This window comes from Lonchura striata, chromosome 13, assembly GCF_046129695.1.
Source record: "Lonchura striata isolate bLonStr1 chromosome 13, bLonStr1.mat, whole genome shotgun sequence".
In the NCBI taxonomy this organism is placed as follows: Eukaryota; Metazoa; Chordata; class Aves; order Passeriformes; family Estrildidae; genus Lonchura; species Lonchura striata.
The window spans coordinates 21667456-21947161 of record NC_134615.1 but is presented as its reverse complement, the minus strand read 5'-3'; the positions used below and the strand labels follow the sequence as shown (position 1 = coordinate 21947161).

General features: G+C 51.1%; 7 protein-coding genes and 1 non-coding gene across 14 annotated transcripts in view; 6 read left to right on the top strand and 2 right to left on the bottom strand.

The window, feature by feature from the left end:
* SLC7A5 (solute carrier family 7 member 5) overlaps nt 1–17477 on the top strand; it is a 32174-nt gene extending 14697 nt beyond the window's left edge. The window contains exons 3-10 of the mRNA XM_021526938.3: nt 4106–4211; nt 4542–4586; nt 5998–6121; nt 7622–7725; nt 8312–8408; nt 8855–9004; nt 9793–9970; nt 11740–17477. Coding sequence (XP_021382613.1) covers nt 4106–4211; nt 4542–4586; nt 5998–6121; nt 7622–7725; nt 8312–8408; nt 8855–9004; nt 9793–9970; nt 11740–11795 — 860 coding nt within the window. The 3' untranslated portion in view covers nt 11796–17477. The remainder of the gene's footprint in view (nt 1–4105; nt 4212–4541; nt 4587–5997; nt 6122–7621; nt 7726–8311; nt 8409–8854; nt 9005–9792; nt 9971–11739) is intronic.
* A 15597-nt stretch (nt 17478–33074) lies between these two features.
* Nucleotides 33075–53759, top strand: KLHDC4 (kelch domain containing 4). Of its 2 annotated transcripts, XM_021526941.3 has the most exons (12): nt 33075–33459; nt 34415–34506; nt 35295–35373; nt 36239–36337; nt 38454–38590; nt 43851–43943; nt 44302–44461; nt 48855–48936; nt 50759–50967; nt 52038–52449; nt 52863–52982; nt 53250–53759. In XM_021526941.3, the coding sequence occupies exons 1-12, from the start codon at nt 33361–33363 to the stop codon at nt 53432–53434; spliced, it is 1767 nt and encodes a 588-aa protein (XP_021382616.1). In that variant the 5' UTR covers nt 33075–33360; the 3' UTR covers nt 53435–53759. The 2 variants fall into 2 exon arrangements, with proteins under 2 accessions (XP_021382616.1, XP_077642516.1); XM_077786390.1 differs by lacking the exons at nt 33075–33459; nt 38454–38590 and having other exon boundaries at nt 34490–34506.
* Nucleotides 53760–56497: 2738 nt separating this feature from the next.
* JPH3 (junctophilin 3) lies at nt 56498–107395 on the bottom strand. Its single transcript, XM_031505897.2, has 5 exons — nt 106617–107395; nt 90486–91263; nt 75516–75640; nt 68090–69009; nt 56498–58893 (listed from the first exon to the last, which is right to left on the bottom strand). The coding sequence occupies exons 1-5, from the start codon at nt 106996–106998 to the stop codon at nt 58813–58815; spliced, it is 2286 nt and encodes a 761-aa protein (XP_031361757.1). The 5' UTR covers nt 106999–107395; the 3' UTR covers nt 56498–58812.
* A 24596-nt stretch (nt 107396–131991) lies between these two features.
* On the top strand, nt 131992–182444 carry ZCCHC14 (zinc finger CCHC-type containing 14). 2 transcript variants are annotated; one of them, XR_002466083.3, is made up of 14 exons: nt 131992–132619; nt 145370–145493; nt 165257–165330; nt 168693–168764; nt 168969–169078; nt 171412–171506; nt 171593–171647; nt 172101–172374; nt 173632–173723; nt 174675–174802; nt 175096–175236; nt 175306–176772; nt 178315–178505; nt 178793–182444. XR_002466083.3 is itself a non-coding variant. In XM_021537945.3 (13 exons), exons 1-13 carry the CDS (start codon nt 132056–132058, stop codon nt 178368–178370), a joined length of 3252 nt encoding a protein of 1083 aa, XP_021393620.2. In that variant the 5' UTR covers nt 131992–132055; the 3' UTR covers nt 178371–182444. The 2 variants fall into 2 exon arrangements, 1 of the variants encoding a protein (XP_021393620.2); XM_021537945.3 differs by having other exon boundaries at nt 178315–182444.
* Nucleotides 182445–182585: 141 nt separating this feature from the next.
* Nucleotides 182586–190902, bottom strand: MAP1LC3B (microtubule associated protein 1 light chain 3 beta). The gene is made up of 4 exons (XM_021537946.3): nt 190792–190902; nt 188297–188352; nt 185925–186031; nt 182586–184068 (listed from the first exon to the last, which is right to left on the bottom strand). Exons 1-4 carry the CDS (start codon nt 190829–190831, stop codon nt 183894–183896), a joined length of 378 nt encoding a protein of 125 aa, XP_021393621.1. The 5' UTR covers nt 190832–190902; the 3' UTR covers nt 182586–183893.
* Nucleotides 190903–200838: 9936 nt separating this feature from the next.
* TRNAM-CAU (transfer RNA methionine (anticodon CAU)) lies at nt 200839–200911 on the top strand. The gene has a single exon. It is a non-coding gene; the product is annotated as a tRNA-Met (tRNA).
* A 460-nt stretch (nt 200912–201371) lies between these two features.
* FBXO31 (F-box protein 31) lies at nt 201372–226829 on the top strand. Of its 2 annotated transcripts, XM_021537947.3 has the most exons (10): nt 201372–201750; nt 208846–208917; nt 210692–210778; nt 215273–215349; nt 216746–216913; nt 217559–217633; nt 218980–219089; nt 219751–219904; nt 220457–220818; nt 222062–226829. In XM_021537947.3, exons 1-10 carry the CDS (start codon nt 201372–201374, stop codon nt 222282–222284), a joined length of 1707 nt encoding a protein of 568 aa, XP_021393622.1. In that variant the 3' UTR covers nt 222285–226829. The 2 variants fall into 2 exon arrangements, with proteins under 2 accessions (XP_021393622.1, XP_021393623.1); XM_021537948.3 differs by lacking the exon at nt 210692–210778.
* Nucleotides 226830–233238: 6409 nt separating this feature from the next.
* On the top strand, nt 233239–262718 carry KIAA0513 (KIAA0513 ortholog). Of its 4 annotated transcripts, none has more exons than XM_077786387.1 (13): nt 233239–233376; nt 251399–251879; nt 253196–253295; nt 253683–253756; nt 254190–254260; nt 254741–254948; nt 255344–255384; nt 255829–255907; nt 256361–256438; nt 257886–257915; nt 260258–260338; nt 260588–260682; nt 260792–262718. In XM_077786387.1, the coding sequence occupies exons 2-13, from the start codon at nt 251542–251544 to the stop codon at nt 260839–260841; spliced, it is 1245 nt and encodes a 414-aa protein (XP_077642513.1). In that variant the 5' UTR covers nt 233239–233376; nt 251399–251541; the 3' UTR covers nt 260842–262718. The 4 variants fall into 4 exon arrangements, with proteins under 4 accessions (XP_077642513.1, XP_077642515.1, XP_021393624.2 ...); XM_021537949.3 differs by lacking the exon at nt 233239–233376 and adding an exon at nt 243863–243999; XM_077786389.1 differs by lacking the exon at nt 257886–257915.
* The last annotated feature ends 16988 nt before the right edge of the window (nt 262719–279706 follow it).

Sequence of the window (279706 nt, the reverse complement as noted above, 5' to 3'; positions counted from 1 at the left end):
TTTTTTTTTTGTTAGGTTTTTTTTCAGGTTTTTTGTGTTTGTTTGTTTTGGTTTTTTTGGCTTTTTGTTTTTTGTAGAATAATGGAATAATTTGGGTGAGAGCTCCTCCAGTCCCATCCCTGCCATGGGCAGAGACACCTTCCCCTGTCCCAGGTTGCTCCAAGCCTGGGAGGAAAGGAAGAGGGACTCAATTTTCCTTCCCTCTCTCAATCACAGGATTCTTCACCCAAAAAAGGCAGGGAAAAAAATATGGACTGGGAACTACCAAAATAACCCCCAGGGAGAGGCCAAAGGGGTGTTTTGTAGCAAAAGGGATTTGATAAATGAAAGCAGCACCCAGATGTCTCAACCCCACAGTGCCAGATGTTTCCTTGCACCTGGAGTACTAAAAATGGCATTTTAAGAGCCAAGCTCTGCTCACTGAAGGTCTGAATCATCCTTCTGGTACTTTCAGAACCCTCCTAGCAGACTTCTGGATTTCCAGCCACAACATCACTTTTTAAACAGCTTTTTACAAGCAATACTGGGGTGGGGGTGGCAGGGCTGGCTGGGGCTGTGCCCTGGGGCAGACCTGGAGAGGTTCCCAGAGAAGCTGGGGCTGCCCCTGGATCCCTGGAATGTCCCAGGCCAGGCTGGACAGGGCTTGGAGCAGCCTGGGACAGTGGAAGGTGTCTCTGCCATGGCAGGGGTGGCACGGGAAGAACTTTGAGCTCCCTTCCCACCCAGAGCATTCCAGGATTCCCTGGTCAGCCAAGGAGCGCTGACAGGAGCCTGGAGCCCACCAGGGATCCTCCCTGGAGCCAAACCCAATGGATGGAGAACATCCTGAGGGCACAGGAGGATGGCAGGGACAACAATTCCTGCTGCTGCGCGTCTTTCTAGCCTGGCATCCCAAATAAAGCCTGCTGTGCTTTTTATGGAGCTTTGCAGGGAGGCTCCTTCCTGGGACAGGGAAACAGGGACAGCTGCCACACCGTGCCCCTCTAAATCACAGCAGCCTCCTGCTGCAGATTAATCAGATTAATCAGGTGGCAAACGCTTCTTTTCCTGACTCATTTCCCTGAATTGTTTTTCCTCCTTCTCTGGGGCTCTGGGTACAGCCACCCCGTGTGCTGAGGGCCCCCTCTCGCCACGGCCGTGCTGGGGCAAGTTGAAAATATTTAATTATGCTGCAGCGCTTTGTGCAGGAGAAGATTGCTGTGCTATTAAAACCAGACTAGACATGACTGGGGAGCAAATGAAGATTTTGGAAGGAAGGGCCCGGGCACGCAGCGCCTCAGCCGGGCCCCGCTGAGCCGCCACAATTCCCGGCACAATTCCCGCACTCCTGGCAGCTGCAGGAGCCCAAATGGGCTTTGTGTCACAGCTCGTTACCTTAATTTGGTTAATTGGAGAGCAGAGCGCGGTGGAACAGCCGGTTCAAACCAGGGGTTCAAACCAGGCTCTCGGGGTGCCGGGGATGGGCAGGGCAGTGCCCGGAGCAAGGGATGAGCTGGGGATGCCCCAAGGCTGAGCTTGGCAGCCTCACCTGCACATTTGTAACCTTGACTTCAGCCAGACCCAAAAATCCAAAATCCTGCGGCTGGAATTGGCCAGACGTGAAGGATGGAGTGCCTGGGAGCTTTTGGAGGTGGTGCAGCACAGCTGCTCTCCCTCCTCCCCCAGCACAGCCCAGCTCGGCAAGGTGGGGTTGGATCAAAGCTCCAAATTAGGATCAAACCAAAATAATTCCGGGATTTTTCAGCAGGGCTTGTTGAAGGGATGAGGGATACAAGGAAGAATTCTTTTATGCTGCGGATGGTGAGATACAGGCACTCCTCTGGTTGTTTAATTGTGTCCCGACACGTTGCTAAATCCATTTGACCCTGGGGCACAGAAATGGGAAATTTAACAACTCGCTAGGAGGTTTTGGGGAGCTCCAGCTCTCCAAAGGTGGGGTGGGAAGGGCAGTGATGTGCTGGCTGCCTCAGGAGAAGGAACATTTGGCCTGAGAGGGTTTTGCCTGTGAAAGACAAGGAGGATTTTGGAAGAGCTGGTGTCCAGCTGTGGACAAGAAATGGAATGGTGCTTGTGCTGCTCAGGAGAATCCTCCTGGGTGGTGGAGGTGATGGTCCACGGATCAGGGTGGGGACATGGAGAGCCTGAAACCCTGGAGAAGAGATATCCTGAGAGCCTCCAGCTCTCCCAGTCCATCCGTGTGCTGTTGCAGTCGCTAATTGCAGCAGGCACTGTGAACAAAATGCGTCTCTTATTCCCATAACAAAAGGCCTGGAAAGAACCAGACTGGTAATTATTCAGGAAGGGCAGAAAATGAGTTGGGGAAAGCTGAGCCTGAGGGATGCAGGGGATCACATTCCACCCCTCCTGCTCAGCCTTTTGATTCACCTGGGCTAAACTGGGATTCTGTGCAGAACCTGCAAGGCAGGAATTGAGGTTAAACTCAGCCTTTTATCAGTCTCTGCATTTCCTGGCTCTCCTGTTGCACTCAGATTTGCTTTTAAAAAGGGATTGGTGCATTCTGCTGAGGAGGATCAAATACATCCAGCACATCCCAAGGGAGATGCAGGGAAGACTTTTCTGGTGCAAGGAGGTGCTGGGCAAGAGGTGACTCCAGCAGAGAAGAGTTGGGATTGGGATCTGGGCAGGAGGAGCCCTGCACACCTTGGGTTCCCCACTCTGGCTGGGTTCCCAGCAGCTCACACCCACAGCATCCCCCTGCACATGAGGTGGCTCCAGCCAGGGAAAGGCAGGTGGAAATGCTTCCCTGGGCAGCAGAGAGCATTTCCATGCTGTGATAAGGAATGTCTTTCTACCCTGGTCAGGATTCAGCAGGAGCAGGAGGGAGAAGGGAGCAATGCCCAGGGTGGAAAAGATCAGGATAGAGCTGATCAGGGAAGGAGGAGGAAAGAGCAGATGGAGCTCTCCCCCAACACAGGGCAGCTCCAGCTCACTGGCAGAGCTTTGGAGCAGCCCCATCAGTGACAGATGCTCCAGGATGGTGCTGCAGGAAGAATCCTTCTTCCCCAGCACTGGGAAGATGAGTGGGAGCTGTTCCAGGGCCACGTTTGTCACCCAGCCTCTGCAGCAGTGGCACTGGGGAGGGAGAATTTCCAGTGGGGCAGGAAGAGAGGCCAGCCAGGGGGAAAATTCCTGCTGCTGGAGCATCCCTGAGCTTTTCCAGCAGCACCTCCTGGGTGCCCAGTGCCGAGGGATGAAGGGTTAAGCTGCAGGCCCTGCTGACTGCCTTGTGATGCAGTTGCTGGGGGTGATTAGGAGAGCTCCATGCCCTAAGAGGAATCACATGGGCTCCCCCCGGGTGCAGAGGTGCCCCTCTGGATCCCACCACATTCCCTGCACTCCGTCTGGGAGTGTGGCTCTGCCATCCCTGTCCCACAGCCAGCCCCTCCATCAAAGACAGGGAACAAAACAACTGCAGAGCATTTGAAAGCAAAATAAATAAACCTGGGGCTGCTCGGGGAGAGCTGCGACCAGAGGCACAATCAAATCTTCTATTTCTGGCGTTTTCTTTCAAAAGCAGATCCACAACAGGAACTTTTGATCATCAGGCCCTAAAGAAGGTGACTTCTGATATCCAAACCCCCAGAACCTGACTTCCCTCAATCAAAGGGATTGCCACAGGCTTCTGCTTTATCAGGTGGCTGGTGGGACTGGAGGAAATCCTGGGTTTCTGGGGGTTTGGGTGGCTGGTGGAAGTGCAGGAAATCCTGGGGCTTTATCGAAGGCCAGCAGCCTGGAGTTGAGAGGACAATGTGACAATCTCTGTTTGCAAAGCATCTTCCAGCAGGAAGGTCCCTAGGATGTCTCTGGGACATCACCTTGGTGACAGCATGTCGCAGTGTGAGAAAGTTTGGAGGAAACAGTCCTTGCTTGAGATGAGTTTTTGGGGTCATCATTTGGGATGAATCCAGCTGGCTTGATCCTTGGAAAACTGGAGGGAAAACGTGCCCGTGCTCAGCATAACCCAAAAAGCAGCAGGGTGATAATTAAAATGATTTCATCCTAAGAGCAGCTCTTGCCTCCAGGTTTCTCTGGAGGCCTTTGGGGTTCAGAGCCCGTGGCAGTGAGCGGGGTTTGTGTCCTGCAGGTGATGTGGAAAACCTGACCCCTGAGAAATCCTTCGAGGGCACCAAGGTGGGCGTTGGGAACATCGTGCTGGCTCTGTACAGCGGCCTCTTTGCCTATGGAGGATGGTAAGGCACAGCCCTCTCCCACACCGAGCTCAATTCCAGCTCCAATTCCAAACTAAAGCTCCTGCAGGGCTCCTTTGTCAGTCCTCTGAGCACCTGCTGCTCCATTTGCTGTGAAAAGAGACCACTGGTAGCCATCCTCATCATGGAATGGAGACACCTCCCACCATCCCAGGTTGCTCCAAGCCCTGTCCAGCATGGCTGTGGATATCAGCTATCCCAAGTTTTCCCTCAGGATCAGTGCCTGTGCCCCTCCTGGAATCCCTGTGCAGATGAGTTAAACTGGAAGGGTTCATTTAACCAGAATTAACCCCTGTCCTTTTGAAATTACAGGAATTACTTGAATTTTGTGACAGAAGAGATGATAAATCCCTACAGGTAGGTGTGAGTCCTGGCATGACTTCCCTGGGGGAAAAGCAGCTGTTTTGGGGAAGCCCTTTCCTTGTGTGTTTAACAGAGGAGGAAGCCAAGGTCTTCATCTGGAAAAAGAGAAAACAAGATAAATTAATGACCTTCTACCTCCCTGGAATCAGGGAAAGGGAACAATAATCCCTGCAGGAGCAGGGCTGTTGTTTTCCCTGCTCTCCCGTGCCGTGTTATCAGTGCTGGGAGACATCTCTGCTTCCTTGGCTTGACACCTCTGTGAGTTATGGGCCAGGAAAGAGCACTCAGGGCTTTATTGCTGCCTTGGTTCAACTCCCACTGAGCATTTGTGCTGCTGTCCATGTGTTTGTGCTGCTCTCCATGTGTTTGTCCCGTGCTCTTCCATCCTGTTGAGCAAGAGCTGCTTCCTGCTCTGCCCGTGCCTCTTGGGGTTATTTGGGGCCCTCAGCAGAGCAGGACAGTGCTGAGAAATCCCTTCTGCTCCTGGGAAGGTGCCTGGGAGCTGCTGGGAGCTCAGGCTCGGGGGCACTTGTGCAAGAGCCCATCCTGGCTGACCCTGGGGGTGCTTTGGTCCTGCTGGGAAGCACAGGGCTGGATCCACCCCTTCCCAGAGAAACAGCAGAAGGGGGGCTGCATTTTGCAATTATTTTCATGTCTGCTGGATGCAGTTGTGGTATTTGACTCTGCTCCTGCAGTTTGGAGCTCTGCTGGAGCAATTAGAGTGGCACCAAGCAGGGTTTCCTTTTTGCACTTTCCCTTCACAAATGAAATTAAACTGTTGGGAAAGGCAAATTTGTACCAACACGGGCTGTTCACAGACCTGCTTAAGCTGTGCCTGAGCTCCTTTTCTTTGAGTTCCCTCAGTCCAGACAGCTGAGTTTAGGTAGAGCCTAAAACTGCCCAGTGTATCCCTGAGATTCCATCTCCCCCAGGAATCCCCCCAGCACCAGGGAGCTCTTTTGCCCAGAGAGAATCTTTGTGCTGATGCCACTGGTTTTATTTTTAATTAAAGATCTTGGATTCCTGCTTGCTCAGGCAGCCAGGGCCTCTCCATGCAAAAAATCCTTTCTTCCATCATCCTTCCCTCTCCATCTGCAGCCTCCAGGCTGCTCAGGGGCCACGCAGTCCTCGAGGCTGGAAAAGACCTTTAAGGCTGTGAACCAGCCTGGTGTTCACCAATAACCACGGCTCAAGTGCCACATCCAGGTGTTTTTTGAGGGATGGGGAGTCCCACACTCCTGGGGCAGCTGTTCCCTTGTGGATATCCCCTGTCCCACAGGAGCAGTGAGTGCCTGCTCAGAGAACAGAGTGGCTCAAAGCCAGCGAGCACGGGAGGGTGGCCATCCCCGGGATCAGCAGCTCCCTCCTGCGAGCTGCTCCAGGACAATGGATGTTTTTTTCCTAGAAACCTGCCCCTGGCTATCATCATCTCGCTGCCTGTTGTCACGCTGGTGTATGTGCTGACCAACTTGGCTTACTTCACCACGCTGAGCACCGAGCAGATGCTGACGTCCGAGGCTGTGGCCGTGGTAAGATCCCGCTGCTCCAGCCTGACTCATCCCAGGGCAGGTGAAATCAGCCTTGGAATCACTGCACACATCTCCTGCTTCGTTCAGGCTGCTCGGGGCTGCTTGCACAAACCCTGATGTTGAGGAGGAGATAAAGAGCAGGGAAGAACAGTGTGATCCCGAGGGGATTATCCTGGGCAGCAGTGAGGGTGGAACTCAGTGCTGCAGCTTCATTCATGCTGGCCTTGTGACTGCCCATCACTTACCAGAGCTTGATATTTATGGGGAAAGGTCACTCAGCCAACACTGAACTAGATTGTTCTCTCGCCGTGTCTTCCTTGTTTTAATTAAGAGAGAAAAATAATACTTCTATTAGTTAAAATGCCAGTGTGGTCAGGAACCCTTATGGCTTCAGAAAGGAGCAGACTTGCAGATGGAGCCTGCCCAGGATTGTTCAGGGCTTCAGGGGGAATCTCCCAGTCCAGGATGAGCTGAGCCCCTCAGGTGACACCGCTCCATCCTTCAGCTTGGGACCAAGGCCCTGCTCCAGCCACAGCCTGTGCTGCAGGGAATCCTGGAGTGGTTTGAGTGGGAAGGCACTGAAAGCTCATCCCATCCCACCCCCTGCCACAGGCAGGGACACCTTCCAGTGTCCCAGGTTCTCCAAGCCCTGTCCAGCCTGGCCTGGAGCAGCAGAGGCTGGAAATCAAGCCCGTATTGCTCCTGCAAACCTGCAGTGGAGCAGCACAGGCTCATCCTGTGACAAAAAGCTGCAGGGCCAGGTCCCTGTGTGTCCCAGGGCTGGTCCCAGCCCCTGACTGGGCAGGGCCAGGTCCCTGTGTGTCCCAGGGCTGGTCCCTGTGTGTCCCAGGGCCAGGTCCCTGTGTGTCCCAGGGCTGGTCCCTGTGTGTCCCAGGGCTGGTCCCAGCTCCTGACTGGGCAGGGCCAGGTCCCTGTGTGTCCCAGGGCTGGTCCCTGTGTGTCCCAGGGCTGGTCCCTGTGTGTCCCAGGGCTGGTCCCTGTGTGTCCCCAGGGCCAGGTCCCTGTGTGTCCCAGGGCTGGTCCCTGTGTGTCCCAGGGCCAGGTCCCTGTGTGTCCCAGGGCCAGGTCCCTGTGTGTCCCAGGGCTGGTCCCTGTGTGTCCCAGGGCTGGTCCCTGTGTGTCCCAGGGCTGGTCCCTGTGTGTCCCAGGGCTGGTCCCAGCCCCTGACTCAGCACTTGGCAGGAGCTGCTGTCTGAGTTCCTCCGTTTCCGTTTGGTCTTGAACTTTCCGATAGCTGGTGGATAAATGTCGTGTCCTGGCCTCGAGGGAAGGGCTGGCTGGCTGCTGATGTATTTTGGCAGTTCCACAATCTGCTTTTTCAGGAAAGGGGAGCAGCACATGGGAATATGGGACACTCCGTCACAGCGTCAGCACTGAGCTGTGGCATTTGTTGAGATTTCTCCAAATACTCTCTGTAGGCAGCTCTGAGTTTTTTGGGACACTCTGAGCGTGAAATGTCTCTTGTTGTCCCCCATTTAGGATTTTGGGAACTACCACCTCGGTGTCATGTCCTGGATCATCCCTGTCTTCGTTGGGCTCTCGTGCTTTGGCTCTGTCAATGGATCTCTTTTCACTTCTTCCCGGTAGGTTCCTTGCTCAATCCTGTGGGTTTTGTTTACAGGCTGTGCTCAGTTCCTCACCCTTTGGAGAGGGGCTGTGGGCAGACACAAAGTCTGCAGGGCCTGGAGGCCACGTCGGGAATGCAGGAAGACAAAGTCAGACTTTAAACCAGATTAAAGGCAACCTTTCAGTGGTGTCAATCTTCTGTTCCTCAGGCAAAGTCCTGGTGAGGTCAATAAACAGAACCAGACACAGACTCGGGGCTTGGGGCTGCTGAGAAAGTGGCTTTCATGAGAAGCAGAAAGTTGGGAAACTTCAGGGATGAGAATCCCTCGGGAAGGGGTGAAATGCTGGGCAGGGGCAGGACTGACATGGTTCCAGCTCTGACACATCCCTGGGTTGCCTGAGGAGTCATTTAATTGCTGTCCCTGGAGAGCAGGATAGAAATCCATCCTTCCTGCATTCCCTGGCCGTGTCCAGCCTCCCTGGTGAGCAGGACTGGTGTTCCAGTCCTCAGGGCTGAGTCAGGCTGGCCCCTCTTGTTCTGTGCTGAACACAGAGCCCCAGGGCTGTGACAGGACTGTGTCCCCTCTCTGTGTCCCCTCCCAGGCTGTTCTTCGTGGGATCCCGAGAGGGGCACCTGCCTTCCATCCTGTCCATGATCCACCCCCGGCTGCTCACCCCCGTCCCGTCCCTCGTGTTCACGGTGAGCCCTGGGGCCGGGCTGGGGGATGGATCAGGGCTGGGATCCCACCGGAATGGAGCCACAGCCATTCCTGCATGTGCCCACAGGAGATGGACCCTTCCCATCACGTCCTCATTGTCCACTTCTGTCTTGGAATTCTTCCCATTCCTGGAAGTGTCCAAGGCCAGGCTGGACAAGGCCTGGAGGAAGCTGGGATAGGGGAAGGTGTCCCTGCCCATGGCAGGAGGTTGGAACTAGAGGTCCTTTAAGCTTTGAGGTCCTTCCAACCCAAACCATTCCATGATCCTATGAAATGGTTCCAGGCACCAATTGAAAATAGCTTAAATAAGTAAAAAACAGTGTGATCCCTTTCCTGGCAGGTATTTCCCCTAAATACCCCTGTTTAGTATTGTAACGTAGGTGGTTTTGCCTGCTCCCTTTCCTAATGGCCTTTTCCCTAAATTCAGTGTGTCATGACCCTGCTCTATGCCTTCTCCAACAACATCTTCTCAGTCATCAACTTCTTCAGCTTCTTCAACTGGCTCTGTGTGGCTCTGGCCATCATCGGGATGATGTGGCTGCGCTACAAGAAGCCAGAGCTGGAGAGGCCCATCAAGGTGAGACCAGGGTGGGCACTGCCAGGGGACCCCTCCCCAGCACCAGGGGAGGCTCAGCTGCTGGTCCTGCATGGAAAAGGGGCTGGGACTGCAGGGCAGTGTTGTGTTGTAGCTAAAGGAGGTGTCCCTGCTGCTGAATCCAGCACAAAGAGCTGCCTTGGGGACAGTGAGGGAGCTCTGGGTGACAGGGACAGGGCGTTGCGGTGGGATTACTCTCCATGAGTCCCAGGACAGATCCCAGGCTGTGGCTCTCTGTGTAACACTCTACCCCTGTGGAATTCCCCTAAAATAGTTTTCTGCTAAAGCAGCCAGCCCATGCCAAGCTCTGTCCCTGGTGTCCTTGGCCAGCTTGGCAGTCCCGTGTCCCATCTGGGGGGAGGCCAAGATCCTGTCAGCCCCTGGTGCCTCTCCCCCAAAAACTGGTTTTCCCTCATCCTATGGCACACTCTGCCAGGCAGCAGCACCCACAGGGAAACAAACCCACGGGCCCAAAGGGAATCTTTGCTGGCTCTTCCCATAGGTTTTGGGGTTTTCTTCTCAAAGCTGGGCTGCTCTGGTGGGTGCCCTGCTTGGAGTCCCCTGGGAAACAGTCCCAGCTTGTGCTGTGCCTCTGCTGGATGTTTGGTGCTGATGATTTGGATATGGAATTACAGAACTGAGGTCCAAAAAGGTGCTGAGAAAGGCTCTTGGCCATGGGGGAATCAATAGTTCTGTCCCTCCTAGGCTGGATAAACTCCTGGAAAGCCTCCCTGGCACATGTCCTAAGCTGTCCCTTGCTCCCTGCTCAGGTGAACATCTGCCTGCCCATCTTCTTCATCCTGGCCTGCCTGTTCCTCATCGCTGTTTCCTTCTGGATGACGCCCAAGGAGTGCGGGATCGGCTTTGCCATCATCCTCAGTGGGATCCCCATTTACTTCTTCGGGGTCTGGTGGCAGAACAAGCCCAAATGGGTTCTCCAAGGCATCTGTGAGTATCTCCAGGGAGGAGCAGCTTTGGCTCCCAAGACGTTTCCCAGTGCTGGCTCTCCTCCCTCTGGAGGAGCTTCCAGAATCCTGGCTCTGCTCCATTCTTCTTTCATGGGAACAAGTTTATGCTGATGATTACCATGTGTGCCAGGCATCCAAAATGCATCCTGATGTGAAATAATGGCAAAGTCTGGGACCAGTACCATGTTTTGGAGGGTTTTAATCCTGGCAAAGAGGTTGTTAGCAGCAGAGCAGAATTCCCTGCTCCTGAAAAAGCCCAGGGCCAAGCCTTTGCTCAGCCAAGAATCCCTTCCCAGTGGTGTAGGAAGGACTGAGCACAGCTGGCCCCAGTTTGACAGCTGAAAATCCACAATTAGTCCCAGCCCATGGCTTAGGCAGTGCTGACATTTGGGATCCAGACAAAGCTTTCCTTGGCATCCCCTCTGTGGCAGCGGAGCAGAGGGTGGGAAGCTCCCCTGGATGTTTTCTCTCAGGTTTATTTTTAAGGTATCTGCTCCAAGGTTTTCCACCAGCTGCCACAAGGCCAGGGTGTGTTTGGAGGGATGGAGGGGCTGTGCTTGGCACATGGAACCTCAACAACAGCCCAGGAAGTCAAGCCCTGCTGCCCGAGTGACTGAGCTCAGCAGCTGCCTCCCCGCTCTCCTGCCAGGGGCTGACCTAGAAAAGCAGGCAAGGAGAAGTGCCCAGCCTTAGCTGGGTGTTTCATGAGGAAGAAAAAAAGCTTTCAGCAGCACTCAGCACTTGTTCTTCTTCTTTTCCCCCTGTCTCTCTCTCTGTCCCTCTGTCCCACACTCACTTTTTTACCCTGGATATTAGGCTCAGTTACTGGAAAAGCCATTTTTGCAATGCCAGTTTTGCAATGGTGGTAAATGACCATATTCATTGTTTTCCTCCACCAAAGGATTGTAAGGAGAATATTGAAAATATTCCAGGAACAGGCAGTGATAGTTCTGCAAATGTCCAGTGAGAAACACAGGAGCTTTAAATGTGATTTATTGATATATTGCAGGCAATTGGATCACCTCCAGCTGATCTGAGTCTCACTTGGCTATGCTTAGAATTAGTTTTGCCATGCAGGAATAGTTTGTGATCTCCGAGCAGAGCAGCAGGGAGCAGAGGAGTATTTGGATGGATGGGATTATAAAATTACTCCAGTTTAGCACCTTTTCCTGGGAAATCTGCACCTGGAATGGTCCCTCTGGTCCCACGTTCCCTGGGCCAGGCAGTGGCCTTTGCTCTGTATGCAGGACAGGGTGGGTTTGTCCTTCAGAAGAGGCTGGGGGCTCACATGGCTTTCAGAATTGGAAGTAAAAGCTTCACCTTGGATTTTCCATGCTGGTTCCTGACTCAATTTTGGCTGCTCCCATTCAGAGCATCCACAATTAGTGTCAGCAGGCAAGGAGAAGCTGTGTCCAGGAGTCCTGGAGCAGTGCAGGGTCCTTGCTGCAGGAGCAGAGCTCCTGGTGTGAGGTTTGAATTCTGGGAGGGGAGTAGGGAGCATCCAGGGGATGGAGTAGGGAATATCCATGGGATGGAGTAGGGAACATCCATGGGATGGAGTAGGGGATATCCATGGGATGGAGTGGGGGGGGGGTATCCATGGGATGGAGTAGGGAGTATCTGTGGAATATTTCAAACCTTCAGTTGTACTTGGACTCAGGGTGGGGAGGCAGAGGGCTCAGCCCTTCCCTCATGGACCCAGGTTTCTGCTGGGGCTGATCCCTGACCTTTCCTTTGCTTTCTCTGCAGTCTCCACCACCGTGCTGTGCCAGAAGCTGATGGAAGTGGTTCCTCAGGAATCCTAGGCAGGAAAAGCAGGGACTCTGAGCTCGAGGAAACGCACAAGGTTATTCTGAGATGACACAAGGATCCGACCCCTCACTCCCCAGTCCCGGGCGCCGGAGCTGCCTCCCGCTGCCACCACTGCCCCAAGGCTCTGCTCAGCTCCTGCAGCCCCTCCAGCCCCTCCCAGCCCTGCAGAGCAGCCAGAAGAAGTCCTTGGTACGAGCCAGGAGGAGGAATTCCAAAGGGCAGTTCCAGAGGGGTGCTGCCTGTGCCCTCTGTGTGTGTGTGAGGGCTGTGCTTGGCTCTGGGATCTGCTGGAGCCTGGTTTGAGTGTTCAGAGGGCCTGGTGGGGGCTGAGGCTGCCACAGAGCCCTGGGAGGGTCCTGAGCTGCCTTACCTGGCCCGGGTGGGGGGTGGGAAGCAGAGGTTGGCCGATGTTGTCTCACTCCCCCAGACTCACACCCGCATGTGCTGCTGGACACTGGATGTGGGGGGTCTCATCTGAGTGTCCCTGCGCCCCTCACTCGGGGCCCTGCCACCCCTTGGATTTGGATCACCACTCCCAGATCCAAGCCAGCTCCCTGCTGCTGAGCCAGTCCTCCAGGATGCTCTTCCCCACAGTGCCCATCGCTGGGAATGAGCACTGAGGGGGGAGTTCCTGCTGAGAAACCCGGGAGCTGCAGTCAGCAGAAGGCCAAGTCCTTGGCTTGCTCATTCCATGCTTTTCTGTGCCAGGCTTTCATCCAGCATGGGATGAGCAGCTCTGTGCTCCCTCTCCTCATGGCTCTGCTCAGGGAGCCACGTTTGCCCCTAAACCACGTGCTGAGAGAAAGGAAGGGTGGGGATTGCCCTGGCACATTCCCTGGGCAGTCTCTCCGTGCTCTGCCTGGCACTGTTCCCTTTGTCCTGCCATGTTTCCTCTGGAATGTGCCACGGAGATGGGACCAGCTGGCTCTGGGCTGTGGAGAAGGGCAGATGTCCTGGCTGGCTGGAGCCACCTCGAGCTGCTGGAGATCATGGAATGGTTTGGGTGGGAAGGGACCTTACAGCCCATCCAGTGCCAGCCTTGCCATGGCAGGGACACTTTCCACTGTCCCAGGCTGCTCCAAGCCCTGTCCAGCCTGGCCTTGGGCACTGCCAGGGATCCAGGGGCAGCCCCAGCTGCTCTGTGCCAGGGCCTCCCCAGCTCTGAGTAATGAAGGTGAGTTCTGCTCTAAGGAGCAGAGCCTGGGCCTCATCCTCCTTCATGCATCAGGTCTGGCTTGATGAGGTCCCAGCACCAGCCTCCCATTCCAGGAGTGATCCCTGAGCACCATCCACGATCTGCAATGTGTAATCCTGGTTTGCTGCCGTGCGTGGTGCCATCCCATCCCTGAGCAGCCCCAGAATTCCTGTAGTTCCCAAGTAGGTCAGCACTGTCCCCTTAGGGACACGCTGCTTTCTTTGGTTCAAGTGTCACCTTTTGGAAAGCTGCAGTTCCTGATCCATTTGCTCATTGTGCCTCTGTGCTCCGACATCACCTGGAATTCTGATCTTTTCCCCACTGGAGCTGCTTTGCTGTCTCTGTTGCAGATTTTTGTGCTTGTGCTTTGTGCAGGTGGCTTGGTGAACTGTTTCCCTTTTTTTTAAACGTGGCCGTTGGGAAGCCAGGCTGCTCCAGGAGCTGTCGCTTCCCGCTGGATTCTCCTTGGAGCAGAGTTCTTTGGGGTGAAGGGGTGTTAGGGACCCTGTGGTTCTCACTCAGCCTCTGTCCTGGGAGGGTCTGCAGCACTGCAGGTTGTGGTGGGGCAGGGGCAGCTCCTGCCCAGCTCTGGCCGTGTCCAGGTGCAGCTCCACACTCCCACTTTGCCAGCCCCGTGTCCTGCTCCGAGGCAGGAGCAGGGGAGACAATCAGCTCTTTATTCCATGGCAGCTGGGGTGGAGATTCCCAAATCAGCTCAGTGACAGTGTGGACATTCCCAATCCAGCTCAGGTGACAGTGTGGAGATTCCCAATCCAGCTCCCTGGCAGTTGAGTTAATCCAGGAGGATTTGCAGCTGCTTTGGGAATATCCAGAGGGCAGACCCCAAGGTTTTTGGCCAGTGCAATGAGTTGGAGCATCTCAGATCTGATGCCTGTGGAGAGGCTTTGGCATAAATAAGGTCACAAACCACAAAACCTGAACTCGAGTTTTGGCTTCTTCCAGCTGAAGGCTGAGATGGTTTTGAGCAGTGATGGGAAATCAGAGCTCCTGCTAGACCTGCTCCATGGAGAGGGGACCTCAGTCTGTCACCTGCCACTCAAGCTGCAGGTTTTTTTGGGTGTGAGGTCTCAGGGCAGCTCCTGCAGGGCCTGGGTTCAGCATGGGGGCTCTCAGTGCCAAAACCCACCAGCAGAATTCCTTGGGATGCAAAGCAAAGGCATTGGAATCTCAACCCAAAGTCAGCTGGCACCAAGGGCCCTCCACAGAGAGCTCAGGACTGGGGCCAGACCTCCCAAAGGTTGGCTTGGACACATTGTCCATCAGGTGATGACCATCACAGTGTCCTCCTGGTGCCCCTTCCACGCTGCTTTGAAAGACGAGCTGTCACACTAAAAAATATTTTTTAAGCAATCAACGGATTTTAATTAAATCCTTAACTGGCTTGCTTTGATTTTTGTGGATTTCCATGATTTCTCACTTGCTGCTGAAGATTTTCTCTTGTACTAACCTGAGGCTCTGGCACTGATCCCACCTTCGTGGGCATCTCATCTGCATCTCCTTGGCAATAGAGGTTTAGGAAGAAACTGAACCAGGTACCAGCACAGAACCACAAAAAGGCTGGATTTGGTCAGCCACAGCTCACATCTCAAAGTTGATCTGCCAAAAAGCTGATTTCTTTCACCATGGAGTCATTGATCCCCCGTGGCTGCCCTCCACCAGAGCTTGGTGACGCAGCTGGAAGAGCTTGGGTTGTTTTTTCCTGGAGGTCTGGGAGATGATGAGGGAAGGGGTAAAACTGAATTTCATTTTAGCAAGAAAAGACAAGAAGTAGTTTCTGCAATCGTGGAAATGGCTGCCACAGCTTTCCCCTTGGGTCAGCAACATCTGCCCCCAGCTTGTGCTGTTCTGATGGCTTTGGGTATGGAAAAGGGAGAATTCACCCCTGGGAAAGACCTTGCTGGTTGTTTTCCTCAAATATGGAGTGAGATGTGTCAGGGAGGGCAGGGGGAGCGACAGAGAGTTCCCAGAGTTTCCCATCCTTCCCAGCCCTGGGATTTTTCCTGTTTCTCTGTCGTGCTCCTTGGAGGCTGTGGTAGGCAGGGAGGGAGATGGACACTCCCCACAAGGACCCTGCCACCCCAGTGACCTACAGGAGGTTCCACAGGAATCTCTTCCATTGGCAGCTCCCTGCAAGTCCAGCTGGAGCTGTTCTGTCCATGGAATTCAGGTTGGAAAAGACCTTGAAGGTGATGGAGCCTGATGGCAGCTGTGCCATGATCCCGTGCTCCTTGAACTGATCCCAGCTTCCAACTCTTGCTCCTCTCCAGTTGTTTTTGAGTTCAGGCTCCCAGGCTGGCAGTTGTTTGGGGTGTTCACAGAATTGCATCCTGCAGGGATTGCTAAACAGAGCAGGAGCTGCTGGCCAGGCATTTCCATACCCATTGGGTTCCTCTTTCTAAATGAACCCTTCCTCCAGCTGGGAGGGAAACCAGCCCTGCAAAAACCAGGGGGATTTATGTCATCCTGGTGGATTTTTAATGATTTTTTTTTTTTAAACTTCCTGCAGAATTTGCAGTGTTTTCCATCTCAGACACCATCTTCTGGTAAACAGGCTTTTGTTTGGAACGGCCCCCTCGGTGGCCACGGAGTTCAAAGGGACTCTGGCACAGTTGAACAAACTTTAAAGGCCCTTCAGCTGGTTTGAAACTCCTGGGAAGTGGCTTTGTTGTTGTCCAAGTCCTCTCCCAGTGGGTGGCTCAGGCAGGGGAATAAATCTGGCTCCTCCAGGGGCTGCTGTGGTGGGTCCGGGCAGGGGCAGTGGGGCTGTTCCCTGGAGCTGTGATTCCCAACCCTGCAGAGAGTGGCAGAATCCTGGTCTGGCTGCAGGGAATCCCAGGAAAAGTTTCCACTCGCTCTGGGAAGGTCCCTGTGCCTTCAGCCGAGGCCACGGCGCTCTCAGGTGTTACTAGAAAATCAGATTACAAAACAAATCCATGAGGAACCTGCCAAACGCTGTCCTCACACAACCCCCGGCTGCTTGGGGCTGTTCCCTTGGGATGCCAGCTCTTCATCCACTCTGCCACCTCATGACATGAAATTGGGAAATTGGGAAAGGGCTGGAACAAAGCGGCTCCTGGAGCTTGGCAAAGGGCAGCCCCAGGGCAGGGTGGCTCCGGGCTGGTGCTGAGCTCTGTCTGGGATTGAATCCCAGCTTTGTACCAGCCCTGGGAGCATCCCGAGCTCTGGCATGAGCCAGAGCCAGGCACGCCTGGCTGCCAAGCAGGGGGATCCTGCAGGGGTGGGAATCTGCTCCTCCATCCCTGCAGGGGTGGGAATCTCCTCCTGCATCTCTGCAGAGATGGGAATCTGCTCCCTCATCCCTGCAGAGATGGAATCTGCTCCCTCATCCCTGCCAGGAGACCCTGGAGACCTCAGTGCTGAGGGAAGCTCCAGGGGCTCCTCATTCCAGGTGGCTCCTTGAGGAGTTACACCCAGGATTGTGCTGGCTTTTCAAGTTCTTCCCAGCTGGAACTGGATCTGGGTTGGGAATGAGTGGAGGATGCTGCTGGTGCAACCAAGAGCTCCCAGTTTGGTGATGCAGTGGTAGGAAAGGTGGCTTGGGATCAGTGATCCCAAGGATCCCAAATCCAGAGGATTATTCCTTGCCTGAGAAGGGGCGTTGCTTCCTCCAGCTGTGGAAGTGGTAATGATTAAAAATAAAAAGTATTTTTTTAAACACTGAATTAATTTCTAAACTGCCTAAGAGAGACTTTATAGTTACACCTGAGTTCTTCCCCAGGGCTGACGTTCAGCCCAGCACAGGAGCTCTCCCTCATCCCGGGTGAGGCTGTGCTGGGATCAGCAGAGGCACGGGGGGAAAAAATCTCCTGAATTGTTCAGAGGACAGGGGGAGGTCCATGTCCCACCCAAATCCTTGGAGAGGGAGGATCTTGAGTGGTTCCCAGGCCTCTCTCCCCCCTCAGAACAAAGGGAGGGTGACCTTCACTCCTGGTGCAGAATTTGACTTTTCAGACACTTTTTTTTTTCTTTTTTGTTTTGGTTTGGTTTGGTTTTGGTTTTGGTTTTTTTAACACAGAAAAAGTAAACCTCTTAACACACACAAGAAAACCTGAACCTGATTTACGATTTTGTTACATTTGGTTGCTTTAAGAAAACCTGTTTTACTAATTTAAATATTGCTGTAGATGACACTATATTTATTTGAAAGGGGTAAATATATTTTAGTCTTAATTCTTCTCCAGTAAGCGCTGTGTATTCCCAATGTTTGTGTTCCTGGCAGCACAGCAATTCCACTGACTGAGGGCTGGGCAGCCAGCAGCTCCTGAATCCAATGGCCTTGGACAACAAGATGTCTCTTGCAATGTAATTTTTTTTTTTTTTGGTAGTATTTCTTGATTCTTTTATGTCTGTGTTTTAACAAATCTGTTCAATGTTTGGGTTGTTCTATGTTTTGGGTTGTTTTGTTTTGTTTTTTAACAAAGAAAGCTGAATTACAACATTCTGGTTGCTGGTCTTTGCCTCGAAAAGTTTTCTTTTTCCATGATTATCCCCCACCATCAGCACCTGGGTTTCCAAATATTCCTCTTGCAGCTGGATTTAGGAGAGATGAGAGCATCCATGCCTCCACCTCCATCCTCTTAAAAATTCTAGTTCATTTTCCTGAGGTTAAAACTAGGGGAATGGGGAAGTGGGAGAGCCCTGGGCACGGGGAGGGAGCAGAGGAGGAATGTCCCAATTCCCAGGGTGTGTCCAGAATTCTGTGCAGCAAAAGGAAAGTCCAGCAGTTCCCACTACCCCAGGTTGCTCCAAGCCCCTTCAGCACTCCCAGGGATGGAGCAGCCACAGCTGGAAACTCCTGGATGTGGATTCATCAGTGGTGCCACCGTGGCAGAGGAAGGCTCCTGGAGGGCTTTTCTTGGGAAGGACACTTGGAATGGGAGCCACACGTGGTCCCAGCTCCTGGAGGGCTTTTCTTGGGAAGGACTCCTGGAATGGGAGCCACATGTGGTCCCAGCTCCTGGAGAGTTTTTCCTGGGAAGAACTGGAATGGGAGCCACACGTGGTCCCAGCTCCTGGAGAGTTTTTCCTGGGAAGAACTGGAATGGGAGCCACACGTGGTCCCAGCTCCTGGAGAGTTTTTCCTGGGAAGGACACTTGGAATGGGAGCCACACGTGGTCCCAGCTCCTGGAGGGCTTTTCCTGGGAAGGACACTTGGAATGGGAGCCACACGTGGTCCCAGCTCCTGGAGGGCTTTTCCTGGGAAGGACACTTGGAATGGGAGCCACACGTGGTCCCAGCTCCTGGAGAGTTTTTCCTGGGAAGGACACTTGGAATGGGAGCCACACGTGGTCCCAGCTCCTGGAGGGCTTTTCCTGGGAAGGACACTTGGAATGGGAGCCACACGTGGTCCCAGCTCCTGGAAGGTTTTTCCTGGGAAGGACACTTGGAATGGGAGCCACACGTGGTCCCAGCTCTGTCCAGACACGTCCCCAGCTCTGCTCTTGTGGCTGCTGGGCTTTGTCCCGGGGGCTGGAAGTGGCAGGCGTGGGAACACCTCCCCACAGGGAGCAAGGCTGACATTTTCCCACCCTCAGACCAAACCCAGGATATTTTTCTCCCCAAACCCAGGAGCTCCTGTGTGGGAAGCCCGTGGAGAACACAGGGAATGCCACCAAGGAAGGGTGAGCCCTTGGAGCAGCAGGTGGGAATGTCCCAGGACTGCAGGGAATTGCAAAAGCCATAAAACTGTTGTTCCTTTGAAGAATTGTGTGGAAGATGAAAGGCCCTAAATCTGTTTGGGTTGGGAAGAAGCCACTGAAGGGTGGGGTGTGACACGGAACAGCTTCAAGGGTGCACAGATAAATCAAAACAAGGAGCTGACAGGGAATTGGGGCTGGAGCTAATAAAGGAATCCTTGGAGGGAAACAAATTCATCCAGTGAAAATGAGCTCCAGATATAAGGGAAATTGGAGACCAGGAGAATTGATGTTGACAAACTTCCTTGCAGCAAAGTAACAAAGAAAATTGTTCCTTTAATATTCAGGCAATGGAACTGCCTGAAGAATTTTTTTTTTTTTTACCAGTTTTAAAAAGAGTTGCTGATTTTAACCTGCAAAGCCATGAAATAATGGTGTCTCCCCAGCTGATTTTGCTGGAGATTTATTTTTATTTAATTAATTTATTTTTTAGGTGTCAGAGCTCAGCAGAACAGGATTTTTTGAAAAATGGGTGTTAAAGGTCTTTAAAAAAAGGATGTATTCAACTCCCTGATTGCAGACCTTGAAATGTAACAAGGATTTTCTAGAGATCCCTATAAGTTTTTTCCCCCCTGCATAATTGCTGGAGATGCAAATTTCCTTCCTGTCTTGAACTGTAATTCTCCCAGCTGGGAATGGATGGCACAAGCAGCAGGGTGGGCAGGAAGGACCTGGAAATCCACAGAAACCACCCTTGTTCCTGGCTGTGCCTCGGTTTCCCCCGCTGAGAAAGGTCTTGCTCATCTTCCCAGAAGAGACTGAAAGCTCTGTCTCAATCAGTTGGGACAATAAATGCTGGAAATTCCCCTGCTCTTCATCCAAGCTGCACAATGGGAAAACTGAATCCACATTTGGATCCCTCCACCGAATTAGAGACCAGGGAAGCAAGAAATGGAAATTCCTGTTGCCTGAGCCTCTTTCCTGATTTAATTAATGTGTCCTTCAGCCCTGTCCTGGAGTGGCCATGCAGGACCCTGCCCCAAAAACCAGATTGGAGTCAGGGTTTGCTGGGAAAATGTCCCTGTTGCCTTAGGCCAGTGCAATCTGTGCCTTGGAGAGCCTGTTCCTGGATTTGGGGGGGGCTGAACCCAATTATCCACGTGAGCACCTGGAGCTGGGGAGGCAGCAGGAGCGAGGGACAGTGCCCAAGAGATGTAGAGAAAAAAACTTTTTAAATTTTAACTAAGGGCTTTTCCCAGCAGCTCCTTTTGGAAGTGATTCCCTGCCTCCCTCCGCAGTCCAGGATCCCACCCTGTCCTCCCTGTTTTTCTGCACGAGTTGGCATCACTTGTCACTGTGTCCCTCAGGGTGACAGGGACACAGAGAGGTCCCAGAGCCACCTCAGGGGGTGGGAGTGCATTTGGCCTGGCTGCCTGCCCTCAGAATCATGGAGTGGTTGGGGTTGGAGGTTAAAGCTTCCACTCCACGTGTCTGCATTGTGCCAGCACCATCAGGGACTGTCACAGCATCAGGTGACAAATCCTGCAGCCTCCAGAGCAGCCCAGAGCTATCCCAAAAATGGGTGACAGGAATGAGAGGCACAGAGCCCTGAGCCAAAGCAAACCCTCGGGATGTTGCAATATTCCAGGAGTGTGGTGAGCTCTGCTTCGGAGCCGTTTCCTGGCTGGTTGGGTCAACATCTCCAGAGCCTGGCCCTGCGTCTCAGTGAGGTCATTTCTGCTCTGACTTGCCCAGGAAAGCAGCAGGAGCCTCATCCCTTGGGCTGCACAAAAATCAGGTCTGGGCACCTCAGGAATTCGGGAGCTTCGTGCTGCAGTGAGCTGCTGCATGTTGGATGTGGGAGCAAAAAGCCATCAGCTCAGCTAAAAGACAATTCAAATGTCTGCAGGGCCCTGGTGCCCGTGCCAGGAGCAGGGTGGGGGTGAAGCTCCTGCTCAGTCCCTGGGATTTCAGCCCTGCCAGGCTCTGTGTGGTGGAGAATATTCCAAACACTCCTGGAGCCTGGGAGGACCTGCAGGAGATTCCTGCTGGCCCTGGCTTCCAGCAGCCAAAAGGCACCAGAGCAAAAATTACTATTGCTGGTCACAATCTTTTCTTGAGAAGGGACATTTGGGGATGGAAAAATCCTTTTTCCCCTTTTTAATGTTTGTTTTCTTCATGTGCCTCTAATATTTTCTAGAAAAAAACAGAAGCTTGGTATTACATAGTGACTCTAAAACCAGCAGCCCGTGGAATCTTTCTGGGAAGATGAGGCTGAAGGTATTGGGGTTATCCCAGCTTTTCCTGCATGTTTGGAGGCAGCTGGAACTTTGAATGATATTCCTGGTGAACTGCAGGAATTGCTGGGCTGGGAATGCTGGGCTGAGCTCCCTGCTGGTGGCTGCAGTCTCCTGTCTGTCTGTCTGTCTGTCTGTCTGTCCACAGCCTTGCTCCTGCTAAATGGGATTTATCCCTGTGCCAGCACTGGGTTTGCATTAGGGGGAAAAAAAAAAAAAATCATAATCCACATTGACAAAGTTGCCTGAAAGAGGCTTTCCAAAGAGGCACTGGCTCCCCACAATGTAAAGAGTTTAAGCTCTCACATGATGGCTCAGGCTGTGCAATTGCTGCAGGAATCAGCTCTGGACAGCCCATTCCCAGGGGAGAGCAGGATCCTGGGGAAGCAGCTGCATGGAAAAATCCGGGCTGTTAACTGGGGAGTCCTTCCACAGGTAGAGGAAATCAGGTGTTCAAAATAAAAATCCCAGCTCACAGAAGAAAGTCATTTAGAGCCACATTAATCCCGGTGTGTGCCAGGCCCTCTGAATAATCAAAAATTACTCTTGCTGGTCACAATTTTTTCTTGAGGACGACTATTTGGGGATGGAAAATCTTTTTGTCCCTTGTTTATGTTTGTTTTCTTCAGGTACCTCTAATATTTTCTAGAAAAAACAGAAGCCTGATATTAGCTAGAAATCCTGCAAGCCTCAAACCATTCTCTCTTTATCTTCCACGTTTAATTAAAATTAATAGAAATGGAAGCAGAATTAGCCTTTTTCCTAGTACCCCATGGAATTTCTGAGCAGGTGCTATCACTGCTGAGCAAAGGTTAAACAGGTTTTTGTCTGTCTTATTTAGGAGACCAAACCTGAGAGAAGGTCCTGTACCCAAGGCAAACAAGATAAACCCATAAATCCTGCAAAATATTCTCTCTGGGATTTGCTTCTTGCTGTGTGGGCCAAATACCATCTGGATTTATCTTCCTGCCCTCTACACAGAAAAATCAACCTGAAAAGCACTTTGACACCCTCCTCATTCTGGCCACAGGCTTGCAGCATCCTCAGGGACTGATGCAAGACCCTGCCAAGGGCTGTTGCATCAGATAAAACAGCAGGAAACAGTTGGCTCTGCTCTGTTTTCCCCCAAAAGTGCAGATTCTTCTTCCTTTTTTTCTTTTTTTTTATTTTGGAGGAAAGTGACTTCCAGACACAAGGCTGCTGAGTGCAGAGCTGTCTCAGGAACGGGAAGTTGTGCTGCAGAAGAAGATTCCCTCAGGAACAGAATTTATGGCAGTTCTTGGATTTTCCCTGCTGCCTGTTGTGGCCTGCTCTCCACTGGGAAAAAGGCTCCAGCCTGGAGCCTTTGGATGCTGCAGCTCTGTTGATTCATGCAGGGGATTAAGCAGTGAAGGAGGCTTTCATTTGATTTTCCTTGGCTTTATTAAATGAATTCCAGCTTTTCTGTGGAGCTGCACATGCTGCTTTGTGTGCCACAGCCTCGCGGGCGCCAGGCCTGATCCTGCAAGGATCACCGAGGGCTGATCTGCTCCAGCCTCATTCCAAAATCCTGTTGGGATGGGGATCCATCCCCCTGGGGGATATGGGGGAGACTCCGAGAACACAACAAGGACAAAATGGATCTCAGGGGTGGCTGGCTCCAACCAAGTGTGACAGAAACAGGGCCTGGGAAGAGATGTGGAATTGGAGACAGAGAGGAAAATTGGCCTGGAACAAAAAGGGGATTTGATCCTACAGACAGGAAAAGGAAGCTCAGGAGGAAATTCCCTGCTGGGTGCGTGGTTTGGTGGTGGGCAGGAGGAAGAAATCCCTGTACACAGAATCCCAAAGGGTGTGGGAAGCAAGGGGCCAGAACTTTTGGAGAGCAGCACCTTGGGAAGTGGAAGGCTCTGGATACAGCTGCTCCAAGGCCAGCCCTGGGAGAAGCTGCCATGTCTTCACCTGGGGCTGAAGGGATTTGTGAGGGTGCAGGCAGAGCTTTGCCTGTGCCTGACTCATTGCCTCTCCCCAATAAAAAACCACCGGCCTGTTCAAACCCCACTGCCCTGCGGCTGCAGGGCATAAAGGTGAAGGATTTGGGAGGAATGAGCCCAGCACCAGCCCATGCCTGCCTCCAGCTGAGCCCTTCTGCAGGCAAGTCTGTGCCTGGGCAGAGCTGCAGCCTCTCCTCACAGCTGCTCTGCACTTCAGAGCATCACTGGTTCACCAATTCCCACTGATGAAACCTTCCTGGAGGTTCTCCAGCGGATGTGCCATGGCAGCAGTGCCACATGGAAGGACTCACTGTCCTGTGGGGGCTGTGCAGCTTCTTGATGTCCTGATGGCCTGAAAGATCCAAAGTTTTTCATGGACTGACATCCCCCAGTGCCATAAGCGAGCAGGAGGTGCCTGTCCATGAAAGAGGGCAGCTGGTGTGCACAAACACATTCCCTGTGTCCTCCTCTTCCAGGGGCCTGTCCTGGACTCTCAAGGGAATTGTAGGGAAAAGCAGTTGTATAAAATCCAGGGGTTGGACTTCAGTGATCCTTTTGGATTCTCTCTGACTCAGGATATTCTGAGATTCTTCCATGGGAGTATAAACCACCATTCCTGCTGGCTGCTGTGGGGACAGTCTGGAAAAGAGGAATAACCCCTCATGGACACCCTGCAGCCCACCAGCCCCAGGGACTCGGCCACCATCCCAATCCCAGTCTCCTCAAAATGCTGCCAGTTTATCCTGTGGGAAGAGTGAAGCTGTGCTGGGTGCCAGGAACCACCATAGAAACTCCATTTACACTCCAACAATGCCAGGCACAGCTGCCCAGCAGGGAGCTGAGTAAATATTGGTTTTCCAATGGGATCGAATTCCCACCTGCCTCATCAGTGGGATGGATGGAGCGTGGTGGATCAGGTTGTTGTCCATGTGGTCATCATGAAACCCCTGCTTTCTGTGCAGGCAGCACAGAAAAACCCAGCTGTGACGTGTCCCTGACACCTGGGGCTGGCTTTCCTGTGTGACTCTGTCTTTTCTAGCAACAGAAATGACAGCTCAGCTCAGGAAACCAAGGTGGTTATTTTCAGAGAGAACAGGATGGAAACACTTAACTGAGGCTGCAGGTTAAAATTAGACCTTTTCTTCAAAAACTGAGTCAGTGATAGAGAGATATGGGACAATCACCTGTTACATCATGTCTGTAAAATTACCCTGAGGTGCGCTCAGGAGTGGATGTGATGTCATATTTTAAAATCTAAATTGCTGCAGTTTGAATCCATCTGGGCAGTCATGCAGGAGCGGTGTTGGGAGGAGGTGGGGGGCTCTGCAGATGACACTCTGTTCTGCTGGAAGGAAAAACCAAAGTTTTATTTACAATTCACGGTCTCTAAACTGCCACCCATCCCTAGAGGTTCTGCTGAGATTTTGGGGATTCACAGGGAAGAGTGAGAAAGGAAATTCAACATAATTTTAACCACGGGGGGGGAAAGCTTTCCTTTGTCTCCTGCACTGACACCAGCACAGCAGCTCCTCCTCCTGCAGGTTACTGCTTTAGGAGAACATTCCTGCTCAAGAGAATGGTTAACACACCCACTTGTACCTTTTTAAGCTGCTGAGAATGAACAAATATTTTCTTTCCTTTTGCAAAACCACAGGGAATCTTGCCAGGGTCATCATTTCCTGAGGGTAAATGCTGAGCAAGATAAGAGATGTAAGGAGTTATCTCTACTGAGGGGCTCAGGGAGACCAGCCTGAACTGGAGCAGAACTCACCAAATCCTCCCCAGCCTTGCCCTGACTGGTAAAGCCTTGTCAAGTGCCTTGACAGCAGCAGGTAGGGCAGAAATCCATCTGATCCCAAAGGCTGTCACAGCACCACCAGGAAAAGCAATGCCAATCAGTTGTGGAAAAAACCTACTCACCCATCAGGCCAGGGTCAGGGGGTTTCTGTGGAGATAAACCAGAATGAATGTCATCAGTGGCACTGTTGTCAGGGCTGAGGGAGGCAAAAATCAAACACTGAGGGTCAGGCCCTTTACCTTTTCAGCTGTGGAAGCTGGGAATGGCAGGACAGGGAGAAATGATCCAGATCCATCCTTCCCACAGAACAGCTTGATTCCCTCCAACCCTCCTTGACAGGGGCTTAGACACAGCTCTGAAAATGCCACAATCAGTCTCTTCTCATGTCTCACTGTGCTGGAACTCAGGGATTTTTCTGTGATGTTTAAATTAAACCTTCTGATAATATATAAGGAATCCTCTTCACCCTCCCTGCCAGGAGATGACTCCCCCTGAACACAAGTGAGCCACTGAGCCCAGGTTCCTAAGGCTCCCTCAGCAAGTGACAGAGGAAAATTGGTGTTGGAAAACACCTGGATGAGGACATTTTGTACTGGATTGCCACAAAAGCCAGCAGGACACTAAACCCTGCCCTGCCTCAGCCTGGCTGTGTCTCACTGCTGATTTCATCTGCCCCCAGCATTTCCTTCCCCATCTAAGGGAAACATCTCTAAGACATTCTCAGCCCTGTGGGGAAGGCTTTGTGCTGGGAACTGAGTGTTGGCTGTAAGATAAATGGATGTCCATACAGCGTTTAAGGTTATCTTTAAGTGAATTTGTATCTGCTTTCTGAGGGTAAACAGTACTGAGGATTGTGGCCAGTCCTCTGCAGCACCCACTGTAGGCTCTGCTCTGGAGATAGTGTATCCCAAAAAACAGCCCTGGGCTGTGCAGGCTCCTCATGGCAGAGGAGCTGTCCTCGAATGTGCTTGGACACGTTCTCAGCAAAACATAGGATTAATAGTGTAAATATTATCGCCACTGCCAAATTCCTGAGGATGTCCTGAAGCTGGAGAAACTGAAATACAAAGGATTTCTCCATCTCAACATGCTTTGGTCACTGGAGAACATTTCTCTTCCGGCCTCCTGGGGACATCCACATTCCTGAAATCCAGGGGACATCCACATCCCTGAATCCAGGGGATATCAGCATCCCCAAATCCAGGGGACATCCGCACCCCTGAATCCAGGGGATATCCACACCCCTGAATCCAGGGGATATCTGCATCCCTGAATCCAGGGGATATCCACACCCCTGAATCCAGGGGATATCCGCATCCCTGAATCCAGGGGATATCCGCATCCCTGAATCCAGGGGACATCCACACCCCTGAATCCAGGGGACATCCACATTCCTGAATCCAGGGGACATCCACACCCCTGAATCCAGGGAATATCTGCATCCCTGAATCCAGGGGACATCCACACCCCTGAATCCAGGGAATATCTGCATCCCTGAATCCAGGGGACATCCACACCCCTAAATCCAGGTGATATCAGCATCCCCGAATCCAGGGGATATCCGCACCCCTGAATCCAGGGGATATCCGCATCCTTGAATGCCGAGCCCTGCTGGGAGCTGATGCAAGGCTGGGGCGGGTGTTGCAGCAGCAGCAGCAGCAGCAGCAGCAGCAGCAGCAGCCGGGCTGCACTGGCGCTGACACCTCGTGGGGCTCCGCAGCCACTGCAGCCTGACTCCACTCCAGCCAGGGTTGCATCAGACTCCGAATTTGAATACCGGTGAGGAAAAAATGGTGCTTTGCACATGGGCAGTGGATTTCAAGGTATTATTGGTCGCTTTGTTCTCTGAGCAATGTGATCTCACTGGCCAGGACTCGCTTCTCACTCCTCACCCCTGATTTTGTGGGGTTTCCTTTCACTCATTTCATTTCTCTCAGGTTCACTCAATTATTTCTTTAGAAGTTTCAGAGTGAGTTCAGAGCTATGGGGTTGAGCCCCAAGTTGTGCCCCTAGAAACCCCTGACCCCAGGTGAGCCAGGGACCTGTGTAATGACACTGCCACTGAAGTGCTTCTGGGTCAACCTGGGACATAAATGAATGGAAAAATATCAAAACTTGTTCATCAGCAAATTGGGAATAGAGCAAAACACGGCTGGTGACAGGTAAGGAAAAGCAGTTTCAGCTGGTGTCAGCTGGATCCAACCCTGATATTGTGAGCCCTGCTTGCCCAGGAAGATTAAGCATCTCCAAAGAAGCTTAGGTAGCCTAATTAATGGTTCACCAGCCTAATTAAGGAAGATCCGGGACAGACATAAAGACAGCGTAAAATTTCTGCTTTCTCATCGCTGCTGTGGTGCTGGCACACGGCAGGAGCAGATTGATGGGGGTCAGTGTCCTGGAAAATGCGACAAGAGCTGGACAGAGCCTTTGGGAGCAGCCGCTGGAGCATTTCAATCAGGAGCAGCTTCGGTTGTGGGCTGGTAAATCCCATCACAGCTCAGTGACACACCCGAAACGCCCCCACCAAAGCTGCTCTGATGAAACAGTGGCACCAAAGCCCTGCTGCAACCCCTGGTGTCTGCAAAAGGACGGGCAAAGGAGGGCAGTGACACATGCAGAGAAATTTGGCTGCTCCACGAGGAAGTTTGGCTGGGGTAGCACGGACACAAGCCATTCCTCCAAGAGCCCCGTCCTCCTGTGCTTATACAGATGTGCTGGGATTGAGTCACCAGAGCCTTTTCCTGAAGGGAAGTTTGGGATTTGGGAGCTTTAGAGAGTGGGGATAAATCAGTGAACAGTGGGGAGCAGAACCCTCTCATGTGGCAGCTGCTCCTGATGAACAGCTGAAATAATCCCACAATCTCCCTGCTCTGGCATAGAAGGTGTTCCATGCAGGATCCCAGCACAGTCAGACAAGGCTTTATCCAAATCATAAATTCTGTATTTCCCACAATCCATAACCAGTTAAAACCAGAGGTCAGAGAGGGGGGAGTCTCAGGCTCCTTTGCTCTGACATCCTTATTTATTTGCTCCAATTTTCCTCTCAAAAAGTGCAGAAACCCCAAGGAAATCCTACTGGAATGGCAGAAGTAAGGGCTTTCACAGCTTCAGAGAATTTTTGGCCTCAAGCCTGGCACTTTGCTGATGGATTTAGATGGATGTCCCTTGGGACGTGTATCTGGACAGAGCCACACTTTGTACTTCCCTCAAGGGAAGCCTCGGCCTTCCTTGGCTTCCTCTGTTCTCGAGATATTAAAGCACCGATTTCCAAACAGAAAATCCAGGAAGCCCATTCAATGGCTGGGAGATTTTATCAGCTCCTGATTATAAACGAGCCTTGAATGGAGCAGCAGCCACCTGCCAGCTCCCAGTCCAGCTCCAGCTTCTCCAGCATAAGCAGGGAATGAGGGGCCTCTGCTGGACTGTCAGCACAGCCAGGAGAAAAAACAAGAATTCCCAACTTTTTTCAAAGTGATCCCTGATTATGGACATATCTTTGTCCCTTATCTGGATCTGCCTTTGGAGATGACTGACTCTGGCTGTCCACAAAGCCTGGAGGGCACATTTTGGGTTGATTTCTCCCTCTTTTATCTGTGTGAAGGAGGAAAATTGCAGCCTGAGCCTGGAGACCAAAGATTATTTTTATTCATTTTGTGAGGTTTTCTTGCATGAAGCTGCTTCCAGCAACGGGACAAGAGGAAATGACCTCAGGATTTGCTGAGGGAGGTTTTAGATTGGATACTGGGCACATTTTTCTCAAGGAAGGGGTTGTCAAGCCCTGGCACAGACTGCCCTGGGCAGTGTTGGAGTCCTTATACCTGGAATGTGTAAAAGCCATGTTGATGTGGCAGCTGGGGACATGGCTGGTAGTGAACGTGGTGCTGCTTTGATGATCTTAAAGGCCTGCTCCAACTTTAACAATTCAATGATTTTCTGGGTTTTTTTACCACACAGCAGTGAAAGAAAATCATTTTTCCTGGGCATGCTGGCATGTCCCAGGGCACTTGGAGCCCTGGCTCTGCTGGAATTCTCTGACACCCCCCAGCATTTGACTCCCCATCCCTGGAAGTGTCCAAGGCCAGTCTGGACAGGGCTTGGAGCAATCTGGGATAAGGGAAGGTGTCCCTGGCCATGGCAGGGCATGGGATGGGATGGTTTTAAAAATCTCTTCTAACAAAACCATTCAATTATTCTATAAAACACTCCCCATCAGCACCACACAGCTCTCCCTGTTTGCAGTGCTTATCTTTATCCTCCTTTTTCCATACAGACAGAGGCAGAGCTCTCCAACACCAGCAATTCCAACCACTGCAATGCTTTTTTGGTTGATTTAGTTCCTGTGCTGTCAGCATGTCCTCCCGCTTAATCTGTGGCATTAATTCCTTCCTTGCTACTGGCTTCAGAAAGCATTAACAAGGGAAAAATAAATCAAGTGTTAGAGCACAAAGAAGACTTGTGGGAAAATGCTTTTGAGCCTTTTCTGAGGCTCTCATGCCTGTTATTCTTTACTTTGCTGATACAGCTGGATTTACCATCCTGTTGAATGTGCATATTCCAGACTATAAAAAAAATAACAAAGTCGAACCACGTGGGCTTTGTATAGGTCAGAGCTGGAGAGGGGCTGCCAGAGACAACAGCACAGGACGACTTCAGAGCACAAAATGTGCAAACACAGCCAAAGTGCAGCTTTTGTTCCTCCAAACAAAGCAGGGACCAAACCTGAGACACAACAGAGACAAGCGTGGGACATCTGGGCGTGGGAGCTCTGCGTGTGTGTGTGTCCCAGCTCGGAGCCACAGCTGTCTGCCAGCTGTGTGCAGATGTTGGTGAGACTGTGGGAACATGGAGTGGCCTATCCCATCCTGGCTGGTGGGAAGCTTGTGGAAAGAGCTCACCTAAGTGAGCGCTGGAGTTTTAAATGGATGTTTTAGGGCAGGTTGGTGCCCTCAGGTCTTCAGCCTCATCTTTACCCTCGACCTCCTGAGGAAGATTCATCCCTGAAGTCACCATTGTGAACACAGTAACTGCTCAATAGTGGAGCGGGGCTGAATTCCCTGAGGAATTCCTGCCCTGTTCCATGCTCCTGTTGTGCTTTGCATTTTCAGATGTGCAGCACAGAGCTTTGGTTGTCCCCCCATCCTCCTTTCTCACATCTCGCATGAGAAGCCAGACTGGGCAGTTCAAGGGATCAGGGAACTCACACCAGCAATGTCCTGCCTCACATGGGAGCCAGCTCCAAATGACCCCACGCATCCCAAACTGCACCAGGAACGTGGCAAATGAAGGGGTGAGAAAGCAATCTCAGCTCAGAGAATCTCTGAGCTCATGGAAATACCCGTGGATGATGAAGCACCAAAAGGGGGTGAGTGGAGCTGGGTGTGCGGGAGGTGAAAAACTTCTCGCTCTCACAGCAGGTGAAGACTTTGAGGGTTAATTTCCTAAAAATGCAGCTTTTTCATTTCCAAACCTCCCTAAAAAGCGCTGGAAGATCTGGACCCAGAGGAAATGTTGACCTGTAGACACCAGGAGGGGATGTGTTTTCACACACTGATGTCTCTTTGAAGTTGAAACCCAAGGAGCAGCAGGGAAACTTCCGAGCCCGTTTGCAGCGCCAGGGAACTCGGCAGAGCTCCCACATCTGGGAATTGCAATTGTCCCATCCCCGGTGCCTCCAGAGTTTCTGTTCCCTTCCTGCACATAAACAGGGACACGCTGCAGCTCGAGCTGGAACCACAGTGTTTTCAGAACAAACAGAAAAACAAAGTGCTGCTCATGCTGTGCATTGTCTGCAACCTCAAAATAACTTTCCCAGCTCTTCCCCCTGTGCCCCAGGGCTGTGTTTTTCCCTGATCCCAGGTTGAAGAGTAGGTGGATGTTCACAGCAAAGGATACATCCTGCAATTCCATGGCACATGGATGTTTTAGATAATTGAATTGTACCTTAGTGGAGATCCTGGCTGGTTTGGAGTGGTGAAACCCCCCCACCCCCCCACCCCCGCTTCCAGGAAATGAGGGGTTTTGTGGGAATTCGGTGAAAAATAGAATGATTTTATTCCTTCTGCTCCACAAGAAACAATCATGGTAGCAATTTTGATGCGCAGTGGGATGAACTCGCAGCTAAAAGCTGCATTTCAACCCCTATTTACACCCTTAGGTGTTCAAAGTAGGTGTTTTCCCAGGAATTTTTCCCTAGGCTCAGCATTTCTGCGTGAAATACCACATAAATCATCATTATTCCTTCTCCACTACTGAGGGAAAAAGCAGCTGCCTGGCATTGCCTGACAGTGCCTGTACTTCTTTTGACTCTCCAACAACTCAGGATTTGGAGAGTGGCCTGGATAAATGCCATTCCCAAAGGTCTGCAGCTGGAAATGAAAACATTTTCACAGTGCCTCAATCCTTGGGGAATTCTGCCTGTGGTTTAATTTTATTTTATTTCCTCACAGGGCCTCCCCCAGGCCTGGCTCATATCTCAGGTGATAGAATTACACAATGCCACGATTACTGAGGCTGGAAAAGAGCTCCAGCATCATCGAATCCAACCAGTGACTGATCCCCACTTTGTCCCCAGCACTGTGTGCCACATCCAGGAATTCCTTGGACACCTCCAGGGATGGGCACTCCAAACCTCCCTAGGCAGCCCTGCCAGAATTTAACCACCCTTTCTGTGAAGAAATTCCTCCTAATCACAGAATCATGGAATATTTAGGGTTGGATGGGACCTCTGGAAATCATCCAGCCCAAGGCAGGATGGAGCAGGTGACACGGGAACGCGTTCATGTGGATTTGGAATGGAGATGGAGATCCGTGACCTCCCTGGACAGGTGTGCCAGGGCTCTGCCACCCTCATGCTGAGGTGGAACTGGTGGTTTAGTTTATGGCCATTGCTGTTTGTCGTGTCCCTGGTGTTATGTGTGGTAGATATAATTCGCGCCATTTCTAGTATGATATACATGATCGTGAATATTTGTTGGAGTATACACGTTTGTATTAGGAGTTCCCCCAACCCTTGCAGAGAAACTTGGTGTATGTTGAAACCTGATTTACACGTAAAAGGATGCGGCTCGGCCAGGAGATGGGCCATGTCTGGAGAGATACGGGGATGCCCAGGCGCTGATCATAAACTGATCATAAACTACCCGAGATGGCTTTCATGGAAATCCTCGGGCAGATCCATGTGAATGCAGCGTTCCCATAAATTTCATCAAGGGATTCACCAACTCTGGACACTGAATTGTTCTTATTCATCACCAAAAAAAAGAAAATCTCATTAACCTATGGACTCTGAATGGAAGAAAAGACTGATTACTGAACTCTTGGCCTCAGGTGGAATTTTCCCTATAAAAACCGCTTGTGCCAGGATGGAGGTGTGTGGGCATAGGGGAAAACCTCTGCTGAGGCTGACTCCTTGTTGCACACCCAGGGCCGACCCCGCGCTCGGCTCTGTTCTTTCCTTGTGTCTGGCTAGATAGAATTTGACTGCAAAATATATATTTTTGGCTGGACAAATTTTCATTCATGACGCTGGGCCCCACCGAACAGAGCCTGCCCCTGCCCTGGGCCGTGTCCTCGCCTCCCCTGAGGGGGGGCCATTTTGTGTGAGGGGAGGGGGCCATTTTGTGGGCTCCACGTTCTCCTCAGGGCGGGCATCAACCGCAGCGCGTCCGAGCCGTGCCAGGGCTGTGCCGGCCGGAGTGCGGGGCTGCATGAACCCCTTTCCCCGGCGCTGCGGGGCTCCTGACGCCGGCTGGCAGCGGCCGCGGCCCGGAGCGCTCCCTCAGCGCTCCCGCAGCGCTCCCGCAGCGCGGCCGGCCGCCATCAGCCCTCCGGGCCGGCAGGGGGCGCTGCCGCGGGGCCGGCTGTTCCGGGGTGTCCCGGCACGGCGTGAGCCCGGTCTGATCCCGGTCTGATCCCGGTCTGATCCCGGGGTATCCCAGCCCGGCGTGATCCCGGTCTGATCCCGGGGTATCCCGGCCCGGCGTGCTCCCGGTCTGATCCCGGTCTGATCCCGGTCTGATCCCGGGGTATCCCGGTGTGATCCTGGGGTATCCCGGCCCGGCGTGATCCTGCTGCAATCCCGGGGTGTCCCGGTGTGATCCCGGCCCGGCGTGATCCCGCTGCAATCCCGGTCTGATCCCGGGGTATCCCGGCGTGATCCCGACGTGATCCCGGTGTATCCCGGCCCGGCGTGATCCTGCTCCAATCCCGGGGTATCCCGGCGTGATTCCGCTGTGATCCCGACGTGATCCGAGGGTATCCCGGCCCGGCGTGATCCCGCTGCAATCCCGACGTGATCCCGGGGTATCCCGCTGTGATCCCGCTGCAGTCCCGCTGTGATCCTGGGGTATCCCGGCCCGGTGTGATCCCGGTGTGATCCTGGGATATCCCGGTGTGATCCTGGGGTATCCCGTCCCGGCGTGATCCTGCTGCAATCCCGGCGTATCCCGGTGTGATCCCGGGTTATCCCGGCTCGTCCCGCTGCGATCCCGGGGTATCCCGGTGTGATCCCGGGTTATCCCGGCTCGTCCCGCTGCGATCCCGGGGTATCCCGGTGTGATCCCGACCCGGTCCCGCTGCGATCCCGCTGGAATCCCGGGGTACCCCGGCCCCTCTGCCATGGGGAAGAAGGGGAAGCGCGACAAGAAGGGGAAAGGCGCCGAGAAGACGCTGGCGAAGATGGAGAAGAAGGTGTCCCGCAGAGCCAAGAAGGAGGAGGTGACTGGGGGCAGCGGGAAGGTTCAGGACAGCGATGGCAGCAAGGAGCGGATCCAAAGGGAATTTGGGCTGCCCAGGGAAAGGGAAGGATGTAATGGGCTGGAAGGGACCCACATGGATCATCCAGTCCAGCTGCCGGCCCTGCGAAGGTACCACAGCAATCCCACCGTGTGCCTGGGAGCTCTGTCCAAACCTCCTTGAAGCTGGGTTTCAGGGATGCTCCTGCATCCCTGGGAGTGTCCCAGGCCAGGTTGGACGGGGCTTGGAGCAGGCTGGGCTGGTGGAAGGTGTCCCTGCCCATGGGTGAGATTTAAGGTCCCTCATTCTCTGATTCCGAGCAGAATTCTGCTTAAATCCCTCTGATCCCTTGTGTGTGACAGCAGGTGTAAAAGAAGGAGAGGAAAGCACAAGTTAAGGCTCCTTCTTGCTTTTCATCCCCTTCATCCTTTTCTCCTGGTCCTAAAAGCAAATGAGAACCTCTGTTTCTTCCACTCTTAGAGGGGCTGCTTGTGTTTAAGCCTCAAAACAGTGACTTTTCCCTGGTAAAACGTGCTGTTAATGGCCTAATTTAAAGCTCCAAGGCTTGGAAGGTGCCCCTTTGGAGTCTCCTGGCTGCAAGGAGAGCTGGTTCCATGCTGCAAAATTCCCAGGCTTTGGAAATCTCTGCTTGGAGCACACCTTCAGCAAAGTGACCTGAAGTGGGGTGGTGGGAGAGACAAGGCTCAGAATCTCCCATTGCTGCAATCCCGCTCCTGCCCTTGGTCTGTCAGCAGCTTTGGGGAGCAGATTTTGGTTTTAATTGAGTGAAGTTGAAAGGGAATAAAGATACACTGGATATAAAAGAGTTTCCAGTTATATTTGGGCAGTTATTTTTCTCTAAAGAAAGGGAAACTGTGGGAGTGAGTGCTGGTTTTTTTGCATGTCAAGCTGCTCATGTCTGGCCTTTTCTTTCCAGGAGGATCTTGAAGCCCTGATAGCAGAATTCCAGAATTTGGATGCTAAAAAGACCCAAGTAATTGAGTCATCTTGCCCACCCCCCTCACCCAGGTGAGAGCTTGTGTGAGGTTTTGGCTGCCACTTGTAGAGCAGCTGGGAGTGCTTTTAATGTAATTTCTTTATGTAAAGTTATTTCCCAAGAGTGGAAGGTACATCTGATATCTGGAGTTACTAAACACCTGGAATACTGAATTCATGGTTAAAAAGAGACCAAAAGCCTGGTTTTGGGCATCAAAATCCATTTTTTAACCATTACATCAGCACAAAAGAGGCAAAGCAGGGTTAGATTTCACGGCTTTGAGGAAAAATGAGAGTGAAGAGGAAGTTTTGGGTTTGGACTAGAGGGCTGAAGGAATTCAGAGGCTAAAAGGACGTGTCATGAGGTAAAAACCACTTTGTTAAGTGGGGTTCACAAACTTGGGGTGTTCAGGAGAGCAGCGACCAGCAGCAAGTGCAGAATAATGACACAGATAAATGGAGAGGAGACAGCCCAGAGTTCTGTGCCCTCATAAAAGTAATTTTTGTTCCTGCCATCCCAGCATTAAAATTCAGGAGTTCACGTCAAAGGGGGAGTTAAATCACAGAGTAACGTGTGCTCCTGAAATAGGAGAGCCTCTCAGACAGTGCCCCATTCATCTTGCTGGAAGTTTTGGAAGAAATTAATTTCTTTGGAGAAGTTTTTAGCCCTGGGGTGAACATCACAGCAGGGTAATTTGGCAGATGATGGAGAGACCTTTGGGGCTGGAGGGCAGAGGTGCTGGTGCCTGAGTTAAAGGCTCCAAGATTCAAGGTTTTAAGGACTTCCACATCTTTTTTATTTTCATCCTCTTTTCTTTCAGGCTGAACTGCTCTCTTTGTGCTCACCCTGAGAGAGACGAGCTGATCCTTTTTGGAGGTGAATATTTCAATGGCCAAAAAGTAATGTATACTTCATTTTCTTCTTCTTTATCTCCCCCCTCCCTCCTTTTCCTGTAACTTGCACGGGTCTCATTTGAAGGGAAATTCAAGGCAGAGTCATAAAATATGTATTTGTCCCTGAATGAGAGCAAAATAGCCTTTTAATTCTGCCATGGCTCTGTCTCATGGCTGAGCAGTTGGCAGGAAGGAGACACGCTGGAATCCATTAAGGAGTCAGAGTGATTGTCTCAGCATCAATATTTCAGGCCTTCATAATTTCTCCAGACTTAATTGTAGCCATATCTGCCCCTCATTTGGGATAACTGGTGAAGAATCTCTTGCACTTCTCAAAACAAGATATTTCTGCACCTTTGCTGCTGGCTGTCTTGGAGATGGGGGCAGCAGCAAATTATTGCACTCAGGAATATACTCTTTTTCCTGAATTTCTGCAGGTTGCAAGTGGTTATTTTGCTCCTGGAGACAAACTGCTCTGGAAAACTCCAGCCTGGCAGTGATATTTGGCCACCTCAGAGTTACCCAGTGTGTTGAGCTGAACTAAATCTGCTTTTTATACCACCTGGAGCTGTTCTTTGCTCTGAGCAGCTTTAACCTGAACATCTGTGTAAAGCTCCAGGTTTTTAAGTCCTCATATTTCAAGCTGTCACCAAGGGTTTGGGAAGGAACATTCCAGCCTAGTGGAGGAGTTGCTGCCTCCCAGTGCAGTTCAGGAGCTCATTGTCCTCCTTCCCTGCCCTTTGAGGAGGTTGTGCTTTGCAATCTTCACCCCAAATCCCCTGTGCAGGGCTGGGCTGGGCTGGGCTGAGCTGAGCTGAGCTGAGCTGAGCTGAGCTGAGCTGAGCTGCTCTTTCCTCTCCCTGTCTCACAGACCTACCTGTACAATGACCTGTACATTTACCACATCAGGAAGAACAGCTGGGCCAAACTGGACATCCCCAACCCGCCCCCGAGGCGTTGTGCTCACCAGGTAAAGCTCTGGCTGCCAGAGCAGCAGCTGGGATTGTTCTGAAGGTGATTTGGGATGAGGCTTTGGATTTTTTCAGCTCCTGAGGGTTTCTTGCCTGTCTTTGTTTTCCTCCTAATGAGCTGCCAGTGGTGTCACTTCAGCTTTTCTGTCCAAGGTGCTCTGGTCACTGGGTGTCCTCTGGCAGTGTTTGGTGTGGAATGAAGATTTGGGGCTGTATCTGTTGATATGGCAGAACTCAAGCAGAGCCAAGGGGGAGATTCTTCCTCAGGAATGAATTCTCTTTGCTGCATTCTACAAGGACCAGCTCAAATCCATAATCCCAGGGGGCCCTGAATTTTCAAACTGGAATTTGACCAAAGTCCATTGTTCCCTTCATGGCCACAGCCCTCATCCATGAGCATCCACTGCTGCCAGCAGGGAGCACTTGGGCTCTTCTCCACCTCTGCAAATCCAGGTCACTGGCTGCTTGTGAGGATGAGGAATTTGGGGTTGTTTACTTCATGTGAACACCTGCACGGTACAACCTGGACCAAAGACTAGTATTTTTTGTATTTTGAGGTCTTTGGCCCTCAGCAGCTGATAGATTTTCTTACCTGTTGCAGCCAGTGAGTGAATGTCCTTTTCCCACCCATCCCAAAGCTCCCTGGTAATATCCAGCACCCCAGTTAGGTTCATATCCCTTTGTAACATTCTTAAGTGCCACAGCTGTGAGCTGTGTATCCTTGAATTGAAAGATTCTGCCTTGATTTTTGGGCTACTTTGTGTTGTTTGAAATAGAGCTTGGTTTCAGAGGCCACATTCCAGCAGCCAGCAGGTGGCTGTCGAGCAGCTCAGTCCAAAGGGAGCAGCTCAGGAGCTGCAGCTGGATTACAACAACAATAAATCGAGGAGTCCTGTTTCAGCAGTGTTTCTGTCTGATAATTAATTATGGTTTCACAGGAGACAGCTCAGCCTCATCAGCTGACTGGTTTGTCTTCCTTGTGGCTTTATATTTAATGCATAGCTCAGAGTTAAATAGAAGTGTGTCTGTGGGTGCCAGGTGCATGTTTTTACTTTTATTTGTCATCCCTGGTCTCTGACACACAATCCACTGTTGGAGTTGAGGTGAGAGGAGCTATGGGCAGGTTTTGGCAATTGTTCAAGGAAGAAGGTTTGGTTTTGTCATGAATTTCAAGCCAGCTCTTGGAAAGTTCACCCACAAGTATGAGCAGGCTGTTACATAAACCTTTCCTTTAAGGTTTTAAGCACTGGATGCCCATGGAATTCAGGCACACATCCCCTTTGTTTAGGTAACTTCATGTTCCCACAAATCCTGCCTCAAAGCACACCCTGGATTTTCTTATTTAATAATTTCATGTTTGGGCTGGTTTATAGCAGGGCATGGTCCTGTGTGGGGCTAAAAATATTTTTTTTTTTTTTTTTTTTGCTGGGAGAGACAGTCAGGGAATGAAGCCTTGAAAGGAAAGAGATCATTATCCCAGTGTTGAGCTGTGATGGGTACCCTGGAGAAAACACAAATTGAAATTTGCTCAGCCCCAGCATTTCCTTCTTGGGATTCCTTCCTTCTTTCTTGGTCCTAACACAGATAACTTAGTGGAGTCTTGCTCTTCTCCCTGCATGCCAGAGGTGTTTTGGTGCTGCTCTGTGCAAAAGAAAAAAAAAAAAAAACACCCAAACAAAAAACCCTCTCTGCTATGACACAATCAAAGCAGTAGCAGTCTTTCCTCTTGTCCAAATGCTGCATAGTTCCTTCTGTATTTCAGTTTTCTGTTTTTTTGGGTTTTTTTTGGGTTTTTTTTGTTTTGTTTTGTTTTGTTTTATTTCTTTTGTTTGGTTTTGAACAGAGAGAGTTGAACAGTTTTTGTTACATTAATCCCAAGATGTATCCTAGGAAACTTTGAACTTCCTGCAGGAGGTGGGAAGAGCCCAGCTTTTAGTCCAGCTTTCCCTTGCTCTAGAGAAGATGTGCTAAACACTTTTAATTCTGCAAATTCTCCTTCCTTCAGCCCCAGAGAGCTGCTGCTGTTCCCTGGGACTTGGAGGTGTGTGTTTGACAGGGGAGGTCCTGTGCCTGGTCTGGGATCCTGCTCTGACCCAGCTGTGCCTTGTCCTGCAGGCAGCTGTGGTGCCCACGGCTGGGGGGCAGCTCTGGATCTTCGGGGGGGAGTTTGCCTCTCCCAACGGGGAGCAGTTCTACCACTACAAAGATCTCTGGGTCCTGCATTTGGCCACCAAGACCTGGGAACAGATCAAGTAAGTGCTGGGCCCTCGTGCCTGAACCGTTCTTTTGCCAAGAAATTTGGATTTCTGATCCCTGAGGTCCTGGTGTTCAGTGACTCTTTGGTGTTGGCCTCGTGAGGAGCTGTGCCAGTGTGATCCAAATTTGGTTCCTGGTTCAGTGCTGTGGTTTCCCAGCTCTCCCTTAAATACAGAGGTGCCTGTGCTCAAAGGGGTGGAGAAGACTATTGTAAATGCAGGTGAATCCAATGGGAAGAAATGATGATGTCTGACTTAATTCAGAAGGCTGAATTATTTCTTTATTATAACTATGCTAAAATACGTTGATACTCTATATAAAAGGAGGATATTAAAACTACATACTACTTTCTATGACTGACACAACTCATGAGTTCACACACAGGTGGGTTGGATTGGCCATCAGGCTCAAACAATCCTCACCAGAATCCAACCAAGCAATCACCCCAGGTAAACAATTCTCTAAACACATTCTATATTGGAAAAACAAGGAGCAGAAATAGAAATTGTTTTCTCTTTCATGTCTCTCTGTGCGCCTCTATGAAAAATCCTGAGGGAGAGAAATGTGCTTGCCACAGAAGACACCACTGGACAAGCCAGTTTGTATCTACCCAGCTTCACTCCTGCCATTTGCTGCCTTGATATTCCTTGGGATAAACAAGCCAGTAATTCAGGCCTGTCAAAGGAAACAGGTGCCAAAAATTTTTGACAGGAGTGAAAGTGTAAATATTTTCAGTGGATCTGGCCCAAAATCCTGTGTTGATGTTTCTTTAACCTTTGGCTCCTTGCTTTGGCTGCTCCTGTTTGTATTTGCATGAGAGGAGAGTTCTAGTGACATCCAGTGGACTGTGAGGCAGGAGATTGGCTTTGGGTCTGAGTTTGCCATTGGCTTCCTCTTGGATTTGGGATTGTCTTGTACCCAGGACACAGCTTTGGGTGCCTCCAGATCACCCTCAAAGTGCACTGAGAAAAGCAGCAGCTTTTGATCACTTAGGAGCTCCATGTTCTTCCTTCAGGTGGGAACACCAAATCTGTCCAGGTCGATCCCTTTTCACCCTGTTAGAGGCTGTGGGGTCTGTTAGCTGTACCTGCCTCTCCTTGCATAGTAGCTGAGGCTGCTGTGGCATGAGCTGTGCAGGGATGGAGCCAGGGACCCATTGTGCCTGTCTCACCTTTTCCCCTCTCCCTGCAAAGTGGGAGCATTGCTAGTGCCTGACAAGTGGGAATTTGGAGTCTGCTCCCTTTGAGCTTCCTGCCTGGTTTGAGTGGTCCTCTGTCCTTCAGCCCTGCTGGAGTTTTGGGAACACCCGTGCCCTGGTCCCAGAGTTGGAATCAGGCAAAGCACATCCCCTCCCCAGTCTTGGGCTGCTCCTGGAGCTGCATTAATGAGGCAAAGGGAGGGAATGGCTTTGTTTAAATGCTGACCTGGCTGAGCACAAAAATGCAGATTTCTGCTGCCTCTTTGCTTTTCCATATAGCATCTTGGTCAGGAGGCTGCTTGGAAAGGGGAACAGGAAAGGGTAGAAGTGAATGTTGGTTTCTACAAGGGATTTTATCCTGGTTCTTTTAAAACTCTGGTCATGACACCTGCTGCACCTCACCTCCTTCAGCATTTCCCATTTGTTGGGATCATGGTGGGGAACCATCTCTGGCACCAAGAGCCTTCGCACACACCAAGGAATTATTCTATATATCCAATGTGCTGCCAGTGTTACCTGAATAAATGCCAGGTGACAGACATGGGGAACAGATTAGTGTGGGGTTTAGAAAACGTCAGTTTAGTGTGAATAATAAAGTAATAAAATTAATTATTAATGAATTATTAATATCTGGACAAGAGAGGCAAAGTTTCTATTTCTCTTCCCATGGGAAGGATCATGAGTGCCCCATTCCAGGTGGGTTTGATGTGTTGGTTTGTCCAAAATGACCCTGCTGTGATAAAAGCATGAAATTCTAGGAAATCTGGTTATTCCAGCTCCCCAGCTCAGATTCCAGACAATGATTATGTCCTTCCTGGCCTACAATTCCTGCCACAAACCATCCTGGTGCTGTGAGCTTGATTTTGAAACACTTGGGAAGAGAAAACCTTGACTAGCTCTGAAAACTTCCCTGTGCTGGGGAAGTGCAGCTCCATTTTCTCCTGGCACAGAGCACAGTGGTGTCAGGCTGCCTGACAGAGTTAAAAGTTGCTAAATTTAGCAAGATTTAGCTGTGTTTCCTTGCATTTTGCATGCACAAAGATGATCCAAACCCAGCAAATCCCAGCCCGTTAGAAGCCGTGCCAGCAGCTGACTTTGACTTAGTGCAGCCACCTTATCTTGTGTGTGATGCACGAGGTTTCCTCAGTCCATGAACTATTTGTTACCCTGCCTTGGAGCAGCAATATTTTAACCTAATTGCCTCATTTCTTCCCAGAGAGAACATTCCCAGTCTGCTCTGTGAGTCCCAGTGCCCTCCCTCAGGGAGAGACAGGGAGCATCCTTGGGGCTTGTGCTTGGCAATTGCCACATCCCTCCTCTGCAGCTCCCTTCACCGAAATTCTGGAATGCTGGTGATATTTCCTGTAGGATTTGGTGGGATGTGGTGCTGTAAATTTCCCAGTTTCACCAGTCTCTGTTTAACTGGAGCAGTCCCTGCAGTGGAGGATGGCCCAGCACAGAGCTGGGTCTGATGTTTGCCTCTCCTTGCTCACCAGAAAGATCAGGTCCTGCCACACCAGGTAGAAGGTGCTTAAAGAAAAGGGTGTTTTGGTGTAAATCAAGTAGCTTGTCAGCCCAGAAATGAGTTTGTTCTTTGGCAGATTAGGATGCAGGTGTACAACTGTGGATTGACTTTGCAAGGAGTTGGAATTGAGAATTTTGGCCTCTGTGCCAGTTGTGTTTTCCCTTCTCTGTTTCCACCTGAGCGTGCAGACACGAGGGGACAGAATCTGTGTGTGCCACTAGTGTAAAACAGCACAAATCCTGAGTTCAGTTCCTCTGCAGGATAGAAGTGCTCTGTCCTCAAGTGCCCCTGTGATGGAATGTTCTCTTCATCCCCACTTTTATTATTACTGAGCATTCCCAAGCTTCACCTGAGCATCCTGTGGATGAAGAGGCAACTCCTGCAGCCTGTAGCCACTGGGACAAGTAATTCATGAATCTGGGGGCTGAACCCAGCTCTGGTTTGTTACTACAAGTCCCAGAGTAACTCCACAGGCAAAAGAAAATTCCTTATGGAGCAACTCAGATCAGCCTCATGCTGCACATGTGTAAAGCCAGTCCTTAGCCAGAGTTTTTCATCTATTTTTAAAAAAAGTCAGGAGAATTTACAGCTCCCTCCTACATGTCTGCCTTCTGGTGTCAACCCCATGAAATAGAGCATTAATCACAAAGTCTGGGAAACCATTTCCAAAATGTTTCTTTGGGACCAGGAGTACTGAAACAGGTAAAAGGGGAGAGTTTGTGCTTGGGAAAGAAGTTCCAGGAAGATCCTCCTGGAGTGGGAATGAGGTTCTGCATCACTGCCAGTCCTGCCTGACTCTGCCATTTGTGCCTTGGAGTTAAATCTACGTTGGTGGGAGCTTTAATAAAACACACCAATGAATAAACTTTTATTGATTTTGAACTCAGAGGAAACCTGTTTGAGAAACAAGGCACAAGATATTCTCTGAGAAGAGGATTTTAGAGCTCATGTTGGGTTTAATTCATTCTCTCCTTAAAAAAATGAAAAGATGATTTAAAAAGTGCCATCTTTTGGAATAATGACACAGGAGCTTTGTTACAGCAAGAGAAAATAATGATTTCAGGTCTTGATGAAATTAATACCAGAGGTGCTGTTCTGCAGGGTGATACTTAAAGATCCAGTAAATGCTTGGAAAAACCTCCTCTCAGTTAGAATAAAGAGTCCAAGCAATCAATATTAATTCAGTCTTCCTCAAACGCTGCTGTTCTGGTGGAGTTTCTCATTATCACCGGGGTGAGGTTGTCATTTTCCATGGTGAATAAGGGCCCTCATTTTCTCTCTCCACAGAAATCCATCACCACATTCCCAGCTCCCTGCTGCCACTCCACAAGTGTGGCCAGGGGGTTGTGGCTTTAGGTTTTGCTGCTGTTTTCAACTTTGTTTATTTAGGCCCTGATTGTGCAATCACTTCCACACCATAGGGCTGCCTGTTGGAGAAGTCTTGCTGGGCTCAGTGGTGCCGGCTGGGAGCTTTAGGAGACTCCCCAGTGAGGGAAAATGGGATGGATTCATCCATGGGGGCAGAGAACACACAGAGCAAACCCTCCTTGGCCTAGAGTTGGCTGTGTTGGAAAGTTGTTGGGGTTGTTTTTGTCGTTTTTCATGTGATGCTGTGGAGGAAGGTGGAAGAAGGAGGGTGAATCCATGTTGGGGTGGTGTCCAGCTGCCCAGCTCTTTGGGAGCCTTTTGGATGGGACAGATGGAAGGGGTGTTGCTTCTTCCTGGAAATGGAAGCTGCACATTTAACAGAAAAGTCAGGAAAGCTCGGAAGAGCAGAACAGGAATGTGTGGCCACTTTTGAGTGTGTTGGGTTAGAAGGGACTTTAAATCCTATCCCATTCCTCTCCCTCCATGGGCAGAGACACCTTCCATCATCCCAGCCTGGCCTTGGACTCTTCAGGGATCCAGGGGCAGCCACAGCTTCTCTGGACACCCTGTGTCAGGAAGAATTCCTTCCCAACATCCCATCTATCCCTGCCCTCCTTCAGTGGGATGATGATGACTTGTTTTGCTGCAGTGTGCCTTTGTTCTTTAGGAAATCTGGGTAATTCATGAAGTGTTTTCACTGGTTTGGTGTCATACCCAAACTGCAGGTGGATGAGTGAAGGTGTTGTTGATTTCCTGAGACACTGAGGGAGGGATGGGGATGTCAGAGCCAGGCTTTGTCTCTTGGTGCTTGGAGAAAACATCTCCGTTTGGAGTGTCTTCCCTGCAATTGTCAAGTGCTGCTCATTAAACCCTCCTGAAGAATCAGCTCCTGAGTCATCACTGAGAAGACTCTGGGTGCTGGTAGGGTGGTTTATCTCTAGGAATAGAACTGCCTGTGCTGCAGTCCCAAGATTTCCTGGAAGAGCACCCATCCTGTCCTGGGGAAAAGCAGACACGGATTGAGGCAACCACGTTCCCAATGGTTCAAATTTCCAGGAGAGGCTGAGCTCAACCAGCTCAGCTGCCAATAGCCTCAATAAAAATGGCCTGAGGCACTACCAGGACAGGAGATTTTGCTGATAAATGGAATTTCTTTGTGTTTCAGGGCACCAGGGGGGCCCTCTGGACGAAGTGGACATCGGATGGTTGTGTGCAAAAGGCAGCTGATCATCTTTGGAGGGTTCCATGAGAGTGCAAGGTGGGTGGCTGGGAGTTTGAGTCCTCCTTAAAAAAGGCAACAAAATTTCGCCAGTAACAGAAATCTGGGTCTTGATGGGAGGATTATCCTCAGCAGGACTGGGACTGAACTGGATTTTTTGTGTTAGAAAGACAAGGGATCTTGATTTAAAGTCTTCAGGTGTGGGAGAAATCATTGTAGCACTGAAGCAGCTGCCCATCCTTGTAGCCAAAGCTCAGTCCAGCACTCTTGGCCTCTGAATCTTGTCAGATCCTTGTCTTGTAGGGGTGGGGGCTGTGAGCAGAGCTCTGAAATGCCGTTTTATCCTGTCCTGAGTGTCCCCATCACAAAATGTGCTGTGCCCATGTGCTCTCTGCAGAGATTTCATCTACTACAACGATGTGTATGCCTTCAACCTGGACTCCTTCACCTGGAGCAAGCTGGCTCCTGCAGGGATGGGGCCTGCTCCAAGGTCTGGCTGTCAAATGACTCCCACCCCTGAGGGCAACATCATCATCTATGGGGGCTACTCCAAACAGGTAGGGGACATCTGTGCTGAGGCAGGGGTTGTCCACAGGCTGGCAACCAAGAGAGGCATCTTCTCTTTCTGCCTTTTTTTCATGCAGTTCTGCTGATTGAGGGGCTAATCTTGGTTCAGATGATTTCTCTATTTTCCCTGCTGTTCTAATCCAACAGAAGGAATTGATGTCAGTGAGGGAGGAATAAGCAACTGGGAGAAATGACACTTTTTTGGCAACTTAAAGCATTCTCAGGTATTCCTTTGTGCTTCAGCACTTGCAGGTTAAAAAGCAGCAGTTGCCAGGAGACTTTTATTTTGTGCCATCGGTGGCAGAGGTGAGGGAGAAAACTCAATAAGCCAAAAAAGACTTTTGACAAGCACCAGGCTCCCTCAGCTCTGCTCCTTGCTCCGTTAATCCTGGGAATTTTGTACCAGAGAGCACATTCCTCACTGAGCAGGTATCCCTGTGTCCATGCTGGGCAGCAGGAGGGAAGTGTTTCATTGAGCAGAAGGCTCCTGCAAAACCTTTTCATGTTGGGAATGCAGGCAGAGGCCCCAGATCCTGCTGCTGCCGTGGAAAGGCAGCAGGGGAGGAGGACGCCTTGTTCTTCTGAGGGGACAACATGAACAAAGGAGGGAAGCAGGGAGAGGGGAGAGAAGGGAGTTGGTCTCTCTGTATATTTAGAAGCATTTGTGCCTCCTCAGGGCCTGAGCTTTGGGCTCTGCCTCATCAGATGTGCCTTGGATTCAGCAGCAGTAAGGACACTGAGCCTTCTCCACCTGAGAGGGCTTTGTCCTCTTCCCTGTGCTGTGTCCTCACTGCTGAGGGTGGGGAGGGAGCCTGCATGCCCTGCTAGGTGTGGAGCTCTCCTGGAAGCAGCAGCTGGGCTCCAGGTGCCCCATGGAAATGTAAAAGTCTCATGTGTTTGCAGTTGGTTCTGTTCCACTGCTGCTCCGGGTTGGTGGGAGCTGATGAAGGTGAAGGAGAAGGGATGGGGGAATGCAAAGCTGTCCTCAGCCTTTGGCAGGGCACTGGGCAAGGATGGGAGCTGGGGGAAGTTCTCTACAGCTTGGAAAACAGACTCCATGAAAGCAAAGCAGACATTCCATTAAAACAAGGCATTTTCCATAGATGTTAAAAATCTCCTTCCTTTGTCATGCAGAGAGCTCTGTGTGCTTCTCTGATTGTGGCACAAACTGACCAAAGCTCTGAACAGAATTTTCTCTGCAGCCTTCAGCATGCTCCTGAAAATTCAATTCAGCAGGCTATGGCCCCTCTAGGAGAGACCCAATTCCGTTAATGTGTGGCTATTTAATTCTCATTGTGTCTTCACTTAGAGCTGATTGTGGAGCTGAGTGTCTGGGTTTGCTTTGAAGTGCAGAAAATGTGTTTGCCGGGATACTCTTGGGAGAAGGTAGACATGGAGAAAACAATACTTAATTGGAGTTGGGCAGCTACAAGAGAAGACTTATTCCTTGTCTCCAGTTACAGGGGCAGATACTCCAGTCAGGGCTGCTATGAAGACATTTTGGGGAGTTTGAAGACATTTCTACATCTGAAACCAGGCAAATAACCAAGCAAAGCACCATTCATCAAATGCAGAATATTTCAAGGAGAGGCAGGACTAAATCACACTTAGGATGGGAAATTTTGAGGGGAAGAGGGGAGGAAAATCATAATAGCTCTTCTTTTTGAACAGGGACGTAATTTGGCTGTCACATTGCTGGAGGAGGGTGGTGACATGGCAGGGCTGCTGTCCTGTGATGAAGGCAGAAAGAGAATTTTGGGGCCTGCTTTGATTTCCTGAACTTGCAGAAGTGATGTGAGAATCTCTTCTCAGTAACATGTCAGTCCAGGGCTGAATTCCTTTCATGGGACCTAATTAAAATTCTCTTCCCTGGCTGGGGAAGTAGAGGCAGAAAAGATGGAGTGACTTTCTGAGGCATTGCAGGACTTGCAGAGTCGGGGCCAGCACCTTGGTCCCCACACACCTTTGCTGTGGATTTTCCTGAGCAAACCAGGCTGCACATGGTGAAAAAGGAGTTTTCCAACCCTGGGTGTGACTGCCTTGAGATGCTGATGGCTGATATTTGGAAGGATTCTCAGCACAAAGGTGTCTCTGTTCCTGTTTCAGCAGCAGCCTGGAGATGATAAAGACAATTTCTGTCATCTCCCACCGAAGGGGGTGTTGTGGGTGCTGCCAGCTCTGCCTAGAACAGACCCCAGATGGCCAGAGGAGCTCAGACCTGCTCTCCTGCAGATCCTAAAGATGTCCTCAGCCCTTTGCTGTGCTGGGGATGGGGCTTGCTGCAGCGAGCTGCATTTTGGGCTGTCTGAAGCACCAAGGCCTCTCCATTGCTAGGCAACAGAGGGGCTGGAGCTGCTGCTGCTCCACCTTGCAGGTACAGCCTACAGGCCAGGGGAGGGCTGGAGTTATATCTGGGCAGGGCTTTGGGATGCCAGAGATGGCTGGGGTGTGGGGATCTTGTTGTTTTGGTTTTTTTTTAAGTGGCAGTTGTCACAAAGCTGAAGTGGATTCTGCTGGGAGATGTGGAAATGCCTGAATTGTAGGGTCTGGTGGGACTGGTTCCCTCTGTAGCTCTGCCTGCTGAACACTTTTGCTATTTGGGTGTTTTTGAACGCTGTTGATCTCTTATCAGGCAGATTTAGCACGTGGAGAATCCCACTTGCACTTCCCAAGCTCTCTGTGCCTCAGTTGCTTTGCAGCCTGGCAGCAGAGTTGGAATTTTCAGCTGGTGCCTGTAAAGCTCTTGTGGCTCCCCACTGTACCTGCATGTGCAAACCACAGGCTGGCCACTGTGCACATCCCAGCCAGGTTCATGCTGGAAAACAAAACACCTGGAGCTGGAAAGCACCAAGGACAGGAGGGGAGCAGGAACCTCTTGTGAGTGATGGAACGATTTCCTCAGGGCTGCCTTGTCCTGGCTGGGAGGGGATGGATCTCTCCAGCAGCTGGAAGTGCCTGTGACAACAAAGACTGACTCCCACTCCACCTCAGCAGGGTTTTCTGAGCCCAGGGAGCTTTGTCATGTTGCACACGCAGTGTGTTTACTACAGGGAGCTTTTCAGGAGAAGGGAATGTGGATTTTCCACACAGCTGCTCTCTGTGTTTGCTCTCTTGCCTCTCATGCAGTGCTGTGCTCCTCACACTTCACCTGGGTGGAGTTGTGCAGTGCCTGGAGCACAATTCCCTCTCTTTTCCCTAAGAACGGAGCATCAGTCCCAGGAATTGGATACCAGCAACAACAAAACCTGCCAGTGCAGGTGTGCAGCAGGAGAGGGCTGGACCCAGTTGGTTTTAATGCCCTGTGACAATTCATTTCTCTTCTCTGGGTGCCAAAATCCCTGCATCCTGTAGTCTCCATAGAGCTCATCTTCCTTAGGGCTGGCATGCACTGCTGGGATGCACTGGTGGGATGCACTGGTGGCATCCTGGGAGCAGAGTTCCTCATCCCAGGAGGAAGGGAATGACAAGGGAGCTGTGCATGAAGGATGGCTGGATAATGACATTATTAACACAGCTCCTGTGGTGGTGTGGCACAGAGCTGCCTTGGGATGCTGCTGTTGCCATGAGCACTGGAATCCAGAGCTTCCAGGGAGAGGAGCAGGGAATTCACACTGAAAATCAGGCGTTTCATGGCTTCTGCTGAGCTTTCACCTTTTGTCCTTGCTGCTGCCTTTTGCAGGGATGGGAGTGGAGTTTCTGCTCCTGTTTAGGAGGATGAACCTGTTGCTCAGGGCTGTGTGAGACATGTGGCAAAGCTGAATGACCCCACACGGCCAGCTGCAGGGGACAATGCTGTCACCTCTGCTGGCTCAGGGGGGTGTCAGGGACCCCCAGCCTGGGCTGGTCACAGAGGTGGGCCACATGAGGTCATTGCAGGTCAGAGCTGCCCAACATCCAGGGCAGAATCTTAGAAGGCCTTGCAAGCCCTGGAAAGTTCTCATTTTCCACTGGGGAGTGGGAATCTGCTCCTTTTACAGGAGTTACATCAGCCCCTGAGAGCACCTGGTCCTCTCTGGGCAGAGTCAAAGGCAGGACCTTGGCTCTTCTGTTTCCTCAGTGCTGCCCACCCTTCCTTTGCTTGCAAAGCAGCTGGTTTTAATCCCCTGTGACAATTTATTCTGCTCTGAGTGCCAAAATTCCTGCATCCCATAGTCTCCATGCAGTCACAAATCCCCAGAAATCCGTGCTGCAGCCTGGAGAGCCCTTCCTGCTGCCACAGGCAGGGATTTTGGCACATCGCAGGGAGTATCCCAGCTTTGAATCCCACGGTTTGGAGCTCCCTGATGCTCCAGAGTGGCCTCTCCTTGCCCAGTCCCAGCGTTTGCATTTCCAGTTGGATCCCCTCTGTTTCCCTGAGCATCCCTGTGTTTCCCTTCCCTGCAGAGGATCAAGAAGGATGTGGACAAAGGCACCCTGCACACGGATATGTTCCTGCTGAAGGCTGAAGGGGCAGGCAAGGAAGAAGGTGAGCACTGCCCTGGGAATGCAAATCCTCTCCCTTCATTAGAATAACACACCAAAAAACCTGGAATCTAATTCCCCTCTCAGTGATAACTTTTGTGTTGCCCCAGTATTGGCTCAGGAAGAAATCCAGGAAAAGAGATTTTAGTGATATTTTTTTTTTTTTTTTGGTCAGTTTGTATGTGGGAAGGAATTAAAACAACATTTCCAAATTCTTGTTCCTGGGACATTTTGATCAGTGCTTTGCTGTGCACAACAGAAAATCTTGGGGATTGCAGAATTCTCCTGTGGTGGGGTATTCCTGGGTGGATGCCAGGGACCTGCTAAAGCTGCTCCATCCCTCCCTCCTCAGCTGGAGAAGGGAGAGAAAATCCAGTGGGGGACTCATGGATTGAGATAAGGACAGGGAATATCACTCAGCTCTTTCCCTTCTCCAGGCTGGACCCATTCCATGGGCTACAATCCTTGTGGGACAGATTGATCCATGGTGGTTCTTTGGTTATCTTGGATTGGAATAGGAATTCCATCACTTTCCTTAGGAGATTTTCTCCTTGACTCGGGCAGTGGGACAATTTTCGTGGAGCTGAATTTTTAGAATGTTAAAATTGTGATTGATTTCGCCAAACTTGACTGTCTGGGATGGGGTTTGGGGAGGAGAGTTGGTCACCAGCACTGTCTGCACTCCAGGCCCTGTTTGCATTATTCCTGTTTATAGTTTTATCTTGCTGGAATTGCAGTTCCTTCAGAAGCACAGGGCCTGGCAGTGCTTCTCCCCTGCATTTCAGGGATTTGCTCTGAAGTCAGAGTAGAAGGGATTGGAGAAAAGCAGAGGGATAGAGCACAAGTCTTGTCCTGCTGCTGAGCCCTCTTTTAAAGCCTGGTTGGGGCTTTTTGGGATGATCTGTGTTTATTTTTGGGGGTAAGGCAGCGGTGCAGGGTGGCAGAAGAGGTGGAGAGAGCTGATGGAAGGTGGGAGGGCTCCATGGGATAACTGAGGGACGTTTTTTGGTGCTTGAAGGCTGCATCAGGCCTTGTCTGAACTCCACCCTCCAGTAAAGGTGAAGACACTTTAGAGTCTCCCTGCTCTGGAAATACCCTGAAGATGAGAACACCCTGCCATGAGAATATCCAAAACAGGGCACAGAATTGATGCCTCAGGTTTAGCTTTTCTATTTTTCACATTCTGTGCTGCTTTAGAGTGCAGTTCTGAGCTTCACATGAGGGGATGCTGAGCTCTGTGCACAGAGCAGGGAGACAAAACAATTCCTGCTCCAACTGGGCACCAAGGACAAATGATCCAAACCTCAGCCCAGGAGCACAAACAGCGTGGGCTGGAGAGAGAAAAACAAGCAGGGTGGGACTGCCTGGGCTGGAGCTGGAATGGGACAATGAACTCCAAGGTGCCAATGGAGCAGAACTGATCCCAGGGAGAGCCCCGGGAGCGCTCGGGCATTTTGGGAGCGTTTTGGTTCACCTTGGGTTCCTTTTGGGACCATTTTGGTTCACCTTGGCTTCATTTTGGGTCCATTTTGGTTCATCTTGGGTTCATTTTGGGTCCATTTTGGTTCATCTTGGGTTTCTTTTGGGACCATTTTGGTTCATCTTGGGTGCAGCCCTGACTGGGCTTTTGTGCTGCCCAAGGTGGATCCATGGAGGAGAGCCTTTAATAAATCCCTGCTTTATTCTGTGACTCTGCCCAGCCTCTGTTCTAGCTGAGCCTTCACAAAGCACCAGATTTCCTTGCTGGAATTCTGAGAGACCTTGGAATACATGAGCCAAGCAGGATTCTCTTCTGCTGGTGCTCACATTTGTTCTTTCCATTGCAGACAGGTGGAGCTGGAGTCGCCTCAGCCCCTCTGGAGTGAAACCCAGCCCCAGGTCTGGCTTTGCCGTGGCCACTGCTCCCAACAACCGCTGCCTCCTTTTTGGGGGGGTGCACGATGAGGAGGAGGAGGAGAGCATCGAGGGGGACTTCTTCAATGACATTTATTTCTATGACATCGGGAAGAACCGCTGGTTCCCTGCACAGCTCAAGGTCTGGGGTGAAACAATTCAGTCATTTCATCACCTGGCACGTCCTTTATGCCTGGTTTGGCCTCTTTGAGATTTCACAGATTGTTTGGGTGGGAAGGGACCCTAAAGATTCTCTCATTCCACCCCTGCCATGGGCAGGGACACCTTCCATGAGTCCAGGTTGCTCCAAGCTGTCCTTGGACATTTCCAGGGATGGAGCAAGGATTTTTCTCTCTTGGAAGGAATCCTGTATTTCTGGTAGCTCATTGCACCTGAGCGATCCCTCTCCTCCTGGAATCAGGCTGCCCCATTATTGTGGAATGCAAAATGAAGCAAAGCAGCTTGAAAACATATTTCTGGTGTTTTGCTGAAAGCTCTCTCCAGGCCAGATGAATCTGACATGAGAGGAGTTCATTCAGAGCTGCTGTGAAAAGATTTTGGGATCAAACCCCTTCCTTTTCTCCCCAGTGCTGATGAGCTACCAGAAGAGATGAAATATTAACCTTGTCTCCAAGAGCTTCAGAGCTCAGCTCAGCTCTTTGATTGTGTTTGAACCACTCTCACAGGCCAAGAGAAGTGCAAACCTGGTTCAGCTTCTCCTTCCCCCTGCCCCTTCCTGGCTTTGTTCTCCAAATGGAGAAGTCAATCCCATAATAACAGGCAAACAGCCATTCAGCTGGTTGCTTCAGCCTTCCCAAACGGATTGTTTTCCAGCCCTTTCAGAGAGTTCTTCCAAGACCTGGAGTGCTGCCTGGTAATGGGCTGTAATTTAGCACCCAGCAATTGTTGTGATTTCAGGAAATGTGGGTTACTTTCCCTTGCCACACAACAGTGGCCTCTGTGTGTTTGTGGCACCTGGGAGCAGGAGAGCTGCTCCTTTTTTAACAGAGGAGGCAATTCCACACCCTGGATTCTCCAGGATCTTCACTGTTCCTTGGTTTAGGCTGGGAGAAGCTCATGCTGTAGGAGGAATTGCACTGATCACTTGAGACTTTAAATTGTGATGACAAATAGGAATTGCTCCTTCCCTCCATGCCGTCTGCATGAACTGCACGCAATTCCCAGGAAACCTCCTGTCATTCCTGTTCTCAGGGCCCAAAAGCAGAGAGGAGGAAGCGCAGGCGTGGCAGACAGGCCGAGGCAGAGGCTGCTGGAGGGGAGGAGCTGCAGCTGCCACCTCCCCAGGGTCCCCTGGAGATCGTCAAGGAGGTGGTGGCAGAAGATGGCACCGTCATGACCATCAAGCAGCTGATCCCTGGAGCTGCAGAAGACAAGGACAGGTCTGGCTCAGAAGAGGAGGATGAGGAGGAAGAAGGTGGAGCCCTGGGCCAGGCAGTGGAGCCGTGCCCACGCTCCAGTGCCATGGTGGCAGTGAAGCACGGGGTCCTCTACGTGTACGGGGGCATGTTCGAGGTGGGCGACCGCCAGGTGACCCTCAGTGACCTGCACAGCATCGACCTGCACAGGATGGAGCAGTGGAAGGTGCTGCTGGAGATGGATCCAAGTAAGCTCTGCTGCTGGGAGCTCTCCCTGTGCCCTCAGGGCAGCAGCAGTGAGGAAAATAAAACAACTCTGGTGTTTTCTCGGGGTGGTGGAGAGCTTTTGAGTGGAGGTGTTACCTGGAGAGGAAAAAGTGTCTTACCTGTGTGGCTCAGAGCTTTGGGGTCACTGTAGAGTCAGCTCTGCCCTGTGGAAATCCAAGAGCTGTGAACAGAGCTGTGGTGGCATGAGCCATCCTGGGAATCCTGCTGTGCCACTGCTCCAAGGAACAGGGATGCTCTTGCCTGTCCCCACTGTCTCAGGGTGGTCCTGCAGAGCTTGTGGGCATTACCTGGGGTCAGCTCTTTGTACCTCAGTTCTCTCTTTGCACCCTGATTCTCTCTTTCTGCCTCTCTTCTCTTTCTTTTCTCATCAAAGAAACCCAGGAATGGCTGGAGGAGTCAGAGTCAGATGAAGAGGAGGATGATGATGTGGAAGGTGCAGAGGGAGGGGAGGAAGAAGAAGAGAGCTCTGAAGAGGAGAGTGAAGATGAGGAAGGTAATTATTAATAAATGCTGTCTCCATACTAATCTAAAGTGGGGTTTAGTGCAGTGCCTGGTTCTGCTGCCAGCCTGGAAGGTCTCCCTTGCATCCAGGTGAGTTTTCCAGCAGAAGCAGCTTTCCTAACACATTGCTCTTGGAATAAAAGAGACATTTTCCTGCTTGCTGGTAGATTTTTCAGGCTGTTCTGTTCAGCCCCACATGGGCTGGCTGCTGTGGCCCTGGTGAGCTGTGTGTGACCTCTCTGTCCCTTTCTTTGCCCAGGGGAGCAGCAGCACCCAGCAGTGCAGCCTGGGGAGGCCCAGCCCCACTACGTGGCCAGGACAGAGCAGTACTGGCTCAGGCTGGCCCGTGGCCACATGGGCCCCGAGGCCAAGGACAAGAAGGTGCTCAAGGTGGCTCATGCCATGGCCAAGACTTTCCATGAAGATGCCATCCAGATGTCCTGAGGCTGCTCCAGGAGTGAAGGAAGGTGCTGGGAGCAGTGGTCAGCCCAACGTCCATGCTGGCTCCAGCCTTTCCTAGCTCTGGGCTGACCATCCTGGATGGATGCTCTGGATCTGCTGGTACTCCTGGGAATGCTGTTGGAGGCTCCTGAGGAGCAGGATTGCTGTCCAAGCACTTGTTCTGCTTGTTCTGGGCAGTACAAGACTGACTTTGTCGTTCCAAAGTTGTCTGGGGTCTGTGTAGACAAACTGTGCACATGACAATGGTTCACTCTCCCAGATTCCTGACTGGGGCCAGGCGTTCCTGCAATAAACTCACTTGGTTATATCACCTTGTTTTGCTCAGTAAATCCCATCCCAGCTTTTGTTCTTGTTTTCCTCCTGATGTGGAAGAGGGGTTGCAGTTCCTGCTGTGACATCTGCAGGCTGAGTAAAGTGCACCAGCAGCTCTGAGATGCCTGGAAAAACCTGGGAGTCCTTCCCTGCCTTACCTGTGAGATGCACTCAGAGAAACCTCCTCCTTTTCCATGTTCAGTGTAGTTTTGCCTTTGTGGAGTTCACTTTTTCCCTCTGTTGGTCCAGTTGTCTTGCAAATGACCTCTTGATGACCAGTGAAATGTCCACCTGCAGACCTCACTGAGGCCAGGAAGGAGTGGGCTGATCCCAGGATTTTGTTTTTTCAAGGCATCCCTTCCTTCCCAGCAGAGCAGTGCTGTGTCCTTGGGGACACCAGATGGGATCCAAGTGATGCCTGGAGGTGCCACCAGGACTGGCTGTCCTTGTGCAGGGAATTCCAGGTGCCCTGGGTATTGCTGTGCCAGGGCCATCCCCAGGGATGCAGCTCTCCAGAGAGCAGGGCTGGGATCTGCTGGGCTAATTAGGACAGAAGGAAGATTAAATAGAGCTGACAGGGAGCTTTAATTGGTGAGATAAAAACGTAGCTGGCAGGGAGGGACCTTCTCCACGAAATAACAGGTGAGAGGTGAAAACAAACAATTTATTGATAACCTAGGAGAGGTGAAAGCGAACAATTTATTGATCTCGGAAAGGTGAAAAAGCATTTCGTGTTAATCCAGGAAGGAATCCCTCGTGCTTGCTCAGTCACTCACCTGTTGTCCTCCCACTTGGGTAAGTTCACATCTTTCTGTGCAGAGTTTTGGGGGATTTGCTGCTCCCTGCGAGGGTGGGCAGCCCTGGAACAGGTGCCCAGAGAAGCTGTCACTGCCCCTGGATCCCTGGAAGTGCCCAAGGCCAGGTTGGACAGGGCTTGGAACAACCTGGGATGGTGAAAGGTGTCCCTTCCCATGGCAGGGATGGCATAGGATGAGTTTTAAGATCCTTCCAACCCAACCCATTCCATGATTCGATGCAGTCATTCAGGAGCTGTGCAAGGAGCTGAGCTGGTCCCTAAAGCAGGAAAAGCTGCCACTGTGAGGATTCTGTTCTGTGCAAACCCCTCACCCCCAGCTCAGGAGATCCCATCCCATCCCTGCTCCATCCTGCCTCAGCACAGCCCTCTGGATCCACCCTGTCAGTGTGACAGCTTCCAAAAATCCCTGCTCTCCATCCTCCCTGCACTTGCCAAAGCTGCCGTGTGTAATTAGTCCTCAGGTCTCAATTAAGCCCTTCACTGTGGGTCCCACCCTGTTTCTGCTGTCGCTCCTCCCCTTCTGATGCAGTCTGGCTGTGTTTCCTGGCAGGGGGCTCTGGAGAGAGCTGGAATTGGTACAGCCACCCAGACACCGGCTGGGCTGGGAGCAGCTGATGTGGCACAGGGGGTTTGTCTTCCTTCCTTCCTTCCTTCCTTCCTTCCTTCCTTCCTTCCTTCCTTCCTTCCTTCCTTCCTTCCTTCCTTCCTTCCTTCCTTCCTTCCTTCCTTCCTTCCTTCCTTCCTTCCTTCCTTCCTTCCTTCCTTCCTTCCTTCTCGCTCTTCCCAAGGATGCAGTGCTGGACCAGCCCCTCTCACACAGGTGGGATCTAAATCTCCCCAAATTCCCCCTTCCCAATGGCTCTGCTGTGCCAGCCCCTCCTCGTGCTGGCACAACATAAAAATCATAACAATTCCAGTGCAGCCTTAAAAAAAAAAATGATCCAAACCTTCAACTGACCAAGTGCAGCTGCCAGCCTGGACATAAAGCAGCAGGGCTGGATAATTTCCATGGATTTATGGCCCACCTTGATGGGCGTTTTAATGGGCCTTAGGTAGATCTGCAGGAGGCAGGCTCGTAAGACAGGGAAATACACTGAATTACCTCTCTCTCTGGGCTACTTCTCAGGAAGATTCCTGGCCTTGGGCAAATGTGAACAGCCCAGGACTGAGACAAATTGCTCAACTCCCCAGGATTAAGAAAGGAATCGTTATTTTGGACCGTGTGGGTTGGGAGCCAATTAATATTAGTCTGTGGCTGTCTCTCCTACTGAGCAAACCTCAGCTTGACTGAGTGGAACAGAGAGCTGAAAATTCCAAGTTGGATTGGTGCTGGTCCAGGGGCAAGAGCAGGCACCAGTGGGAAAAATCCAGTCAGGAAACCACCAGTGTTTTTATTTGATGGATAGCAAGTGACATTTTGGTGCTGTTTTACAGATATCTAAATATCTGTGTTTGCAGGGCTGTGTTTAACCTGCTCCTGACAGGACCTTTGTGTCCTGCACTCGAATGCACCAAAAAAATAATATAAGAAAAAAAAAAAAGTCCTTGAGAGTATTTCCAAAGAGTAGAAGCAGGATTCCAAATCCCAGGGGTGAATTCCCAAGGCTGCAATCCCAATATGTGGGTTTTTTTTTGGTTCATTTCAAGTGTACAGCAAGCGTTGAAGAGGGCGAAAAAAAAAAACAAACCCAAAACTATGACTAAGGACCAAAAGGAAAATCCAAAACAACACGAAAAAAGGAAGAGGTGGGAAGATGATGGACAGTTACTGTGGAAAATGGAATTTCAAAATTATCCTTTCCCCTGTCCACCCATAGCCCTGTGCCTGGAAAGGGAAAGGAAGGAGAAGAGGAAGCAAAACTGCGACAGGAGGGAATCAGACCATGTAAGGAAAAGAACTGAATTTAACTGGCACATGCTCTAATCCTTAGTTTATTTCTGGTTAAAAATATAGCAATCCAGTGCAGTGTAATAAGAAATCTGCTGAAAAGGTAGCAGAGAAACAGCTAAAACAGAAGCAAAGCAAAGCTGAGTCCACGAGTCCGGGCTGGATCCAACAACTCTGGACATGAATGTCGGGGAGGGCTTTTCCCTCCTTCCCCACCCCCAAAATCTCCTGTGAGGGTCTCACCCCCTCGGGAGCTGCCACCCTCCTGCACCCTCCTCCTGCTGCTGCAGCTGCAGGGGGGGATGAGGCTGGGATTTGGGACCAGGGACCAAATCCCAAAGGATTTGCACCCTTCTCCTGCTGCTGCAGCTGCAGGGAGGGGTGAGGCTGGGATTTGGTCCCTGGCCTTGACAAATCCCAAAGGATTTTCCCCCTTCTCTGCACCCACAGCTGCAAGGGGGGATGAGGGTAGGATTTGGTCCCTGGTCCCAAATCCCAAAGGATTTTCCCCCTTCTCTGCACCCACAGCTGCAGGGGGGGATGAGGGTGGGATTTGGTCCCTGGTCCCAAATCCCAAAGAATTTCCATCCTTCTCTGCACCCACAGCTGCAGGGGGGGATGAGGGTCCCTGGTCCCAAATCCCAAAGGATTTGCACCCTTCTCTGCACCCACGGCTGCAGGGGGGATGAGGGTGGGAGTTGGTCCCTGGTCCCAAATCCCAAAGGAGCCGTGGGAGCTGCTGGTGGGGGAGCACCGAGGGGAGGGATGGGATGGGATGGGAGCTTTGGGACCGGAGAGCACGCTGTGTGATGGGGACCAGGACAGCTCAGAACAGGGATACGCATCTTTAATGAGTATGCAGATTATCCGTGGGCACGGGGAGGGGACAAAAATCAAGGCAGGCATAAGTACAAAGATGGTAGAAACGAACAAATTAAGTGACATAGAAAAAAAAAAAAAAAAAGAAAGAAAATACATCCTTAGAGGCTGCCATTGCCAATGATGTTTGGTTTGATTTTCTTTTTTTTTTTCTTCTTTTTTTTACTTTTTTTTTTCTTTTTTTTTTTCTTTTTTTTTTTTTTTTTTTTAATACAGGGACATGTTGGAAGCTGGAATATACATCCTGCATTACAAAGTGCAAAATACTACATGCTCAGAGCCCAAGCATGATGTCTGAAACAGTCCACAGCAAGATGTAAGAGACAAACCCACCACCCTCTCCCTCCTCTCTGGGACATGCTCCAGCTGCTCCTCCCCAGGTGCCTTTGAGAAACAGTTGGATTTTTGCTTGGTTTTGTTTTATTGTCACCCTCAGTGGATTGGAATTGAGCCCTCTGTCCCCTGTCCCTCCCCACCCTGCTGCCTGTGCACGTTTTTTGGGATGGGCTGGGTGCTCCTCACCAGCACAGCACCATCAGCCACTCCGTCCGTGCTGCTGGAGGTGCCTCCAAGGGGTTTTTTTGGGGGGGGGAGAAGTTTTAGCCAGGAGAAATTGGCTGTGAATTAAAAATAGCTCTGGGAGGTTTTCCTGCCTTGCCATGGGTGAGGAGCAGCCTGGGGAGGAGGAGTGAAGGCAGGAGGGTGCTGGGGCTGCTGCTCACACCTTGTGTTCCCTATTCCCCCCTGCCCGGGCAAAAAGCCAATTTTTCTTTTAAAAACAAGGATCAGAATGGGGCCTGTTCTGCCATTTCCCCATCCAGACAGGGTTCATTCCTTCCCTGTGCTCCTTCTCTCCTCCTTCTTACAGCAGCATTCCTCCATTCTCAAAGGGTGAAAAGTCTGATTTTGCTTTTCTCTCCCATTTATCGTTAAAGCTGTTGTGGATTTCCCTGGGAAACTCAGCCTGGAGCATCCCAGGACCCGTCCCCACTCCACCCAAACTCTCCCCATGGTCCCCTCGTCTCATCTCCATTTTGGGCTTCATTGCTGTTGGTACAAAGACAATTTTTTTCTTTTTGTTGGGGGGGTGAGGGGAAGGGAAACGAGGTTTTTTTTTCTTTTGTTGGGATTCCTTCTCATCCTTCCCAGTGTTGGGGGGGCAGAGTGTTGATAGCATTTTGCCATGCCACACAGCATAGTGTTATACAAGCAAAGAATTTTGGCTAAAATCCAAAAAACATTACCCAGGAAAAAAGGCAAACTGTGAGTGAGACTCGATCATTTGTTGTTCTTCTGTGAAAAGACTTGGAAATTGTCAGAGGACAGTTCGAGTTATGATTTTTCCCTTTTTTTTTGTTGTTGTTGTTGTTTGGTTCTGTTATTTTTTTGTTTTGTTTTTTGTTTTTTTCTTTTTCCCCCATTCATACATGTAACTGTTATTTTTGCAAACGAGACAGTCTTGAATTAGATGAAAAAGTTAATAAACAAAATGGCGACTCCAATATTTAGTAAGATCACCATGACTACCAGGATGGGAGCTGAACCCTGCAAGAGAAAGAGAAGGACAGGAGTTAGATGGGTCCTTGGAATTCTGCAGGGATTCCAGGAGAATCTGGGGAGAATCCAAGAGAATCTGCTCTGGGGAGCCCAGGCAGCTCGGGGGATCAGCAGATCCCAACTGACACCTCCCAAAGTGCCCAGGAAGCCTTGGAGGGTTTTTGAAGCTGCCAAACAAACACTTGGCTGTACCCCCTGATGGATCATGGATCATCCCATGCCACTCCCTTAGGAATTCTGGCCTTAAAAACAGAGATAAAATTAGGTGGTCAATGAAAAGGAAGAAAAAAAACAACAAAAAACCAGATTATATGGGATCTTAGGGTGGTTTGGAGATGGTTTGAAGTGTCCGCAGGACATTTCCCAATAAGCACAGTTGTTTTCCAGGTATCCTGGACATCGGGTCAGGACACGGGGGTCCATGTTCAGCCAACATTTTGGGAATGTTCTAATAACCTTTCCTGAGTTCATATGGACCAAATGAAGCTCCTGGGAACCACCTGGAAGTGTCCAAGGCCATGTTGGACAGGGTTTGGAGCACCCTGGGATAGGGGAAGGTGTCCCTGCCGTGGCAAGGGTGGGATGGGATGAGCTTTAAGGTCCTTCCCACCCAAACCATCCCAGGATTCTGTGATTTCACCTGGAAAGCACTGCAGGAACCCCACTGCAGCTGCCCCGTGCACACCCCGCAGCCCAGCTGGGCTGGAGATCCCAGGAATGGTTCAATCCCTCGGGGAGCATCCGTGGCTTCCCCTGGAGCACGTCCTGGACCATCCTGTGGGACCCCACCAGCATCCCAGGAACTGCAGGCAGCCCTGCAGCACATCCTTCTGCAGGGCACTGGTCAGGAAAACATCCCTGGCACCTCACCCCATCCCTCCTGGCACCCCATCCCTCCTGGCACCCCATCCCTGCTGGCACCCCATCCCTCCTGGCACCCCAGCCCTGCTGCCAGGGTGTGAGCGTGGCTCGCACAGGGTGAGTGCTGCTGGCAGCAGGTGGGTGGTTGCTTTTTTTCTTTTTGGGATCCTCAGCTATTCCTGCTGCATCCCAGCCCTGGGATGCTCCGAAGGCTTTTCCCCCAGGCTCCTGCCCCCTTCCACGTCGCTGGGATGGAGTGGGGACAGGGCTGGGAGCTTTCCCTGGGTCACTCTGCGGAGCTGCTGGAGAAGGAACGGGGGAAAAGCAGCTCCCGGCTGCCCGGGGATGGTTTCTGTTCCGAGCAGCCTGATTCAGCCGGCGTTTGGGAGTGGGTGGGAGCGAGGATGCTGGAGCCTGCTGCAAAGGCATATTTGTAGCTTAGCAACAGGGTCAAAGGCAGCCAAGCCAAGGCAGGGACTGCGGAGAGCAGCCAGGTACCCATGCAGGGCTGGCTGCTCCTGGCAAACCTCTCCTCCCGTGCCATGAGAAGCTTCCAAAGGCTACTTCCCTTCCCCAGCCCGGCCGTGCCAAGCCCGGCCTTGCTGGCGCTGGGAGGGATTAGCTGCATTTCAGAAGATTATTGGGTTGGAGGGGTTTTGGAGCTGCTGGAAATGTAATAACAGATTGCAGGCGATTATCAGTGCCATTGTTTGCCTTGGCACGGAACGAGCTCCTGCCCCGGCCCCGCAGCCGGGGAGGGCTCAGCCCCATTGCTGGGCTGCTCCGTGGAGGAATTCCCTGCCAAAACAGCTCGGCCAGTGCTGCCCCTGCTCTGCTCACGCTGCTGATCCCTCCCAATTCCCTGTTCCCTCATTTTGGGATGCAGCCGAGGTGCAGATTCCGTGGGATGCGTGCAGGGAGGGAGCACAGCCTGCACCGGTCACTTCTCCCAAGAAACAGCAACAGGACAAGAGGAATCAGCCTGGAGTTGTACCAGCGAGGTTCAGATTGGATATTTGGGAATAATTCTTCACCCAGGGCACTGGTGGAGTCCCCATCCCCGGAGCTGTGTGCGTGTGGAGCAGAGGTGGCTTGGCAGCGCTGGGGAATGGTGGCACTCAATTCCAGAACATTTTCCAGCCTCGGTGATCCCGTGGATCTGTGATTTACACACGGGGCATCAAAGCTGTGCCCTCAGCTGGAAAACTGGGAGGATCCAACACACGCTCACACCAGCACCTCTGGATCCCAGGCTCTGCTCAGCCCAGGCTCAGGTTTGCATCCTGCAGGGATGAGGAGCAGGGCAGGGGCAGGAGAAAATCCCTCCTTTGCCACTGCGGGCATGGGATCTGCCACATTCCCATTCCCTTAGAACAGGATGACCAGGGAGGTGTGGGAGTCTTTGACCCAGCTCAAATCCACAAATTCTGCCTCCTTTTTACAGCCCCCTCTTTTTAACCCCCTCCTCCCTGTGCTGCTGTCCAGCTGGGAATGGCAGGGAATGGCAGCTGCTGCTGGAAAAGCAGTTTGGCCCCTCCAAAGCTTCTGGTTTACTCCAACTACAGATCCTGCTGCACTTCTCAGTGCTTCTGTCTGCCTGATTTCTGTCTCCTGAGGTCTCCGTGGCTTCCCCTCTGCTCAGAGGGAAGGTTTGCCCTTCTCCCCTCCCGTGGCATGGCCTGGGAATGTGGCAGCACTGAGCATCATTCCTGCTCCGTGCCTGGGCAGGAGATGGGTCAGTGCTGGAGCTGAGCTTTGGGAGAGAGGCTTTGCTGAGCCCAGCCTGGCTGCAGGGCACTGATCTCCCAGTGCTTTACAACCAGTGGCTTTTAAACCCTTCCCACAGTGTTCCAACCTCCAGCAGGAGCCTTTGGAAAGAGGAGACACAGCCCCTGATTTGCAGCTTTGCCTGTTGCCGTCACCATTTGGTGGGGCCAAATTTCAATTTTTTTACAATAATATCCCTGGAATCCTTCACAGGAGAAGGAAAACGTCTGCCAAGGATGAGAATCTACACCAACATCAGCTGGGCAGAAGGATTCTTCTCTATCAACAGGTTGGATCTCCCAGGATTTTCAAGCTTTTCTTCCAAGCTTAAAGAACAGAAACTTAGACCTTAACCCATGGAAACACTAAGATAGGAATAAACCACAGTTATGGCACAGGAGTAATAACTAATTGTAGCTGTAGAGTAATTCCTGCCCCTCTGCCTTGTTTGTTTTTATCCTGGAACTGTTGTGTAGCAACTCCAGAGTTTTTCTGGGAATACGACGGACAGCTGGTTTACAAATGCAATTGTGGCATAATTAATTTAAGCATTAGCAATCCATTATTATCTGTTATCACAGGGTACAAGCTCTGCCTCTCTGCCATGGAAACCAGAGTGCAGGTTACCTAGGAATCCCTCCGGGATCTATTAAGTGTAATTACTAAGGACTTGGATCAGCAGAAAAAAAAAAAAAAAAAAATATAGATATGCACCATTTTCCAGCCTCAGCACTGCAGAAAGGGCTGCAAACTTAGCAGCTCGGTGACATTTGTGCTGAATTGTCACATCATTGCCAGGAACAGGCTCTGGGAAATGGTTAAGGAGCATTTAGCAAAGGAAACATCAGGGAGCCACTTGGCTTTCTCCAGCGGATTGCAGCAGCTCCCCTGGCTCCAGGAAAGGGCCCAGGAGATGGTAAAAGTGCTTGTGTGAGTGAAAGTGAGTTGGGTGGGATGGAAAAACCTGCTTCTGGGGGAAAAAAGGCTAAAAAAATGAGAGGTTATCCCCGTAGAGATCCTTTAGCCTCTTAAAGAACCGATTTGTCACCCCCTGGTTCAACCCTCACCTCCCTGGTGCTGGGACTGAGCTCAGTGTTTGTTTAGGTACGTTTGAAGCTCTCGTTTTAAGATTTTTATTCTAAAAACAGCAGTCAAAATTTGGTTCTAATGCAGTCAAAAAGCTGCTGTTTAGCCCCAAATTTTCCCAGCTAAGAGATGGAACTGGGCTCAACCCCAATATCCAGGTGACAGGAGCAGAGCCAGGAAAGTGCTCCCAGGTACATCAAAAGCCCTGGAGATGAAAAGGCTTTGAAAAGGACCCTGTGGAGTTGAACATCCCATTTCCCTCTGAAGATTAGTTACCTCAGGTTGTCTGAACACGGAAGGGATTAGAGGAGGAACAGTTTGTGATTCTTATTTGTCTTTAGAAGAGACAACCCCTGCAGCAGTGCTCAGCCCTGCCTCATTCCAGAGCTGGGATGGCAGCAGGGCTCCTCTTCCTCCTTGTGCCCATGGAATGATGGCTTCTGTTTGTCTGGGCACGCGGCTGCCAGCTGGGACTGAGGTGAATCTGCTTGGCTGAGATGAGAGGAAGAAGGAAAACCCAGGCATGATTGTGCTGGGAGACCTGGGGATGGCTCCCGATGGGGGGAAAAAATAATAAATAAATGGGAAAACCTGAAGCTGGAAGGCCACAGGGATAAATCACAGGGTTTAATCCCAGGGAGGATAATGCCAAACAAGTCCCCAGGTCTCTTCATCCCAAAGCAGCCAAATGGCAACACCTCATGCACAGGAGAGCTTCACCCCCCAAACAGGGTGGAGAAAACACCCGGGTTTTATTTTTAACTCATTTCACGACCTTTAGGGCTAAAAAAACCCAAAAAAACCGCTAATCCCTCTGCCGGAGCACGCAGGGGAGGAGGGAGAGGCTGCCGGCATCCCTCCCCGCCGGGGGCTCTCCGAGATCCCTCAGCCGGGAGATGCCCTTAAAGCCTCTGCGGAGGTTCTTTCCCCGGGAATTTTCGCCTTTGGGCTGGGATTTGTGCGGGGAATAGTCAGGGCTGGCCGGGCTGCTGCCTCCTGGCAGCCCCAGGGGTGCCCCCAGCGAGGGCAGGGCTCGGGAAGTTTTGGGTTTGGCCGCTGCTGGACGGGCACAGGGGGTGATGGATCGGGCTCGCCTGAGCTGCTCCGTCCTAAAGCGCTTCTCCTCCCTTCCAGATGCGGCAGATGTTCGGCACGGGCTGTGGTTTGTGGATAAAAGGCTCGCTGGCGTTTTAGAGAGCTCCTTTCCCTTCCCAGCCTCTCAATAACCTTTCCTTTCCTTTCCTTTCCTTTCCTTTCCTTTCCTTTCCTTTCCTTTCCTTTCCTTTCCTTTCCTTTCCTTTCCTTTCCTTTCCTTTCCTTTCCTTTCCTTTCCTTTCCTTTCCTTTCCTTTCCTTTCCTTTCCTTTCCTTTCCTTTCCTTTCCTTTCCTTTCCTTTCCTTTCCTTTCCTTTCCTTTCCTTTCCTTTCCTTTCCTTTCCTTTCCTTTCCTTTCCTTTCCTTTCCTTTCCTTTCCTTTCCTTTCCTTTCCTTTCCTTTCCTTTCCTTTCCTTTCCTTTCCTTTCCTTTCCTTTCCTTTCCTTTCCTTTCCTTTCCTTTCCTTTTTTCCTCCAAGGCTCCAGGAACCTGTGGAGCATCCAGGCACAGGTTTTGTACCTCGTGGGCCTTTGAGGGTGGGAAGGATGGGGACATTCCCATAAATCCCTTAATCCCACAACACCAGCACTGCTCCTGCCACATTGGCTCCCGTTTTCCTCTGGCCCAACGCTGACAATTGCTGTGAGTTTGTCCTCTGGGTGCTGGGGTCAGTGCCCACAGAGGCACAGAGAGATCAGGTGGCCTTAAATGTCATTTTTAAAGCATTTGTGTGGCTCAGTGACCCCAAACCCCCCAAATCCCCTGAGAGCCAAGCAGAGCTGAATTTCATCGACGTTACTGAGCCGTGGCCTCAAGAAATGACCTTTTATGAGAGGATTTTTCAATTCAGGAATTGTGAGAGGATTTTTCAATTCCTGGTGTGCAGCCCCTAAAAAGAGGGGGGTGGTTCTGGGAGCTTCTTTTAAAGGACTGGGGAAAAGTGACAGAGGAGAACAAAGTTCCTACAGCTCCTACAGCAACCTGCATGTGTGACTCCTCAGTGGAGTCTGCATCCCTGCCTGTGCAGCTTTGGAAAAGCTTGGATTTGAGGCCCCGTGGCTCCCAGCTTGTTTTTCAGGCAGGAATCAGGAGCAGTGATTTTTTTGGAGTGTGTTTTTGTGAGCCCTGCAGCCCCAGCCCGTTCCAGCAGTGCCAGAAGTGTGCTGGAAGCTGGAGCTGCCACTCCAGCCCAGAGCCAAGCCCTGGGCTCGTGGATGGCTTGTGCAGAGCTGGTTTAGGGCAGGTTATTTTTAAAACAAGCTAAGCTGTGAGGGTGACCTCGCTTCTGCTCAGGGATACCTCAGGTAGAGCAAAAATAGCAAAGTTCAGCTCTGAGCATCCCTGCTGCTCACTGGCAGCTCCTTTCTCTGCAGCCCAGCTCCCGGAGCAGTGGGACCAGCTGGGAAGCTGCTCCCCAAAAAAAAGGGGCTCAAAGGGCAGCTCCCACTGGTCCCACTGCTCCGGGAGCTGGGCTGCAGAGAAAGGAGCTGCCAGTGAGCAGCAGGGATGCTCAGAGCTGAACTCGGCTATTTTTGCTCTACCTGAGGCATCCCTGAGCAGAAGCGAGGTCACCCACAGCTGCCCACAGCTGCCTTGCCCTGCCAGGCCACAGGGAAAGGGGATTTCAGGCCAGCGTGGGGAATTTGGCTTTTGGGGGGCTTGGGGAGCCTTGATTTGCTGTGGGGGGATGTGGAGCTCGAGCAGGATGCAGGGGGGGTGTTGCAGGATGGAGTGTGTGAGTGTCCTGTGCTGCCTGGAGATGGATGCGGGGTCTGTGGGATAAATCCTTCCCCCTCAGCCTTCCCCTCCTCCTCCTCCTCCTCCTCAGGGATTTACCACTTCACTCCCTGGGGCCTGAAGTGCTTCTGGTGGCAGGTGCAGGTGAGGTCAGGGGTTTGGGCAGGAGGTTGGAGCACAGATCCCTGCACCTCCCCTTCCTCCCCTACACCTTCCCCTGCTCCTGCCCAACCTCCCCCTCCCTGCCAGGCCACTGGAACAAAACCCTGCTAGCACCGTGCAATTCCTGCTAGAACAAATTGTTGCTGGCATTGTGGGTTATTTAAATCCACATATTATCTCTTCCTCTGTATTACATTAGCTTCCTCCCAAACCTTCGCCATCTGTTCCACCCTCGGTTATGAATGTGAGAAAACTGAACATGCTGCTCCACAGCTCCAGCGCTTCCAAAGTAGGATGTGCATCCTAATGGCTTTTCCGTGAGCTCCTCCATGCAGGCTGGGCCTTTCCTGAGTGCCAGGGCTCACTGGGAATGGCCAGGAATGTCTTGGTGGCAGTTTGCCTCCAGCCATGTGGAGGGAGCTTTATTGTGACAGCTCCGAGGTGGGAGCACATCTGATGGGCTGCGTGGGGAGACAGCCCAGGGCTGCTTGTGCCAGCAATCTCCCCAAAATCACATGGCTCTCAGCGGGGTGAAACAGTGGTTTCATCCCTCCCGTGTGCCCTGTGTCTCCCAGGTCGTGTTGTCAAAGGTGCTGGAACATCTGCGCGTCCCACGGCCTTGCCAGGGCTGTGTCTGTGCAATTCCTGCTGCTGCTCTTCCCCTCTGGGAGCCTGTCAGGCTCCTGATGCTGCCTGTCGTGTCTCCAGAGCTTCCCAGGCAGGCAAGGACAGCCTGGCTCTGCTTTTCCAGGCTGCAGGATGTGTCCTGTGGAGCCGCCGTGCTCGGCTCCCCCTCGGGAGGGTGGGAGCTGCTGAGCCTGAGCCCGGGGATGGGGAGGCAGAGAGCTCCAGGGCTGCTGGGGGAATTATCAGCAGGGAGGGTGGGGCAGATCCATCCTTCCTGCACCCCTGTGGGCAGGATTTACCCACAGCTCCAGCCAGAAAGCTGGGGCAGATCCATCCTTCCTGCTCTGAGAGGGATTTCCCCACAACTCCAGCAGGGAAGCTGGGGCAGATCCATCCTTCCTGCTCTGAGAGGGATTTACCCACAGCTCCAGCAGGGAAGCTGGGGCAGATCCATCCTTCCTGCTCTGAGAGGGATTTATCCACAGCTCCAGCCAGAAAGCTGGGGCAGATCCATCCTTCCTGCTCTGAGAGGGATTTACCCACAGCTCCAGCAGGGAAGCTGGGGCAGATCCATCCTTCCTGCACCCCTGGCTGCTGTGGGCAGGATTTATCCACAGCTCCAGCAGGAAAGCTGGGGCAGATCCATCCTTCCTGCTCTGAGAGGGATTTATCCACAGTTCCATCTGGGGCAGCTCCATCCTTCACTGCTCCCTCCTCTCTCTGCCCCTGGGCTCTGCTGGCAGGTGCTGGAGGAGCAGAGACACTGCAGCCATGGCAAATGTCACCACACCTCACACACCTCGATGCCTCTCGCCTGAATTTTCGGCCTGACTGACAAATTCGTTTCGGTTTCGTGACCAGGCACCGTCCTGTGCTCCCCTGACAGGGAGATTCAGCTCCTGCCTGCTGAAATGTCACCTCCTGAGTGTGACAGGTTTTCCATTTCCCCTGGGTAGGTCTGGGGCATCCTCGTGGGACACCTCCAGCCCTGCCCTGCGTTTGGGCAAGGGACAAGGGACAGTTTGGGACAGTGGTGGCTTCCCCAGTGCTCCCAGCAGACCCCGTCACCTCTCCTGTCAATGCCAACCAATGGGGACAACAAGTGAGGAAGCTTCTAATGGGAAATCCAGCAATCCTCAAAAAACAAGACTGCAAAAAACCTAAAACCCACCCAGCTCAGCCCTCTCCTGAGGAGCTTCAGCTCTGTCCAGCTCCTGTCTGAGCTGGTGATGTCCAACCTCAGACCCGCCCCCTCCCCAGGCAGTTCATTAGAGCCCTCACCTCATTAGCCATGGTTAATGGCTCACCCTCCCTGACTTTAAGACCATTAATTCTGCTCGTGGAGAACAGATTATTCCCTTCCACTTTGCAGCAGCTTTTAAGATCACTCTGTCTTCTCTCCTGAACACCTCCAGCCCTTCCCAGCAGCCGCTCCAAGCCCAAAGTGTCCTTGTCTCCCCCAAAACGAGGAGCTCAGGGTGGGATGTCTCACAAGGAGCTCTCCTGGAGCAGCAGGAAGCTCTGTGGCCATAACCATAACCCAGGGAACATCACCAACGCCTTGCCTGCTCCTGCAGCTTTCCCACCAAATTCCCAGCAAGAATGGATTTTTATTGCTGGCCCAAGGGGCTGGGCTGCAAAACTCCATCCTCCAGGGAAAACCCAGCACAGCGTGCAGGGAACACCCCACACCAACGCCCAGCAGGATGGGAGGAGGGAGCAGAGGGGATTCAAGGCACAAACCCACAATAATTCACATTTTCCGAATTTCCCTCCCACCCCGCTCCACTCAGCCCCACAACAACCCCGGACTTCCAGGCCAGAATTCCACACCCAATCCCCTCACTCACCGTACTGGATTTGAGCGCATCCCCACTGTCCTCTTCAGATTCTAGTGCAACAGGTAAAGATTTCTGTGGCGGGGAGAAGGTTAAGTCCCACCTCAGTAGCCGAGGTTCAGCTTTGTCCCCGAATCTCAGGTTTTCCAGTTTCTGCACCGTGGGCTCGGCAGAGGAAGCTGGCCTGAAATTCTCTTTGTTCTGGGACTTAGACCTCAGCCTCTGAACCCCGAAGCCCCGCTCTTCCCCGCGGTGCTCGTCAGCCGCGCTCCTGCAGCCTCCCCCTTTGCCGTAGTGTCTTTTTTGGGCGTGAATCTCTTGCATATAAGAATCCATCCTCATGAGGGGCTTCATCTCCATCTCGTAATTACTCATCTTCTCCTCATCCAGCTCAAGCAGCTTGGAGCTCCCTGAGCTGTGGTTGTGGGACCTGTGGTGGGAAGTCCACGAAACCGCGGCTGGGGGATCTGTCCACCTCTCTCTCGCCTTGTGGTTGGAGGCCGAATGTTTGTGTCCCCCGCTCCGGCCTCGGTAGTCTTCGGGGCCGGCGGTGGAGCCCGGCTGCCCGCTGCGCGTGGCCCCGCTCCTGGCGGCGCGGCTCCCGCTGCCCTTCTCTTCGCCCCAGCTGTTGGGGCGCAGGTAATCCCCGCCGCGCCCTTCCAGCAACATCTGGATCTCGCCGCCCCTCTCTTCGTCCACCGAGAGCTGCCTGGAGAAGTGGGCGGCCTTGTTCCTGCAGGAGGGCCCGAGGGGCGGCGTGGGGCAGGGGCTGGCGGGGAAGCTCTGCAGCGGGCTGTCCTCGGGGGTCAGGTCGGACGGGGTGGTCCCTTTGCGGTACAGCTCGGGGCTCTCCTGCTGCAGGGGGGTGCCGGTGGAGAGGACCTCGATGTCGTCGCTCGAGTTCTGCCGCTTCGGCCGCTGGCATTCCAGCCCTTGGGGGCCACGGGGCGAGGAGAGAAGGGAGAGGGGAAGGCGACAGGATTATTTCTGCTGCGTTGGGTGCCCCGAGGGTTTGCAGAGGGTTGGGTGGTGAGGAGGAGAGGGGTGGGATGGGGACACCAAATTTGCCCTGAGCCCCGCCCTGCAGAACCACAGCGATGGCTCTCCAATCCTGGAGGATTTGGAGAAGCCACCAGCGATGCGGAGCTGCTGGGAAGAGGTTCTGATGGTTTTTTGGGATCCATCTGACCACATTTCCTACCAGTTCCCAGTCTGGAAGCTTGGGAAGGGAAATCTGTGAGGGGGCTGGTGGCACACCCAGTGCGCTGCATTTGTGTGTGCTGGGTGACACTGGGAGTACCCTGGGTGCCACTGGGACCACCCTAAGTGTGCTGGGTGACACTGGGACCACCCTGAGTGTGATGGATGCCACCAGGATCACCTTGGGTGCCACTGGGACCACCCTGAGCATGATAGGTGACACTGGGACCACCCTGAGCATGATAGGTGACACTGGGACCACCCTGGATCTCACTGGGATTACCCTGGGTGTGCTGGGTGTCACCAGGACCACCCTGCGTGCCACTGGGACCACCCTAAGTGTGCTGGGTGACACTGGGACCACCCTGAGTGTGATGGGTGCCACCGGGAGCATCCTGGGTGCCACTGGGATCACTCTGGGTGTGCTGGGTGCCACCAGGATCACCTTGGGTGCCACTGAGACCACCCTGCGCATGATAGGTGACGCTGGGTCCACCCTGGGTGACACTGGGACCACTCTGGGTGTGATGGGTGACACTGGGACCACCCTGGGTGCCACTGGTATCACCCTGGGTGTGCTGGGTGTCACCAGGATCACCTGGGTCTCACTGGGATCACTCTGGGTGTGCTGGGTGACACCAGGATCACCTGGGTGCCACTGGGATCGCCCTGAGTGTGATGGGTGACACTGGGACCACCCTGGGTGCCACTGGGATCGCCCTGGGTGTGATGGGTGACACTGGGACCACCCTGGATCTCACTGGGATCACTCTGGGTGTGCTGGGTGACACCAGGATCACCTGGGTGCCACTGGGATCGCTCTGAGTGTGATGGGTGACACTGGGACCACCCTGGGTGCCACTGGGATCACCCTGGGTGTGATGGGTGACACTGGGACCACCCTGGATCTCACTGGTATCACCCTGGGTGTGCTGGGTGTCACCGGGATCACCTGGGTGCCACTGGGATCACCCCACACCAACAGCCCTCACCCCTCTCCTGCATGGGAACCACCTCTGTTTTCATCTGCCAGGTGCAGGAGGGCAATGGCCACATCTGGGCAGGGGTGCCAGCGAAAGCCCACAGACCTCATGTCCGAGAGCTTGCCTGCCCCACGCAGCCCAGCAGGACGTGGAGGTTTCCCTGCTCGGCCCCAGGATGGGGTGGAAGGACAGGGCTGCTCGTTCAGGCCAGCACCCCCATCCTCCCCATCCCACTGGAGGCTCCTCATTCCTTCACTCAGAGACGTCCCCGACAGGGGCACCTGGGCATGGGCCCTTCAGGAGGGGCTGAATGTCTTCTGCTGCTGGAGGAACACGGAACAAAAACCTCCAACGTGCTCCTCACGGATGAAACACCGAACGATTCCCAGCGAGATAAGAGTGGTTAATTCTCCTTTTCCCCTCTCCAGTCGTTCCCAGCTAAAGCCGTGCTAAATTAGGTGAATAATTTGATAAATATATTAAGTGCCTAATGCCCCTGAAATGCATCTAATTGTGATTGCTACGGTGAGACAAGAAACGAGTCTTGAGAAGGGAGAGCTCAATTTTCATGCCATCGCTTACAAATGAAAAATAAATGCTCTGGAGCGCCTGCTCGGGTCTCTCCACTTCTGCTGAGTAATTTTCTCTCTTGGATCTTTTCGGGGAGCTGCTGGGATGTGCATTCACCCCTGCCAGGGTTGGGATACACACAGGGAATGCTGGAGTCCCCATTGGAGCACTGGCAGGGAGGGAAATAGTAACAAAACCAGCTTGGAAATCTACCCAAGCAGTTTATGGAAAATGGTCTCCTAATGACTCGAGTTTCTGGGATGATACTCACATAGACCAGCTTTCATTTTTCCCCTGTTTGTATGTGGGACACTGAATCTCCTGGGTTTTATCCAGGGCCCCTGAAAAATCCTGGTATTGGTGACAAATTGCTGAGGAGGAGAAAGATGGAGCTCACCTCTCTGTTTTCCTGCAGAATATCTGTCTCTGGGATAAAAAGATTATTTTTGGGGCTGTTTTATCAGTCGTTCCTGTCCCAGCAGCCTTCCAAGATCCCAAATGGGAGGCTGAGGCACAGAGGGAATAAAAGATTTCATGTGAGAAAGGTGGGAAACCACCTGTGGGAGCAGGCTCACCCAAGGTTTGGGGTGTCCCTGGTTTTTGAGCTTTATCTTCCCCAGTTCAGGGATTTTGCTGGAATTCCAGTTTGTTGCAAGCTTCCTATCTGTGGGAATCCAGGGCTTCCCTCTGGCTGCCCTGGCAGGGCTGGGACCCTGGCAGGGGTCAGGAACCCCCTGGACAGAGCCCCCAGAGACACTGGCTGTGATCTCTGGCCATGGAAAAGAGTTTTCAATCTTACAGGATGAATTACCAGCTCTGAGGGTTTGATTGAAGTGATAATTAAGTGTGGCACGGGTGCAAAAGTAAAATTTTAGGATTCTAGATGAGGGGTCCAAAGGGGACAAGCTGGAGGAAATTGGATGTGCCTTGTCCTTTTTCTCCTTCTTCATGCCCTCCATGTCTCACTGTGGTGTTGGCATTTTTCTGTTGGTTCAGGCTGGGGACACACTGTCCAACGTAGGTGACAGATATTGGCACGTTCTTGTAAATGCAGCCCAGGGAGTTTCTGGTATTTAATGTTTGTCACATCCCACTGAGGGCAGAGCCCCACACGCTGCCCTGCAGGACAGAGCTGGGCAGGGCAGCAGAACATGTGAGAGATAAACAGAATAAACAACCTGGAAACCAGCACAGACCAATTCTGGCTTCTGCTTTGGCAGGGGGCTGACACACAGAGACTTTTTGCAATTTCGGAATCATCAATTCCTCAGATTCCGACAATTCCGACACCTCTCCTCATCCCAAACCTTCCCCAGCACCAATCTGCAGGTGCTGGATTAATCCCCGAGGGTTGGGGCTGTGGGAGGAGCAGGACTGGGGGTGCTGGGGCACATCTGGGGCACAGCTGGGGCACATCTGGGGCACAGCTGGGGCACTGCTGCCCCCCAGCCCCGCAGTTTCCTTGCGCAGGAACTCCGCGGATGCAGCGGGGCCCTTTCCTCACCCGAGGATGTGCAACAATTATCCCGAGCTAAAATTAGTGCCAAGGCACGTGGTGTTCCTGGAAGAAGGGCTGTGAGAGCGAGGGAGGCTGCGGAGCTCCAAACGCGCATTTCCAGCGCCATGGAGGCGGCCCGGCCCGGCCGCCGAGGCTTCGGAGCAAAGCTGAGGAGGCACCTTTGGGATTTGGGATTTGGGAGCCTCTGTCTCCAGAGGGACTCAGCTCTGCAACACCGGGCAAGCCTGGGTGATCCTGCTGTGTGCAGGAATTGGGATTGATGGGCACCTGGAGATGCCCACGGCTGACGGGCACAGGAACCACGGGTGAGATGGTGATGCGGGATGTGGAACGGGGATATTTTTGTTTTCACCTTCCAGGAGCTGCAGCTGCCCAGGGGTGATGCTGAGGTGGGCACAGACCCCTCTGTGGTGTCCCACAGCACCCACAGACCCCTCCAAGGGGCACCCAGCGCCCCTGGCACTCGCTGAGCCGGGTGGGTGGTACCCACACCCACCTCCCTGCCAGGAACACATCCAGCACCCAGCACCCCGTGGAAAGGGAGCACAGCCAGCACCCAGGGGGTGGGTGGCACCCAGCACCCACCGCAGCACGCCGTGGGTGGCACTGGGGACCTGCAGCACCCTGCAAGGGAGCACGGCCAGCACCCAGGGTCCTGAGCGAGGGGGGCATGTCCAGAACCCACAATTCTGAACGAGGGGGGCACATCCAGCACCCAAAATCGTGTACAAGGGTGACAAATCCAGCACCCACGATCCTGTGGAACAGACAAATCCAGCACCCACAGTTCTGAATATGAGTGGCACATCCAGCACCCAAAATCCCGTGGAATGGAGGCACATCCAGCACCCACAATTCTGAATATGATGGGCAAATCCAGCACCCACTATCCTGTGATAGGGAGACAAATCCAGCACCCACAATTCCAAATAATGGGGGCACAGATAGCACCCACAATCTGAATATGACGGGCACAGCCAGAACCCACAATCCTGTACAAGGGTGACAAATCCAGCACACAAAATCCTGTGATAAGGGGACACATCCAGCACCCAAAACCCTAAATGAGGGGGGCACATCCAGCACCCACAATTCTGAATATGGGGGGCACAGCCAGCACCCACAATTCTGAATATGGGGGGCACAGCCAGCACCCACAATTCTGAATATGGGGGGCACAGCCAACACCCACAATCCTGTCAAAGGAGGGCACACCCAGCACCCACAATTCTGAATGAGGGTGGCAAATCCAGCACCCACAATTCTGAATATGGGGGGCACAGCCAGCACCCACAATTCTGAATATGGGGGGCACAGCCAGCACCCACAATCCTGAATGAGGGTGGCAAATCCAACACCCACAATTCTGAATGAGGCTGGCAAATCCAACACCCACAATTCTGAATATGGGGGGCACAGCCAGCACCCACAATTCTGAATATGGGGGGCACACCGAGCCCCCATCCTGTCCAAGGAGGGCACAGCAGCACCCAGGGTCCCGTGCACGGTGGGCACGGAGCCCTGCCATGCCCGCAGTGTGGTGGCAGCTGCCCCATCCCTGTCCCGGCTGTCCCCAGGCTGAGCTGGGCTCCGGGGGTGACACCGCCCCTCGCACCCACGACCTGCCCGAGCGGCTCCGCAGGCGCTGCCAGCCCTCCCGGCACATCTGGGATGCCGTGGTGGGTTTTTTAATGCACTCGAAGCAGAACCGCCTTCCTTTCTTCCTTGCTCCCCTGTCGCAGCTCACACAACCCCCCCAGCCAGAGCGCACAAACCCCAGCGCGAGTGAAGCGCCACGGCCCCGTCCAGGAGCTAGTAAAAAATGTATTGCCTAAAAATATCTTTCCAAGAGGTGATTTAAACCTGCAAAGTCTCTTGGCAGGAGGAAATGGAGCCGAGGAACATCTCAGGGCTGGAGAAGCCCTCGGGGGAAGGCAGCCCTGAGAGAAGCTCCGATCTGCCGTGTACAGATGGGCAGGAGGAGGGATGAGCCCGGCTGAGCCTCCGGGAGATGCAGGGATGCAGGGGATGCTCCCGGCGGCTCTGGCTGGGGATGTGGCCCGGCTCAGGCTGCTGCAGCCCCCAGAGCTGAGCCGTGGGATGCCCCCGGCCGCCCCCGAGCTCGGCGGGGCGAGCACAGGGCCGGGCTGGGCCAGCAGAGCCCATGGTCCCTTGTCCCCGAGGCCGGATCGGTGATGCGAGTAATCCTCGCTGAGCTGCGAGAACAACGAGAGCCGCCTCCTGAGCAGGGCTCGGGGCTGGGAGACCTCTCGGGAAGCCCAGCGCGCGTTAATTACCATGTTAATTATCGCTGGGGGCACCTGGGGCGTCCCACTCTTCTCGGCTGCAGAACCCACCCGACCCCGGCGCGGCTTCGGCTCCGAGCGCCCCGAGGCTTCGGTGAGGAAAAGTGTGAGAAAGCAACGAGGAATGGTGAAAATGAGGAAAAATGTGAGAAAGCAACGAGGAATGGTGAAAATGAGGGAAAATGTGAGAAAGGAATGGTGAAAATGAGAAAGGGAAGGAGGGAGAGAGGGAAGGGAAGGGAAGGGAAGGGAAGGGAAGGGAAGGGAAGGGAAGGGAAGGGAAGGGAAGGGAAGGGAAGGGAAGGGAAGGGAAGGGAAGGGAAGGGAAGGGAAGGGAAGGGAAGGGAAGGGAAGGGAAGGGAAGGGAAGGGAAGGGAAGGGAAGGAAAGGAAAGGAAAGGAAAGGAAAGGAAAGGAAAGGAAAGGAAAGGAAAGGAAAGGAAAGGAAAGGAAAGGAAAGGAAAGGAAAGGAAAGGAAAGGAAAGGAAAGGAATCCAAACCTTCCCCGCAATCAGGAACTGCCATGGGTGTAAAGTCGGTGATGACCTCTGGGATCATCTGTGTTTGCATCCAGAGCCCTGGCTGGGCTCTTTCTGTGCAACCACCAAAGGCTTTGAACTAAAAAATTGGGAGCAAACAGGAGATACCAGGCAAAAAAAGCCCTGACCAAGGTGGAACTGCTGGATAATGACAGCCCTGCCCTAAATCTCCCAAAACCCGGTGTTCCACGGAGCTTTCCCCCTCCAGCAGCTCCGGAGGGGACCGGGAGCTGCGGGCACAGGCTGAGCCTCCAGCCAGGGGAATTTGGGGGTTTTTGGGGTGCGGGCAGGGCTGCGAGGGCAGGGCCTGGCGGGGACTGACCGTTCTCCCTGTGCTGGAAGGAAGGCGAGAACTCTTTGGCAGTGATCCTGGCGATCCGCGCTTCCTCCTGCGCTTTCTGCGCCGCCGTCACGGCCGCCTCCGCCTTGGCCCTGGAGTGAGAGGTCCTGCAAGGCAACAGAGACAGCAGCACCCCGTGAGGCAGCTCCTCCCCACCTCGGGAACCCCACATCTCCCCCACCGATTCCTCCAAAACCCTTCGGCCGCGAGGGAAGAGCTGCCAGCAGAGCTTGGCCATGGCTGGGGAATGGGGGATTTTCCAACACCTTCAGGAGATGCTCCTCAACCTGGGAATCACCCAAGAAATTCAGATTTGTTCCCCCAAAAGGTCCCTCCATCCCATTTCCCACCCCGTCCCAGCAGCCTCTCTGTGCCTACAGGGTTGGATTTCAAGCTGGTTTGGTTGGTTTTTTAACCAAACCCAATTTTTGGGGGATGAAAAAAAAAAAAGAACATTTCCACGCCCACCCCCGCGTTTTGCATAAAATGCTGGATGTAAATAAATCCTGGGAGCAGAGGTAGGAGCGGGGGGTTCGGCTCTGGAGCCGCCCCCACCATCCCTTCACACATTTTGATCAGGGCACTTTTTCCCTCTGGATCAACAACTGTCCCCTGCTCTCACTGATGATTCCCCAAAGGCTTTTTTTGGATGGCATTTCATCCCATCACTCAGGATTTACAGCTTCTTGGAGAGCATCCTCCGGATGCTTTGCCCCTTTTTTTCCCCTTATCCGAGCCATCCAGGCACTTTCAAAAATTCCTGCTCCCACCCCGGTGCAGGCAGGGTTATAAATAACTCCACTGATTTCTTTTCCCTCCAAAATCAGGCCCTCCATCTCCTTTAATCATTTTTTTTTTCCCTGCCTCTCTCTGAATTCCCTCTAATTTCTCGACATCTGCGTGGAGAGGGAGTGCCATTTCTGACAGGCTCCTAAAAATGGAAAACAGGGCCAGGAATGTGCCTGCTTTGGTTGGAAGCATCGCCAGGGCTGGGGAACAGGGTGTGAGTGTGGCTCTGCTGTCACCTGTGCTCACTCCCTTTGCTCTAATAAATGCTTTTTATTCCCAGCCATTGGCTGCTCTGGAGTAACCCTGGAAGCGAATCCGAGCTGTTTTCCAGAGTTATTGGAGGTGGTTGTGGGGCTGTGGTGATGCTGCTGCAGGTCCTGAGGGTTCTCTGCGATTCATGCACCCAAAAATTGGGTTTAAATGGGTTTTTAGCCAGCTGGAGTGCAGCACTCTCCCTGCCCAGCACTCAGCTGGGGTCAGAGGAGGGGACAGAGGTGGCACAGCCCGTTCCCTGCCAGGTGTCCCTCTTGGAGGAGGAGCAGGGATGCCCCAAGGAGGAGCTGGAGAAAACTGCTGGGAGGGGAGGTTCAGGCTGCTCCCGTTTTTCATGGAATCATGGAATGGTTTGGGTTGGAAAATACTTTAAATTCCATCTCATCCCAACCCCTGCCGTGGGCAGGGACGGCTTCTACTAATCCAGGTTATTCCAGCCCTGCCAGGGATCCAGGGGCAGCCACAGCTGCTCTGGGCACCCCGTGCCACCCTCACAGATAATGGGAATCTCTTCCCAATATCCCGTCCAAATCCACCCTTTTTCAGCTTCAAGCCATTCCCCCTTGTCCTGTCCCTCCATGCCCTGTCAAAGTCCCTCTCCAGTCTCTTCTCAGCCAAATTTTTGGTACCAGCATGCTCTGTGGGAAACACTGGGGCATCAAACCTGTGCATGAAACCATCAGGGCCACCAGGAGGTTAAAATTCAGATTCTGCCCCTCCGAGCTCCTTACACCTCTGCCATCTTCCAGGGAGCTTCTCAGGGATGTGGATATTTGAAGGAGGTTAAAATTCAGAGGTTAAAACTCAGAGGTTAAAATTCTGATTCTGCCTCTCCGAGCTCATTTCACCTCTGGCATCTTCCAGGGAGCTTCTCAGGGACGTGGATATTTGAAGGAGGTTAAAATTCAGAGGTTAAGATTCAGAGGTTAAAATTCAGAGGTTAAAACTCAGAGGTTAAAATTCAGATTCTGCCTCTCTGAGCTCATTACACCTCTGCCATCTTGCAGGGGATCTTCTCAGGGACGTGGATTTGAAGCTCCTCCATCCATCGATGCCCTGGCCAGGGAGCTGCCAGGCCTGGGGCTGTCCCTGCCTGTCTGCAGCGCTTTCCCAGGTCCCTGCTGGCCCCAGTGGGGATTGACAGCGCCTGTGAGCTCCTGGATCATGCTCAGCAGCCAGGATCACCCTCAGCCCCTCTGGAGAGGCGGCTGGAGCCACTCATCCCCCCTGCCTGCCAGGGAAGGAGGCTGGAGCAGCGCTGGGGCGCTCGGGTGGAGGCAGAGCAGGAGGTGACGCTGGAGGATCACGGATCACGGCATCACTGAGGATGGAGGAGAGCTCCAGGGTCACCAAATCCAGCCTGTGACCCATCCCCACCTTGTCCAGAGCACTGAGTGCCACCTCCAGGAATTGCTGGGACAACTCCAGATGCACTCCAACCCTCCCTGGGTGGTTCCAGTGCCTGACCACCCTTTTCCAGGGAAATATTCCAACCTAAATGGATTAAAATCACCATTCCTGGGGGGTGGATGGATTTTGACCCCTGGGAAACTCACTCCAATGACTTCTGGGTCTGCTCATCCCATCACTCCCAGGATCGGCCCGGGAAGTGCAGGGAATTAAAAAAAAAAAAAAGGTAAATTGGGGGTTTGGTTAAAAAAAGGTCAAAAATCAATCCCATCAATGAGCCCCCTCTGATCCAAAATACATTTGGGGAGGGATGGAAATACTGGATTCCCTGGAGCACAGGGACACACTGGATTCCCTGAAGCTGACAGGACACACTGGATTCCCTGGAATGCTGCTGATTAATTGTTTGTAAAGCTCCCCGAGACGCTGGCAGGAGTGAAAAGCAGAATTATGGAGATCCATACGTTGCATAATAAAATCCATAAGTATTCCCAAATAAACGCCAGTAATCCTGTTAGTGCTCGCATGACTCTGTCACAGCCTAAATTTACCAGCTGTCGCCTTTCTCCACGCCTGCTGCTCGTGGCGTGTGCTAAATCTTAATTCCCACTTAATTGCCTGGAGTTAATTTCCCTGGAAAAGTGGGGTTTTTTCCTCCCTGACACATGGACAGGGCCCTGATCTCATCACTCTGCTCCTCCTTCCCTAAGTGCTGCCATAAATTTCTTTTTCTCCAGACTGGAGGCCACGGTGACAATGAGGCTGGGGCCTTCCCCATAAAACAGAATTTTGGGGTGGTTTGGGCTGGAAGGGACCTTGAAGATCATCCTGTTCCTGTGGGCTCGTGAGGGGATGGAGTGATGCAAGAGGAGCTGTTTAATTCCTCCCACCTCCGAGCATCCCCAGCCTGGGATGAATCCAGGAGCCTGGGAGAGTGGAAGGTGTCCCTGCCCGTGGCAGGGGGGGAATGGGATGGGCTTGAAGCTCCTTCCAACCAAACCATCCCATAATTCCAGGATTTTAGTGCACTTCCCCATCCAAGCTGAGCTGGGGGAGGGTGTTCAGGCAAAGATTGGGATTGGGAAGAGCCAGAGGGGGGAAAGCCAGGATGGTTTGTGCCTTTTGAGCCCCCGTTTTGGGTCTCAGGGCAGAGACACTGCTGGGGCCGGCCCAGAATATTTCATTTATTAATTTTTTGCCAAGCTGACTCACTCTTCTCGCAGGATGAGCGGGCAAGTGGTCAAACTGGCAAGGGGAGCTGGCAGGAGGCAGGGAAAAATCCCAACCAACCAGATTCCCAGAAATCCTTGCAGATCTCCTGTGATTTGGCTGGAACTGAGAGGGGAAGGGATAATACCTGAGCCTGCTTCCTAATGCCAAGTTTATCAGCTCCAGCTAATCTATAAGAAGCTGGAATCAACTGATTTGCAAGGAAGAACTTGGCTTTTTAGGAATTCCAGCAGTGACTCTGGGCTGGCTTGGAGTGAGCGAGGAGTGGATCCGAGGGTTCTGCTGCAAAGCCGGTGCTGGGGGCAGGTTTAGCCAAAAATGGGTGAACTCCCAGCAAAATCCTCAGGGATTCAGGAAGGAAGGAAGGAAAATTCAAACCAGGTGAGGCTTGAGAGGTGTTTTGGTTCCAGGAATGCTCTGGCAGGAGAACAAGTGGGACAAAGTGCTTTAAAATTAGGCTGGAAATTAGAGCGAGTTTAGAGAAGCCCAGAAAGGTTTCAGAGCTGTGAATGTGACACCTGGAATTGCCAGGATGGCACCTGGAGAAACCTGGATCACTGCTGAGTCTTTCTCCATCCGTTGTTTGAATCCATCCAGGAGAGGGATTTGCCACCTTTATTCCTAATTTTTCCAGCGTTTTTGTATGGAAAATACATTCCAATAAAAGCCAGGCACTGAACAAACCCATGCTCTGTGCTGAACACAGAGAGAAATCCACATTATTGGGAATGTTAAAAAGCATTCTATGGGTAAGATTTCTGGGAAAGAAGGTGTGCTTCCCAAAATTCACAGGGCAGCTCTGGCTGTTCTTTTCCAAGCAAAATTCTCGCTTCCCTGACCCCAAAGCCTGGCAGGGGGAAGTAGGAAATTCCTGATTTACTGTTGGGATCCTGGGCAGGGATGGAGAGGCTCAGCCCTCCTCCATCCCAGAGCTCTCCCATTATCCCAACTCCAACAGGAGCACCACGAGGCTGCAACGAGTCCCAAACCCTTTCCACCCCATAAAAGGACCCCGTGGTCCCAATTTTTATGGAAAATCTGGGAATTGGCAGGTTTCCCACAGGCTTCACTGGGAGTGGTGAGGATGGAGTTAAGCTGGCAGTGAGCTCATCCCTAATGAACAGCCTCAAGTTTTCCTAAGGGGCCGGGCTGGCTCCATCTGATCCACTTTGTCTCCAGGTCAATACTTCATCAGGCAGCTTTGGGGATGGTTTTTTTCCCCTCTTTAAATGCATCTTTATCTTCCTATAGGAGGGGATGTTTTCTCTCCCTCCATTACAGAGCTTCATGTATTTTTCAAACGGCAAAATTCAATTAAAAGACACGCCAGCTGCAAGGAAATACTTCAGGAAAAATTCAGAGAGAGCACTTGCAGGGCGTTTAAACTCGCTCATCCAAACCCCCGGGGTCGGGAAAGCCTTGGGATGCACCTTGTCCTGGGAAAGGGATGAAGGAGAAAAAGGAGATTTTCGGTGCAGCCTCCCCAGCGGGAATGCCTCGGCTGTGTGGGCTCCTCGGGGGTTGTTTTCCAGTCCTGTGGCCCTGATTGCATCCCCCGAGGAGCACAAAGCACCGGTCCCTGGGGATCGCTGCCAGTCCCAGCCCCGGGATGCTGGAGCAGCTCTGCTGAGGAGATGGGATGGGGCAGGACAGGCAATCCCATCTCCCGGAGCCCTGCCAGCCTGCAGCAGCCCCGGGAGGCTCTGCCTGCTCCGGGCAGCCAGGAGGGGAGGCTTGGCCGGGCTTCGAGCTCTCCTGGATGGGACAAATTGGGGCTGAATTATTAATAACCACTGCAGACGGTCTGGTTTCCACCTCTGCGGGAGCCTCTGTGATTTAGGGCACAGCTGCGGTGCCCATCCTTGCCTCCCTTTCCTGTTCCAGGGGTTTCTCCTGCATCCTGCATCCTGAATCCCTCATCCCTCATCCCTCATCCCTCATCCCAAATCCCTCATCCCTCATCCCGCATCCCTCATCCCGCTTCCCGTCTCTGCGGGGCTCGGGATGAGCCCAGCCCGGAGCCAGGCCCTGTCTAGACACGGCCCCGAGGGAACGGGGAGCTGGTGGCAGTGATTAACAAAACCTGTTTGTTATTTCCCCTATCTAACCTGTTTGTTATTTCTCCTATCTAACCTTTTTGTTATTTCCCCTATCCTGTTTGTTGTTTCCCCTATCTAACCTGTTTGTTATTTCCCCTATCTGGCGTTTATTGCCCCGATAAAACCCGCTCCCAATTCCAGCCTGGCTCTTCCCACAGCTCTGGCGGCTTCCCTGTTATTGCAGCAGGCTCGCCCTGAGTGATTTGTGCAGGCAGCAGCACCTCAGGGGGTGGAATATTAGACACACCAATTAGCTGTCTGCGGAGAAATTCCCATTTACCTGCTCGGCTCAGGCATTTTTCCCAGCCCGCTCTGTTTTTCTCCCCCTCCCATGGTTGGAATTCTTAATTAAGGGGAAAAAAAGCTGCTTGATGTGACCTCTGACATGATGTAACGCAGCCCCGAAGGTCTGCTGGGGCTCCTTGCAGCCAGACAAGGAGCAGGTGCTGTGCATAGCAAAGAGAGAGCCAAACTCGGCAGCTCCAGATGGAGATTTTGGGATGGGAGCATGGATGGATCACCCCTGGGCTCTGGGGAGGAGCAGGAAAGCTCCTGCTAGCAGGAGAAAAGGTTGGGAGAGGCTGGGATGGCACGGGATGGGTGGAATGGTGATGGCACGCCCCGAAAAAATGGCTCTGGAAGTCACATCTCAAGAGAATTAAGGGAAAATAAACACTCAAACCCTTTCATCCTGAGGGGAAAAAAAAATCCCCTTGATGTGTTTGTGGCTGCCCAAGAAAGCAAATCAGAGAGAAGCACTGGAAATGTTGTGCTCAAGAGGCCAAAATCCAAATTTCCTGTAGTTTTAGAGCAGGAAATGTCACCTTAGGGGGGAAATCATTCCCAAAGCAGCTGGGAGAGCTCGTGGGCAGTGGGACACAGGATGCTCGAGGTGTCCCAAAATCATGGGGGCAGGGCTGGAGCCAGGTCCTGTTCAGCTCCCTGCTCCAGGCCCCTGTGCCAGAGCCTTCCCCACCTTTACTTTTTTGGAGTTACAAATGGGGAGCGAACTCACTGAGGAACCTTTTGCCATTTTACACTGAAATTCCATTTTTAAATGCAAGTAAAGGGGAAGAAAAATCATCCCCTGCAGTGTCCTTGTGTCCTGTGCCTTGCCTTGGAGTGGCCAAAAGGAGTTTTGCTGGAGAACTGAATTCACAAAGTGGAAAAGTCCAAAGTCTCAGCAGGATAAGGATGGGCCATATCCCCAAAATTCTGGGAGCAACAGCTCAAACCACATCCCTGAGCTGGGTCATTCCCAGAGGAGAAAGATGAGAGCATCAAACGCCAGGATTGTCTCCAGCTCACCTTATTCCCACCATCCCAAAAAGGATTCCTTTATTTTATCTTGGCTTTTGCTAAACAAAAAATGCCAGGAAAATCCAAATCCATCGAGTTTGGAAGGCTGGGCCAGGTGGAGCTGGTACCCAGAGGCACATCTGGCCCCAGGATGCTCCCAGCATCTCCCTGCCCAAGGAGCACATGGAATGAGCAGGGCCAGGCAGATTCCTGCATTTCCCTCCCAGGATTTCCCTTCCTTTTAACTTTGTGCCCCAGCAAGGACAGAGCTGATGGGCTGTGCAGGGAGATGATGCCCTGGGCGTTATCCACAGCTGGCCAGAAAATCAACATCTGGACAGGAAGCCTCATCCCTGGCCATCTGTTCCATCTTGGAACGGAGCTCTGCAGGAGGCAGGTGAGCGAAAACACCAGGATTTGCCTTGGGAAAGGGTGGCTGTGAGGCCACTGTCCCCACGGAGGTCTGGCCTCTCTCCAGACTGGGCACAAATCGCCCAATCCCCCTCACTAGCCCAGCCCTGGTGGGTTCAGGCAGGAGGGAGAGGGGCTGGAGGTGCCTCCAGGGTCTGTCACCCCTTTGTGGGGCAAGTGGTGGCCCCAGCCCTGATGTCTGCAGGGAGAAAACCAGGACACCCTCCCTGTTTCCACAGCAACGAGCCTCTCCTGCCTGCCCCAAACTTCAGAGCCCACCCAGGACGAGCCACCTCCCTCATGCCCGCTGCCTGCATGGGGGTTTGAGCCCCAAAATCAGCTGCACCCCCCAAAATCCCACTTTTCCTGAGGCTTCTCAAGCTGTCCCTGAGCTGCTGGGTCCCTGCTCAGCCCCACTGCACCCTGGCCTGGCCCTTGGGAATGGGCTCCTGGTTCTTGGAAAGGGGCTCCTGGTTCTTGGAAAGGGGCTCCTGGTCCTTGGGAATGGGCTCCTGGTCCTTGGGAATGGGCTCCTGGTCCTTGGAATGGGTTCCTGATCCTTGGGAAGAGGCTCCTGGTCCTTGAAGGAGCTCCTGGTTATTGGAAATGGGCTCCTGGATATTGGAAAGGGCTCCTGGCCCTTGGGAATGGGCTCCTGGTTCTTGGGAATGGGCTCCTGGCCCTTGGGAATGGGCTCCTGGTTCTTGGGAATGGGCTCCTGGCCCTTGGGAATGGGCTCCTGGTCCTTGGAATGGGCTCCTGGTCCTTGGGAATGGGGTCCTGGTCCTTGGGAATGGGTCCCTGGTTCTTGGGAATGGGCTCCTGGTTATTTGGAACAGGCTCCTGGGTTAAATCCCCCTGGGATTTCCAGGGGGGAAATTTGCTTAGCAGGGTCTACAGTCAAATCCTTTAATTTCCTGGATTGGGAAGCCAGGACAGCTTTGTCATTTGTCCTGTGGGGAGGAGGTGACAGAAACCTCAGTGCTTGGAGCTTTTCAAACCAACTGCAGGAGCATGGAGAGCCTGGAACACCCCAGCCCATTCCCTGTGCCCTCCCCAGCATCCCAAACTCAGGGGAAAGGAAAACCAGCAAGGAAAGCACTGAATAATTTGGCTCAGCTCTGTGTTTGCCTCTTGGTTGTGCTCCTGACATGAATTTTGCCTCTGCCTGGGGAGGAAAGGGTGTGGGGTGGGACAAGGATGGGGATGTTGCTGAAGGGAAGAAGGTGGGAGCAACCAGGAAACCCCAAATGGGAGTTGGGAGAAGAAAAAAAGCACGGAGCTGGGAAAGCAGCAGAGAGAGCCCAGCCCTTCCCCTGGGTCCTTCTCCACCTCAAATTTTGGGATGCAGCATCCCTGGGACACGGCAGGAGGGACTGGGTGTCCCAGCAGCCTCCCCAGCCCCGGGAGGGTGAGGATGAGGATGGAGAGGGGCAGCCAGGGGAGGGATCTCTCCTTCCCTGCCCAAAATCCCAGGGAAAAGCAGAGCTGCAGCTTCGCTGAGCAGGAAGAGCAGCAGAAAGGGAAAGGGAAAGGGAAAGGGAAAGGGAAAGGGAAAGGGAAAGGGAAAGGGAAAGGGAAAGGGAAAGGGAAAGGGAAAGGGAAAGGGAAAGGGAAAGGGAAAGAAAAAGCAGCAGAAAGGGAAAGGAAAAAGAGCAGAAAGGGAAAGGAAAAGGAAAAGGAGCAGAAAGGGAAAGGAAAAGGGAAAGGGAAAGGGAAAGGGAAAGGGAAAGGGAAAGGGAAAGGAGCAGAAAGGGAAAGGAGCAGAAAGGGAAAGGGAAAGAAAAAGCAGCAGAAAGGGAAAGGAAAAGAAGCAGAAAGGGAAAGGGAAAGCAGCAGAAAGGGAAAGGGAAAGAAAAAGCAGCAGAAAAGGAAAGGGAAAGGAAAAGAAGCAGAAAGGGAAAGGGAAAGGAAAAGAAGCAGAAAGGGAAAGGGAAAGCAGCAGAAAGGGAAAGAAAAAGCAGCAGAAAAGGAAAGGGAAAGCAGCAGAAAGGGAAGGCTGGGTTTGTGTTGCTGTTTTTGGTGTATTTTGCTTCCCCTCCCGAGGGATGAAGGGCTGCCCCACCCAAAGAAGGGGAAGAGGCTCCATTGCGTCACTTTGTGCCGGGCAGGAGGAGCTCCTGGGGATCTCCGGGCGCTGGGATGGCCCCGCTGCCCTCCGGGAAGGGCTGGATCGGGACTGTCCCCGCACAGGGCACGGGGGTTTGGGACAGCTCTGCTGGCGGGGAGGGGACAGAGCCAGCGGGGACAGCGAGAGCACGAGGGGCTGGCAGCGCCCAGAACCCTGGGAATGGTTTTGGGAATGGTTTCAGGGATGTTTGTCACACACCTGGGCCGTGGATATGGGATATGTTGGTTGGGAATGGTTTCAGGGATGTTTGTCACACATGAGCCATGGACACGGGATGTTTTGGTAGGGAATGGTTTCAGGGATGTTTGCCACACACCTGAGCCATGGATACGGGATGTTTTGGTAGGGAATGGTTTTGGGAATGTTTGGCTGGGAATGGATTTGGGAATGGTTTTGGCAATGTTTGTCACACACCTGGGCCATGGACACGGGATGTTTTGGTAGGGAATGGTTTCAGGGATGTTTGTCACACACCTGAGCCATGGATACGGGATGTTTTGGTAGGGAATGGTTTTGGGAATGGTTTCAAGGATGTTTGCCACACACCTGGGCCATGGACACGGGATGTTTTAGCTGGGAATGGAAAGGATGGAGAGCCCGGGAAGGGATGGAAGGAGAACATTCACCCCACACGTCCTGGTGGGCTCCAGGTGATGCCCTCAGTGACCCCATCAGTGCCGAGCCCATGGGCTGAGGTGACTCCTGCAAACCCCAAGCTCCAGCAGGGACCAGCAGCCCTTCTGCAGAGGGCCACGAGCAGAGGAATCCCCCCTGGAGCCAAAGCTGCCCAGAGAGGGGCTGGTGAGAGACCCTGCCCCGCCTGGGCACCAGCTCAGCCCGTCCTGCAGCCAGCTCAGCTCTGCCCCATCCCGGCTCTGTTTGTCCCTGCTGTCCTGACCCAAGGAGGGGGACACAAAAAACCCTTTGGGGGCCCTTAACCCCCACCTCTCCTCCTCCTCCTCCTCCTTTTCCCTCTCCATCCGCAGCAGGAGCCCTTGGGGTGGCACGAGGCAGGATTAGGGTCAGCAGCCAGCACCCCCAGGCACCCAAAAAGCAGCAGCAGCAGCAAGAACCCGAAATCAAAGGCAGCCCAGACAATGGCAGGGCTGCGGGCTCAGGCCTGGCAGAGCATTAAGCAGCAGCACTACCCGGTGGGGACATTAGCACCACTCTCGGAGCACGGCTGCAGCAGCTTTGCTTTTCTCTGTCTTGGCCCGAGCTGCCTTTCTTTCCATTTTTCTCAAGAAAATACCTGCTTGGCTCTAAGAACCTCCTGCACTTTGCTGCTCGGCTCTCGGGGGCTTTTCCTGCCTGACGTCAGCCCTGGCTGCAGCATCCTGAGGGAGCATCCAGGGCGAGTCCAAACATCCCCCTCCTCCCCTCCTCACTGCCAGGATGGCTTTATTTCCTTCCTTTTCCTATTTCCCTCCAGTTTCCCTTTTCACTGTGCTAATTTGTGGCCCAGCTCCTCCTGAGACCGTGGAGCTTTAATTATATTTTTCTCCTGGTCGGTGCAAGGCTCGGCTATAATTATGCCAGGGAGAGCTTTACTTAGGAGTGACCTGGGAGCAGCATTCCCTCTGGGAGCCAGGCTGCTCCCAGGAATTCTTATTTAAGGTGCTGGGCAGCAGATCCCCAAGCTGGAGAGGAGTGAAGTGTTTGCCACATGCCACCCATCCCCGGGACTCATCCATGTGAGTCCCTCCTTCCATAGCCAGCCCAGCCACTCATTCCAAACTGTGGAAGCAAGAGGAAACCCTGGAGAGATGGAGGGTCTGCCAGCTCTGCTTTAGAACTGCCATCAGCCACCCCGGAGAGCTGGAGTCACCCCTGATCTCCCCCTGTGCACCCATCCCCCAGCAGATGGGTTTTTTGGCTGTGCCAAAAACCAGCAGCTGGGCTGAGCTCCCTGGCCCACCTTTGTTGCCTGGATATTTTATTTTCGAGGATAATGGCACACCAGAGCCTACAGAGAATTTGCCTGAGGTGTCAATTAGCACTAATGAGACAGGACTTGGGGTGTCCAGTGCATCCTTCATCCTTCCAGGGTGCAGCAGAAAGAGTGCTGCCTCTGGGCTGATTTCAGAGGGATTTGTTTGTCCCTGCTGTCCTGACCAGAGCACTGATTTCAGAGGGAATGAAGATCTCCCAGAGCACTCAGAGAACACCCTCAACATTCCCTTTAAACAAGCTGGGAAAGAATTCCCTCTTTGTCTCCCCCTGGTCATGGAATCATGGAAAGATTTGGGTTGGAAGGGATCTTAAAGTTCATCCAGTCCCACCCCTGCCACGGGCAGGGACCCCTTCCCTTCCCCTTCCAAACTTTCTCCTGGCCTTGAGCCCTTCCAGGGATGGGCCAGCTGCCATCAGCAGGAGTTCCTCACCCTCATTCACATCCCTTCCTCCTTGCTCACTTCACCTGAACAATTCCAGAGAATCAGAGGGAATTGTGCGTTCTCCCACTTAAATCACAGCAAAGAAAATTTAAGAGAATCTCCTCTTGACCCTAAAAGAAATCCCTCAAACGTGCAGATATCACTGTGCTCTACTCAGGCTCCAGCAACTTTAGGAAAGCAATTTACTTGTCTCCAGCACGCTGTGTTTTTAGCCTACTTTCCTCAGGAAATGGGGCTCACTCCTGTGATTGTGCTGTTTATATATCTATATGCCATCACTCCCACACTAATAACTTTTGAACGTGTTGGCCAATTCCAACCAAATCTGACAGAGCGGCAGAGTTTTCAAAAATACTGAATTCTTACAAATTTAATGAAAGCCGTGGGTGGGCACATATTTTTTTTTTTTTTTCCCCCACCAAGGGAAAGGCTGCAGAGTGAACTCAGTATGATCAGACAGAAAAGAATACACACACACACAGAGCCACGCCGGGAAATTGGAGTTTATGTTGGCATTAGAGGGGGGATGTTCCACCCCTGAGCCCCAAAACCTTGGGAATGAGCACCAGGGTTCTCCCCCAGTTCTGCTTTGTGGCCTTTGGATGATGCAGTTTGGTGTGGGCACTGCAGGGGAGGGTTCCTTCATTAGGAAGCTTTAAAATTAAATCCGACTAAGATTAATAAGAAAGCTTTTCCAGCTGGATCTCAGTATGTAAAACCTTGCTCTGCTCTGGTTCTGCAGGCTCAGGGACTCTGCCAAAACCCTCAGGAGGGGGGAGAGCTCGAGCTGAGGGATTGGAGGTTTCAGACAAAGCGGTTTAAGGTAAAAGAGCAGAGATTTACATGGGATATTGGGAAGGAATCCTTCCCTGGACCCACCTAATCCCATCCAGCTCCAGCTCTCCATCCTCCACCCTCCACTCCCCAGCAGAGCCCTGGACCACCCAGTCAGTGCAGGGCAGGGAGGTGTTCACAACTGCCATTCCTGACTTGATTTCTTCCTCTTCTCTCCCATAATTAGAGGTGAATATTACATGTCAAGAGCTCATTAAGCATTTCTAGCAATCCCACTCTCATGGTGTTCCAGGATCATCACCACTGGGGGATTGAGGATGCTCAGGTGCTCAGACCCAGCATCCCATGGCAGACTGGAGCTCCACATTTCCAACAGCACACTGGAGCTCCACATTCCCAGGATCCATCCCACGGCACACTGGAGCTCCACATTCCCAGGATCCATCCCACAGCACATTGGAGCTCCACATTCCCAGGATCCATCCCACAACACACTGGGGCTCCACATTCCCAGGATCCATCCCACGGCACACTGGAGCTCCACATTCCCAGGATCCATCCCACGGCACACTGGAGCTCCACATTCCCAGGATTCATCCCACAGCACACTGGAGCTCCACATTCCCAGGATCCATCCCACAGCACACTGGAGCTCCACATTCCCAGGATCCAACCCACAGAACATTGGAGCTCCACATTCCCAGGATTCATCCCACAGCACATTGGAGCTCCACATTCCCAGGATCCAACCCACAGAACATTGGAGCTCCACATTCCCAGGATCCATCCCACAGCACACTGGAGCTCCACATTCCCAGGATCCATCCCACAGCACACTGGAGCTCCACATTTCCAGTTCTGCAGCCTTTCGAGGCATTCCCAACCATCCCCAGACCACAGGAAAAGATCTGGCCTTCCCACTCCTCTGCAATCTGCTTCCTACCTGCCATTCTAGTGAGATTTTTGATTTTTTTTTCCCAACCATCAGCTCGAAAACATCATCAAGCCCAAATGTGCTCCCAAAGCAGGCCCAGGAGGCTCATTCATATTGCAGATAAGCCCTTGGCAGACGTGCTGATAAAGATTTCAAGTGTGACTCTGCATACAAATATTCCAGACCCAACAATTAATCCAGCACAGGAGGCTGAGGAGGTACCTGGGTTTTTCCCCTAACCCCAGCCCTTTTTCCCAGCCTGGCTGCTAAATATAGCCCTCGCTCAGAAAACAGAAAGGAATGACATGCTCTAATAAACCACCCCAAAATGTGATACAAAGAGCCCTGAATTCTCCAGAGGAGCTTTTCCTCCTCGCCTCACCGCTGGTCTGGGAGCTTCCTGCAAGGCACAGAGCTCCAGGTGCCTTTTGGGAGCCAGCTACAGGGTGCTTGAGCTGGCCCTGCTTTGAGCTGGGACCTTATTTCAACTTAAATTAGACGTGGCTCGTTTTCCCCTTCCCTCCTGCTGGTTTCCAGCAGATCCCAGCTCTGGATCTCTGAGCAGTTTCATGAGGGCTGCACAGGGAGAAAGGGCATTGTAGGGTACCCAGATCTGCTGCTTTCCAGCAGAGCCTCCACAGGGCTGAAGACACATATTTGACCGGTTTTCCACTCAAAACCCCTTTTGGGAATGGAAATAGCTGGGAATCCTCCCTGCACAGGCCAGCCCTGGGATGGTTCCTCTTGGCTGTGAGTGAGGCAGAGGATTTGGGCAAACTCAGGAGCTCTCCTGCTTATCCACAAGGAGAGGGAAAAATGGGATAAATAACCCAGCACTCTCGAAGTGACAGCGCTCAGCCTGTGACACCACCAAAGTGCCACCACCCCCTGCCCAGGTGGCTCTGGTGACCCTGCATGGCCTCCCTGCCTCACCTGGGGAGGTTGTGCATCCCCAGCCCACCGGGAATTTACCAGAGGGACAACTGGGCTTGGATCCACCCTGTTTCGAGCAGCACCCCAAAACTTGGGCAAGCCCAAAGCTGCTGCGAGGTCCACGTGGCACCAACCTGCAGATCCACCACGAGCCTCTATCCTCCAGCAACACCCCTGCCACAACAAAAACTCCCAAATCCCCAGGGCGGGATCCCAGCTCAGACACACCGGGACGGGCAGGAACCGCCTTACCTGGACGCCGCGATCTCCGCTTTCTGCTTGGCGATGGTGGCCGCCCTCTCGGCCGCCTCCACGGCCCGATCCACCTTCTCCCGGATCTTGCTGGCGCGCAGCGGGATGAGGTTCTTCCTCTTGCCGCTGACCAGGATGTTCTGCTTGTACTTGCCCTCCTCCTTGGTGCCGTCGGGGAAGGTCATGCAGCCGTAGCCGTGGCGCTTGTTGTTGGCCCACTCGCCCTCGTACTTGAGCCCGTCCGAGCGCTGGCTCACGCCCGAGCCCGAGCGCTTGTCGTTCTTCCACTCGCCCACGTAGATCTCGGTGGTGGTGGCGTCGATGTCGTCTTCGATGACCGAGAGCTCGGCCTCGCCCTCGCCCAGGCTGATGGTGGAGTTGATGTCGCTGGCGGTGGAACTGACCGTGCTCATGCCGGCCTCGCTCCGGAACGAGCTCTGCTTGCTCCGCTGGCTGGCCAAGGAGCTCTTGGACTCGGACTTGCGGAGCTTGAGCCCGCTCAGCAGCGAGCGCCGGAAGATTCCCTTCTTCTTGCTCTTGAGGATCTCGGCGTCGCTGTGGGCCATGAGGACGAAGCCGCCGCGGGACACGGCCGGGCTGCCGGCCACGGCGGGCGAGGCGTCGGGGTGCAGCGCCGTGCCGTTGGTGTGCTCGCTGCGCAGGGAGTTGATGGACGTCCTCAGGGGTGACCTGATGACCGCAGCCATGCCGTAGGGAACGCTCTGCCGGACGCCGTAACCCTGGCGCATCCCTCCGACCCACTGGCCCTGGTATGTCCCTGCGGAGAGGAGACAAAAGCAAACGGAGGGGAGGTCGTGGCAGCAAACTCCTCCGGGAGATCTTTGCAGCTAAGGAATCCCAGTCCCATCTCCGGGATGAGGGTTGCAACGTTAGGTTGTGGAGGGAAAATTGATTGGAGTCACAGAATTCACAGAATGACCAGGTTGGAAGAGACCTTAAAGATCATCGAGTCCAACCCAGCCCAAACACCCCAACTCAACCCTGGCACCCGGTGCCACAGCAGTTGGAAGAGACCTTAAAGATCATCGAGTCCAACCCAGCCCAAACACCCCAACTCAACCCTGGCACCCGGTGCCACATCCAGGCTTTGTTAACCACACCCAGGGATGGTGACTCCACCGCCGCCACTCCAGATTGCAGGCTTGCACTCCAGCTGCAGCATGGCGGTGTTAGAAACCATCCAAGGCATCAAGGAAGTGCCCCTTGGATCAATCCCTAACGTGAAGGGGAAGGGAGCAGGGGTGTGGAGTGGGGGAATGGTTATCCAGGAGCACACTCCGTGCTGCTGGCAGCGATGGCATCTCACAGTGCACGGATAATGTATAACAATACATTTATTTATGCACACAGTGCCTTCATCCGGTGTGCTGGGGAAGGAAGCAGCGCTATAGAAATAAAGGCCTCAAGGGGAGAGATCCATTTGGATATTCCCCTTGGAATTGTGCCCCTGTTGGAGCTCCTACATTTGCGTGGGAACTTCCTGGAGATTTTTAACTGGTTGGTGGTGGCACAAAACACACACAGGGCTCCACCATGGCACTGGGAATGGGGGGACAAGGAGCCCACCCACCCATCTGGACCTCAGCACCCTCCCCGTGGACCGAACTACGGGTTGGGTGGTAATCTGCTCAGGGCTCCTAATCCCATCCCCTCCTGGAGCTCGGAGGTTGGCACAATTCCACGCCTTATCCCAGCCCATTGAACTGCAGGGCTTCTTTTATTCTTAGGTCGGCTTAATCTTCTCCAGAACAACTCGAGATGCAGTGATCCACTGTGAGCCCTCCTGGGGCAGACCGAGGAGCCCGAGGATGGCTCCGAGCCGGGCCCTGGAGCTGCTGGAATGCTGTGAGCAGTGCCAGCCCCGGGATGTGAGGAGCTGGGATGGGCACAGGCAGCACCTCCCAGCAGTGGGATCTTCCTTTGTGCCAGCCCCATTCCCACATGCCCAGGGAGCCTCAAATCGCCCTGCCAAAACTGAACCCTGCTTGATTCGGGCCAGTCCTACCCCAGCACTCCCTGAGGAATTTCCCTGCCCAGTCCTGGGGCTCAGCAGCAGAGAAGGGATCTGGGCTGGAGCAGCCCATGCTGAGCACAGGAACTGCTTCCTGAGAGTGTGAAACCAGCACCTGGCCACATTTTGGGGTGTATTTTGGGGTGTATTTTGGGGTGTATTTTGGGGTGTATTTTGGGGTGTATTTTGGGGTGCTTCAGCTGTCTTTTTAGCTGCCAGTGCTTTGAACAAATCCCCCAGGATTTGGGCATCCTTCCCCGTGCTCCAATGGCATTGCATTATTGGGGTGGCAGCTTTGTGCACCCCAAAAATGCAGCAGGCCCAAGGTGGGACCCCACAGAGCCTGCCCTGGAGAGGCAGGAACAGGCAGGATTTACTGAGGGTTTATAGGATTAGCACCGGGATTAGGGCAGGCACTGGCAGGGCAGGGCGAGGAGTGGTGACAGGGAGAAGGATGGGGGGAACCTGCAGGATGCAGCTCAGGGGACACAGCAGACGTGTCCTCTTGTGGGGGGTTTGAGCAGCGAGCCTGCCTTGTCCCCTGTGGTGTCCCCAAGAACGGGGAACAAGCAGTGCCATGCACCACAGCTCTCCCCATGCCTGGCGTGGTGGCTGTGGCAGAGCCTGCCAAGGTGTCCCTGCGTTCCCTGGGCACCTGGCAGCTCCTCTCTTCCCTTCCTGGCTCCATTTCAGAGTATCTCAGCAGGACAATGGAGCAACCTGGGGAAAGATTCCTCCCAGATCCCAAGTCTCTGTGCCGAGGAGCCCCCAGGGTGGTTTGGGATGTCCTCACACAGTGCTCCTGCTTCCCTGGAGATGGATTCGGTGGGTTTCAGGGAAAGATGCCAGTGTGGGCAAGAGCACAAGGAAAACAGTTCCTGCATGAGATCCACCAGATCCCACCCTGCCCACGTCCCCATCTTCCTTTCCCTTGGCTGAATCCCTTGACTTGAGCCCTGACCACACACAGGTCCCCTCATCCTCCTCATCTCCTGGCAAACGTGCAGCTGAAAAACCTCCTTGGATTCAGCTGGAGCAGCGTGAAGGATCCCAGCCCTGTGCTGAAAACCTGAGGGACTGCAGGGAGCAGAACAAAGCGCTGTGGGCTGGACACCAGTGGTAAATTGGTCACAGCAGGTCACAGCTGCAGCCTGTGCCTGTCCCCAGCCAGGCTGGAATGGCATAGCTGCCAGGAGCAGTCTCTCCTTAGCATCTCCTTGGCAAGGTGGATTTTCCAGCCACTCCATCCCTCTTGCTTGTCCTCTCCCAGCACCGTGGAGCAACTCCCAGCCCCCAGCTCTGCATTTTTGGGTGTTGTTTCTTCCCTGCAGGAGGGAGCAGCATGGATTATCCCTAGGGATTGCCTCAGAGGCCACGCTTGTGTCCCTGATGGCCACCAAGACATCTGGGCAGCTTCATGGCCACCAGCAGATCCAAGAGCTTCCTGCCAGGGAGCTCAGCCCTTCCTCAGCAGCAGCGCTCTGTGAGAGCCCAGCACATCCCTCTGGCTGCCCTGGCTGTCTCCAGACCCTGGCAGGGGGCTCGGAGACCTTGGCACAAAGTCAAAAACACCATTTGAGCCCATGGAAAAAGCTGTCAACTCTGTATGAGGAATTACAAGCCACAAGGGTTTGAGTAGTGTGATAGTTGAGTTAGCACAGGGTGGAAAAGTAGAATTTTGGGTTTTTTTAGACTAGGATTCAGGGGGTCAAGATGGAGGAATTTGGGTGTGTCCTGACCTTCTTCTCATTCTTCTTGTCCTCCATGTCTTGCTGTGATGGTGACACTTTTCTATTTGGTTTAAGGCAGAGACACACTGTCCAACATAAATGATAGATATTGGCACAATACTGTAAACACAGCACAGATAGTTTTTGGTATAAAACTTCACCTCAGAGGGCAGACAGAATGTCATGGACTTCCTGCTAGACAGAGCTCAGCAGGTCAGAGAAAGAATGTTCCAGATAAGAGAAAATAAACAACCTCGAGAAGCTGACCCTACGCATTTTAGACTCCTTTGGCTGCACGGGCTAGGAAAGGAGGACTTTTACTTTCTTGGGCTCATCCTGACACACAGAGACACACAGACTCTGAGAGCACTCCTTCCTTGCCCTGACTTGGTGATGTTTCAAACCCCTGGACATCCAGGATTTGGCCATGGGCAGCGGGAGGCTCCGGAGCCATCGGATCTGCATTGCTGAGCTCCTCCCGAGCCCCGCTCAGCTTAACCTCTGCCCCAACATTTGCAGATATGTGCACAAAGCTTGGTCTCACACGGAGCCCGGAGACTCCTTGTCCCTGCAGAGGAAACGGGATTTCAGGATATTCCCCTTCACGTGCCAGGATGTGTGGATATCCTCAGTTCAGCCAGAGAGAAAAAGAGAGTGAAAAAACCTGGGAAAAAGTCTGAGAGGAATGTGAACAATCTATTATCTTGCTTTCTATTTGTATTGTTTATAGATATGTTCTACCACACTGACCTAAGCCCAGTGCACCGATCAGGTGAAATGTTTTTACTTTAAGAGCAATGGAGTTAATGTTCACATGTTTTCTATGAAAGAGAGAGATGCTTTTGAATAAAGATTCATTTTCCTTCTGAAATGGTGCGAGTCATTTCGCCCGTCCTTGGCTCAACAGCATCAAGGATGGACCGGCTGCAGCTGCTCCAGGCTCGGGAGGTGGAAAGGGAAGGTGCAGCAGGAATGTGGCACGGTGGGGACAGCAGGGTGGGGCTGGGAGGGGTGGAACGAGCATTCCTGATGGGACAGAATCATCTGCCGAGGTGCTGAAGGGGGAATTGCAAGGATTTTGGTTCTGAGCACCTCACCGGGTCAGGATGCGGGAGGGGAACGTGTTTGCCTTGGGATGGGAGGCAGGGAGCAGCCCAAGGCAGTCCCACCCATTGATTGTCCAAAGGCACCGTGATGGAGGAGAACCCCTGGGGAGGAAAAGGTCCCAGCCTCTTTCCTCAGCCATGCAGGCCACTCCTATGGATGCCTCCAAGGATCCAAAAATATCCATCCCACTTCTGGGTGGCTCTTTTGCACGGGGCAAAAGGACAAAGAGAGAGAAGAAATTCTTGGATGTGGAAAGTCAAGATAAAGGTGAGGAAGTGGCCACGTCCATGCCAAGCAGAGCTAAGGAGAGGGCACAACTTGAGGCTTGGAGAAAACAACTGGAGTCATCCCAAAAGATGGATTGGAGGGAAAAACCCTATTTCAGAAATAACTGCTGAAGTGTAAGAAAGGGAACAGGCTCATAGGAAAGACAGGGATTGATGGAAACACAGAGAGAAGACAAGGGGCAGTGCTGTTGGACACATTCACTGGTGTTCCTAGTCCTGAATTTGGGATTGTTTTTTGGCTCTCTCCCCTTGGAGCAGGGCTGGCTTGTTTCCAGAACTCCTGCAGGAATTGCCATGGCTTTGAGGAAAGTGCAGAGCCCCATCCTTGGCCAGAGGCAGCAGGGCTGAGAGCAGAGAGCAGGAAGTCCCTGGCCTGGGCAGCATCATTCCTGATCCTCCAGCAGTGGCAGGGAGCAGCACTTCCTCAGCATTTGGCTAAAATCCATCCTGGGAGAAAGCTGAGAGTCTGCAGCACAGCTCCTGGTGGCTCCATAATGCCAAAATCCCCAAAATCAGGGCGGGATTGGGTTTGCACCTTGCAGCAAAGCAGAAGAGGGGCGAGCAGGACCCTGCACCTCCAGATTCCCTGCTGGGAACTGGGATAAGGCAGCAGCATTCCAGCAGCTCAGCGGGGCTGGGAGCTCTAACACAGCTCCTGTTTGCAAAGATCTCCATGGAGAGGAGGGGAGGCATTGCAGGAACAGCCTTTCCATGCACTTCCCTTCCTCTGCCAAAGAGATTTTGGGGAATTTGCTGGGGAGGGGAGGGGAGATCTCCAGCTCTGGCTCATCCCTCTGGGATACAGCACTGTGGGGATCCAGGACTGCTCCCTCTCACCGACAAGGTCTTTCTTCTCCATGGGAAGGAACAACCAAGCCACTGCTTGTTGTCCCAAACTGAGGAAATTCCTGGACCTGGAATCCTTTCCTGCTTCTGGAGAGATGGTGAAACCTCAGGGTGAGGCACCAGCCAATGGATAAAGGGGATGGGCAGCATTCATTCCAGTGAAATCCAGCTTTGCAACAAATAAACCTCCCAAGCAGCTCCCTCAGGAAGAGCTGGAGTTGGAACAGCACGGGAGGAAGCACCAAGGGAGGCTGTGGGGCTGCCTGGGTATGTGGGGCTTCCTCTGGCTTGAGGTGGGATCATGCACTTGGCTATAAACCTGGGCCATGATGTTGGAAGGAGATAAAAATAAGAATTTTTGGGTCGGAATGACTGTGTTTTCTTTCCCCCCTGTGCCCATACCCAAGATTTGGCATTTTGTAGCCACTGAGCCCTCTGGCCCCACTCCAGGAACACCATTAAGGAGAAGCTTTATGGCTGCTCCCAAACCTACATGGCCTGTTCCATGTCCTGCAGGATGAATCCTCTGGCAAACACATGGATAAATCCCACGGGAGGTTTGCACAGACCTACCCTCTTCCAGTTCCTCATATGGAGACATCCAAGCGGGAATTTGGGATGTTGTGAAGCACTTTGAGGGCAGCGTGTCATTACCACAACCCGACCTCAGAAGAAGACAAATGTTTGGAAAAAATTCCTTTTCCATCCCTAACACTGAGCTGAAAACCCAAGCACACCCACCAGGCTGGGTCAATATTCCCAGGTTAGATAAAATCATCAGCAACAGGGATGCAGCTTCCCAAGTCTGCCTGGAAAATGGGAGCAGGAGGCTCCAAAGGGCAGGAACTCTGTCCCATCCTTGAGGCACAGCCAGATCCTCCTGGTCCAGTGACCATGGTGGGCACCAGCAGCATTCCCAAGCCACCATCCCTCCTTCCCCAAAATCCCAGGGAGGAGGGGGGAGTGGTCCAAAGTGCCCCTCCACTTCTCCAAGCCAAAGCAATTAGGTTTTACAAATTGCTGATTTATCTCACAAAGGATCCTTCCTGGCGTGCTCAGCCTCTCTCTTATCTCTGGCCTCTGCAGCATATTAATTAAAGATGTCCGATGGCAATAATTAGGCCGGGCTCTTGAATTCCAACCAGAGGAGGGAGTTTTACAGATATCCTTTTCCAGCCCAGGAGGATTCACACACAAATCATCTCAGCAACACCCAGCCCGAAGGGAAGAAGTCTGGGAGAAAAGAGGAGGCTGGGGGGTGCCCTGACGGTGTGACAATGGGGACATCCTCACTGGACATCCCAGGGAATTGCTGGGAAAAAAAGTGTCCCAAACACACAGAATCCCAGAATGGTTTGGGTGAGAAGGGACCTTAAAATTCCTGTTGTTCTCCCTCCCTGCCATGGCAGGGAGAGCTTTCCCTGTCCCAGATTGTTCCAAACCCCATCCAACCTGGCTTTGGGCACTGCCAGGGATCCAGGGGCAGCCCCAGCTGCTCTGGCACCTGTGCCAGGCCTGCCCACCCTGCCAGGGAACAATTCCTTCCCAAAATCCCATCTAAATGCACCCTCTGGCAGTGGGAGCCATTCCCTGTGTCCCATCCCTCCATCCCTTGTCCCCAGCCCCTCTCCAGCTTTCCTGGAGCCCCTTCAGGCCCTGGCAGGGCTCTGAGCTCTCCCTGGAGCTGCTCCTCTCCAGGTGGGCACCCCCAGCTCTGCCAGGCTGGCTCCAGAGGGGTTCCAGCCCTTGGGGCATCTCCGTAGCCTCCCCTGGAATTGCTCCAGCAGCTCACACTGGGAAGCCCCAGAGCTGGAAAAGCACTTCAGGTGGGGTTTCAGAGGGGGAGAATCCCCTCCCTCAACCCCCTGGTCACTGCATGGACGTGGGGACACATTTTCTGCCAGGACACCCCTTCTGCCCTGTCTCTCCTGGCAGCAGGACACCGTGTCCAGCTGGGTGACTTCCCTGTGCCCAGCTGCTGCTCCCACCCCCAAATCCTGCCCTAAACCCCCAAAACCCTGCCCTAAACCCCCTAAACCCCCAAACCCTGCCCTAAACCCCCCAACCCCTGCCCTAAACCCCCACGGGCACGGCACGGATGCTGGGAGGTGCCACCTGCACTGCCCACCTTGGAAGGTGGGAATCAGTGACCCTGCCCGTGTCCAGCAGCACACAAATCCGGAATCCACAGCAAATGATCCCCCTCCAGCCCTGCCAAGGTTTTCCTTCACCAAGCCACGCTAAAAACACAGTCAGATGCTTCTGCTACGGCTGCTAATTTGCCAAAAATATGCTCTGGTAACTGCTTACACAGGGGAAGGAATAAAGTATGGATTTTTGAGTATGCAAATCTAATCTGCAGGCAGGAACACGTGATGGGTGTTAGTCATAGTGCTAATGCTGGGTGCATCCAGACATGGTGGGCACAGCCAGGCCTGGGCATCCAGGGAGGCACAGAGGGCAAGGAGAGGATGAGGAGGATGAGAGCTGCCAGGGGCTGCCGTGCTCCTGCCTGGGTGCAGAATAAAATCTGGTTTGGGGGCCAGTAGAGAATAAAGAATTACAGCTCGTGTCAGCGTGGTCAGCTTGTACTTCTACAAGCAGGGAGCCTCCGTCTAAAGGAATCAGGCAGTGGAGGTGCTGGGCTTGGGTGAGGTTTGGAAGGGGTAGGGATGGGAGCAGGGATGGGTTTGGAACAGCCAGAAGCTCTGCAGGAGCAGGAGCTGGGGGCTGCAGGGAGGAGATGGATTTCTACAGCCTCACGCCTCAGCCAGGGAATCTGCCTCCTCCTCTTCCTCCTCCTCCTCCTCCTCCTCCTCCTCCTCCTCTGGATGCAAATAACAACAAAAGTATTTCTGGCTGAAAAACCACGGAACAGGGATTGCTGAGCCCTTCTCCTTGGGGAAAATCACCGGGAAATCACAGGTGGCAAGAATGCTCCTCTGGGGGTGGGGGGTTATGAGCCCCATCCCAAACGTGGGGACACATTTATGTCCTCACTGCCTGTCCCAAGGATACTCTGCCAGCAGCAGGTGAAGGCTCCTCCCTCTGGAAGGAGGGAGGAAAACATTAAAAAAATTAACATTAAACATTAAAAAAAAAAATTTAAAAAATGGAAACATTAAAAAAAAATCTTGTGTTGAAATTAATGTTTTCCAAGGTGTTTCAGCTATTTGCTTCAAGGGGTTAAACTCTGTTCCTCTGTTCCTCAGGAAAAACCTGTCCTGAGCATCCCCTCCCTGTTCTCATCGCTGCTGCATCTCCTGCTTCCCCAAACCTGTTGGGAAGTGCCTCTTCCAGCCAGAATTCAAGGAAAGGCTTCAAAACCCCACAATAAAGACAAAAAAATCTTGGCTTCACCGATCCTGATGGGGCTTATGGTGCCCCTCAGGCCAGTTGTGATTCCTCTTAAAGCTCCAGGTCCTGCAGGCAGGGGAAATATAACTTTTAAGAGGAAATTACCAAAGAAAGACATTTCTTGTTGTGTGTCCTGGGAGTGGGAAGGGCTGGCTTGGTCAGACAGAGGGAAAGTCAAGGAGGAATCATCCCCTGGTGAAATGGGGCCACGGTTTTCCCAGGGCAGCGGAATCCCTGCGGATTCAGCCACCAGCTGGGGTCAAAAGCAGGACGAGGTTTTATCCCCAGGGATGCAAACCACTTCAGGATATTGCTCAGCACCTTTGTTAAGGCCAAGGTGCTCCTCTCAGAAAGCAGAGTGAAATCAGGCTAATGCTGATTCCCTTAATCCCCCCATGCTCTAATCCTGCCCCAAACTCCGGGATCTCTCCTGTTCCCCAGCGGAGATCCAGGAGCAAGGGCTGATTCCTGATTCCCAGCCTCTCCCACAGTGCTGGTTTTGGGGGCTGCATCCCCTCTGAGGGGTGGGAGGTGCTGGTTTTGGGGCTGCATCCCCCCTGAGGGTGGGAGGTGCTGGTTTTGGGGCTGCATCCCCCCTGAGGGTGGGAGGTGCTGGTTTTGGGGCTGCATCCCCCCTGAGGGGTGGGAGGTGCTGGTTTTGGGGGCTGCATCCCCCCTGAGGGTGGGAGGTGCTGGTTTTGGGGGCTGCATCCCCCCTGAGGGTGGGAGGTGCTGGTTTTGGGGCTGCATCCCCCCTGAGGGGTGGGAGTGCTCAGTTGGGTGGGATGGGCTGAGCTCCCCGTGGATCAGGACTAGGAGGCAGCTCCAGGTTGGGATGAAGCAAGAGCAGGGTTTATTTATTCCCTGTGAAATAAATCATGGGATCACAGAGAGGTTTGGGTTGGGAGGGTCCTTAAACTCATCTCATCCACCCTCACCATGAGCAGGGACACCTTCCACTACCCCAGCTTACTCCAAGCCTGGCCTGGGACACTTCCAGACCCTAATTCCTGCCAGGGAAACACCTTGCAGGCCCCAGGTGATGCCCTGAGCAGGAAATGATACCTTTGTAGTGATCATCTTCTTGTGGAAATCAGCAAAATGAGGGGCCCTGCTCTGGCTGTTCACTCATTCATGAAAATTCATGATGCTCTGCCGTGTGCCGAGAGTGAGTGCAACCTCTTCAGGGAATAACGTTGGGAAAGCAGTGGCTGTTCTTAGGGAATGCTCATGCACCCAATGCAATTTTTAAGGATTTTTGATGCAAAGGCCAGAATCTGTCTTTGAAAAGCCAACACCAAGCCCCAAAATAGAAACATTTGCCTTTCAAGTTTTGCTTTCTGCAAACTCCCGATTTTCTTTTTTTTTTTTTTTTTTTTTTGTTAAAAACACTTTAATTGCGAGTTAAACTGCTGAATCCAGGGGCAAATGACCATCAAGCCTCTCCTGCAACTCCTGCAAACTCCTGCAAAAAAATCCTTCCTTGCTCAGGAGTTCAATCAATGCCAAAACCAGACCCAAAGAGACAAAAAAATCTCACGAGGCAGATGCTAAACCCCAGTGTTCACCCCTAGAAGACAATCCCCAAGCTCACCCTGCCCAGCTCCTCCATCTCCAAGTCATGCCTGCTTTAATACAGCTCATTCATCTACGTCAGCGTTACCTGACTCAAAGCATTCAAAATTCATCAGGTTCATTTTAAAATCAAGGCATTTTTAAACAGAAGGCATTTTTAGCTCTTGTCTGCTGCTTCCCAAGCCTGGAAGAATGACTTTTCTGCAATAGCCTGGGTGGAAACCTTGCTTCCAAACCGAAGCTGAAAATCTTGCAAAATCACATGATTCCACAAGCTGGAGCTTCTAAAGGGAAAAAAAAAACCGTTCGGCTCCAGGAGCAGATGTCACCCAACCACGAGGAGCCCCATGGGATATCAAATCACATGCAAATATCCTGAGATTTGCATTCAAAGCCATGAGAAACCCACCCCGGTGAAATGGCATTAACACTGTGCTTCAGCCTCTGGTGTGGGTCGGGGAGAGGGGCTTGAGGGGCTCCCCAGGGCTGGGGTCCTGCACAATTCCCTGGAGAATCCCAGCCTGAATGAAAGACTCGGGAAGATGGAGTGAGGGTCTGAGACCTGTCTGGCAATTTCTGTCTCATGTTCTTTTCTCTGAGGTCAAAATCCTTCTTCCTCTGTCCTGAGCTGTACCTGAAACTAAGCAGCATGTTCCAGTGAGAGAAGTAATTACCATGAGTTCATAGCATTCATTTTTAATGAGGCTGGTCAGAATCTTCATTTAGTATTTTGATTCATTTTTCTGTGCTCGGCAGCTCCTGACGTCTCCGGTTTTGCTCTCCTGGAACCTCTGCAAGCGGCTTCTAGACCCAACCCTGACAGTGTGATGCTCCATCACCAAAAACTGGACTTTTTAAATTGATGATCAGGTCTTGGGGTTTGTTAGGAGCAGCTCTGGCTGTGTCTGGGTGCTGCAGGAACGGGAGGATCGAGGATCAGGGCGCTCTTGTATTTGCTTGTTTCCGCCCACTGTTTAAAGTGCATCAACAATTCCTTCCCGGCAGCAAAACAAGGGAAGAGCTGGTACTTTTAAGGTAATTCTGACATCCGTGCTATGAATAGATCCTGAGGGAAATTTGCCCTTCTTCTCGTGGCTTCCCTGTGCAGGAGCTCAGGGGAAGGCCGGGTTGGGGAGAGGCACCAGGGCGCTGCCGTTGTGGAATGTGGGAATGGTTTGGGTTGGAATGGGACATCTTTAATGTCCCTTCCAACCCAAAAGACATTAAAGATGTCCCATTCCAACCCTCCTGGCTGGCGGTGGTTCATCCCAAAGCACGGCTCTGCTCAGGTGAGGGGATGCAGCCCCTCCAAGGCAGGCAGATCTCACACAGCATTCCCGCTCCATCCCCCCAGAGCAGCCCTTGATGCTGGCTTTTGGGAAATATTCCCTGTTTTTCCCCTCCTCAATCACTCCCCAGCCATTTGGTCGGTAGCTCCTGGTGCACCTGCTGAGAGAGGTGTCACCAGTGCCACTGCAGGGGTGGGAAAGTGGGACATGGAGCAGGACAGGCTGGCAGGGCCCCACCCGGCAGCTCCCAGCGCTCCGCTTCCCTCTCCCCACGGCAGGAACATTTCCCAGCCCGGGCCAAGAAAACCCACTTGCCTACTCAGCCAGTGCTAACAATGCAAACACTAATTATATTTCCCTCACCTATCAAAGGATGATTCATTTTAGGTGAGTGGGCACGGAGATTACACAAGATGAACACCACCATGCGACCGCCCGGCCCTTTCGGGGTAGCCCTCCCGAGAAACAAGGATTTAGGGAGCGTGGGACATTCGGGATGGGGAGAGGACTGGCAATAGGATGAGGCTGGTTCACAGCAGACACCCCCAGCCTATCCCATTCCCTCAGGGATGCTGGGCAGTGGGCGCCCAGGATGGGGCTGGTCCCATCCCAGAGCCCCGGTCTGGTTTAGGATCCCAGTTGTTCAGCTGGGAAGAGGAGGAAAACAGCGTTGCAAGGGATGGAAAGGGCAAAAACAGATCTGGAGGCTTCCTTCAGCCACCCCACCTCACCCACCCCCACAGCTATGATGGTTTCAGCAGCTCAACCCAAACCCAGTGCAGAGGATTCCCATGGGAAATCTGGAGCTACAACTCCAGCTGTCCCCGGGGTGAAATCACTGAGCATCCCCAAAGTATCAGAGGCAGGAAGCAGCTGTGATGTCTCCTATCTCCAGACCTGACCAGAAGAAGTCTCCAACCCTCTGCCAGCAGCCCCAGCCTCACAGTGGTGCTGATCCAGGTGGAAGCAGCCCCTTCACCTGGAGCAAGGGAGCAATTCCTGCTCCCACTCCGGACCTGAATCAGACAAGTGCTCCAACTCCAGCACCCGACCAAAGCAATCCTTGGGAGCCTGGTTTATGTAATATCAGGTGCTCTGGAGGGGGGGCAGGGGGATTTTTGGCAGGAAGATGAGGCTGTGTCAGCAGTGCTGGGGATGTCTGGGTGCGTTGAGGCCACGGGGACAGCAGGACGGCGCAGAGGCCGCTGTGCTGGGGACGCTGGGCGACGGGTGGGCTCCTGGGAGAGCAGCACGGCTCCTTGGGCTCTGTGGGGATGGACACGAATCCCCCGGGGCTGGGGGAGCGCGTGGGAAGGGCGTGGGGGGCCGGTCGGCGTGGGGGGCCGGCGTGGGGCGCGCGGCGTGCGCGGCGTGGGAGGTGTGAGCTCGGCAGGCTGCGCGTGGGGGCTGCGCTGGCGGGAGCCCCCGGGCCGCCGTGTGCCACCCCCGGCACCCCAACACGCCCCGGAGTCCAGCAGTCACACCAGCAGCCCTCCCAGCACAGCGCCGGGGCAGGGGAGCTGTGCCCTTCCAGCTGCTGGGCAAGGGAACGGGGAAAGCGGAGCCCATCCGTGGATTCTGGGGCTCCCCGAGCCTCGCTGCGCGTTTAGGGCCCCATCCCCAAGCCAGCTAAAAAATAAATGATGTGCAAGGGATGAATATTTATCTGTGGGTGGCGAGTGACAGATGCTGGGGCGAGGATTCTTGGATACTTCAGTTTGCTGGAGGTAATAACTGGAATAGATTAATGAGAAACATCCTTCCCCTAGAGCTGCCTCGCCCGGTGCCTCTGCTCCCGCACACAGCGGCCTCTGAGACCCAAGCACACAAAGTTCAGCAAGGCTCGGTGCCCAGAAAGGCTGGAGATGCCCAGCTTTGGTGGTTTCCACCCAGAATGGAGCCAGGAACTGGGAAAGGGACGTGGCCCCTGGCTGCTGGCAGCTGAGCTGGTGAAAGTGGCCTTGGAGGTGGTTGTGGCCCAGCTGAGGTGGGGGAAGCTGATGTGGAGGAGCTTCCACAGTTACCAGCGCTCTGCATTTCCCCAGCACGGCATTCCTTCCTCCTTGGAAGGTTTGCAGAGTCCCAGGGGGAGCATTTTGCCACAGACCCTGCCCTTTCCCAGCGCCGCTCCTCTTCCCTCCTCCCGAAATCGCAAACACGCGACGTCGCTTTTGGGTCCCCGAGCACCGGGGAGCCGGGCTGGCCTGCCAAGATGGAAGGAAAAGCTCTTTGCTTCTGGTAGCTTCTCAGAAAAGGCTGAAACTGCTGCTAAGCAGTGTGGGGATGCTGCCCAGGTTTCCCCAAAAAACGCTGCGCTGCAGAGGATGGGGAGTGTGCCGGGGCGGGGGCACGTGCGTGGCCGGGGACAGGGCCAGCCCTGCAACACGCAGCCCTCAGGGACCTGTAGTTAGTCCAGACTTGTGTCTGTCCTCCCTCAAAGCTCCCAGGCGGGGGCTGGGTGCCAGCAGGAGACAGCACCCACGTTGGGAGCAAGCAGAAACCCCCCCCAGCCCCTCCTGAGCGCCTCGGATGTGGGAGACGGCGACGATTCCCTGCCCAGGCTTTATTTTTGACTGAAGGACTGCTGGGATTTATCCATGGCTTCCAAACACACACCCGGCACATCCCAGCTCAGTCCCCAGCATCCTTCCAAGCAGCTGAAACAAAAGGCTGCAGCTCTGTTTTTCTCTGGGAGAAAACAACCGGCACCAAATTATCATTAACAATCCCGAGGCGGTTCCGCCTCTCCCTGCGAGAGCACAAAAAAAAAGCAGCTGCAGGTGAGGTTTAACCTCCCCTCCCTGTGCAACCACAAAGCAGCACACTGGGTTTTCCAGAGCAAGGTCTTGCAGCACCTTTCGGCAGGGCTGCGATGGAGCTCCCCGACGCTGCAATTTCCTCACCGGAGCCCTATGGAAAACCATAACATCCTAAAAATAACCCCTGAGCCTGCTTTAGGAGGCCACAATTCCCAGGAAAAGCAGGGGCCAGCGGAGCCCAGTGCCCCTGGCTGCCGGCAGGTAGGCCTGCCTCGGATTATGGTGGCAATTCCGATTGTGGAAGTAGCCACAACCCAGGAGAGAGGATGATACAGCCACTTACAGCACAGCACCAGCTGTTTCTCCCAGTTCAGCCCTAAAGCTTGTTAGCCCGGCAATTTTTTTGGGTTTGATCGCTCCAATTGGGTTTTTCTTGTTTTTCCTCTAATCCCAGTTTCCCCTCAGCATCTCGTTAAGCCGTGTTGACGGCAGAGAAGAGCTCTGGTGATCCCTCTGAGCCCCTACGCTAGAGCATTAAGCCGCAAACTAGGAATGTAAGACTCTTGTCTGAATTAAAGTCTTTTCCCTGGCATCGTTGAGTGTGGGGCTGCCTTTGGAGGGGCTGGAGGAGGTGCAGAGCCCCCGGGCCCTGGCTGAGAGCTCTGGCAGCCCTGGGGCTGCCCCATCCGCCCCAGATCTCCCCCCCAACACGCACTCGCCTCCATCCTGCCCCGCGATGTTCCCACGCAAATCCTACAGGTTCCAGTGGTGCAGTCAGAAGTGCCAATCCCATGTGCAACTTGGGTTGTGTCCCCAAGGCCTGGCCCACCCCGTGCTCCGACCCCTCTGGGCCGGGGCTGAGCATCCCCACACCAGCACAAGCCCCTCACACATCCCAAAAACCTGCTTGAGGAGAGGAAGGAGCGAGGAGCCAGCGCCCAAGAGACCCCACGGAACATATGGGGCTACCTGTGGCCAAGGGCTGGGCTGGTGCCACGCTGGGCTGGTTCCTTCTCCCCTGCAGGGTGGGAGCATCCCTTGAGCCAAGGCAGCAGGTTGCAAACTCCAACCCAAACCCCGCCGGGAGGTTCTCCCCACCGCCCTCCAGCCCACCTGCCCCAGCCAGGAAGGGATCAAGGCATCACCTACCTCCATCCGAGTAGGTCTCTGTCCCGTAGCCATCCTGTAATCCATTGCTCCAGGTGCCTTCGTACTTGGCCCCGTTTCCAGTGCATTCCCGGACCCCGTACCGTCCCTTAAATCCATGGGTCCACTCTCCTTTGTACACCCACTTCCCTTTGCTTTCCATGCCAATGCCATGGCGCTTGCCCTGCGCCCAGGTGCCCTGGTAAGTGTTGCCACTGGGCCAAGTGTAGACCCCCAGCACCTCAAAGCCGTGACTCCAGGAGCCCGAATATTCACCTTGACCCTTCGGGCCGGTACAGATTCCATGGCCATGAGCCTTTCCGTCCTCCCAGCCTCCACAGTACGACCCTCCATCGTCAAAATTAAACCTTCCCCCACTGGACATGCATGTAATTCGGTTTGCAAATCTCCCAAAAGGTGAAAAAAAAAAAAAAAAGAAAAAAGAAAAAAAAAATAGGAAGAAATGCAGGAAATAAAATGCGAACGATGACTTGGGGAAAAAGAAATAAATAAAAATAAAAAAAATTTAAATCAAATCGAACTCAATCAAAATTATGCACCAGATCCAGGGAGCTGCTTAAGCCAGTTTCTTGTGATTATTCATTCTCTGGGAGTATGTTGAGGATCAGTTCTCTCTTCCCCTGCTGTGGAAACAGGATCATTAAAAAAAAAAAAAAATAGCAGCAAGAACAGCAGCAGCTATTGGATTTTGGTGCAAACGACTCCACCTAAAAACCATCCAAGGCAGGGAACGGGGGTGGGGGAAAAGGAGAAAAAAAAAAAAAAGAGGAGGGAAAAAAAAAAAAAAAAAGAGGGAAAAAAAAAAAAAAAGAGGCCAAATGCCAAGAGAAGGGAAAGAGGGGAAAAAAAAAAAGAAAAAAAAAAAAAAAAGGGAAAAAAGCGAGCGCTGGGCAGCCCCGGGGGGAGGATGCTCAGAGCCCCCGCGGAGCCCCCCGCCGCCGGCCGGGCTGGCTGGGGCGCAGGGCCGGGGGCAGCGGCGGGCGCGGCGGCATCGCGGGGCTCGGCAGCGGCAGCAGCAGCAATGCGGTGCCTCCTCCGCCGCCCTCCCTCCCGCACGGCTCCCGGCCGCTCCCGCACCGCCTCCCGCCGCCTCCCCCGCGCCGCAAACCTCAGTGCCGGGGGGCCGCGCCCGGCCCGGCCCGCATCCCGGCCCGGGGATGCTCGCGGCGAGCCGGGCTGCCGGCCCCGGGGGCTGCGGGATGCTCGGGGGGCTGGGATCGCCCCGCCGCCTCCCCCGCCGCCGCTTTTCCTCGGCGGCTCCCTACGGGGATAAATCCCGCTCGGTAATGAGCGGATCCTGGGCTTTCTGCTCTGCCTCAGCTCCCGGCGCCGGGCTCAGGGTGGATTTAAAGAGACAGGAACTGCGTCGCCTTCTCCTCGCAGCCCAGCAGGGCCGCAGCCCCCCGCAGCCTCCCGGGATGCTCCCGCGTGTTTATTTATCCCTCCGCTTCTCCCCCGGCCCCGCCGCCGCCGCAGAGGGGCCGGCATCCCCCGCCGGGGCCGGGGGTCGGTGGGTGCGAGGGTGGGGGGACACCGGGAACGGGCCAAACGCCGGCTCCGGAGCTGCAGCACGGGGGTTTTTATTTATTTCTCGTCGGAAAGGCCGCGCTGTCGCTTCGCCCCGGGATTCACGGCAGCGCTCCGGGCTGGGTCCCGCTCCGGCGGGGCTGCCTCGCTCCCCTCCCTCCAGCACGGCGCATCCCATCGCGGTCCTCCCGATCCATGGGCAGGCCCTCAGCGCTCCGCTCCGCAGATATTGGGGTTTTATTTTTTTTTTTTTTTCTCCCTGGGGTTGCTGGGGATGTCGGAATCCTCCCCAGGCAGCGCTGGCGGCTCGCCTTGTGCCCCCGGAGCAGGCGGGGTCCGGCTCCGCTGGCGCATCCCCCCCTGGATCGGAACGTGCCCAATCTTTTTGGCACCGGGATGCGTGTGCGGGGTCCGTGTGCCTGCAGATATCGATATATTTGTGTTAATACAGCAGGGGATTCACGCGCCGCTATTCTCTGCTGGAGAATAATGTAAAAGATGCTCGCAAGTGCTTATAAAGCAAAATCTGGGCGATGGAGGAAAAACTCAGCTCTTCCCCAAAATCCCCACGCACCGGCTCGGATTTGCATCCTGCCATCGCCACCAGCGTTACTGGAGAGGTGGTTTTGAGCCAGACACAGCCTGGCCAGGACTCCAAGGAAATAAAAACCAAAAGGTGTAACTGCTGCTGATGGAAACCCGCGGGATTTAGCTGTGCATCCCCTCTGGAAAGGCGGCTTGTGCTCGGTACCTGCCTCACTGCCCACCCACCGGGAACTTTCAGGCTGTGTCTTCCCACTCAGTTATTTTTTTTTTTCCCCCTCTCTCGATGCATTTTCTTGCCCATCCATGGAAACACATCAACACCCTCCTCTGGAAGAAAACCTTCCCCTCTCTCTCTCTCTCGGAGCTGGAGGGAAGAGATGCAACTGGAGTGGGTGGAAATTTTCCCACTGAAGCATTTCTTTCCAGTAGAAAATGTCTTTTCAAACTACAGCGAGTCCTTTGTGAATGTAAGAACTGTGCTCATTATACATGGGGGGCTTTATTGTTTCCTTCCCTAAAAATCCCACACCCCAGGTGCTGCATTTTTTGGCAACTACAAACTCCCTTTATTATTTATTTAATTTTTTTTTCCCACAGAGGGAGAATTTGGGTGGGAACCCCCAAAGTTTCCAAGAAAAACATCAGAACTGAAGTTACTTAAACACATATAAAAATTTTGGCAGGGAACGAAAGAAATTCCAGCCCCCTTCTGTTGCTTTCTCAGTAGTTTTAGACAGTTATAATGATTTTACATGTTAATTAGCCAATTAATTATTGGCCAGCTGTTTTTTTTTGTGGGGGGATTTGGTGGGATGTAGGGATCTGAGGCAGGCACCAAGGTGTGACACACCTCTGACCAACATGAGATGCTGCTCCTCATGAAGCAGGTGCTTAAAATAACAGCAAGTTTAATGGCACCTTGCGAAAAAGAAATTCCCAACAATCTGCTGAAGGAAGAGAGGAGGATGTGATCTACTCTTAGGATGGTGTGTGGCTTTAAAATGAGGGTTATTTTGGGAACAGCACCTTTGTACTTGAGGAATGGGCAGGTTCCACTCTAAAAATGCATCTAAAAATCTTCTGGTCTTGTGCTGATTTAGGTTTCCTGGGATGGTCCCCGCCTGACATGGCTGGAGCAGAGGGTTGGGTGTGAAAGGGACATTCTGGTCATGAAAAGGTTTAAGGTGGGCTCTGTGAGGCTCCAAAAATTTCCAAAAGCCCCACTGGAAGGCAGATAAAGCAGACTGCAAGTGTCCAAGGCCAGGTTGGACAGGGCTTGGAGCAAGCTGGGATAGTGGAAGGTGTTCCTAAGGGGTGGAACGAGCTGAGCTGTAAGATCCCTTCCAACCCAAAGCATTCCACGATTCTCTGATTGTGGGAATGCCAGGTGAAGGGTTGGATGAACCCTTCCAGGTGCCAGGGGAGTCGTGGAGCGGTGGCCAACCCTGACACGCTGGCCCTGAGCTTATCCCCAAATAAACCTGCTTTTCCCAGACTTTCTCCAAAGGTCAGGATTCGTTTACAATAAAAACTCCTGCCCCGGTGAGCAGCCTTGGGAGTCCTCTCCAGACCAGTTCGTATTTCCTCAGCGCTGCTGATGTGCAGGAGGCTGAGGGAGAGGAAATTCCAGATTGGATTTCACACCAGCCCTGAGTGCCAGCGGGCTTTTCCCTCCTGCCATGCCAGGTCTGCAAAGCTGGGCTGCAGGATTTCTCCAGGAGCTGTGACTAATTGCAGGGCCTTTTCCACCACGGGATACAGATGGTGTTAGATAGGGCTGACAGGTTTTTTCTTTAAATACCTGGTTGCATGTGTGGATGAGGGGATGAGTGAGATGAAGTTTGGGATAAAAAAAAAAAAATAATGACAAAAAATACAATAAAAGGCAAATTAGCTTCTGAGTGTGGATGGGGGAAGAAAAAGTAGGATTGGGCAGTGGGAGCAGTGGGTGTTTTCTATCCATGATGGAAATGCAGAGCTCCAAAGGGAGCAACTCCTGAGGGCATCCTTGCCAGCCAAGCTGGGGACATCGGGCTGGTGATGGAAAGGAGGAGGAATGATGTAACCAGTCCACACTCAAAAAAAAAAAAAAAAAAAAAAAAAAATTGGGAAATGACAGGATACAAAGAAAAACAACTGCAGCAAAACAGTGGCACAAGGTGGATTTGCTGAATAGAATCCTGGAATGCCAGGATCCCAAACTGGTTTGGGAAAGGGAACTTAAAGCCCATCCAGTGCCACCCCCTGCCATGGCAGGGACACTTTCCACTGTCCCAGGTGCTCCAGTCCCCGTTCAGCCTGGCCTTGGGCACTGCCAGGGATCCAGGGGCACCACAGCTGCTCTGGGCACCCCGTGCCAGGCCTCACCTTCTCATTATCCCATCCTAATTAGGAATTCCTTCCCAATATCCCATCTAACCCTCCCCTCTTTCAGCCTGAAGCCATTCCTCCCCTGTCCTGTCACTCCATGCTCTTGTCTAAACTCCCTCTCCACCACCTGGGAGATCACCGAGCCCAACCATTAAATCCACACCTTAACCCTGCTCCCAGTGCCTCAGGGTGGCAGGGAATTTTCCTGCCTGGAATGCTGCAGCCCTGTGTTCTAACCACCCTCTCCATTTGATTTCCACTCGTGCTTGGAGGTCCTGACCTGCCAGCCCTGATTTCCATCCCGCTGGGATTGGCTGGGAGCGGTTCTGAGTCATTAACAGCAAGGAAATAAATGATCCAGAGAGTTTCTGGATCAATATCCTGGGAAATAAAGCACGAGGCAGGAAGGGCCTGCAGCAGGGACTCGACACATTCTGCTTCTTTAAGCAGCCACATCCATAATATCTAATAAAAACCTTGGGATCCCTGGGGAGTTCCTTGAGGGATGGATGCTGGAGGTCCTGAGCTGCCAATATTAAAATATCAGTAAAACTTTTTGGGGAGGGAGAAAGATAATATCCTAATGGAAAAAAAAAAGATTGTCTCCAGCATGAGGGAATTCCACATTTATCCTCACTCCTGCAGGTGAGGGTGGATTTCTCACTGCACCAGGCACGGGCCTTTGTGGTTTGATTATATTTGTTATGTGCAAATGAAGAAAAGCTTAAAGCAGTAAAGTATAAAAATCTATATATTTACTTGCCACTTTAAAAAGTTCTGTTTCCCAAATCACAGAATAATTACAAGTCAGATGAATTCAGAGAAGGACTTTAAGAAAAATATATGTTGAAAAGGGAAAAACCTTTAAAATATTTTATCCAAAAAGCAGCAACACAGGCAGGAATCTTTGTTAAAATAACAAACACCACTTGGAAAGGAAGGGAAGGAGCTGCCAATACTGACACAACACACAAAATATAAGCACACAAAAGGAAGAAAAGGGAAACTGGTCGTAATTAATAAACCTCGGAAGCTGGGGAAATGAAACACAGAAGGATATTTTCCATTAATTTTGAGCAGTGGGGAGATCCTGCGTGGAAATGGGAGGTTTATTAATGACACAGAAAAGGCAGGGATGATCAGTGAGGGATTTATCCTGGTAAAAAAGACAACAGGCTAAGGAAATACTTCTCAGGAGCATCCTGCTGATGGAGCTGAGTGGTTTTAAACCAGCACATCCAAAAAACTTGAGAGGATTGTGAAGGAGGTTGTGAGTTAATGGTGGTTCCCAGGAGCCTGGGAAGAGCCACTGGAAGTGCCAAAGGATTGGGAAAACCCAGAGGAGTGGGGAAAAGCCAGCACCAGCTCCAAGGGGGACAGGACACGGTGGGATGGAAGTGTTTAAGGCTGGGAGGTTTCTTGGACAATTACTGCAACCACAAAGGCTGAAGTGGGTAATTAAAAGAGGGTGGTATGATTGGTAATTAGAGAGGGTGGGGTAATGAGTGGCAAAGAGGAGTCTGAGGGAAACAGGAGGTGGAGAGCTCTGGTGAAGTAAGAGATAATCACACCATGGAATTCCTCAGCCTTCCACACAGCCCTGGGCTCCGTCCCTGCCATGGATGGGTTGGGGAAAATATCAAATCAACAGGGCCTGCATTAAATAAATTAAACTGCAAAAGTGAGAGGGCTCAAGGTTCAGCTGTAAACAGGGAGAGAGGCGCCGAGCAGGGCAGCTCTGGGATGGAGTGACAGCACAAGGAGTGGATTTAAACTCAAAGAGGAGAGCCTCAGATCTGATATTAGGAGGAAATTCTCTCTGTAAGGGTGGGGAGGCCCTGGCACCAGTGCCCAGAGAAGCTGTGGCTGCCCCTGGATCCCTGGGACTGTCCTAGACCAGGCTTGGAGCAGCCCGGGACAGTGGAAGGTGTCCCTGCCATGGCAGGGGGTGGGACTGGATTGTTTTATTCTCCTTTCTAACCCAAACAATTCCAATATCCTGCCTGTGCCACCTGCATGGAGGCAGGAAGAAAAAAGAGGGGTTTGCTCCCTACATCCAGCTCAGAGCCCTGCACAGTGGGACTCCCCAAAAATCACTTTCTCTGGCAGCACAGGAGGAGTCAGAGGTGGCTGTGGAATCCTGCAGCAGCTGCAGGGATGAGAAGCCCTCTGAGAGGGGCTCAAACTTGATGCATGTACAGATGTTGAATAAACAGAGCACCTCCCTCCCTGGCTTGTAACCTTTCTGAGGATTGCTCACCTTCCACTCCTCTCCTGGGATTAAACAGGAGGTGCAGCCACCACCAAGCACCAAGAACCAAAAATATTCCCAAGGTCTCCCACCATTAGATTGAAATGTGCAGCTTTGGAAAGCAGAATGATTTTCATTTTTGCTTTCTGCTCCATCCCTCTCCCAGCGAATTGAATTCCAGGAGTATAACATCACCTGACGTTGCCCCTAAGTTTTCTTTTCTTCACTTGGTCTCTGTCTAAATTACCCCCAAAACCAATTAAAGCCCAAAATGATATTGCAGCAAGCAGAACTGCTGCTAATCTTCCGGAAGATTGGAATTTATGGAAGTGATTGAAATGGTGGGAAATTACATTACTCGGACGAGGTCAGCCTTGGAGTTGTAAGTAGCATTTTTCTTTTTTAATATGTGCCTGCTTCAATGCTAATAATCTCACAGGTCAGGAGAAGCCAAGACCTGGGTTAACCAGAAAGGAAAACTCCTGCGTGTCCTTGGGTTTTTCTGTGGGGTTGTGAAGAGCCGAGGAGAAAAGGATGAAAGGTTTGGCACTGTGCAGCAACCCTGCCAGGGGAAATGGCTTTGCAGGGAGAGGAAGGATGGGGCTGGCTAATGGGCATGTTCCAGGCATGGGGACAATAAATTCCCTGGATTGTGCTCCCCGTGCTGGGCATGGGCCGAGCGCGTTCCCTGGTCACTGCCTGGATCGCATTAACCTGCTGCACACAGGACGTGTCTGTTTATCCTGCCAATTAGTGCCAATCTAATCAGCTTCAGCCGGGTAAAAATAGAGCCAGTTTCCGTGTGGAAGTCAAGAGGCACAAAAGCAGCAGCAAAGAAGCTGATCCTGATCAGCCGAGCACATGGGAGGGAAAGGTTTGCAGCAGGAAATGGGTGGGGGTGGTTTTTCCTGGTGGGCAGGGGGATCTGTTCACCCAGGGCTGGATTTTCCCCTGCACCCATCAGGCAGCTGGGGAGAATGGGAGTCAATCACAGGCAGGTTGAGAGCTCCTCAGAGCATGGATGCTCCATGTGCTTCCAGGAGAAAAGGAACAGGGCTGGAATCAATCACAGGCAGGAGGAAAGCTCCTCAGAGCATGGATGTTCCATGTGATTCCAGAAGGAACAGGGCTGGAATCAGCTGGAAGGGACACATGAAGGGCAGACTGATGCATGGAATAGAATCCTGGAATGGTTTGGGTTGGAAGGGACCTTAAACCTCATCCCATCCCACCCCTGCCACAGGCAGGGACACCTTTCACTATTCCAGGTTGCTCCAAGCCCCAGTGTCCATCCTGACTTTGGACGTTTCCAGGGATCCAGGGGCAGCCACAGCTGCTCTGGTCTCACCACCCTCACAGAATCCTTTCCTAAAACCTGATCTAGATCTGCCCTCTATCAGCTAAAGGTCAGTCCATGATGATGGATGGATGGATGGATGGATGGATGGATGGATGGATGGATGGACGGACGGATGGATGAATGGAAGGATGGATGATGGATTTGAGTTCCTGTGTGGAACACACCCATCAGCTGTGTTCAATGAGATCAAGCTGCTGTCCCATGTAAGGGCCTGTGAAGGAGGAATCAGCCAAGGAGAAGAGGAGCAGGACATGGCTCTGCAGGTGGTGAGATCCCATCCTCCTTCCTCCCATCCCTCTCTCATGGTTGCTGAGGGACAGAGGTAGATTTTTTGTGATCTTGGAAGGTGAAAACTAAAACCAAGGGAAAACAATGGGATTTCTCCCCAACATGCTTCATTTGCCCTTTTACTTTACTGGATCACCCTACAAAAAATGAGTGTCGAGCTGTTTGTCCATAACAAACCCCAGATCCATCTCAAGGAGGACACAGGGAGTGGCCCTTCTTTGCCCTTCTCATCCCAGCTGGAAAATCCCTTTATTTGCAGGATGTGGCTTCCCCAGCCGCCCCCATCCCCCTGGATTTTCCACCCTCCTCACCTGCCTGGAGCTCTGGGACACCCCTTGGCAGGGCACAAACCCCAAGGTGACCAATTTTCCACAGCTGAAAGATGCCAGTGAAGAAACCCGAGGTAGTTTGAAGGCTCAGAATTTCTGTCTGAGCCCGAGGAGTGGGAACGCTGCCGATAATTAAGGGACATCTGTCACCCTCGTGTTCCTGCTGGGGTTGTCAGGAAATGCTGACATCATGTGAGGAGAAGAAACCTGCTTTGGAGCAGGGCTTGGCATGCTGGCTTCCAGCACAGGCAAAGGCTGCTCCTGCCCTGTGTTAGTGATAGTAGAAGGATTTTAAAATCATGGATGTGGGAATCCAGGGCTTCCCTCTGGCTGCCCTGGCAGGTCTGGGACCCTGGCAGGGGTCAGGAACCCCCTGGACAGAGCCCCCAGAGACACTGGCTGTGATCTCTGCCCGTGGAAAAGAGTTTTCAATCTCACAGGATCAATTACCAGCTCTGAGTGTTTGATATAAGCAATAATTAAGTGTGGCACGGGTGCAAAAGTAAAATTTTAGGATTCTAGATAAGGGATCCAAAGGGGACAAGGTGGAGGAAATTGGGTGTGTCTTGTCCTTTTTCTCCTTCTTCATGCCCTCCATGTCTCACTGTGGTGTTGGCATTTTTCTGTTGGTTCAGGCTGGGGACACACTGTCCAATGTAGGTGACAGATATTGGCACGTTCTTGTAAATGCAGCCCAGGGAGTTTCTGGTATTTAATGTTTGTCACATCCCACTGAGGGCAGAGCCCCACACGCTGCCCTGCAGGACAGAGCTGGGCAGGGCAGCAGAACATGTGAGAGATCAACAGAATAAACAACCTGGAAACCAGCACAGACCAATTCTGGCTTCTGTTTTGGCAGCGGGGCAGAAAGACAAAAACTTTGTACAATCTCGGGATCATCAATACCTCAGATTCCGACAATGGGATTTTAGGGTTAGAAAGAAAATTAAGCTTAGTAGGCCCTGAAAAATCACCCTGATGTTGAAGACTATTTAGGTTGTGGGGTGGTTTTATGTGGTGGAAATTTTTTTTTTACTTATGTTTTTAAAGGAAGGCTTAGCAGTTTTTTGTTGTTTGGTTTTATGGTTTTTTATTGTAAGTTATTTAAAAGATTGGGTTTTTGGGCTGCTGTGGTTTGTTCAGCAGCTTAGGTAAAGGTACATATGTTTTTGATTTTTTTTTGTTTGCTGTTTTTTTTTTCTTTTTGTTTAGGGTTGGTGTTATCTTTTATATGGTATATTATGTGTTACATGTTTATAGTTTCTAAAATATTTATTATTTATATTAAATGGTGTTTTTTTGCTTTAAATTAATTTGTGAGTGTTAACATTACTAAAAATATGAAGGTAAGGAAGAAGAAAGAGGGATGATAGGATAGGCTTAGATTTTTCTATTTTAAAATTTTTAACTTTTATGTATAAAATAGAAACCCCCCTGTGTAGGTGTTAAAACCCCCCTGTACAGCACTAAAAAATTCTTCCCTCTACTTTGTAACTACTTTTACTATAATATCTAAACTTTTGTGACTTCTTGTTTTTCTTCTAAGGTTGGTAAATCATTCCATGGCTCAAACCCAAAATCCCAGCTGTTTGCAGCTGCCTGCCAGGGTCTCAAATGCTTCTGACCTGGACCCAGAACATCCGAAAATGTCTGAGGGACGTTTTGAATTCCCACACCCTGGGAATGTGTTGTACCTTGCTACAACTGCAGTTGTGTAGATAGTACATGATAAATGATTTAATTGTTAGATGTGATTATTGCTTAGTAATTAAATATAATTACTGTTTAATCGTGAGAATAATAATGAGAAATTGTGGTCAGGGGCTTAAGAAAGATCACGAGAAACTCATGCTTGAACAAAGTCAATGTATACAATAGAACGATATAAGTTTAATAATTGATATGTGAGTTATGTAATGATAGAATATATAATACGCTCAGCTCGAAAGCCACATCAGAGTCAGATTTGAGTCTGCATCCCTGATTCCCAGAGCTCTCAATAAAAGCACCTGCAGATAATCATATCCATGATTATGTGTGCTCCTGAACGCTGACTTTGGGAAGGGCTGCAGGAGCTGGCGTGGGGCTCAGCCTGCTCTCCCAGGAAGGGACACATCCCAAAGCTTTGCCACATCTGGAGAAAAAGCCATTTCTGCTCTCTCTGCCCCTCCTCAGCCTTGACACAGAGTTCAAGCTGCGTGAGGTTAAAAAATAAACAACTTGGAGGGGATTTTTTTTTTTTTTTTTTTTTTTTTTTTTTTTTTTTGCTTTGAGGGCATTTGGAGTATTTCCTGCCAAGAGCTTGGGGTTTTTTTCTGGTTTAACAGATACAGGAAGTTGGGTTTTTTTAAATTCTGAGAGTTTTTATAATCCAGAGAAGTTGAGGTGGTGGCTACCTCATCCCTGGAAGTGTCCAAGGCCAGGTTGGACAGGGCTTGGAGCAACCTGGGCTAGTGGAAGGTGTCCCTGCCCGTGGCAGGGATAAAATGGGATCTTTAAGGTCCCTTCCAACCCAAACCATTCCAGGATTCTGTGATCATTAAGAACTCATAGACTGTGGGAGCTGGGATTTACAAGTATTGGCCAAAATTGATTTTTAAAAAAATTATTATTATTTCCTCAAGCTCCCAGTGGGCTGAATCCTCGAATGTGACATCACTGCTGGAGAAACTGAGGCAGGGGCCACGGACACACTCACTCCTCTGGTCTAACCCTTTGCAAAAGGTGCTGCTCTGACCCTTGGGATTAGAATCTGCTCTCAGAGGAAGAAATAAACCTCAACCAAGTGTTTTGGCACCTGATGAGAAAGCAGGGCTCCCTCTCTCAGTTTAATGGAGCTGCTGATGGACGAATTCCTGTGTGAATAATGAATGTTTGGAAATGCTCTGTAAATGCAAAGGACACTGTGATTTCCCTGGGCTTTGAAAGTCAGTGGCAGAAGTTCCCAGAATTGTTTGGACTGCAGGAATAAGGATTTATAATTCATAACAAAGAAGAAATGCCTCTCAGTGAACCAAGACGACGGAGCAATGTAAAAAACTTGATGTTACTCATATTCTTTTCTTTATGAAAAGTCACACAAGAGTGGTCAAGGATCTTTTTTTTGGGCAGATAAATACCTATGGAAGGATTTATTCTATATTTATTGTAGGTTTTCAAACAAGGTTTCCTTCTTGCAGCCTGTTTTGTAGCGATTTAAACAGATGCACACTTCAATCTAGAATATCACATCCGGGCTATCCAAACATGAGAAATTCCTTTGCTTCCCAAAAGCCAGAGCAGAAAGTTATCCTACACATTTCATGTATTGGGTTTAAAGGAGAGAGAAAAAAAAAAAAAGCACAAAACAAACCCTCAGAAAACTCCAAGGCAGATTCAGAGGATTTCGAGATCTGCTTAAGGAATCAGCAAGCAGGATTCGGGAGCAGTTAATAACTGTATTCCATGGCACTATTAACATGGGATAATCCAGGAGGAAAAGAAAGGGTGAGGGATAAAGGAATGTCACCCTACAACAGTGAGACCTTCAGAAATCAAGCCATGAGAATTCTAAACCAGATTAACCCGGCTGTCACTGTCAGGCACCAGCACGGGCACAAAGCAGAGCAGCAGGGATGGCAAGAGGAGGATATTTGGATTTTCCCTGGGATGAGATGCACACCTGGGTCCTGCTGAAGCAGAGGAGCCCAGGTGCTGATAAATCCCAGTGGAAATCCTTCTGAAGTGAGGGAACTTTTGGATTTGGACTGAAACTCATCCCAGACACGGTGGGACGAATGGAGCTCCCCAAAAGGAGGAGGAGGAGGAGGGAATCAATCCCTCCAAAAAGGAGCTGTCCTCATTCACTTCATACCCAGCTTCATTTGCAGCTAGGAATACAATTTTCCCTGGATTTCCACCTCCTGGATAACCTCTACTCACAAGCACCCCAAGCTCCTCTTTTACCCTCTGCTCATATTTCCCAGTATCGCTTGAGCCTTTCCTTCAAACTTCCTTCATGGTTTGACAGGATTTTCAAGACCCTGTGAATTTTGGCTGGTGAATTCTGGAGATCTCAGGATGGCAGCTGATGCCAGATGAAAACCTCCTGCAATTTGTCACTTACCTTGAATGCCCCATCTTCATCAGGAGACAGGAGCACGGTGGGGGATGAAATTCCAAAGTAAGTGGCCCAAGTCAAACTTTGGAGTGAAAAGCCTCCAGGTTATTTGTTGGAAGAGCAAATTTGGAAGGAACTGGCTTTCAATCTGCACGCAGGCACCCAAATGATTAGCAGAGCTGCTGAGCATTCAGCTTTGGCCTTCAGCTCTGGATTTATCGACCTTGAGTGCTCACACAGAGCTCTGGAGTGCTGCAGAGCAGCCTCTGCTCCTCCTGACGTGCTGGCAGCACCCAGCCCCGACACCATCCATCCCTAAATCTCTGTACAAGTCTCCAAAATTCCTGAGTGACATCCCAAAATGGGGAAATCACATCCTGGGGAAAACCAGAATCATCCAAAATGAAACCCTGGCCCAGCTGAAGCCAATGAAAGTTTGATCAGGGTTGAGGTCTTGCTCTGTCTGCAACAGGAGCCTGCTCCAGTGTCCCAAAAAAACCCTCCTTAAACAAGAGCAGGCTGCCCGTGGTTCTCATCAGTCTCAAGTACTTCCTACGTTTATTTTCTTGGCCCAGCCCCAGCTTTGCCAGTTGCTGCTCTGAGCACTCTGCTGGCCTGTGCTCCCTCCCATGTCCTCACACGTCCTGGCTTCCCTTGCCATGCCAAACTGCTGAGCTGTGCCACTCCGAGCCCTGAATCCCACCCCACTCTCCTGCCCAGACACCTCTGGTTTATATTTACTCCCCAGAATGCTTCGGGATCATTTTGGGAAGAAAGACTCTCCAGCAGGGTAAGATGAGAACCATCCATTGGTGGCTCTTCCCACGAGGATGTGGCTGCAGGCCTGGATGCTTCTATTCCCATCCTGGGAAATCAGGGTGCTCACAGGGATCAGGGAGCACAGATTTGGGGACAGACAGGGTTTCTTCTTGTCCCTGGGCCACAGCAGCAAGGAAACAGCCAGGGATGGGCAGCTCGTGCTCTGTCCAAGCTCCACATGTCATCCACTGAATCCATCCTTGTGACACCAGGGAAGCCACCAGGATGAGAAGGGTGGCCACAGCCAACACCAGCACTCAGCCAAGCGTGGTTTTATTGGAAAACTGCTGTCCCAGGCGAGCCTCTTGCTCCTTTACCATCCTTGGTTTTCTGTCTGTCAGCCAGAAATAATTGTCGATGCATGATCCCGACTTTTGGGCTCAAAAGCACCAGATTCCTCCAAAAAGCAGGGAAAGAAGTGGCTGTGTGCTGGATGCAGCCCTCACCCACCTGGTCAGGACACTGCTGCTCCTGCTTTGCCCTGAATCCCCAGTCAGCAGAGTGAGATCAGCCCTGCTGGTGTGGCTCAGGGTCAGCCTTCGTCCCATCTGCTCTGGATCTCCCACTGTGACCTGGGACAGGAGCAGACGGCTCCAAACCTGAGCCACGCTGGCTGAAATCCAGAGGAAAAGCTGTCAGGATGTGCTGCAGAGTCAGGCAGGGCTGGGCTTTGGGATCTAGCCACGTTCCCTTCCCCTTCCTCACCTGTAGCTCTCCAGACACTCATCCCAGGAATGTTCCATCCCCACATTAACCTGAAATCTCCAAAAAGATCCCACGCTGGACGGGCAGGTGGGGAAAGGGATGCACAAGGATGGGTGTGCCCAGAGGCAGGGCAGGGCCACAGATACCTCGTGATCCAAGGATTCATCTCATTTTTCCCCTGTGCCTGCAGCAGCGTCCCCCTGCAGCTGCACCACAGAGGAACTGCTCCCCACTCTGCTGGGAGGGACAGGACACAGGGAATGGCTTCCCACTGCCAGAGGGCAGGGACAGATGGGATTTTGGGAAGGAATTCCTCCCTGTGAGAGTGCTGAGACCCTGGGACACTGTCCAGAGCTGGATCCCTGGAAGTGTCCAAGGCCAGGCTGGGCAGGGCTTGGAGCAGCCTGGGATGGTGGAAGTTGTCCCTGCCATGGCTGGGGTGATGAGGTGAGCTTTGAAGTCCCTTCCAACACAAACCATTTCTATGATTTGTAATTTCAGTGATTCTGTGACTGACCTGTGATTTATGGTTTCAGTGATTCTATGACTGATCCCAATAGTTTCACCAACTCTGCCACAAAATTACAGAACTCTGTTTTTCCAAAGCTTCAAAACCAAGCAAGACTTGGTTTTGCTTTAAAATCTTTAAAATCAGCTGTGCCTGCTGCAAGCAGCTCAGACCTGAGGATATTCTGTTTCTCCAGAGGGGCTTCTCTGGGATGGAGGAGAAAATACATTCAATACTTGGGCTGTTTCCTGATGTTGGGTGATTTTTGGCAGATTTGGAGTAGAAAAATGGGTCCCATCCTTTGCTGTCTGTCCTCACCACTACACCTCGAGCACAGCCAGTTACAGTCATGCAAACTATTGCTTTCCACCAGAACCACCACTTTTTTTGTGGATAAATCTTTTTTTTTAATTTTTTTTTTTTAATGAGGATTTCCTATTCACATCCAAACAGTGCCCAGAATTCCCTGTAAATGTTGAGATCTCCTGCTCTCCACATCCACTTGAAAACACACCTCTGCCTGCAAAATAACCCCAAGTGCAGCTTGGACAATGCTTCCAGGCGCGTGGTGGGATTTTGGAAACACCCTGTGCAAATCCAAAGGTTGGGCTTGATGATCCTTTTGTGTCCCTCGCAACTCCGAGCATCCTGTCATTCCACGGTTCTACTTTAGAATGGGCAGGGCAAGAACTGGGTCCAAAAATGAGTGTGGATTTGCCCAGCCCCAAAACGCACGGCCCAAAGTTGTGTTTTCCACGATTCCTGGGCTCTGTAGCAACAGTAGGTTCCTGGCACCCTCTAATGGAAAAGCTCCGTCACTGAATCACTGTCTCTTGGCTCCTGCCTTTCTATTTTTAATCCAATATCACAGGAATAACTCCGAGCCAGGCACGATACACGGCGTGCCAGGAAGGACCTGGAGAAATGTGCAGAACAAATGTCAGGGCTGCTCTTGGGGAAGGAGAGGCTGCCTGGTGCTCGCCCCCGTCGCTGGGAATGCAGCACTCCCAGGGATTGCTGCTTTACTTCTGGAAATGCAAGGGAAGAGCTGACATTTGGGCCTTGTTTGTGAATTTAAGGCTCATCCTCGGGGGTTAATCATTTTACGTTGCCTGTCCTTCCCTTTCCCCCTGCTCTCCCTGGGCTGTATTGATAGGGTGGAATTTTCTGGGATATTTTTCCAAGTTTGGCGTCTTGGATGTAGCTCAAAACTCAGGTTGGGCTTGGCTCTGGAGCTGTTTGTAAACAGAATTCCTGGTTGAATTGTAAGGTGTTTTTAAAGGTAGAAAGGGACAGGCATAGCCAGGGAAGCTCTCCAAGGATTTATCCCAGCTGGGGGAGGACACCTGATTTTACAGGCACAGAAAAAGCCGGGGTGGTGCCGAGCACAGGGTTCCTGTCAGCCTCACACATCTCCCAGCCAGGAAAAGGGGGACACTGCAGCTTTTGGCTTCCAGTCAGGAGCTGGGATCCAGCCTGGGGATCCCTGGGTGGATCAGAGGAAAGAATTGGCTTTTCCACAGGTGGCTCAGTGAGATCCCTGCCCAGGGAAAACATGGAATTTCTGCCAAGTGACAGTCTGCCCCTTGCTGAGCTGCCAGAGGAGGAGCAGGGTAGGAAACAGGACCCAGCCCATCAATCTCACCCTTGTCCTTTACACTCGACACCCAGAGACAAATAAAATCATTTAAATAACCGTTTGATACAGGAAAATCCAATTTCCAGCAAACAATGCTCCGTGCCAGTCTCAAAGCTGTGGAGAGGAGCTCGGAGTCCTCCCTCTGAGCTCAGGGAATGGCTTCAAAATGAGAGAGAGCAGGGTTAGATGGGATATTGGAAGGAATTCTTCCCTGTGATGGTGCTGAGGTCCTGGCACAGGTGCCCAGAGCAGCTGTGGCTGCCCCTGGATCCCTGGCAGTGCCCAAGGCCAGGATGGAGCAGCCTGGGCTAGTGGAAGGTGTCCGTGGCCATGGTAGGGGTTGGAATGGGATGAATTTCAAAGTCTTTTCCCACCCAAACCATTCCATGATTCAATGATTGGCTGCAGCATGCAGGAGGTTCCAGCACATCAGGTGGCATTTCCCTTGGGAAAAGGCTGCCACAAGCCAACAAAAGCTAAAAAAGAAAGCAAACAGCCCAGAGCCTGGCAAATGTGCCATCGGTGACACGGCGAGTTTGACACTCCCGTGGCTACCTGTGCATCTTTTGTCTCACAACAGAGGGCAAAAACCAGGCTGTGATGTGCCAGGCCATAAAAAACAGTGGACCAGTATTCCCCAATATCCCCTGAGGGTTACCCGAGCCCTTCAGGTGAATTTTACCTGTAAATTCAAGGCATGGTTGAACACAGACCTTTGGGAGTGAAAGCCAGTCCCGAAATTCAGCAGGTCCCTTCTCAAATCCCTTCAAAACCCTTTTACTTTTAGAATCCCAGTTTCCACAGCAACAAGACACACAGCTCTCTGCGGAGTTTAGGGCTATAAATAACCCCAAGATCTATAGTTGTGATATTAGCTATGAGGGCTTTAAAAAAAAAATAAATTGCATGTGGTAATGAAGGCAAAGGCTCAGCACTGAAAGGAAACAAATTTAATGAGGAAAAGATGGTTCCTAAGTCAGTTTAGAGAGCAGCTTTGAACAAAGGAAAGCTGCTCCTGGTAAGATCCTGCCTTTTCTGAGAGGCAGATTGATTTCAGTGGGATTTTTGGGAGCGGTGCTTTTCAATCTCCCTTTTACCTGTGTCGAAACGCTGCGCTGTCTCAAAAACAGAAGGAAAAAATGGCAATTAGGTGTTGTTTTCCCAGCCCTGCTCGTTGTGGGGAAGCAATCAGAAGGCAACCCTGAGCTGGGTTTTAGCGCAGCCTGACCCTGCCCGCCACAGCAGCCACTCCATCCCTCTTTGGGAAAAGGATGTCTCCATGTGCTAACTTTAACCACATCTCTTACTCCTAATCGCTCCTCTGATCCGGGAGGGAAGCTGCTATTCCTTGGGATGTAGTCAGAGGGCAGGAATTCGGTCTGCTGGCCCCAGAGAAGTGCTGGCCTTCCCCCTTGACATCAGCGTGTAAACAAAGGCACAATCCCATGAGGGAAGATAAATATTGGCCGTGTTGGAAGCAAAAGAGGAAATTAAATAAGCATCACATGGCACAAGAACCAGCTCATCAGGGGAGGGGGGACCGGTGGCTTGGAGCTGGCAGAACAGATTTGTATACGGTAGTGAGGAGGAGGAGATGAGGAAGGAGAAGAAAGGAAACACAAATCAAAGAGTTATTTGGAGTTTCCTCTCTTACAAACAGAAGGTCCGTGTTATTCAAACAGATGCACTGCATGTCACCAGTTTGCTGGTGTTTGTTATTTTAAGGATGGTCTGAGGAAGAAAATAAATTCCACGCCGAGGCTCCTTTATACCCATTTTAGGCAGTCTGTGGAGAGGAGCCCAAAGAGTGGGGTTGTGGAGATTCCTCCAGGCTGAGCTGCTGGTGCATCCTCTGCTCTGTCTCCAGGAGGGAATTTTAGTGAATTGCTGGGAAGGAATCCCACAGCAGCTCCAGCTCGGGGCAGGCTGGGGCAGGAACCCACCAGCAGCACTGTGGGGATGCACTGCTGCTGCTCCTGCCCAGGGGACACCAAAAAACTGGGAGGAAAAAGGTGGCTGGTACAAGATGGACAGGCAAAATCCAGCAAAACATGGAAAAGGGAAGCTGCTCTCTGGCCAGCCATTCCCTATGCAGTCCTGAGTGGAGACACCTCTGCCTTGGGCAGGGGGACAGAGGACTCTGCAGCAAGAGGGGAATAGTTCATTGAGATGTGATCCCTTCAATCCAAGCTGGGATCTGAGCATCCACCAGGGTCCTCTCCGGCCCCAGCACCAGCTGGAAAATCTCTGTGGATGGGGATCTGCCGTGGTGCCTCCCCAAAGGAATTGGTTTTGCAGCCCAGGATAAAGCAGGGAGCAGAACAATGTCAGAGCCTCCCATGAGCCACACCAAAATCAGGGCTTGCTTCTCCTGAAGGTGCTGGTTTGTCCATGGGGAGAAAAGTGAGCTACAAACCACCTTATTCTGGCCCCCAGCAAGTGATCTGGTGGAGATCTGCTGTTGATGTGACTCAGGCAGCAGTTTGGTGTTTTTTCCTAACATTTCCACACCCAGAGCTGTAGGAATTTTTGGTAGGAAAGAACCAGCACAAACATTATCCATATACAGAAAAAAAAAAAAAAATCAAATGTCCAACTGCAATTTCTAGACTCAGAGTGCAAACATTTAATTCAGCACCTCCTGCCCCGGTGACATTTCTGGATGGATTGTGTTTTCTAAAAGGTTTTCAAGCTTCTCTCTTCCTCTGGATAAAAGCAAAGCGAGAGGAGACATGAAAAACCTTTCCCTTCAGAGAACACATCAGGCACAGGACATGCCGTGGGACCGAGGGAACATTTCTGTCCCTGTCATTAACTGATCACCACACAGGACAGCTCAGAAGCCTTTTTAATAGAAGGCACAAAAATTGGAATCAGTGAGAAATAGTAAAAGGAAAAGAAAACACGAGGCATTGCAGAGGGAGCAGGCGCCAGGCCCATTCTCTGAGGGCTCTGTCCTGCTCCCACTGAAATCAAAAGGAGTTTTAGAGTTGGCTGCAGTGGGAACAGAAACAGTCCTTAAGGCACTAATTAGTACAGCTGGCTGAATAATGCATAATGAACAGTTCATTCAGCTAATTTCATCTCTTTTTCTATTCATGACTTGCCTGTGAACCAATCCCAATTTTCTCATTTTGGTCGTCATTCAGGAGCTATTTGTGGGTTTCTTCAGGAAATCATCCCCAGTGTGTGATTCCAGCGTGCATCCCAACATGTAAATATTGGGAATTTGCACAGAAGGGTTCAAGTGTGGGCCCTGCAGGTGGGACAGGTGATATCAGCTCTCTAAAAGTGGCCTGGGAGAGCTGGGGCTCCTCAGTCTGGAGAGAAGGATCCAGGGAGAACTCAGAGCCCCTTCCAGAGCCTAAAGGGGCTCCAGGTGGGATCTGGACAGGGACAGATGGGATTTTGGGAAGGAATTGTTCCCTGGCAGGGTGGGCAGGCCCTGGCACAGAGTGCCCAGAGCAGCTGTGGCTGCCCCTGGATCCCTGGCAGTGTCCAAGGCCAGGTTGGAGCACCCTGGTTTAGTGAAAGGTGTCCCTGGCCATGGCAGGGGTGGAATGGATTTTAAGGTCCTTTCCAACCCAAACCATTGTTTAATTTTTACCCAAGTTGATTTTCTATATCCAACTACAGCAAGAATTTCAAATGTTTTAAAGAAACACTGAAGTTCACACCCACATTCAGCACATACTTGGGCACTTTCCTTTCCTTCCTCATCCTTTCTCCTCCAGCATATGAAAAGGATCTAGCTGGTTATTGGAATACTGACCAACACAGTGAGAGAAGGGATAGGATGTGAAAACACCCCAAGGAATAATCAAATAAATACTTCCAGTTTTTCCTTTCCAGCTCTGAAGTGTTTTGGCTTTAGCAAAGACCAAATTAACATTGTGTAATGGATGAGGGCTGGAATCAGCCCGTGGATCACAGAGGACAACTCCATGCCGGGCTGTGCACATCCCTAATTTGGTAAAGTCACCCAAAATGTGACTTTGGTGGGGTAAGATTTAAACAAGGGAATATTCCAAAGGGGAATGCAAAGGAAATCTCTGGCTTGTGAAGGGGCAGGGCTGAGGCATCCCTGTCCTTCCAGGCACAGGCAGGGAAAGACAGGGAAACCCAGGAGCGCTTCTTTTGCAGCAGCCCCTGAGGCAGACACAAGGAGCAAGGGAAGGGAGCTGGGCAGAGGTTTTGGCAGCCAGGCTCTGTGGATTTTCTCTCTGTAGGAAGTCCCACAGGGAACCACACAAAGCCAGAAGGGCATCCTGGCTTTTGGGGCCAAGGAGGGACGTGCCAGCACTGCTGGAAGGGACACAGGGGACACACGGGGCAGGGGATGCTCAGGGCTGCTCACGCTTTGAGTTGGGAAAGGTGACAGATGAAGCAGAGCGTGACTGAGGGGAGATCTTCACCGAGGGATAGGCGAGCCTCTCTCTTATGCCTCCAGCTGGGAAAAAAGCCTGGAAAATCCGTATTTACTTGTGTGCGTGCCGGAGTCCATCGGCAGAGGGCAGCGACACTCGCAGGCACAGGCTCATCCCCGGCAGCCTTCAATCCATCCCGCTCCTGCTGCTGGCACAGCAAGGACACCTTCCCCACCCCGCCCCAGCCAAATCCTTGAAAATCAGACTCCGAGGGATGCTGCAGACCCGACAGCTGGCCGCTGTTTTGGTTTGGTGGTATTTTTTCCCTCCCTTCTTCCCAAATCCCACGTGATATTTTTCTCCGCGCTTCAAAGCTTGGGGTTTGTTTGTTTTTTCAAGCCCGAGAGCTCCAATTCCAGCATCTGCGTGAAAGCCGACAGGAAATAAGCCGTGTGCTCCGAAGTAGTTGAGAGAACATGCAAGGGCAATATTTATCTTCCCTTGCCGCGGCTCGGAGCGCAGACACGCAAGGCTCCTGCTCCTGCCACTCACCGCATCCCGGCAGGAAAGGACGGGCTGGAGCCGCAGAAGCAGAGCGTTCCGGGGTGGGCTGGCGGAGCTGCGCTTCAGCCAGGGCAAAACCGCGATGAGGAGAGAGGTTTGGAACAAGGCAGCCAGGATGGGATGAGGGGAGAGGCAGGGGATGATCAGCATGGGGAAATTTGGGAGAGGCGCGATGGAGAAAGGCGCGTCTCCAAAGGAGCCGGCAGCTCCGGGGTGAAAGGCACAGAGATCCCGCTTTGAAAATCCAGTTGCTCTGTCAAATTTTATATTCATCCTTGTACAGAGTGGGCTTTCAGACCGGAACGCAATTCAGTCCCAAAAAGAGGGAAAGCTGTTTTGGCAGGGGAGCCACCCGAGGGAAGGCTGCCCATCACAGCTGACTCATACCCCACACGGCAGTGGGTTCCTCTCTGGCTTTGAGAGTCATTTTGGTAAAAGGTTTGGGATTTCCAGGCTGGATTTCTGGCAGAAGTGCTAAGATTTAAGCCACATTTAGGAGGTTGAAAATGTCAAACCTGTCATTAAATGGGCAGAAGATTTTGCAAGTGTTGAACAGCCTCCTAAAGTCTCCTAAATGTGATGGGAAAAGGCTCTGAGAAAGGTCCCTGTGGAGGAGTTCTGTGGGCTGGGAGCACTGGGCACTTGATGGATCTGGGCAACTCAACTGGTCTTTTATCCAGCAGCCTCCCAAATAAATCTCCTCCTTATCCATGGTAGAGATTCTCATTCCCGTTGTCTCTGTGGATGGACACAGAAGTGAATAATCTCCTTTCACACTGGACTCGGTCACCGGCCTCACACTGAGTTATTTCAGTTAATTTTCATAGGCTTTTGGCCATTGTGTGTTGCATGGAGTCAAACTCACAGGAAGGAATTATCTGTGATAATTAGGATATGAGAAATCAATCCTGTGATAAAGGATATGGCTACAATGGCTCTGAGGTGCTGCTTGAAGGGAAAGAAGTAATTAAGTCAAGCTCCAAGTTTAACAGGATTGAGGAAATCCAAACAGGAGAATTCAGACTCTTACAACAGTAAAACTGAGGTGTTGAAGGGCTGGACCCTCTCTCAGTCCTCCGCAGACTCAGAGATGGTCCAGCCAGCAACAGTCAACAACAGCCTCTGCATGCTCTGAAAATACAAAAAGAGGAAAATTAATTATTGCTTACTGATTACTCCAGCAAGGAATCTTCTCCAGTCGTGCTAAGCATGCACAAAGAGTATTTTCAGGGAGAACAGGCAGGAAATGGGATGATCTGGGGATGAAATGAGGAGCCAGTTTGGTGTCCTGTGCTCGCAGGAGGAGCAGGGCAGCACAGGCACCCCAGAACCACCTTCACTCCCAACCCACTGCCTGGACAAGCACTAACACAGTTCTTACTCAGTTGATTTATCTGCCTGAAAGCAGTTCCTGGCTCTGCCCCTGGATAGCCAGGAATTCTTGGTGACAGAATTGTGTCACGCCCCTTTTGGTTTCCTCAGGCTTCACCCAAAGCCACTTCTAATCAGAGAAAAGGCTCCCAGTTCATCTATTACACTTCAGGTTAGGATTTATTCTATCTGGCATCAAAGACAAAAAATTTCTGTCTGTAAACCATAGAATCACTCTTTTGCAACAAAATTCTCATTGAAACATTTATTTAGAGTCAGTCTTAGACCTGGTTCTCAAGCAGAAAGTTCCAACCTTTTTCACCTTGCTACAGAAACCTTGACTTTGAGCACAGCGTGGTGCTTTCAGGCTGGATTAGTGGATAAAGGATGTGCTTTCAGGAGGGATAAAAACATCAGTATAAGCAGAAAGGCCACCAAAGAACTCATCATGCCTATGCCAACGGCCTGGCCCGGGCTAGAACTCAAGGCAGAGCTTTCCTAAGGGACAGAGCATTTCCTCTGTTTTCCACACATCCCTTCCTCCCACAGACAATGCCGGGCACGGCAGGAAAAGGAAGCACATATGGCTCGCACTCCATGACGGATCTCTGCAAGGAAAGGACACAGAGAGGCTGTGGGGCTGTCAAGGACCCTCTCACAGCAGGAGCCTGCAACAGAAGCAGGGTTGTGTCTCTTTACAATATATGACATTATGCAGCCTCAGTCAGTGCTCTCCGCCCGCTGGCTCCCGCATTTCACTGGGACTCCAACAAACGCGGTCGATGGCTCGCGATATTCCACAGGGAAATAAAACAGGATAAACTACCAGCGTTTGGAATGTTTGTGGAGCAGCAGTTCGTCTTAGCAAGGTGTATAATGAGATTTCCAATAAACCATCACCCAGAGGAGCCAGACGTCTTCTCTTCTGTGATACCAGCACAAGTGGTCGCACAACTCATGTGAGAGCCCACATTTGGGCATCTGCACATGCCATAAAGATCAACTCGAGAGAAAATGCAATTTTGCCTTTAAAAGCATCAATGTTGGGTCTTTTGTTTATCTGCGGCGCAGCAACGTGGCACTTGTGAAAATAAAACGCACGGTCCATCTTCCAAGATTACCATCACATAAAAACCAAGCCTGGATTCATTCACCGCCTGCCTGGGGCTGCATTTAAAAATATTATTCCTGGCTTGTCCCAGTTAAAGATCTTCACCCGTGTCATTTATCCAGCTGATGCGCAGTCTGGCTACTGGGCTACCACAGCCAAGCAGCCGAGTTCCATGGAAAAACACCACGAAAAACAGAAATCGTGTCCGCCCCTTGGCTGGCCGATGCCGTCCGTGCAAACCTGCAGCCCACGGCCCTGCTAGAAAATGTGCATTGCTACGTCGCTGTCAGCCAGAATCACAATTTAGAATGGAGAGCGGGAATGCGGGGATGGGGGGGGGCGAAAAAAATGATAATTTTGAGAGGTCTTTGGTGCCTCTTTTGTTTCCACGCTGTATTTAAAGATAATCTGGAGTCAGGTGCCAAACTGGCTGCGGGTTGGGCTGGTGGCGGCTCAGGCAGGATGCCAAAAGCTTTATCGGGGTTTTGGCATCACCAGCCAGCAGCAGCTCGGGCTGCATCCCCGAGGCTCTTTGTCATCCTAAAAACAACGCCGGAGGAAGGAGAGCGTGGCAGCCATTCCCTCTTCTACTCCACAGCCTCCTTGTGCCTGGAATGAGGCGTTTGGACCGAAAAGGCAGCGAAAACCGCCCACACTGTAAGCGGCAAAGAGCACGGGCGGCACTCGGAGGCGGGGGGCAGACTCAAAAAGCACCGGCCGTGAAGGACAGGGGGAGCGAAGGTGCTCACACGCGATTTGGGATGTCAGGATGCACCCCGAGGCTCCTCCCCAGCCTGCGGGGAGGACAGGAGCCCCAAGGCCAAGCCCGTCAGCTCCGCGGGGTCAGCTGGAGCGGGGCGAGGCACAGCTGTGCCCTCAGCGGGGTCAGCGCCCCTCAGAGCCGCGGGGACGGCGCGGCCGCACCCGCGGGCCGCCACACACACAAAAGGCGCCTCTTCGCACCCCTCTCCTATTTAATGACTCCTCGACCAATCAACGCCAGGGGCGGGGCTAAACTGGGAGGATTGACAAGCCCCCCGAGACGCCGCTCCGGAGAGCGCGGAAAGGGGGCGGGGAGACGCGTCCGCAGCCAATCGCCGTGGGCGGGCTGGCGGCTCGGCCAATCAGCGTCGCGGGGGGCGTGTCCCGGCGCGGGGTCAGGCCGGGAGCGAAGGCGCCCGGCGCTCCCTGTTCCTCCCGCTCCGCTCGCGGCCGAGCCTCCTCACCGCGGGATCCCTCCGCCTGCGCGCAGCGGCCGGCGGGCTGTGCGCGCCGCTCCGTGCCCCTCCGCCCGGGAGGGATTATTTCCCGCGGTCGCGGCGGCGGGGCCGGGGGATGGAGGCACCGGGCGCCCGCCGGAGGGACGGAGGAGCCGCCCCGTGAGGGAGGAACGGGAGCGCAGCGGCCTCCTCGGGGCCGCCGGCGGGCGGGGACCCCGCGGCCAGGCCGCGCCTCAGCGCTCGGGCCTGCGCCGCCCTCAGCGGGGCTCGGCCCGGCCCTGCCCGCCCGGGGTTGCCCCAGGCCGGGTGTGCGAGCCCCGGCCGGGGCGTGCTCGGCGCGGGGAACCATGGTGGAGAAGCGGTGCCCGCGGCTGCAGCGGGACGGCGTGTACCGCTGGTTCTCCGAGCTGCCCTCCCCGCAGCGCGTGGAGTTCCTCTGCGGCCTCCTGGACCTGTGCATCCCGCTGGAGCTGCGCTTCCTGGGCGCCTGCCTGGAGGACCTGGCCCGCAAGGATTATCACTCCCTGCGCGACTCCGAGATCAAGGCGAACAACCCCGCCGACCTGGGCAGCCTCACCAACCTGACGGACGAGGTGGTGCGCAGCAAACTCCTGGTGTCCCTCGCCCTGCTGGGCTCTGCCCACCGGGAGGCCGCCGGGGTCCTGTTCCGCACCCTCACCCACATCGACTCGGTCATCAACAACTACGGGCTGCAGCTCAACGAGGGCCGCACGGGGGATGAGTTCCTGTTGCTCTTCACCATGGCATCCAACCACCCGGCCTTCAGCTTCCACCAGAAGCAGGTGCTGAGGCAGGAGCTCACCCAGATCCAGAGTCTCATGGCCAGCACCAGCAAGAATCCCAGCACCTCTGCCCTCAACACCATGGCAACCTATCCTGGCTGCCATAAGGTGGGCATGCTGCTTTTTGCGCGCCGCGATGGCACCGGGCTGTGTGTTCGGCTCTCATTTTAAAGCGTGCTTTAGCACAGTGGTAAATGGCAGCTACAGAGGCAAGGCGGTGGGTTGATGGTGGGGATGGTCAGCTGAGGGCACGGGGAGAGGATGGATGGATGGATGGAGTTTTTACGAGCTTGTGACGTTTAAATGAGAAGGGGTTCACGAGCAGATCAACAGCAGCAATATAAGCCTCCCCTGATTGCTTCTCAGAGCATCTGCTGGAGGAACAGCCCTGCCAGCTGTATGGAAAACCGGTGATTTAGGAAGGGGAATAAAAGTATCTCTAGATAAAAGCATCTGTTTGCAAGTTCCCCCTGGAAAAAGTTGGAAAGGAGGAGTAGCTGTCCAGTGTCCAAAGCATCTTGGTGAGACTGGGTTTTGTTTAGACGGATGTGCTGGCAAACATTTAGAGTTGCTGGTGTTAAGCTGAAAGAAATGTTGTCGTTTTCTGTCACTCTGCATCCCCTCGGGTATTGATCCTGGTGTCGGGGTTCACCGTCATTAACTTGCTCTTCTTTCATTCAGTTGCCAGCAGTTAGGCCAGACAGGAACGTTTTAAGATGTACTGCAAGTCATTAGATATGTGACTGCTTAATTGCTCTCAGCCCGCTACAAATTTGGGAGTCAAAGTGTCTTTCTGTCTGATTTTAACCCGCTTGAAAGTTCAATTTAAGCATCAGCTTAGAGGATGCTTGTGAGAAGCTAACAGGCTGCAGCCTTTGAGGATCAGTGGATGATGTGTTACCCTGCTCTTGGGAAAGGTGGGGAATACCTAAAGCTGTGAAAACCGCTGTATTAAAGTAATATCCTCAATAAAGCTGTTTTTCAGGGCTCAGTAGAGATTTCACTGAGTGTTGAATTCCAGACTGAAACAGAAATCTGTGCTCAGTTTTCCCCTGAATACAAATTCCCTTCCAATTTCATGTTTCTTTAAACACCATTGCTTTGTAGAATTGAGATGTTAGTATTTTTTTCCTTATTCTTCCCCTTCTATCTTGTTCCTAGTCTCCCGTAGTAAGGGGGAAAGAGCAAGGCATGGGAGAACTTCTTCATTCAGCAGAAACCTCCATGTGGATAAAATGTAGCTAGAAAGAACATTTCACACAGGATGTAGAAAGGTGTAATTCATACCAGAAAAACGCTTCTTTTCAGGTACTTAACTACTTGCAGCTTCTCTTATTCAAATGCTGCAGCGACCCTGAGTTGGAAAGGAAACACTGTAAATCATATCCAAGTTTCTCCCAAAATAAGATAAGTAAAAGAAAAAAAAAAAAAGTTAAAATCAGGCAGGCAGGAAGGTTTTTGAGAGTCTTCTTTCTGAGCTGCAGGATTTATGGAGCTGAAAAACTCCGGCACTATTTATGTCAATCTAAGATGGACGGAGAATCCATCCTGCCATTTTTCCTGCCAGGAATAAGGCAGCCAGGATCGTTTGGTTTTTCTTTTCTTCTCAGCTCACTGAAGGGTTGTCTCTTTGAAAATCACATTTTTATAGATTCTGTGCTGAAGAATCTTGGTTGCTAAGTACAGAGTAGGGAGAGGGAACACAAAGGTGACTTTGCCTTCACAGTCTCTGAATGTGCATTTTGTTTGAAGTGATGCAGATTTCCTTAAGATTATTTTTTTGTTGTTCCTAACTGGGTAATTCTGTTACTTTTAGAGTAAACAGTTGGCTTAAACCAGGAGTTGGATGAAGCAAGTGGAAAAAACAATCTCTTTCTCCATTCAGCCCTGTTTAAATATGCACAAATAAATTCCAACGCCGAGTCCTTGAGGTGTTGCCAAGTGATGTTGTGACAATCCTTGTGCTGTAGCATCACCTAGAAAACAACAATGTGGATGTGGAGAGAAAGTGAGTGCCCTGGGCTGCTGCTCCTCCTGCTTGGAATTGGAGGAGAATTCCCTCCCTGGTGCCAGCACTTTCCCCTGGCTCCTGTTGCTTTATTCCAGGGTTAGCCATGCTGAGCTGGTGCTGGAAGCTGGGTGTTAAATGGGGAATTCTGCTCCTCTCTGAGCTCTTCCTCAAGGAACTGGAGTAATGCTCACCATTTGTGGTCCTGAAAAACTTCGGGAAGCTGGGATGCCGTGGATGTGAGATGGGTTGCAAACAGGGAGCTGGTTGTGAACTGGCTGTTATCCTCAGCTTCCCCCCTAGGAGAGTGGGAATAGGGTGTAACTCTTGTGTAACTGTACCTGCCCTACTGTTACAATTTCTGATTTCTGGTTACCTTGTTTAGTCAGGGAGATGCAACAGTAATGAGCAGTGCTCTTTGTTCTCCTTGCAGAAACAAATTGGAATGTGCTGCTTCTGCTTAGCCAGCCCTATTAAAATATGCCCCAACCTGATATTAGCTATAACTTTTTGCAGAGGATTTGACCTTGCAATCCTTTTTCCATCTTTTCTTTCACATTTAATAGTGAAATATCTCAAAATCAAATTGTGTTCAGCAGTGAAGAGACTGAACAGCTGATACAAATTTACTGTAAATATTTCATGATTCCTCAAGTTGCTTTGGGCTAGGTGAACACAGCTGAAGGTGGTCAGTGATGCAAACTGCTTTTTGCTGTTTCCTTTTATTGCCTGCAGTTGCTGACTATGAAGAGGCTTAAAACAGCTGCCCATCTATTTTTTGTGCTTTTTCAGATGCTTCTTGTCTTACCTGAACCTTAACTTAGCAGGAAAAGGTGGCTGTGGCTAGCTTTAAGTAGGTCAGTAATTATGAGATTGATGGTTTCTACCTGATGGTATAAAATGAACATTTTATGAACAGGAGGGAAAATGCTGCCCTCTCTACATTACCTTGGAGTCTGTGAGGATGGAATCACAGAATATCCTGAGCTGGAAGGGACCCACAGAGATGACAGAGTCCAGCTCCTGGTGCTGCTCAGGACATCCCAGCAACCCCTCCTGGCCCTGCTCAGCTCCTGCCAGGAGGGGACAGCCAGGGCGTCGGGCTCTGCTCCAGGGAACAGGGACAGGAGCAGAGGGAACGGCCTCAGGGCAGGCTCAGGGTGGGCAGCAGCAGGAATTTCCCCATGGAAAGGGGCTCAGGGATTGGAAGTGCCCAGGGAGGGTTGGAGTGCCCATCCCTGGAGGTGTCCCAGGAATCCCTGAGGTGGCACTCAGAGCTCTGGGCTGGGGACAAGGTGGGGATGGGGCACAGGTTGGAGTTGATCACCTTGGAGGTCTTTTCCAAGCTCAGTGATTCTGTGATTCTCTGCTGGGGTGGATGGCAGATGGAAATACAAATCTGAACTTGGATTTTGTGATCTACATGGATGCTGGGCATCTTAATATGAATTTCTGCATAGACTTTCCCTCTCAAGAACTCTACTGTCAGTAACTCTAAGGACAGAACTTCAGAGCTAGGGAGGTTATTCATGAATCTGCCACTGTTCCCTGGAGTTGTTTGATCTCCTCATTGAGATCGTGCTGTAAAATCAGGGAAATAAGAGAATGCTTTGGGTCCTCAGTACCTGCTCTGCTCTGACAAGAGCAGAGTGCAGTTAGGGTGATGAGCTGTAGGTTCAGATCAGATATTAAGGAGGAATTCTTGGCTCTGAGGGTGGGCAGGCCCTGGCACAGGCTGCCCAGAGAAGCTGTGGCTGCCCCTGGGTCCCTGGAAGTGCCCAAGGCTGGGTTGGGCAGAGCTTGGAGCAACCATGGCAGGGGCTGGAATGAGATGAGCTTTAAGGTCCCTTCCACCCAAACCATCCCATGATTCTGTGATGATGATTCTGATCTGGTTGTGGGTTCAGCTGCAGAGCCAGGGTCAGAAATAATCACCCTGAGTGCAGTTTGTTTGCAGCTGAAGTGAAATAAGGGGCAGTGACTCCATAGTTATGTGGTTGTTTCGGGCTGGTATCTTGTGAATGGGAAGGAGGGTTCTTGCCCAGTCACCTTCCAAATACTGCACCAATGGCTATTTCAAGTTTATAGCATAAGGTGCTATTTTTCACTCATGCTAATTCCATAGGCTCCTCTAAAACTTCCAAAGAACTCAAGGCTGTATATTGGGAGCTATGGAGTTGCTCTGAGGGATCCATTTCAAACACTTTCACCTGTCTGTACTGTTTGCTTCAGGAGCATGAATGGACATAACTCCATTGAGAAATATTCTGATATTTTTATTTCACCAATGGAGTGATGAGTTATAAAAAACCATCACTTGCTGGGTTGAAACTGAGTCGTCAAGCCCTCACAGAGACAGCAGTGCAGCTATTAAGTGATCTATGTCAGCTGCCTTTATGGCGGGTTTTTTTGAGCCTTGTAGGGATAGAATAAATCTTGACAAACTTAATTTTTAGCCTCTTTGAGGGTGTTTCATAGATTCAGCAGATGACCATGTTGAGAGTAGTTGCTGGCTGGGATTAGAGTGTTTACTCACTGGTATCAAGAGTTGCTATCTCAGAATGATCTCACTTTCCAAACCACATGAATCCAACCTCAGGAGCTGTAGGGACAGGTCTTGTAGCTTCCAGCTGGTGACACTGCCAAGCCCTGCATGTCTTTTGCATGTCCTTTGAGAATTTTTGGGTACTCCAGGCAACATGGATTGTACACACGTCTTGATATTCCACTTTAAAAATGTGAGGCTTCCCCTTCTGGCTCTTTTCTGACTCATGGTTTTATTTGAAATGTGATAAAATGGTTCAGTCTCAAACCTGCAATATTTTCAGAAATGAGCTTTAGGAATCCTTGCAAGACAATGGTCTTGGGCAGTAACAATATCAATTAGCACCAAATTCACTTTGCCTAATGGTATGTTGCATGATGCATTTGAATTTAGGAACCTAAAGAGTTTTCTTGGGAGATGCACTGTGCACCCAAACATCAGGAACAGAGCAGCCAAAAAAATGTGTTGAGCTAATAATGATGATGTTTTTTCCATGAACTGTTTTCCCATTTATTTTTGCACAGGCTGAATGAAGTTTTTGTTTTGAGAGTGCATTCCACTTCACTTTTTAAATTTACTCTTTTTTCTACTAATTATCTCTGAACTGTTAGGTGTCAATGAAGCAACACTGAAGTGAGCTTCATTCTTGTGGCATAAAGATTCGTGTTGGATGCTTTGGACTGTACCAGATCCAAACTGTTTTAATGGAATCAGTGCATGAGCTGGAGGAGATCCTGCAGCAGATCCGGAGCGGAGAGGCAGAGCCAGCAGAAGTTAACCACACCTCACAGGCATTCCAGGGGCTGACTTCAAAGGTGCTGAACAGCAGCCTTGTTTGGAAGTGTCTAACCATTTGGTTTAGTGGGTTTGTAAATGTTTGAGTTGCTAAAACAGGGCTCCTGTCACCTTCAGTGACAGTAGGTACAGCCCTGCCTCTTCCTGGCAGGGCAGAGCTGGGATTCTTCTGTCATCTTTAATATTCAAATACTCCACTCTCCATTTATTAGCTCTGGAGTGCCTTTTATCCCTAAGAAAAGCAAATATAGTCAGAAGAACACAGATAAGATTCTCAAAGCCCACAGAATTTTATTATGGAAATGCTGGATCTAATTTGTCTGTGGAAACAAGAACCATTGTCATACTTCAACTCGAATTTGACTCCAGTCTTGGAGCCAGTTGAATTGAAGCTGTTTCTTCCTGAAGTCTGCAATGGGTATTAATTCAAGCAAAAGGATGTTGCTGTGGTTCAGATCTGTGTTGCTTTGCATGGGGTTTATAATGAGCAAACTTCAAAATTCCTCGTTCTTGTCTCAAGCTGAACCAGAATTTTTCCATTGATTCCATTGGGATAATTATCCAATAATCAGCATTGGGAGGGATGAACCTTTTAACAGGTGTTCAGGCTGTTACAGAGTTAAAGGGGTTTTGTGAATAGCTGAAGTGATCCAGAAATAATCAGATCAGTTACTTAAGAGCAAGGTCTTAATTTTAATTACAGACCTGCCAAGTCCTGATGATAAATAGTGAAAGTGAACACTTTTCATTTGTATTATGAATTCTTCTCCAGTGCTGCTTTCTTTTATCACCATAAGTGGAAGAAAGGAGGACATCCAGAAGAGAGGCTGGAGGGTGTCAGGGAAGGGAATGGAGCTGGGAAGGGTTTGGAGCCCCAGGAGAGGCTGAGGGAGCTGAGAGGGATCAGCCTGGAGAAAAGGAGGCTCAGGAGGGACCTTGTGGCACTGCACAGCTCCTGACAGGAGGGGACAGCCAGAGGCATTGGTCTCTGCTCCAAGGAACAGGGACAGGAGGAGAGGGAACAGCCTCAAGCTGCTCCTGGGGAGGTTTAGGTTGGATATTAGGAAAAATTTCTACATTGAAAGGGTGTTTAGGCATTGGAATGGGCTGCCCAGGGAAGCGGTGGAATCACCACCTGAGGAAGTGCTCAGAAAATGTGTGAATGTGGCACTGGGGGAAATGGTTTAGTGGTGATCATGGTTGGACTTGGTGTCTCAGAGGTTCTTTCCAACCCTTAATGACTCTGTGCTTCCATGATTCTGAGTAGTTTTACTACACTCAAGCCATTACTTGAGTGAATATTGAGGAGGGGAAGGAGGGAGAATGAGAATTCTGTGGATTTGTGACCTGTCAGATAATTTCTTTGTGGGCTATTGCAGAAGAGAGGGGTGGTTGGCTTTTGGTGGCATCAGGTGAAGAAACAGGCTCAGGTTTGTACATCAGTGCTGGGGAGTAGAGCAGCAGTGTCTGTTCCAAGGTCTGCTGAGAAGCAGGGATTTGTTTTGATTTTGAGGTGGTTTGAATGATCAGTTTGCAAAATTCAGATTTGATGAGTTGAGTACCTCTATGGTAGATTTATGTTCCTATTATTAACAGTGTTCACCATTTTTTAAGCAAAGGGGTTTTAGTGGAAATTAGTTTATAAATTTATGGATTTATTTTAGTCCATCTGTTCTCCTGAATTCATGAGGAGCCTTGGAGCAGGTGTGTGATTGTCCTGTGGTGTTTAAGTACCACATGCCTCATTTCATTCCAGAGAGTCTCCCAGGACAAAACCATCTGATCAATTATCCATTATCCATTTTCCCTGTGAACTGCCTCTTCACCCTTTGTGTTCCTCCTCTAGGAAAAAGGTGTATTTTATAGCTGTTGAAACATGGAGGCACCTGGCTCTTACAGCTTATTTGGACTGTTGGAACCACTTGAATTTTTACACAAACCAAACACTTCCAGCTGCATCCACATCCCAGTCCAACAAAGCAACTAAATATGTGTAAATTGAAGTGGTGAGCACTTTACTGGTATGTGGAAAGTGGGGGGGTGTTTGTGAGCACTTCTTAAACATCCTCATGGAAGAGCCTGAATCTTCCAAAGGAGAAGGTTGGAATTTTCTTCTGGTGGGAGAGCAGTCAGGTTTTTGGATATGTGAGTAAATGCAGGACTGGTGCCTGAGGCAGTGGTTTCACAAGAGTGCCTTGTTACTACCACGAGGAAGGTGTTGGCTCAGTCCTGCCCCTCCTGGGCTTGTCTCAGTGCATTTGGAATTCCACATCCCTGCATTACTTGCTCTTGTCTCCAGCTTGGATTTAGCCTGATGAACAATCATGTGGTGTCAGACTGACAGCTGAGTGTCAGCAATGCATTTTTACTCAGATTACTTAAAAACCTGAGTTTGTGCCTTTGGTGGGAATCAGCCTGAGCTTGCAGGGGCCATGTCCTTGCCATCAAACTTCTCCTGGAGCGTTGTTGCCAACAGGATTGCACCACGTTAAAGACCTTGGTGTTAACCTCAAATAAGCTGCTGTTAATACTCAGTAATATGAACCTGGCAGGACAGGAGTTGAGTGGTTTTTACCCCCTGGAGTCACTGTTCCAGTTCCTGAGCTCACTCATACATGTTACCTACTCCTGGAGAGCAGTTTTTGGCTAAAAACTCCTTTTTTAAAGGAGAATTCAAAAGCCAGTATGGACAGAAGCATTTCTCTGTGGGACTCTCAATTTATCATTGGCCATTGTTGAGAACATGGAAAAGTTTTCCTCTGTGATCAATGGGAGAATGTGTTTGTGTGGCTTGGAGCTCCAGGACTCACTTAACTCAGTCATTACTGCTATATATTGTTTGCTTTTCCTGTGTAATACATGACCTAAATTTCTTACCTAACCAGGTATAGAAATCCATATTTTGTTTCTTCAGATCCTGTATCATTGTTCCATTTGTCCATGGTGCTTTGGGTAGTGGTTCTGTTGATTTTTTTTTTAGTATTTTTGGCTGCACTTCAAACTAAGTCAGCAAATACTTTGCTATTAAACCATGTATTTTCTGTGCCCTGTTTATTTTTCAAAGGAACAGATAATTGCTGTTTTGGTAAAACTCTGACCACATTAAGTTCGACTCCTATCAGTCCTGTTATTTTTATGAAAGACTTTGCTGTATTCAGTGTTAGCAAAGCTAACAGTTCCCCAGCTTCCCAGACTTCCCATTTTCCATAGTGACTCCCACTGCCTGGGACAGAGCCACTTCAGGCAGCAGTGGCTGAAAGAGCAGCACCACCTGTGGGAAGCACCTGGGTTTATTTTCCTGTGTGCTTTTTAATGGACTGAGAGCTTAGGAGAGCTGCTAGAGCTGCTTTTGCTGTCCCAAGATCTGAATCTGTTAGGACCTCTCTGGTGCTGAGAAGAAAATCACAGAATTAACTAGGTTGGAAAAGGCCTTGGAGATCATAAGACCAACCTTCTGTGGGGAAAAAAAAAGGTTGGGTTTGGATGATGACAGGTGGAAATGGGAAAAATGTGATAATGGCAAAATTCTAGCAAGGAATTCTGTTCCCTTGGCATGTTTGTCATCAACCCCTGAGTCAAAGCAATTGTTTCTCTTCCTGGTGACTCCTGGGGGTGGAGGACTCCAGGGCAGCATTTAGTGATCCTTCTGAGTAATCTTTGTTGGGAAGCATCCACTTCTCAGTAGCTGATACCAGTTTTGGTCCTGTCATCATTACAATGGGGAGAGAGGCAGAGAAGAATTCACTCTGAGCCTCAGTCACTAAGCAGTGATCAATTTTCTTTGTTATTTTCAATTTGCCTTTAACTTGAAATGTAGGAGGCAGCAGGGTTTGCATCTGGAAAATCAGAAGTGCATCTGTGAGCCAGATGCTTTGCTGTGGAGGGAGCAGATCAAAGGATACCAGGATCATCAAGGTTGGGAGAGACCTTAAAGCTCATCTCATTCCAAGGAGAGGAGCACCTTCCTCTAGACCAGCTTGCTCCAATCAAAGATGCAACCATTAAAGTGGAGTAAAAATAATTTTAAGGATCTTTTCTGCACCCACTTGGAGGTTTTAGAGGCATTGAAGGAGGCTTCAGGCCTCCTGTGGTGTGGAAGGAATTCCTGAACAGGGTTTTCTTTCTTCCTGGAAATGCTGTGCTGGGGATAAAGCAGGCAGAATATTTAACTCTGGGCTAGCTGCTAGTTTTGATTGCTCTTTATGGACTGTTTCTGCTGATGTTCTCAAGTAATTTCTGTAGAAAAATCCAGTCTTTTATTCAAAGGTCTGTTTTTTCTTAGACCTTGAATGATTCATGGGGTTTTTTTCCTGCATTTATAAAATGTCAGTCCTGTGGTTTGTTATGATGTATGGCCTGAACATTCCTGGTTCCTGTGATGCCAACTTATCCATCTTCACTGTGGCCTGTTAGTGCCTCAGAAAACAAGCCTTGAACAGTTCTGGAGCTGCAGATGTTTATTCCTTAATGGCCTCTTGGCTTTCTCAGAGATGTTACAGCTCCTAAAAGGTCCAAAGCAATTTGCTCCCTGCTTCTCTGAACCCTTATCTCCCTGGAATGCCTCATTCTTTATTCCAAATCCAGTTTTTCCTGAGTGGCTGTTTGTGCTGAGCCTAAACCAGGGATTTCAGGAGTGTTCAGCTATGGAGAACTCTCCTTCCTGAATTTACTTGATGTTGAATTTCTGCAGCTGAATTTGGACAGGTCCTTCCTGTAAAGCTTTTCCCAGTGTTTCTCCCAACCCTCCCAGGACAATATCTCCTGCAGCTCTGAGCTGATGGGTTATTGTTCCTCTGTTTGGCTTGGCCTCAAGTTTAAAAAAAAAAAAAAAAAAAAAAAAAAGAAAGAAGGATGAAAAAAATTGCTGTTACTATTTTGGAACTTTGATTTGCAAACCACTTTTCATTATTTCACTTTCCCTAAACAAATCCAAACCGTTGCAGTATCGTGATGTTTAAGTCAGTGGAAAAAATTATTTCAAAATTTGGAATGGAAGCTTTAAGCAGTGGGATTCAGTGGTTCTAACACCATTCAGCTCCCTAACAAAGTGCTTCATTTGGAACTAATCAGAGCTTTGTGATTTTTCTAGGCCAATTTGGAACTGCTTTGATGTGCGACGGGATCAGATAGTATGAGCTCAGGCAGACAAGACATATGGGCTAAATTAATCCTTAGCAAGTCTAAGAAAATTAAATCTTTATGGAAAAAAAATGGAGGTTATGTATAAACAAAATGCAAATTATAAGCTGCACGCGATGCTTGTTGTAAGGAGAGTGGAGAGGAGGGAATACAAGATAAGAGGCAATAAATTGTAACAAACTGCTTGTTCAGAGGTTTTCTGGAGCTGTGTGGTTGCTCTGACTCGGCTTCAATCATTCTGAGTGTTTATATTTCTGATTATTCGGAATATTTGCAACCTGGTTGTCTGGGATAACGCAGCCCTGCCGGAGCTGCTTTCCCAGCTTGCTCCTCTGCTCTGTCCCTTTGCCAGGAGGATGGTGCTCAGCCCTCTGGAACTTCCTCCCAGCAGCCCTGGGCTGGAGGGAGAGTTTAATGAGCTCCAGGAGAGAGGCTGTGTGAGATAAGCTCAGCTAAAGACTGACTTTGGCAAAGGAAATTTAAACTCTTCCCCACCCTCCTGCCAAGCTGGGAGTTTAATGGTTGGTCTGATGGAAAGCTTGGTGTTAAGTTTTGTTATTGGTGCAAAGCCGTGTGGAAGAAACAGCATATAATTAGATAAATATAACACTTTTGCATTTCTGTATATAAAATAAACTTTTTTTTGTCAAGAAGTGCTGAAAAGGAAAGCAGCTACCTGTAACCCTCTTCTTTCCTGACACTCATCTGCCATTCTGGATTGATTTCTTTACACATAGAAGCTTTTTTATGGATGTCAAGTATACAGAGCCTTTCACTCGTTCTACTGCCTGAAAGTGTGTATAAATCTATAAATGTCAGTCTTAAAATGGAGCTTACAATAGGTAATTGTATGGAGTGGGGCTGTGCTATTTCTGACTTGCATTGTGTGTGCTGACTGACGGCAACATGGAATGGGAGGGGGCGCAAAGTATTGTTTTCTGCAGAAATTGTCCCAGCTCAGGGCACTGTGTCAAGTTAGCAGGGTCTGAGGGAACCTTTTCCCTTTCAGGGACCTGGGGCTGCTGGTTTTGAGTTACCTGAGTGAAGGAGAACCAATTTTGTTGTGGCAAGATGCACATTTTCTCCTGTGATTTGTGCCAGGCTGAAAATCCATGTGGAATTCTAATTGCAGCTCTCCCTACCAGCAGCTCAGGTCTATTCCAGATGTAACAATTGAATTTCAAGTCACACAGTTACTCTGAGTAGTTACTGGGAGTGTTTTTGTTGGTCTGAACTCCCTCTTTAAAGCATCTTTTCCTCTTCAAGGTTCTTAAACCCTTTTTTGTTTTGATGCTTCAACCTTCTGCTTGGGGATTGTTAGTGTAGAAGTTTCCATTGAAATATGATCATGACAGGTTATTAAATGGCAAAGACAAGAAAATCAGGGTGTTGCTGCTGAGAATTTTTCATTGCAATCTGTTGTGGAAATACTTGGGAATGCCTTGAGTCACCTCCCTGGAGAGGTAACGGAGCCCCATGGAGCCACTTCTGCTCCCCTGGCACCAGGATGGGGAGACAGTGGGAGGAGTGAAACAGAGCTCCTGGCTTAGGATAAAGACAATTTAATAGGGAAAACAAAAGCCACACATGCAAGCAAAGCAAAGAGTCAGTTCCCCATGGATGGGGAGGGTTTGGCCATCCCAGGGAACCTCATGGGTCATGGAAGAGTATTGGGGTCACTGAACATCCCCTGCTTCCTTCTTCCCTCAGCTTTCCTTACTGAGGCCTGGAATATCTCTTGGACCAGCTGAGCTCAGCTGGCTGCCCATGCCCCATCCCCAAAACCCTGGTGCCCATCCCAAATCCTTGTGCCCCCGCCCCCAGCCTCTGTGCTGGTGGGGTGGGACCCAAAAAAGGCCTTGGTTGTGTCAGCCCTGCTCAGCAGTGACCAAAACATCCCTGAGTTATCCACAGCTTCCAGCACAAATCCAAAGCAGCCTCACAGCAGCTACTGTGGAGAAAATTAACTCTACCCCACCCGAAACCAGCACGGCATCATAACAGAAAAGTGACATTTTCCAAAAGCCCTTTTCCCCAGTTTTCTTGTGGAAAAGTTAAAATCTGTGGTGTGCAGAGGTTAAAGGTCTTGTAATCTCTCTCCAATTGACCGCTGTGTGACTATTGTTTAAGAAAGAATTACGCTGTAAGTAGCTTTTTAGATTAGCCAAGATAATCTCAGTTTGTGAATAGCTGCTGACTGAAAGCACTTCCCTGAACTGTTACTTGGGGAATATCAGCAGTAACACCCTCACTTCTCAGAGAAGCCAACTTCTCCTGAGTGCCTTCCCAGGGGATCCTTCACTCCAGAGAAGGTGTGATGTTTGTGTGTTGTTGTTCATTTTAATGGATTTTTTTGTACTTTTCCTTCCAGGTCACTCCAAGGTCGGAGACCCCCATCAACAGTGTCAGTAACAGTTTGGAAAATGTGCTCCACACATCCACACATTCCATGGAGGAGTCACTACCCAAGAGGCCTTCGGGGAAGCACTCCAAAGGTGTGTCCTTTTCCTCCTGCCTGCTGCCACTGGGGAGCCACCTCACATCCTTGGTGGTGCTCAGCTTTATTTTCCTTGGGATTGGAGGCTGGAAATTTGCTGCTTTGCTCCTGGTTGGGCAAAGGAAGCCACAGAAGGGTTTGTAGGAAATGTGAGTGTGTCAGGGAGAAGTGGCCAGTGAGAGAGGAGTATCCTGATTTTTCCATTTCCATCATTATTTTAAATAAGCAAGAAAGTTTTTTGAGATACCTCCTTTTGAAATACCAGCTTTGCTCTCAAGAAATGTTCTCCAACAGTGGATCTCTTGGACATTCCACCTCTCAGCAGGTTATTTCTTGGATAAAGCATATGGTGTTGAGTGTTTCTCAAAGGGAAAAGAAATTTAAATAATTTTGAGTGCCACTTCCACCTTTCTCTTGCTTTCCCAAGTGGAAAACTGAGTGAAGAGAAGTGGGAGACAGGAGAGAGATCTTGCACCTTTCTCTTACAAATTAAATCTGGTTTTTCTAATGCGATATTGCACGATGACCTGTCTGAAAACTGGGCTTAGCAAATCAGGGTTAATTACTCCATTTCCACACTCCAGGCTCTCATTGCAAATATGAAAATGTCCAGGATAAAATGTGACTAACAGTGATTTTATTTAATGTATTAAAAAAAAAAATCACTGGTAATGAGGAAAGTGTTTGAACTGGGAGCTGTTCTTTGAGCAGAACAGCTTTTGTGAGCCCTGTAGGGCAGAATTAATCAGGGGAGATATCTGCCCTCATATGTTGCCTTCAAATATCATTAAAAATACTGCCAAGCACCATCTTAATTTTTTTTATTTGGAATTTGTTCTGTTTTCTTCTCCTCCACTGGCTTCCTACAGAACTTTGCAAATACAGTTTGATATCACAGAAATTCAAGAATTTCAGAGCACATCTTTGCTCAGAGGATCTGATACAGCTCCCACAGAAAGGGTTAAATGTCCCAAGAAATGTTGACTTGCCACCAGCCCTCCTTTTCAGTGACACACTCCACTGTAATCCCAGAAGTGGAAGGAGCAGTCATTTTTTACAGCACAGTAATGCTGCAAGTTGCCATTTCTCCAGCTGTAAAAACCATCAGGGTAGAAGAAAACGCAGCACTAAGCAGAAGCATGGCTGGGTTTGTGGCTTTCATCTGATTAAAAATAGGACAGGGTTCAACACTGTTTTCATTTGTACTCAGTGATTGCTATTCCAGTACCATATATGCTAAGATTAGTCATGGTACGCTGTGAAAATTAATTAGGTTTTGCTCTGATCTGTTTTTCTCTTATAGAATACCTGCCTCGTGTTCAGTTTAATTTACAGGCTGCCTCAGTGATGGTTGGGGAAAGGGGGTGTGGAACAAATACTGATATTCTGCTTTCTGCTTCACCAGCACTGTTGAATTCTTGATGTCTTGGGGTTCTGTTTCTTCAGCTTGGAGTGCAATTTAGCATTATTTGCCACCTGAATCCACTGTTCCTGACTTATATTCCTCATTTTCATAGCAAACACAGCTCTTCATTTAGTAAGACCCATCAACTTTTTAACTTGGAGCACATAAAATTGTCATGAAAGCATGGGATGCTTGATTTTGATGTTGTTATTTTTTAGTGAGCCTGGTTTCAGACGGCTTGACAGGACAGGATTTCTCCCCAGAAGTAATGAGTTGCCCAAGGTCATCATTCCTCTCCTGGCAAAGCCCTGGAGCTGGAAGTATCTCTGTTAAAAAGGCTGGAGCTGAAACATGAGAAAGAAAAGAAAAATGAGGAAGGTGCAGTATTTGTTGTGCTTAGCTGGATTAGAGACAGTTTGGATTAACCCAGGGAATGTTTTAATCCTGATTTGGGGACATGTCAGTAATTTAATTTACTCTCCACAGCTGAGCAGTGACTGGGGTTGTAGTAGCTTGGACCTGAAAGCTCTCAGTGACTTTGTTTTCCTTAATCTGCCACTTTTGGCATCAAATACTGGAGTTGCTACATGAGAGGGAGCAGGAAGAGAGGAGCATTCTGCTGGATCCTCTGTGGCTGTGTGTGTGCTCCTGAAATGTTTGTACAGCTTCGTGCACAGACTTGTCAGATACCTGGGAGTAATTGCACCAGAATTGTACTGCCTCAGGAAATGAATTTATAACAGGAGTGTCAGCCTGAGGAGTGCAACCTTTGCTTTTACCTCAGAAGCCCAGCTCGCTGTGGGAGCACTGTCAGGCATTAAATCATAAATTATGGAATGATTTGGATTGGAAAAGACCTTAGATTGGCTAATTCCATGGGCAGGGACACCTTCCACTAGCCCCAAGTGCTGGATCTGTGCTGCAATACCCAAGTTGTTGAGAGTGGTGACCAGCAAACTCTTGGTTTTTTATCAGAATTCCTCAATATTTTGCTGCTGTTTCTCCAGACTAAACCCCTTTGTCCATGTGTACATAAAATGGGATAAACCAGGTGGACATTGCTTCCCAGTGAAAGTTGGGACACTGAGAAGTTCTGTGCCTGCTGACATAAATATTTTGGGGATCTGTGCTCTAACTGGGCTTTTCTTTTATAAAATAAAGTTTAAAAATTTGCCCTGTGCAAGTTGAGAAAAAAATACAGATGGGTTCTGACAGAAAGATGTGAAATCCAGCAATTGTAGCATGCTCTGTGAATTGTGCTTTTTACTCCTATTTTGACCAGTGATTTAGGGCTGTTCAAAGCTGTTTCCACAGATGAGGAATTGTTTTAGCTGGAGGGAACTTTGGGAAGTGGAGGCTTTCCCTGTTCTCAGGATCTGGCTGTGGAGCTGGAAGCTGCAGTCAGGCTCGTTCACAGGTATTGAGGCACTGACAGATCTCACTGGTCAAGCAGAGCAGAGATAAACACAGAGATTCTTGGGTTACATACAATTAAAATTCCAAGAGGGGTGTGTTGCTTTCTCTCCCTCTTCCCACTGTTCCTAGAATGTAGTCAAGTTTTAATAATGGTTTTAACACCATTTGAACAAAATAAATTCAAATAAAGGTTGGGCATTTTTTGTCCCCTCAGTCTTTCCCAGTAGAAAGTTGTTTAAAAAAGTAAGGAGTTAAAATTGCTTTTCACTATTTTGTTTTGCAGGCAATCCTCTGCTGGTAGCAAAGGGAAGTTCAGGAAATTCTGTTTTTATTCCAAAGTTCAGGAGGAGCTGTGTGACCCATGGGAAGCCTTGTGCACAGAGCTAATTTTTAACAAGCCTGTGGATGTAGAGTTGGGGTAATTCCCTAAAGAGAGTAGTTACTGGTTATCACAGCTGACTGAAAAAAATCAGCTTATTTTATTTGTTAAAAAAAGCAATAGGAATTTTCCATGCTCCAGAGATGTTGCTAATTACTCTTCTACTGTCAGGTTCCAAGGATTTGGCCATTAGGTGGAGAGCAGTGGAGGCAAGTCCTGCTCTCTGCATGTGACATATTTTAGCAATGTATTAAACATGCTCAGTGACCACAGCATATTTTCCAAAAGCACAGAGGAATTAAATGCATTAGACCAGATGTTGAAGTGCAGAACAAAAGCATCTTTATAATGACAGCATAAGTTACAAACATCCCAGGGCAGAGACTGTGCAGGCTTCATCCTGTCACTGCTCTCAGTAAAATCAGTAAAAATCTCAGTAAATCAGTAAAATCCTGATTTGTCACAGCCGCTGGGTGAAGTTTCCTGCACTGGAGGTTTAGAAGCTGCTCATTTTGCAGGTGGCACTGGCCATGTCCCTCCCCAGAGCAGCCTGGACAGTGATTTCCTCAAGTGAACAAGTCTCATTTTCTGCAAAGTGACAGAAACTCTCCTATTCTTGTGTTTCCTGTATATTTATGTTGCTTTTCCTCTGTTGCCACACAAAACCCTCCAAATTGTCTCCACGCCAGCCTGATTTCAAATGAGGCAACTGTTGAAATCTGATCCTTCTCGAGTGAAGCTGAATCATAATTCTTGCAACACAGGATCTAAGGATAGGCACAAACTGCTTCTGCAGAGTGAGGAGTAAAGCTCTGAGACGTAAAATGGGGGCAGGAGGCTTCATTCTACAATCTCTTCTCCATTTAGCTCTGCTGAGCACAGAAAAACCAATTGCTTAATTGAAGGGATGCTCTGAGTCCACACACAAAGTCCTACAAAGCCTTGATGGGTCCCAGACTTGGATAAATACATGGAACAGCACATGGCTGATGGGATAAAAGTCTATGGGCATGAAGGAAAACAAGCTCTAAGTGTATCTCGGGAATATATTGATTTAGTTTTCAGTCAATATTGGGATGTCAGTCTATCCCTGTTTGCAGTTTCCCTGTTGAGCCCAGGTGGGATCAGTTGGAGGTGGCCTGTGGTGGTTGTCACGTGCAGCAAACGTTGGTATCTGAATTATTTCATGACAATAGTCAGCAGCAATGTGTGATGTCAGCCTCCCAGAACTTCTCGCCACTATTTTTGCTGCTCTGTTTTCCTTGGCAAAATGTGTTTGTACGGTCTTGCACCTTTTTTTTTTTTTCCTTCTCCCACTTCCTTGACTCATTCTTTTTCCATAAGAAACCAGGCTGCAGGAGCTCTCCCAGTTTAATGGCGACCAACAGCCTTTTCCTCTTGAAATGTTTGACGTCAGTCTGCTGAAGGCAGGCAGAAAATACAGGGGGAGGGGGGAAAAAAAACCACTGAAATCTATTTTGTTCAGGTCCAGATTTTAGACTGCCTTGTTCTGCATCAGTTGTGGAGCTGGATTATTCTATTTTTAAGTAACTGCATCATCTCCAACAATATTGGGTCAACTACTGGTAGGGTAGGGCTTAAAGAAATATTTAGGCTATGATAATCCTTCAGGAAAAATCTCCCTCTCCCAACTGTATATAATTTTTCAGCTGTTTGTGTATGTCCTTGCTCATTTTCCCTCTGAAGGGAGAGCTCTGCTTCTAAACTTGAGCAATGTAGGTTGAGATCACACACCAGGCAGCATTCCTGACCTTCTGTCTCTGCCACACGAGTTCTTTGAGGAACATCAAGTATTTAGAGTGAATTCTAGAAGTCAAACCCAAGGATTAGCGTGCTCCAAAAATCCTGTTTTGATGTTGCATATTTTCCCCTGTGCTAGAAGATTATTGTATGTTGAGGAATTTTTTGGTGATGCATAAGTCACGTCGCTCAGTGTGGAGTTGAGAGTTCAGTTCAGGTTGGAGGTTTGATTTTGCAATAAAGACAATACTCATGTTTAGGGTTTAAAAAACATCAGAAACTTTGCATTTCACCTCATGGTTTTGTTGATAGTTCAATTGTCCTCTGCTTACAAAAGGCCATTTTATGTCCCCAAAGCCGGGTGAGTGGGTTGTTGTAGAGCTGGGAGTGGAGCTCCTCATGCTGGGGCTGTGCTTGGACCCTGTCAGTGTTAATAAGTTAACTTTTTTCTTCTCTCAAGGTTGGAATCAATATTTCTTTGTCACCCTCATTGCCTGCTTTTCCCTGTAGTGAGCTTTGTCAGGAGAGATCTGGGATTGCTGGGATGGGAAGGGAGAGGAGGCAGCACAGACACTGCATGGGAAGGTGGCTCCTGCTCGTACAACAACTGTCACAGCTTTCTGTGCCGATCTGGAGCTGCTCCTGCCTGGGGTTTGGAATCCATGGCTCCCATTCCTTCCCCTCGTGCTCCCCAGGGAGCACTCCCAGCACACCAAGTGCTGCAGGGAAGGTGATGCTCTGTGTGTTTACCTGTGGCTCTTCTGGAGTTCATCTCACAGTGTTCTTTAGTTTCCTCTGAGCAGTTTTAGTTGTATCTACACCATCTGCCTTGATCTCATATTCCCCTAAAATAATGGATATCAAGCATTTAACCTGAGGGCTTTATCCGGAAGCTGCTGAGTGATTTTCTGACTTTGGTCTTTTTGGACTTCCTGCCTGTTTTTCCTCAGTGGGGAGGTGGAATTGCTCTGCTTGGGCAGCTGCTGGTCCCTACCTAATTAACTGCTGAGCCTGTTGATTAAATTCATTCAAATTTGACAAAGCTATTTAGAGATTTTATTTACAGTAGTGTCTGCATAGAAGAGACTCATTCATGCTTCCTCCAGGAGAGGTGAGAACAACTGAGGTACAGCCTGGATCTGTGGGAAATAAGGCTTTGTTTTGCTCCTTGGTAATCCATAAAATCCCAGAATTTGTGTTGAAGGAGACTTAAAGCTCCTCTCTTTTTACCCCTGCTACCTTCCACTAGCCCAGGTCACTCAGAGCCCCATCATTCATCTTGCTTTTATTTATCCTTGTGTTAAAAATAAAGATTTGTGTGCTGGGCAATACAATTTCCATATTAAACATTAGGAAACGAGCAGTTTTCTGCTACAATAGGATTTGACAAAGAACACTTCATTTGGAATAGTCTATTCAGTTTGGCTTCAGTGGGAGCTGGATGATACTTTTGCTTATAATTTATTTAATCATGCTGCTTGGAAAAATTTTAATTCTAAGAATAGGATGCTGGTAAATCCAGCTGTGCCAAGGATTTTACCTCTCTCTAGTGCAATCCTCAGGCACATTCCTGATCTTGGATAAGGACAGTGTAGTCATCAATATCTACAGTGAGAATATGAACTCATATTTAATATTATCTGCCTTTTTCCATGGCTTTCTCAGGAGAGCACACATAGGATGTGCATTCCTAGAAGGATTCTCCCATTTCCATGTCTTTGGAGTCCTAGAAGTGCCTTCAGTGGCACAGGAGTTGTTAATGAAGGTGAAATTAATGGTCATTACCTCAACAGCTCTGGAAGCAGCAGCATGACTTTCCCATTATGGAAACAACAAAGCAACTTCAGCTTTTAATTAAAATCTCATTAAATGGTGAAAACCAGTTTTTCTCAGATCTTAATGGTAATGGCTTCATACAGCCTATCTTCTGAGGTAAAAAAAAAGGTGTTGGAAGAGCATTTCTTGTGGTGGAGCTAATGCTTAAACCTGCATTTTTACTGAAAATCCTTAATTAAAAGCAGGAAATAAAATTTAAAATTTAAGAAATCACTGAAGGATAACAAATATGTAATTCAAGACTTAAAAAAATCCCAAAAAACCCCAAGAAGGTACATTTTAACTGCTCATTTTTGCCTCCTGGCGAATTCCTGCTGCAACCTGAAGGGAAGTGGCTCGGTGGGGCTGGACATTTGTGTGTCTGCTGCCTGCAGCTTGAGAGAGGGATGTGAGAAATGCTCAGAAATGCTCAGCTGTTCCTCGTGCCTTCAGAATGCAGCACCCTGGAACATCTGGGCATTTCTGAAATAGCCCATTTTGCTGCCATCTTAAACAGGGGCATGCAAGAATTCAGGGAAGAATTTAAAAGAAATGGCTTGCTTATCCTATCTAGGCCCACATAGCCCTTAAACAAAATTGGATAAAAATTGGCACTTTAGAGAAGAAAATAGGAGTGATTCACATGTATTCCTAGAAATCCAGCACATCCCTGCCCATTTTACATACTGTCACCACTGTACTAATGACTAAATGGCAATTTTCTGTTGCATGTCATGCTCAGGAAGCTTTTACAGCTGGTTAGTTGTTAGCTGGTAAGTGTTCCTTCCTTTTAACAGTTTATTCCTTAAATCCCTCAGTTTTCCAAAGCATATTTTTCATTTCCATCTACCTTTCCATTTAGACGAATTCTTGCCTCCAAAAACTGAGGGTAATAGGTTTAAAGTGCAATAATTTTCTCAATATAGGTAGCTGGAGTTTTTAGAGGTTTCTGAATATACATGTTAAAAATGGTGGCATCTCTCACATAGTTTTGGGTCCAGACCTGCAAATTTCTGGGTATTTCAAATAAATCTGAGGTTTCTTGCTTGCCTTTGATGTCAGTGTTAGAATTCTCAGTGGGGGCTTTTCTCTGCAGACATGGGAGGCTGTGATTTTGGAAAGAATCAGACTGAAGCAGGGAAAATATACCAAATACTGTAAGACTGGAGAAATGGATGATCTTAGGAGTTGGAAATGAAGAATAAATGAAACTGGGGCTGGTCAGCCTGCCGTGAAGCTGGGGAGGGACTCTTCATCAGGAGTGACAGGACAAGGGGGGATGGCTTCAAACTGAAGGAGAGTTGGTTTGGGATGGATATTAGGGAGGAATTTTTGTTCTGAGGGTGGGCAGCCCTGGCCCAGGTGCCCAGAGCAGCTGTGGCTGCCCCTGGATCCCTGGCAGTGCCCAAGGCCAGGCTGGACAGGGCTTGGAGAAACCTGGGATAGGGAAAAGTGTCCCTGCCATGGCAGGGGTGGCATTGGATGGGCTTTAAAATCCTTTCCCACCCAAACCATTCCATGATATGAAAGAACAAATGTGAGAAGAGGCAAAGCAGTGGAATTCTGTCCATGAATTCAGTTATTTTGGGTTGTTTAAAGGAAGTTGTGTTCTTGTGTTTAGTGACAGCTTAATGCAGTTTTGATGAACGGCGTCTGTTGGAAAATGCCAGAGCAGAGCCTGATCCTGGGACCTGCATGAAGAGGTTGGAAAGCTGCTGGGGAAGGGAAGCATCTGGAGCTGTTCTTGGATTGATTTTAGGGACTCAGTTGAGAATGAAATCTCATTTGTGGCTTGCAGACAGTGGGAACTTGAGAAGTTTGAGGGGTGCTACTGCCCCAAACCCCATGAACATGGTGCCTTGTACTCCCTAGAGCATTCCCTGGAACTGTGGATCTGATCTGTTCCTTTGTGCCACACAAGTAGAGGAGACAAATAGTCAACTTTGGCATTGTTTAGGTGCTTTGAATTTTCATTTCTAATTTAATTTCCTCTTGTTCTTTTAAGCTGAGGAGTCACAGGCTGTAATTATGCAAGACAATGCTTTTGATTAAAGTAAAATTTCTTTCTTGGGTGCACAGAAATGCTAAGCTAAAAGGTTAATGTTTCATTTGCTTTCTGGCTTGTTCTTTTATTTCTCCCTGGAAAAAAAAGGAGAGGGTTTGCTGTGCTGCATGACTTCCCTGCCTGGAGTGGTTGCATTTCATCAGAGGGTGTGGGTGCTATTTTTAACCATCACTCAGAGGGGCAGCCCTGCTAAAATTACATCATTAATATCCCCAGCTGAAAGGAAATGGCAGAAAACACAAGAGGGCCTTTGGAGTTTCTCCCTATTGTGTTTTCCACTCCTGAGGATGAATTATTCCAGGTGTATCATTCCAGCAGAGTTGTTTACAATCAGCCCTTTGTGAACAGGCCAGAGGAAAAGTGTAATAAGTGATTTTGTCTGCAAAAACAGCAGGTATGAAATAGGTCTTAGTGGCTTGGAGAGCTCCTAGTTTGTATTCCTCCCTGTCCCTGTTATTAAGGAGTTCAGGGATTTGCTGGATATCCAACTACTCCAAAAGAAGGTGGAGACCTGGAGCTTTAAACATGGATTTTTGCTGGTTTGGTTCATTCTGTAGGCTCTACTAAAGGATCTGCTGGTGAGTCTGGAGATTCAGAGCTTCAGGGCTTGGAGATCTTTAGTGGATGGGGTCTGGTGTTTTTTTGCATTCTTTTTAGCTCAGTTTCTGGGCAAATGTCCACAAAATCTACTTTGGGCTTTTCCCTCCTGTATTTGCTTCATAGATGTGTTACAGTTATCCAATAACTGTTGGGCAGTTGTGTGGGTCTCCAAATCAGTTCAACTGCTGAATTAGAACTTCCTTCTGCCTCTTTGAATCACTGGTCAAATCTTGTCTGGGATCCAGAAAGAAGGAACAATGAGTTGTATAAAAGTAGAAAAGGGAACAAGAACATTAAAGAATGAGTACAGAGACAGGAAAATTGCCACAAAAGGGGAACCTCACAGAAGTGGCTGTGCAGGGATATTTGTTCCTCACTGAACTGAGCACTTGAATGCATTTGTGGCTCTTGGCAAGACTGTCTGTACTCAAGGATTTTCTATTCCACATGAGTCCCTTAGTCTGGTGTTTTTGCATAGCGTGCTAGGAGATTTTTTTTGTTGTTGTTGTTGTTAACAAGGCTATAATTCCTTAGAAAATAAAAAATTGAAGCTGCTATAAAATGACTTTGTCCTTGCTGCTCCTGTTTGTTATTGCAGCCTTAGTCATGAGTTTCCAGTGCTGAGCCTGGTCTCAAAAATGCAGCAAACAGCACGTGCTTATTTACAGGAGCATTAAACCCTGCTGGCCTGGAGCAGCCCTTCCAAACCAGGCAAGCTGCTTGCTTCATCTGCCTTGGCGACTGAAATGCTGCATTTCTCTGCACTTGGAATCTCTTAACTCCTTTGGGTAGGGGCAGGAATCCTTGGAGCCATCTGATCCCAGGGCTGTGGTGTTTTAGCACCAGATGCCCTTCGAGCCAGGGCACGTTGGCTGAGCAGCTGCAGCCTCATCCCCTCCCTCTGGGCTCCAGCCATGCCGATATATGGTTACAAACTGCACCCTCAGGCTGCAAAACAAACACCCCTGTGCTGGGAGAAATGTATATTTATATATGGAGTGCTCAGCTCCTGCCTTGGGGACTCAAAAAGTTGAAATTATGCTGGGCAAATCCTCACCGGATGCAGTTGGGATTGGGTTCATGTGGGGTGTTTTAATAGAGCAGCAAAGATTATGATTAGTTGAGTGGTCTGAAAATCTTTATTCAGTCATTTAGTGAGTAAAATCTTGGGTGATGGAGGAAAACTAATGGGTACTAACAGCTTTAGCTCAGTTGCCATTTCACTCACCTCCAGCAAAGGTGGTTTGTGGTTAGTTCAAGCTGCACCCAAATGTGCTTTGTATTTCACTGGCTGCTGCTGTGAGACTGCATTTGTCCATTAGTATTTAGGACACTGCTCCAAACTTCAAAGCAAAGCCCAGCTCAGGTACCCAGCTGTGGTGACCACCTGGGTGTCACTTTTTGCCCGTTCTGGTTTCCTTTCTGAGGCTGGAATCCTCTCTCTGAGCTCAGGGTAAGCGGCTGCTCCATGCCGACCTCAAACTTCAAAACTTTCAGCTCAGCTGGATCAGTTCCTTGGTAATATTTGGGATTTAGGGAAGTCTAGGTTTCTGGGCTTTGCTGCATTTAGCAAAAAAAAAAAAGTTTTTTGTCAGTTTTTCCATGGAAAACTGACTTTGCGTGTGTAATTTTGTAGGTGAATACAGCTTTCGGATCAGAATTAATCATGAGGCTCACCTTGGGTTTGAAGGGGCTCAGGGAATTTTATGTGCCAGAGAAAATCCTTTCTGGGGAAAAGCAGGAGATTTCTCTATGATGAGCAAAGCTCCTCTTAAGAATGAGAAACAAAGCCAACATTTTGTTTAAAAGTGCTCTAAGAATAGTAAATAAAATAAGCACTCCATCAGATAAAACCAGACTAAATATACAACTGCATCTTGCTTACCCAGAAAGTAAAATTATTTATATCTAAAGTTGAACATTTCTCTTGATTTCAGAGATGTTTTTGTTAGATAAATTCAACACAGGCAGCCTGCTTATTTAAATGGCTTGTACAAGGCTGGATGTTAATGGTTACTGGAGCTGCCCTTCACCCCAGAGCTTGGGGCTTTGCTCACTTTTACAGGAATTCTTTCCCATGTTTCTGAGCTAACTGGGAGAAGGAAAGTGAGTCACTGAGCAAATGAGGTTCAGGGCTGCATTTAAAACTTACACTTCTCACTTGTATGCAAATAGTTGATTAGCTGCAGTTCCAAATGGAATTAGGCAGTAAATACAGTGTGCAAATGAAATCACTGGAGCCCTTAAAAATGCAGCCCACGAGGCACATGTTGAACCCCACTGTGACTGACATCTCTGAATTTGTTGTAGGATACCTTTAAACCTTCAGTGTTGCACACATTTCCCTAAAATCATGCTTGAAAATGCCATGGTATCAAACCCCATCCTTCAGGGCTCCTTTTTCCTTCTGCCTGAGATCCCAAAGAGCTGCATCTCTGCTTGGGTAGAGCTGTTGGAATTGAGGAATATATTGTTGGCTTGTCCCTGATGTCAAACTCCTGCAGCCTTTTCTGACTCTGTACACAACTTTTTTGCACCCAGAGCACCATTCCACATTTCAGCAGCAGATCCTGGGGGATGTTCCCAGGCCAGCACCTGCCCAGTGCCATGTGTTGCTGCTCAAATTTAGGAGCTGTTTCACAAATCTGGCTAATCCAGCAACCCTTTCTGGGTATTTTTATTCTGCATAAGCTTTTTCTGGCCTCAGAAAATAAAAAAAAAAGGCAATTCATCTGGCCACTGTGCTCAGTGGCCATGGCAGGAGAGGGAGCAGGGATGCAAGGTGTTCCTAGCCTCAAGGATTTGGGCAGAAAACCCTTCAAAACAGTGTTTGAAGCCATGTCTCAGTTCTTTTCATAACAGCTGAGTGGTTCTTCAGGGTTTTACATTTTCCTGTCCAGATGGGAGTTTTCTCCAGCCTCCAGCACAGGCACTTTGGGGTTTTGGGAAGCTTTTGAACCCAGGGAAGTTGCACAACCCATCTTTAGGTTGATTGACTTTTGTGGTTGGCTGAAGTGCTGACAGGATCATTCAGGATTACTTCAGAAATGCATGAGTTCAGTTAAAAGCTGAGCTATATAGGCTTTTTTTAAATTTTAAATATCTGTTTTGGAGAAACATAAGAAGGTCACTTAGCTGGCAGCTTAAATCAGCCAAAGTGAGGAAATAGCAGGGACATGAGAACTCCTGGTGTGATTGGGGTGAGTGATACAATCCCAGCCTGTTATTGCTTCTCTGGGCTGCCAAAACTCAGCTCATGGCCTTGGTTTTTAAAAAAGCTGTGTAATTGTTTCCTGTGGAATATTGCATTTCATGGGCTCCAGCCTTGCTCTTCAATTAAAACAGCATTGATTTGTCACCTGAACTCATGGTGAAGGGATGGGTTGGTTTTGATCTTAAATATTCTGTATGTTGGAAGAACTCTTATTTTTCTCACAGGAAAATACCAGATCTGAGTGCCTTTCCTCTACTGACAGAAATTTTTCATTATGTCCATGAAACTTTAATTTCCAGGGTTTTCCTGTTGAGGAGCAGCCAGCCAGAAGACTTTCTTGCTAACTAGTGAAACTGTTCTGTTTGCTTACAAGTTTTTTCCCAGCTACACTTTCCTTTTCCATGGAAAAACTGTTGTCTGCTCATCCACTTTTAGTTTTAAGGGATAACAGCAGAAAATTTGATGGTGTATGCTGTTATGAGGCTGAGTAGGATCCAAATTAGTCCAGCTCAAATTGTGTCTTCCTTTTTCTGTAGAACTTCAAATTTAAATTTAAATATTTATTTTTCAATGTGAACACTCAAGTATTTCTTAACAAATACTCTGCAGAAAGTATTTGGGATCACTTGAGTATCCCAGTTAGGCCTCTTCACACGGTGTTGTTTCCATCCATAACCACTGCAGGATATGAAAACAGGTTAATATCTTCATAAATTATCCTTCTGGAGAGGTCTGAGATGTAATTAATATAATAGCAAAAGGTCATTTTCATGTGACAATGCAATGAACTGCAGAGAGAATTGCTCCATCTATTGCTACATCTGCCTTTCCTAGAAGTAGCAAAATGAGATAATTTTCCAAAAGAAACATTTGTTTCTTTGCCTGTTTCCCCTCCCTTTTAAGGGAATATTTGAAACACTTCTCCGTGCTGTCGAGTGGAGGCATTTTCCCCTCTGGTGTCCCCACAGACAAGCTCCTGGCTTGTCATTTTAGTTAATGATGCCTTTTAATTGTTTGCTGCAGTTCCACATAAGGGTGTGCTTGATGTTTTTTGCCTCCCCAGCAGCAGTTTCTGTACCTGCAGCAGGGAGCACCTCCTGTCCTGCTGGACTCTGGCCCATCAGCTGATGCAGATCAGAGATCTCTGGGGAGGTTTGTGCAGGAGTTAATGTGTCATGGAACACACCAAGGTGTGTTTTTGCTGGCTGTGCAACAGAGCAGAGTTCAAGTTGAGTGGTTTCAGTGCCATCCTCTCCAGATATTGAGGGTTCAGAGCCTGCTGGGTGCAGGGTTGGAAGCTGGAATTGAGGCTTTGGATGCTCTTCCAGGGAAATCTTCCTCTGAAATCACCTCAGGGACAGCTCAGCAGTGCCAGCTCTTTCTTGGCTTTAGTGACAGATCAGATAATTAGAAGATAATATTAAAATATCTATTAGAATCTTCTAATATCTATTAGGAGATAATATTGTCATTCTGTGGTTTGTTGAAGGAGTTTTAGTAAATAAACATGAGTCTGAGCTGAGCTCCTGGGACTGTCCCCATCCCTGGAGGTGTCAGGGAATCCCTGGATTGGCACTCTGGGCTGGTGACAAGGTGGGGATCCCTCACAGGTTGGGTTTGATGACCTTGGAGCTCTTTTCCAGTCCCAGTGATCCTGGGATAGCACCAACACCAAGTTCTTGGCACCCTAAAGGTGCTGATCATATTTAGATCTCAGTTCTCATCCTACACACTCAAGCCCTAATATTGGATTCTGCAGGTTTTCATCAGGCCTCCATTAGTCCGGTAAAAGAAAAATTTAAGTTTTGAGAAGTAGGAGACGGGGAAATCCAATTTAGTGATGAGAAAACTTAGTCCTTGTGTGTTTGTGCAGAAGAGGATCAGTGTGTGTGCTTGGAACAAGAGGGTATCCAGAATTTCTATCATAGCCTGGATAAAAAGCTTTAGAAAACTTTAAAAAGTGAAAGCAGGAAGTTTTATGCAAAATAGCCAAAAAACCCCTTTCTTAAGCTGATACTTACAAGCAGTCAAAAAACCCAAACAAAACCCCCACAAACCCCTTTAATTTCTGGTCCTTTGTTGCCATGAATGTGCTTTGCATGGAGCAAATAAATTCTTTTCTCTGTTTTCCTTCCCTCCTGCCTCTGTAGGTGGGAATATAAATCCTGCTGGGTTTGTGGGGAGCCTCTGTGGGATTTTGTTCCCAGATTTTGGCATCGACTGGGCAGCAGGAATTGAGTAATGCTGCTTTGGAAGCATTTCTTCAGCACAAAGAGGAGATGCCTTGTGAAAGTGGTGGTGCTGCATTTCTGCCCACTTCTGTGTAAACAGGGATGTGGAAAGGATTTTATGAGTTCCCTTTTGTTCCACTTTTTCAGCACAAATTCAGTTGCTTGTCATGGTGTTTGATGCCTCTTTCCATGAATGAAAATTGAATAAATCTTTTAGTCCAGAGACCTCATTTATGATTATGGCCTCCTACAGAAAGGATTTTACTTAGGGTTTGTTGTTTGTTGTTTTTTTTTTTTTCCCCCCAACATAAAAATGACTTGCAGCCTTTCTGCTGTTTTTGGTCAAGTATCATAAACCAAAATGTTCAGCCCAGTTTCAGGAGACTGAGATTTTGCCACCTGGAGAGTGGCATTTCCATGTCACATCCCACATAAACTGATCCTTCATCCAGGGATTTAATAAAGGAAATCCTCTAGGTATTATATATTATATAATAATATATATAATAATAATATTAGTATATTATATAATCCTCTAGGCGAAATATTGGATTTTATGGAAAAAGGCTGGACCACAATCAACCCTCCTGATTTATCTAGAATTACTTGACTTTTTCAGGAGGAGCACAAAATTCTCATTTGGATTGAAACACTGATCTGTTGAATCCTTTTATTAGGATGGATCCAGAAGCTGTAAAGAGGGAATTTTAAAAAATATTATTATCTGATTGATGTGGCTTTCCAAAATGTCTCTTCTGCCCTTGCCCACATCCAGAGCAGGTTTTACCCTGACCTTTACCAGCCAGGAATGGCAAATCCTGGAGGGTTGGAATTGGCCTTTTGCTTTGTGTAGCTGCTGACATTTTGGGAAGAGGAGGAGATGCAAGCTCCTGCTTTTTTGGAGGAGGAGGAGGCCAGAAATCCAGAGGATTTAGCACCTGGTGTGAGCAGAGGGAGGGAATTGTGTGTCCCTTCCCACTGAAGTGAGCAATGAGATGAGAAATACTCCAGTATCAGCCAGAAGGGTGAAAATCCCCACCTGGAAAACAGGAAATAGTAAAAAACAGGGAAAAAAAAAACCCACACCAGGAAATGGGAAAAAACCCTCAGGGAATAGGAAAACTAGGAAAGCAGAGCTGAATAAAATGTCTGCAAGCTCCCTGGCTGTGTTTTCCCTGGATGGTGGGGCAGGGTTGGAAAAGCAGACGAGATGACGTCGCTGCTGTCCTGGCTGTGCTTCCTGGCTGTGCCTCAGTGCTGGAGTGTTCCACACTCAGCCTTCCATGCTGGATACAATGAAAAGTGCTTCAAAACGACATGGAAAATGCTTCTCTTGTGGTTAGAGAAAGCAGCAAATAATAATATTTTTCAAAAAACCCTTAAGGGATGATGCCAGAAGGTCCTGGGAGCACCAAAGGTGCCACAGCCTCGCTGGAGCTTCTCCAACCCCCTTTGTTTTCCTCTTCCCCTTTCCTGGGGATCTCATCCAGCTGTTCCATTTACCTGCTGGAATTTCCCATATATTTCTGCATAAATACCCATGGCAAAAAACCTCGTGTGCCCCTTTGCCAGTGCAAATATACTCTGGGAATCTCCTGAATTAGGAGCTTTAACCTTTTGTGTCCCCTGGGTTGGGAAGTTGGAGTTTTGCAGGATTCAGCATCCTGAAAAGCCATCAGTATCATGTATCCCTAATTCTGTGCAAAGGTTTTTCTGCTCCTGGACTCATTTATTGGGATACTGTGTAGAGTTAGCTCTTTGAGCTTTTGAGAATAAAAGCAGTAAATAAAAATCCCTTTCCCCCTCCCTGCCTCTTTGTACTTGGTGGATGGCACCTTCTCTTCTGGAGTTCTGTAGCACTGCTAGAATAAAGTGAAGCTTCAGGGTAGGTTTTGGAAGGTTATTTCAATAAAACCAACCAGAAGTTAAACAACACATAGAGTAGGTGAGAGGCCACAGAACACAAACATACAACTTGATAAATTAAACAAGATTTCTGTAGGCTGGTAATGTTTTTCATGGTATTTCAGCTAGCTGGGAGAAAGTTCCTGGAGCTCTTTATGTAATATTAGGAATTATCCTGTTGGTTGTCCCTAAAGCCTGTCCTGCAGGACATGAGCTGCATTTCCTGCCCTAGAACAGACCTCATCTTACAAAATCAGTGCAAAAATCTTTACCTAAAGGTCCATTTTTCTAATTGTAATCTTTTTCTTTGGATAAATTCACTGCAGTGGATGTTATTCACTGGGCAAGTTCAGCCCAGACGTTGAGCAGGAAAAGGTTGTGGCACTGTCAGCACCACCAAAACCCGGGGGTGATTTAAGGTTTGTTATTAACCCACAGAGTAAAACAGGAATAGCTTGGTTTTATGTCTCTGGGTAATCCAGTTCTGCTGCAGTTGCTGGAGATGAAAAATGAATGACTGGAAGAGCTGGGGTTTGAATCCTTTGGAAATGCCAAACGATAAGAACAGTTGCAGAAGAGTGATGCTGGGTTTGCTATAAACAACAAATGTTGCGTAACACTGGCTGTGTTTTTCAAAACCAGATGTTGCAGCAGTTGACACCAGGATTTCTGCAAGTTATTTGCTCATCCTTCAGCTGCTTCACCACATTCCCCCTCTCAATACCCATTTTACACATTCTTTCTCATTATAATCCTGTAGTACTCGTAATTCCAATCAATATTCAGTGTATTTTAGCTGTGATCACAACTCAGGGGGCCCTGAATTCTCTTAAATAAATGTACTGAGGTAGATTTTTTTTAAATGAGCCTTTTCAAATCTTCATGTTCAAACTTTCATGCTGCTAAATATTGTCTGGATAGCTCAGCAATGTCTGGTGAGCAAATTTATCCCTGTGGTGCTCAGCATGTGGCACAAAATCATTTCAGAAGCATGAGAGCAACCCAGTGAAGTATTTTGAACGGAACAAACCTCTCAAAAAAGCAGAATATGCAGGAGAAAGCAGTAAGTAATGAATTGACATTATTCCTAGGCCCAGGGATTGATGTAATTGTAATTGGGAATTACATGGAGCAGGAGCAGTTGTGAGCATCAGAACAGGAACGTTCCATTTTTCCATGTAAGGACAGCCACAAACACCTGCAGAACTGAATTTGGGGACTTTCAAAATTTTCACTGCAAATGAGACTCAAATAAGAGATTTTTAAGCAGCCAAGACCCAGGTGGAAGCATCTGTAAACGAGCAGGACCTGCTGTGCTCCCCTGAGACCCCATCCTGCAGAGCTGCATCCAGCTCTGGCATTCCCGGGGTCAGGAGCTGCTGGAATGAGTCCAGAGGAGACCCTGGAGCTGCTCCAGGGCTGCAGCCAGCCTGGCAGAGCTGGGGGTGCCCACCTGGAGAGGAGCAGCTCCAGGGAGAGCTCAGAGCCCTGCCAGGGCCTGAAGGGGCTCCAGGAGAGCTGGAGAGGGACTGGGGACAAGGATGGAGGGATGGGACACAGGGAATGGCTCCCACTGCCAGAGGGTGCATTTAGATGGGATTTTGGGAAGGAATTGTTCCCTGGGAGGGTGGGCAGGCCCTGACACAGGTGCCCAGAGGATCTGTGGCTGTCCCTGCATCCCTGGCAGTGCCCAGAGCCAGGCTGGACAGGGCTTGGAGCAACCTGGGATAGTGGAAGGTGGCGGGGGTTAGAACTGGATGGGCTTTAAGGTCCTTTCCAACCCAAACCATTCTGGGATTCTCTGAGGGCACAATAAAAAAAATAATTAAAAGGTCTCAATTAAACCTTCAGGCCACAACTGTTGGGAAACAGAGGGAACTCAAGCTCCAGATGGGCTTTGGGTGGAGCCTCCCTGGGGACAGGACCGGGGAGGTGACAAAAGCCAGGTCCCTGTTGCAATGGTGCTGCTGTAACTTCACTGCAGTGTTTTGTTGGGCACTCAGGAGGAAGTTCCTTGCTATAAACATTGGTTTGAGTCTTAATGATAACAAAAAGTTAACAATAAATAGTGCTGAAAACAGGCTAACAGTTTGTAACTGGTGATTCTCTGGATATAAAGGGAAAGAATTCTGGGCTCTCCTTGTTAGGACTGCTCAGTGAAAACACACCATGCAGGGCACATGTCCCTTCACGGGTCCAATTTTAGTGGCTCTGGCTTGGGATAATTCTGCTTTTGTAGTTTTAAACCCAATGTAAATTGGTTTTTTGTAGGAAAAAATCCATGTGTTTATCCACTTGACAGCAGTCAAAAGGTAGGATGAATTTTGAAGAGAATAGAAAGTTGATGAAATCAAGGCTTTTCCTGGTGAATTCCTGATCTGGGTGTTTTGGGATGTGTGTGTCTCTAAGAACTCAGCACATCAGTTATCTGGTGTGTGAGATGACCTGTCCTGGCATTCCATCCTTTCCACACTCAAATCCTGCTTTTACTTGCACCTTATTCCAAGGGAGGCTGAAATTATCTGTGAAACTGCAGGAAGGGAGGAGTCAGGATGTGAACAGAGCCATGAAACCACACTGAACTTGTAAAACCAAGCCCTGAAAACATAGAGAGTTCTTCCTCTTCCCAGTTTCCCCGGGAGGGATGGTGTTTATTCCTTGATGTTATTAAGATAATTCCATGTGTGTGTAGTGTGTTATTACAGTGATGAGTGGGGTGATAAGAGCTTTGCTTGGAGGGGATTATTTGGATTGAAACTGCTTGGAATGAAACTTTCCCAAGGCTGGAAAATAGCATGAAGTTGTGGTACCAACATTCCTGAGGGAGGAAGTTGGAACTGGGCAACTGGAACACCTCCACAGGTCATGGGATGCTCTCAAAGTAAGGCCTGGCACTTCCCAAAAGTCATCACTTCTGCCTGTATTTAGGGATATCCTCCTCATTCTTCTTCTCTCTTTGTTTTTCCATAGTGAGTGTTGAAAAAGTGGAATTAAAGGGGCTGACACACAAGAAGAATGAAAGAAATGTTGAGTATTCCTTTGAGGTAAGTTTGGGTTTCCTTTCCTGTGAAAGAAGAAATACTTAATACTTAAGGAGCAGTTAAGGAGATTTTCAAACTTTATTGCTGGATCCCAAAAATCCTTTGTGAAAGCAGAGCTCCTTTGGGACTGATAGTTTTTAATCAATGATTTGAAAGTTATAAATGGCTGTGGATGATGCAGATGGGCATTGGCCAAAAAAAAAAAAAAAAAAAGCCATTTTAATGCAGGAAATTTTGGCAGTGTTTATTTAGGGGGAAATATGATGCCACACTTAGAGGATGGCTATCCCTATCTATATCCAATGTCCATTCTTCTGCTGGAGTGCAGAAGCCAGAGAGAATTTAGGTCTTAATCTGGACAGAGAACAATGTGGGTTCTGAGGGCACAGCTGCTGGAAAGAAGCAGAGAGGGAGCCTCTGGTGGGATTTGGTTCCAAAAGGTTGCAGAGTTCAGAAAAGCTTTGGGGATTCTTCAGGGCTTGAGCGGTGGGTTCTCTCTTCTCTTCTCTTCTCTTCTCTTCTCTTCTCTTCTCTTCTCTTCTCTTCTCTTCTCTTCTCTTCTCTTCTCTTCTCTTCTCTTCTCTTCTCTTCTCTTCTCTTCTCTTCTCTTCTCTTCTCTTCTCTTCTCTTCTCTTCTCTTCTCTTCTCTTCTCTTCTCTTCTCTTCTCTCCTCTCCTCTCCTCTCCTCTCCTCTCCTCTCCTCTCCTCTCCTCTCCTCTCCTCTCCTCTCCTCTCCTCTCCTCTCCTCTCCTCTCCTCTCCTCTCCTCTCCTCTCCTCTCCTCTCCTCTCCTCTCCTCTCCTCTCCTCTCCTCTCCTCTCCTCTCCTCTCCTCTCCTCTCCTCTCCTCTCCTCTCCTCTCCTCTCCTCTCCTCTCCTCTCCTCTCCTCTCCTCTCCTCTCCTCTCCTCTCCTCTCCTCTCCTCTCCTCCCCTCCCCTCCCCTCCCCTCCCCTCTCCTCTCCTCTCCTCTCCTCGATAGCTCAGCTATCTCGAATGGCATAAAGTTAGCAGGATGGCTTCTGAGGTAGTGTTGGAAACAGAAAAAAGTTTAATAAAAGGCAAAATAACAAACTCTTACAGAAAAAAAAGAGCCGGGGCAAGAGGTTCTTGCTCCTGCTAAAACACCCTACAAAAGGGATTATTTCCTTTGTTCTCTTCCTTTTCTAGTGAATTTTCCTGGTGGGACCTCTTGGTCTCTGTCCAGTTGGGCAGCCCCAGGTCTGAGGTGAAGTCCCAAAAGTTCTTTGGGAGAGAAACTTCTGGGCTTTTTGCCTTTCCAAGCAGACAAAGAATATTTTAATCACTCCATCAACAGGGGGCACATTGCTACACTTGAGGAAGACTCAGTGGAGCAAGAGTTGGGGGAGTTGACTGGAAGGGGACTTCCACCATGGTCTAAAAGCTTTTGCAAAGGGAATAAAAACCCTTTCCAGCAGAGGGGTGTTGATGCAGCAGGAAGGGCAGAGCAGGAGCTGCTGTGTGAGCTGCAGGCACCTGAGCTGGGTGGCAGGGAGGAAGGGCAGTGCTGTGGGGTGAGTGTGGCTCACCACAGAGCCAGGAGCAGTGGCTGCAGCTGGGTGCCACTCCCAGTTCATCCCTGGAACCCTGGGGCTATGGAAATGGAAATGGAAATGGAATTGGGTGCTGCTGAGCAGCTGGAGTGAAGTATTCCAAAATTCGGGATGCACAGCCCAGAAAACAGCTTTGGTTTCTTCGATGAGACAAAGTGGGGAGTGAGAAAAGGAAAAAGCAGGCAGGAGAATCTCAATTATCCACAACTTTCACCAAGTTATTCCTTAAAACTCCCAGCCAGGGCAGAGCATCTGTTGGGATGTTGGCAGCGTTAACCTCTGCAGGATTGGATTCATGGAGAATGTCCCAAATTTCTGAATCCCCAATTGTTCCAAATGTCATCCATCACAGACAGGATTTTTCCAAGGGCTTTTCAAGCTCTGTATGAAGCCTGCAGTTGTCTCCACTCCAATTAAGATCTCGTGAAACTTCTTTTCCTATTACAAATTTTTCTATAAATAACAGAAATTACTGTACCCAGTGTTTGCCTCAACAGCTTGAACTGATGGAAGAGCAGAGACTTCAGCTGAGTTGATGAATTGCTGTTTGCTGGGTTAAAAAACCCAATTATGGAATGGTTTTGTTTTGTTCAGGAGCTTGGGAATAGCAGGTCAATGGATGGAGCAGTTTAGTGTTTGCAGTGCTATTGTTCCCCAGTGAATTTACGGTTCACGTTATTGTTTTATAAGTATTGAAAATTCAAGTTAAAACAGAAGTCATGACAATTGTTGGGTTATTACAAAACTAGAAAAAAAAGATAATATTTCCTGTACTTTCTAAAATTCCTTGTGAATTAAAAAAAAAAAATTTAACCACAAACTTAAAAAGAAAAAAACAACCCACAAACTTGTTAAAGCTGCTCAAGTTTTTGTGTTCGTTTCTTTCCCCCCCCCCCTTTTTTTTTTTTTTGTGTAACAGCTCTGCTGAGAGGAAATTCCTCACTTATGTAATATATTTTGAAATCCTCTCCTCTCCCCACTCTTTTTGGCAGCTTTTGGATGGCTGGAAAAACTTTGTGTATGTTTGGAGTTGTCATTGAAACGAATGTCATGTGAGAGGCTGCTCTGTGATCCCAAAACTCCCACCAGCTCCTTCCCCTATGGATCCAGCTGCCTCCCAGATGCCTCCAGTGGATATTTTGGATCCATAGGGATTCATCCCTGGCCTGTCTCATGGTGATTTTCCTCAAGCCAAGAAATCCTGATTTTTGGCTTGATTAAACTTCCATCTCCCAAGCAATAAATGCTTCAATATCCAAGGATGTCGTGACTTGTTAGTTTGGGAAGAAATACTGAATATTCCCTTTTTGTAGAGCATGGACAAGATGGAGTGTGGAGCAGGAGCTGCAGGTTTCATTGGGAAGGTTTTGCCTGGATTTTTGCTGCCATTCCCAATTTCTCAGGCATGTGGAGTTGATTAATTAGCAATAGGCAGCTTTGTGTGGGGGGAGCCGTTCCTGTTGGAAGGCAGATCCTCCAAACCAGCTGTTTTCTTTAACAATAATGAGGGGAAAAAAATTCCATGACTCCGTGGTTGGTTGCTTAACTCTGGATGTCTGCAGTGTGTAAGGGCTGTGTAAACTCTGAGGGGCTTTTCCAAGCATCCAGAGGAGATCATAAATGTACAAACAGCAAGAATTGGGCAGCAATTTTATCCTTGTGCACAAAAAAAATTGTTTCCTTCTTGATGTCACTCATCACAACATCCGTGAGGGACAGTTGACACCAATTACTGAATTTTGAGGAACCAAATTAAATTAATTACTAAAGCAAATCCTTCTTGCTCCTCCCCAAGGTCCTGTGGTCTGATTCTTCGGTGACGTTGGTAACTAAATCTTCTGCGGAAGTGACTGAATTCATTTCAAAGGTAAAGACAATAAGAAAAACACTTTGAAAAGGAAAAAAATGTTTTGTCCCTCTTTCTAATTTTGTTCAATGATACTTCTCAAAATGTGCCAAGGTAATTCAGATTGAATTTTATAAAATATTTGATTTATAGCAGGCAGTGGCTTGAATCTCATAGAAATAACAAGTCTTTTCACTTGTAATTTGTCATATCCTCCCCCTTTAGCTGTCTCAGCTGTATCCAGAAGAAAACTTGGAGAAATTCATTCCCTGCTTAGCTGGTCCAGATTCATTTTACCTGGAACGGAACCACATGGACCTGGAATCAGACCTGAGGTATGCTGGGATTTTGTGGGGTTTTTATCTTGACACTGGGCTTCTTTCACTGAGAAAAATTTAAAAAAACAGGAAATAGAAGTATTATCTCCATATTCTAAATTACTTTGAAGAAATTAGAGCCTGATCCTAAGCTTTTTCCTGGATGGTCCATTAATTTCAGTGCATAACAATTGTTCAGGAATTCTTTCTTCAGAAATACAGATGGTAATAATATTCTGTATTAAGCTTTCTGGAGAACTGATATTTCCTCATTCCTTGTGAAGAACAAATAGAGGATGACTGGCTTTGCAAAAGTTTGTTTTGGACTCAAAAATAACCAGAATTGCTTAAAACAAGCACTTAAAACTCAGAAAAAAATAGAAGCCTGAATATTCACCCATCTGTATTGAGGAATGGGTTGTGGAGATTTTTTTGCCCCTTTCACAGAATTTTTATTTTCTCAGTCATTTTAGGTTGCCATGATGTTTATTTTAGTCAGGTTTTAAAAAGTTAGGTATGTATTTAGATATCATTAAATTGTTACATTTTTTGAAGCCTTTAACAGCCAAGAAATTTTTGAGGCCTTAGCTTGTACCTCCTCAAATTATCACAAATTATCTGGCCATTATTTAATATAAACCAGTATTTTAAATATCATAATCTGTGGCAGATCACATTGGTTTTCTCTTTCTAAATGTGGTTTTCCTAGGAAAATTGGAGTGACTTAAATTCCTTTCAGCTGCTACTCTCTTTATCTACACAAAACGAGATTATTGTAATATTAATATTATTCTGAACCTAATATGTTATTGTTATAAAATTAAACGACACTTTAAAATATAAATTTACTTTATTAGAGTTCTATAACTAAAATAAAGATTATTTCTAATAATCTTTATTAATAAAGATATAATAATCTTTATTAATAAAGGTTATTTTAATAATCTATATTATATTATAATAGATATATATTCTAATAATATAATATATAGTATATAATATATTATGCTATATATATATTATAATGATAAATATAATATATAGTATATATTATATATAATAATATATAATATATACTATTTATATTATATAGTAATGTATATTTTAGATTATTTTAAGTATATTATTATACTATATGATTATATATTATTAGAATATATAACTATTATTTAAAATAATAATATATTTATAATTAATTATAAAATTAATTAATTATATTAGAGTGCTATGACTCTATTCTCCTTCCCACTTTTTCCCCCTAAGCCATGTTGATCTTGGTTTTCCATAGGCAGCAGCCAGCAGGTGCATGCCTGGATTGTTTTCCGTGGCAGGCAGCATTCCCAGTGCCTCGCTGTGCTCCAAGGAGGATTTGGGAGCTGCAGGGAATGCGTGTGCCTGCTGCTTGGGAACAACAGCCTCTCCAAATCTGGGTTAATGGAGCAGCAACTGCACTGCCAGAGCTCAGCTGCAGCTCTGGAGCAGGGAGGAAGCTGCTCCGAGGTGCTGCTCAGCTGGGAAATTCAGCACTGAACTCCGGGGTTTCCAGCTGGGAAACACCTCTGGGTGTGTGGAGGTGCAAAGTTTTGGGAGATTGGGATTTTTTTTTGTGGAATCTCAGAGTGGCTTGGGTTGAAGGGACCTCAAAACCGTGGCAGGGACACCTTCCACTGTCCTAGGGTGCTCCAAGCCCTGTCCAGCCTGGCCTTGGCACTGCCAGGGATCCAGGGGCAGCCACAGCTGCTCTGGGAATCTCTGCCAGGGCCTGCCCACCCTCCCAGGGAGGGATTTCTCCCAAATATTCAATCTAAATCCATCCTCTTCCAGCTCAAAGCTGTCCCTCCTTGTCCTGTCCCTGCGTCCCTTGTCCCAGTCCCTCTGCAGCCTCCCACAGCTCCCTGGGGGCACTGGGTGCTGCTAAAAGGGCTCTTCTCCCTTCAAAGAGACACAGGGAAAACGTGACAGAAGTTTCTCCCCAAACTGCCAGACTCTGCATCTGCTGTTTATCTTCAAAAGGGGGAAATTCAGTAATAGATCCATCTCTAGTTTATATTCCTCAGGTTCCTGCATTTGAAAAGCAATTTTTAAGTTTACATTTGAACATTTTCAGCCTTAGAAGTGTTCAGGGTTCCCGAATGAGGCATTTTTGCTGAAACACTCACCAGAGTGAAAACAACCCAGGGATAACAGGGTTTGGTATTAAGAATAAGAATATCCATAAATTCTTAGAATACAGAATTGTATGGTGTGTTTCAGCTTTTAAATTTCCAATCTGATTTCCAAGTGTGCTGTCCAGAGTGCAATCCTGATGGATTTGGGAGGCTCTAACAGAGCAGAGGCTTTGTTTGCTGCAGGTACCTGGCCCCGTTCCCTTCCCATGTGGTGAAAAACGACCACGTCAGGAAGTTCTTCAGCACTTCATCTCCCTCACAGCAACTTCAGAGCTCAAGTGAGTTGAAATAAAGTTTAAAGTATATTTTTTTGTACTGCATTTCATAAATTGATGCCATTTGTGACTCTGTTCCTTGTTTTCAGATCCTGGCAACCCCTCCCTGTATAAAGTAGGAACTACGCTGGGAACATCTGGAAGGTGAAATGTTTATCTTGTTGACATTCTCTTAAGAGGCAATTTTCATGTCCTCCAACAAAACCCAGACCCCCTTCAAGGAGCCAGTATTGTGGCTTCTTTTGCCATTTCCATATGGAAAGATTAAAAATTTCCATGGGATTATATCTGGGCATCTTTACTTCTTTTTAATAATGCAAAGGCCGTTCTGTCGAAAACTTTTTTAAATCACAGAGAGGCAGCAGAATTTTTCATATCTGTGAATATTGAAGGAAATTACTGAAGGAAAACTCTGTTTAAGGTGAAGATCAGCTTCACCCTTTGCCAGAACTGCCCTGTTTCACTGAGCTGTGGAGCAGGACAGGTACAAATCCATACCATGGCTCCGACGGGGTGATTTCCTCCAGATTTCTGCAGAGCTGAGCTCTGGGTGGCACAGCTTTTCCAACTAAACCCAACCTTATTCCTATTTTCCAGACCTATATGTGGGGTGGCTGGAATTCAGTCTTCCCAGAACCACGTGCAGCACTCGGCTGCTGCTCCCGTGTCTCTGCCCCACTGCTCACACTCCGGAGGCGCCGGCTCCTCGCTGGGCTACCGCTCCCAGCTGGAAAACTCCTCCCCAGCCATGCTGATGTCTTCCAGCCCTCAGACCCCTCAGACACAGGAGCAAAACGGGATCCTGGACTGGCTCAGGAAGCTGCGCTTGCACAAGTATTACCCCGTCTTCAAACAGCTCACCATGGAAAAGGTAAGGCAGGAAATGGAGGGAAGCAGCCAGATTTTAAATTATCCCCACGTTCTCCAGGCTGGGAACATCTGCACTGAGGATCACACAAGTTTCTGGCACGTGCTGGGGAGGTTTTCACTTTCTGAAAGCAGTAATGAATTGATGAAAACCTTCTTGCTGTTCTCACTCTGTGTTGTGTCCGAGGCTGGCCAACAGCTGCTGCTTCTCCCAGGCTTCCTCATGGAATGCTTGGAGATCCAGCTTGGATGCTGCCTTAGGAGCTCTTCTTGGCTCCCTGGACATCCCTTTGTATGCAGGAGATACCTAAATACATTGATTTCTCTTGAGTTCGGCTTCTTGGTTGATTTTTCTTCCAAAATATTTGTTTATCCTCATTTTAAGAAATAGATTTCCAGAGACTCATGGAATGAATATGAACACGAGTGAGTGAGGTTTGTTTCTTGCAGAAATTCCTGTGGCAAAATCATCTCTTATGACTTTGCAATGTAAGAGTCCCAGATAACACCTGTTTGTGCTGGATTTGATCTAAACAAGGTTTTGGAGCCTTTTCCCAGCTCCACTGGGAGATTCCTTGTCCTCTGTCTTTTGGCCTGGAACGCCCTCCAGTGGAAGGAGGGCTTGGGCTGAGCTTTGTGCTGCTTGTGGAATATTTTATGGATTTAATTTCAATCTCTTACCAAAGGCTTCTGATTTAATTTTCTTCATTATAAGACAGAAAATATACTGGGTTTTTTTTTCTTTAATAAAGTAGTAAAACTCTATATTCCAGTGTATTTTTAAAAAGCAAATATTATTATGCATACTTCACTGGCTTTCACTTTAATTACATTATAATATAAATGTCTGTATCTATCTCTATGTTTTATTATTAAATTTACTATTGGAGTATATTTTCACTGCACTTCTGTGGTACATGAAACACTGGGAAAACTGGAGTGACTTTTTAAGATCCTTAAATTCACTGATAGCACCAAGTTCTATTTTAATTTAATTCTATTGTAATAGGTACACGAGTTATTTCATCTTTATTGTGACTGGTTAATACAAGCACACACCTAATTAAATTAAATCTGCAGGTGTTCTTTCCTTCATGCCTGTCCCCCACATTTTCATTTTACACTATAATTGAAAACTGGAGTACAGAGTTTCTTTGAATTTAAAACTGGTTTTAAAGTTGGCTTTTGGAATTGCTCTTCACTGAAAATGGGAATAAGAATATTCCAGGTTATAAAACTATGCACATTTTTTCTTTCCAAGTTTCTGAGTCTTACTGAAGAAGATCTGAATAAGTTTGAGTCCCTCACCATGGGAGCAAAGAAGAAGCTCAAGACCCAGCTGGAGCTGGAGAAGTAAGTGAGGCCTGGGGGAACTGTTTGTAAGGTTGAAAAATGCAAATTTTGCTTCCCAGGCCACAAAACTACCATGATTCCTACCTGAAGATATGAATGATAATTATCTCCATTACTAAACAATATTTAGCACTTTCTGGTTTACTGCTGCCTGTTCAGGGCTGTGATAAGGATACCAAATTTTTAAATCTACAAAATATACATATTGTACATTAGGTTTTTTTAAAAACTTCTGTCACATTTATTGCAAAGATTTTGGGCTTCCCATCCTCTTGACATTGATGGCAGCTGTTGGGTTTGCAAGCCCAGGGGATGCACTCCCAAAGTCAGGCCTTTTCTTCCTAGGAAGTGACAATAATTTTCTGGCTCCAATCCACGTGGATGGAGCTGCCTCAGTGTCCCACAGTGACCCCAGAGAGCTGTGGCAGCCCTTTGGGGACACTGATGCAACAGATTGTCCTGGTTTTTGCATCTCCACTTACAGGAAAGTGTTTATTCTGCAGCTACTGCTGTTCGTTAAAAAGCAATTAGAAATCCAAATCTGTGCCCATTTATCAGAGCTTCTTTGGCAGCATTTATCAGCAATCTTAGTTTTTCCAGAGTTTGTTTGGAAAAGGAAAACTTGGGGCTGTGTTTGTTTTCTCTTTGGGTTTGGAACGTGCTGACATAATATGTGATAGAATTGTAAGTTTAGTCAGGGTTTGGTGGTGTTTTACCCTGGACAAATAAGAGCATAGTGTTCTAATCAGATGGCAAATTGTCCAGCCCTAACTGCTGGCAGTTCTGGTCAGCACTGATGTGATTTCCAAGTATTTCCATTTGAAATGGGCACAGCAGCAGTGGGTTGTTCAATGGGCTTTGTCTGCTTTGGGTTCATTCAGAAATGGATTTATTTGCGGTTGTGTTTTAGCCAGCTTCTGTCTCTTCATGCTTCTCTCCATCACCCTGTAGGGAGAAATCAGAGAAACGGTGCCTAAACCCCTCCACACCTTCCTCAGTGACCAGCAGTGGGGTGGCCAGGGTTCCCCCCACTTCCCACGTGGGGCCTATCCAGAGTATCCGGGGCAACCACGCTGCAGGTAAGGGGAGCAGGGGACACTGCTGTGCTCAGCCGTGCCTGCACGAGGGTCAGCTCCTGCCTGTGCTGCTTCTTTCCCGAGCTTTATCTTCCAAAGGCCATTGGCTTAACAGGGAGCAAGCAAAAAATCTGATTTTGGTGATTCTTGGGGCAATAAAAGGTGATTTTTTTCCATGGCTGTGGTGGGAACGGGCAGCTGCTCTGTTCCACCTTGGATGTATCCTTGTAAACACTGAGCGTGGCCGTGTTCTGCTGATGCTGTCAGCATCACCTCCGTGTGCCCTGTCCCTGCAGAGCTGCGAGTGGACGTGGATCAGCCAGCCCACCCCCTGCCCCGGGAGGGCAGCTCCTCCGAGTACTCCAGCTCCAGCTCCAGCCCCATGGGGATCCAGACGCGCGAGGAGAGCTCGGACAGCGCCGAGGAGAACGAGAGACGTAAGCAGAGCCCCCCGGCCGTGCCCCGTGCCGTGCCCAGGGCTGTCCTCACAGCTCCTCTCTCCCCAGGCCTGGAGCTCCACCTGGACGCCTCGGACAAGGAGAAGCCGGTGATGCTGCTGAACCATTTCCCCTCGAGCTCTGCCAGGCCCACGGCGCAGGTGCTGCCCGTGCAGAACGAGGCCGGCGCGGGCCCCGCCGGGCACCACGCGCTGCCCATGCAGATGCTGTCCCCCAGCCCGTCGCACATGGCTCCCATCCGCATGCTCGGCTCCGTGCACAAACCGGAGCGCGGCTCCGCCGACATGAAGCTGCTCTCGTCCTCTGTGCACTCCCTCTTGTCCTTGGAAGAAAGGAATAAAGCCTCTCCCGGCTCGAGGGGCAGCATAAAGATGGAAAAGGGCTTCGGGAACGCCGTGGTGGACGTCATGTCCACGTCCTCTCCGCACCAGCCCTTGCAGGTGCTGTCGGGGGGAGCCGAGAGCGGCTCCCCCACGTCCACCATGAACTTTGGGCCTCGGACCAAAGTCGTCCACGCTTCCACTCTGGACAGAGTGATCAAACCAGCCCAGCAGCCAGGACTCATCGTGGAGACAAGCACTGCTGCCACGGTGACGTCCAGCACAGTCTTCCACGTGGCTCGTCCGCCCATCAAACTCCTGGTGTCGTCGTCTCTTCCCACCGACTCCGCCATGGCCGGACAGACTTCCTGCTCCAGCAATATGCAAATAACGGTGTCCCCTGCAATAATCAACCCCCGGACTGCTCTGTACACAGCCAACACCAAAGTTGCCTTTTCTGCCATGAGCAGCGTGCCCGTGGCGCCCATGCAGGGCAGCTTCTGCGCCAACAGCAACGCGGCCTCCTCCAGCAGCCACCCGTCCCCGTCCTTCACCACCATGGCCAACCTGCCCAGCTGCCCCGCGCCCAGCTCCAGCCCCACGCTCTCCTCCGGCGCCGACAACAACTTCTACAGCAGCAGCAGCAGCAGCAGTAGCAGCAACAACGGCGGCGGCTCGGCCGGGAGCGTCCCCGTGCCCAACCAGAACCACCACCACCACCACCACCAGCAGCCGCCGCCGCAGCCCCCCGGCTGCATGGTGTGCAGCTCCTGCGGCTGCAGCGGCAACTGCGGCTCCAGCGGCATGACCGTCAGCTACGCCAACTATTTCCAGCACCCCTTTTCAGGACCTTCCATGTTTACTTTCCCTTTCCTGCCCTTCAACCCCCTGTGTAGCAACGGCTACATCAACACGCAGCAGTACAACAGCAGCACCACGTTCCCCGTGGTGCACACGGCCTACAACAGCGGCCTGGCCCCCGACTCCGTCATGGCCGGGCAGTCCACCTTCGCCGTGCCCCCCATGCAGAACTTTATGGCGGGCACGGCCGGGGTGTACCAGGCACAGGGGATGATGGGCAACGGCAACGGGTCAAGCCACAAAAAGAACGGGAACCTCTCCTGTTACAACTGCGGGGCCAGCGGGCACAGAGCTCAGGACTGCAAACAGCCACCCATGGATTTCAATCGGCAAGGTAAGGGCTGGGGGGACACACGGAGTCCTGTTCCATGTGTAGAGTTCAGGCTGATGTTTCCAGCTGTTTCGTTCCTTCCTTTGGGATCCTTTCCTTTGTGTCAAGTTACAGGTGATGTTTCTTCAAGTGGCTCGTGGCTGCATTTGGGTGATGCTTTGGAGCGGTTGGGTCTGGGTTTGGAGTAAGGTCTAATCCACACAGAACCTGGCCTTGATGCCATCTGGGCTCTGATCGCATCTTGGAATCTCTGGCTTGTAAAAATATTTTGTTATTGCAAGTTGATGGTCTGAGCCATTGGCAAATTTTAGGCAGTCCCATGAGGAGGATTCAAACAAGGCCCTCAGGTGTGCTCTGTGGGGTTGGCACTGATTTTAGGCAGGGAAGAAACATCGGGGAAGGGAAGGAGCAGCTGTGGACAGGTTGCTGTTGCTGCTTCTGCATTGTCAGCCAGGTCAGCTTCAGTCATTACTGCAAGTTCCCCTGGAATTTCAGAAACTGAAATCTCTGTTCCTCTTCCTTTCCTGCCCAACACAATGACCTAAATGAAGAATTGCTGTTCAAACCCTCCTGAAGGTCCTGTTTGCTGCTGTAGTTATTTTATAGGACATGTTGCTTACACATGTAGAGCACAGGCTTCTCCAGGAGAATTCTTAATTCCAGGCAGGAAACAGTAAAAAAGAAATATTGCTTTACCAAGAGCACTTTTTAGTCCCAGTTTTCTTTTTTTATTTTGATTGTCTTATCTTGAGGTAATCTGAGAGTGGTGTGGGTTAAAAAATTAAATACAAACTCTGAGTGAAGAGCACTGAGATTCCATTTCACATCATGCCTTGTCTGTAGCCTTTACCTGGATTCATTTTTTGTGTGGTCTCAACAGTTTGAACACATAAATTAACAAGTGTGAGGTGTTGGCCAGCAATTTACAGCAGGAAAAAGGTAAATACTGAGTGGAATTCTGTTGGTGAATGTTTTGGTAGTGGCCAGGGGGAAGCAGAGCTGCTGCCTTGTCAGTCCTGAGTTGGGAGAACTTTGGGAATGCAGCAGACTCTGATGTCTTTTTAAATTGGATTTAAGTTCATTAATTAAATTCCCATTTAAAGTCTGCCAAATTTTTCACAAGGGCCTGGACTGAGAGGACAAGAGGAAATGGCTGTAAGCTGAAGGAGGCCAGGGTGAGATGGGATATTGGGAGGAAACTCTTCCCTGTGAGGATGGGCAGGCCCTGGCGCAGCGTGCCCAGAGAAGCTGTGGCTGCCCTGGAAGTGGCATCCCTGGAAGTGTCCAAGGCCAGGTTGGACACTGGGGCTTGGAGCACCCTGGGATAGTGGAAAGTGTCAGGGCTGGAATTGGATGAGCTTTAAGATCCTTTTCCCACCCAAACCATCGTGAGATTCTGTGATTCCATGCAACAAAGTTGTGCCAGCCCTAAAACAGCACCCAAGCTCCGGTGGTGCGTTCCATGGGGGGAAGCAGCAGCAGGTTGGTTTGGGGAGCTGTGGGAGGTGACTGACGTGTGACCCTGTGTCCCTGTCCCTGTGCCAGGTACGTTCAGGCTGAAGTACGCCCCTCCCTCCGAAAGCCTGGACTCCACAGACTGAGGTTTGCCCAGCTGGCACCACGATGCTGTAAAGCCATGGAGAGCGACGGAGATCGAACTGCAAAACTGAGACGTCCAGTTGCTGTTAAGCTTAATGTATTTTTTAATCCAAAGGTGCTTTACTTTATTAGACTAGGTAGAAAATCTAGCTTAGGGGTGCAGCCAACCCAGTTTTGATTGCCAAATTCAAGCTCTGTTGTTGGAACTCCTGACCCCGTGTCCTCGGAGCGATGGATGGACGGATGGATGGTGGAGCTGGCCAGCTGCAGTTCCTGCTGGAAGTACAACATCCCCTGTACTTTTTTGGCTGGAGAATGTTGCCACAATTGGACTTTTCCAAGGTGAAAGGCCTGACTCCAGGGCAGCTCTGTTCTGAGGTGGAAGGTAGGAGTGGCCGGAAGGACTTTGGCACCCCTGGGCTAGGTAAAATGTCTACTTTTTTTCAAAAGTGATCAGGCACTAATCTCTGGGATTTTTAAGGATTGCACTACAGAAGAATGTAAAACTCTTCAAGCTTTCTGCACTTTTAGCAGACAGTGTCACTCTGAGACCAGTGCAAGAGGCAAAGAAGTTCCAACCTTTCCAAATTGGCACCAGCAGGCTTACGGGACTTAATTCCACAATAAAAATCCTAAAAAGTCTCTCTTTTCCCTTCCAAAAGAACACACACGGCAGTTTCGGTTCCTTCTGGAAACAAACTCGTGCTTCATTGTCTCACCTATTACTAGCTAGTGCTGGCTTCCCAGCACTGGAATAAACTTAGTTTCCAAGGGTCCAAGTCCCAGAGACTCCAGAGTCATAAAGGCTTCAAGAATATTTTCTTGTAATACACAAAACCTTTACGTCCTGTTACTGTATATAGGTCTCTTTCACAGAAACCTTATTATTCTGCTTTTGTAAATGAATTTTAAACCATCCTAAAAAAAAAAAAAATCAAACTAAGAACTCTGGTAGCAGAGTTGATAAGCTTTTGCTTTACTTTATATAAAATACCCTTTGGCTCCTACTCCAGGATTCAGGAATGGTGGGAGTCAAACATGTAAAAGGTAGTAAAAACTTCATTATTATCAAGACTTGGAAGGATTTCTTGTCGGCCTCCTTTGTTGCAGTAGGTTGTAGATGAGTAGCTTTGGTGTTAACTACTTAGTCCATCATTTGTGGGTGACAAATCTAAATTAGGACTGGAGAGGAAGCCAAGCCCATCTCGAACTGCTAATTTGAAACACTTTGGTCCTGTCTGGTTGAAAGAAGATCCTAATCCTCATGGCTCTCCCCCACCAAGGAATTTGACAGCATTAAATGGGCGAGTCCTCCTCTGTAAAAGTGTCTGACATAGAGAAATTTGCATCCTGTAATTCAGGAGACACCTTTAAAGTCTGAAGCCTTGTTTACACTTGGAGGTATTCCTTACACCAGGATGAATGCATAGGATTTGTAGTGCAGCAGTGTTTTGGGAAGTCCTCTGGGAGCAGGAGGGTTTGGAGCTGCCCCCAGGAGATGGGGCAGCGTGAGGGGGGAGCCCAGCCCTTCCTGGGCTGTGCTGATAGCAGAGGAACATTTTGGGCCATCCCTGTGTCCCTGTCTCTCCAAGGGCAAGTCTCATCCTCGTGGGATCACGAGCATCAGGAGAGCCTTGGGAGGAATGTGAGTACCAAACCCGGCCCAGGGAGGGATCCAAAACCTGAATTTGCAGAACAAACAAACAAACAAACAAAAGATACTTTTTATTGCTATGCAATAAGAACCCCCTGATTTGTGTATCCCCAGCCCAGCTCCCGCTCCCTGTTGGCTCTGCCCGAGTTTGAGGACATTCCCTGTGTTCCCATGAACAACCTTCAGACCTACAACACTAAAGGGATGAAAACTGACAATGCAATTTACTTTGCCTTAATGAGCTCAAGACAATGGTAGGAACAGTCTGTCCCACTGCATCATGCCCAAGGAAAACGTGCAGTTCCATGTTTACTATTTGCAGCTTTGAGGGTCTCTCCAGTGGCCTGGAACATGTGCTGAAAGCCAAACTTAGTGTTATTATTATTATTATTGTTGTTATTATTTTTTTCACTTTTTTTAAACAGTATTTTAAAATTGTATTTAAAGAAACTGTATTTCAACACACATGTGAGTGTTCAAAACCCTCTCAAAACAGCAAAAAAAAAAAAACAGCAGCAGCAAAAAAAAAAAAAAAAAAAAAAAGTCGTTTCTGTAACAGTTATGTTTTGTTTTACTGCCCAAGCCTGGGCACAGCTGTGTCTGATCTTCCTCACAGAAAAAATCATATCAAAAGGACTGTAAAACTGAATGTCTGTCCAGAAAATTGTTTCATTCCTTTCTCCAGAGCTTTCTTTAGGATCCTTCCCTGTGTGTAGAGTTCAGGCTGATGTTTCCAGCTGTTTCATTCCTTCCTTTGGGATCCTTTCCTTTGGAATCCTTTCCTTTGGGATCCTTTCCTTTGTGTCAAGTTACAGCTGATGTTTCTCCAAGTGGCTTGTGGCTGCATTTGGGGGACGCTTTGGAACGGCTGGGTCTGGGTTTGGAGTAAGATCCAATCCAGAAGGACCTGGAGGCAACACGAGTGTCCGAGAGGAAAATCTGGTGAGCCAGCAGCAACCTCAGAGCCTTCCCCAAATCCCAGTGAGTTGGGGCTTCAGACCTGCCAGTGAACACCCTCCACTCTGTACCCAGAACAACCAAAGTTGGTAAGTCCAAAACAGAGCACCTTAATTCCATAAAATTATCCTTAATCTCTTCTTCAAAGGCACAAATCCATCTTTTTTACCCCTAAAAAGCAAGGCAGCTTGGGTTGGAATAGTAGAGTTCCAGCTGCCCTGCCTGAAGAAACCAGTTCTTAAACCCTATTTTTGTACATTGAAAGATGGAGATTTCAAAGAATGTTATTTAGTCCTATCTTTGTCCTGCCAATATAAAAATAATTAGTTCTCCAGATGGATTTCACAGTGGAATGGGAATGATTTTTCAGTGTAAGAGGGAAGGGAATCCCCAGTGATCTCCTTGCAGGAGAATCAGTGAGGAGCCTTTCCCAGGGGAGGGAGCAGCGGGTGGGACAGTTCCAGCTGCATTTTCCATTTGATGATGGAAAGACTGGAAATAGGATGGAATTTCCAGTGAACTCCTCCTCACCCTGCAAATTAAGCATTAATAAATATTCTGGGCTAGACCCTAACAGGGAATGCAGAGAGGGAGGAGAGGGAACTGAGATACTGATCAGAGGGTTCCACCTGACTTTATTGAAAACTACATTTGAACCTTTACTAAAGTTTATCCGAACTGGTTTTTATTCAAACCAGCTCTGTCACACTCAGCTTTTTGTGAAACCTTTTCATACCATGGTCATTAAATCTTGGCAAATTAAGCACCAGACTTCCCAAAGTAAGAGTCCAGCACCAGCCCTTGTCCGTGCCCCCAAATCCCAGAGACATCCCGGGATGAGCCAGGCTGGGGCACCGGGCAGAGCAAAGCTCTTCCCAAAATCCTGCAGGGGAGCAGAGCTGTGCCAGAGGGACCCTGGGGGTGCTGGATTCGGGCTAGTCTGGAACACCTGTAAATGGGATGAATATGGGCAAATCTGGACAAAAATCCACGTAACGGAGCATTTGTGAGAGTAGGAATCCCTTTGGCTGGTTGAGGCCCCACAGCTCTTGTAATAAACCCTTGGAATTACCCATTTGTTCCCTGAAATTCTCCTGATCCACACAAGAACTGTGTTGGTACTGAAGCAGAAAGCAAATCCTGTGTGTTTTCAAGTGCAGATTAAAAGCTTCTCTTGGACATAACTTTCCATTAGGAATGAAGGAAATTCCTGCTCCATTTGAGCCATTTCTTTTACTTCGATCACTTCTAGTATTACAAATTCTGCATGTAACTTTATAAATATTTTAAATAGTTTTGTAAATATTTAATATTCAGCTAATTTGATTTTGAATTGTAAATGTCAAGTATTCTGGTATTGGGATTTTTATGTTTTATTATACTTTGTTAAAAGTTAAATTGTACATTTTTAGAATGTTTTTATCTGAGTAAATTTAATGTATGGAAAATAAAGAATTAAACAGAATCCCTTGATATTGGCTTTCCTTTTAAAGGGATTCAGCTGTGTGGGGGCTTCTCTCCAGCTTGGCAGTAGCAGAGAATTATTTTTAATTCCTTTAATTATTTTGCTGTGAAAATGCCTAGGAATAAACCACACGAGCCGGAATTAAGTTGGGATGTAATCCATCCGTATCAGCACTGTATTAATTTTAAAAAAGCAACATTTGTACAGGAATATCAGTCGATCACGTTGTAATTACAAGTACAGTTGTCAGTTATGAGTTAAACGAGTTCTTCCACGAACAGAACTAAACAAGAGAACAAGCTGCATCGAAAAGTTCACGTCGGAGTAAAAACACAAAGGACAATAAAAAACGGGCAGGGGGGGCCCTGGCAAGGAGATGCATGCAAAGAGTGGAGAGGAGGTACAAGGTGGAGGAGGTACAACGCGTGCACCCCGCGCAGTGCCAGGCGCTGTAGTATTGCTTCTGTCCCCGTCGGAGCCGGGTGACACCGGTGACACCGCGGGGATCCCGCCGCGCCTCGCTGACAGCACTAGAGAAACACAGGTTTGTCCCACGGGAGAGCTCCCCTCTGCACAGCCTGCTCCCTGCCCGGGCCACGGGAGCCTCCAGCCGTGCCACAAAATCATTTGTTCGTCAATCTCGGCAGCCGCTCGCGGCCCTGAGCTGCTTCTCCCGACCTCCGGGCTAGGGGCATGATCCTACGGATCGCTGGAAGCCAGCTCAGATGAACACACAGGGATTGGGAATTCGTAACAGACTGGAGTTTATTTCGGTGTTACCTGTTCGGGTGTGCACTTTACAGTTAGACACTTCCTAAAACTACGATAAAGCTGTGGTGTTTGGTAGGAGTATTCCAGAAAGCGGCACCGCCCCTGAGCGTGCGGTGCCCAAAAACCGGAGACACAAAGAGTTGTCCTTCCCCAGCTCACCCCAAGCACTTGCCTTAACTCCCTGCAGCGCTGACACGAGTCTGATGGAGCTGCAGAAGAAAAAGCTCCCCTTTGGAACATTAAAATGCATTTGCTCTCAAGAGAAACCTTCCCATTTAAAACAAAAAAAATTAAGGAATCGTAGGGAGATTTTCCAGCAAACTCACGGGAAACATTTTAGTTCCTCCCTGGTGCCCGTTTGCTCGTTAAAAGTAAATCGAGTGTCCCTTTCTCTGCAAGTGTCACATGCACAATTGAGCTCCTTTCGTCAGGTCCAGACCTGTAAATGTGCCTGTGTGGGATATTATTAGGGCAGGTTTCAAAGCTGGAGGTGCTCGTCTGTACTGTGTAATAGTCACAAACAAGGCAAGGTGAGATGAGACACCTGCTAAAGCGAGACTATGCTAAGGACTGAGAGCGGAGGTGACATCCGGTTCTTTCCCTGGGGGGTGTGTGGGGAAGAGTGGGGGTGATGGCCAAGGGTCAACCCAAATCCCAGGCTGGGGCCGCTGGCGTGTCCTAGGCGGACGCTGGCGCTCCAAAGGTCTCCTGGGAGGCGTAGACCATGTACAGGAAGCCATCCTCGTCCTTCTCGCTCTCGTACACCTCGGAGATGGGCGTGGACACGCTCACCATGCTGTGCCCGTTCACCAGCAGGAAGAAGGCCTGGTTGGAGTTCAGCTGCAGGCGTCGCCTGGGCAGGGGTGAGGGGAAAGGGGGACAAAGGACAGATGGCAACGGACAGTCCTCAGCACTGACAGCAGCAAGGTCACGGCAGAGAATCGGGGAATGGGTTGGGGTGGATTTAAATAAAGCTCATCTCATTCCAGCCTCTGTCCATGGGCAGCTTTCCCTGCGTGTCCCCACCCTGCCCTGGCCCTCAAAACTGGGCTCAATTCCTCTGCTAAATCCAGGCAGGTGCATCCACTGGCAGGGCCCTCACTCAGGGGAAAAGCTGCACTCCAGAAGGGCACTGAACTGGAGGGTCTGAGAAGAAGCACTCCTGGCATAACCAGGGACCTTTGGCTTGCAGCTCACTGGAATGAAAACCCAGAGATCCTTGGGAAGATTGGGAAATTCGGGCAGAGCTTCCTTGCAAAACCTGGGCAACTTCTAAACTCACTTGGTCCCCAGCTCTGTAACGGCCTGGGTTTAACCTTGGAGCATCTTGCTCCCCGTCCTCCTTCCCTCCCTCCCTGGAGAAGCATGGTGGGAAGGGCAGGGAGCCACAGGCTGCACAAACTGAATTCTGGATTTCCCTTGGATCATTCCCGCTCGGGGAAAATGGATGTTCCTGCTAAACTGCCTCCTGCAGAGAGCAGCTCTTCCCACTTGATAAACCAAGTGAGCAAAAGCAGCTCAGGAGTGTGGAGCTGCCACCAAAGCAGGGAAAGAATAGATCACAGCAGCTTCCTGCTGCTCCCACTCGCTGCTGAGGGGCAGCAGCAGCTGGAAACAAGGATTTATTTAGCTCCCAACCACAGGCCTGGACAGGGACCTTTCCAAAGCCAGACTAATCACTCCAGAGACAGCAGGCTGAGGGAAGGCAGCAGCTCTCCAAGGTTTGGGAAGGATGGGCTTTGCTGTTCATCACTGGAGCTGGCTGAGGCCCAAGTCTGGCTGGTACCAAGTTATTTATTAACAGTAAAGCCAGAGAAAAAAGATGGGAAAACCCTTCAGCCTGCAGTTAACCTCTCTGCCCAGGGCCTTTCACATTCCTGAGACTCTGGAAGATTTTAGCAACCTGGTTCCTGTCTCCAAAGCCCTCTCTGCCTTTCTGCTTCCTGCAGGAGCTGGGATTTGCCTGTGACACTTTTTGTTTGGCCACCCTGGACAACTCCCACAGCCCGTGGCCTCCACGAACCAGCCCCTGCTGCAGCGTGACCATCACAAAACAAGCTCTGGTTTGCTGCTCACTGCCCAGTTACCACTGGAGAACCCTTCCTCATCAAACACTGCTGCTGAGCCAGCAGAGATGCACTTCTAGCAGAATTTCTGACCACACAGCTTCCAGTCAGGGCTGTTTCCCTCTGCCTTTCCTGTAAGCTGAGCAAGCAGCCAGGGCAGAAACACTCTGGCCTGAGCTGGTGTTTCCCAGGCCTCGGTGCTGTCACTGAGGGAAACTTCACTTCCCAAAGGATGCCAAGAGCATCCCCAAGCCAAGAGCAGAGCTCTGGCTCTGAGCCCAAACTCCCCTTCCCAGTGGGTGGGAAGAGCAGCCACTCCCGAGGGGGACTCCGTGGCAGGAGAGAGGAGGCATCCCAAAATAGCCAAGCAGGAAGTGCTGGGCAGAAGGACCCAGCCAGGGATTCACAGCCCCACACTCCCTCCTACAGCTCTGGGAATGTTAATTCTCTTGGAAGCAGACTAGCAGCTCTTCAGAGTGGGGTTTTTCCAGCAAAGCAAAAGGAAAAGCACCTTCTCCTGGATTTGTCCTAGTGCTCGTTAGATGAATTTTCCATTTAGACCTCCCAAGTGCACCAGGGGGGAATTAACAGAGCATCACAGTCCGAGGCTGATCAGTTCACGCTGGAATCCCAGCAATACTACCTGATAATTTTGATTAGCTCGCTCATGTTGACATGATCTGGCACCAGGAACTTGGTCTTATCCAAAACTGGAAGCTGCTTCTCCCCCTTGTACCTTTCAATGATCACCTGAGAAGAAACACAAAAGGCAGAAGATGTGAAAGGCAGGAACAGTGGTGCCCTCATCTGCACCCTCCCAGCTCCATTTCCCTTCACCTGTGAATGCAGCATCTCCAGTGTGAGAAGCAGCAATTCATGGTTGGTTAAAGTTTAAAGTTATCTTAAACGTCTTTTCCAACCCCAACAATTCTGTGTTTCCATGAGAATTAATTACCTTCACATGCTCCTCTGTTCTGTTTGCTGCACAGAGGGGTAACACAAAGATTTTACAGCACACATCCCCAGCTTCAGTTCAATTTTAAGGAGTTTCTTTGCTGCAATTGTTTAACCCAGCACTGGATTACCCAGCAACAAGGAAATCCAAGAAAAGACCAAGCCCACTTCCCTCTAACACAAGGCAGGGGCTGACCAGGGTTTGTGCTGCTACAGAAGTCTGCCAGATCAAGCAGTTGTCACTAGAATTTCTCCATTTCAGGCCATCTCTTTAAGAACCACCACTCCAGATGACTCTGCTGTTCATTCACCTCCCAAGGTTCCTTCTAGTGCATGAGAAAAAGCTACTTTGGAAGGGTATAAACTCTCCAATTTCCAAATTAAGGAGAAAATTTCCTCAAGCACGCTCAGGAACCAGTAACTCTGCCAGGACTGCTGTGTAATAACCACTTAATTCACAGAGAAACTGCAGATTTCCCAATTTAAGGAACACCCTGCCCAGCAGCTGAGGGTAGTTCCTGCTTTTAAGAAGTGATCTCAGAACTCGTGTGCTCCTGTTTCCAGGGCCATGTGGGGTTTGTTGATTTTCAGTCAACAGGAGCTACGTGACACCAGTCCCTTGGATGCTTTCCATGCTCACGGGGTCTGGCTGTGTTGATCCTAAAAAGCTGCACAGGTGAAGAGATGTTGATTGAATTCTACCAGAGAAAGAGCCTTACATCAGTTGAAATAAATGCTGGCTCATTCTGGGTAACAAAGCCCCACTATTTTTAAGCAGTAGATATTTCTAACAGCAGAATGGAGGATGTTGACAGCACAGGAGGGATTTATTATCTAGTGTGACATTGCCACCTTATCTCATCCAGAACTGCTAATGACAATAACGAGGCAGTGACTGGCCCAGAAAGACTCCAGGGATCCCAGCAGGGATGATGGGAGTTTGCATCACCACATCTCCAGCAAGTTCCTTAGGTACCTCTGGATTTTTGGCTGGAACCTGTCCATGGCTGACTTACAGTGAGAGTTTTGCCATAAATCCCTGGCTTTCAATCTGTGGTCACAGAGCTTGGGGACTATGGCTAAGTGGTCTCTGAAAGGTGAGTGAAAAAGCAAAATTTGTCAGGAAACAGATTTGCAAGGAAAGCACCTTTTTGGAAAATGAAACATTCCAAAAAAGTCAGTAAGTCCCTGCTGTGAAGTATTCCTCCCAGGGAAGCAGCAGTGGCAGGTCCAAAGTGAAGGCAGGAGTTTAAAGCCCAAGGAAAGCTGAAAACCTTTCAGTTTCTGTTTCCACAGCAGCTTCTGTCAGTGAGCTTGCTCTGGGAGTGGGGACAGTTTGCAGCAGTTGGTTCACAGCAGAATTTCCACCCACTGGGGTCACCAAATCTCCTCACAGAGCCAAAGGCTGAGGGTCCCATTCAGTTCCCTCTGCTGAAGAATTCAGCAGTGACAGAACACAATCCGTGCCTTTTGCCTGTAGGATATTCTCTGCATTTTTAACTTTGAGGATGTAAGTAAAATAAAATACAAACTTAGGCAGCATTTGGAACTGAGCAGCTCAAGAGTGCCAGGGTGAGGGGTGATATCCTGTGTGAGCTGCAGAGGCCAGCAGCATTCCTGGAGACCTAAGCACAGGAGAAAAGCATTTCTGCCCTGCTTAGCCCAGGCTGATGAGCAAATCCCTATCTGCCTCTACACTGCTGTCTACTCCTCTTGCTGGGCCCCTGAACGCTCTTAATTCAGAGAAAAAACCACAGGGAGAGGAGCTGAGAGCTCAGGAGGATCTCAGAGCTCAGCTGGGGCGTGGTTTTCTTCCAAGTTACAACACACAAGTGCAAAACTCCGGAAATGCCACTTCCTCCAGCCCCCGTGAGCACCTTGCTGCACCACAGCAACCGTGAGAATTACTGCCTGAGAATGCTCCTGAAATCCAGGCTTAGCCACCCTGAACTGCCACCTTTTCATTTGGTCTCTTCAGGACAGCTCTTTCACAGGTTTCTAACTGCCAAAAACACCACGAGGCTGGAAACTGAAGTAAAAAATTAAAAGAACTGGACTTACTGGTATTTTAGTGGGATGCTGATCCCGAATCAGTCGTACATCTTCCACTCTTTGTTCTGCAAGGGATTAAAAAAAAAAAAAAAAAAAATCTGTTTAAGCATTCACAGTTAATGTTGTTATTTCCTTATTTCTCCACCACTGAAGAGAGGGACCATGTGTTAGGAAAAGGCAGAAGAGGAAATTCAGGCAAATCAATTTCCAAATGGGCCAGCACTATCAGGAGCACAACCTCTCCTGTGACAGCTGATCTCCTGCTCCTTAACCCAAGGTGACAAGCGCTGTGTGCACCTGCCTGGCACTCCTAGAAAGTGTTAAAGGAGATCCTTTCCTCCCCACACCCCCTCACTTTCTGCCCACTGAAGCACACATTTAACCTCACACAGTTAAGGCCTCAAATTACACCACCCAAATGAACAACTAAATACCCTCTGCTATTTCTGGCAGGTCCCAGAAGAGGAAATGGTCAACAATTATTTGAGCCCCGGGACTGGCCCAAGCCTGGCAGCATCAGCTTTCCTTGTGTGCTCTCCTGTTACCGAATTCCAGGTTTTATTTTGACTCGGCCTCACCCATTGTTGCAGGAGCTGCTGGAGGCTCTGCTGGACCTACACATTTTGCCACTCTCCGTGCCAGTTTTCAGGATAAAGTTCACCTCTCCTCAGACAGAAATATTAATAGAACAGATCTCATGAACCTGGCTAAAGTACACGAGGCAGAGTAAACAGCCTGGCTGCTTTCAGGGGCCGCCTCATCTGCGTGTCCCCTGCCTACTTTCAGATTCAGTGAACTCAATTTTAAGCCCTCTGTTCTTCAGCAGGACGGGGCTTTCCAGGCTGTTTTCAGGCTCCAAGCAGCTCCGAGAGAGATGATTGAGTGTTGCATCACGGCTTGAACACACACCTGCCTAGGGAGAGAAGCACTTAGGCCAGCTCCCCTTGGAATGCTAATGGCAGGACACTCAGCAATAACATCCCTCACTCTGCTCAGGTCCTGTTCGTGCCCATGGAGCACATCCTCCTCAGGAGCCCGGCAAGGAATGCAGCTGCCCTGAATCACCGTGTGAAGCTGCAGGTGAATCAAGCAGAACTCAGGCAAGGAGCATGCGAAGCCTTCACCTGAAAGCCACCTCACATCCCGAGCCACATTCCCAGCCAGAGCGCTTCAAGGGCAGAGAGTTCCACCTCGTTAAAATAGTTTTTCAGATTAACCAAAAACACAAAAGATACGTGGAAGAGTGAGACCAACCATCCACCTGGCAAGCACTAACTTTTCAGCCGGAACAGGTTTGCTCACAGCAATGTTATTCAGCAGAACTCCCTGGGGTAGAAGGAACATAAACCAGGCAAATTGTGGAGATTATTGTGTGTGGTGTGTTCAAAATCAGGCCCCAGCCAGCCACAGATAAACACTGTTCTCTGACGACAGTAGTTGCAGTGGCAACTGCTTGGCTGCCATCCTAGCTGAACTTAATACCTGCAACAGAGGCTGCTGACAGGCGATGGGGTCAACAACAGTTTCGGAAGGCTCTGAGAAAAGGGATGGCATAAACACAGACTTTTGTCAGAGCCACATCCTCCCCGCTTCACCGCAGGGAAGAGCTCACATTCAGCACAGCAGCAAAGGCGAGGGTGGGCACATCACAAAGCTCTCTTTAAGCAGCTTGACTTTAACCCAAAGGCAGGAAGAAAGGAAAATCGGGATCAATTACTTCCACCAATTCCATCTCACGTACGGGGTTTTATAGCTCACGCAGAAATAGGTTACGCTGCCAGTTCGTGTTACCCTCACTGACACACATGGGTTGCTGCGGTCCCATCCTGAGAAGCGTGGCACGGCTCTGTCGAGGCTGCTCCTTCTCGAAAGGCACTAATCTCATTTTCCCAGCCGTCATTACACAGCTCTTTTCGATGTCCTGCTAGTTCTCAGCAGGCAAACAGAGCCGGGAGCCACACGCCCCAGCCCAGCCCGCTGCAGAATTCCTCTCCCCGGCTGCCAGGGCAGCTTTAATTCCGCAGCTTTAATTCCGCTGCCTGCCGGACACCGAGCAGGCAGCGGAGGGAAGGGCAGGCCCAGCTCCTGGCACACACGCCGAGGGTGTTTCCAGGCTCCTGGGAGTTTCGCAGTTCCACCACGGACGATGCCATGAAGAGATCTCCCCACCCCAAGCACAGCACAGCCGCCACCCCACACCTGGCGACACCACAAAACCCCCACGTCCCGAACCGCCCGGGTAAACAACCGCGGAGGTGGGCCGGGCTTCGGCTCGGTCACAGCCCCGAGCAGGCCGGGACACCGGGACAGCACCGGGACAACACCGGGACAACACCGGGACAACAAACACCGGGACAACACCGGGGCGGCCCCGGGCCCGCTCCGCCCGCGGGTCGCGCCGCTGTCAGCGGGAGCCGCCCGCGGATCCCCGCCGCCATCGCCCCCTCCCCTGCTCTCCCCGGCGATCCCGCCGCGTCCCTCCCCGAAGGTGCGGCGCTGCTCACCGAAGGTGCGGCGCTGCTTGAAGCTCTTCTCCGAGGGCATGGCGGCGGTCGGCCCGGCGCGGCGGTGCGCGGCGGCGGCGGCGGACACCTCCGAGTGCCGGCCCGCCCCCCGCGCCGCCGCGGCCGCTCGGCCGTCAGCTGAGCGCGCGTCACGGCGGCTCCGCCTCGCCGCCGGCAGCGAGGGCACGGCGGGCGCGGGGCAGAGCCGCCGGGCTGTGGGCATCCTGAGGGAGGGCACGGCGGGCGCGGGGCAGAGCCCCCGGGCTGTGGGCATCCTGAGGGAGGGCACGGCGGGCGCGGGGCAGAGCCCCCGGGCTGTGGGCATCGCCAGGGAGGGCACGGCCGGGGGTGCGGGGACACAGCCCCCGGGCTGTGGGCATCGACAGGGAGGGCACGGCCGGGGGTGCGGGGACACAGCCCCCGGGCTGTGGGCATCCTGAGGGAGGGCACGGCCGGGGGTGCGGGGACACAGCCCCCGGGCTGTGGGCATCGTCAGGGAGGGCACAGCCGGCACACACAGCCCGTGTATTGTGGGCATCCTGAGGAAAGGCACGGCCGGCACACACAGCCCGTGTGCTGGTGGCACCCTGAGGAAAGGCATGGCCGGCACACACAGCCCGTGTGCTGTGGGCATCCTGAGGGAGGGCACGGCCGGCACACACAGCCCGTGTGCTGTGGGCATCCTGAGGAGGGCATGGCCGGCACACAAAGCCCATGGGCTGTGGGCATCCTGAGGAAAGGCATGGCCGGCACACACAGCCCGTGTGCTGTGGGCATCCTGAGGAAAGGCATGGCCGGCACACACAGCCCGTGTGCTGTGGGCATCCTGAGGGAGGGCATGGCCGGCACACACAGCCCGTGTGCTGTGGGCATCCTGAGGGAGGGCATGGCCGGCACACACAGCCCGTGTGCTGTGGGCTTCGTCAGTGAGGACACGGCCGGCACACACAGCCCGTGCATTGTGGGCATCCTGAGGAAAGGCACGGCCGGCACACACAGCCCGTGTGCTGGTGGCACCCTGAGGGAGGGCATGGCCGGCACACACAGCCCGTGTGCTGTGGGCATCCTGAGGGAGGGCATGGCCGGCACACACAGCCCGTGTGCTGTGGGCATCGTCAGGGAGGGCATGGCCGGCACACACAGCCCGTGTGCTGTGGGCTTCGTCAGTGAGGACACGGCCGGCACACACAGCCCGTGCACTGTGGGCATCATCAGGGAGGGCACGGCCAGCACACACAGCCCGTGTGCTGTGGGCACCCTGAGGGAGGGCATGGCCGGCACACACAGCCCGTGTGCTGTGGGCACCCTGAGGGAGGGCATGGCCGGCGGGGTTGGTGATACCCGGCCAGCGTGCTGTGGGAATGTCACAGCACCCTGGCGGTGTTCCCGCTCTGCAACACACGGCCATGGCGGTGTTCCTCATTAGTGACACAGCTGTGGACACCTCGGTGCCAGGCTGTGTTCCTCACTCAGTGACACACAACCATGGCCACCTCAGTGCCAGGCACTGTTCTCAGTGACACACAGCCATGGCCACCTTGGTGCCAGGCTCCATTCCTCATTCCGTGACACAGCCATGGACATCTCGGTGCCAGGCTGTGTTCTTCCTCAGTGACACACAGCCATGGCTGCCTTGGTGCCAGGCACTGTTCTCCTCAATGATACACAGCCGTGGTCACCTCAGTGCCAGGCTGTGTTCTTCCTTACTGATACACAACCATGGTCACCTCAGTGCCAGGCAGTGTTCTTCCTTAGCAACAGAGCCATGGCCACCTTGGTGCCAGGCTGTGTTCCTCACTCAGTGGCACACAACCATGGCCACCTCAGTGCCAGGCACTGTTCCTCATTCAGTGACACAGCCATGGATGGACAACTCAGTGCCAGGCTGTGTTCTTCCTCAGTGACGCAGCCGTGGACACCTCGGTGCCAGGCCGTGTTCTTCCTTACTGACACACAATCATGGTCGCCTCAGTGCCAGGCAGTGTTCTTCCTTAGCAACAGAGCCATGGCCACCTTGGTGCCAGGCAGTGTTCTTCTCTCAGTGACACGGCCATGGACACCTCGGTGCCAGGTTCTCCTCACACAGCCATTACCACCTCAGTGCCAGGCTATGTTCCTCACTCAGTGACACAGCCATGGTCACCTCAGTGCCAGGCTGTGTTCCTCACTCAGTGACACACAGCCACGGCCACCCCGGTGCCAGGCAGTGCTCTCCTCAGTGACACAAAAAAGAACAATCTCCCCAGGAAAGCGGTGGATTCCTCAATGTTGGGCACTTTTAAGCTTCAGCCATCTTGTCTAGATGGTGCTTTTGCCAAGAAAGGTTGGGCCAGATGATCCCCTGGTATTCCATTATTCCATGATTCCATTATTCCATGATTCCATTGTTCCATGATTCCATGAACTCGCAGGGCGGCCACCTTGGGGTGGCCCACAACATCCCCTTCTACATGAACACTTAAGCATTTTTCTCCATGCAAAAATGCAAGTTCAATGCTCTGTCACCAATTTGCTTTCACATTGACACGGGTATGGGTAAAGTTTATGTTTGAAGAACAAAATTTTAGGAGCAGGTGCTCTGATTCTCTTGGAAGCCACCCCCCCCCCCCCGGCCTCATGCGGTTTGTGAGGAATTGATTAAATCACAACTTCAGTCACAGATACCACGTTGTGAGTAAAACTGCCCAACTGTTTCCTGCTTAGCAGCTTTCTGACACAAGCTGTTGGCTGGAGCCTTTCAGCTGCATCACTCTTTCTCTCTTTCTCTCACATACATTCCGGGCACCATGTTTTGAATTTAAGGAGGATTTTGCAGCAATAGGGCAACAGGATCTTGCTGTACAATCCAAGGGACAGAGAGCTGTGACCAGGATTGTCCTTAGGAGTACAGGGAGAAGGACAGTTTTCTAACCATCTTAGAGATTATCAGTGTTTTTAATTTTTTGGGGGTGGAGGGATGCATTGGAGTGAATCTGCACTCACACAAAGGAATGAGGGTTCATGACCTAATTTTGTGATTCAGGGTCACAGTTCCGGTGGCCTGTCATTATGAGGCCATTAAAGATGTGACTAACAAGGAAATACAGCCCTGAGGTGTGTGATTGCTCTGTCCATCACATCACTGGCCAGGCATAGCAGGTGAGACATGGATGACCAGCAGAACACTGATACGTCTGCAATTTAAAACACCAATCCCAAATTTCTGTGTCAACAGGACTCTTCTTTATTTAAATGCCTGCCTTTAAAAAAAACCAAACATTTTCCAGGCTGAGGAAATTCCACCATGCTCTCAGAATTGTGTCTGAGGGTTGAAGGCAGGAGGATGAAACCACATAATGTTATTTTTGGGGCATTCAGGTGCATCCTGGTGTCAGGGCTGACAATTCCAGGCTCTGTGTTCCGTGTGCTTTGCATCCAAAAGCCGACTGTTAGCAGGGCTGCAGCTCTGGCTGAAAGCATCCATATGGTGCTTGGGGAGAGCCACAATCAGAGTATCTGCTGACAGGCTGGGCTATCACATGCTCCTCTCATAAATAATCTGCAGAAACTGTGAGAAGGAAATTTAGACCCACACGGAGACTCGCCTGACCTTTCCCTCCTGAGCTCAGCCCTCGCCCGTGTCTGCGTGTCGACAGCACAGACAGTTGGCGAGTCTGGATTCCAGGAAGGTGTTAGGAGCAGTTGGAATGACAGCATGGACACAGCCTTTGGGATCAGCCCTGCCTCAGCACAGCTCCCCAGCCCTGCTGAGAAAACGCTGCTTTGGAAAATGCTTTGGCTTCAGGCTCGGCGACGGCGCTGGAACAGAGCCCTTCAAAAATGGAGCCACAGAGCGTTTTCATCCTGGCCTTAGAAGGCTTTAGAAAGCATTTAGGCTGAGGAAAAGGAGACTTAACCCAAAGGGGACATTACATCGTCTTCAAATATGCAAAAGGTTTCTGCAGAGTGGGAGGGTATTAGCTTTTCCCTGCATGCTACAGGACCAGGATGAGAAATAATGAGCTTACAGCTTGGAAAAGGCCATAGAAATTAGGGACTGGGTTAAGGGTAAGAATTGTTGAGCACCAGAAGAAATTCCCTAGGAAGGAAATGGAATAATCACCTTTGGATGTTTTTATTTAATGAGAAATTAGTAAAACATCTGCTCTGAAGAGTTCAGGAAGAATCGTTCTGGTCTCAGGGAGAAGGATGGGGTAAATAATCCCCTACAATCCCTGTCAGCCCTAGTTTTGCATAAGGCAAAGGAGATGTGATTTCCCAAATTTACAAAGCAGGTTTGAATTCCAGCTCAGATCCTCCTGAATTTACAGGCTGGGTTTGGATTCCAGCTCAGGTCCTCCTTTCTGCACCTAATACACCAAACTAAATACTAAGTAAAAAAAAAAAGCAACACAGGTTTCCCCAACTCTTCTATCTTCCACAAGGTTGGGTTGTGTTTTTTTTTGTTTGGTTGTTTTTTTTTTTGTTTTGTTTTGTTTTTTTTTTTTTTTTTTTTTGGTTAGAAATTCAGTATGAACAGTGACTCCAAAGTGGTTGACATTCACAGCATTTCCCTTGGGAAAAACTCCCACTTTTCCTATTTTTTTCCCACATGAGCTGCCTCACAATGAAACAAGTGTATTTCACATTCAGAATAATAAATCATCCCCTCATTTTTCTGGTACAACAGAACTGAAAAGGCTTTTTTTTTTTTTTTTCAAGGAACAGACAAAGCTGTTCCTCTGCAGTGCTGCACCCTTCCTGGAAGAGAGCACTCAGTGTGTAGGGCTGGGAGCTCAGCAGCTGTCAGCAGTATTAAATTCACCAGGAACACAGAGAGAAAAGCCCTATAAAATAAAAGGAGGAACACTGTGCTGATAATAACTTGCATTTCAACCTGAATTAAAATACCTCTCTTCAGTTCTCTGCTCACAAATTGTTCTTATCGATCCAGCTCAGCTCAAGATTAATGTGGGCTTGGTTTTTTTAGAAGTGTGCAGCCATTACCCAGCTGCTATTGGAGATTTTCAGGCAGAATCTGACTGTAGAGAATTGTTTGAAATGCCTTAAAATAACTCTTCTGGGAAGTTTTCATCTTAAATTTGCCTCAAGATGGTGGCTACCCTTAAGAAGAACAAATTGCCACACATCAAATTTCACCTTCCGAGTTAGGAGAACTTAAGGAAGAAGTGGTGAGAATGGCAAAATATCTGTTTTGGGGGTAGAAATATCGAATTTTCTCTCTAATTTGAGAGAAGTGAAGCTAGAGAGAGACCCCACATTTTGCCTGGGTGGGTTTTCTTGAGGCCTTACAACATCTGAGCCTGACCCTCAGTGGGAGCACAACACTTTTGAAATATCACATGTTCTAGACTATTATCCACGGGTTTTTTTGGATGGTAAATCCCAGCTAACACACAGATACATGCAAAGTCATCACAAAACTATCATTTTCGTAGAATGTTTGGCTAGAAACTCCCTGCAAGAAGGATTGCCCAAGACATCATTGCTGGGTACCATAACTGACGTCAGTTCCTGCTGTTCCTGTTGTTCCAGCAAACAGCTCTTGGCTCCAGGATCTGAAATGGGAGATGTTGCTTGATGGAACATGGCAAATCAGTTGGTGCAAGCAGCAGTGAGCTGTGTTTGTGTACTGATTTCACTCAGAAAATCCATAACATCTTGGCAAGCAGCAACGACAGCGCGAGCGCGGGAGGCAGAGCGGGGAAACCGTGGGATAACACAGCGAGTAACAAGGTCTCCCCCTGATTTTTGATACTCCTAGGATTTTTGATACTCCTAGGATTGCAGCAATCCCCCACGTGTTCAAATAGTAACTGAGCACGACGTTGCCTGTGCTTCAGAAAACATTCTCCTCGCTGACGCTGAGAGGTTCCGTGAGCTGCCTGGGATTGCACAACCACGGGTCAGCAGCCAGGAATAGCACCCCCAGCATCTGAGCCCTCCAGAGCTGGAGAATCCTTCTGCCAGCTGAGCTGCTCCAGGTGTTGAACAGGACTAAATTGTCCAGGCTGGACTGGGGCCAAAGCTGGAGGGACAAGGACTGCTTGTGGTAGAAGTGCTGTGACGTCTTGGGTGACTCCAGGCACTCACAGCCTTAGATTGACTGATTCCTCATGGAAGCAAGGACAGCACGCTGAAGAGAGATCGTACCCTCTTCCATAAGTCATGGAATCATGGAATGTTAGGGGGTGGAAGGCTGGAAGTGATCTTAAAGGTTTGGCTTAGAAGGGACCTTAAAGTTCATCCAGTGCCACCCCCCTGCTGTGGCAGGGACACCTTCCACTGTCCCAGGTGGCTCCAAGCCCTGTCCAGGGGGCACTTCCAGACATGAGGCAGCCACAGCTTCTCTGAGAACCTGTTCACCATCCCTCCCAGGGAAGAATTCCTTCCCAATATCCCATCTATCCCTGCCCTCTGGCAGTGGGTAGCCAGTTAAAGAGAGGGCACGGAGCTCTGCTCTAAGGCAGAGGGATGTGACCACTTCCTGAGCCATCAGCAGCTTTTCTGCAGTGCTCTGGATTTTCCCTGAAGAGCCCAGCCTGTCCAATGCTGTTTATCCTGCAAATCTGGTGAGATCAATGTCCACAAATCAAGGAAGTGGGAAATCACAGACCCAGGACAAGAGGAGCTGTTTTCCAGCTTAAAATATACACATTACAAAAACCAAAGCAAAACTCTTCAGCATTTCTATTGGGATATTCTCTCTTTGATGTGTCCTCCCTCCAAGGATGGGAGCAGTTTTTTAGGAGGCAGGAGCAGTCTTTGCTTCTTATTACAAAGCAGAAATCTCAGTGTAGTCCCATGCCAAAAAAACATGCTGCAAATACTCTCTGTGGCAAGCAGGGCTTGCAGACAGGGTTTGTTCATCTGTCTCGGCCTGCCTTGCCATACTTTTCTGTCCCTCTTGCCAAATGGAAAATAAATCATTCTCTCCTCTCTGTTCTGGTTATAATTGGCTGGATGTGCCATCAGCTGGCTCATCCCTGCTCAGAGCTTGGGAAGGCATAAACACTTCCAGGATTACAGAAAATGAGGACACTAACTTTGGGACCCATCCAAAGCCCTTTAGTGAGCGTGAGGACTAATTGACTACAGCAAGAGCTACATCAGCTCCTTAATTGCTGGGGGAAATGAAACAATACCATTTCCCGTTTCACTACATCCTTTTTCAAGAGCCCTGTGGTAAGGGCTGCGAGCTGCCTGCCTCAGACAGCAGCACTGAAGGCTCCAGGCCATTACTCTGGGAATATTTTCCAAGGAAGGTGCTCAGACAGTGCCACAGAGCATGGGAGATGATGATAATGCACTTTTCCTGTTTCCCCTACTGTCACAAACAAAGCTGGTTGATTCAGATAATGAATTTGGTAAGATAGGGGAGAAAGCAGCAATTTTAGACTTCGATGACTGAAGCTGAAGGTGATATTCAGTTATAACCTCCCTGTTCCACACCAGCTCTCCACCTTCTGGGCCTCATGGACCTTGGATGTGCCCAAGCTCCAAAACTATTGTGTGTTGCTCCACAAGAACAGCACTGGAAATTGGAGACAGCAGTTGTTTCTCCTCTCTGAAGTGATGAAGGGCTGGCATTCCCTCACTCTGTCCCGTTAGAAGGGGAAACATGGTCACACAGAGCACGGGGAGCTTTGCCTCAGGCTTTGCTAACATCAGTGTGGGATGGAGGTGGGTGCTGCCTTTTCCCTTTGCCCTTCCTCATCTGCAGGAAATCAGCACGGGGCAATGGAGCTCCCTGGGAACTGGCATGGATCTGTCCATCACAGCCCTTTCCACTCCTGCCTTCTGCTGGCTTGGACTGGGAAGGGGGTCAGTGGGCCAAGGGAAGTCTGATGGGTGAGAAATGTGGCTCAGCACCCACGGAGCCAAGACTGTGGTGTCAGGTTATAGGGGTCAGGTGGGTGAGGGAAAGGAGAGAAGGTTGTAGGGTGATTAGGCAGCAGGAGCATTCAGTGGGAAAGGAGAAAGAATAAAGTTCAGATAAAAATATAAAAGCAAAAGAGGGGAAAGCATGTGTGTGCTGCAGACTGCTGTGGTTCTGCTCCAGGCAGTGTCACCCAGGACATCTTTTGTTTCATTCACACGAAAATCCTTGCCATCAGTACTTTCCCCTGTCCCCTCCATGAATCCATCACTTCCTAAACAAACAGACATGACCTTCAAAAGCTGTGTCAGAACCTTTAAGCACCAGCTGAGCATAAAATAATGTGGGAAAAGCCACGTGATTCCCTACAGGTGGAAAACAGCTCCAGCCGTATTTCCAAAGGTTTGGTGTTTGGTTTACATGACTCACTGCCCACGTGCCTTGGTTTACATGCTTGGAGCAGCTTTTTGTAATGTAATCAGAACTGTGGGCACTCCATTTGTCCATCACCGAGGCCCCAAAGGATTAGCACAGCACTAAAAATGACACCTCATCCTGCCCGTGGGCAGAGCCAGGGGTGGAATGCTCAGCCTGGGAGAAGCCAAGCATTTGCTCATCCCAGGGCTGGGGCAATATTGTTTGTACCACGAGCCAGGCAGCCTGGACTCCTCATGTCATCATCCCGTATCCACGGCCATCCAGACCCTTGGCAATCAGGGTTTCCTGACCCCGACAACAACAGCTGCCCACCAGACCCTTGGCAAAATCTGTGGGCAGCTCAAGCATCTCGTCTGGTCTGGTGGGACTCCGAAGGACTGTGAGCAGGAGGACAAGGAGGGTGGTTCTCCCCTCTTCTCTGCTCTCATGAAATCCCACTGGAGCTCCATGTCCAGCCCTGGAACCCTCAATGTCAGGAGGATGTGGAGCTGATGGACAGAGTCCAGAGGAGCCAGGGATGCTCCAAAAGCTGGGAAAACTGCTCTGGAGCCAGGCTGGGAGAGCTGGGGGTGCTCACCTGGAGAGGAGAAGGCTCCAGGGAGAGCTCAAAGCCATTCCAAGGCCTGAAGGGTCCCCAGGAGAGCTGGAGAGGGACTGGGGACAAGGGATGGAGGGACAGCACACAGGGAATGGCTCCCGCTGCCAGAGGGCAGGGATGGATGAGATTTTGGGCAGGAATTCCTCCCTGTGAGGGTGCTGAGGCCCTGGCACAGGTTGCCCAGAGCAGCTGTGGCTGCTCCTGGATCCCTGGCAGTGCCCAAAGCCAGTTTGGACAGGGCTTGGAGCAACCTGGGACAGTGGAAAGTGCCCCTGCCATGGCAGGGGGTGGAATGGGATGATTTTAAGGTCCCTTCCCACCCAAACCATTGTGGGATTCTACGGTGTCCAAAGGTCTGCTCCTCCTTCATCCTCTGCCAGCTCCTTGCTCTGCAGAGCAGCCTCTGCGCAGAGATTCTCGTGGGCGATGCTCTCAGACTTTCTGCATCAATTAAATCCCTGTTTTCCTGTCTTCTGCCAATTTGGGGATTTGTTGCTGGATTGTCATGGTGACTGCATCCGTGGGACCCTCGCTGAGGGTGAGGCCCCTCCATTAGGATTCAGGGCGGCGCTTCAGGCAGCATCACTGGAGACCCTCTTGTGCTGAGCACTCTCTGAGAGCAGGGAGCTCAATCCACTGCAGAAATCCAGCTGAATAGCGTCTCTCCACAGCAAACGAGGCTGGCTTTAATTTTTGTTAATTATGTGGAAGCAACTTGATTTCCTCGTGAGGCTGTTGTCAGCACAGCCCTCGCAGTCTATTCCTGGCCGGCAGCAGGAGGATGCTTAGGAAACCCAAAGGACTCTGCAGCTGTTTTGCAGAACAACATGGAATAAAAAGGAGCTATTTCAAAAAAAAAAAGGACAAAACCCAAGATGTTTCTTGTGGAACACCGTAGCAAGGAGGAGCCATTTGTAAAAAAATCTGAGGTCCGGCTGGTAGAAAAGCAGGGAAAAGAAGGAATGGGGAGTAAAATACAACGAAACAATCAAAAGAGGTGCAGAAAAGGGGATTTTTGTAAGGAAATAGATTTCTCAGGCAGCACCGCGGGCATGGCGGTGAAGATCGGGCAGGGCCGGGGAGGCGGAGGCGTAGGACCAAGAGCGCTGCGTGCGGGGCAGTGTCTCGAGGAGCCTCGTTAGCGCAGTAGGTAGCGCGTCAGTCTCATAATCTGAAGGTCGTGAGTTCGATCCTCACACGGGGCAGAGATGGTTTCCTCGTTTTTTTCTTTTTTTTTTTCTTCTCCCCCGCAGCCAGACTTTCCCAAGGGAAGGGATGTCTGTTTTTCCCATGGAATTGCAGCAGGAGGCGAGACACACGCGGTGAACGCGTCCCCAGCCCTGCAGCGGCCCGCAGCGCGCCCGGTTCCCGGGCACCGGCGCCGCCATGGCGCTGTCGGTGCGCCCGCTAGGGGGCCGCACCTCGGTGTCGGTGAGGGACCGGCGTCCGCTACCGGCGGGGGCGTGGCGCGGCCGGATCAGGAGGCGCTGATTGGAGGATCCGCGCGGTGGGCGGGGCCTAGCGGCGGGGTGTGCCGCGCTGATTGGCGGGCCTTAGCGGTGGGCGGGGCCAGAGGCGGGTGTGCCGCGCTGATTGGCGGGGCTTCGCGGCGGGCACGGGCCGCGGCGGGCAGGGCGGCGCGGCGGCGGCAGAGCGGCGGCGGCCATGGCCGTGTGCGCCCGGCTGTGCGGCGTGGGGCCGGCCCGCGGCTGCCGCCGGCGCGGCTCGGCCAGGGAGCAGCGCTGCGGCACCGCCGACAGCGAGCCCGACACCGACACGGACCCCGAGGAAGCGGGAGGCGGCGGCGTCACGGAGGACGATGAAGCCGCGGAGCGCATTGAAGGCGGGCGGCCGCTGCCGCCTTCTGTCGTGGCCTGCCCGGCCGCGCGGGCTCCGCTGTCCTTGTTGGAGTTACCCCCGGAGCTGCTGGTGCAGATCTTCGGCTCCCTGCCCGGTACCGACCTGCCCAGCCTGGCCCGAGTGTGCACCACCTTCCGCCGCATCCTCAGCACCGACACGATCTGGCGGCGGCGCTGCCGCGAAGGTACCGAGCGATGCGCGGCCGGGGCCGCGGGGGAGGCACGGGCTGCGGCCGCCGGGGTGCCACGGAGGGGATGGACGCGGGAGGGGACGGAAAGCACGTTTGGGCTGCGGGCTCGCAGGGCTCCCACGGGTGCGGGGCGCAGAAACGGGCACGGCTCGGTCCCTCGGGATGCACTCGGTCCCTCGGGACGCGTCCCTTGGTGGTGGCACTTGGCTTGGGGCTGGGGCAGGGCAGAGATCAGGTTTGGGGTGCTGGGCTCCCACCTGTGCGGAAGCGGGCGCGGCTCGGTCCCTTGGGATGCGCTGCCTTGGTGGTGGCACTTGCGGCAAAGGGCATCGAGCTGGGCTTGTCCCCCGGGGAAATGGGATGGGAGCAGGCGCTGGGAGATGATGCCTCCTCCGTGTAGCATGGCCTCGGGGAATCTCGGGGACAGGGAATGCTCACCGGGGGAGAAAAGGGGGACCTTGGGATTCCTGGGGATACACCGGGAGCTGGGCCCGGAGGAGGCCAAGCCTGGGTAAGGGCATCTTTGGGGAGCTGCAGAGCCGCTGTGCAGAGCTCCCAGGTCCGGGTGTGCCTTTTCCAGGAATCCTCTGGAGCAAGGATGCTGTGCTGCTGATGTGAAGGCCCGGGAGGCCGCGGTTCTCCCTCCTTACTCCTCATCCTCTTCCTCCCTCCGCTGTGGCTCTCTGTGCTCTCTATTTCAGTCCTGTCCCACCTCCCAGGGCTGTGCTCATCCTCTCTCCAAACGCTGCCATCCTGCCAGCGCATGAAGTCATGTGTATTTTCCTGTTTGCTTTCTGTTTTTAATACCACGGGGATGGGAGATTTGGGGATGTCAGTGGCTGCCTGCAGTGGGATCTGGTGGAATGCCTGAAACCTTGCAGGAAGGAATTTGTGCCTTATCAGCACTACCCAAGAACCTTTGGACAGCACAAAGGCTGCACCTGGAAAATGTGAACCAAAGCATTATTTCATAATTCAGCATTGTCCCGATAATTTAACCCTGGTTTTAGGAGACAGGCTAATGAGATGGTGTTAATACTTCTTTCCGGTGGCATGGAGATTTGTGTGTTTGATGAATGGCTTGCAAAACTTCCCTGATTAATTATTTTAATAGGTTATGATCCTGGCAAAATATGTATATAGAAATCTATGTCACTTTTAACTCTAGGCTAGGTTGGCTTGTAAAAAAGACCTACTGACTTAGGTCTGATGGGGATGTACATTTATTTATCAAATTCACGTCTGCTCCTTGGATTTTCTTTCCAATGTTCAAAAGCTCAGCTGAAATTTAAGGAAATGAAGGAAACAGTAGAATTTGTATGGATAAAACTAACCTGGACACGAGGGGAAGGTATCAAGACAGCACTTTTGTCTATGGCCCTTAGCTTACTGCCAGGTGAGAGGGGTATAAACCAAATTTTGATTCTCTCTGCATGTAATTTCTCCAGTTTCCCAACATATCCATCCCAAGCAGTGTCAGAGAGTGCTTTGGTGGCTGCTGCAGTGGCTCCTGTACCAAAGGCAGGTACCCAAGCCGTGCTGAACAGAAAAGGGACAGTTCCTGGCCAAAATCTTCCTGCCATGGAGAAACTGATTTTGAATCTCTTAACCAGCTCTGGTTTTCCAAGCAGTTCCTCAGCTGGACTTCTCAGGCTGTTTGTGGTGCTTTGCATTTGAATGGTTGTACATATGAGTATAAAATTGGGCATTATTTTATAGGTAAACATCAGGTGTTGGTAAATAAATACACATTTAAAACTTAAAATATTCTGTGCTGTGCCTCTGCACAGCCATACACTGATAGTCAAACATAAAATGTAAACACAAAATGTCATCGTTTTTTGTAATCTTTTCCAAAACTAATTCCTATCTGAGCTCAGTGTTTGTGTCTGCCTGAGCCTTGTTGTGAGGCTGCATGTCCTAAAAACAGAACAGGAGCACGTGTGCCTTGCTGCTTTATTCACTCTGAAGCCTCCTGATGATCATGGAATCACAGAATATCCTGAGTTGGAAGGGCTCCACGAGGATCATCCGAACCCAGCACGACGTTCCAGAAGTAGCTGGGAAACTTCATCTTGCTGTCAGCTGCATGTGCAAAACCACTTCTGTTTTTAGGAGTGCGCAGCAGCGCAGAGGCAGGAAAGAATCCTGAAATAATCAGATCAGAGAGAAGCTTCTCTGGGAGAAGCTGTTGTTGCAGGGCTTTGTTTTGGCTGGTTTTCCTCTCCCTTGGGCAGGAGCAGCCTGGCTGTGCCCCAGGCTGGATGGAGCCTCAGTCCATGCAGTGTTGGTGACTCGTTCTGCCCTGCTCTGGGCCAGCCCAGCTGTAGGTCAGTCTGAAAACATGCTGTGATTATTCCAAGTGTCCAAAGGACTTGTCTGCCTGAAAGTGGAGTGGCTTTTGCTGCTGGTGGGGAGCTGGGGTGGAGCAGGGGGAGTTGTGTAACCCTGACACGACTGGCAGAGCTGTTGTCCTTTTATCATTGCAACTGTTTGGGGTAAACAATGTCTCTGGGTTGCTTCCTTGGCAGTCACTTCCATGTTTTCTATAAATAGGAGATTGCTGGTCTCTGCAGCAGGAGCAGAATTAAAGCTCGTGTCACCCTGGCTGGTGGCCTGACCTACCTTGATTAACACCTTATAGTCCATTTTTAATCTTTCATTTCTTTCATCTTTAACCAGGGCAGGGCAAGTGCAGCAGAACAGCTGGGAACAGACCAGCAATGCAAAATAACCAGTTCTAGAGCTTGGAAGAAAAGGCTTTTGTTTGTGAAAACAACCTCCAGCAGCTTTTGGGCCTGCTGGAAAATGTCAGCCAAGGTGCTGAAGTTTGTGACCTTCAGGTTGTGTGGAAAGAGGAGGGAAAGAAGGGTGGGAAATGTGGTTTGTACACTCAATAAAGAGACTTTTGGGTGGGGTTCAGCTCTTAAAAGTCTCCAAGCCATCCATGCAGGAGTTTGATGCACAAATGCTGCCACAACATTTCTTGCAGAGCTGTGCCCTGGTGAGGGTGGCTTTCATAAGTCACAAGGCTCCAACCTCCCTTTGAGGGTGTTAGTTTGTGGCTTTTCTTCCTCTCTGATGACCTTTCCAGGCTTTTAAACTCCAGCCTGGCAGTGCTTGGCTGTTCCTCACTGCTCAGGCAGGTGCTCAACACTCTCAGCTGCCCTTCAGAGAGTCTCAGACCTGTCTGCAAGCTGCACATCTGAAGCTGCCCACCCTCTGCTTTAGGGTTTCCACAAATGGGTGCATTCATTGCACATCAAATCTCCTGTTCCTCGTTGGGAACCCCAGGCCTTCCCCTGGAAGAAATGTTTGGGAGAGGACTGGGTGTGTTTTAATCTGATTGCTCAACCTCTGGAAACAAGCAGCCAGTTCTAAATTTGTCCACCTGGTACTTCTGAGCTGGTAACCTGAGAATCTCCCATTTTTCTGGGATCTGGAATAATCCAGTGAATTTTTATCCTCTCTGTTCTATATCCAGCCTTGTGAACATGCATTTATCCAGAGATAATTGGAAGATTTGATTAGCCAGGACACAGTGGAAGTTCAGTAATGATCAAGCTCTGCCAGACATCCTCATTTCCTCAAAATTGTGGATGTGTACACCCAGCTTCCAGCAGCTCCCTGGCATTGCCATGCTGGGAAGGGCAGCAGAAAAGCAGGAATTTGGGCTTTGATGTGAGCACTGGGGTTATTCCCAACCCAGGATGGAAGAGCCTTGCTTGTTTTTAACCTGAATAGTCCATGCAGGGTGAAGGTGGCACAGCTTCTCCTGGGGAGGAGCAGGGAAGGTGAGGCCTGGGAGTGCTGGGAGCAGGGCAGGGATAAATGCCACTTGCAGAAGTGTTAGTGCAGCTCATACCAAATGGAGACTTGCTTCTCCAAGTCCTTCAAATCCCGTGCATGTGACCATGGAAACAGCAGCATGTCCCTGTGCTTGGGAAATCAGCACTCCTTATAAACCAGCAGCCTTTCCAGCTGGTCAGTGGGAACCTGAAAACCAATTTCCAGCCTTCCTTTGCAAGCAGGATTAAGTAGCCATTTTCCAAGGGTGTGAATTTTGGTGACTATTAAAATAAAAATACTTTACTCTCAGATACGTTTCCTTAAAATAGATTTAATTGCAGTGAAGTGGAATTTTCCAGGAAGCTCAAGCCCTTCAGATCTTTCTTGGAAAGGGATTTCTGTTCTCTGTAAAGAAAACCTTTTTATTTTTCTCTCATTATCTTGAAGCTATGTTTGCTGTTGATTTATGTCCCTCTTGTCTTCTGGGTTAAAAGGAGATGGGTCAAAAGCTTTTCTTGCTTATGACATTTGGAGTTTTGTTTTTTTTTTAGCCACTGTGAGCCAAAAAATTGATTTTTCCCATAAAATGGCCATGCTGGTATGAGCAGCTGGGTCAGAAGAGGTGCAGTAATGCACTTATGGAGCTCAGCCATCACTGTGGCATTTTCACTCTCTGTAGCTGTTTGCTGACCAAACCAGGATAAGAATTGGTTATAAAATGAGTCTTAAAGCACATTAGGATGAGATTATTTTTTTCTTGCTAATACTCTCTTGGATACCTAGTGACAAATAGTGTGTAGCAATATAGAAATCCTATTTTTTTATTATTATTATTTAGAGGAGTTTATTTGAATCTTTCCAGTTAAGATTGGAATTACAACCACTTTATTAACGGTTTGGCTTTCATAAAATTTCACTGCAGGTTTTCAGGGGCCTTTGCATGAAGCTTTGCCATCAAATCCCTTCCCACCCTGGTATTTGGAGGTAACTGCTGGTGGTGGATCTCCCATGGCACTTGCTTGAGGGATTCATGGATTAGGGAGAAGGCTTTGGGAAACTGTGGGAGGAGGGAATGTCACTCTTGGTGCTGTTGGAGATTCCACTTGGGAAGGATCTTCCACGTGTCTCCTCCCCTTGCCCTGCAGTACAAATCCCTTCCCTGCCTGCAGTGGCCAGGGCTCATCTCACCTGTCCTGGGGATGCCATGGGAGGGCTGAGCTGGAACAGAGCTGGGCAGAGCTAAGGAATAAATCAGGGATTTATTAAAGGATCTCCTCCATGTAGCCACCTTGGGCAGCACCAGAGCCCAGCCAGGGCTGCACCCAAGATGAACCAAAACGGTCCCAAAATGAACCCAAGGTGAACCAAAATGGTCCCAAAAGAAACCCAAGATGAACCAAAACGCTCCCAAAATGCACAAGCGCTCTGGGGGCTCTCCCTGGGATCAGTTCTGCTCCATTGGCACCTTGGAGTTCCTTGTCCCATTCCAGCTCCAGCCCATCAGTCCCACCCTGCTTGTTTTTCTCTCTCCAGCCCACGCTGTTTGTGCTCCTGGGCTGAGGTTTGGATCATTTGTCCTTGGTGCCCAGCTGGAGCAGGAATTGTTTTGTTTCCCTGCTCTGTGCACAGAGCTCACCATCCTCTGATATGAAGCCCAGACCCACACACCAAAGCAGCACAGAATGTAAAAATATCTAAGTTAAAACCTGAGGCGTCACCGGGGCCAAGTGAGTTTTGTTTAGGTGCACAAGAGTTGCCTGTTCCCAAGCCATGCTCTTCCTGCCCTTTTCCAAGGACTTTCCAGTCAGCTGAGGACATTCTACACTATTCCTGCATCCCTTGGATGTATTTGCTTCCCCTGGCTGTGTTCTCCCATCCCTCTCTCACGTGCAGAGCAGTGCTGGGAAGCCTGGGGGGCTCTGGCAGGCTGGCTCTGCACTGCCAGGCTCCCGTGGAGCTGTGGCTCCATGGATCTGCAGCACTCAGCTGGCAGAGCCCCAGCACTCGATGGTTTGTTTGTGCTGGGCTGTTCTTCCTGCGAGCTCAGCTCTGCTAATTGTGCTTCCCCAGCCCACCTTGGGGCTGAGAACCCTCAGAGCTTCCTCTGGCTTTGCCTACAGGAGCCAGCAGGAATTCTGCCACTGGCCCTGGCATTTTTTGATGGAGGGATTTTTGGATGGAGTGTGTTTTGTCGTGCCCTGTGCCCCCCTCATCTTGCAGGATGTTTATTCCCTGGAGACAGGCTGCCAGTAAAGCTCTCTCCTCGTGTGCTTGTATTTATAGACAGGAGGAGGCTGAATTAATTCAGGGAACCTCCTGCTTTTCTCATATTTGAAACCTGAGTTCTCTCCTGCAGCAGGTTTCCAGCGTTAGGTGGTGCTTCACAGCCACAGTTGTTGATTCAAGGATGCTCAGCTGAGGATACACTTTTTGTTTTTAATGACTTGATGAGGGTCTACAGAGGTACAGTTTTGTGTCAAATACCTGGCAGGTGTTTGTGCTGCTGAGGAAAGCTCCTGTTTGATCTGTGCATGTAAAGGAGGGCACTTCTCTGTACTGAGATCTGTCAGGGTCACTGCAGCAGGGTGGCATTGTCACTGCTCATTTTTTGGGATCTCCCTCCTCTCATTTCCTCCCTCTGCTCTTCTGAGAATTCCTGGCATCAAGACATTAATACTTGCTTTTATTTTTTTTCCAAGTTTCTTAGAAGTTCAACGTTGACTTCCTGAAAATGAGAGAATCTCATTTTCTGCTTCAAAGCTGCTCCGAAATCTCCAACTCCCTTTGTTTTCAGGGGGTTTTGGAAGCAATCAAAGGCATCTGACTGTACAGCAGCCCTGTCTCAATCTGATCTGCTTTCAGTGTAACCATATTTATACATGCTGGGGCCTGTTTTATGTCTCTATTTCATTGTTTTCCGAGCCTGTGACCTTTCCTTTAGGACCCTGATAAGCAGTTTTCCCTGTCGGTACCTCGGTGGGAGCAGCTAATTGCTGCACACAGCAGTGATTTCCTGGGAACAGGCACACAATCCCAGCTGGAATGGGGATGTCTCCCACATTTCACACCCCTCCTGGCCGAGATGTGAGCAGCTGGGACTTTGCTGGGTGTGTTTGTTGCAGGCATTGCTTGTGAAACGTCTTGGACTCTGCCATGGAATCCGGTTTTTAAAGCAAAAAATCCAATTCTTGGTCTGCCTTGGCAGCTTCAAGAAAGCACAAATCAGATCTCAGTAGCTGATGTCAAGACTCCAAAACTTTTTGTGCCAGAGTTGACTCTTTTTTTCCTGTGTTGTTGCAGAATATGGAGTGTGTGAAAACCTGAGGAAGCTGGAGATCACAGGAGTGTCCTGTCAAGATGTTTACGCCAAACGTAAGTGATGAAGCCAATCCAAATCTTGCTTAATACCAATTTGGAGAGCACAGAAATGTTGAATATTTATTAAACTTTGATGGCAGAAGTTGTTCAGGCTGATTTGCAAGGCTTTCGTTGGGAAGTTGACATGTTTGGAGTTTTATTTAATACCAAGAGTCAGGATTTCTGTGCCTCCCAATCCTTTGGTGGGAAAAGAGGATGGAATTTAATTTTTTTAATGAGGTGTATTGAGGGTTTTTACATCCTATTTTGCTATTTTCAGATCTTGCTAAGGAATTAACGGATTTTTTTTTTTTTCTAAGCTTTGATCTCAGTGAAAGGAAATGGCTGTAGGAGAGTGGGAAAGGGATGAGCATTCCCTGAAGGAAGAGAGCCTGGCAGGAGGTGTCTGTGTGTTTTGGGAATGTCTCTGGGTGTGGGACCCTTTAGAACCTTGAAGTATCAATGACCTCAAGCACTGATCTTAAAGCTGGGAAGAAGAACAGGCAGAAGGGCTTTAATCCCATCTTTAACAGATTTGCTGAGCATCCACAGGAAAATTATTTCATCACCTAATATCTCTCCCTATTGCACACCACTCTAGGGATGGAACTGCCTCATTTTCCTGGCTGGGAGGGCTGAGTGATGCTGAGCCAGCACACAGATATCCCCAAAGGAATCCCATTAACCCTCGAGGCCTCCCTTAATTCCAGTTTAATCCCATATCTTTGTGTGGTGGCAGCCACCACACAGCACATACCAGGTCAGATCTCAGCTCTTCATTGCCATTTTTAATTGGCACAACACCTCTTCAGGGCCTGTAGTCCTTTTCACTGCAGAACTTCTGTGGTTCAGAGACACCAAAGTGATATTTAGTGGTTTTTATGCACAAGTTTTGGGTAAAAATGGCCTTACTGGCTCAGGGCAGTGGTGACTCTCCAGCGCAGTATCTCCCAGCCATGGCTGTGGGCGGGGAGGCTGAGGAGAGGACAAGCCTGTGGCATATTTTCCTAAACATTCCCACTGTTTCCAGCTTTCCAGAGTGTAATCAGGTTATTTATTTTAATAACCTGCAATAAATCTGTCTCACACCTAAGTTTCCATGCATAGCTTCCAAATCCATGTCATCCATTAGCAAAGGGTCACACTTGATGTGTGAGGAGCACCCCTGTGATGGCCTTTCCTGCCCTTCTGTGGAAGGTTTGTGTTTGTACCCCCGCAGCAATCCCAAGCAGGGATGGTTACTCCAAAGTGGGAATGCTTGGCAGCTGTTCCTGGATTTCAGGATGCCCCATGTCAGCTGCTCTGCTCAGATTCTGCACTTTGCCATGTGCCAGGAGCAGTTTCCATTTTCTCTACTGGCCCATAAACCCCTTTAATTGCAGAGGAGTTAATCTGGGATTACTGCATGGACTTTTCCATTCCCTGAGTGTGCTTCTGTGAGAAATGGTGTGGGAAAATGGGAGCTGAGCTCAAGTGCCTGAAAGCAGAGCTAATCCAAGGCCTGGGCTGCTGCCCGTGGAGTGACTTGTTCTTCTCGAGGCAGCAGTGCAGAATTTGAGGAAGGACTTGGATTCCACTGGCTGCCAATTGTAAATAATGTCTGTGGCAACCTGGAACAAATTCTGTGTGAGAAATCCTGCTCACGTGAGGCTGAGGGTGACGGAAACAACAGGAAGCAAAGTCAGGAGAGAGCAGGACTCTCCTGCGTGGTTGATGCAGCTCCCTGGAAGTGTTTGCTGCTCCCAGTGGAGCAGAGTTTGCTGGCACTCACCCTGCTCTGTCTGTTCAGGTATAAACCCTCGGGTGAAGTCGGGGCGTTTTATGAAAATCCTGCCCGACTACGAGCACATGGAGTACAGAGATGTTTACACCTGCCGTACGTACCCCGCTGCTGCCGCTGCTGCTTCTGCACCCAGCACGCCCGGGCTGCTGCATGGAGTGTGCCCTGCCTTGGGGCAAAGCACTGGGGCTGACCCTGGCACAGCAGGGAGGTGCCACCAGTGCTGGCTTCTCGGGGTCTGCGGTGCTGGGGTGACCCCAGGAGTGTAAAAGTCCTTTCCCAGCCCGTGCTGCCAAAGAAGGAATCTGAAATGCGTAGGGTCGCCTTCTCAAGGTTGTTTATTTTTCCTTATCTGGAACATTCTTTCTCTGACCTGCTGAGCTCTGTCTAGCAAGGAAGCCATGGCATTTTGTGTGCTTCTTCGGGCAGCATTTACATTTTATACCCAAAACTACCTGTACTATGTTTACAATAATGTGCCAATATCTATCATTTATGTTGGACAGTGTGTCTCTGCCTTAAACCAATAGAAAAGTTTCACCATCACAGCAAGACATGGAGGACAAGAAGAATGAGAAGAAGGTCAGGACACACCCAAATCCCTCCATCTTGACCCCCTGAATCCTAGTCTAAAAAACCCTGAAATTCTACTTTTCCACCCTGTGCTAACTCAACTATCACACTACTTAAACCCTTGTGGCTTGTAATTCTTCACACAGACTCGTCAGCTTTTTCCACGGGCTAAAATGGAAGCCACAGGTGGTTTTGACTTTGTGCCAAGGTCTCTGAGCCCCCTGCCAGGGTCTGAGGCAGGCAGAGGGATGTGCTGGGCTCCCACAGTGGCTGGTGTGTGTCACAGGAGCCCTGGCACCCCGCAGGGTGGCAGCGTGAGCAGGGTGGGCACTGAGGTGTGCTGGGTTTTTTTGAGGTGCTTCTTTGAGGATCTCTTTGCACACAGCAGGAGCACTCACTCTGCTCCTTGGGAATTGCTCCTTTCTCTGAGGAAAGAATTCAGATACCTTGGTGAGGCCTCCCAAAGGCAGCCCTGGACTGGCAAGGAGCTTTGTCATGATTCAAGTGAGCCACAGTGAAATCCACAGCCCTTTCCAGTAAAAAATGCTGAGTGTTCCCATAGCAATTCCCTCCCTGCACACTGAATCCTTTTAAGCACCAGCTCTTTCTCTAGGCAACATTGTGCTAATGTTTTAAACATTGTGATTTGCCTTCCTCACTTTGGATAACCTTTTTTTCCCCTCCTTGTGTTGTGTTGAGGGAGGAATAGTTAAACCCTCAGAGTTTAGTGTTCAGCAGCAATTGAGGGGGAAGGCTGATTAGTTTACATCAATTAAGGAAGCCAGGACTATTTGGTTTTTATTTGGAGGGGGTGTTGAGCTGTCTCTGATGCTCCTTTGGGTCTGCAGAGTTTGTCAGACTCCAGTTACAAACTCACTGCTGCTTGGGAATGGAGTTTTTCCCACACTTTAATAGTGGATGCTGCAGAATTCCCTGTGCTGAGGGAAGAACTGAGCAGGGGCCATGCAGGGGAGGTGGTGACTTTAATGTGAGTCAGGACAGCCCAGCAGCAGGACTACAGCAGGAATTGGGATGGAGTTTTGGGTTTAATGTGAATCAGGACAGCCCAGCAGCAGGGCTACAGCAGGAATTGGGATGGAGTTTTGGGTTTAATGTGAATCAGGACAGCCCAGCAGCAATTGGGATGAAGTTTTAGGTTTAATGGGAGTCAGGACAGCTCAGCAGCAATTGGGATGAAGTTTTGGGTTTAATGTGAGTCAGGGCAGCCCAGCAGCAGGGCTACAGCAGGAATTGGGATGGAGTTTTGGGTTTAGTGGGAGTCAGGACAGCCAAGCAGCAATTGGGATGAAGTTTTGTGTTTAATGTGAGTCAGGACAGCTCAGCAGCAATTGGGATGAAGTTTTGGGTTTAATGTGAGTCAGGACAGCCCAGCAGCAGGACTACAGCAGGAATTGGGATGAAGTTTTGGGTTTGGTAACCTGTCAGCACCAGCTGTGTTCTGGGGCTGGAGGGAAGGAGAAGCAGATCCAGGCTGCAACATGGATTCCTTTAGAGACTGGATGTTTGCTCCAAACTTCAATGGCATTTAGTTCTGTTCCCTCAGTTGTTATTTCTTTAGCTGCAGCCCCAATTTTCTGATGTGTCCCTTTTCTCTTGGGGAAAAGCTTGGATGTTTGGTGATCTTAGAGGTCTTATCCAGCCTAAATGATTCTGTGGTTCTGAGCCCATGTGGTTTTAGATGCAATGGCCCATTTCCCCTTTTTCCCCCTCCTGTGCTGTCAGGATTTTCCATGGAACTCTTCCCTAATTCCTGTTCATGCAGGGTCAGCCAGGTGAGCTCAGATCATTTTCCCCAGGGTTTTGAGCTCACCTGGATTACTCTGAGCTCTTCCCACGAGCAGGTCATGTATCACCAACCAGGGCCCTGCTTACATTGCTCCAGCTGATTTTGCTTCTAGAGACCTTCCTGCATCCCAGGAATTTGGGGGAATTGCAGTGGGCTGGGTCTTTCCTGGTCAGGATATGCCCAGGCAGCCTTCTGTCAGTGGGAGCTTGGCATTCCCTGCTTTTCCAAGCCCATTCCCAGCTGGATTCAAGCCCCCTTCCCATCTGAAGGGTGTGCAGAGCTGCTTATGGAACGTGGGGAATATCCAGGCTAGGTGAAGCTGTCCTGGAGCATCCAGTGGATGTGGTTTTGTGATTTGGCAGGATGTGGACTCAGAAGTTTGGATAGGCAAGAGGCTTCTCCAGGACTGAGCAGAGGCAGTGGAAAAGCTTGGAGAAAGACCCAAGTGCTGTTTTCTTTCGAGGAGCAGAAAGGGAAAAAACTGCCAGATCCACCCTGTCTCCTACCAGGAAGAGCCAGAGCTGGAATTAATCAGGTTTTCCCTGCAATTTATAATAGCTGCTGTTTTGCTGGAGCTCAGACACAGCCCAGGCTTGAAAACTGAGCTGTGTTTTGAGACTTGTTTGGGCCTTTGGCCAAGCACCAGCATTTTCTTCAATAAGTTCTGGAAGTGGATGGCTTTTTTTTTTTTTTTTGGCCTCCTGTGTTCAGAACTCAGCTCTGTTTCTGAAATTGCTCCTGACAGGAGCTGGGCCAGGAGGGGCATCCTCATCCCCCTGGGACAGCTTAGTTTTCTGTCCTAAAAGATAATAATACATTAAAAAAGGCCGGGTTTTATCAGCTCTGTGGCAGACAGGGTAGAAGGCAGAGTGTGGTGGGCGGAACAGCTCATTCCATTAATTAACATGTAATTACTGGGCTGGAAATGGGGTTTGCCTGCTTGCCTTAGTGTTGTTTGTGCTGCACTTGGTTCCCTGGTTGAAACCAGGCCAGTCTGAAGTTGTTTACTGCCCGGGAAGAAGACTCCTCCAGCTCAGCAGCTCTGGACATCCCTCCCTGCCATCCTAAACTCCTGCGGAAATTCTTGCTTTTGGTGGAATAAAACCACTCCTGTAGTTCTTGCTGTCTGAAATAAATAATGCAACAAAGCTGCTGGAACAGCTGCACTGAGACACAATTCTTCTTTTAAATTGATGCAAACACAACCTTATTATTCAAGTCAGTCCTGGAGGTTAAAATGAGTTACTGTGGCCTTCTGAGGTGGCCATGGACTTGTGAAATATCAGTGAAATATCTTCTTGCTATCCTCATGGAAACAATGAGGTTTCCATGCTGCTGTTCCTGCCCAAAATGCCAGACTCTGTAATATCTTCTTGTGGAAGGTTACTGGTCTTGTGAGGAAACCAAGATAGACAAAAGGGAATTAGATGGACAAGAGGAATGGCTGTGTGAGGGCTGGAGGCAGGTCCCAGCTCTCAGCTTTCCTCACAACATTCTGTAAAATCCCTTTTTTCCTGCTTGTTGAAAATGTTCCTCTATTTAGGTGGGATTGGAGGAACAGCTGGCTCTGAGATGAGAAACAGGGAAGCTTTAACTGCTGGAGTAGATTTTGAGTAGGTTTTGGAAGCAGCTTTTGGGCACTGCTGAGGTGTAGCTGCTTCTGGAGAATTTTGAAGGCCCTGACTGATGTGGCCACACCACCAGATTCCCAAGCTGGAGTGATCCATGTGCTTTGCCCGTGCTCCCAGTGGCTGTTTCTAAGGATGCTTAACTCTGGAACCAAGTTTGTCTACACAAGGCACTGAAATGCTTTCAAAATACTCCAATTTCCCTGTTCCTTCCTACCTTCCTGCCTTTCCCTGTTTTCTGTTGCTTTGCAGTGTGAAGCATCGAGTGCATTTTTTGTAACTGGAGGCAGCAGATGCTTTTGTTTTTTAGCTCTGGTTATATTGTGTGGTTTGCATTAATGGGACTGTGTTGCAAAAGTTTTTTTGGGAATTCCTGCTGAGGTAGGTGGTTCTGCCCTTCCACAGGGCCAGGAATAAAGAACATAAATGTGAGCTTGGGGGAGGGCTCAGCTTGCACGCACTCACTCCTCCTGAGAAAATGCAGTTGTGGGTGCTGTGTGCAGCCTGGCCAGCAGGGTTTTCATTCCCAAAATCCCAGTTCCTTGGCTGGATGTGCTCACGGAGTGTCTCCCTGTTCCCCAGTGCTGCACCGCTACCGGCACATCCTGGGATTGTGGCAGCCGGACATCGGGCCCTACGGGGGACTGCTGAACGTGGTGGTGAGTGAGAGCCTCAGCCCGGGCCTTCTGGGGGCTCAGAGCTGCTTTTTCACACTGGCAGCCATTCCCAGACCACTAAAAAGTCTGAGCAGTCAGCCCTCAAATGATTGATTTGGATGCAGAGGGTGCTGCATGGTTCTTTGTTGGTTTCTCTTAGGTTAAGCATCGGGAGGAATTCTTTCACAGCAAAGGTTGTTAAACACAGAAGGGGCTGCTCATGGTGGGATCCCCATCCCTGGAGGGGATGTGGCACTCGTTGCTGTGGGTGGGCATTGCTCACAGCTTGGACTTGATGGTCCTGGAGCTCTTTTTCAGCCAGAATGGTTCTGGGATTCTCATCACCACCACCTTTCTCCAGACAGCTTTTATATTTCAGCTCCACACCAAACAGCCCCAGGAGCAGGTAGAAAACACGATCAGTGTTTGAGGGAAAGGCTTGATTTAGAGTTTGACACTGATACTCCAGTGGCTGGCACAGGAGTCTGTTCATTTTCTTCATTTTCTTTGCCTGCAGCTGAACCTTTTGCAAAGGGCTTTGCAGTTGCGTGGTTGGCAATCCTTTGCCCCAGCCCTAAGACTCATCAGGCATCAGGTGCAGAGTGACACTGGTGCAAGATCTGTGGAGCCTGGCAGCTCTGGTGCTGCTGGGAGAGCAGTTAATGAACAACATTTGACTCTGAACTGGGAGGGCTGAGCCAGGAGTTTGCCTGGAGCTCTTGTTCTCTGCACCAAGGTTCAACAACTGCCAGCTCCAAGCGGAACAAATCACGAGGCCTTTGGGTTTTGCAAGATGCTGTTGCCTGAACTGGTGGAAGAGGGCATCCAGCTGCATCAGTACTTCCCCTGGGACCTTAGAAAGACTTTGTGGCACTGCTGTGGTCTCAGGTGTCTCTGTTTGGAGAATATCCTGCCTCTGGAATTGCAGGCTCTGAGGGAAGGGATTCTGTAGGTGTGCAGGAAGGGGGCTGTGCCTCTCGTCAGAGGAAAGTGTTGCTTCCTGTGTTCTTTGAGCAGTAAAGCCGAATAACTCCTCATCCAAAAAGCAGGGATAGTCATGGGAAGCAGAATTCATCTGCTGGAATATCTGCCAGCAGGAGCTCTCAAACCAATTAGAGTCTGACTTGCTGTGTGGTCTTTCCTTCTGGATCCTGCACTCCAGGCAAGTCATTCGCAGCAATAAAGGCCTGAGCTTTTTCCAGTGGTGCAGGAAGCCTTGTAAAGAAACCCTCTTCACCCTGGGAGTGCATATGGTCTGGGTTAATGGCTGGAAAGCTGTTTGGGAATGCAGCAAGCTGTTCTGCAGCTCCTGGGCCACGAGAGGCCTCAGAGTTTGCTGCAGACTCCTAAGGAATCCTGCAGAGCTGATCCCGTGGGCTCTGTGCCTGTCCCTCTGCAGGTGGATGGTTTGTTCATCATTGGCTGGATGTACCTGCCCCCTCATGACCCTCACGTGGATGATCCCATGAGATTCAAGCCCCTCTTCAGGATCCACCTCATGGAGAGGAAATGTGCCACGGTGGAGTGCATGTATGGCCACAAGGGACCTCACAATGGCCACATCCAGGTGAGCTCTGCCTCCCTCAGCATTGTGTGTGCACTTGGGCTCTGGAAATGGGAGAATTTTATTTCAGAGATAACGGCTTTCACCTCCCTGCTGCATGTGTGGGCACCAGCTTTACACTCATTATGTGTCTGACAAGTTGTGTGGGCTGTTGCCTGCTCTGAATTTGTTCCCTGGCAATGGCACAGCCAGGCTGTTGTGCTGTTTTCTGTTGGGCTGGGAGCACCAGGATGTGCACAGGCTGGGGAAAGGATGTGTAAACTGGCCTTGGGCAGCTGCTGAGGGTGCCCAGGCAGACACAGACCTGTTCTGCAGCTCTCTCCACGGTGAGGCCTTGAGAAGGTGATGCAGCATCCATTGGATGCTTTAAAAAGCTTCCTGACAGGTTGTTTTTCTTTAAAGGAGGAATCTGAAATTGGGAAGCAGCTTAAAACGATTATTTTCATTAGAGTGCATTGAGGTTTTATTGCTTTCATTTCTCTGTTCTGTAGCTGTTGCACTCGGTAGCAATGAATGATTTCTCTGTTGTAGTAAATCCAGTAATGTTTGTTTTGTAAAGCATTTACTGTGAGCAGTCTTAGCTACATCATCCCAGGTATCTCTAAAGTGCTGTGTAACCTGTTCACTTCTCCTCCCTGGTAACCACAGATTGTAAAGAAGGACGAGTTCTCCACGAAGTGCAACCAGACAGATCACCACCGGATGTCAGGGGGCAGGCAGGAGGTGAGTGCTGTGCCAGGGCTCTCACTGAGCCTCTCTGTGTGTCCCCTCCCTGAGATCTCCCTGCTGGAGGGGTGTGGGACGTGCCTTCTGATTCCTGTGTGATTGGGCATGGATGAACCCCCAGGCTGGGAGCTTTTGGCTCATTCCCTGTTTCAGGCAGTTTTCTGTGTCAAGGTGTTCTTTGAGCCCCAGCACCTTCCTCCTGTTTTGGTAGCAGACCTGTCCAGGGAGGCTCAGCAGCACATCTTGGTCATCAGCAGCACTCCAGGCACTGATCTCATATAATTAAGATAATTAAGATCTTTCAAACACAGTGAGCACCAGCTGCACTTGGATACCTGCTGGTCAGGGAGGCACCTTCCCACTGCTTGCCTTGCTCGAGGGATTCAAAGCTTCATTTGGTTGTTTCTCCTGTGTCTGTCAGCCCTACCCAGCAAGGCAGATTCCTGACTGAAATACCTGTGTTTAAATTGCTTAAATGCAGGTGTAAATGGCAGGATGAATACTTGTGCCAGGTACTGCTTCCAGTTGGTTCCACGTGACAAATCTGATATTTCAGCTGCTTTCTGAGGAATGCTGTAAAATGTCTGTCTGCTAATTGGAAACAGCTGGGTGAAAGGTTTACTGAAGTGTTTTCTGGTGCTGCAGCAGATGAGAAATGCTTTAATACTTTCAAAGCACCACGTTAAGTGTGCGTGGCATTATGGAAATTGGAGGATCTGGCTTGGGAAGATAAAGGAGGCAGGTTTGGAATATCACTTGGCAGGCTGCTATCTCAGTGTAAGCTGTTATCACACCAACTCATGGTAGGGTATTAAGTTGTCAGAGCTGCAGTTGGGATACTCCAGGAGATGCTTTCAAAGCACCCTTTACATTTAGATGCATCAGTATTAAATCAGCAGGATTTAACCTCCTAAACCCTCAGTGCATTTCAAAAGCTTTTTTCTTTTGTGTTGAGCGTGTCAGGACAGGGCACAGGAGTCAGCTTGTGGGGACACAAATGAGTTACTGTGAGAGAAAGAGTAGATGAGCTGCTCTGCAGTGACAGGCCATGCTCATGCCTTTCTTCTGAGGAGGTTTCTGCTTCTACCTGGGATTTATTTGAAGGGGAGCCTGTTTATTGTGTGATCACTGGCAGTTACCAGAATCACTACTCCTTCAGCCTATTTCCAAGCCAACACGTGCTTGTTCCCAAATCCAGCCACATTTCCCTGTCCTTGGCAGAGGATGTGCCCTGTCTGTGGCTTTGCCAGTGAAATGTGCTGTCACAGAGTCACACAGTGAAGCCATCCTGGGGCACATCACTGAAACGACCTCATCCTCCCCCTTTTCTCCTCGTGCTGCAGGAATTCCGGACGTGGCTGAGGGAGGAGTGGGGTCGGACTCTGGAGGACATTTTCCACGAACACATGCAGGAGCTCATCCTGATGAAGTTCATCTACACCAGCCAATATGAGTAAGGGCTGCTGCACCTTCACAAGCACACTCGAGCATTTTTCCCTGAGATGGGTTTTTCCATGGGCTTTCACAGCCAGAGGAATGTTGTGTCTCTGCAGTGCTTCCCAGCTGCACAGGGAGATGAGGTGGAATGACAGCAGTAGGAACAGGATTCCAAGTTCTACACAATAACTATGCACAGTAAGGTGCTTTTGAGCCATTTAACTCTGTTTAATTTGAAGACAGAGCAAATGCCTGTGATCCCAAGGAGTGTCTGGTTATTATCCATATTAGTCAGTGTGCTTTGTAGTGCAGGAATTAGAGACTCCCTGAGAAACTGGGGATTTTAACCAGCTCTCCAAGCTTTATTAGCAGCCATCTCACTGTAGCAGATGTTTAAATATGCTTCACTCCCAGGTTCTCTAGGAATCTCAAGGGCTGAGGAAGTTTCCTTGCTGCAGGAATCTCCTGGTGTGCTCACGAGGATGGTGGGGAGAGCAGCACAGGGAGGGAGGAAGTGCTTGCAGAGCTCTAAAGCAAATCCTGATCTTGCTGCAAACACAGATCCTGCCTGTCTTGACAACATCCCCAAGCTGCTGGAGGAGCAGAATGCAAACACACTGCTGCTGCTGGGGAGGGGTTTTTTTTCTTGACTTCTCTGGTGTTTTTGTCTTGCACAGCAACTGCCTGACGTACCGGCGCATCTACCTCCCCCCCAGCAGCCCCGAGGACCTCATCCAGCCCGGCCTCTTCAAAGGCACCTACGGGAGCCACGGGCTGGAGATTGTCATGCTGAGCTTTCATGGGAAGAAAGCCAAGGGCACCAAGATCACTGTGAGTGCATTTTCCTTTCTGCTTGTGAAAGTGTTCGCAGTGGATGTGCAGGAGAGAGTTCTGTCTGGCAGCTGGCAGCTCAAACCTTGTTCCTCGTGGGGATTGGTGGCACTGGGTGAATCTCGGCACACATGGAGTGACCAGGACCTGCTCTCTGCAAAGTTGCTCAAGCTCCCCCTTCCTTTCCTTTCCCTTCCAGCTGCTTTCTGTGAGCAGCTGGTAGCAGGTCACTGGAGATCCCCTGTGTGTGTGTGAGGAGCAGGTACCAGATGTTGGCAGCTCTTCACTGAAGTCAGGCAGGGGAGCTCCTTTCCTCCCTGCAGGGAGGGATTCTGCAGCTGCAGCTTCGACTTTCTTTCACCCTTGCAAGAACAGCTTTTGATTTAAAGTTCTGGTTCTGGGAGAGGGAAAGCAGAGGTGGCAGAAAAGATCCAAGCAGGGTTTTTTTATTGCCAGCTTGGTGATTGTAGAACAGGGCGAACTATTAACGAGGTCAGGTGATGGCTCTGTAGCACTGGTGTCTGTAGCCGTGCTGTTCCTTCCTGTCCTTAGGGAGATCCCAACATCCCAGCTGGACAGCAGACTGTGGAGATAGACCTGGCACATCCTCTGCAGCTGCCTGACATCGAGATCCTGCGGGACTTCAGCGAGCTCTCCCGCATCGTGCTGGAGGTGCAGGAGCAGGTCCGGCGGGAGGAGCAGGAGCGGGAGCAGCGGCAGGACGAGAAGGAGCATTCCCAGCAGGCTGCCTCCCAGCCTGCCAGCCCCCTGGGAGGAGAAGGTGCTGAGGGGGAAGAGACTGCAGCTGGGGCAGAGGGGACGACCCAGGACAAGGCCTCAGCTTCCCAGCCCTTCGTGCTGCCCATGGGAGTGATATCGAGGAATGAGGATTATCCCCGCACCTGCCGAGTCTGGTAACTGGTGGATTTATGCCTGATGCATTTTTAAAAGGGAAGGGGGAATCTTTGAGGTGTGTCCTGTATTTGTATGTCCTTTACCTGCCTGTGGATGTCCCAGCCCCTTGGGCTCAGATTTCACAGAATCCCAGAATGGTTTGGGTTGAAAGGGACCTAACACCCCATCTTTTTCCACCCCTGCAATGGGCAGGGACACCTTCCACTAGACCAAGTTGCTCCAATCCCTGTCCAACCTGGCCTTGAACATTTCCAGGGATGTGGAATCCACAACCTCTAGTTCCTGCCTCTACTGCCCAATTTCCCACACTCTGATTTGTTCCCTCTCTCACCACGCTGTCATCTGCCATCCCACTTCCTTGCTAGATTTACTTCAGAAGCTGGCACCTCTTCTGAATTCCACACACACCCCCTTTTTTTTTGGTGTGTTTTATGTCCCAGAGCTCCCCAGCTCATATATTTAGAACTGTTCAAGCTGCTTCCCATTCCCACGTGTGTCATTCATGTCCTTGGCTGTGGGAACACAGTGCTCTCTCCCACCTTTCCCTGGCCTCTGGTGCCTTGGGGCAGCTCTGGCAGGTGCTCAGCACCCCAAGCAGGAGGTGCAGGCATGCAGAGAGCTGTGCTGAATGGGAGCTGGAGTTGGTGAAGCAGCACACTAAATGAAGTGTGGAAAAAGAGCCCAAAAGCTGAGGCTTAGACAGGTGACCTTCAGCCAAACATCTGTGCTCATGGAAAAACCTACCCAGAGCTGGTTAATCCCAGAAGGCTCCTGCTGTCACAGCTCAGTTGTGTTTGGATAAAGCCCTGCTCCACCTGCTGCTTGCTCAGAGCTCTGACTGACCTTTATTCCTCCTCAGGTCCTGATAGATTTTTCTGCTTTTTGGATTTTCCTCTCCCTTGAGTTTTGCCTCTCTGGTCACGCTCTCAACATGCCTTTGCTTTCTGGGAGGATTGAGCCTGTGCTGATCCTTGAGTTGCACAAGTTAATCTCAGATGGGTTTGGGGGCTGAAATACTGAAAAACCCAGCTTTGGTGTGCAGGTCCTGATTAGGATAACCCAAAGCTGGAACCTGCAAATAGCAACGGGGAGTTCCTTATCTTAATAGAAAAACCGAGTGTAAACCTCGCTGTTCTGCCACACAGGCAGAGTGGCTTCGTCAGAGCTTTGTGCTGATTTTTTAACTAAATCCTGGGTGATCCTGGCTGCTCTCACACCTGTTTTGTCCTCATCCCCTGGCAGTTTTTACGGGACGGGGCTCATTGCTGGTCACGGCTTCACCAGCCCCGAGAGGACGCCGGGGGTGTTCGTCCTGTTCGACGACGACCGCTTCGGCTTCATCTGGCTGGAGCTCAAATCCTTCAGCCTCTACAGCCGCATCAAGGTCTCCTTCCAGAACGCCCAAGCGCCTTCCCGGGAGGCCTTTGATGAGATGCTCAAGAACATTCAGCCCATGGCTACTTGATGAGTGTTTGTGGTGAAGGACAGGGCTCGAGGTGGCAAAGGCTGCTGCGCTCCCCAGCCGGGGCTGGGGCAGGGAGTCCTCGCTCTCGGTACCTCTGGATAGAAGCATGCACTTTGAATAAAGCCTTTGTACCCCAAACGTGCACACATCCCACTTCAGACATCCCTGACTGCCCTTTCCTCTGTGCCACTCCACGCTGCTCCCCAGAAGTCCTTGTTTGCCAGTCTGTGCTTTGGAGAGCTGAAGGGATCCTGCAGAGGAGGGAACAGACCTTCCTTAGTGCAAGCAGAGAATGTATTGGGACAAAACCAACTTCTGGTCAGAGCTGGAGAGTGGGACAGGCAGTGCCAAAGCACATCCTCCTCTCCAGAAACCTTTCTGTGGGTGCAGCAATGCCAGAGGGGCTGCTGTGATACCTCCATCCTTGCTAATTGCAGTGTGTGCTTTCCTCTGGAGAATTCCCTCAGCCAGGACAGGATCCCCACTGCAGATGAGTGTGTGCAGCATTGTCCTGGCTCCTGGAGCTTGTTGGATGTGCTGTTTCTGAAGCTCCAGGTCTGGGTGTCTCCCTGAGAGCTGAGATGATTTTTTTCCTTCTTGCAGGAGCTGAGTGTGGGACTGGAGATGGGTGCAAACTGCAAAAGCTCTGATGTGTTCAGAGTGGTTTGTACCTGAAAGATTTTCTCACATCTTGTAAAGTGGGTCTGAAAAGGCACAGGAAGGAGCCAAAAGAAACCCAGCTGTGACCAGATGGGCAGCAGAAGGTGCCACATGTCACTGGTGTGTGACCCCAGGGCTGCCATTCCTGTTCAGGTTTGCCCTTCAGAGTCCAGAGTGACGAGGGATTGTCCTTGTACTGTGTGGCTTGTTCTGGCTCCTGGAGTGGTGGGTGCTGCTGCCCCTCTCCCAGAGCCCTCCTTTCCTTTCTTGTTGTACTTGTTTGATCCCAGATGGTTTTGTGGCAGATCTGAGCTCCAGTGGGAATTATGTGGTGCACAAGGGAGCAGATTCCCTTTAGAATGTGCTGTGCAGGAAAATCCTGGCCAGTGCTCATCTCCAGGCTGTGAGTTGTGCTAGAAACCATCAGCCCTTTGTGGCTGTGATGACAAACTCCAGGTCCCTTCTCTTCTCCCCAGATCAGTGTCTAACAAAACCCTGTTGTTACATCTCTGCAGTTTTAGGTCTGTAAATGTGTCTGTATCTGTGCTGGGAGGTTTCAGGCCCCTTCTGTGGAGAAGTTTCAGTCCCTGCCTGGTTCCAGTGCCTGTGAGCAGCTTCTCACTCTGACAAGGGCTTTTTTCCATTTCTGGCTCTCATGTGTTCCCTCATCTGTGTGAGAAGCCAGGCTCCAGCAGAGACAGCGAGCAGCAGCTCATGTCACTCACAGGATTAATTCCTGTCTCTCTGGATAGAGCTCCCCAAACCTCTGGGAATGTCAAGGTGATTTAGGGCACTTTTTGCTTTGTTTCTTGCAGCTTTGTGAGGAGTGGCAAGCCTGCCTTGGTGCTGGGGGTGAGGAGCTGTTAGAGGCCTGGTGAATAGGAGGAGCAGGGTGGTTGTCAGAGGTTTTCCTGCAGAGGGAAGAGCTGGGATCACCCGGGCTGGGAGAGAGGCAGAGGCTGCTCTCTGTGCCTTGCTGAGTGGGCACAGAGGGGCCCTGGAGCTGAAATGGGACATCTCAGCCTTGTGCTGCAGCTGCTGAGCTCTGTGAGAGCTCCTGCCTGCTTTGCAGACAGGTTTCCAGTTTGGTGCAGCTTTCTGGGACTGCTAAGGATGTTCAGTGCTGGGTTATTGGTTGGACTCGATCTCAGATCATCTCCAGCCTAAATGATTCTGTGATTAGGGCTTTATTTGGTTTCTCAGTGGCCTGTTCATGTTGGAATTTGCTGTTAGGCTGCTGCAGTTCTGCCTTGTGTTCTAACAGCCCAAAGGGATGGGAGATGTGCTCTTGGGCTGCTGTTCCCATTGCCTGTCCCTAAAACCAGCTCTTCTTCAGCTGGATCTGTAGCTCTGATTGCAAATTCCTCCCCACTTCAATATCCCCACAAAAAAAAAAATCCTAAAATTTTACACAACTGACTTGATAATTTTTGCTTTTAGCTTTTTAAATTACAATTATTTTTTTTTTTTAAATGGAGATTAAAATCCAGATTGCATTGATTGCCCTGCAAGTACCTGAGGCTTGAGTCACTCTCCCAAGTACTGATGTATCTGTAGCCTCTGTCCTTTGTCACCTGGGCAAGGTGTCACCTGTTTGTAGTTGTGCATCTGCTCTTCTCCAGGCCCTTTGTCCCTTCTGAACCTTTCCAGTGGCAGTGCCAAGGGTCTCCTGATGGCCAAACCTGCTTGGCTGCCTGGAGAGAAGGGCTTTGGTGGAGGCTGATGCTCTGTGGGAATTTTCCCAGCTCTGCCTTGCCCCTCCTTGTAGAGGCATCTTTTTATTTATAATTCACCTGGCTGGCCTCAAAACGTCAGGATAATTCCTGATTAAAGGGAAAAATGCTGGTACCCCTTGGCTTCATTCTGTCTGGAGCAAAGGAAGCAGCAAATTTCGTATTAATGTTCCTCTGATGCCTTTTCTCACCTTCTGCTTCTCCAAGCCTGGCAGGCTTTCGTGGCATTTCAGAAGAAAATTCCCTCTGGTTTGGCTGAGGGTGAGGAAAGCATCCAGTGAAGATGGATTTGGGAATGCTGGGATGCTCCTTTGTGCGTGGCTCTGCCAGTGCTTCCAGAGCAAAGCAGGATAACACGGAGTTAAAACCCCCAGCTCTGGAATCATTGGGAAAGGGGAGACAGATTTAGAAGCAGGAGGTCTGGATTTGATCCCCAGTGGTGAGGGGGATGCTCCTGCATTCCCTGTGCTGCCTTTCCTCGTGGGAAGCTGTGCTGGGCTTGGCTGGGCTTGCTCATGCTTGGTACAGACTGTTCCACCCCCTGCACAGCTCTGCATTCCCCACTGCTCTCCCAAATCCCAGTTTTGCAGCCTGTTGGGATCTTTGTGAGAGCTGTTGACAGGGATAATGTGTGCTGGGGCCCTGCAGATGGTGATAAATCTCTGCTGCCGACGTCTCCTCGTCCTTTTGGCTCTGCAGGAAATCTTGGGGACAATTGGCTGGATTTCTTCATCCCAGATGGGTGGAAAGTGCTGGCGAGGATGGAAAACAACTTGTCAGGGGTAGGAATACTCTTGGCAGGAGCCTTTTGGATCAAACAAAGCCTTTGCAGGGAGGTTGCAGAGCCCCAGTGGCCACTGCGAGACCCGGAGCTGAATTCTGGCTTGGGGACAATTTGGGGACAAGTGTCTGGTTCAGTGTGCTGGGGATGGGTTCTGCTCCTCCATCCTGCTCCCTGTGTTGTCAAAACACGTGGATTTGGCCAGCTGGAAAACAGGAACATGAAAGCTCCAGTTTGTTTGCCTTGGGTTCGAGAGCTGTGAATGTGCTGAGCTCAGGCCTGGTGGTTGTGGGGGACTCGCTGCCCTCCACGGGGATTTGTCAGGCTGGATTTTACTGAGGAGGAGGAAAAAGGATGGAATTGTTTGTAAATTTGGGTGAACAGCAGTGCTGGGACAGCAGCAGTGGGAGGGCAGTTCCTTAGGAAATTGTGTGCTGGGGAAAAAGGGAATTCTGTGCTCCCAGGAAAAGCCCAAGCCACAACTGGCTCCGTGTTTACTTTTCAACAAGGATGAATTTTTCTCGGCTTTTTATTAATTTAAACCTAGTGGAACTTGATGGGCGTGTTGGGTGTTGTGTGGAAATGGGTTGTTTAGGCTCAACTTGCTAGTTTAGGGAATGGTAATGTGTTAACTCTGTCTTGTAGCTGGCTGCTCACGTGGCCACTAATCCTCTGTGGTGCTCAGCTGCCAAAGGCTCCTGTGCCCTTCCCGGCGGGACAGGGAATTCTTTGGGATGTGGAGTGGAAGAGAGAGGTACCCAACTGTGAGTGCCACTGAGCTTTGGGTGCTTTGTGTGCTGGACTCAAATGTGTGGTTCTGGTTTTTTGTGTGGATTGCAATCCTTGGAACTTTTGAGGCAAAGAGCACTTGGCTCGTCTGTGTTCATTAGCTTAATTAAAGCAATCTGCACTTTTGTTTTGTCATTGATTACTCCCCCTTCCCCGTTCCAATGTGTATTTTGCACTCACCACTTTAACATGACACTGATGGATTAATCTGGGCATTTTCTGTAGGTTTTGAGTGTGGGTAAGTCTCTTTATTATAAAAAGTATTTAAAAATGAAGGTGAAACATAAATCAATGCTTTGTACAGAGGGTAGTGGGAGGAAACCATTGGACATCCACCACCACGAATATCCATGTGGAACAGGATAATTTGCATTTTAACCACCTCACCTGTCCAAGGGCTGGGGGTTTGCTGTTCTTTTCTTGGTGACTTTGAGAGGAATGGGATGTGTAAAATCAACATCTGGCTTACTTCACCCAGGTTTTGGAAAGCTGAGCAAGCCCTGTGTGTTACTTTTACACCTGATCATTGTTACCCAAGGAGCCTTTTCCAATTTCAAATAATAAAAAGCAAAGTTTTGTGAACTTAGTTCTGTTTGCTTCCTTTCCCCCCCCCCCCCCCTTGTCCCAAAGAAAAAAGTAGTTCCACCCTCCTGATGTGCCTGTCTTCTAATGTGGGATGGGAAAAAATTTTCCCTTGTTTGGGTACTTGGTGAGCAATTCTGATTCCCTGAAGATGTCAGACACACATCCCACAGCTCATGCTGTGAAATCCCAATTCTTGCCTTGTCCCTGTTTCCTGTTCTCTCCTCCTGGGGTGCCCGTGGTGCCTCTCAGAGCAGATTTGGGCTGGCAGAGCTGCCCCCCTGAGCCCTGGCAAACCCTCCCTGCCCTCCCAGCCCAGATTTCTCTGCCTGAAAGGAAGCCTGAGGTAATCCTGGATATTTTTATTTTCCCCCTTCTTCTTTCCACACGATCTGAAAGGGATCAGCTGGCACCAAAGCAGCACGAGGGATGAGCAGGGGGAGGCGACGGTGTCAGTGGGATCAGGCTGAGAGTTCTCTGGGTTTCCTACACTTCAAATTCCCAAATTCCCAAATTCCCACCCCAGCTCTGCTCTGCTTTTCCAAGGGATTCTGTGGGAATGGGAGAACTGCCATGAGCTCAGCTGCCACCAAGGAGCTTCTCCTCCTCCTCCTGCTGCTGCTGCTGCCAGCCCCGTGTTCCCTGTCCTGCCTTTCCAGGAGGGAATTCTGTGCTCTGAGTTTTGCAGCCCAGTTTTGCTGGGAAGTTCCTTGGCAGCTGATGGTTTTTGGGAGCAAACCCTGGCCGTGGAGCTCTGAACTCCCCAAATTCAAAAAGGAACTCCTGATCTGGCAATGGCTCTGCTTCAGTGCAGGTGCTTAATGCAGGCTGGAGTGCTCTGTCACAGCTCAGTGCTGTGCTCTGGATGTCTGGCGTCTTCCATTTCCCAGTTTTAATAGAGTTTTAATATGGTTACATTTTTTTACTATATTTTCTATATTTTTACTATAGTTTTACAATATTTATTTTTCTGTATTTTATTTTTCTATATTTTCTATATTTTTCTATGTTTTCTATATTTTAATTTTTCTATATTTTTCTGGTTTTTATGTTTTCTATATTTTTCTATAATGATTTCTATATTTTATGTTTTCTATATTTTTCTATATTTTCTATATTTCAATATATTTCTAGCTATCTTATAAAATGATACAAAATATAACAAATGATGTATGTTTTATATAACCAATGCCTTCCCCTCATCCCATGAGGGGGATATATAAAATAGTTATTAATAACATATTTTCTATATTTTTCTATGTTTTATATATTTTTTTTTATGTTTCATGTATTTTTCTGTGTTTTACATGGCTTCTTCCTAAAACCCACAAAGCTTTTGCTTCCAGACAGGAAGGGAGTTGAATCTCCATACTTAAACAAAATTAAAGGTGGGTCTCCTTTCTTAAATAAATTCCCCAAATACGAGCCTGAAATCACTTCCCAGTGTGGAGCCTGGGGGAAGGATGGGCTGTGACAGCCTCAGGCCCTGCCATGCCCTCTGCCTTTCTCCCCACCTTGCTCTGTGCCCAAGCTGGCGTTTCCCAGCTTCCAAGACTTTTGGAGGCACTAAAGAGGAGGAATTTTGGGCTGTCCGTGCTGGGTTCTGCCCTGCCCTCTGCACCATCCCAGTGCATCGCCCGCAGGAGGGTGAGCAAACTGTGTTCCACTCAGCCCAGCTCCCAGCAGGAATTGCCTTCCTGGAGAAGGTTCATTAATGGCTAATTAAAGCCTCCTGAGCTCCTTCTGTAGCTCCTCGGAGCTGTCGCTCCTTTCCTTGCCCAGTGCCACGACCCGGCCGTGCTTAACCTCCGTGGGTGGTGGGCTCTGCTCCCGGCTCCTGGTTTAATGGCACCTCGTCCCTTCAGAGCCCCCGTGGGTTCAATCCCTCGGGATTCAGTCCCGTGGGTTCATTCCCGTGGATTCAGTCCCGTGGGTTCAGTCCCGTGGATTCAATCCCTCGGGATTCAATCCCGTGGGTTCAATCCCGTGGGTTCAACCCCGTGGAGTTCAATCCCGTGGATTCAGTCCCGTGGGTTCAGTCCCGTGGGTTCAATCCCGTGGAGTTCAATCCCTCAGGATTCAATCCCGTGGGTTCAGTCCCGTGGATTCAATCCCGTGGGTTCAGTCCCATGAGTTCAATCCCATGGATTCAATCCCGTGGAGTTCAATCCCATGGATTCAGTCCCGTGGGTTCAATCCTGTGGATTCAATCCCGTGGATTCAATCCCCTGGGATTCAGTCCCATGTGTTCAATCCCATGGATTCAATCCCGTGGAGTTCAATCCCGTGGGTTCAGTCCCGTGGGTTCAATCCCCTGGGATTCAGTCCCATGTGTTCAATCCCATGGATTCAATCCCATGGGTTCAGTCCCTCGGGATTCAATCCCGTGGGTTCAGTCCCGTGGGTTCAATCCCGTGGGTTCAGTCCCTCGGGATTCAGTCCCGTGGGTTCAATCCCGTGGGGTTCAGTCCCCTGGGATTCAATCCCGTGGGGTTCAGTCCCGTGGATTCAATCCCATGGATTCAGTCCCTCGGGATTCAACCCCATGGGTTCAGTCCCGTGGGTTCAGTCCCTCGGGATTCAGTCCCGTGGGTTCAATCCCGTGGGTTCAATCCCGTGGGTTCAATCCCGTGGGATTCTCCCCGAGCAGCCGCTGCCGGGTGAGGCTGAGCCGCGCCGTGTCCGCCAGGGGGCGCCTGGAGACCGGACACGGACACTCGTGGGGTCGGGATCCACACGGACACGGAGATGGATGCTCGTGGGATTGGGATCTGCGTGGAGATGGACATGGACACTCGTGGGATTTGGATCCACGTGGACACGGACACTCGTGGGATCAGGATTCACATGGACACTCGTGGGATTTGGATCCACACGGATATGACCGTGTGTCAGGCAGGGATTCACATGGACACCGACACCTGTGGGACCGAGATCCATACGGACACTCGTGAGATCAGGATCAAATGGACACTGACATTTATGGGACCGGGATCCATGTGGACGTGGACACTCGTGGGATCAGGATCCACGTGGACACTCACGGGACTGTGAGCCACACAGACGTGTGGACCTCCGGGACCCCTGGGACACCCCTGTGGGACTCAGCCCCTCCTCCCCTGCTCCCCCACATCCCACATCCCACATCCCACCCCTCTCCAGCTGATCCCAAGTGAACCAGCTCCCATCATCCAATCTCCCAACCCCAAATTCCCTCCCCTTGCTCCCTCCCTTCATATCTTACCTCTCCTGGAAGCATTTCCCTCCATGGGTCACTTCTCCCTGGGGCTTTCTGTCACTTTGCCATCCCCCTCACCTCCAGGAACCCAAATTATTCCTGCCCTGGGACACGCTGCCCAGCCAGAGCTGCAGTCCCGGCTCTTCCCACGGAGCCTGGTGTGACCCCAGTCCCTCAGGCCTGGTTTCCATCCCCCCTGAGCCCTCAGAGCGAGCATCCCCCTGTTCCCTGCCCCGTGCCTCCATCCCAGCCCTGCTCCCAGCCTGTCGGGATGCTTTTCCTGATCTCCCACCATCCCGAGCTCCATTACCTGCCTGCCTCGGGCCCTGCGTGCTCCTGCTAATTAAAAACAAACGAGGGGACGCTGGTGAGTGATGAGCTGGGTGGATCCGCTCCATTTAGAAGTTCTTGGATAAATAACATGGAAATCTAATTTTCTGCCGCTCTGGAAAACACTTGGATATTTCTTGTGCTCCTTTCCAAGCATTTTTGCCGTGAAGGGAAAATTTGCTTGGGACCCTTCCCAAAGATTCCCACGTGGACAACGTGCTTGTTTCACCCGTGACCATGGGTCGCTGCTATTTTTTTTTTTAGGGAGAAGGTGCCAAATTGTCACCGTGCTGGGCACGGGGGCAGCTGGAGGGGAAACCTCCTCTCCAAAACAAGCGGATACGGCAGCGATGGGGGAAAACCCCGGCTGGGAGCCAGGAAGCAGGAGCTGGGCGCACAGTTCCCTCCTGGCTCTTTGTTTTCTCTAATTGCACAGCGAGGCCCGCGGGCACTGCCCGTTTCTTCCTCCGCAGCGGCACAAAAGCTCCGCGGAGCGGGGCTGGGACGCGCTGACCCGGCAGCGCCGGGGAATGCGGCCCTGGGAGAGGGATCCGGGCGCTCTGGGCTTCCCTGCGGAGCGATGATCCCTGCCCGGCCGCGGGGGCGGCTCTGCCCTGCCGGGATGTGCTGCTCCCGGGCGGGCAGAGCAGCCTGAGCCACCCCTCACCCCGGTTACTGCGGCTGGAGCATCCCCTGGGATGGATGGATGGATGATGGATGGATGGATGGATGGATGGATGGATGGACGGATGGATGGATGATGGATGGATGGACGATGGATGGATGGATGATGGATGGATGGATGATGGATGGAGGATGGATGGATGATGGATGATGGATGGATGATGGATGGATGGATGGATGGATAGATGGAGGATGGATGGATGGATGGACAGATGGATGGATGGATGATGGATGGATGGATGGACGGATGGATGGATGGATGGATGGATGGATGGATGATTGATGGAGGGATGGATGGATGGATGGATGGATGGAGGGATGGATGATGGATGGATGGAGGATGGAGGATGGATGGAGGGATGGATGATGGATGGATGGATGGATGGATGGATGGATGGATGGATGGATGGTTGATGGATGGAGGATGGAGGATGGATGGATGGAGGATGGAGGATGGATGGAGGGATGGATGATGGATGGATGGATGAGGAATGGATGGATGATCGATGAGGGATGGATGATGGAGGGATGGATGGTGGATGGATGGATGAGGAATGGATGGATGATCGATGAGGGATGGATGATGGAGGGATGGATGAGGAAGGGATGGATGGATGGATGATGGATGGACGGACAGATGGATGGAGGCGCTGGGACAGCACCACAAACACCCGGAGCGGGGTCCCCGCTAGTCTGGCAGTGGATTTAACACTTTCCTTTAAACCTTTTGGGGCGGGACCTCAGCTCCTCCCGCTGGGCAGAGCTGCCTCCTTTCCCCAGCGCCTCTGGGGCTGTTTCCCTCTGGAGAGGGCTCAGGCAGGCCAGGTGGAATTACAGCGTTACAGACAAAGCCTCAGGATGATCCTCCTGCGTGGGCAGCGGTGCAGGGGGAACGCTCTGCGGCGCGCTGCAACTGAGGCGCTCCGCGGTGCGGGATGCACCAGGAACTGCTCCAGCACCGCCCCTAATGGCTTAACCAACAAAATCCGTATTCATAAATCAAGCCGGGAGCGGGAGCCGACCTCTGCTCAGCGGTGCAGCCAGGGAGAAAGGCAGATTCTGAATTGCACGGGGCTGCTGCGGCTGCCACGGCTTGGCCTTGGCGTCCAAGGGAGCCCAAGGAGAGGAGATACAATCGAAGCTGTCTGGAGGCTGCTGAAGGATTAGCTGAGTCAAGCAGCAAAAAGCTGAGCTCATTTATCAGGCTGTTTTCAGGAGCCTGGATGGAATTTTACCCTCAATTACCCATCTCGCACTTGGACAGAAGGGAACCATCAAAAATGGGCTTTTTCCATGTGCTGGCTGTGCGGGTTTGGGCATTGCAGGGGAGGTGAGCTGGTGAGGGCTGGGAGAGAGGGAGGAATGGAGGGATCTGTCCTCTTTGGCAAGGGAATTGTGGTGCAGGGAGTGTCACAAATGTGCTGGCAGAAGGACCTGGTGGTCTCTCACCACCACACAGGGCTGTCACCAGCACTGGCTCGGGCCTGCTGTGGCTTTTTCTGTTCCTCCCCACCCAGGGACACAGGATTAATCAATTTTCTAACCTGAAAATGACCAATGACCACTGAAATGTCATTGGAAAATCCAGCACAAAGCCTAGCTCTGCCCCTTTGCAGCTGGGTTTTGTGTTATCACAGAATCATGGAATGGTTTGGGTTGCGGGGGGACGTTAAATCTCATCTCATTCCAGCCCAGCCATGGCAGGGACACCTCCCACTGTCCCAGGCTGCTCCAAGCCCTGTCCTGGGGACACCTCCAGGTATGGGGCAGCCACAGCCAGGACCTGCCCGCCCTCACAGGGAGCAATTCCTAATTCCCAAAATCCCATCTAAATGCACCCTCTGGCAGTGGGAGCCATTCCCTGTGTCCCGTCCCTCCATCCTTGTCCCCAGCCCCTCTCCAGCTCTCCTGGAGCCCCTCCAGGCCCTGCAAGAGGCTCCAACTCCTCCCTGCACCTTTCTCTGCGAGCCAGGCGAGGGTGATTCTGCAGCTTGAACCAGCACTGCCTCAGTTTCCCCCAAAATCCATCCCTCCCGGTGAGTTTGGCAGGGGGAGGGAAGGGGCTCTGCAGGGCTGGCTGCTCTCCCACAGCTCCCTGTGACGGAGGGGCCAAAAATAGAACCTTTCCCGGGAGAGGAATGACACTTTTCCTGACACCCTGCAATAGCCTTGAGGCTGCCGACGTGGTGATAAGCAGTTGTTTGCCTGTGCTCTGGAGCAAACGTGGTTTATCTCTTCCTTGTTCCAGCCCCGCAGGAAAAAAAACACGATTTAACCGCCGTGGGACCCTCCCAGGTCTGTATTTGATTATTTCTCTCTCTCTTTCAGCAGCAGCAGCACCTGGAGATTGGAGTGGAATTCCCAACCCTGCCGTGCTCTTGGATTAAAAGCCAGAAGCAGGAGGTGCAGGGGAGCCCGGCAGGATTTGGGGGAGATGAGCTGAGGGGATCTGATTCCTGAATTAGAGGTGGTTTGGGAGCTGGGGAAGTCAGGGATGTGAGTGCCCAGCCGGGCTGCTCCCTCCAGGGCTTTCCGGGAGGAGGAAACGCTCGCAGCCGCCTGTGCAAACAAGAGGCCCCGAGGAGGAAACACGTCAGGCTGGGGAAAATAATCCTGAGCTCCTCCTGCAAAGCTCAGGGCTCCAAGAGAGGATTAAATCCCAGAAAAAAATGGGGATCCCTGTAGAAAATTGCTGCATCTTTTGGGGGCTGAGATGGAACAGTCCACTTGACCCCAGGACCCATCCGTAGGCAGGGGCGTTGTCCGGCCAGCTGGGAGAACTGTTCTCATCCTGGCTGTATTATTTATGGATAATCATATTTATCTATCTTCTGCATATTTATCTATCTATTTATCTATCCCCCCTCCCTCTGCTGCCCTGCCCCAAACTCGCTTTTGGGTGACGTGATGCCACTGCTCCGTGCAGGGCATGGTGATGCAGGAGAAAACCTCGCTGAGACCCTTCATAAAACACTGATATTCCACGGGGAGTGGATTTGAGGCATTTTTTTTTTTAGCCAGCAGCTCCTGGGGGTGTTGTGTGGTTTGACGCTGGCACAATGCCAGCGCCCCCGCGAAAATCCAACTTTTTAATTGAGCGCTGTGAAATGTGATTGAGAGCAGAGCAAAGCAGGCTTAAGCTTAATAGCAAAGGAAAAAAAAAAAAAACTTTATTAAATTGCTATTACTATGAAAGGAAAAAAAAAAAAAAAGAAAAACACACAAAAAATCTAAAATGAAAACGTTTTGAAACTTTTTTCTTCCTACCACACAACTCTACCAAAACCACGACAGCGTGATGGCTCACTTCGGTGGTCTCAGCCTCTTGCAGCCCCAGCTGAGCTTTTCCCTCCACCAAACTCCTCCAATCCCCCCTTCCTTTGCCTCCACCTTCCCCGGGGCACAGTGGATACAAGCAGAGGATTTTCCCATCTCCAGGAAGAGGGATGACATTAAATCCGAAACAAATTACCTTGTGCATTCGAGTGAGGCCGCTCGGATGCCTTTCCTTTCCCTAACGATGGAGGCAGTGGGAATTGCAGCGCCATTAATTCCTCCTTTTGCCTCCTGCGAGTTGTCAGAGCCTCTCCCCCGTGCCTGGGAAGTGGCTCCTGCTCTGCCTCCGGTGCTCTGCTGTGCCTCTGGAACCTCCTGTGCACCCCCAGTGCTGAAATTCCAGCCTGGGAATGCTGCGGGGAGAAGCCCGGAGCTGTGGGATGCAGCAGGGAGCACAGGGAGCTCCGGGAGGGCCACCCCCGTTTCCTCCTGGTTTGGAACTTTTTGGGGTTTGTGCTGCAGGGCGAGGGGATGGGGGCAGCTGCCAGGCTCCAAAGCTGTTCCAGCCTGGAGGAAAATGAGCCGTGCTGCCGGTTCTTGGAATGGGAAACTGCAGCTCAGAGGACAATAAAGGTTATTAAATGTCAGGGAGAAATAAAGCTGCGTTCCCCCTGCTTTCCCCACATTTTCTCCCCCTGGCTGCGCTGCTTGTGCTGCAGTGGGAGATGGGGACTGGGAGCAGCTGCCTCAGGGCATCCCAGAAGTTCTGGATTTGGGATGGGGGATTACTGGGGTTACTCCTCCAGCATTTGAGAGTCCCAGCCACACATCAGGAGCCTCCAGGCCCGGCTTGACTCAAGGACAGATGAAACGGGGAGAAACAGGTTTGGGATCCTCTTTGGGATGTGGAATGTGATAAATTTGACCACACATTTAGACAAATCAAGGATTTTATTAATCACAGCAAGGTAAAAGCAAAAACAGCGCTGGGTGACTGGGGAATCCCCGCTCCACCAACTGCTGCAACCCCAACAGATTTCAGTTCATCTTTTATACAGTTCCATAGGCCGTGCTCTGCCTCCTGATGATCCTGAAAAAGGCTGGGTGCTGTATTCCTCCTGGTGATCCTGTGCTAAAGGCTGGGTGCTGTATTCTTCCTGGTGATCCTGTTAAAGGCTGGGTGCTGTATTCCTCCTGGTGATCCTGAAAAAGGCTGGGTGCTGTATTCCTCCTGGTGATCCTGATAAAGGCTGGGTGCTGTATTCCTCCTGGTGATCCTGTTAAAGGCTGGGTGCTGTATTCCTCCTGGTGATCCTGTGATAAAGGCTGGGTGCTGTATTCCTCCTGGTGATCCTGAAAAAGGCTGGGTGCTGTATTCCTCCTGGTGATCCTGTGATAAAGGCTGGGTGCTGTATTCCTCCTGGTGATCCTGATAAAGGCTGGGTGCTGTATTCCTCCTGGTGATCCTGAAAAAGGCTGGGTGCTGTATTCCTCCTGGTGATCCTGAAAAAGGCTGGGTGCTGTATTCCTCCTGGTGATCCTGAAAAAGGCTGGGTGCTATATTCCTCCTGGTGATCCTGAAAAAGGCTGGGTGCTGTATTCCTCCTGGTGATCCTGTGATAAAGGCTGGGTGGTGGTCCTGGTGTTGGCTTGCTGAGCAATTATACATTCAGCAAGAGCATGTTTGCCTATGAGTTTCATCTTGATCTTAGAGCCTTAGTTTTCTGTTTTTAACCCTTTAATGAACAGAACACACCTCAATGTATCACACGGGATGCACCCGGCCGGCGCTCGGGCGCAGGGCGCGGGTGGCAGCCCCAGAGGCGGTGACAGCAGCCCCAGAGGCGGTGACAGCAGCCCCGCTGGGCTGTGCCACACCTCTCCTGGCATCGCCGTGCCCCGTGGCTCCGCCGGGAGCACCGACAGGTCTTTCCAGTCCCGCCGGAGCGCCGGGAGCTGCCCCGGGGAAGGGCAGCGGGCGCATCCCTGCCTCGCCTCCTTCGGCTTTCGCTTCGTGCCCCGGAGCTGGAATCAACCTTTGAGCAGCGCTGAATGCCAGCGGAGTGTCCCTGTGCCACCAGGCTGTGCCAGCCCGGGCTGGGCATCGCCGCTGCCCGGAGGGAGCAGCCCCGGCCGGGGGAAGCAGGTAAAGGGAATTTTGGGGTCCTGTGGGTGCTGATCCCACCTGCGAGGGAATATCAGGGGCTGGGCTGCAGCAGGGAGGGGTGGAATGGCAGAAGTTGGGACATTTGTTGTAGTTTGGAAGCTTTTTGGCTTTTTATTTTGGATGGTGAGGAGGGTGAGCCTGCGGCTCAGAGCCCAAAGTGCGGCTGCCGTGAGACCCCAAATTGTGGCATCTGCGCTGCTCCCCCTCAGGGGCTCATCCAGGGCACCGTGTGACAGCCGCGCCCCGGATTGTCCCTCCTGCTCCGGCAGATGCTGCAGTGGCAGCTGCTGCCTCCACAGACGAATTCGTGAATCCCTGCTTGGGCTGTTGGGGCTTTGCACACACACACAGATCCAGGAGTCACCGCTGGGGCTGGAAGGGAAATAACAACACACAAAGCACCTCCAGAGAGCCCAGGGGCCTGGCCAGGGAAGCAGCTTGGGAGAGTAAAAATCAGAGAATGGTGGAAGTGTTTGGGTTAGAAGGGACCTCAAAGAGCATCTTGTTGCACCCCACAGCTCAAAATGAGCTTGGTTTGGGTAGATTTGGTGTGTGTTAAAAAAGAGTCACTTATGGGTGACTGGCACTGACATCCCATCCCATCCCATCCCATCCCATCCCATCCCATCCCATCCCATCCCATCCCATCCCATCCCATCCCATCCCATCCCATCCCATCCCATCCCATCCCATCCCATCCCATCCCATCCCATCCCATCCCATCCCATCCCATCCCATCCCATCCCATCCCATCCCATCCCATCCCATCCCATCCCATCCCATCCCATCCCATCCCATCCCATCCCATCCCATCCCATCCCATCCCATCCCATCCCATCCCATCCCATCCCATCCCATCCCATCCCATCCCATCCCATCCCATCCCATCCCATCCCTCTGGAAGGAGCACAGCCCCACAGAGAGCTGCAGGACCTGAGCTGAGGCTGCTTTCCATGCCTGGAGTGAATTCAGCCACTCTTCTTTTGGAAATGCAGGTGAAAATGGTGGGAAGAAATGCTGGTGTCTGACTCCAGCTCAGAAAGATGAATTATTTATTTATTATAACTATACTAAAATACATTAATATACTATTTAAAGGAGATACTAAAATTATAAACCTACTTTTTCTAACTACCAAATCTAACTCCTCACAACTCCTGACCCTCTGTTGAGAGTCCAGCCCCAGGTGGGTTGGATTGGCCACCAGGCTCAAACAATCCTCACCAGAATCCAACCAAGAAATCACCCCCAGGGAAACAATTCTCCAAACACATTCCACATGGGAAAAACAAGGAGCAGAAATAGAAATTGTTTTCTCTTTCTTCCCTCTGTGCTCCTCTATGAAAAAATCCTGAGAGAGAAGAATGTGCCTGCCACGCTCTTCTTATTCTTGGTGATTTGCTGGTGAATTTGGAAGATCTTTGTCCAGCTCTTCCCTTGTGTTGGGACAAGGTGAAGAAAACTGGTTTAAAGCACAGGGATGCAGGCAAGGAGCAGTCATGGCTGTGTCAGGCTGGCACACAGGGAGGCTCCCCGTGCCCCTGTGGCACCCAGGGGATGTGCCAGCGGGGTGTGGAGCTGGCAATGCCACCCCAAACCCCTCCACCCACGAGGAGAAGGAAGCTCTGCTGACTTCTGCATCACAGCTTCCATCAAGGCTGAGAAAAAAACAGGATTTTCCCCAGAGCTGGGCAAACAAGGGTGTTCAGTATGGGAGGGACCAACTTAATGCCATGAGCAAGATTGGATTAGGAGGGATTTGCAGAGGGTCAGCCTGGAGGACTCTGGGCAGTGCCATGTGTGACATGGAAACACAGGATGTAACAGCTGTGTTGCTTTGAAGGTCTGCAGCACAGGAGAGACTCTGTCTCCCTCAATAGACTAAGCATCAATTGTCTAAAATTAAAAACCTGATTAAGGTCCAGATCGTGTCTCGCTGTAGTTTATTAGTTAGGCAATAAGAGGAAGAATACTTTGCAAGGTTTTCATTCTGATCTGTGCGTATATTTATTTTCCTTCCTCTTTTTCTTTTATGATAGTAGCTTAACAAAGTTTTTTCCTGTTATTAAGCTTGAGCCCGCTTTACTCTGTGCTCAATTCCATTTCACGGCGTTCGATTGAGAAATTACATTTTCATAAAGAGCACTAGCATTCTGCCAGTGTCAAACCACAACAGCGGCTTATTTAGGTTTTTAGCAGCTGTGTCACAACCATCCGTGGTGTGGCAACGCTCACTTGTGCTGGGTTTGAGGGCCCAGGGAGCAGCTCCAGGGCTGGGAGAGGGTTTTGGAGCATCCATCAGCACCAGGAACCCGGCATCTTCCTCGTCTTGGGGGCTGAGCCAAACCCCTGAGGTGCTGGAGGGTGAGTTGTTTTGGGGTGAGGGTGAATCGTTTTGGGGTGAGGGTGACTTTTTTGGGGTTTGGGTGGTTTCTTTGGAATGCAAATGAATTCATCCTGCTGCGAGTGGCTCGGAGGTGTTGAAGCCTCTTCTTGTCCCCGTCCTTCTCCGGGTGTTTTGGCTCTGGTGGCACGGCCCTGCCCAGAGGAGCTGCCCCTCTTTGGTGGTACAGGGCCTGGGCTTTGGGGTTTTTATCAGAATTTTGGGGTTTTTATCAGAATTTTGGGGTTTTTATCAGAGCTTTGGGGTTTTTATCAGAATTTTGGGGTTTTTATCAGAGTTTTGGGGTTTTATCAGAGCTGTTGTCTCGGCAGGAGTTTACATCACAGTGGGAAGTGAGTGACAGCTCTGACACCTCTGTGTGACTTCGAGCCGGGCCAGGGCAGGCTCAGGTGGATCTCAGGAATCCCCCAGAGGTGCTGGCACTGCCCAGGCTCCCCAGGGAATGGGCACAGCCCGAGGCTGCCAGAGCTGCAGGGGAATTTGGGCACTGCCAGGCACGGGGGGGGGTTGTTGGGGGGTCTGGGCAGGGCCACACGGGTGGAGGATCCCTGTGGGTCATTCCCAGCTCAGGACATTCTGAGATTCCCGGGATTCCATCAAACCCTGGCTCCTTCCTGGATCTGCCAGCTCCTCCCCTGGCCCTTGTGCCTGCTCCTGCTGCTCAGGGGTGTGAGGCAAAGAATTACCCAATTCTTCAGCAACTTCCACAAAACTTGCTTCCCCTGAGTTGATGGGGGTGTCACCCTGTGTCTGATGAGGATGTCATTCTGTCCCTGATGGGGACATCACTCTGCCCCTGATGGGGGTGTCACCCTGTCCCTGATGGGGACATCACTCTGCCCCTGATGGGAGTGTCACCCTGTCCCTGATGGAGGTGTCACCTTGATGGGGGTGACACCCTGTGTCTGATAGGGGTGACACCCTGTCCCTGATGGAGATGACACCCTGTGCCTTATCGGGGTGTCACCCTGATGGGGGTGTCACCCTGCCTCTGATGAGGGTGTCATCCTGCTGGGGGTGTCACCTTGTCCCTCATGGGGGATGTCAGCATGACGGGGTGTCACCCTGTAACACAGCACCCACCCCGCTCTGTGCCTCCCCCCTGCTGCTGGGCACCCAGGCTGGGAGATGTGAGCGTGGCAGTGCCAGGAGGGGATGGCAGAGGGCAAACAGGGCACTTGTGGTGTGTGACAGCCACAGCCACCCCCAGAGCAGAGATTTCCACTTGGGAACCCAGGGCATCCCTCTGGCTGCCCTGGGACCCTGGCAGGGGTCAGGAACCCCCCTGGACAGAGCCCCCAGAGACACTGGCTGTGATCTCTGGCCATGGAAAAGAGTTTTCAATCTTACAGGATCAATTACCAGCTCTGAGGGTTTGATATCAGTAATAATTAAGTGTGGCACGGGTGCAAAAGTAAAATTTTAGGATTCTAGATGAGGGGTCCAAAGGGGACAAGCTGGAGGAAATTGGGTGTGCCTTGTCCTTTTTCTCCTTCTTCATGCCCTCCATGTCTCACTGTGGTGTTGGCATTTTTCTGTTGGTTCAGGCTGGGGACACACTGTCCAACGTAGGTGACAGATATTGGCACGTTCTTGTAAATCCAGCCCAGGGAGTTTCTGGTATTTAATGTTTGTCACATCCCACTGAGGGCAGAGCCCCACACGCTGCCCTGCAGGACAGAGCTGGGCAGGGCAGCAGAACATGTGAGAGATAAACAGAATAAACAACCTGGAAACCAGCACAGACCAATTCTGGCTTCTGCTTTGGCAGCAGGACTGACAGACAGAGACTTTCCACAATCTGGGAATCATTGATACCTCAGATTCTGACACTTGGGAAGTCTTGGATGTCTCCTGAGGGTGCTGGAGGGTAAATAACCCAACCTGAGCTGGGTTCTGCTCCTTGGCTGCTCCCAGCAGGGGATGGATGCTCTCCCCTTTCCCTTGGGCCTCTCCTCTCCTTGCTAAGGTGAAGAATTCCCAGGCGGGATTGTGAGCTGAGGTGGAGGAGGCCCAAAAAACTTCATGGAACCATGGAATTTTAAGTTTAGGTTGGTAGGGACCTTAAAGCTCATCCCATTCCACCCCCTGCCATGGGCAGGAACACCTTCCACTATCCCAGGCTACTCCAAGGCCTGTCCAGCCTGGCGTGGGACATTCCAGGTGCCAGGAACGTGGGTATTCCCAGAATTTCTACCTGCTCCAAACCCAGGGTCAAGTGTAGGGAACGCTGGGCTCCAGGATGGTTTGGATGAATGGAGACAGAGATCTCTGGAGGCAGATCTTGGGATATCAGGTTTATTAGGGATGGAGAAAGGTCCTGCTTGGAGCTGCCAGACTCAGCACGGGGCGAGGCCTGAGGGGATGGGGAGGGGAGAGACAAGAGGATGCTCCAGGAAAGGGTGGAAGTTCTAAGAGGAGGGAAGATCCAAGAGGGGGGAAGATCCAAGAGGAGGGGAAGTTCCAAGAGGGCATCCGGCCCCTCAGAGACCCCTTATCAGGGGGCTTCAAGGTGGGCTGGAACAAGATTTTGGGCCAATGGGGTCACAGACACCTGATGTTTTAGGGGAGGGATACAGGTGTGGGGTGAACCGTACATTTTGGGGATGAGATAAAACATTCCATTTGACTTTTGGACCTCTCTGTAGGTAAGGGCATTGTCCAGCCAGCAGGTGGGATTGTTTTCATCCTGCCTGTACTATCGTGAATCTTTTGCCAGGCAATTCTATTTATCCATCCTTCCCAACAGTCAAGAGCAGAACAAACAGATAAACGCAACCAAACAAAGGCCAGGCATGCAGGTGAAAACCCAACCAACAAGAGCTGGCGAGGGGGAGGCACCAACACCCTCCCCACGGTGTCCTGTCAAAACCGGGCAGCTGGGGGCTGGTTTTGCCATGCCACTTGCAATTCCTGAAATCTGCCTTAATTACAGTGATCACCCTGGGCTGACAGTCCATTAGGGATGCTCCTGGCTTTGTGCTGAGCTCAAGGGTTGTGTCACAGGCGAGCTGCTGCCTCCGTGGGCTGGTGGTGACGGGTGTGGGGACGGACAGAGGGGACAATGAGCACTTTCACACTAATTACCATCCTCGGAGCTCTCCTGACGAGGATGCTCGGTGGCAGGAGTGACTCACCCATCTCCCTCGCTCCTGCCCGCCTCCAGAGCACGGATTTTGATTTCCACACACGCGAGGCTTGGCATTCTTTCCCGGGGGTGCCCTTGAGCAGCAGCGCTCAGCTTTGGCCGGGCTGTGCCGGGGCTGCTGCATTTCCCACCCCAGCTCTGTTTCCCTGCGACCACACAATCTGCTGCTCAGTGGCATCTCCAGAGGGGGAGGATGTGCCTCTGACTGGGTTTTGCTCTTCCTGGGGGTCAGAGGAGGACTGCAGGTCCTCCAGGGCGTGCTGGGGCAGCAGCTCCTGCCTCCCTGTGCCTGGGGGATGCTCAGAAAAGGGTTCTGCTCGAGGTTGGGGTGGTGCTGGGGCTGAGAGGATAAGCAGGACCAGGGATTCTGTGCTGATATGGGGGTTCACAGCCTCCTCTCTCCATCAGGGGCTGTTGCTCCCCCAAATCCTCCCAGAGGGAGACCCCCTGGGTTAATACAGGCAGTGCCAGGGTCATTTTGGGAGGGCTGAGGTGGCACAGGCTGGCAAGGGCAGAGCTGGAGGCCTCCTCTCCAAGCTGCTTTGTGTCTCTTCGTATCAGGGACTCCCCGCTGTTGAGAGCACCCCAAAATCGCCTGTCCCAGGACATCCCTCCCAGGGGGCTCAGCCTTGCCCCGTTTCCCATCTCCTGCCACGAAACCCCTGGAGTTTTTCTCCCGAGGGTCAGGGGAGGTGCCAGATGCCAGCACTGCCCTGGGGGCAGCAATTCCCCAGAGCTTTGCCCCCTGTCCTGCTGCTGCTCCCACCCAGCTCCTTCCTCCTCCCCACTGGGGCTTCCCCTCTCTGCTCTCACCTGGCGCCCACCTGGGGAGGAGCAGGGCAGATCAGTCACAGTCCTCAGGGGGCTCAGTGCTGGGGAGGCCTAAAAACCAGCTAAAGGTGAGGAAAAGGGCCTAAAACCCCCCTTTGATGGGGATCCTGCTTATTTTTGTTTAATATTCCAGGTGTTGAGGTGCTTGGATAAGGAATTTTTGGGCTGGAGAATCCCTCTTTTATGGGAGCCCCAGCTTATTTTAGTTAATATTTGGGATATCTGCGTGTGCCAGGACTTAGGCTGGTTTGGGGTGGAGAATTTGTCTTTGATGTGAATGATGCCTAATTTTGCTTAATATCCCAAATTTCAGGGTGCATGGGGGCTTGGACAGGCTGCTGTGGGCTGGAAAATCCCCCTTTTCTGGGAAGCCCACCTCATTCTGGTTCATATTTGGAATATCTGCATGTTCCAGGACCTAGGCTGGTTTGGACAGGAGAATCCCTCTTTGATGTGAATGATGCCTAATTTTGCTTAATATCCCAAATTTCAGGGTGCTCAGGGGTTTGGAGGGGCTGTTTTGGGCTGGACAATCCCTCTTCGATGGGGACACCACCTTATTTCGCTTGATACTTTAGATACCTGCACATGCAGAGAATTAAGATTATTTGACCCCCCTTTTGATGGGGGACCCCACATCATTTTGGTCGATATTTTGGACGTTTGCCTGTGCAGCTACTTACTCTGGAGAGCCCCCCTTGGATGGGGACCCTACCTAATTTTTCTCAATCTTTCTTAACGCGGGGCGCGCAGGGGCCGGATTTGGGGGGGCGATGCCCGGCGTGGGAATCCCTGGCGGGGTGAAAGGCCGGCTCTGTGCCAGGGGAAAGGCTCGGGGGAGCCACCGGAGCGTGGCCGGGTGGCACCGGGAGCTTTGGCCGGGTCCCGTTGCCGGCGCCGTGCGCGCAGCCGCGCGTGGGCACCGCGGAGCTCCGCACGGAGGGAGGGAGGGAGGGAGGGAAGGAGGCAGAGCGGCGTCCCCACGTCGCCTCCATCGCCTTTTCCCCGCCGTGCTGGCCACGCTGGCCACCCCCGGGCTGGATGCTGCTGGGGCAGCGGCGAGCCGAGGCGCTGCGAGGCTCCCGGCTGCAGGTAAAAGGCGACAGAGGAGGGAGGAGGAGGGAGGATGAGGATGGCGCGGTGACCCCGCTTGGGGACAGGTCTGGGCTGGGATGGGGTTTAATCACTCCTCTGTCCCCGTACTCTGCCAGCGAGGGGGTGACACTCCGCTTTTTTCCAGCTGGCTTTAAGCTCAGCACATCCAGGGGGACGCAGCCATCCCCTCCCCGGGAAGGGTCCCCGCGTCCTCCCAGGCTCCAGCACCCAAGGCTGCATCCAGCAGGGGCTGGGAGCAGCATTTCCCGTGGGAATGGGGAGCTGAGGGTGGCCGGGGCATGGAAACATCCACCCCCCACCCCCCCATTCCCCCCATCCCCCCGCGTGTGCTTTTCGAGGGGCTCACTTCCAAAATCCAGCCTGGTACGGCCCCCGGGAAGGAATTTTTGCCAGGTAAAAATGGGAATTGCAGAAGCAGCAGCCCCGTTTTGGGGCTCCCTGGGGATCCAGGGGGGTGTGGGAGCTGTGCCGCTGGGAAATGGAAGGAGAAAGCGCTGCTCGCCACAAAAGCCCGGCGTACGCAGCTCGGGGCTATTCAAGGGACATTTAATTCTCCTCGCCAGCGCAGGCGAATGGGGAGCTGCCATCTGGTGTCTGATGGCAGCGGAGGGAAAGGAAAAGGATCTCCGGGAAGCAGGGCAAGCTGGGAGCTCGGATTCCCGGGAAATGGCTCCGGTTGAAGGGCTGGGTGATGCTTTTGTGGGCGCTCCGTGTGAGCTACAGCCGGGCTTGCCAAGGGGAAGGATCCACCTGGAAGGCAGCAGCGCCCCGGCACTGGGGCTGGGAGGGGAGGTGATGCCGGGGAATAAATCCTCCAGTCCTACACACATCACACGCCAAAAATCCTCCCTCGTCGGGATTGGGATCCCGCTGGCGGCTCAGGATGGGCTGGGGGCTGACTCTGGCGTGCACCGAGTGCGTGCGGTCTCTGCCCCACCTGTGCCAGCCCAGCTGGGCTCTCAGGCACCCCCGTGGCATCCAGGGAATTATTTTAGGAAGTTGCAGGGCTGTGGGCAGGGCTGCAGGGCACAACCTCCCCGATAAAGCCGGGAGCGCATCCCGGCCCCGGGAGCAGAACGGGCGAGCCCAGCGAGGAGCAGTTCCGGCTCTCCAAAATCCCAGGATACGTTTAAACGAGGAGGTTTGCGTGTTTAAATTCGGTGCGGCGCTTGGGAGGGGGGCAAATACCTAAATCCGAGCGGTACCTCCGGGTTTAGGATGAGTTTCGGGATCTGGCACTGAACGGGTCTGCAGCCGTGACCCTGGGGCCGGCGTGTTCTGCTCTGGGGAGGAACACGAGGGAACAAGACTGACCAGTTCCCGGGGAGGAAACAGCCTGTTCCCTCAGGCACAGGGAGTTTTCCTTGGCACGCATTCAGCCGTGCCCAGGGTGCCCCTGCAGAGCCCGGCCGGGCTGGGACAGAGCCGTGGGTGCGGTGGCTGCGTGGGCAGTGCCAGCGCCAGGAGCTGGTGGCACACCCGTGTCAGACCCGTGGGTGCGGTGGCTGCGTGGGCAGTGCCAGCGCCAGGAGCTGGTGGCACTCCCGTGTCAGACCCGTGGGTGCGGTGGCTGCGTGGGCAGTGCCAGCGCCAGGAGCTGGTGGCACTCCCGTGTCAGACCCGTGGGTGCGGTGGCTGCGTGGGCAGTGCCAGCGCCAGGAGCTGGTGGCACACCCGTGTCAGACCCGTGCCAGGGCAGTGCAAGCTCTCAGGGTGGATGGGACGAGGGAGGATTTCCACGGAGGGCCGCAGCGTGGAGAAGTGCCAGCGCTGAGCAGCGGCGCTTTGCCAGCCCCCGAGCAGCCGCGACTCCCCGTGCCTGTCCCAAAAATTCCTCCCGGCGTGTCCCCCTCCATCGGGACTGCCTCCTCTGCAGGGCAGCAGCACGTGGGCTGGGAGAAGGCAGCATGCTCAGCCCTTTCCTGCAGGCTGGGAAGGATTTGTCCCCTGGCACAGCTGGCAGAGAGGCGAGGGATGTGCTGGAATCCCTTGTGCTGCAGCACAGGGCACAAACCCTGCCCTGGCCAGGGCCAGGGGCTGCCCAGCTCAGCATCTCTCACCCCCACACAGCAGCGGGATGCAGGCAGCCCTTGGCACGGAAGCAGTGCCAGGAATCTCTGCAGAGCTCTGGCTCTGTTCAAAGGAGCAGAGCTGTCTCCTCTGGGCTGCCAAGACAAATCCTGCAAGAACATCACTTGTGGCTTTTCCCCTTTCCCGGAGCTGAGTGTTCCCAGGGGCTCTCGGAGCTGCTGCACTCCGTGTCTGGGTGCCAGGCTGCAGGGATGAGGCCAAGAGGAGTGTGGGAATCCTGGGCTCCCCTCTGGCTGCCCTGGGACCCTGGCAGGGGTCAGGAACCCCCTGGACAGAGCCCCCAGAGACACTGGCTGTGATCTCTGGCCATGGAAAAGAGTTTGCAATCTTACAGGATGAATTACCAGCTCTGAGTGTTTGATAAAAGTAATAATTAAGTGTGGCATGGGTGCAAAAGTAAAATTTTAGGATTCTAGATGAGGGATCCAAAGGGGACAAGATAGAGGAAATTGGGTGTGTCTTGTCCTTTTTCTCCTTCTTCATGCCCTCCATGTCTCACTGTGGTGTTGGCATTTTTCTGTTGGTTCAGGCTGGGGACACACTGTCCAACGTAGGTGACAGATATTGGCACGTTCTTGTAAATCCAGCCCAGGGAGTTTCTGGTATTTAATGTTTGTCACATCCCACTGAGGGCAGAGCCCCACACGCTGCCCTGCAGGACAGAGCTGGGCAGGGCAGCAGAACATGTGAGAGATAAACAGAATCAACAACCTGGAAAACAGCACAGACCAATTCTGGCTTCTGCTTTGGCAGCGGGGCTGACAGACAGAGACTTTTACAATCTCGGGATCATCAATGCCACAGATTCTGACAGAGGAGCAGCCAGAGGTTTCTGTGCTTTAATTACAGTTTTTAGTCATCCCTGACAGCTGCAGGCTGGAGCACCGTGTGTGGGTTGGAGCCGTGTCACCGTGTGGGAGTCACCCCCATCCCGAGTTGATAACAGGGATTATCTCAGTTTGTCACCCAGCTCTGGGGACAGGCTGGGAGCAGAGCGTTGGGTTGGAGAGAGAGGAAAGCTGGGAGGCAGCTTGGCCAAATCCTGCTCCCCGCTGGGATTTCCATTGCGGCAAACTGGGCTTGGATCCCACTGCCAGGTGTGAATCGACCTGACCTCAGCACCCGACACACCTGGAAAAAACCCCGAGGGAAAACTCTGTGCAGGGCTTAGGGGTGCTGGGAGATCCAGCCAGGAGTGCTGGATTCAAGGGCAGGTCACGGATAAAAGCTGCTTGCACACATGTGCAGCTATAGGGGAATCATTCACATCTACCCCAGCTTTTCTTTTTAGTAAAAACAGGCATTTTCCAAAGTTTCAGGGCACCACGGGTTTCCTGTGCCATTCCCACGTGTGGCTTCAGCACATTCATGGCTTTTATTCCTGGGCTGGTGTCTCCACGTGTCTGGTTGAGCTTTGTGGTTAAAGTCAGCCCAGGAGCTGCTGAATTTCAGGATGATGCTGAAGCTCACGGTGTTGTACCAAGGCTCCCCAGCAGCCTAAAAGTCCCTGTTTATTCCAGAACCTTCATTTTCTCTCAGACTTGACCCAGCCAGGAATGGGACCCCTGGGCTGTGCCTGGGCACTGGTGGGATGTGCAGCTGTGCTGATGTCCATCAGTGGAAGGTGCCAGTTTTGGCACCTCAGGCTCTCGTTTGGTATTTTGGCTACTCCTTCCCTGGATTTGTTCTGCTGGAGCAATGAGGAGATTGTGGGGTAGGGACAGGGCTGGTTTTGCAGCTGGTTTTGGGTTTGAAGCTCTTCTGGGCTCTGTGCTGAGAACTTTTGGAGGTGTCTGGGGACCTGGGCACCCCCAGCAGCTGCCAGCACCCTGGGACACCTTTGGTGGCCTTCACTCAAGGGCAGGGCTTTACCATGAGCTGGTCAGTGAGGGATTAAATCTTTTCCATCCCCCGGTGAGCAGGATGCATTCCCTGGGGCTCCTGGGCCGAGCCCCAAGTCCTCCTTCCCGTGTGCCATGGCCTCACCACCCTCATGAGTAAAAACTCCTTCCCAATGTCCCATCTAACAGTGTCCTCTGGCAGTGGGAAGCCATTCCCTGTGTCCTGTCACTCCATGCCTTTATCCAAATTCCTTCTCCAGCTCTCCTGGAACCCCTTTAGGTACTGGAAGAGGCTCTGAGGACTCCCTGGAACCTTTTCTCCATCAGTGCCAAAAAGGACTTTGGAGCTGCTGTGGGAGTGGGGATGGATGATGGATGGATGGATGGATGGATGGATGGATGGATGGATCATGGATGGATGATGGATGGATGGATGGATGGATGGATGGATGATGGATGGATGATGGATGGATGGATGGATGGATGATGGATGGATGGATGATGGATGGATGGATGGATGGATGGATGGATGGATGATGGATGGATGATGGATGGATGGATGGATGGATGATGGATGGATGGATGATGGATGGATGGATGATGGATGGATGGATGGATGGATGGATGGATGGATGATGGATGGATGGATGATGGATGGATGGATGGATGATGGATGGATGATGGATGGATGGATGATGGATGGATGGATGGATGGATGATGGATGGATGGATGGATGATGGATGGATGATGGATGATGGATGGATGATGGATGGATGGATGGATGGATGATGGATGGATGATGGATGGATGGATGATGGATGATGGATGGATGGATGGATGGATGGATGATGGATGGATGGATGATGGATGGATGATGGATGATTGATGGATGGATGGATGATGGATGGATGGATGATGGATGGATGGATGGATGGATGGATGATGGATGATGGATGGATGATGGATGGATGGATGGATGGATGGATGGATGGATGGATGGATGGATGGATGGAGTCCCTGCAGCTGGGGGGGTGGTTTGGGATGGGTCACACTGCCAGGGGCACAGAGCCAGGCTGCAGCTGATCCCCATGGGAACACTGCCAGTCCCTGCTGTGCCGCAGCCTTGGGCTGCTCCTGTCCCTGGATCCAAACTCTGCCCAGCTCCTGGATCCAAACTCTCCTCAGCTCCTGGATCCAAACTCTCCTCAGCTCCTGGATCCAAACTCTCCTCAGCTCCTGGATCCAAACTCTGCCCAGCTCCTGGATCCAAACTCTCCTCAGCTCCTGGATCCAAACTCTGCCCAGCTCCTGGATCCAAACTCTCCTCAGCTCCTGGATCCAAACTCTGCCCAGCTCCTGGATCCAAACTCTCCTCAGCTCCTGGATCCAAACTCTGCCCAGCTCCTGGATCCAAACTCTCCTCAGCTCCTGGATCCAAACTCTGCCCAGCTCCTGGATCCAAACTCTCCCCAGCTGTGTTTCTCTCACTGTCCGGCGCCCTGAAGGGTCCCTAGAGGAGGAGGAGGAGGAGGAGGAGGAGGAGGAGGAGGAGGAGGAGGAGGAAGAGGATGCTGAAGAATGGCTGCTCCTGCAGCCCAGGGGTTGTTTTCCCACTGTGCTGTGCTTGGTGAAACACGTCAAACTCCTGTTTGTCTGATGAGCTGGACATCGGTCCTTTGGGGGATTTTTCTCTGGGGGTGCTTGCCTGTGTCCTGGGATCAGTTCCCTGGAAGGCAGCAGGGCTGTGTCAGTGCTGGCCTGGCTTTGTCACTGTTACCTGTCACCTGTGCTGCTGTCCCTGCTCCTGTCCCACCTGTGCCCGATGCTGCAGTGTGTGCTGGGTTGCAGACACTACAGTTTGACCCTCCTGGGGCAGAAACACCCTCAGTGGGTACATCAGTGGCTCTCTGGCACAGGGGCAACTTCAGGGCTGCCCTGTCTTTGCCTCTTTTGCTGCAGCATTGTCAGGAATGTGCCAGAGCATCCCAGTCCATTCCCATCCCTGTGCTCTCTGTACCTCCTTTGCAGGACCTTTGCGATCTGAGGTGCCAAAACCCCTTAACTGCAGTCCAGAGCTCTGTGTCCTCACCCCATTGCAGTTCCTGTCGTGTCCAGCATCCCCTTCCCATTCCCACTAAGTCGCTGTGTTCAACTCCAGGATGCTCCACCCCGGAGATGATCCCATTTCCAAACAGGGTCAGACAGAGCCGTGAGCCAAGGGAGGGCAGGGACAGGAGGATGTCAGAGCTGCCCTGGAGAGCCACCAGTGTCCTGCCAGCTGCTGGCTCCTGCCAGCCCAGTTTTGCCCATCAGGCCACAAGATGTCACATCCCAAATGTGACATATGGAGCTGAGGCTCTCTGGTTGTCCCTTTTCTGGGCTGAAGGATGGAAAACCCTCGCGAGCGGTGCCGACAGCATGTGAGCATTCCATGGGATTGCTGATTCACGTGGCTGCTGGAGAGGAGCCAGCTCTGCCTGTCCCTCCACTGCTGACGGACATCCTGGGGACATCGTGGGTGGTGGCTTTGCCCAAGCTCCCTGGTGGTGGTTTGCTGGAGCTCACCTCTAGGTCAGGGGTGGCTCAGTGTGGTGGAAAAGTCTCTCCTCCAACCCATGCTTCCAAAAAAAAGCTCAGCTGTCTCTTGTTGTTCGGTCTCAAGGCAGTTTATTGTGAGTTATCTAAAAGATTTTCTCCTTGGGCTGCTGTGGTTTGCTCACAGCTCAGGCAGAGGCACACACACACCCTGACATCCTCTCTGACTCCTGACTGCTTCTTCTCTCCCCTCCAGGGCTGCTGCTGTCTTTTATATGGTACATTACGTGTTACATGGTTACAGTTTTTCCAATGCCTATTACCTATATTAAATGGTGATTTTCTATCTTTTATATGGTACATTACATGTTACATGGTTACAGTTTTTCCCCAATGCCTATTACCTATATTAAATGGTGCTTTTCTATCTTTTATATGGTACATTACATGTTACATGTTTATAGTTTTCCCCAATGCCTATTACCTATATTAAATGGTGCTTTTCTACTCTAAACCAATCTGTGAGTGCCAACATCACCAAGAACATGGAGGTGAGGAAGGAGAAAGAGGGAGGACAGGACAGGCCCAGATCCCTCCATCTTAAACCCTCTGACCCCCATGTACAAAACCAAAACCCCCCTGTACAGCACTCAAAAATTCTTCCCTCTACTTTGTGACTACTTCTACTCTAATATCTAAACTTTTATGACTTCTTGTTCTTCCTGCAAGGCTGGTAAATAATTCCATATTCAAACCCAAAATCACAGCTGTTTCCAGCTGCCTGCCAGGGTCTCAAATGCTTCTGACCTGGACCCGGAACATCCAAAAATGTCTGAGGGACATTTTGAGTTCCGACAGTGGTTCCCTGGGGTCCTGTCCTCACTTTTGTCCTCCTTGTGTCTTTCAGATGTCCTGTGCTAGCCTGTGCCCACCCAGGAGGTCCTGCCCGCCTTAGCCAGCGTCCTGCCAGCGATGGCCTCAACGCCCCAGTGAGGCGCAGAAGGACGAGGAGCCAGTGTCCCCAGCACTGCCACGTCCCCTGGGAGAGCCATGGAGGCCCCTCTGGACGTGCCCGTGGGGAACCTCATTGACTTTGACAGCGAAACACCCGCCTGTGAGCGCTCAGAGCCCGCTCCTCCCGCCGCTCCCAGCGACAGCGGCCGCCTCGGGGACACGGGGGAGGTGGCAGCGGAGGAGAGCGATGCCACCGAGTCAGCAGACAGCGAGAATGACATGGGGGACTCTCCCCAGCACTGGGGTGGCTACCGCCGCTCCTCCTCCAACGAGTCCTTCTCCTCCAGCCACAGCACGGAGTCGGCGCGGGACGAGGCCGCGGCCGAGCGCCGGGAGTTCATGCGGAGTTACGTGGAGAAGATCTTCACCGGGGGGTGAGCGAGCAGGCCCAGGGTCACCCCAGGGGATGGGCATGGATCTGGCTGCTTTCCCACTCCCGGAGCAGCAATTTGTGTCCTTCCCCTCCACGCTGTTGGTGCTGAGCGGGATGTGGCTTTCGCCTCGCGCTCCTCTCTCCTGGCCACAACTTCCACCCTCAGCTTCCCTCCCTTCTTCTCTGCCACCATTCCCCGTGCCAGGGGCTCACTGTCCCCATCTCCTGTCCCCACTGATGCTCGTGGGAATGCCAGCGGTGCCCAGGGATGCTGGGGCAGCCCCTGGCTGTGCCCCCAGCGCTGCATCCCCCAGCTCCCGGCGCGGCTCCGCGGCTCCGTGTCAGGCTGGGTGCAGCAAGCGGAGCGTGAGGAGCAGCGGCAGGGCTTGGTTGTGCTCTGGGGCTCCGTGCCTGTCCCTGGAGCTCAGTTTCTGCTCATGCCATCCTTGGCTCTTCCCTTCTCCCTCTGCCTTTGCTTTCCCTCCCGGGAATACTGGAATTGTCTTCCTGGGGAGGTGGTGGAATCACCATCTCTGGATGTGTTTAAAGAAAGATTGAATTTGGCACTTGGTGCTATGGTCTGGTTGTGGTGTTAGGGTGTAGGTTGGACTTGATGATCTTAGAGGTCTCTTCCAACCTCATCATTCTGTGATTGTGAAGGAGGAAGAAAAGAGCAGCACAAGGCGAGTACATTCTACTTAAATCCATTTAGATTTAAGTAAAATGTACCACTTTAAGCTTGCTAAATATGCTGTTTAGTCTAGTAACTGCAGCACTAAAAACTACCCCAGCTAAGGAGAAAAAAATGCAAATTTCCACACTAAAAAATAAGAAATTAAAAAAACTCCTCGAGCCTTGAAACAGAAAAGGCAAAATGACCCAAGAGTTCTTTCTGTGCTTTCTAACAAAAACTAAATACAAGTATAACTAGCTGTAAGTGTAATGCGAAATCAGCAAAATAAATATGCATTCACCTATTATAAAATTCTATGCATATAGAAATTAATAAGTGTAATGAAAAATGACCGAGAGTTCTCAGAAGTGCGCGTGTCCATTGAAGGACAATATGTCCCCACGTACATCCAACGCTATAAATAAACATACCCATTCCCTACAAATCCTTATTAAAATGCTAAGGTTTAATTTTTCATCCACGTTTCAGAGGGATGACAGAATGGAAGCTCCTCCCCTCCTCTTCCTCTGCCTTCCTCCAGCACCTGCACCAGGATGCTGATGCCAAGAGGGATGTTGGGGGGGTGCAGCACACGTCCTTGGCTGTAATGATTTGGTTTTTTTTTTAATTTTTCCCTGTTGCAGAGAGGATTTGGAGCAAGAGGAGAAGGCCAGGTTTGGGGAGCTGTGCAGCAGCGAGAACGGGAAGGGCAGGGAGTGGTTTGCGAGATACGTCAGCGCCCAGGTAAGGGCAGAGGTGGGGAGGCAGCAGGGATCCTGCGTGGGCTTTGGAACTGCCTCAGGCCAGGGGTATTTATTTATATCCCAGAGAAGTATTTTTGGAAGGCAGGGACTCGAGAAAAGCGAGCAACCACAGCAGAAGGAGATACAGGAGCCAATAAATTCATTTTGAGCGGTTAAACGGTGCGGCGTGGGAGAGAATTCACTCGTTTTATTTAGAATTAAATCCCGCCAGCACTCAGACACATCCTACTCCCTAAAAAAAAAACAAAACCCAGCCAGGCACAAGGCTGTGTCTGAGGGGAGTCCCAGCCATGGGTGCTCCTTTCCCCCTGCCCGTGGTGGGGGTTTTGGGGGTCCCTGTGCTGAACCCTGGGCTCTGTCCCCGCAGCGCTGCAACTCCAGGTGTGTCTCGGAGCAGACCTTCTACCGCCTGATGCAGTCCTTCGCCCTGGTGCTCTTTGAGTAAGTGCTGGGGGCACCCTGGGCCTTTGTGGGAACCCCCAAAAAGCCCTGAGGGCACAGCTGTGCTCAAGCTGTGCCTTTTCCCATTCCCCGAGACCCCTGTAACTCTAATTAAATAATCCTGGTCTCCTCCTTCCAGCCCCAACAAAGTTAGCAGAGAGCCAAAAAGCCCTCCCTGTCCAAAGCCTAGATAAACCCCTAACATTTCCTGTTCATTCTCTTTACCCTGCTCTTTCCCCTAAGCATCACAAAATAAAAAGAGCTAAACAATGACATCAAAATAAGAGCCTCTTTTAGAAATCTTTACCTAGCTCCTAATGTTCCTCTCCCTCGAAGCCTCAAATCTCTAAGCTAACCTAATAATTTAAAAACTAAAAAAAACCCAACAAAAACCATCAGGCTCCCATCACAGGGTGTCCTCCCTCTGTGTCAGGTGTCACCAGATGGACGATTTCAGCCCAGCCAAGAACCTCATGACCATGTGTTTCACCTATTACTACATAGGTAAGGGAGCCTGTGCCCCTGGGGAGGCTCTGCTGGTGCTGGGGGCTGCTGTGAAATGTGTCCTGTGCATGGGAAAGGCGTTGGAGGGGTGGCCCAGGTGGAAAAGAGCCCAAAATCCATGCAAAGGTGGCAGAACTCCTCGCTGGGGTGGTGATGCTGCTTTGTCCTCGCTTCCAGCCAGGAATATTTGCGTGTGGCCACCCCCAGGTGACCCCAGCCCCTGGGGGTGGGATGTGAACACCCCAGCCCAGAAGCACCTCGGTTTATTGCTGGGTGTGCAATGGCTGCTCCTCCACGGGGGGCTGGGTTTTCTATCCAAAATGGGAGTGGGGAGGATAAAACTAAAAACCTGCAGGAGCTGGGATGGGATCCTGGGTGTTTCCACCTCCTGGCGGTGCACGGTGGAGCTGGATGCAGGCCCCAGCAGCTGGCAGCACTCAGGGCTGTGAGCCCACTGAGCTCCTGGCACATTTTCCCCAGGGAAACCTCAGGCCCTGCCCTCGGAGGCCAAGGAGAAGCCCACGGGCAGCATCGACTCCTACCTGAAGTCAGCCAACACCTGGCTGGCCGAGAAGAAGGACATTGCAGAGAGGCTGCTGAAAAACACCTCGGCCAAGACAGAGAACGTCAAGGGCTTCTTTGGAGGCCTGGAGACCAAACTGAAGGGTCCTGCCAGCAGAAAGAGCGAGTGGGTGCCACTCCCACGGGTGGGCAGGGGGGCTGGGCAGGCACCCGTGCCGGGAGCAAGCCAGGGCTGTGTGGCCACCGTGGGCCACGAGAGCCTGGTCCCATGCTTTAGTCACTGTCACCTCATGGTCTGGGAGTCCTGTCTCCCTTGGCCACTGTCCCAGTTCCTCCTGATTTGTCTCAAACCTGGGACAGCCGTGGAGTTCCGTGGTGATCTTCTGCATCATCTCTGAACTGAGGGACATCACTGTTTCACCGTCTCTTTGTCACCTTCCTGTCCCCGGGGATGCTGGCATAGGATCAGGGGGTCTTTCAAATGAGGTTCCCTTTGCCAGGGGGCCATGGGCTGTTGCTGCATGGGATTTTTAGAGCTGACATTGATTTCTTGTGCCACAGCGAAGGTGAAGACAAACCAAAGGAGAAGCTGAAGAAGACAGGTGAGTGCAGCCGGCACAGCTGAAATAAGAATGGCCAAGGCACCCCTGGGGAAGGAGAGAGGGTTGGAAAAGCTGGAATTCCCTGGGGCTGGGTTTGAAATTCCAATTCAAGGATCTTGTCCTCGGTGTCACAGGCTGCAGAGGTTTGGGCACCCACTGCCTCTGGGCTTTGGTGGTGCACCAGCACTTGTGTGTGCTCCCAAAGCAGTGGTCCAGTCCCTCCAGGATCCTCCTGGGACATCCCTGCCTTCACCAGGGCTGATCCCTGCCCTCCAAGGGCACTCAGAGCTCCTCTTCCCCTTGCTGTGGATGTGTAGAGGACGTGTTTGGTTTGCAACCCATCCCAGCTGCTCAGCCACCAGGCTGGGAGCGGGCACAAAATCCACACCTGGGTGGGAAGGTGGGAGCCCCCAGGTGCTGGCGTGTGACTGTGTGTCCCCACAGTGTCCCTGCAGAGCCCAGAGGAGGAGAAGAAAGGGGAGAAGATCTACCTGTACATGCACCTCAAGCAGCAGCCCATCTGGTAAAGCCCCTGGGCGAGTGGGCTCCTGCCTGGGGAGGGGTTTGTCCTGCTGGCCACATGTCCCCAGATGTTCAAAAGTGCCCCAGATGTTGACAAGTGCCCCTTTGGCACGTCCCTTGTGCTCATGGCAGTGTGTTTGCAGCCACCAAAGGGCTGGTCCAGAAATCTGCCAGGTTTGTTTGGCCCACCCTGGTCCCTGGGAGGGCTGAGGGACAGATTGGGTGAGATTGTGGAATGCTGGAATGGTTTGGGTTGGAAGAGACCTTGAATCCCATCCCATTCCACCCCTGCCATGGCAGGGACACCTTCCACTATCCCAGATTGCTCCAAGCCCCAGTGTCCAACCTGACTTTGGGCACTTCCAGGGCTCCAGAGGCAGCCCCAGCTGCTCTGGGCACTCTGTGGTTCCCAATTATAAAATCCCAAGTGGCCATTCCCAACATTTTTTCGCAGGCACAACCTCCGCTTCTGGAACGCCGCCTTCTTCGACGCCGTGCACTGCGAGCGCAGGAAGAGGTCCCCCACCACCAGGTAGGACCCGTCCCTGTGGGAAAAGGAGACTCTGTGTCCCCTCCAGCCCCCCAGGGAGCTCCTCCCACCAGCCCTGAGCTTGTCCAGCCCTGGGGAAAAGCTCTGCTTTCCATCCCACACTGCAATCCTGCCGGGAGCACTGGCTGTGCTGGTGAGATCTGCAGCCTGGCGGGGGTTTGGGAAGGGTTTCTTCTTCTTGTGCAGCATTTTTGGAGGAACCAAACCCTAGCGACGTGGCCAGAAATCCCAGGCAGGGCTCAGGCTGTTGGTGCTGATGTTGCCAGCAGGTCTGGGAGGTGCTCGGTGCAGCCATCAAAGGGGTGGTGTGGATGGAGGGGATGTCCCAGCTGTCCCCAGAGGGGACAACCTGCAGCCAGCAAGGAGAGAAGCTGGGAATGGTGGCACTGCCAGCCCCAAAAATTGGGATAAACCTGCCAGGGAAGGCGCAGCTCGTGTCGGGGGTGCAGGAGTGGGTGAAACACTCACCAAGCTTGTGCCCATCTCTTGCTGCACCCCGGAGCTGCGTGAGGGCTCCAGGCACTCCCTCCTCTCCTGGCAGCAGTTTCCCACTCCCAGCCAGCGCCTCTCGCTGTCTGTGCAGTGCCTGAGGCTCTGAGCTCTCCTGGGAGCCCTTGAGCCACCCCTTTTTTGGAACAGCCAGCCCCCTCTGTGTCCCCCCCCAAACCCCGAGCTGAGCTGCAGCTGGCACCCTGGGGTGCTGTGCCAGGCTCAGCTCTCGGATCAATCCCTGTTTTCCCCTTTATTGCTTCCCTTTTTTCCTCCCAAGCAAGCACGGGAAGAGCCTCTTGAGCAGCAGTGTAACCAGAGCTGCATTTGCTTTGATTAAGCCCCAAATTAGCAGCAGCAAATGCCTGGCAAGGACAGACGCCACCGGCAGCTGCTCCCTGCTCCCGGTGCCTTTCCCAGTTAATCTGATGGCTGAGCCAGCCTCCAAGTCTGGCTAACAAAGGAGCTTTGGGAGCTGCAGCCTGGAGTGTCCTGAGCATTTCGGGGGGCTGGGAGCTGGTGGTGACCCCCTGAGCCCTCTGCAGAGGATGCAGAATCCTTGCAGTGAGCTGGGATGCTGGGCTGGGGATTGAAATCCCTGCAGGGAGCACGTGGCTGGGGCTGGCTTTGGAATTCCAGGTCGGTCCTTGGCCATGGCAGATGCCCAGAAGAAGACAGGGATGGGGCTGAGGCCATCTCTGTGATGGGGTGCCCAGGACATCTCTGGGGCGGCCTTTAGGATTTTCCTCCTCTGGGTGGGGAGGGCAGGGGAGGGGGGGAAGGAATCCGAACTAAACTCCTCTTTTTCTCTCTCTTCCCTCTCTCTCTGCCTCTAACAACCTTCTCCCATCTCTTCCTCTCTCCGTTCCCCTCCGTCCCCGTGTCTTGCATGACCTTTTCACGCGCCACTTTTGTCGGCCCGTTTCTGCCGCCGCTCCAGAGGGAACCCTGGGGAGGAAGAGGAGAAGAGGTGTGTCTGTCCCTGTCCTTCCTCAGTGCCCACAGGCCGAGGGTGCTCCCTTCAGGTCCAGATCCTGCCCTGGGGAGGGGGGGAAATGTCCTGGGGGGCTCTGCAAGGCCCTTTCTCCATGCAGGAGGAGCAGCTGCCAGAGGTTTGAGCATCACCCTCCCAAAAGGCCTGAGGGGTTTAGATTGGCTCCTCTTTCATGTGGTTCTTACAAAGGAGCCCGGATGGATTCACGCTGTGATATTTCACTGGGAACATCCCTCTGGGCAGGTTTTGGGCACGAACTGAGTCTCTTTGTGTAGGAAGCATCCCCCTCTCCTGTCCTTCCTGCTTGCTCCTGGCTTCTGCTGCCACTTCGAGGTGCTGGGGATCCTTTGCCAGCTGGAAAAGCGGCTCCTTTTCCATTTTTAATGCACTTTTCTGCTGCCGTCCCTTAACAAGATTAAAATTGCAAATGGAGGGCTGCATGTCACAACTGGGAGCGTGTCCTCGGGGCCAGGAGCTGGGAACAGTCAGTGATCTCTTGGAGTGTGGGATCTGGGAGCAAATCCCTCCAGGTGATGGCATTAGCAAGGGGATGAGGAATTTCGGAAGCCTGGCAGTGAATTTTCTGCGTGGCTGAGGAATGTCCTGGCTGAGGGATGGTGTAAATTCACTGCTGGGGTTTGCTGTGCGGGGAGGAAACTCTGCTGCTGCTGCTGCTGGAGGAGGAAGGAGTGGATGGAGAGTTCTCAGCACTTCCAGGCACAGCCAGGCTTCCCTGGATAGCCCAAAATACAACCCCACAGCCCAGGGGGTTCCTCACTGCTGTGCCTGTCCTGCTGGGCCAGTGTGAAGATCAAAGGCTTTGAGTGGAGCCACATGTGGGTTTTCTCCCTTCCCAGGCATGTTATTCCCCTGTAATAAGCCAGAAACACAGCCAAATTTTTTGGGGGGGCACTTTGAAAATGTTTTTTTTCCCTTCTTCCTCCCTCCAAAACATAAAAAGGCAGGAAAGAAGGAGTTACAAACATGCTTCTTCTGTAAGTGAGCCAGTGGGGTCTGTGAAGTTTTGCTTCCAGATTTCAAAGCCTCTTAATTCAATTCTTCCCCTCTCCTTTCAGCCTCTGCATTTGGCTGTGGCTTTTATTTGCTTTCCTAAGCTTTATCTGAGAGAAATTACACCTTCTTTTCTTTAAAAAAAACCTCCCATGAAACACGTTGTGTGCATTTGCAGAGCCCTGTGAGCAGCGAGCTGGTGGCTGCGGGCTCAGCTCAGCAGCTTTGCACATTGGGGCTGGGGTGATTTATGGGGACTGGCTCCCTTTGTGGGGTCAGCCTGGCTGAGCACCCATCCTCTTCCAGTTCCAGCCACACCGGGGCTGAGCCAGCCTCACCGAATTTGGGGTGAGATCCCCTCCAGCCCAGATTCCCCCCAGCACAGCTCCCCTCTCCTGCTTGGTATTCCGGCCAGCTCCAAGTGTCCGTTCTTCTCCTGGTGTTCTCCTCTTCCTTCTCCTCCATTTTTCTTCTGCCTATCCCTGTTTTTCCTGGCTTTTCCTCCTCCTATCCTTGGCTGTAACCTCAGCTGGTTCTCGGGAAGGGGCTGGCTTCACCGTGGAGCTGCAGTTGCCCTGGCATGCATGCACGGAGCCCTGCTGCCACCACCCCGAGTGGCATCCCTGTGGCACAGGCTTTATTCCCGGGGTGGGGACTCTGCCTAGAGCTGGTTGCAAACCCCCAGAGCTCAAACCCCTCCATCCCTGAAGGCAAAGCTGCGGCTGCAGGGAGCCAGAGGGGAGCTGGGGCACCCTCAGCGCACCGCTGGCATTTTTGGCCGTGGGGAGGGGTGTGGGAGCTCCCGCCCTGTCCGAGGGGGAGGTATGTTTGGAGAACACCTTGGTCGGGATTTGGGGAGTTGGAACCTTGCTGCAGATGAGGGACAGGGGCTTGGTGTCCCCCTGTCACCCTTTGGGCTGCTGGGATGGCCATCCCCTGCTTCCTCCTCGTGCCCACGGTGGCACTGAAGGTGAGCTCCGCGCTGGAGGGATCGATGATATTCTTAGCTCTTAATCAGGGCCTTTCCAGGCAAAGCCAAGGTTGAACGAGGTTTTTCCTGGGGCATCTCTTGCTTTGCCCCAGGGCAAGAGCTGTGCCGATGGTTCCATGCTGTGAGCTCATCCATCACCCAGGAGCTCTCGGTGCCTTCCCGTCCTCCAAGGGGCTCTCGGTGCCTCCCTGTCCTCCAAGGGGCTCTCGGTGCCTTCCCATCCTCCAGCAGCGTGGCCCAGGGTGGGAGGAAGCAGACAGGGGGTCCTGAGGTGACAGTGGTGACAGAATGTGCCAGACTGGCTTGTTCCTCGCAGGGAGAAGTGGTGCCACATGACGCAGGAGGAGCGCGACGACAGCCTGCGCTTCAACGAGAACATCACCTTCGGGCAGCTGGGGTGAGCAGGGCAGGGGACTGTCCCCCCCGGGTCACCTCCCAGCTGTTCCCCCACTGGAGACATCCCTTATGGTGCAGAGGATCTTTGCTGCTTCCCCCTGGGACCTGCTCCTGCCCCTTCTGTTGGATACCCAAAGGGACCGAGCTGAGCAGCATGGCTGCAAGGGGCTGTGGGGAGGGAGAGGAGGGTGTGGGGAGGAAGGGGCAGCCTGGCCATTCTCTCACCCAGAGCATCTCTGTCCTCCCTCAGCACCTTCATCCACAACATGCTGGCCTTTGGCCTCAACAAGAAGCTCTGCAGTGACTTCCTGAAGAAGCAGGCGACCATCGGCAACTTGGATGAAGGTGGGGAGAGCCCGGGGGGTGTGCAGCCCCTTTCCGGGATTTTGGGGGGATGGAGCGTGGGTGGGGCGGTTGGGCAGCCTCCCTGAGCCCTTCTCTCTCCCCTCCCCAGAGCAATACAAGCTGCTCAGTGACCACATCGAGCAGATGGCCACGGAGTAGCCGCCCGGCCGGCACGCGGCGGCGGAGAGACGGCGGCTGGGCAGGTGGGGAGGGGAGAGGAACCCACCTCCGGGGCTACCTGAGACTGAAGCTGGGCTACCTGCGAACCAAACCGCACCCACGAGCTGCAATAAAACCTGCATGAGCGCCCATCAAACTCCAGAGCTGCCCCCAGGGCAGCCTGTAGCCATAGGAGCCAACCAGCCCCCCGCCCTCGCCAGACCCTCCCGCCTCTGTTGTCGGAGTAGACAGTCCCAAAAGTGAATCGGGTGGGTTAAAAAGCAAAACAAAACACCAAGGGGAAAGCAGGAGGAGTGTGGCTGTGCAGCCCCCAGGTGCTGTGGCTGCAGCCCCTCCACGATGAGGTCTCTGGTGGTAAAGCCAGAGGGATCCAAGGCTGCCTTTCCCTGCTGGAGTGCCCTCGCTGATGCTGGAGCTGCACCAGGGATGCAGGAGGTGATGGCAGGGAGCAGAGCCAGGAGCTGGGGCTGCACCCAGCCGCCACTCAGGTTCTGTGGTGTCTCCAGGGGTGTCACCGCTGCCTGGGGACATGGGCAGAGGACAGAGGTGGGGCTGGCAACTGCTGCTGCCACCCTCCTTGGGAGCTGGAGGGAAATCCTTGCCTTGGGAAGCCTTCGCTGTGCTGCCCGTGTGGGTTTGTACCTCGGGGCAAAGGGACAGCAGTTTGCTCCATGTCATTAGCCTGGATCAGTAGGAACAAAGCCATGGCCTTGGGCAGGATTGCAGGCAGAGGCAGAGGAGCTCTGCTTGGCTCGGGAGGAGATGACAAAAGACCTCATCCCTCTCCCTGCTGCCCTGCCAGTGTCGGGATGCTGCTGGATTGTGACATTTCCCAAAGCCTCCTGGCGTCCTGTGGCAGCAGATTAATTGTCCTCCTTTCCCAGGCTGCTCCTCTCTGCCCCCTCCTGCTCCAGCTGCTCATCCATCAAACCTGAAATAACCCTGTGGAAAGGACATCTCCTGCTCTGCTCCAGGGGCAGCAGCTCTGTTTTATCCCTTGGACCTCGGCAGGGTGGTTGAGAGAGGCTGGGGACACGGGGACATCGCTGGGGACATCGCTGGGGACACAGGGACATTGCTAGGGACAGGGGGACATCACTGGGGACATCTCTGGGGACAACACTGGGGTCACAGGGACATTCCTGGGGACAGGGGGACATCACTGGGGACACAGGGACATTGCTGGGAACACAGGGACATTGCTGGGGACACCACTGCTCCCCTCTGCAAGCAGCAGCCCACAGGGGCAGAACCCCCCCAGCCCAAGGTCCAATAGAGTTTAACCCCAAAAAAATCACCCCGAAACACCCGAGCCCAGGTTTCAATCAATCCATTTTCCCTGTGCTGCCAGCTGTATCCCACAGGAAACAGCAGAAAAGGATATTTTTTCCATGCAGCTCTTGGCTTCTGGTGTCATTTCCAAGCATCAAAGTGATGCTTTTACCTAAGCTGGGCTTCCCTTGCTGCTGGGGATGGGATCCACGCTGGCTTTTGTAGGAAGGACAAATCCAGCACCAATTTCTCCTTGGCCATTCCCAAACCTGGGCAGAGTTATTGGAGAAGGGTTTTTTTTTGGGATGATGTTGGTCCCTCATCCCAATAAACACCTTCCTGCTGGATAAAATGTGCTGCACCATGAGCAGCTCAGCATCCTGGAGCATCCTGGAGCATCCCATCCCCATGGCCTTCCCTGTCTCTGTCTCCACTCAGGTCTTTCCCAAATCCTCCTTCATTTCTTTATTATTAATATTATTTTTCCAACATGAAATGTTCAGCGCTGGAGTATATATATTATTTGCATGTGTATTTTTCTATAAAAACAATTAAAATCCAATAAAAAATAGCCATAAACCCTCCTCGACCGGGAACGTGTGAAGGGTGAGATGTGAGAGAGAGAGATTGGAATAAATTATCTTAGAAATTAACATTTTTGCTCAGTTATTGTTGTGTGCTTTAAGCAGATGATTTTCTCCAGGCTGCCTGTTGGACCTCAGTGATCCCTGGTGCCTCCACCAGTTCCTCCCTTTAGAAAATCTATTTTTTAATAGCAAAAAACTGTTGTACCTTTTCCAGCGATGTTCACATTTGCCCTGGAGCCAGAGAGGCACTTGAAGGAGATTTCATTTTTATTTTCTTTTTCCCTTGTGCTTTCCATCTCTGCCAGCGGCCTCGGAGCTGATGGCAGAGCTGGAATCCTGCTCTGGCCCCGGGACGTTTGATTTCAGTGTATTTAAAAATCAATTACTGGGTATGATCTTATTAAAAAGAAAAGCTGTTCCCTTAGGTTAGCAGGCTGGGAATGTCACATTCCACCCAGGATTCAGAGTCCACGTCCCCTCAGGTCTCTGCATGGCCAAGCTGAGCCTGCTCCTTGCCCTGCAGGGCTGGTTTCTCTCTTGGTAGCCCAACATCTCTCTTGGTAGCCACGTTTCTCTTAGGAAGGAGTTTCCCCTGCTCCTTGTTTTTATTTAATTACCCCCACCAGCCCCAAAACTTGGATGTTTTCCCCGAGTGGGGCTGCTCAGCTGTGGGAAACGAGCCTGGGATCACTTTTGTTCCCTCCACCTGCTGAATTCCGTATCACCCGGCTGTGCCTGGTAAATTTGTGTGCACAGGAAAGGTGGGGTTTGTTCCTGAGGTATTTGCCCAGCTCCGGGTGCCCTTTGCAGTGGGTGGCACCTCCCTGTTCCTGGTTCTGCTGGCTGGGTGCTTAGAATGGCTTCGTGGCAGGCTGCAGGGTCACTTTGGGGAGTGGGAATGACATCTGGGGCTGCTCCATCCCAGCAGATCCACACAGTTACCCTGGAGCTGGGAGATCTGGAAGTGCCAAGGGACAGCGTCCCTGGCCTGCTCCTCGGGTGCTGAGCTGATTTGGTGATGACCAGGTTAAAAAGTGGTGCCACCTCACCCAGGAGGGTCCTTGGTGCAGCTGGGACCTGCCCTGGTGTAAATCCCTGCAGCTGGGCCAGAGCAGGGTGGGCTGGGCACTGCAGGAGGAGGTGCTGGGTGTCACAGGCACAGCCTGACCCCTGTCCCCTTCCCTGCTGGTGGCAATCACACCAGGCAGATGGGGAAACAGGACACATTTCTACCCCTTTGGTAGCTAATAATACATTGCTCATTGCCAATATTGATAAATCTATTTATTATCAGCTTTAGGAAAGCTGATCCAGCTCTGGTGTGGCAATCCAGAGCAATCCCTCTGGCTGCCCTGGGACCCTGGCAGGGGTCAGGAACCCCCTGGACAGAGCCCCCAGAGACACTGGCTGTGATCTCTGTGCATGGAAAAGAGTTTTCAATCTTACAGGATGAATTACCAGCTCTGAGGGTTTGATATCAGTAATAATTAAGTGTGGCACAGGTGCAAAAGTAAAATTCTAGGATTCTAGATGAGGGGTCCAAAGGGGACAAGATGGAGGAAATTGGGTGTGCCTTGTCCTTTTTCTCCTTCTTCATGCCTTCCATGTCTCACTGTGGTGTTGGCATTTTTCTGTTGGTTCAGGCTGGGGACACACTGTCCAACGTAGGTGACAGATATTGGCACGTTCTTGTAAATCCAGCCCAGGGAGTTTCTGGTATTTAATGTTTGTAACATCCCACTGAGGGCAGAGCCCCACACGCTGCCCTGCAGGACAGAGCTGGGCAGGGCAGCAGAACATGTGAGAGATAAACAGAATAAACAACCTGGAAACCAGCACAGACCAATTCTGGCTTCTGCTTTGGCAGCGGGGCAGAAAGACAGAGACTTTTTGCAATTTTGGAATCATCAATACCTCAGATTCCGACACTCTGGGATGATTCCACCCATCCCTTCAAGCCAGGGTCAGCCCAGTGGCTGCTCCAGCTCTGCTCCTTCAGGGCTGAGCACAGCCAGCAGCTCCCAGCCCCTCTGCCTCCCTCGGGAGGGATCAAAGGACGGCTCTCACCGGCTCTGGGGCTTTTATTGCGCCTCTATTAAAGCTGTTCAAAATCTTTCCATTGTGGCAGCGTCTGGGAGTGATAAGTATTCCTAACAGAGGGGATTCAAGATGGGTTTGGTTGTAAAAACACCTCTAAGCTGGCTGGATTTATGGCTGTTAAATCCTCCCTCCTCTCATCTGTCACGGCCTTTTCAGATGTTCATCATGAACACCAGCGAGGCTGGGGCTGTCATTTGTGCTGCAGGTGGAGCAGGAGGAGGGGATCCTCTCCACCAGCAACTGCCTCAGGATTTATGGACACTTCTCCCAATCTTGTTTTGTTTTTTTTAACAAGTAGAAGAGGCTTTGCTCCTCTTCCTGCTGTTGCCAGCTTGTTCAGCCAGCTGGAGCCAAGGAAGGCCGGGTGGATTTGGAGCCCTGCTGGGAGGGCTGACGGCAGCTCGCAGGGAATTTGGGGCTGTGCCCCTCGCTGGGCTCAGCCTCTGCTTCGGGGCTGGATCTTCCCATCCTCCCCGGCTTTGGGCATGAAACGTGGGCAAATCCCACTGATGCAGCTGCCAAAGAACCCCGGAGTGGTTTGGGTGGAAGGGAACCTCAAGATTTGCTGGCTTGCTGCTATTGGGGTGTGGGCTTGGAGAGGGGCTGGTTCACCAGGCTGCAAACCTGGGGCTCCCTGCCCTGACAGCCTGGGGATGATAATAAACACTAATACAATAAAGGAATACTACTAATTAATAATAAATATTAGTAAAGCTAATAACCAGCCCCTGTCACTACGCTGAGAGGACAGAGGGCAGAGGATGGGTGACACCACAGACCATGGGGTGACCCTGAACCCTTGGGCACCCCTGGGCTGGACTGGTGGGGTTTGATCCATTCCACCAAAGTGTCCCTCCCTGTTTGGCCACAGGTCATAAGAATTAAAGAATTAACCCCTGTGTCCCCGTTTGACCCCTTGATTGTTAATTAATGGAGACACAAACGACCTCAAGGAACTCCTGCGTCCATATCTGACCCCTTGACCAATTAATGGAGACACAAATTACCTCAAGGAACTCCCCCAAATCAATTAAAAAATACTCCAATGACCTCAAGTAACCCCTGTGACCTCAAATAACTCCTATGAGGGATTCAAATGACCTCAAGTAATCGCTGGATCAATTAAAAAATATTAAAATGACCTCAAATAACCCAAAGCACCTCAAGTAACCCTGATCAGGGCCTCAAATGACCTCAAGTAACCTCTGGATCAATTAAAAAATACTCAAACGACCTCAAATAACCCCTGTGACCTCAAGTAACCCCAATGACCTCAAGTGACCCCGATCAGGGCCTCAAATGACCTCAAGTGACCCCAAAAAGGGGTTCCAGTGACCCCCAAGTGACCTCTGTGAGCTCAGGCCAACACAATGAAGAATTCCGTGCATAAAATGTCATTCCACTGCTGTTGCTGAGGGAGGTGTAGAAATAATTCGGAAATAATGACAAAATAATAATTATTATTATTCTGAAGTAGTAATAAAATCACTTTCTAAGGTGCCAAAGGGAGACCAGTGTAGAATTGCAAACCAGCCCTTCCATGATAAAAGATGTCTTTTACCTGTTAGGATAACCAATGATTTATTATTAATTTAACGGGGAGTTTTGGGGGATCTTTATTTCCTGCAGACAGATCCCACTTTTCCATTTACAAACAGGAAAGAAGCTGCTGGCACCAGAGCTGGCAGCCCCTGAGTCCTGGGTGGGATTTGTGCTCCGGTTCTGCACTCCCAGAGCTCAGCCTGCCCTGAGCCAGCCTTCAACAGGCAGTGGCAACGCCAGGAAGGAGCCAGAAAAATCAAAATATGTGAGGAAAAATCTTGTTTGAGCAGGATTTGGGCTCGAATCTCCAGGATTTGGACTCGAATTCCAGGATTTGGACTCAAATTCCAGGATTTGGACTTGAATCTCCAGGATTTGGACTCGAATCTCCAAGATTTGGACTCGAATTCCAGGATTTGGACTTGAATTTCAGGATTTAGACTCAAATTCCAGGACTTAGATTCAAATCTCCAGGATTTGGACACAAATTCCATGATTTGGACTCAAATTCCAGGATTTAGACTCGAATTCCAGGATTTGTACTCAAATTCCAGGATTTGGACACAAATTCCATGATTTGGACTCAAATTCCAGGATTTGGACTCGAATCTCCAAGATTTGGACTCGAATTCCAGGATTTGGACTCAAATTCCAGGATTTGGACTCGAATTCCAGGATTCAAAGAGTAACACAAACCCTTCTGCTTGTGGGAACAAACGTCACAACCCAACTTTGAATCTGTAATTTATTTTCATTTATTTTATTGATTAAAAAAAAAAAAAAGTGCAAGTATTGGACCAAAAAACCCAATTCCTGGAAATGCAGGCACACTGCAAGGAGAAACACGTAACCCTGGCCACAGGCTGAGCTGGGCAGTGGCACTCTGAGATTCTGAGCTCATTTTGGGTCTCCTCTTCAAGGAGGTACGAGCAGTTGTTAATTATTATTTAGATATAAAATATATTTTTATTTTATGAATATAATATAACATAACATAACATTATTTTAAATATAGCACACGTAGTTTCTGGTATATAATATTTGTAACATCCTGTCACTGTCGACGCAGGACGGGAATGAAGAGATTCTGATCAGAAGCTTCGTGAGGACCAATTCCATTGGACCAATGGAATAAAAAGTGAGAGTAAAACTCTGATTTATTCAAAATACACTGCTCTTTATACAGAGCTCCATGTGGACCAATTCATTTGAACATTAAGTGAAAACGATCCACACCATTGGTGTACAGTACTTGATGCACAGTGATAGAACTTAACTATAAACAGTATGAAAAACAAGAGAGATAAAGAATTATTTACATTCTTTTCCAACTCTTTCCCAGGCTTCTGCCTGGATAGAAACTCTTCATTTCTCTATTTGACTGAATCTGAGAGCCACATTCATGCCCTCCATGTCTCACTGTGGTGTTGGCATTTTTCTGTTGGTTCAGGCTGGGGACACAGTCCCATTATTGATCCAGGACAGGGCACGGAGCAGCTTCCCAAGGATTGGGAGCAGGGCAGCCCCAGCCGGGCAGAGCAGATGTGGATAGTCTCAGTTCAGTCAGAGAGGAAACAGAGAAAGATTTCTGCCAGGCTAAGCCTGGGAAAAAGTCTGAGAGGAATGTGAACAATCTATTATCTTGCTTTCTATTAATATTGTTTATAGATATGTTCTACCACACTGACCTAAGTGCAGTGCACCGATCAGGTGAAATGTTTTTACTTTAAGAGCGATGGAATTAATGTTCACGATGTTCTCTATAAAAGAGAGAGGTACTTTTGAATAAATGCTCATTTTGCCTTCTGAAATCATGCGAGTCATTTCACCCATCCCTGGCTCAACAGCGTCGGAGCAGAGACAAGGGTGGCATCCCAGCAAGGCTGGCAGTGCCACTGCCACCACCCCTGCCACAGCAAAGGCGGCTCTGCCCGCCCTGGGCTGGCACACGGCCCTGCAGAGGGGACAGCAGCCTGTCCCCAGGCAACAGAGCTTGGGGACAGTGCCTGCCAGCCTGGGGACGAGGGGCTTGGAGGAAGCGACTGCATCAACATCTCCCTCGGTAGCACCTGCTCGGTGGCAGCCACCACTGAGACCCCAAAGGCAGCGCTGTGCCCACAAAATGCTCCTAGTTTGGAGTGGCTCTGTGGTGGCACAAAGCCAAAATGCAGCCAGCAGCCCCTCTGCCACAGCAAACGCAGGATCGGCCGCCTCAGAGCTCCCCAACACCCAGGTTTTGGTCCTGACCCATCCCCTCGGCACATCGCAGCTGGCACTAAGCAAAGAGGGATGAGCAAAGCCTGGCAGGGCAAAGAAGGTGCTGGAAAACCAGGTAGAAGTGCCAGAGATAAGCACACACCACCCAACCCGGCCTCAGGAACTTCCAGAGATGCAGGGGCAGCCACTGCTGCTCTGTGGGGCTGACGTTCTCCCCCTCACACCCCCGAATTATCAGGCTAGCCCAGAGATCTGAGGCTGTGAGGGGAGGAATATCAGGAGATGGCAAAGATTCCCAAAAGAGGCTCTTACCCCAATATATGTTGTTTCAGCTCTTTATTCTGTGATGTCCATGTGGAGAGCGGGGCAAAAGAGCAGAACAGGAAATGTCAGGGGTCTGCACAGACTTTGGACAGGGTGGGCTTCCCTGGCTCTCCCCCAACCCCGTTGGGGCAGGAAGGAGGGTCCAGGGTTATCTGATCAGAGTCACAGGGAATGGGGAAGGGGGCACAGAGTGCCCAGGAGCTCACTGTGACACGGGACCACCCCACCCTCACAGGGAACAGCTCCCCCCAACATCCCATCTCACCCTGCCTTGTGACAATGAGAAGCTGCTCCCTCTGGTCCTGCCACTCTGCGTCCTTGCCCAAAATCCCTCAAAGAGCTGGGATTCCTGAGGGAGAACACTCACCTCATCCTGAAATCTCCATCAGCGCTTCGCCAGGCAGCCACTCCCGCTCTCCCTCCCCATCCCCACGCTCGGAAGGTGGGAAAGCTTTTGGAGGTGAAGCCTCCAGCTTTCTCCAGGTGCTGCCGGACACTCAGAGTATCCAGGAGAGGCAGAGCCCGGATTGATGCCAGCTGCTGCCCGGCCCAGCATCCCGCCTGAGCGGTGGCAGCTGCGGCACGGCCAAGCCGGCACCCGCAAAAAGGCACCCCAAAACATCTGGGGCCGCGCCAGATGTGCCGGTAACCGGTTTCGTAGCCCCATCCAGTGTCTGCCAGGCGCACTGCACCGCTGGCTCCCGGGGCGGGCAGCGCTTGGCCCCGGCTGGCTCCCGCAGCTTTGGCTCCGGGATGCGGCTGGAAAAGCCGCCCGGCTGCTCTTCTCCACCCGCTCTCCCTCCGGGAAAAGCACAGCTCCCGAGGGGGTCCTGGGCAGGGCTGCCACCCCCCGTGTCCCTCGGTACCTGGTGGCAGCGGTGGGTAAACAGTGCAGGTACCAGAATATAAAAATGTGCCAAGATTGTATTTCATTACCAGAATTTAAGTGTGCCAAAGGCTCTTTGGGGGTTGGTGGGGGAAGGGAAGCCCTCCCCAAGGTGTTGGGATTCCACAGGAAGGCCCAGAAAGGATGAGCTGGAGCCAGCTGGCTGCAGAATTCCCCTCTGTAGATTCTCTGATGTCTAACACCCGGTGGCTCTGCCCGGTCTCAGCGCTTCGGGGCTCTCTCCACTAAATGCTGCTGAGTTTCCTCGGGATTGCGGGAAGGAGATCTGCTGAAATCCCCTTGCCCCTCCCTCCAGACATGGAACATCTCCAGATGTTTCCTCTTGCCCTGTGGGATGTGTCCAAGAAAACCCAGGGGATTCCTCACTGTCCTTCCCACTGGGATTGGGGCACGTTCAGCTTTTAAGTCTCTAAAGAGATGAATCCTGCCTCTAAAACATTTGATTTCATCCTTCTCTGAATGATTCACCGCTGAAATTGGAAGATTCCCATGCAGAAACATAACGTTGATTTGTTTTAATTTATTTTTTCCCCTTCACAGGAGCCTGAACTTCCCAAATGTGTTTTACTGCAGCAGAGGGAAGCTGCTGGGAAGGGCTGCGCTGGGCTCCTTTAGGAAGGGCCCGAAGGCAAGGCTGAGTCACTGAGACAGAGCTGCAGAGAGGGGCTGGACAGTAATAAAACACATCTGTCCTCTGTGTCCACATCCCAGATGTGAGTCACATCCTCTCCTGCCTCGCTTCCAACTCCAGGCCATGTTTGGACAAGGTCACTGCAGCTCCTTGTCCAGCTGGGAGACACAGGGGGTGTCTTGGCTGAGCTGGATTTTCCCCTGCTGGTTTCCCCCAAGGGCTCTGAGCTCATCTGCCAGCAGTCCCTGCCGTGGGCTCAGCCAGATTTGCCCCTCCACATGCAAAGAGGGGTGGGCAGCTCTGTAAATACCGGATAAGCTGGAAAATCCCAAGAAATCAGCATGTTCCCCTCCCTCTGGAGCTGGCTGGGGATGGAGCTCGGGGATGGAGTAGGATGCAGGACTGAGGGGGCCAAACCCACCAGGCAGTTCCCTTCCCTCCTGGTGCTATTTCTGACAGTGCTGCAGAAGCTTTTTGTAGATTTATTCCAGCCCTAAGGCTTTTCCATGTGTTGTGACTTCCCGAGGAAGAGGAGGAATGCTGAGCTGGCTGGCTTGGGACCAGCAGGCTCTGGAGCCCCCACCAGCAAGAAATCCTGATCCTGGCAGCTCTTGCAAAAGGTGAAAGCCTTGTGTGTGTCCTCGCTGGGAATGGGGACTGAAGGGGGATTTTCCTCCTCCTTTTCCAGCCAGGATGGAGGCAGGTGTGTTTTCCCCCAGACCACGCTGTCTTCGTCTGGCAGCTGATCTGCTCAGCTGCATCCCCAGGCTTGTGCTTTATGAGCCATTTCTGCACTTTCCCCATAAAATGGGACATTTTTAGCTGCAACCCTGGGATAAAAATCCCACGGGGCCAGGTGGGACACGAATTCTCTTGTGTCACCTCTGCTCAAGGTGACCTTCTCCAGCCTTTAGCTTTTAATAAAGGACAAACACCGTTCTTTCTCCCTGCGGATTGGGAATTCAGGGTGTGAGCACCCCTTTCAGCAAAAAATCCGGGCGCGTGGCTCAGAAGAAAGGAAAAGCCTGAGGTCCTCGGGGGATTGCTGTGGGGCTGGCAGCCAGCAAAGCTCCTTCCTTGCCGAAGGGAGGCAAAATTGAGCAGTTTTCCTTGGCTGGCCTCTCCTGCCACTGCGTGTGCCGCTTCCAGGCAAGCATGCTCGGGGACACGAGGGGACAGCAGGGCCACTCACTGCTTGCTGCCCGCAGGCTCCCAGCTTTGCTGTCACTCAGGCCGTGCTGGAAGTGGCTCTGAAATGACCTTTCCCTGCTGCAGCCCTGTGGGTTGCTGCTTTAGCCTGTGGGTTTTGGCTTCCAGCCCCTCCATCCCTCGCACAGGGGATGGCTGCTTGAAGAGGAGCTGCTCCCTGGAGCAGGCGAGGAAAAGGACGCTGGCACCGCTTAGCTGGGAGGTCAAGTGTCCCAAGATGGCACTGTGGTGGCTTTTTCGAAGCTGTCGCTGCCAGCACAAAGGAAAATAAACCCCTCCTGAATAACACGGGGTCTGCACGGGGCAAATATTTGACGTGCTGAATAAATGAGCCAGGAGGGAGATGTCAGGGAGAGCAGGGAGCTCTGACTCATGTTCCCACTGCTCTCCAGGCACCTTCCCGGCAGGCAGCTGCCAAATGTCCCTGTCCCTGCAGCATGGCAGGCAGAGGGGAGCGTTCCCACAGCCCTGCTGCCAGCCAGGGGTCTGTGCAGGTCTCCAGGGGTGCCGTGGATACCCCCAGGTGGGCTGGGACAGCCCCAGGAGCGATGGAGAGGCAGCGGCAAGGGGGTGTTTGGGATTTTGGGTTGTGCCTGCTGGTTCTGCCCCCGCTTCCCTCCCTTTCCTGGGAATGCTGAGTGCAATCCAGCCTTATTCCAGCTTAGGATGCTCCTGTTGAACAAACACCCTGGGGACGCTGCATCTCCTGCCTCCACCACAGCTTCGGGGTGAAAATAACGCTCAGTTCTCTCCCTCCTGTTATGTGTGGTAAATATAATTCACACCATTCCTTGTATGAAATATGGAATATTGGATACTTGTTAGATTATGCCCGTTTGTATTAGTCCCCCCTTCTTTTGCAGGTGAGACTGGGTGTATGTTGGAAACTGAGTCACAAGTAAAAGGATTGGCTCGGCCAGGAGATGGGGATGGGCCATGGCTGGACTGCAGGTGTTGATCATCAGGACTCCAGGTGTTCACCATTGAGACTCCAGGTGTTGATCATCAGGACTCCAGGTGTTGACCATCAGGACTCCAGGTGTTGACCATTGGAACTCCAGATGTTCAACATTGGGACTCCAGGTGCTGACCATTGGGACTCCAGGTGTTGATCATCAGGACTCCAGATGTTGATCATCAGGACTCCAGGTGTTGACCATCGGGACTCCAGGTGTTGACCATGGGGACTCCAGATGTTGACCATCAGGACTCCAGCTGTTGACCATCAGGACTCCAGGTGTTGACCATCGGGACTCCAGGTGTTGATCATCGGGACTCCAGGTGTTGATCATCAGGACTCCAGGTGTTGATCATCAGGACTCCAGATGTTGATCATCGGGACTCCAGGTGTTGACCATCGGGTGCTGATCATCGCATAAACAACCCAAGATGGATCTCATGGAAATCCTCAGACAGATCCATGTGAATGCAGCCTTCCCGTAAAATCTCATCAGGGATTCGCCTACTCCGGACACTGAATTATTTCTCCTCATCACCAAAAAACAAAATCTCATTAACCTATGGACTCTGAATGGAAGAAAAGACTGACTGCTGAAATCTTGGCCTCAGGTGGAGTTTTCCCTATAAAACCCACTTGTGCCAGGATGGAGGGGTGGGCACAGAGGAAAACCTCTGCTGAGGCTGACTCCTTGTTGCACACCCAGGGCCGACCCCGGGCTTGGCTCTGTTCTTTCCTTGTGTCTGGCTAGATAGAATTTGACCACTAATAAAATCATTTTTTTTAAATTTTTAATCTGCCTGAATTAATTCTCATTTATAACACTCCCACCACACAATTGCAGCATGTGGCGAAGCAGCAGCGTTTCTCTGGCTGCAAAGCTGCTCGGTGCGAGCGTTCGAGCAGAGCTCGGTGGTTTTCCTGCCCGTCGCCTGCAGCTGCAGGGGGGAGAAAAGCGGAAGATTTCGGCTGAACTCTCCTTTCCCATCAGGGCAGCGCTTGTGCACAGCGGGGAGGGCCAAGCTGCCATTCAATCCGCGGCTCTGGGGACAATGCAGCCTGTGTCCTGCTGCCACTGCCATCCTGTGCAGGGACAGGCTGTCCCAGCCCCGTGCTCCCGCTGGTGGCACCGGTGCCTGGAGGGACAGCCTGTGCCTCTGAGGACACGGCGTGTTTTTTGTGGTGTGTTTTGTGATGTGTTTTGTGATGTGTTTTGTGATGTGTTTTGTGATGTGCGTCGGCTTTGCTGCCTGTGTGTGCCTGGAAACGCTCTCTCCCCCACCGGCTGCATCCTGAGGTTTGTGGATATGAAAGTCCACATGCCTCTTTATTCTTTTTAATTGCTATAATTTGCCTGCCTCTTACCCGTGGTCAGGAGCAAGGCTCGGCTCCGAGTTCCTTCCGTGGATTTATTTTGGTTTCGATGCCATGCAAAAAAAAAAACAAAAACCACCCCAAGCCCCCTGCCTGGTGCCCTGGGTGTGCATCCCGTGCCCGGGTAATTTTCCTCGCTGGAGTAATTTCCTTACCCCCAGTGGGACTTCTCTTGTGAATAAAGCTACGTGGGATAAGAGGCTGCAAACCACAGCCTGGGAAATTTATGCAGAGGAGGGAAGGAGGGAGATTGTTCCTAGCAGTGCCTCTGATTGCTGTTCTCATGGCAGGAGGACCGGGCTGGGGCTCATTAGCAGGCGGCAGGAGGCAGGGCAGGGTTCTGGAGCTCACAAATTGCCTGGGAGCAGAGGTTGGTGCCTCCTGCCCTGGATGCCGTGCGGATGGGTGCCCAGGGGGATGGGGCTGGGCTGGCAGCGCTGCCCTGTGCCGGTGCCAGGCGTGGGGTGTTTGCTCCTGCCCCCATATTCCAGCAGCCGGGAGTCTGTGATCCTGTTTCCTCTCCTGAGCAAGAAGGGAGCCTGGATGTGCTGCTTGCTCTTATGGGGCTGACTGGCAGAAAGTCGGGGTCTCTCTGTTCGTGGTGTGCAGGGTGGGGTGAAAACAAGATCAGGAAAGGGAATAGTTGAGAAAAAACTAGAGGGTGCCAAGCTGAGAGAGGTGAAATTTGAAGTATCATGGGCAGGAAAAGGTAAAGGCTGATGGTTTTTCACGGGAAGAGTGCCAGGAGCAGCCTGGGCTGAGCAGAGGACGCGGAGCAGGGAAGGGCTGAGCTGTTACACATCCTCTGGGACACGTCTCGTGGTCCTTTTCCTGCAGGCACAGGCTATGTCCCCATCCCTGTGGGACTTCCCACACCCAGCTCACCCTGCACCCATCCCTGTGCCCCCAGCCCCTTGGCAGAGGGGACCACCATGAACCCCCAGCCCCTCAGAGCCAGCGAGCACGTCCCCACGCCTCACTGCCACCCCAGGTGGCCTTGTTTTCCTCGGCAGAGGCGGATGGGAGCCACCATCTTCTGAGCAAAGAGCATTTTTAATCTCCTGCTCCCGCTCCGTGCAATTAACTTGATTCCCTCCCCTCGTTTCCTGCAGAGGTTTAATTAAAATGCATTGTTCGCCTCGCCAATTATTTGCTCTGTCCCCCGGATAACCTCTGTGCAGCGAATGCTTCTTGGGGCTTTTTTTTTTTTTTTTTCCTTTCTTTCTTTCTTTCTCTTTTATTATTTTTTTTTTTTTTCCCTCTTGTTATTATTGAGGTTTGTCTCGGCTCCCCCCTGGGCAGCTCCAGCAGCGTTTACCTGCCCGGGAGAAGGGGATATGGGGGAATTCTGGCGAGGGGCGAGCGGGGACCGCAGCATCCCTGCGGAGCCGGGCGGGGGGAGCGCCCGGAGCCCCGCGCCCCCAGCAGCTGGAACAACAAGACCTTGTTGACTTCGCTTGGAGTTCCCGGCACCCGGCAGCTGCTGCTGCTCCAGCAGGTGATAATTGAAACCGGGAACCAACCTGGATGGCGGCAGGGGTGGAGATGTGGCTCAGCCTCCAGCGGGATTTGAGCAGGGTGGGGAGCCTGGGGGTGACAAGGACAAGGAGCACCCCGAGGAGAAAGGGGTGCTGGAGCAGGGAGTGAGCGGCTGCAGCTCCGCAAGGTCATCCCTGCAGGAGCAGACTGGGAGAAGGGGTGTTCAGCGCTTTCTAAAAATAAGCCCGTGGCAGGACCGAAATAACAAGCTGCTCTTGAAGCCGGGCCAAGGCAGCTGCTGCTGGCCCCGGCGGCCCCTCGGGGGACCTGGCCAGGGGGGCCACGGGAGTCCCCCCACTGTTGGGGAAGATGAAATAGAAAAGCCTTATAAACATGATTGCCTGGCAAAAGGTTTAGAAAATACAGAGATTGAGATGGTAACAAGCTTTGAGATGCCAAACCTTAGTTACTGAACAACCAGAAAACAATAGTACAGCCAGATTGAAAGCAATCCCCCATTCTGGTTGAACAATGCCCTTACCTACAGATAGGTCCAAAAGTCAAATGGACTGTTGATCTCATCCCCAAAATGTATGGGTCATCCCACACCTGTGACCCTCCCCTGAAGCTTCAGGAGTCTGTGACCCCACTGGCCCAAGTCTTGTTCCAGCCCACCTTGAACCCCCTGACAAGGAGTCCCTGAGGAGCCAGACGCTCTCTTGGAACTTCTGTTCTCTTGGAACTGCCCCTCTCCTGGAACATCCTCTTATCTCCCTCTACCCCTTGCCTCTCCCTTCCCCCACGCCCTAGGACCTGCCACGGGTCAGTCTGGTGACTCCAAGCAGGGCCTTTCATCCTCTCTAATAAACCAAATATTCTAACAGCAGCCTTCAGAGATCTCTCATCTCCACCCACCCAAACCCTCCTGGAGCCCAGCGTCCCCGCACCGGCCAGGGGGCAAACATCAGACACGGATGGCTCGGAGAGATGCTGAGGCTCAGGCTGAAAATGGGGCAGGAAGAGCAGGGAATGTCCCTTAGGAAGTGGGATTGATCCCTAGGAGGAGCTGAGGGAGGGGGGACATGGCCATGTGGTTTCCTCCTTTTCCACGGGGTCCAGCTTGGAGAGCAAGACTCGTGTCTGGATTTTCGTCGTTGGAAAATGCTGGGTGTCTGCGGAGTGTCAGCATCGTCTCCTCCTGCAAAGCCTCCTTAACGTGTCCCCAAAGGCTCCTCTGCTCCTGCCTTTTGCAGATCCTGCTCCAGTTCTTGGCTCTCCTTGCAGGGGCTCTGGCAAATGTCACATTCCTGGTGGTCCCACCCGCTGGGATTTGCTGCCTCGCTGATATCGAGGTGAAAGTCTGGGCTTGGGGGGGGCATCAGGCTCTGTGCAGCTCCAGGCTGCAAACCTGGGGCTCCCTGTCTGCTCTGGCAGCCTGGGGGGAAACTTCTGGAGATCTGGGATGGTATTTAGAGATTTTCTCACCCTCTGCACCCTCCTGAAAGGTCAGAGCCAGGTGGGGATGATCTCTCAAGGAAGAAGGAATTGTGAGCTGCTGGAGCTGGGGAGGCCAGGCTGTGAGTTCTGTGCTCCCTGGGATGATTTTGGGAGCCAGCACTGCTCTTCCCACAGGAAAACCTCGGGATGTCTGCTTTGGAGTTCTGTGCTCCCTGGGATGATTTTGGGAGCCAGCACTGCTCTTCCCACAGGTGATGGGGTTTGTTGGAATGGTTGCTGGGGATGGGATTCAGTTGTTCATGGACTTCTGCTCCTTGAAGTTCCAGCCCAGCAGCCTGGCTGGATCTCAGAGAGCCATCCCTGAGAGATGCAGGTGGAAATTGCTCCTACAGGACATTGGGATGGGGCTCCAGGCTGAGCAGACATCCCTCAGGGAGGCTTGGCTGGGCACTGCACTCAAGCCCAGCAGTGCCAAGCTCCCCTCTTCTCCCACCCACCTTTCCAAACCCACTGCTGAAACTGGGAGCAGTTTCCAGTCTAATTGCAGCTTCAGAGTGGGAATCCCCAGCCCTGCAGGGAGGATAAATCCTCTTTTATCCCTCTGGAAGAGGGCACAGCAATAGCCTGGGGAAGGCAGCCCCACTCACGCATCCTTTGAGGGAAAGGTCCAAACCTGCCTCACGTTCCTGCTTCAAACCTGCCTCGAGTTCAGCCCTGGCACCTCCCAGCCAGACCTGCAGGGCTGATTTTGGGGAGAGAAGGGCCCAACTCCGTGTCACAAGCTGTTGGCACTGAATTTGGAACGAGCACATCCATGGGCTGACAGTGGTGGCCCTGCTCCACCCAGCCAAGCAGCGACTGGTCCCTCCTGGGGTGGCGTGTCCTTCCAAGTGCCTCTCATTTTGTTTTTATTTTGATGTTTTTTTAGGATTAAAATCCATACTCCTGGCTGTTCCTGCCCTCATATGCAAGTGCTCTATAATTGAAAACTCTCAGCTGTGCGCTTCTCCCATGCAAAGCGAAGGCTTCAAAGCAGCAGGTGGAAATTGAGCCGATATCTTGGCTGCCAAAGTGAAAATTTGAATGAAAATTTAATTTTTCCTTTGCAAAGCAGGGAATTGGGTTCCTGGGGCCCTGGCCAAAAGCCTGATGTGACCCTGACTTGCAGGGGCAGTGAGGGGAGCAAACCCCAGCTCTGTCCCAGGGATACAGGAGATGCAGTGAAGGAGATTTCTTTCTGGAAATTCTCTTGGCCAGATGGAGTTTCGGCTTCTGTGTAACAAAAATGTGATTTCCTGATGGGTTTGATGGGTTTAATGGGTTGAGGAGAGGGGACTGAGCATCTCCTGGGTTTTGAACATCACCTGTGGGGCTCAGTCAAGGACACTCGGCAGCCTCAGAGCCTGTTGATGGCTTTGAGTGGCGCTCCACACTCCACGTGTGCCTCCTCCAGGTGTGCCTCCTCCAGGTGCTTTTCTGCAACATCAAGGTGTCCTCGATGCTTTTTGGCACTCTGCTTTTCATCCCCACCCACCTGGCAGCCCAGGACCCTGCGCGTTCTGCCGTTGTCACCTGCAGAAGGCAGCGATGACGCTGGCACCGTGCCGGAGGTAAAACACCCCCATGAGCATCCCCTCCTGGGCTGGGGGCACCCAAAACCTCCCGGGGGATGCCAGGGGGTGGATCCACTGCCAGGGGTGCAGGGCAGGAGCTCCCCATCCCCGTGCCCACATTTGGGGAGCAGGGAGGGAGGGAAGAGAGGAGAGGGGATGTGGCTGTGGAGTCACTGCCTGAGCTGAGCTGTCAGAGAGGGAAGAGTGTCCCCCGAGGGGCTGGGGGGTTTGAGGGGTGTCAGAATCTGAAGTATTGATGATTCTGAGATTATAAAAGTCTCTGTCTTTCAGCCCCGCTGCCAAAGCAGAAGCCAGAATTGGTCTGTGCTGGTTTCCAGGTTGTTTATTCTGTTTATCTCTCACATGTTCTGCTGCCCTGCCCAGCTCTGTCCTGCAGGGCAGCGTGTGGGGCTCTGCCCTCAGTGGGATGTGACAAACATTAAATACCAGAAACTCCCTGGGCTGGATTTACAAGAACGTGCCAATATCTGTCACCTACGTTGGACAGTGTGTCCCCAGCCTGAACCAACAGAAAAATGCCAACACCACAGTGAGACATGGAGGGCATGAAGAAGGAGAAAAAGGACAAGACACACCCAATTTCCTCCATTTGTCCCCTTTGGACCCCTCATCTAGAATCCTAAAATTTTACTTTTGCACTTGTGCCACACTTAATTATTACTGATATCAAACCCTCAGAGCTGGTAATTCATGCTGTAAGATTGAAAACTCTTTTCCATGGCCAGAGATCACAGCCAGTGTCTCTGGGGGCTCTGTCCAGGGGGGTTCCTGACCCCTGCCAGGGTCCCAGGGCAGCCAGAGGGAAGCCCTGGATTCCCACAGAGGGGGCGTGTGGCCCCTTGAGGTTTTCTGAATCCCACGTGGATTTGATTTCCCAGCCCACGGATTCCTCCGGGCTGAGCAAAGCCGCCTGTGCGGGTCCCTCCCGGCTCTTTTATTTTGTGTTTGTTTTTAATTGAAAGACAAAAGGCCGCGTGCTAGAGGCAGCCTGCCTTTCCCTTTGTCCTGTGGGGAGAGGGATGGAAGGGAACACGGCAATCCCGATTTTAACCATCCCTGGGGCAGCATCCCCAGTTCCCCTGAGACCCCCGGACCCCGCCGAGCAGCAGCTGCCTCATTCCTGGGGTGAAGGGGGAGCAGCTGCGGGGTGAT

Bases quoted from the DNA above. Each gene is read 5' to 3' on its own strand.
- FBXO31 (XM_021537947.3), top strand. From the start codon at position 201,372: ATGGCCGTGTGCGCCCGGCTGTGCGGCGTGGGGCCGGCCCGCGGCTGC. The intron at 210,779-215,272 runs GTACGTACCCCG...CCTGTTCCCCAG, and splicing joins CAGAGATGTTTACACCTGCC to TGCTGCACCGCTACCGGCAC. The intron at 215,350-216,745 runs GTGAGTGAGAGC...GTCCCTCTGCAG, and splicing joins GGGGACTGCTGAACGTGGTG to GTGGATGGTTTGTTCATCAT.
- KIAA0513 (XM_077786387.1), top strand. From the start codon at position 251,542: ATGGAGGCCCCTCTGGACGTGCCCGTGGGGAACCTCATTGACTTTGAC. The intron at 253,296-253,682 runs GTAAGGGCAGAG...CTGTCCCCGCAG, and splicing joins CGAGATACGTCAGCGCCCAG to CGCTGCAACTCCAGGTGTGT. The intron at 254,261-254,740 runs GTAAGGGAGCCT...CATTTTCCCCAG, and splicing joins TTTCACCTATTACTACATAG to GGAAACCTCAGGCCCTGCCC.
- KLHDC4 (XM_021526941.3), top strand. From the start codon at position 33,361: ATGGGGAAGAAGGGGAAGCGCGACAAGAAGGGGAAAGGCGCCGAGAAG. The intron at 44,462-48,854 runs GTAGGGGACATC...CCTTCCCTGCAG, and splicing joins ATGGGGGCTACTCCAAACAG to AGGATCAAGAAGGATGTGGA. The intron at 52,983-53,249 runs GTAATTATTAAT...TTCTTTGCCCAG, and splicing joins GGAGAGTGAAGATGAGGAAG to GGGAGCAGCAGCACCCAGCA.
- ZCCHC14 (XM_021537945.3), top strand. From the start codon at position 132,056: ATGGTGGAGAAGCGGTGCCCGCGGCTGCAGCGGGACGGCGTGTACCGC. The intron at 165,331-168,692 runs GTAAGTTTGGGT...CTCCTCCCCAAG, and splicing joins ATGTTGAGTATTCCTTTGAG to GTCCTGTGGTCTGATTCTTC. The intron at 176,773-178,314 runs GTAAGGGCTGGG...TCCCTGTGCCAG, and splicing joins CATGGATTTCAATCGGCAAG to GTACGTTCAGGCTGAAGTAC.
- MAP1LC3B (XM_021537946.3), bottom strand. From the start codon at position 190,831: ATGCCCTCGGAGAAGAGCTTCAAGCAGCGCCGCACCTTCG. The intron at 186,032-188,296 runs GTAAGTCCAGTT...GTTTCTTCTCAG, and splicing joins AGCATCCCACTAAAATACCA to GTGATCATTGAAAGGTACAA. The intron at 184,069-185,924 runs GTAGTATTGCTG...ACCCCTGCCCAG, and splicing joins GAGCTAATCAAAATTATCAG to GCGACGCCTGCAGCTGAACT.
- JPH3 (XM_031505897.2), bottom strand. From the start codon at position 106,998: ATGTCCAGTGGGGGAAGGTTTAATTTTGACGATGGAGGGTCGTACTGT. The intron at 75,641-90,485 runs GTAAGGCGGTTC...GTTGCCTTGCAG, and splicing joins GCGGAGATCGCGGCGTCCAG to GACCTCTCACTCCAGGGCCA. The intron at 69,010-75,515 runs GTCAGTCCCCGC...GTGGCCCCCAAG, and splicing joins CTTCCAGCACAGGGAGAACG to GGCTGGAATGCCAGCGGCCG.